Genomic DNA, 214,412 nt, shown 5'->3' with positions numbered 1-214,412 from the left:
ATACCAAAGTCTATTACTGCTTTCATATTAAATGTGAACTGGCTTAAAAGTGCTCTAGAATGGCAGTGATTGAGAGCAGAAAAGATGTGTCTATTGTAGCATTTTCCTGGAAAAAAGTTGAGCTTCCTGTCATGTCTAAATGTGCAAAATGAGCATAATGAAACTTTCTTACCTTGGGAAAAAAAACAGCGCAGGTTTTTAATTGCCGGTAAAAAATAATATATTTCTATCGAGGTTGGAGATGAGTAAGAAATCCCATTAACTGTCTCTTAGTTATCCCTTGAGCTTGCAGCAGCTGTGCCGTGGGTTTGGCCCTTCCCCAGCTGCAGGGCAGGACTGTGCCCCTGCAGTTGTTCCCTGAATTCAATGGTTTGCCAAGTCTGAGCCAGGGTGAGAAGTGTGCAGCTGCAAATAGCAACAAAATTCTTCTGGAAGTTTCTGTGGTCACGGTGAGCTTTAAACGGGGAGTGCTGAGAGCTCAGGGGGTGCTGGTGTCCGTGCTGGCAGCTGAGCCTTTGGTTCCTGCTAGGGCTGCAGGGGGACGGGGCTGGCAGCAGGAACAAAGTGACAACCACGGCCCGGCAGGACCCGGGAAACCTCGGGGCTGCCCTTCCCTGGGAGCAGCCTCGGCCCCAGGGGCTGCTTCGGTTGGGGAAGGAGTTTGAAAAGCAGCAAATCTCTTCTTAAGGAGAAAAACAGGGAAGAAAAGGCTGTAAGGTGCTGTTTCTCAGCCTCAAAACAGCTGCAGGAAGGTTGACCCTAAAAGCTTCTGCTGAATAGAGTGAGACATAAAAACCTGCAGAGAACTTCCTGAGTCTGATGTGCTTTGTTGTTTCTTTATTGGCCCAAAATAATTTTTGAGTGAAAGGGATTTGAGGCACCTCTAGGATTCAAGAATAGGAACTGGACAGGGTTAAGCTGAGGCCAAAACTCATGGAAGAAATCTTTTGCCTGCTGTGTCCTGAACCAATACCCAGGATTCTGTGAACCTGGTGCCCTGTGTGTGAAGGATCCTGAGATGTCTGGGTGGAAGCTCAAAGTGAAGCATTTGGTGCACTTAGAACAGGCAGCTAAACCAAAATACAGAAGTATGTTCAGATTTAAGTGTTGTCCTGCAGTGTCAGTACCTGAACCAACGTGTGTTACATTTTATTTTGTAAGAGCTGACTTTGTTTGGTGTCTCTGAACTTAGCTGTGCTTGGGGCATCACTCCAGTGACAGGGACCTTGTGGAGGAGTAGTTTTCCTACACTTAATTTGTACTGGGAAGGATAAAGAGACATTTCTGCTGCCGTTTCTGATGCCATATATATTTATGTCTCTTCTTCCTGTCTTGGAGAAGATAACCAGGAAAATGCCAGCTTCCTTGCACTCACAGAATCACATTTTTATTTGCCAAGTAATTTGATTTATTTTTCAGTCATTGACATATTGAGTTTTATTGGAGGTGGGTGTTCACTGCCTCGGCACCTTCCCTGTACCCCAGCCCTGCAGTAACTCACTGGGAATCTGCTCTGCACAAAGGATACACTGATTTTTTTTGAGTAGGGCTTTGCCATTAATACTTGTTCGGTCTCCACCTTTAATGGTCCAAGGTGACAGAATCCCAAAGCCACGTAGGATTTCAGCTGAGTTGTGTGAGGTGTTTTTATTGCCTGCCCTAATGGGAACCAAGCTGAAACTCTCCATCCTGCAGCCTGGGGTTGTGCTGTGTCCCAAATGTCCCCAGAGCAGCAGGACTTGGAGTGCCTGGCAGTAAAACATCAGCAGTGTTTAGAAAGATTTATACCCCCAAAGATGACAAACAGAAACATGATGGACTCCATACTCAGGTCTTTCTTTTTTGGTAAAAAATTTGTTAAATAAATTGCTACTTTGGGATTTTTTTTTTTCTTTCCCCTTTTAATTTTCTGTTCTGGAATTTTCCCACAGAGATGCTGGAACGCCTTTCAGCAACGCATGTACGCCCAATGAACACACTCATTGTCACACCATTTTAGGATCCCTCAGACTAGCAGAAGTCATGTTCTAGTGATCCAAACAGCTTTTCTTCCAATCCACTTGAATCCTGGCACTTAACCTGGTTAATGTCACTGGTAAATCAAACTGGTTTTATTGGTAGTTAAGAGCAAACTCACAACATTCTTGAAGTGCTAATCGTGTTGGGCATAAAAAAGAGAGAAGGGTTTATAAAAAATATATCAAGATTGGAAAATATCTACTTCATATTTCATGCATATTTTATGCAAAGTATGAAAATAGTTTTCCTTTATCCAAAGAGTTAGTCTGGGGTAAACAGACTAATCTTAGTTTTGTACATCATTTAACATTGACTTTTATTCTCATTTTCCCCAAATATGGAAAAGTGATGATGCCAAGATCTCAGCAATAAATGAAGATGCCCAAACCTCAGAATTTAATTATTCATTTTCACAAAGCAGTAGACTTTGTTCTGCAAGTAAGGGAGAAATTTCTTAAGAGAGGTTTTGGTTGGCTCCTTTCCAGCATGTAAATAATACACCTTAAAAATGCCAGCGAGGCAGTGCAGGAGCTGACAGCCTCTTCCTTTAGAAGTCCAGGTCTGGTTTGTGTGTTCCTTCCACATTTATAAAGTGGAAGAACCAACTTTGCCTGCTAAATGCACAATGAATTGCAGGACATGAGCAGAGCTCTGTGTTGGCTTAGGCAGAGTGAGTTAAATCATAAACCAGGGTGCAAGTGATTGAATCCCTCCCGGGTAAGGTCTGCCCTGAAGTTACTTGGAGGGAATACAAACGTGAGGCAATGGAACGGTAACGATCTGAGCCTGCACAATTCCCTGTATTCCCTCTCCATGTGGGAATGCTGGGCTTTGGGACAGGGCAGAGCCTCTCCGTGCAGGCAGCCCTTGGGATCGGGACCTTCAACAGCTCCTGCTTGCTTTAGAGAAGGGCTCCAGCTCTGCTGCCCCCAGCCCGGGCTGCTGAGCCCCCCGCATCCCCCGGCCCTTTGCTGCTCCCGGGGTGGGCTGGAGCACAGCCCTGGTTTCCTCCCTCCCCTGTGTCAAGAGAAAAGCCCATCCCAGGCCCACGAGCTCCTGGAGAGGGGAGGCTCCTGGAGAGGATGCCAGGGCCCGGCCTGGCCTCCTGCAGCCCCTCTGGGGCCTCGGGCTCCGCCGCGGTGTCTGATCGCTGGCAAGGCTCGGCCTCGCACTGCACTGCTTCAATTCCCGACCGAGCCATCGCCCGTCACCGGCGTCTGCCAGGGCTGTAAATCCTTCACATCCGGGATCGTCCCTCCCTTTCTGTGCACACAGAGCACGGGGACGGCGGGCGGCTGCCAGGCTGCAGCATCTGCCGGGGCAGCTGCCTCTGCTCCGTGGGGAGCACCCTCTGCCTGTCCCCTCCCAGAGATCCGGGGAGACATCACGGCCTCCCCTTCTTGCTTTTGTCGAGGGAAGAAGGGGTTTTTAGGCAGTGTGCCAGGGCAGGAGGCTGCTGTCGCTCTCCAGGTAGATGTTTAGGCAGAGTTTGATCGTTTGGCTCGCTAAAAATACTTTGTGTTTAGCATCACCCTGTCCCAGTGCCTCCACCGGGAGAGGGGATTTGTGCTGCAAGACTCTGCACCCAGGGCTGGGCACACAGGCTTCACACCACTGGTCCTCACACACAGACACCAGCTTGGCAAGAGATTTCAGGGCTCTCCCTTCTGCTCTGAGCAGTGTCCTGGGGTAGGAGCTCAGCAGACGGTTTAGACTCATCCTGGCAAAAGCTGTGTCTGGGCTGTGGTCTGGTGAGGGAAGAAGTGCCGTGCCCGGCAGTGCCAGCCAAGGGCTGTGTGGCACCGGCAGAGACACTGAGGGGCCGCCCGTGCCACAAACGGCGCTCGGACCGTGCTGTCCTGTCACCCTGATTTACCTCTTGCTTTTCCTCCTTCCCCCTTCACCCTGCTCTTTTCTCCCCCGCCAACTCTGGGTTGTTGTGAAGCTCCACATTCCTTTCTTTACAGTCATTTCCATTTTCCAGCCCTGGGCTTTGCTTTCACTCTCTCCTCCACTTCCTCTGCTCAAATGACCAGTCACAAAGCAATTAGAGATGCTCCCATCAGGCTGCACAGTTGGTGCTACAGGGAGGCTCTGAGGGACAGAAGTGTTTGTGCTTCTCATTATTTGTTTCAGGCATATGACACCGGTCAGGTGACACTTGCTTTGCTCTCAGGTGGTTTTCTATGGGGCTTAACCCCAATGTGTCCCTTTAAACTGTGGTTTGAATCTGCAGCTCTCACAGGTGCCACGTGGATGGTTATTTCACATGGACAGGGGTGTTTGACACCAGCCTTTCTCCAGGAATCACTCCAGGCGAGCCAACACTCAGCTTTGCTGCTGTGGATTCCTGCACTCCCAGACGCAGAGCAGGTTCGGGAGCTTTCCCAGACAGGGCTGGGATGAAAGCAAGTCTCTGAGCCTCCTCTGCCCCAGCCAAAGGGTGGGGTATTCCCTGCCCCGGGCCCACAGCAGCACGGGGAGGGAGGCAGAGGCAGGGCCGTGCCGCAGCCCGGCAGTGCCAGCTCACTCCTTGGCACAGCCTTCAAGGGCTCAGGAGTGGGAGGGAGGCAGGAGTCCAGCAAGCAGGGAGAGTCCTTCCAGGCAAACTGAAGGAATCGGGCAGGGTGGAGCACTCGCTTGTCTGGAAAGATGATGCAGAGAATCCCTGTAATGTGGGGATAAAGTGATATTCCATCCCTGCAAGCAACAGCAAGGAAGGAGGAGCCCCTTAGCCCAAGCCCCACCATCCTCTCCTCTCCTCTCCTCTCCTCTCCTCTCCTCTCCTCTCCTCTCCTCTCCTCTCCTCTCCTCTCCTCTCCTCTCCTCTCCTCTCCTCTCCTCTCCTCTCCTCTCCTCTCCTCTCCTCTCCTCTCCTCTCCTCTCCTCTCCTCTCCTCTCCTCCCTCTCCTCTCCTCTCCTCTCCTCTCCTCTCCTCTCCTCTCCTCTCCTCTCCTCTCCTCTCCTCTCCTCTCCTCTCCTCTCCTCTCATCTCCTCTCCTCTCCGTCTCGCTCTCCTCTCCTCTCCTCTCCTCGTCCTCTCCTCTCGCTCTCCTCGTCCTCTCCTCGTCCTCTCCTCTCCTCTCCTCTCCTCTCCTCTCCTCTCCTCTCCTCTCCTCGTCCTCTCCTCTCCTCTCCTCTCCTCTCCTCCTCCTCTCCTCTCCTCTCCTCAGCTCTGTAGTTTTATTTGCCAGTGCTTACCAAGGAAAATGAAGCAGTTTCATTTCTACTCTAATATTTCTTTGCTGGTTTTCATTGGAATCTGGGCTGGTTTTGATATTGGTGCCTGGTGCTTGTTTGCCTGGCAAACTGCAAAGAGGAAAACTTTCATTAGAGAGATTCCAGGCCTGTGCTTTTGTGGCTGCGGGCTTGGAAACTTCTCATTCCTCCTCTGTGGTCCTCCAGGGAGACCTCCAGCCAGAGCAGGAGAGAGCAGGCTCTCTACTCACGCTGTCTCAGAAGTAAACCCAGAGCACCATCAAGGCCTCTTTATCTTGAACCTTTCCAGCCCCATCCTACAGCTTTACAGGTGCTGTTTGCTTTTTCTCCTGCCGGTACAGACACCTCGGAGGCAGAGCGTCCCCCTCGGAGATGGAACGGGCTGGAGTCGGCTCCGCAGCCCATAGGGCAGCACCCGCGCGGCGATGCGGAGCAGCTGTCTGCCTGGCAGGGCTGCTCCACTTGGCAGCCAGACAAAGGACTCAGGAGTAGGAGGAAAACAAGGCTGGGAGGGAAAGTCGCTCCAGATAATACGGCATCTGGCCCTGGGAGGAACCATCTCCTAGTGGGGAGCAGGGCTAGGCTGGGAAGTTTGTCAGGGAGGATTTAAGGGGGAAAGCATGTCCGGAATAGGAATCCACCTGAAATTGGGAATCCACCTGAAATTGTTGCAAGGATTTCCTGGGGCCTGGCTCTGGCTGCTGCTGCCGCACTCCTGTGTTGGACCCTGTACCACAGCCCTCCTTGCAGACAGTCTCAGAGGGCTCTTTTCCCTGGAGGAGAGCAATCTAGAGCTTCCAGAGGATTTTGAGCTGTAAGAAGGCAAAAGGGTGGAGCAGAGGAACGTGTATTTTTATTCAGGATTATGTTGGCTTTCTGCATTTTGGTGAAGATGGGGCAGTAGGCAGCACATATCAGCCAGAAAAGGCAGATCACAGAGGAGAGATACCAAGGGCTGTCAGCTTTCTCTTGGGAACAAAAAAAGCACGAGGGAAACTTTGTAGCATCAGCAGGAAGCTGTTGTGGGGAACAGAGACAGGAATGGAAGGAGCTGTAGCACAGCGATAAGAAAGGAGCAACATTGATGCCAAAAAAGCACAAAATGCACAATTTTCCCTCTGTGCCAGAGTCCCAGACTGCCCCAGGGACGTGCTGGGTGCCCTGGGGAAGGAAAGGTTCTGCACCAGGAGCTGGTGCTCATTACAATCCCTGTGAGAAAGGGACTCAGCTCTGCAAAGCTTCTTTGAAAATGCTGTTTGTTAAAGATGACGCTCACTTGTCTCTACTGCTTGTGCTTTCCACAGAGGTTAAACCTTGCCTTCACCCAAGACTTAAAAACCTTAATTTTCAGTCTAGTCCTACCAGAGGCTTTTTATTTTGGTTGATGGTGTTAGTTGTAGCACCAGAGCAGTTTGGAGTCTCGAAAATTAAATTGGTGCTGAGCAACTTGAAGGTGCATCTGTGGTTATTTTATGTACGATGCTGGATCACCAGAAAAGCAGGAATAAGCATTTGAATATAAACTCCCTCTAGGAAAAGGAACAAACTTCCCACTTCTTTCCCCTTGCTGCTACATGGGGCTCTGTGGTGGGTAAGGGACAGTTAGAATACCCCCAAGTCACTCAATTCATTAAGCCTGACAACAATTAATTACATTAAAATTAATGCGCAAATGTAATGTTTTACACACGTCAAAGACATGCCAGGAAAAAAGAGGGTTTTACTGTGCCATCTTTAATTCTTCTCATTGTTGATGTAACCAAAGGTGATAAGGAACAAGCCTAGTTTGTGCTCCTCATTTGCAGGTCCCCACTAGTGTTACAGCACAGCTCTGTGATGACTATTTCATTCTGTTTCCAGATAAAAGGGACAAAGGAGTTTGTTTCACAGCATGGCCCAAGGCCCCTGGCTCTGTGGCAGAGCTGCCAGCACCTTCCAACATCCCACTTTGCATGTGTATTCCTTACACCCTCGCCCAGGGCCATGGCACAGACCCACAGAGCTTTGGGAAGGGAAAACCTCCTTCAAATCAGTCACAGCTCTGGCCAAGCAGGGGCTGGAGGCAAATTCTGTGGAAACATTGGCTGCTCAGTATTCCCAGTGGTTTGGGAGGAGCAGAGGTGAGGAAGTCAAACCAGGAGAGGGAACAGAGAAAATACCAAGAGAAGAAAGGGGAGGGGGACAGGGTGAATGTTGCAGATATTACACAACTCAGAAGAGGCAGCTGTACCTGGAAAATGGAAAATACATCATCAGGTCTTCTTGTAGTGACTGAAGAGACAGACACATCTTCCTGTCCATCCTCCCTTGCTGGAAAACAGCAGTTCATACGTTTATTTTTAAGTTACATCTTAGTGTGCAGAAGGCTTGCAAATGTCACCTGTGTGATAAAATGGCTCTGCTGTATTTCCTGCTCTGTGACTTGGCCACTTGGTGATGAAGAGCTGCTTTTGCTGTCAGTGAACAGGACCGAGCCATCAGGCTGCAGAGCAGGGACCTGCAGCTTGCTGCACACAGCCTGGGAGCTGGAGCTGCCACACTGGAGGCACAGCCTGCATGTGCAGAGCACAACTCCAGCCGTGCAGCCCAGCCTGGGACATCAAACAAGGTGAAACCACAGGCAGCCCCTCCGAGGGAGCTCGACTCTGTGGTCACCCTGCTGAGCAGCCAGCCCAGGGCCCGAGCACAACGGTGGTTTTGTTCTTGTGGCCACACCTGGCTCAGAACAACTGCAGTGAACCCTCAGAGCACATGGCAGATGGGAAGAACTTGCAGGTACTTCCTACCCTGCACCGAGTGCCAAAAAAACAAGAGTAAAGTCATCTTAAATAGTCTGAGGCCAAGCAGTAAGTTTGTCCTTCACCAGGGTCTTGTGTCTCATGCCACCACTGCTGCCTGAGCTCAGAAAACTGCAGAGCAAATATCAGATACCCAGACCTGACACTGCTGGGCTCCTGCTTACAGGACAAACGATGCTGCCCTACAAGCCTGACCATCTCATCAAGCCTGGCCCTCACACCTTGCTCCAAAGCTCACAGTGCCTGGTGCTGAAGGAAGAATAAACTTCACGGGACTTTTTCCGTATCCCCTGCCTCCCCCTTGGAATATTGGATATTTTGAAGCTGTCTTTATAAAACCCAGGCAAAACACAGGGGATCTTGTTCTTCATAGAGTGGCTCTGAGCACAGTTTTGTAGAGTTGGTGTAAAGCTGTGAAAAACATGGCAAGCTCGGAGTGCTCCCATTTCGCTCTCACTTGGTGTGACTGTAAACAACCACAGGATGGAAAATCCCAGAGCAGTGTGCAGGACTTCGCTGGCCTTCCAGGATTCAACAGAAAGGCTGTTATTTACAAACCTGGAAGTGGAGCTTTAGGTTTGCAGAGTTCTCACTCACACGGTGAGGGTTTACCAGTGCAGCCTTTCAGGGCTCTAAGAAGAATTACACAGTTGTAATCACAAGCACCAGTGTGAAACTACTGTCACTGAGTGTGTCATTCTGAGCCTGGGGCACTCAGGACCCCTCTCTAATAGACCAGAGCATGGGTCAGTTGTTAGGACAGTCAGTGCCAGTCAGGAATTTGTCGGGATCCCTGGAGTCGAGCACTTGGTCTGGAAATAAAATACAACGGTGTTTCATCTGGTACCAGCCAGAATTTTCAGATGTTTCTTTCACGCAGTGCACAGTCAGTAGGGTATGAGCTGGGGCCTCAAAGGCTGCTCCTCTTTTCCCATTCTTCCTCAATTCTCCTTTCTGCAGAGGAAATAATCTGATTGCTCCGTGTCTCAGGTGTTACCTGCTTCCCTCTGCAGGGCCAGCCACTCTGGGCCTGGATCAGTGTCACTGACCAGGAATGTGCCCCTGATCTCCAGGAATCAGGATCAGGCTCTCCGTGTTTGCTGTTACTGGCATCAAGAGCAGTATGAAGCCATGGATGGACATTAAGTAGCACATGCAATAAAACTATCAAATCTCAGAGTGGCTGCTGGTAAAATATACCTGGGGGTCTGATGTGTGGGGTCTCAGGCTGTGCACCTGGAGAGAGACTGTCCAGATGCCAAGCAGTTTTGTTGGGATAAATCTGGAGTAATTGAATGATTTTCGAGTGTATTTGATATGAATTAACAGAAAGAGCAAACCTGAATATCTTGCAGTAAAAAGGATGAGTTCTGATGGCAGACGCATGCTGGAAAGCTTCATCATTTAAACTGATTTTTAAAAAAATTTTGGTGGGGAAGTTTTAACTGCTGCTTGCAAGTAGAAAACGTGTCAATTGTCAACGAGGTCCATATTTTTTTAGTCCCTCAGAAGCTGCAATCCACATTAACCTTCCACCTTCAAGCGGAGAGAACTAGTGGTTTGGAAAAAAAAAATAAAAAAGGAAATAAAAAACCGGCATTTCTTTTTTTTTCTCGGCGGCACCTAGGGGGGCGGGTGAGAAAAAAAAAATCTTTTATTTTATAATTATCAACAGGTATTTTCCATGGAGATTGGCGGGGGGATGAACGCGGGGTGAACGCCCGGCCTGAGGTGAGGGGGAGGCGGGAAGGCGGCGGCGCGCGGGCCGCCCTGAGGGCCGCCCTGAGGGGCTGACAGGGGCCGCCGCCCGCCGCGGGCACAGCCCGGCCAAACCCGCAACTTGTGCCAAAACTTTCCGAAGTTAATTAAAACAGCAGCCCCCCCCCCCACCCGCGCCACCGCCGGGCTCCGCGCCGCCGCCGCCGCCCGCCCGCCCCGCTCCCTGCCGGCGGTCCCTGAGGGGAGCTCCATTGTCTGTGAGGGGATGGCCGCGCACCCCCGCCGCGCCCCCGCCCGCCGCGCCCCCGCCCTCCGCGCCGCCGTGCGCGGGGCGCCGGGCGGCCGCGGCGGGTGGCTGCCGGCTCTCCCCCAAAGTTTTTGGATCCGCGTCTCCTCATGATGTATGGATGATATATTGCATTGTGGGTGTCAATATAACTGACGGCCATATTTGCCGGTGCTGCTACTGCTGTAAACAACCCAAAGTGTCTGGGAGACACGGAGACGCTTCGCTGAATTTCAGGACGCTTCTCCTCCTCCCGCTGGCCATGTCTCTGGGAATGTCTTACAAGCCCAACTTGAACGCCCACATCCCCGGGACTCCCCTCAACCCGGGTAAGTCCGCGGCGGCAACTGGGTGGCAAGTTTGGGAGGCGAGCGGCGGGTGCCGCACCGGCACCTGGGGGAAGCCCCGGACTCGAGTTTGTGCCCAGTCCGGTATGGCGGGGCAGCGGCTCCGCGCCGCCATTACCCGCGCCCGCCCGCCCGCCGGCCGGCGCCGCCAGCCCCGCTCCGCGCCGCCCCCGCGCCGGGCACCGCGCCCGCCCGGCCCCGCGCCGCTGCCGCCGCCGCTCCGGGGCTCCGGCCGCCGGGTTTCCTCCATGCTCGGCTCCCCGGGGCGGCTGATTGATCTGGATCAGGAATATTCCGGCGGCGCCTCAGCGAGGACCGCTGCTGGCGGGACGCCGCAAGTGCGGCCGCTCGCCCCGCGCCTCGCCTCGCCTCACGCCTCCTCCGGCGGCGGGGCCGCCCCGGGCCGCGCTCCGCGGGCCGGAGGGGAGCCCCGGAGCCCGGAGCTCTGCCGGCGGAGGCACTGCCGGCACCTCGGGGCGACCCTCGGTCAGCGCTCCCCCGTCGGAGTCTCCCCCGCATCCCGAGCGGAGAAGCCCGCTCCGCTCGCTGGAGACTTTTTGGGGATGTGGGGCGCACAGGCATTGCACTATTTCTTAAAAAACTCCTGTTTAAAAATCACTCCTCATCCTTGGATTTGTACAGGAGTCCTTCCAACTTTCTTCTTTAAAAAGTTTCCTTGACAGCGTTAACTTTTTGCCTTTTTTTTTCCTTCTTCTTCTTTTTTAAACTACGTTCCCCCGTTTTTCTCTTCCCGATTTCCGAAGGCATCAGCCGGCGGGTTTTTGCCGGTGCTGCGGTGCTGCTGTACATCGGGTCTCCGTGTGTGAATCGGTGCAGCCTGAACAAAGCCGCAGCAGCAATTGCTTCGCTGTGGGATATTTGGAGGGGATCTCGCTAATCTGTGCTCGTCGGCTCCGGTTAAAAAGCACAAAATGGAGAAGTTGGTTCTGACTTAAAAAAAGTCGTCTCCCATCCCTGCAGCCCAGCCTGCAGGACTGGCATCAGACAGCCACAAATCAGGCTATTTTTTTTTTTTCCCCGAGAAAAAGTTTTGGAGTTGGGTTTAGGAGGGAGGGAAATGTGCCTGGGTGATTTTTACAGCACCGTTAGTGGTTGTGATCTTGGGAAGCTGAGGAGCGAAAGGGATCTCCGGGATGCATCTCTATTCTAGCTACCAGGAGAGCAGCAATCATATTTTACTGCAAGGACTCGTCACCAGCTGGTGGATGAGCCGAGGTGGCTGTGCCACCTCGATCCTGCATGGAGCTGAGCTCGGTGGGGCTGCGAGGGTGCAAAGGCTCGGGGAGCCGGGGGGCACCGTGGGGCTCGAGTGCTGCTCTGCGGAAGGGTTAGGGAGCAGGGGATGTGCCGAGGATTTGTGACAAAAAGCAGAAGTGTCACCGGAGGGGGGAAAAAAATTAAAAAAAAAAAAAGAAACAAAACAAAGCCCAGCAAAGGGAATCCGTTCTCCTGCCGGCTCCCACGAGAACCTGTGCCTTGCTCTCCGGAACAGCCGTAAAATTGCAGGGAAAACAAAGGTGGTATTTTGCGATGGTGGGTGAGGGGTGGGGATTAGGTCATGCAGTGGAGGGGATCCGAGTCTGGCTGCTCTGCCAGCAGGGACTGCGAAATCCCGGCTCAGACATGCCGCGCACAATGCGAGCCGAGCGGTGAAGTTTCTGTCTCCAGCCCTCTCGCTGCCGTGTCTGTGCTTTCCAACGCTCCGGCTGCGATCAGGGCTTTGGATTCTTTCATGCAGTTTTATCTTCCCCTTCTCTCCCACCCTCCTTTTCCCCTTGTATCGGCAAGTTAGCAGCAGTTTGCTGTCATACTGGAACTATTCTTGTCTAAGTTGTCCTCTCTTCTGAGTTCGGATCATCCTCAACACCCCCAGAATCTTTTCAATGAAAGAACGTCCTCCTCTGAATCCAAAATGGGCTCTCTCTTCCCTCCCTGTCTTCTGCCATTATCCTCACGCACCAGCTCTTCCTCTAGCTAGTGGTATTGCCAGCACCGTGGCCTAAGGCCAAGGGACTTAGACAAAGCAGTCCTTGCAGTTGCACATATCGCATTCAGAGTGATATGACTGCAAATGGCCCCCTCCTTTCTGGAGCTTAATTCTGATTTGGAGGAGATTGCTTCTCTATTGTGCCTAAATTAAATGCCCCCCAGCCAGGAGGATAAATCCTAGGTTTGCTTCCAAAACTGGGGTGAAGGACCCCCCCCCCCCCACCCCCCCACCGTCCTGCAGAGGAGAGGAAAACAGGAAATCTGTCCCTTTTGGCCTGAAATCAGCCCTGCAGAAACCTCTCTATATGAATGCTGAATATTTTGGTCTCGGCCGACGGAGGGCTCTGGGCAGCTGTGGATCTCACAGGGATTTTCCTCTGGGAGGTAATGCTGCTTCCCTGCAGTGCAGGGCTTCTGGTGCAGGAGTATTTGGGAAGGCAGTGTCGACTCAGCTCTTGGAGCCGCGTCCTTGCTGCAGAGCAAACTCCTCTCAAGTTGAGGCTGAGAGTAGCCACTCTGCAAAATTGTACTTAAACTGCACATCAGTGAGATGAAGCAGTTGTGGTTGGTGGGTGCCTGGGCTCTGTTCTTGCATGGGAGCATGCTTTGGGAATCCAATCCTGGACTGAAGTCCAGAGGGAGAGGAGCTGGATGTGGGGGAGGAAATACGGGAGGAAACCTCTGTGGGTTGTCGGCAGATCTGGGGATGACTGTGGGTGAGGAAAATGCAGCTGCTCCACAAGTGACTCAGGATGCTGGAAGCATCTGGGTGCTGACTCCTCTGCCTTACACCAGGCTGAGGGAAGGAGAATGTGTTGTCACAGCAGAATTCAGTGCCTGCTCCTCTTCCCCGTTGCCCAGGTCAGTGCTGACCCTTGGCCCAGGATGGCTGCAATCAGGCTTGTGGTGTTTTATCCGAATTTTTTCTGAAGTCACCTTCCTAGAGGGCCTGTGCTCAGGGAATTGCATTCCTGCATGTAGTACCCCAGGCTTTCAATTCCAAGCTGCCTGTGCTTGGGGAGCCCCATTTAATCTCCTGCACAAGCACCTTCTCTGCCTGGGCTGTAAATGAGCTCTATTAGGGACCTGCAGTGGCTCTACCTTCCCAGCCTCACCTGACCCTGCAGTGTCTCAGGGGAACCTCTGTTACCTTTTCTAACAACCATGTTTTGATTTGTTTGTCTTCTCTTGCTTATCCTACTGATTCCTGGGAAGTACTGTTTCCTCCCCATCTGTCTTGTGTTTCATATTGTTTGACTATTTCTCTGTAAGGGACCAGCTGCTGAGCTGAGGTGAAGTAGAGCATCTCCATTGACTTAAGCCGAAATTGACACTTACACCAGCTGTGAATAGGTCTGTAGTTTGTTTTTCACCATGTTTTCGTGTATTTTCTGGCTCAGTGGATATTCACCAGCATTCCTTTTTTGTTTAGACTAAGCACAGGTCAGAGAAATTGTGTTTCAAGATACAGAAGCTAGCAGATTGGGATTTTCCTTAACTTTCATTCTTGCAAAAATGTCAGGCTTTGAGACAAAGTCCTGTTCATGTAAAAAAAGCTTAAAAACTGTCATCTGTAGGGTCTGGAAACACCAATTCTAGCTGACAGTGACAAGGGAAGGAGCTGTGTATTGGCTCCACATGAACAAGTCGTGGCCTGTACAACAAGTGCTGCTGTAGCTGAGGACCAAAGGGGCTCTCAGTGCACCTGCCAAACCTTGCAGCAACCACAAGTTTCTTGTGAAAAGTGCAAATTCTCACTGGGAGGTGAAATGAAAACCATTTCCCTGTCTGGGGCTGTAGCTGGCAGCTGGAGAGACCAGTTCCATTCAGTCTTGAGAAACGATACCAGCACACGAGGCCGGCCCTTCTGTTCTCAGCACTGCAGTGCAGACTTGCTCAAGCACATGGCTTGCTTGTCGCCCTTTACAGAGACAGCTTCTGTTTGATATTGTTGACCATATTGAGAGGTTGTTTTTGGAGTGGGAGTACTGGAAAGAATACTCTTTGTAGGCAGAACAGAGAGCAAAGTGTTTGTGCCTTAGCAGGGGGGATAATTTCTAGGAAATATGCTCCCCTCTCCAATTCAAACTGAAATTTTCTGGATCCCTGATCTCTTGAAGTCCATGTGAAGTTAAGTATGATGCAAAAAGAAGCTCTCTAAACATACTTCAGAATTAGCAATTTTCAAGTGGACTTGTTTGGGCATTTAGAAAACGGGCACTTTTGGCTTTGCCTCCCTGAGTGTTTTGCTTGAGAGCAATTTTCACAGTGTGGTTTTCACAGTCAGAAAATCTCCGTGGTCCCCACCCAGCACCTTGGTTTTGCTGCAGTGTGGTTTGGGTTCATGCTAACTGGATTCCTGTTGGATGAAAGTGGCCCAGAAGTTCTGCTCCAGTTGTGCAACACAGATGCTCCATCCCTTGCAATGGGATCCAAACCAAAGATGGCACAGCTTTGAACCATACCCCCCTAGTCTGGGGGACCAGACTAAAATCTAACCTTAAGTCATACCCCCTTAGGCCAACTACATGTGGTGTACACATACCAAATGCTTTAATCTCTTGATCTGTTCCTTGTGGTGCCAAGTAACTTGCTGGTGTAGGAATAGCTTAAGCAAGAAAAGAAGAATGGTGGGGACTCAAGGGACTGGCTTTAGTTTTTCTGATAAAGAAAGAGACAGGAGGGCAGGAAGAGGAGACATAAACCATGACCGTTATCCACATGGAAAGATTAAATAGCACAAGAGTAGTAGAGGAAAAGCCCAGAGTGTGACAGATCAAAAGAGCAAGGCCTCTGGCTGTTACGATAAAGAATGTCCTAGTTCTGAGAACATATTTATGTGTCTGCGCACTGCGTTTTTTTAAAAGGAAATAGTTTTATTCAAAGAAAGGTCTGTTCCTTCCACAAGGGCTGTTCCAGGGAGAAATAGTGGGTGAAAATACAATTTTCACAGCCAGTGCTATAAGGAATGGTTTGTGCAAATGAAAACAGGGTCCATTATTTTAAATTTTAAAAAATTATGGGAAGACTGGGGGGAGTGGGGGCTCTGTTTGAGCTCTGGGTTGGCAACTGCTCTTAGAATTCAGTGTGTGGCTTGGCTGTGCCGTGGATCTACTTGTGTAGACATGCATGTGGTGTCCCATGGATGGCAAGGAGCTCTTGTTGAACTCAAACCAAAGAGTATAGAGGGCTATGGAATAAAATATTCTTGTAGTCAGCCAAAACACTCCAGCTGTGTTCAGCCCCTCGCTGCAGAAATTGCTGTGCTGGGTGAAGCTGTTACCTCTCCCCTGGTGCTCGAGGAGGCCTCACGGTGAGTGTTGGCAAAGCAGCTTCAGGAGCATTTCTCATGTGTTTTCTTGCAAAGTTGCCTAGTTTAGGACAGAAGAATTTATATCCTTTCAGTACCAGCCTCGTTGTCTGGTTCCCCATACGGTCAGAACTCCATGAGGGGGTCCTGCAGGGTGTGGCAGGGGCAGTAACCTCCAGCACTGGGCTCTGGAGGGGTGGTGACCACGAGCCACTGAAATGGCAACAGACTTGATGTTTCAGGCAGCCTCAGCTTGAAGGGTCTCTGAAACAGAGGGAGAACTGTTGAGATTCCGCTGACTGCACCACAGACCTTGGATAAAGGTATCACCTCTTACATGCTCTTGTGTTCATGTGTGGAGTCTGTAAAATGTGGTTTTATAGGAGCTTACAAAGTACAGGGCAGAAGAGAAACATACATCCAGTGGGACTGGGAAACACACATCCAGTGGGACTGGGAAACACACATCCAGTGGGACTGGGAAGCACACATCCAGTGGGACTGGGAAGCACACATCCAGTGGGACTGGGAAGCACACATCCAGTGGGACTGGGAAGCACACATCCAGTGGGACTGGGAAGCACACATCCAGTGGGACTGGGAAGCACACATCCAGTGGGACTGGGAAGCACACATCCAGTGGGACTGGGAAGCACACATCCAGTGGGATTGGGAAGCACACATCCAGTGGGATTGGGAAGCACACATCCAGTGGGATTGGCCCTTGGCTTGTCCAAATCAGTCCTACACGAGTAACTCAGTGAGTTGTGTGACTGTTCCTGGTTTTCCTTTGCTGCCTGTGGAACAGGGGGGTAGCTGAGCTGTGTGGATGCCCTGGCATCTGCCAAAGTGGATCAGGTGAGTGTACCCAAGTGTTCCTGCTCCTGCTGCTTCCTTCAGGGTGCTCAGCAAGTTGCCTTCCCTGTTATTTTTCCAGCAAGCAGCAGTAATAGAATTAAGAATTAAAACTTGAAGCAGCAAATTGGTCATCATTGCTCAGGCTTGGAGCTGAAGGGATCCCTACAAACCGATCAGGAATTAATGAGAAGGTTCCTGGTCAGCAGGAGTTTAGGCAAACAAAGATTGATTTGAGATCCTTTGTGTCTCAGGGTGTTAATCTGGGTTGAGAGAGACTGCTGGAAGGAAGAGATTTTGATTCCAAAATCTCATTTCTGTTTGCTGTACCCCCCGAAATTAATAAAGATTAATATTAATTAACAAGGAAATCACTATATTTTTGTGGGGGAAAATGCTTGTGGCAGTCTTCTGCTGGAATACAGAAATAAAAGACATTGTTTGCACTAGAATAAGTGGGAATCTACAATGTTTTGTGTACATTTAATTGGGAAAGCGAAGGGAGAAAAGTGTGTGTATTAATTTAGGTTTTAAACAACAGCAAGCACTAAGACAATTTGGGATGTGATACAGGGTGCCACTGAAATTCAGTACCAAGCACACTCCCTTTTCGATTCTGTCAGTTCTTAACTGTCTCCATTGTCATTTTAACGTTTGAGAGAGCAAGCCTCAATTTAGATTCCCCCCTCCTTTTTTCTCTCTAGTGAATACCTAATCATCACACCGATTTTTGACTGGGTATTGACTGTGAGACTTCCTGGCCTAATTTCTAACTATAATAGCAATATCTGGTGGGTTTTTTTTTTTATTTTTTTAAAATCCGAGATACACAGACTGTTCAAACATGCAGATGAATTTTGGGTTAATTGAGTAATAGTTATCCAAGACCCAGGGCTTCTCCCTGAGATTAACATACAAAGTGATAGGTCAAAAAGCTTGTTGCCCTGTGAGATACTAATACCCCCCACCCCCCCAATTAATTTCATTTTCATGATCGCATCATTTAAAATTGAGGTGAAACCAAGGATTTTTCCTTTTTCCCCCCCTCCAGCCGAGTTTGACTGGCACAACTTCTGACATGGATGTATGGAGGCTGGTACCGCGGCCAAGCCAAATCCTTTCCTTTGTTCTCCGGGCCTGCTGCTGCTGCTGATAAAGTGGTCGGCGCATGGCATTATGTCTTATTACATTTTTGATGCAGACTGCAAAGAAACGGGTAAACTCACCATGGTTACCACGCTCTGTCACTTGGCAGGGCCCGGCGCTCTCAGCGATGGCCTCTAGTGTCTGCAGCGCGCTCTGCAGCGCCCCGGCCGCGCCGCTCCGCGCATCCCGCCCCGCTCACCGCCTCCTCCTCCAGCTCCCTGCTCGCTTTTGTCCCTCCGTGCTGCCGAGTCACAGCTGGGGTCAAGCTCCCCTGCTGTTTCCACGCCCGTGAAACTTTTCTCGCTCAGCCGCTGGATGCGGAGCCAACTCTCTGCTTTGTGTTGGAGAGTTTGTCTCTCCTATCTAGATGTGTCCCGCGGTGTTATCTCCTGCAGAACAAGTGTGTGTCATTGCTTAAATCAACAGAATGTGAAACAATTGCTGAATTGTTGGTGCTGTTATATCACAGAATATGCTGAGCTGGAAGGGACCCATCAGAAGCATCATGTCCAACAGCCAGGACACCCTGAGACTCACAGCATGTGCCTGAGAGTGTTATCCAAATGCTTCCCAAACCAGGCTTAGTGCTGGGACCACTTCCTTGGGGAGCCTGTTCCAATGCCCACCATCTCCTTAACCAATGTGTTTTCATCAACCCATATGGGATCAATAAGTTGCTCTAAGTTTTGCATGGGCTGCAGCTCAGTTTTGCTCAGTGGGTTTGCAGGGTTCTAGAGCCTGGTCATGGGAGTCCCTGCCTTATCCACATCCAGTTTGGAGCTCCCAGCTCTTGAATGTGACTGCTTGCAGTCAGAGACAAGTCTTTGCAGGATGGGTCTTTTGTTTTATTGTACATGAGGAAAAATCACTTAAGCCTTTCTCTGCTTAATTGAGGTAATTAAACCTTCTTACCTTGCAGCACAAGGGGCTCATTAATGTTTTTGAAGCATTTTGAAGTCCTTGGAAAAGAGATGCGGTTTGCTGTTGTGTCATGTTTAGTAATTGTTGAAATTCAGTCATCTGGACTTGAAGTACTGAGTTTCACATGGAGAAATCTCACACTTGTGCATGTATTTTGAGCTGATAATGTGAAGAACTAATTGAGAGAGTGGCTGACAACTGTGCTGTTCCTACAGTGCCCTACTCTATTGGTGTGTTGTTTTTTGGGGGGGTTTACTATGCTTAAACAAAATTAGCTCCATGTGAAACCTCAGTGATGAAAGTGCAGGTTGTAATGACATAAAATTTAGCAGCTTTGTTAAAGACAAAGAGAAAACTTGCTTTTTTGAAGGTGACCTAGTGACCAGCCCAATTTGCCTTTTTGGGATTTCACATCTGGTTAACTTGTAAAAATTAAGAACATGCTCTCTTCTTGTAATGAGTGATAACTCCAGTGATAACTCTGAACTGGAAAGAGACTTCCCATCTGAGGACAAGAGTCTGTTCCACTATATTCAGCAGAGCTTTTTACAGAGTAACTGCTGGCCCTTTCTTTTTGTAGAGAGGGGAAAATAGGAATGAAGTAATCTGCAACTTTAAAACAAAGCTAGAGATTTACATAGTTCTGAGCCCCAGTGACTTTTAGCATCAGTTTAATTTAGATTTAAATGAAGGCTGGTAAATGAGATCTGTTCCTCATATGAAAGACAGTTGGGAATTTTCACCAAAGGAGTTTGTAGGGGGGGAGATATTTCCAGACAGCAGGCAGTCTGTGTCTGTGCCTACAGGCAAAGACAGCAGCATCCATGGATGCAAGGGCACTTGAGCTGCAAGAGTGAAGTTCAGTGCTGTGATGCTCCCTTGCTCCCAAGTGCATAACCAGCAGGTTTTTTAGCACACTTGTGAAGTGGGCAGTATAATTAAGCCCCTTAAAAAAAAATCAAACTGTTGTTTCTCAAACCTAAATTCTTACCATTGTGGGACAAGGGGGAGAAAGTGTTTTGATTGCTCATTTCTGGAGCAGTTTGTCAGTGATGACATTTGAGTCTGCTTCTGCAGCTCGTAACTAACTCAAAACTCATTAGATGTGAATATAATCTTTTATAATTTTAGAAAAAGTAACCATAACACAAAGTGATGTTCTTTTCCCTTTGATCTACTTATACAGCACAATTTGACTGGCTAAAAATGTTTGATATCACACAAAGAGGAATAATGGTAGCACTCCTCGCCTCCCATGTCACACAATGAGCAGCAGATCTGATGTACCACAACTGACTGTTCCCTAGGAATAGTTTTGGCATTGGCTGAAAATAGTACTGAGGGTAACTTGCTTTGACCATGTGATGACACTTTGAGTTGCAAAATTACTTTCAGATAACTTGCACTGAAAAAGTAAAAATAGCCTGGCACATTAGACTCATCTGTGTGGAATGTATATATGCAAAAATAGGGCTCCTTAATACTTGCAGTTTGTCTAGGCAGAACAACCTGTCATGCTACACTCTGCTTCACTTTTAGGCAAACAATTTGCACTGATAATGCTGCAGGCTGTGCTATTTCCAAGTGTTCATCAAACATGAGAGAAGCATTAATTCAGCCATTCTCTTCCTAGCAGTGACACTCAGAAATGTCATTAGTGATCTTAGGCAAAGGTGAGAGGTCACAGCTTTAGGAAGAAGTGATTAAAATGTGTCCCAGTGTAATAGACTAATTAATCTTTAGGTAATAAAAATTTTCTTTTCTTTTTTTTTCTTTTCTCTCTGCAGCTGGGGGTGTTCACTCTCCCTCCACAAGTATGGCAACATCGGCACAATACCGACAGCTCATAAACGACTACGGCCCCCCATCCCTAGGCTACACACAAGGGATGCAGGTACAGCTCTGCTTCTTTTCCTTTAGTCAGATCACTGACCCTGCCTTTGCATAGTGGCAGGGATTGTGGCCTGTAATCTGAGGTGCTCCTCCCTCCCACCAAGGTCTGAAATCAAACCCAAATGGCAGACTGCTTCCTCGCACATGTCTGGGGATCAAATTAGGCTAAGCTGAGTGCTGAGTGAGGTTGGTTCCTAATTAACTGCTAGTCCTGTCCTGTCTGAGTCAGAGAAATGTCTCCAATTATGTTCTGTAAAGGCACTTATGTATTTTAAAGTTATTTGGTAAAAGTCCAATATTTCTATTCAGTTTTTTCTTCTCAGTTTGCCCACCTGGTAAATTTCTCCACAAAATATACACTGAAACACTGAAAAACCAGAAACAGGGTTAAGTAAGCAGTTCCACGTTTGCTGGTTTTGCAGGACTGCTTTAACTTTTCTTCACCCAAAGTCCAAGGCTTGCAGCTACATCCTCACAGTTGATCCCAAGTTTTGAAGGGTACATAGCATTGTGTCCAACTGTAGCAGCAATTAAAAAAAAAAAAAAATCATGTTTATATAATAATCCTGAAATTTTGTTCTTTTAAAAAGTGATTTACAGGGCTATTTCTGGTCTTCCATAAACTTCCACTTGCTGTTTCTTGTAATTGTTTTGTTTTTACAGTATTTGACTGAGATTAATCTACTTTCAACTACAGGGCACCAGCAGCAGTCAAGTACCACAGAGCAAATATGCAGAACTCCTAGCTATCATAGAAGAATTAGGAAAAGAGATTAGACCTACATATGCTGGGAGTAAAAGTGCGATGGAGAGGCTAAAAAGAGGTAACTTTTAAACTTCTTTTAAAAAATAATAATTTCCTATCCACCTGTGCACTGACTACTTGTATACAGCTTAATGACAACTGTTTCCTTTGAAAAGAGACAACTTGAGCTCCTCCTGAAAGTGGGAAATTAACCAGCAACTGAAACCTTGGGATGCTCTGTCTGAGCAGTATTTGATAGATAAACAGTGACAAAAAGTGTCTCGTGTGCATACAGGAGTTTCAGTTAATAATTCAAAATCAAATTCAAATAATTCTTATTGAAGAATCTTTCATGGATACATTCTTTAAGGCTCCTGATGATTTTCTTGCCCTTTCAATTCCCTTTTTTTTGCCACTCTGCAAAAATCCACAGCATAGTTTGCATCTCATACACATCTCCCATCTACTTGGCCCAGGAATCTTCAATGAAGTGCATTTTGCCTAAAGAAATACAACACTGTTGTAGTTCTCACTGAGGCTGGAGGAGAAAAGAGCTCCAAAAAAGCCCCCAAAAAGGTGTTAGGGGAGGCTGTTCAGGCTGAGATGTCAAACATGAACAGAACTCTGTGCAGAGGAGAGTGGGGCTGCTTAGGCTCTGTTACCTCCTGTCAAGTGCATGTCATTAAAGTCCACTAGAAAGGGACAGAGCAGCTTTTAGGGCTGGCTGATGAGTGTCTCCAGCTTTGCTTTGTCAGCTAAAAGGGGTAATAAAGCCCTTTCCTTGGAGTGTAAAAGAAACCCCTGCATGTCCCACCGCTGACATCAGCCTGACATTGTCCTCTGCAGGGGACGTGCAGGGATATTTCTGAAGGAGCAGACATGGGACATTCCACTGCTCCAGCTCCTGAAATGACCCTGAAAGGCCACAGACAACAGTTGTACTGGCAGTTCTCTCCTTCTCTAGCATGACAGGTTTCATTTTTCCTCCCTTCCTGTGGTCCTTGTGATGAGATTGGCTCATGCATTCAACCCGGAATGGGAATGTTATTGTAACAGACTAAGTTCAGCACCTTGCAAATCCCCCTTACACTTACCCCAGACTACAAAGCTTTATTTAAGGCTCAACCATTATGGAAGAGTAATATATCTGCCATGACATGCAATAAAATGACTAGTAGCTGTTCTGGGAAAGGATGCAATAAAGTCTGCTGATGAGTGGTAAGTGGAATCTGGCCCAGCTAAAATCAATGTTGCTGGAGTCTCTCTTTATTGCATTGCCTGAGTCAGTATTAATAGATCATGAATGGCAACAGGCTAATGGGGACAGCTTGAGAGAGACAGAGAGATGCAGATATTCTCTGGACTGGATGGTTTAGTTCAGTGAGGAAAAAGTTGCTTTGCTGCCTCTGGCAACAAGGTAGGTTTAAGATACAATGCTGCCACTGTGACTTGCCAGTGTTGCACAAAATCCTGAATAAATACTTTTTGCTGCCATCTTTTGGTCGCAAAGGTACCTCTCTTTCCATTTTGGGAGCCGGGTGGCTGAAGGAGCATGTGCAAGTGTGAGAGCAGAATGATTGAGGGTGACACGTGACTGCTGCCTCCATGGCCATGGAGGTTATCCCTGAATAAAGTCCCTGTCCCCAGCTCTGCCTGCTCCTGAGCACTACTGACCTCTAAAACTGGCCCAATTCCCAGTGTTCTACATTATTCAGAGTAGTTCTGCTGCATGAACTGGGCATCCTGCCACCAGATCCAGGTCTAACACACTGCTTTGAGTTCATGTTTCTGCATCCCACAGCTGCAGCTTTCCTCCTCCGTGGCAGTTTAACCCTCTGCCAAGCCTTGCATTCACCAAGTCCTCCCAGGGCAGTAGGCTGCTGCTGTGATCTGGGCTAGCAGCCTTCTAGAAACAGAAGCCATTATCTCTAGAGATTAACCCCCATCTATTGCCCTGCTGCCCTTTTTCTCTGCCTTGGTAAGGAGCATGATGAGCAGAGAAATCACCTTCTGTCTTGCCTAGTCAGCAAAATATTAACCTTTGTTGTAGGAAAATCTGTCCACCTCTCATTTTAACACCTCTCTCAAGCTCAGTTCTTCCAGCAGCTCTGTGAGCATGAATCCACATTTAGTTCCAGGATTATGAACCAAAGTCCAGATTGCTGGAACTCAAGGCAACAGGACTTGTAGTGGAAAATTCCACATTATGTCTGTCAGACGAGAGCAGCATGTAAAGGGGTGATGATTTACACTGGGAGCTGAGCCAGTGTTAGGAGGTAACTTTCTGCACATGCCATAAAAAAAAAAAACCTCTTATTTTTACATGAGAGACACAACTTGTCTTTGAACAATATTGTGATGGCTTGGATTTTGATGCATTCTCCCAGAGAACTATCCCAAGGCATTAAGAGCTTGCTAAAATGACTCCCCAAGTAACTTTGTAATTTGTTTCACTTCCCTGGCAAAATAACTCACTGGTAGGTAAGATTTTTTTTCCCCCTTAAATCTTTGATTTTAAGGAGGCCCACACTGCACATTAAGATCTACCTGCCACTGCAGACTTACAAATCTTTCTGTGTTTTGATTCCTGGTTTAGTCCCTTTTCAATTTACAATGCAAGTTTGGGAAGGCAGACTTGTTCAGTGGCAGCTGATCTTTGGGGAGCGAGGGCTGTCCCCTCAGCTGAGGTCTTCTGTGGTAGCCTTGGCAACTGGGGACAGAAATACATAAACCTTTCTGTGGACTGTCACTGCAAGTGTGGACTGAATGGGATGATTTAGAACACTTTTGGTGGGATGATTTAAAACAGCAACTCTTTTGCAGGCATTATCCATGCTAGAGGATTAGTCCGGGAATGCCTGGCCGAGACGGAGCGAAATGCGAGGTCCTAGCCCAGCCTCAGCTGCAAGGCTCTCCATGTCCCCATGAAGAAAAAGTAACTCTTATTCTTTTTGACTCTTGAAACATTCAGACAAACTCCTTTATTTTGAATGTTTTACCGTTCTTGTTTTGCCCTTGCAAAAATGTACAGTTAAGAATGGAAAAAAAAAAACCCAAGGATTTTTCAACTTACTGAGAGTTTGCATTTTCTAAAGACATTAAAACTCCCTAAAATGTTTCTAAAACATGGAAACTGAAGTGCATGCAGAGGAATGCTCTTTCTCTCCCAGGCTATATTTCCATTCTCTTCTTATCCAGCCACAGCCTCATTCTGTTTTTTATTTCCTTTGACTATGTTCACTTATCCCCAAAACGTCAATCTTTCCAAGTTTGACATAAGCTCTAAGGATTTTTTTTAATAAATGCAGAATAGCATGCTGTACCTAGTAGTCTGCTAAGTCACAATTTGCCATACAGCATAGACCCTGCTTAGAAATAACCTTCCTCTTCTCTTAATTTTCCTTTTTTTTGTTCATTTTGCATAAACATTTGCATGACTGTTAGTGCTTTGAAGTCCACTTAAAGTGCATGAGCTATATGGAAAATAGGGAAACCTATTAAATAATAACAAGGTCCTGGAAAGCTAATTTCTACATTAAGGCTGGAGATTTCAGTTTAAAGTTTGCAAAAAAAAAAAAAAAAAAAAGAAAAGAAAAATGAACATTCTGGATAAATTACTAAAACTGTTATTTGCATCTTTGTATGTATTTATTACTTGACGTAATAAAGCTTATTTTCATTAACAGTTTGTATTAAAACTATGTACAGTCACTTTAATCAGATTCATACTCCAGGACCAAGAACTGTCAGCAGATGAAAATTTAACCTTCATGCAGGAGTTAAGGAAAGGACAAGGAAGGGGCCTGCAGATTGCTGGAGCACTCCATCCATGGCACAGGGTACAGCAGGTCTTTGGGACAAGGAGGGGGAGTTCCTTCAAAATCCATACTCTGGATTTGGGTCTTTATTGAAGGCCAAAACATGGTGCTAGCTGGTGAGAGTGCTGTCCAAAAATGAAAGAGAAGTTCTGGTTAAGCTGCTGGAATTGTTAACAGGGTAAAACCAGGACAAATGTATATCAGGAGTGGCTTCAGAGGAATGGTGACAAAGGAAACAGAGCTGCATTTGTTCCTTTAAAATGGGAAACTGTCAAAATGAGTGAAGGTACCAACATGGCCAAGCTGAACTTCAGCAAAGCATAAAGATAACAAACAACTCTAATTAATTAATTCACAGCTTGGATGGACTGGACTCTGCTGCCTTGGGAGGCAGCTTCCAACACAGGTAATTTTTTATCTGCAATGACTCTGTTTTACCCCTGAACTGGAGAGCCATGAGAGACCATCTGTGACCTGCAGGAGGGCCCTCCCTGTGCCCCAGTGCTCAGCACCACTCCAGGTAAGATCTGGAAAGCTGCTGGTTCAACTTTACTCAGAACTGAGTAGGACAGAGCATTTGTTCAGCTGAAGGATCTGAACCAGTGACTGGTGTCTCTTCCAGCAGCAGCTCAGCTCACACCACCACAACCAGTGCCCAAACCTGGTCACAGTTTGTAAAGGATTTATGTCACTGAAGGCACTGCCTGGCTAAGGATGGGAAGTGAGAAACCTTTTAGTGCTGTTCTCATGTGCTGGAGCTCCCAGGAAGCAGCCCAAGGTGTCATCTGCACAGGAGGAAATCTATTGATTTTTTTGGTCTGTGCTAACAATGGTGGAAAGCTCATAGCTCCTCTTTAACAAGGATTCCTTTATCTCCTGGACCTGGCAGAAAAACTGATTGCTGAATGTGATTAATGAGATGATGGCAGGGAGAAGCAGGAGTACATGAGTGCTTTTATCTCCTCAGCTTTGCAGGAACAGCAGGTCAGCACTGGGGTTTCAGCTGTGCTTATGAAGCCCTGCATCATTTGTTAGTTGGAAAACTGTTTGGGTCTAATGACAAACAATTCTCTTACCCTGGCCAGGGCAAGGCAATATTTCACATGTTTATTCCTTATCCAATTGTTGCATCTCCTTAAAAAGCTTTTTCCTTTCTAGATTTTCCTTTGCTCTTCTTTTTTTCTCCAGCTTTTGCTTCTCTGATGTTTTCTTCTCTTTAAAAACATCACTGTCTTCTCCTTTATAGAAAAGGTCAACTTTTTCCTGCAGGATTTCTCTGGCAATCTTTCGGTTCTTCTCCACTGATCTTGTCTGATGACACTGAGGAGATACAAAGGACATTTTTACTAAACTTTTACCTGTTTATTCTTCAGCTTTTCCTTTCAGTCTATACATTCCTACCATTAAAGAAAATCCCCTCCTCCCCAAGCCAAGAGCATCCTCTCACTAATAACAGCTGCAGCTTTTAAATCCAGATGATATTTTTTAATAATTATTTGCCACTGTAACTCATCAGACTGGCTTTTGCATTAATCTTTAATGCTTCCCATCTTACCCAGGAAAGCTGCTTGAGTTTAACTGAACTGTGTCTTCCCCTTGTGACAGGAAGCAAAGATTAATTTCAAGGTATTAATCCACAAGAAGTAGGTAAGAGAAATGCTTAAAAAGGATCTGCAGAGTGATCAACTTGCTAAGGAAGAGAGTCTAACTCACGGGAGGGATAGGAATGTGACAGCTACAATGAAGATTAATTTAATTGGAAACTACAAAACTGTAACTGGGTGGCAAAGCCAGGAAAAGGAGCTCTGACCCCAAGTTTATTTATCTGCTGACTGCCAAGACTTCTTCTTGCTGAGACTCTTTACAATATATCTATATATATATAAACTTTTCCTCCATGCCACCTGCACTGTGACTATGCTTTATTCTGACATTTGGAAGTCCTGATGCAATTTGTGACTCAATAAAACAAAACACAATTACCTTCACCACAATCCCAGATGGAATATGCTTCAGGACAACACAGTTATTTGTCTTATTTGTGGCTTGACCTCCTGGGCCATCACCTCTTACAAACTGTTCTTCTAATTCTGCCTCACTTAGTTCAAGGAGATTCAAAGAGTTCTTTTTTCTTGCTGCCTGAAGCAAGGGCAGGCTGGGCAGAGAGAGCTGCTGCTTCCTCAGCACCCACTGTGCCCATGATGGTGTTTGCACCCCTCTCAGTAAGAATGCAAAGTGAAATAAACCTGGAACATTCATACAGAAACCAGGACAAGGCTTCTCTGCAATGAAACCTGGAAGGGAATGGGAGAGAGGAGTTTACCATGAGAATTCTTGTTTGAAGATGAGCTATTTTAGCTGCACATATTGAGCAGTATTTCAATATTCAGATTTATTTTCAAGGTTATCTGAACTGGTTTCGTTTGCCTTGAAATATTTACCATGCTGAATAGAGTTCTGGTTCTCAATATAATTATGTTTCTTAAAATATTTTGAGAGGGATTTGGAAAACAGGAAATAAAAGAATACTCCGACCAACACTTGGAAAATACTAAACATATAAAAAGAAAAAACCTAAACAATAGAGGAAAAAGAGATTTCAGTCTTGCAGTCTGACCTGTACAGTCTCACTGGGAACCTGATTTAAAACAATACATGCTGTTATGCTTGAAATACTTTATTTGACTCAGAAGAAAACATTTCAGTGTGTGAGGAAGTGCCACTTGGCAATAAACAGGAAATCTGAACATAACTCTCGAAATTAAAAAAGTAATTGAAAGACTTTTATTGGCAGCTCCTACAGAAGTTAGTGACATTTTAAAATGAAGAATACATGCAGAAAAATGAGCAGCACTTCTGGCTAGTTCCGTACGAGCCTTTATTCAACGATTTCATCCAGCTCTACCCTCTTACAGAACCCGTTTTGATACCAGGACTGAAAACTCTTGATAAGTTTAAGAAAACCACGATTCCTCTCAGCCTATTGCTGCTGTTGGATACGGCAGCTCTAAAGCAGGAGTAAACACAGAAGATACCGGAGAATTTACTCCATTTCCCTCAACGCTGCGCCCCGCCGCAGCCCCCCCGGTTGGCAGGAGCCCTGAGGGCTGGGGTCAGGCTCGGAGCGCGGCTCCCGGCGGGGCGGAGCGGCTCCGGGGAAGCCGAGAACAGAACCAGCCCCAAACCAGGCCCGACCCCTCCGGCCCCCGCCGCCCCCGCTCACCTCCAGCAGCCCTCCTGCACCGCGCATGCGCACGCAGTGGGGTGGGCGGTACTCTCAGGCTGATTGGCATGTGCAGCCACCAATGGCCGCGCGAGGAGGGGCGGGGATTGCGCTCGCCCTCCAATCGGTTCTCCCGAGGAACGGCGCCGCGGCGCGCGCCAGTCCCCTGGCGGCGGCGCGCGGGCTTTGCCGCGCAGCGAATCAGCGCGGGAGGCGCGCGGTCGAGGCGGCCAATCACAGGGCCGGGCTCAGTGCGGAGCGCCCTCTACCTCCGTCCCCGCGTTCGAAACTCCCGGCCGCCACTCGCCAGGCGGGCGGTGCAGGGCCGCGCCTGTTCGTCGCTTCACGGCCGCGGGAGGAGGCGGCTGCCGGGCGCCGTGGGCTCCCAGCGATGCGGGTATGAACCGAGCGGGCCCGCGGGCAACCGGCGGGGACAGCGCCACCGCGCTCGGCCGGGTCCCTGCACCCCATCCCGGAGCCGCGAGGATGCCCCTAGCGTGCCGCCCCTTTCTGCAGAGTGACAGGCTGTGCAGCCAATCGGAGGCGGTGGCGCTGTCAACATCGTGGTGCGCGAGGAGCGGCTGCCCAATGAGAACTCGGGGGCGGGGCTTGGCCTGAGCGGGGCGGGGCGGCGGAGCCTCTAGGGGGGCACTGGTGAAGGGTCGGGGCCGTGGAGGGGTCGCGCCGAGTGTGGGCTGACATGTGAGGGGTGACTTGTGAGGGGCCCGGGGCACGGCGGGGCGAGCGCGGCGCTGGCGAGCGGCCGGGGCGCACGCGGAGCCGGGGAGGGGGTTACGGACTGACGGGAGGCGGCCCCGAGGGTGCGAACGTGGCGAGAGGGGTCCCTGCGGGGGCTGAGCCCTCGGGGCCCGGGCGGCTCCTGAAGGCGCTGCAGCCCCCGACTCGTTGTGCCTTCGGAGAGTCCCCCAAGGTCTGTGGGGAGGTGGGGTCTGGCGGCGGCGGGGACCGAGGCGCCCTGTCACCGCTGAGGGATCGGAAGGAGTCGGGTCTGGCTCAGGAAGCGCTGCAGAACCTCACGGGCTGTGTGTTTGCGCCGGCGTTTGCACCGAATTCATCGCCGATATTTCTGAGTTAAAAACACCTCGCCGCTTGTTTTTTCCCAGCCGTGCCCCTTTCTGCAGCTCCGTGGCCGTGTAAGGACCGCGCTGTGCTGTGGGGTCGATGGGTGACAGCGCTCCCGCAGCACAGTTATAGCTCGCTAATATTTTTTTTATCGAGAACAGACTTCTAATGAGGTTATGAAACGAGCCTGTGTCACAGCTAAGTCCCACCCATTTGCTGTGCTGCCGAGATAGGCCACCCATGATTCCATCCTGGGGATTTGGGGTGGCTGATGCCACCCCCATCCCCTGCTCCAGTGACACTCCCAGCCTCAGCTTGAGCTGGCAGCTCAGCAGCCTGATAACCTCCAGGTTTTGCAGGCTTATGACCTCTAGAAAAAGAAGAAAGCCCTGGTTTTTTTTCTTCTTTTCTATATCCCATGAAGCTCTGCCTGAGGGATGTGTGTGTCTGTCATAACTTCCTTCTAATTCTGGCATTTTCAGCCCTACCCAGAGGAGACAGTGAGTGAGTACCAAAAAACATTTCTGCTAAAGCAAAGCTGGCTCCAGTAAAACAGGAGAAAATAGGGCAGTTGTCCATTAGTTTCCTTCTGGTGAAAATATTTTATACTTCTGAAACTATTGGAGATATATCTCCAAGAATTTGCAGATAATGGAAATTTGAATCTGTAAAGCCCATAAGCCCTGTAAAGAGGAATGGTTGTGCTTTGAACGTGTTGTGCTTCTTTAAGGCAGCAGGAATTTGTTCTCTAGTATTACCAGACTACCAAAATGATATTTCTTAATGTCTCTTTTTACTCTCCATCCACTAAATGATCATAAGGTTTCTCTTCAGTGTTAGAACACAGGCTGAATTCACCAGGGTGTACAATGTGCTGAAATAAGCCCTATGTAAGAACTGGTTAATTAATTATTTTGAAGGTTTTCTTACTGAAAGTGTGCAAACTTTCACTAGAAAGTGAAGAATATTTTAGTCTCTCTACAGCCAGTCTTCTGTGAGTAAGACTGTGGCCCAAGCATTGTGTGTTTATTTATTTATGATGCTTTCAGTTAACCAGCTGCTGTTTTCAACCACTGTGGGATTCCTGTTTGACTCCTTTTTTTTTTTATTAATTGGTGAGAAATGTAGCTCAATTTCAAAGATTTCTGATGTAATGTTACATAATACCAGTGAAATGAGTGATCTGTGAAAAAAGTAAGCCAAATATTACACCCAGAAATGGCAGAATTGGTCGACCCCAGTCTAAGTCAGTTGGTCTCTGTTTTATTATTTTTGGTGAGTGTGTTTCTTCCAGTGAAGGTTCAGATCCTCCATCACATCTAAATACATTGTTAACAGGAGATTTTACACCTTGCCCATAGTCTGTGAAGCCCCAAATATAAATAAAACTACCAATCACACCCTGAGAACATGGTTTTACAGGGATGTTTTGCACTCAGCCATCCTTTCCAGCCAGTCTGGATGTGCTGGGAATCCTTGGACCTGTGGGAGGCCCAAGGCTGAGTGAGCAGCTCCTGCTTGCAGGGGTGGCACAGGAGAAGGGAGGAGCCTGGTTGTGGAATATTTGCACTTTTGGGGTGGTTTGGCTGAAACAACTGTCTCTCCAGTTGCAGTTCTATTTCTTCACACAATAAAGTCAAATGTTTTTTAAAAGAAAGAGAGTGATGTTTATTTCTCTCTGTTTTCAGGGTAATGTCTTATTTGGGACTAAGACATGGAAAACAGCGATGTGGTGAATTCTGTCCAAGAAACCCCTTTGTCCTCTGCAGACTCTGGTGGCAGAAACACCCACAGCTCTGTCTGCAACTTGAATTCTAACAGGTAATGTGCTGAAGGAATCACTAAAACCCACTTTTATTATTTTAGTTCTGCTTAGTTAGCATGCCTTCACAGTAATATTGGCATTAAGGTGAAATTTTTATTTCAATATGATGAGAGTCCTAAATTGAGAGTATAATTCTGGCAGCCTGGCATATGTAGGGTATTGTTTGGGCCACTGTGTTGCACACCTGACACAATAAATAATGGAACTGTTTTCCTTGTGTTTCAGTAGAAGTCCTTCATCCAATCCCAGTGGAGTTTCTGGTTACTCAGGGAATACCAGGTCCTCATTAAAGCCTGGATCTGTTGAGCTGCTTGCCTCCTTTATGCAAGATATCCAGAACATTGGACATGCTAACTCAGAAATTGTGAGGAACTGTGAGGTATTTGATACTAAATTTTATTTTTTAAAAGTGCTATTAATGTATTTGTTTTGCATTTTGGAAGACAAATCTAATGATACAATTCAGTAGCAAGATCTGTGTTTATTCTTAATGATGGGACAGATCCTTTTACAATAAATGAACTAATCACCTGGCTGGATTTTACTGCAATTTTAGTGTTTTACAATATTTGTCTTTATATCTTGGTTTTTTATTATATAATAATGTTATAGTAATAATATATATATATTATAATATAATATGGATCTGAACATTTTTTCCCCAAAGTTACAATAAAGATAGCAAGTTCTTGAACTGAAAAATTTAAATCATTAAAAATGTATCACATCAAACTGGTCTGAAATGATCCTAGAGAGTAGAAGGGTTTTTTCCTAAAAATGGTTCTGTTTTCCTTGACTTGTTTATATAATCCATGTGTAAAGATGTGTAGGTGATTAGTTTGTTTCCAGATTTAAACCAATGCAAAAATAATGATGTGGTTTGAATGAACTGATTCTCCCAAACACTTTTTTGAACGTTTTTGTCCTTTTGTATTTTAAATTTTATCAGTATATTTAGTTATCATAAGGAGCATCAGTTTTGCACACCATGGGCTTGTTCTTGCAGATTTTTGAGCTCCCTGCCTGGGATCCATCCAAGTGTGTGTTGACAGATGCTTAATTTGGGATCTCTTTAACACCTCCAGGAACAGAATATTGATGTCTGTGTCCCGTGTCCTGTGCTTCAAGCACCAGGCTCCATAAACATTAGCATGAAATAGTTTTTAAACATCAGATTTTGCCATGTTTCAGGAATGCTGTGTATTTGATTTTTTAAACAAAATTATCTCTTAGTTTCCATGACATAATTATGCATCATGGCCTTTAGCTGGATGGCTGAGGGGAGGAGTTTCTTACTGGAGAAGGGTGTTTAATTCTCAATTTTAGAATTGCCTGTAATTAATGGAACTGGAATCAACCCTTCCAGAATTTGACTGTTCTTTGTTGGCAGCTGTTCCTACTTTTAGTTTCCATTGATTGGCATGGTGGGGGCAGAATGTGCTGTGGGGTGGGCAACCACAGTGCTGCTACTCAACTTTGTATTAAGTCAACACCCAAGGATAGGATTGCAGAGCTATTTGTAGCCACAGAAAAAGGTAAGAGGTGCAATATTTCTGTGCTTTAATTATTTCACTTTGTGATTTAATAGACAAGGTGGATACAGCTACTGAGACTGGTAGAAAAACAATGCCAGGAACAAATAAATGCCCAGCAAGAGCAGTTCCACCATCAAATCCAAGTAAGTTATGACTGTTCATGGAGCTAGATAAAGCTGAATGTTTTTTTTTCTCCCTCCAAAACAATGCAGAGAGGCAGTTAATGGAAGTGGATGACTGGAGTGCTGTTTAAAGGGAGCATATTTGAGACAGCCTTTGTTAATTAACAAAGCAACTGTTAGGAACCATTTCAGGAGTGATTTGTGGATTATTTGTTTTCAGTTATTTTGTTTTCACGAGCATTTGGTTCAGAATGCTCACCTGATAATATGATTTTGTAGCTATAAGGTTTTTATTAACTGTTAGACTGTATAATTTCTAATTTTGAGACAATATAGCTTTCTTTGCATTAAAAAAATGTTATACAACTTATCATCCCCTCATCCAGAGAGTGTATAGCCCAGGAAAGCCATCACTGTAATAGCTGAACACCTATTTCACCTTCAGTTGAACATTTTCCTTTCTAAGAATGAGAAACAATCCATATGAAGGTTCATATTTTTGCTGAACCCTCTTTATCCATTAGAAGAGAAGCAATGTATATGTATATATAACAGACAGTAATAATATAAATATGTAATGCTTAATATCTTCATCATTTTGGTTGCTGTTTTTCCCTTCCCTTTCCTGATGCCCTCCACACTAGTAGTAATCAGCAGTTCCTGAACTGAATTACCAAGAGGTACTGTCCTTTTATCCTATCTCCTGTTTCTCCTTCCCCCCTCCCTCCCATCTTGTTATTTTCCCGTTTCCTTACCCTTGTTTTTCCCTCCTCTTACTGTAGTGGTTTGATTCACTTGTTGCTGATCATAGTCTTTACTAATCCATTGTGTTGGCTTTGCTGGTTTTTGTCTTTTTTTTAATAGGAAAGGCTACCTCTGGAAGAGCTGAGGGTGTGGTGTCAGCAGGGGCTTTCTCACTGCATGGGGTGCCACACTGAGTATAAAATCAACAGCTAGAACTGGGCTATTTTATGCATTAAATAAAATAGATGGGGCTATTCCAAACTTACCCTGGTGTGGCAGTGACCTAGGGAAAACACTGACACACAGGAAGCTCAACACATTCTAGTGAGAGGAATAAAAAGACACAAAACTAATAATAATCTGCTTTTTGTGGTAGAAAAGCAAGGTGCTGGATCAGCACTGGCATGACTCTGAGATAAGGTTTGCTCCATGCTGGGTTTCAAGACCAACTGTATAAAAATCTCCATCCGTGTGAGAACAGGGATAAAAAAACCTTGAGTTCCTTTTGGAATCAGTGGGGTCAGCCCTTGGCTTATGTGATCTATACAAAAAAAGATAACTGTGCCAGGGACAAGCTGGATCATCCCAGGATCAGACTTTATCAAAGAGATTTTAAAACCAAAATTACAATCCTAAAACTGTAGAAAGTACATCTTATTTTTCCCTTTTTTTTTTTCATCTCTTGCAGTTATTTTTGACTATGCAAAAAGAGGTAAAAATGCAATTTAATTGGAATAGGAGCCTTTCACTTTTCCTGCACAGGGTATTAATGACAAAGATTGAATGTCAGCAGTGAATCTGATCTTCTTTCCCCCCCATTCCAGTTCTGTTCTTTCCCTTCTTTTCTCCCTTCCCTACCTTCCTGACAGCTGGATCACAGAATTAAAATCCAAATGATTGCTGCAGTCATGATTGAAATCATTAGCAGAACACAAAACTTTGTAGTGGAAGCAAACTTCATCCCAGGTTTTTTGTTTGTTTGTTATTTTTGGCAGGGAAAGGCTGAACTGAAATTCAGTTGTTTGTTCTATTGCAAGTTAATAAAAAATCTGAGGCTTGATTCTGACTAGCATTACATGTAGGTTCCTCTGAAATTAAGCATTCTTTTTTATTTCTTACTTTGAGAGAACAAATCATTTTTGTTCAATTTGTTCTCTCCAGTTGCTATTCACATGTGAGTAATGTACTGTAGTTCTGTGAAAAAACATGAGTTCCATGTTCTTAAAATTATTGCAAGTTTTTTCCTTCTTTCTCTCCTGAGGGAATTAGTTTGAAATATATTCTTGAAAACAATTCTTTGCTCTGTCCTGTCATGTGCAAGAGTTGTGTGCTCCTGGAGTTCAGTAATCTCAATTGAACTCTGCAGAAGTGCTGGCCACAGGCACAAATGTGAAATCTCTTCACAGCCCTTGGCAAAAGCATTAATTATTTCTCAGAGCTGTTTCAGTATTTCCAGAGCACAGCTCTGAAACTTAGAACTTCAAAAAATTACTTACCTAATACACTGAAATAAGTCTTGTAGACTGAAGAGCAAGTGACCTGTTAAATCTAGTGGTGCAGTTTTGGGTTTGCTCCACTCCATCAGCCACCAAAACAATCAAAAGGTAGAACTTTGTACCATGTGACAGCATAATATTCAAATTGGGTTTTTTAAAGTTGAGTTTTATGCAATAATCTTGCAGAGGTACATTATTCCTATTCTCATGATAGAGTAATGGTTAATACTTCCATCAAAGCATCCTTGCAGTCTTTAAAAATGTGTATCCAAGTGAAAAAGTGTTTCAGACCTAAATTTAGCCAAGCACCTGGATAGTTTGTATTTCTTTAGCTGGCTGGTAGGTAACTGTATCTCTGAGGCAATTAGTGAATACATTCATGCATGTTTTTTACATGAATAAATGACTGCTGAGACTCGTAATTCACTGCATGGAATAGAGGATTGTTCCCATGGACATTTTACTGTTATTTTTACTGTTTTATTTATACTTACTGTTATGCATAGTATGTATTTATCTATGCATGAGATGTCTGCACATGAAAACTTGGAGTTATATGAAATAAATACTCTAAATCTCCCACTAATATCACGAATGGAAGATGCATCTAAACAGGAATGTGACTTCTGGCAGGATCTGATGGGAATTGTGCCTTTTCCCCCGTGCAGCTGATTCAGGATGAGATAAAGCAGCTGGTGAGGTTGCAGAGCAGCACCTGGGCCAGGAGCCGGGCTGTGCCCTCCCAGCTCAGCCACACCTTCCCCTCCCTGCCGGGCCCCATGGGGATGTGCTCGGAGGCCTTTGAGGAGCAGGAGAGCCTCGTGAGCCAGCTGAGATCTGGAGAGGGGGATGCCCAGGCCGAGGCCTCGGGGGCGCAGCAGGAATGTGCGGGCAGCGAGGCCTCCATGAACAGCGGCTACGGCTCCCTGTCCGCATCGGAGCTGAGCCCTGCCCAGCCCGGCCCCAGCGCGGGGCAGCCTCCCCCCGGGGCAGGGCTGCACGGCCAGGCAGGCAGCCTCCAGAATAAAGGAGAACTTCCAGCAAAAAAAACAGAGGAGAATCGTTCATCGGGAAGGAGTGATAGTTTGGTTTTTCCTGCTGGATTGGAGCATAAAGCTGATGAAGATCATCCATGTGGGAAAAAACCCAGGTAAGTGATAAACTTTCTAAATATGGTGATTTATTATAGACAATCCCTATTCAGTAAAAGCTGGTGGTCGCTGTCTGAGTTGAATGGAACCTCTGGATGTTCTGCTGCTTGATAGATAAATATATTTATTTAGCCTGATGTTTCTGCATCTACAGTGTTTAGCTGTTGTAGATATATTTAGGGGAAATACCTTAAAGTGTATGTGTGTGTTTCTTACCATCTAGTAAATCTTTAACATCATGGGCACAAAAGTTGAAACAGACCCAACCAAAAAGAGTAACTGCAGATGAAGCATGTGTGAACTCTATGCAAGAAAATGAGAGAGTGAAGACATTACCACTTGAGAATGTAAGTCTCTTTTTATTTCATTATGTTTTTCTAATGCTATTCTTGTAACTGGTATTTTTTCAGAGTTACAGCATGTTCTCATTCAGCATACACTTTCATATTTTAAGTGTTTGAGTTCCCATTCACATATTTAAAGTTCATGTGGGCAAAGTTTACTTCTTGGATCATTCCATACTTAGGCACAGAGTTATTTTAGTTTATTCTATTCATTACCTAATTTTGTCTCAACACCTCCCTGAGTGGCACATGTTCTCTCCTTGTAGAGATAATGGCCACACCCTCAGCTGAGGCTTCAGGTCTTGGTAATTTATTGTGCCCTGTCATTTTTGAAGGATCTTTGATTTCAGCTGGTGATGCCTCTTCTGGCACACAGGATTCTTTGTGTGTTAAGGCATTAACCACTTTGCTCAGGACAAAAACACAGGCACATTTCTTAGGAGATACCAGTTTAATTATGTGGCTTAGCTTAGTTCCACTTTTGGCTGTGATTACCCTCAATATAAATTCTCTAGGTTTGGATCATGCTGTATAATTGTATTTAATCTCTTTGCTTAAAAAGACTAATAACACTTGTATGCAATTTTAAACATTATACCCTTGCTTTATTTTTTTTTTCCCTTGCCTTGTGATTTTCCTTCTGAATTTGTTTTTCCATTGTAATTTTAGACAAACCTTACTGATGCTGCTTTGCCACCATACACTTTTTACCTCAGTGAACCCAAGGAAAGCCCAAATTCCGTAGTGTCAGAAGCTTCAGGTATAGTTAATTTCTTTGTATTTAAATTCCCTTTCTTTTAAATTCTCATTTTTAAAACTCTTACTGGAATGCATCTCCAATAACTTCAGGGAGGTGAGGAGGATTTAAGTACTGACAGGCTTTACTATAGCATTAATTCTGCTTCTTGCTCCTGTTTTCCAACTGATGGCAGCTCCTGTGTATTGCTGCTGGCAGATGTAGGACATGCAGCAGTTGGGATTTTTTCCTAAATTTCTCTGCATTTCAAAGCTGAACTTTGTGTTTAAGACTGTTTCATAATGGAATTACTGTTAATATCATGGTAGGGTATGAAATATTAGCATCAATGGTGTGGAAATTACAGGAGTTCATGGTAATAGAGGCAGAATTCCTTTAAGCCGAGGGCATGATTCAATAATTGTGTAAATAGACAAGAACAGAATAATGCAGTGTGTAACCTGGTGATCCTTTAATTTTGGGGGAGGGTTGCTTTTTTTATGTTTTGGTAAGGCTTGGCTTTGTTGTTTTGGGAGTGTATGTGAGGGGTGGTTGGTGGTGGATTTGCATGGGTCTGGGGGTTGTGGTTATTGGGGTTTTTTATCAAAGCCAGACAACTAATTCACATATTTTGATCATAACAGGGTGGATTCATTTCAGTAACAAACAGGGGCACAGAGATGCAGCCCTGCAAACTGTGTATAATTGTTGCTTCTTCACAAGCCACTGAGAGGGGGACATATTTAAGAGATTGCAGTGGGATTGAGGCTGTGTCTGTTCCTCTTGTGCCATCCCTCTTAGTCCTGGTGGTTTGTCTTTGCATGCTGCAGAGTGCTGCACAAAGTGAAGAGTTTGTAATATCAGGGATTATTCCTTGGGTGGTACCAGTTTTAAGTGCTATAGTGGAATCTGTAGAAATGTAAGTTCATTGTAAATGAGGATTTGCCCCTTGAACACCAAATCTGTGTTTTAACTGATTTATAGCTTTTGTCCCTGGTGCTGTATGATGTGAGACTGATTATGTTGCCTGTCCTTTGCATTGAGATTTTTGTAACTCCTGGCCTGGTAAATGCTCTAATGACATCCTTAAGCACTAAATGCAAATAACTAATGTACCATTCTTGTTACTGACAAAATAACATTTCACTAATGGGTTTTGGATTCCTGTTCTATAGCTGCCAGCTTGAAATCTGTAGAAATAATTTTCTTCTGGTATTTTTTTTTTTCATCAGGACTTTCATATTGGAAATTAGATGAAAAGGAGATGTATCACACTTTACCAGAGAATTTCAGAAGTGAGTTGCCTGATGTTTTCTCCACAAAAGTATCACCAGTTCAGGTAAACTTTGTACATGCTTAAAAGTTATTATGTAGTTGCTTTTTGTCTTTGCTGTTTGCCTGTGATGGAAAGAACTCTTTTGTTATCTCAGTCTTTCATATCCTGGCTCTTCATTATTCCTGCACCCCACTAACCTCCCTTGAAATTTACTGACCTTTTGTCATTCAAAAGGAGCTGTGTATAGGAGATGAGAAGTGACTAATTAGTATGTTAAAGGTGTATGTGCCTTGTTAAACCCCCTTTTTTTAGCTTGAATAAAACTGTGTGTTCTGAGCTGCTTTATTAGCTAAACCCACCCAGAACTTGCTTATCTCTATTGGGGGTGGAGTGTTGCGTTCAGAAAAAGTAATGTAGCAATTTTGCCTGTTGAAGTTGTCTTCTGCTGATGAAAGGAAGTTGTCATCACTGAAGGATATTTATCATAAAAGACAAAGGGAAAACAAGCAGATGCCAGACCAGAGTTTTATGCCTTCTTCCCAGCCAAGTCACCCACCTGAGGTAACATCAATTTCTTTACTTCACGGATCAGTTGAGGATGTGTTGGGCTGGTTTCACACGGCTTGGCCCCTGCTGCCACCTCCAGTGTTTTGCTGGAACAGCAATTTGAGCAGCTTGGGAAAGGATCCAGCTTGGAGGAACCTCTAAGAACAGCCTGAGCAGAGAAGCACCTTTGCTGCACAACCTTGAGGATGCCGCAGGGACGGATCTGCTGCTGCTGGGGCTGCAGCTGCTGAGCTGCACCTGGAACTGCAGTGCCAGGGTTTTCCCACAAGACAAGTTCTTTCCACCCATGGAACAGAACAGGCACAGGTTGTGGAAATGATTCTTTCTCATGTCTCTTTTTTATCCAGCTCTCAGTCCTGTACATAACCCAGGCATGGTGGCTGCTCTGTGACTGTACTGTTTAGGTAATTGCTTTTGTAACCCTGCAAGGTTATTGTTTCAACACACAGACATCATAGTCTTTCAGGATGAATAACTGAAATTTCAGAAGTTTTCTAGAAAGCTACAGGTCTTGGATATGTCCTTTATTAATGGGAACATGGAAACTCAAGTTGTAATTATTGGGAATGTGTATTGTCATTTCAGTGTTGCAGAACTGACATTTTATTTGTCACTTCCAAATGATTGTAATAACATTCAATATAATACCTGCAGTATGTTACATGGTTTACTGATGCCTTGAGATAAATCTTGTTCTTGTAAATGGAGTTAAATCACAATTTTTTTAGCATTGTAACTTATTTCCTAGATCTTGACGTTGGATCCAACCCTGCATATGAAGCCAGGCCAGCAGAACCAGGGACTCAGTTTTTTCAGGACTCCTGCAGACTCTGCTCCCTTTTCTCCAGACTCTATGGCAGAGCCCGGATTTCCAAGTCATTGTGACACAGACTCTTTTTCACAGACAAGTCATTCATCTCAGTTGGATGATTCTCCAACACACCCTGCCAGCAGCAGAGCTGTGCACATGGACCTGTGGAGAAATCACCCATTCCAGAGTGAAAACAGGGCCAGCTCTCCTTTCCCAGTGGCTCACAGGGATGCTGACAAGGATAATTCTGTCAACACTGAGGAGGAAGAAACACTGACTCTAACTCCATCTTCTCTCACTCAGTGTGCTGACAGCAGTTTGCCAGATTACAGCCTTTCAGTGGCATCTCTTGAAGATCCTGTGGTAATGTCAAAGTAAGTAATTTTTTTGTTGTTTTTAAAAGTCAAAATTTGGTACTTTCACGAAAGGAATGAAACAATAGTAGCAAGCCAAAAAAAATATGTGAGTTCTCTTGGTCGTGTCTTTTTATACATAAAAATAAAAATACATCCTTTCCTCATAGGCTGTGTGAGGGAGTTCATTTAGGCAGAGGATTTCAAGTTCTGGGAGAGGGGTTATTTTCCTCTTCAGAAACAAATGCAGAGAAGCACAGAATTTACTCTGCTTAGGAAAAATAAATATTCTCCATTCACTGTTGAAGCTCTGATGATTTGCACTGGACAAGCAGACAGGGCATATATTCCATGTATGAGGGCTTTATTTTGTGTTTGTATATATTATTTGTATATAATAATAATATTTGTCTCTATTTATGCGAGGACTTCTGCCTTAGATGACAAAGCTGTCTTTGCTTTAGGTTGAATGCAAATAGAGTTTTGTAAGAGACATTTATATGCTGAGTTCATGATGTCCAAATGAATCCAGAATCCACAAATGAATCCACGTGGTCATGTGGATGGCTGAATTTTCTACAATTCTTATATTAAAAATAGGATTAGGCAGAACCTGAGGGAAAAGCACGCTCGACACATTGCTGACCTACGAGCTTACTATGACTCTGAGATCCAGAGCTTGAAACAGCAGCTGGAGTCCAGCCACAAAACTGCTGCATCTGAGGAGCTGAAGAAAATCAATCAAAGCCTTGCTGACAGGTACTGTTTGTCCTGCTTGTCTTTCTCTTTATGTGGTGCTCTGTATATTTTAAAGACTGAGTATCCTTGTTTGGAATATCTTGAACAGTTTATGTCCCTCTTCAGTTCTGAAGATTTCATGCATCTGTGATAGTAATATTTCCCTGTTAAATATAAATTTTGCATTATTTAATGCAGTTGCTAAGTTGTGGCTGCTCTATCCCTGGTTAAGGGGTTGGACAGGGCCTTGAGCTGCCTCATCTTGTGGGAGATGTTCTTGGCAGAGGGGTTGGAACTGGATGAGCTTTAAGGTCCCTTCCAACTCAAACTATTTCATGTTTCTGTGAAGATCAGGTCACGATTGTTAGACAGTAAATGTGGTGTTTGGACCACAGTTCTTGTTTGACCTGTTTTTTTCTGGAGCCAGTGCAAGCTTTCCTCAGGAATGGCTGGCAGGCAGAGGTGCTCTGAGCAATTTGTAATGGAATGATTTGTGTTTGGAAGATTCTGCTTTCCTGTCATGCTGGTGAACATCATCCTCCTGTACCTTCCATGTCACAACTACAGATGACACAGGACCGGTTCTGAGTTCATTGGTGCCTTTACCCTGGAGTCTGTGTGCCCCAGCTGTGCATTCCATTATCTACAGCTTGAGTGTTTGCTGTACAGGAATACTGATGTGATTTCTGTATAATTCTTGCCTGTTAAAACACACACTGCACATTTAGACAGCTGAAATACTGCACAAAATTTGTGTGTTCCCAGTTTCCTTCTCACCCCAGTTCACCACAGCCCTTCTGAGCAGAGACACCGCTGGGGCTGAAAAATGTGGGAGGAGATCGCAGGCTGGGCACCAAAATTTGTGGGGATGCTTGAGGAAGGAAAAAAGGCTATAAAATGTAGGTTTATTATTTGACAATTTCAAGAGCTTGGTGTAATCTCTGTGTTCTAAGTAGGTGTGACCAGCTAGATTCAGCTCTGAATGAAGCAAATGCTCACATAAAAGCCCTTGAAAATAAGAATAATCAACTAGAAAAGCAAGTGGTAAGTATATGTTCTTAAATCAAGTTGCTTTTCAAGTAAAAGGGTAAAAGAATGAACTTTTTCATTAATAAGTTGATCAATGTTTCCATACTTACCTCTTTTTATTTTTAACCTTTCAACCTTTCCCTTAATATATAACATCAGCTCACATGTTCCACAGTGACTTTCCTACCTGAGTTTCTTAGGATTCCCTACTTGAATCATCATCACTTCTGCTCATGAACTTTTTTCCAGGTTAGCAGGGATCAGACAAAGTCTAAGTGAAATACTGTGATGTGTTTATCACATTCCTCTTTACATTTTCTTCATATATTTATTTTGTTTTAATTACTTTCTTATTAGATCACTGATAAAATAAATCTCACTTATGCTGGGGCAAAAATACTCTCTTTAGGTATATTTGCAGTTTTTTCTAGTTGGGCCAGACCTGTTTGCTTGTGCATAAATTAATGCATAGCTGCATGAATTATTAGTCAATTAATTATTATTAGTCCAAAACCAGGACACTTTGTCACGAAAGTTAAACTTTGTCATCAGAGTTAGACACCTGCAGAGACTAATTCCACCTTCTTTAGATGTTTTTCTGTGCTGGCAAAGTAAGTCAATCGAATTGATTGGAGGCCTCACCTCTAGATATTTAAGATCCTATAAAATAAATACATTTTGGGTGGGTTTAATCTTCATTTTCATTCTTTCCAAGTCAAAGAAATGAGCAAAAATCTTGTTTAGTTCACATACACCTCTACCTTTGTTTTTCTGTGCGAGCAATTTTAAGATAATTCTTTGAGATACAAATAATCTTAGAAATAATTAATCTGCCAGGGAAAAAGAATGTTTCAAACACTCTAAAGGATGTTTTCTGTCCTGCAGGCAGATTGGAGGGAGCGTTTCTATGCCATCAGTGACAACTCCAAGGCCCTGCAGGAGCGGCTCGAGGAGATGCGCACGAGCCACAAGGAGAAGGACAACACCATCAGCCGCCTGCAGTCCCGGCTCAGGGAGCTGGAGGAGGCTTTTGAGAAGGCTTACAGGTTGTCTGACAATAAAAACACAAGGCTCCAGGAAGAAAACAAAATGTTTCAAAATGTGAGTAAGAAAATGGATGATGGTGTTGGCAGGGGAATGACAGCAAGTCCCAGGTGTGAAAAATACTCTGAGTTTACAACTGAGAAGTCTTGAGGCACAACAAGAAAACAAATTCCTCAGCTGACTCCTTACTAGGCTGGGTGTTGGAGGGCACTGTGGACCTAAAAGATACTTAAAAACAATTATTTAAGGCAGCAAGTGTGTACTTGATGTGGTAACCCTTGCAATGGTCTGTCTCGGGAATTTTATTACTCTAAGTTGAAGATACTACATGAAATTTTAGGAAGTAATTTTTTCCCTCTTAAGCTTGTTGGAGATGGACTAAACTTTTCATACCTCATCTCAACTTGCTAAAACTGTTCATTGTGCATGATTTTAGTCTGAATCTAAGGAATTGCTCCTCTGATCCTTTAGGAAGAGCATTATGGAGTGTTTAAATGGACTGGCAGAATGGGTATTAGCTGGAAAAGCTTCTTTATGCTTTAACTTCTTTTTTACAATTGAAATTTCAAAAGACAAATTCACTTTTAAAGTCTCTGAGGAATCCTACTGGTTCATTCATTCAGTTTCTTTAGAGACAAATAATTTGAAAATTAGAAATACTTTCTATAAGTAGCTCTGTCTCCTCTTGTCCTGTCTATAACTTTTTGTTCCAATTGGAAGATGATAAGAAGAACTTAACAAATACCATTAAAGTACATTTTGTATCCCCTGTAGTGCTCCTGCATGTGTTAGCCAAGCTGTTGAGATGATTTTACAGCAGCCAACAAAGCTGTTAATTGACTGTGGTCTCACTGTGGGTTGGTGTTCTTTTGTTTTGTTTTAGCTTTTAGGAGAATACGAATCCCTTGGAAAAGAACATGAAAGAGTAAAGGTAGGCACACAGTGGATAATTAAAAACCTAAACATGCAAACTTTGTGATAATATTCCATGGAATTAGCTGAATTAACTGAAATATTTTGAAAAAGCTCAAACAGAAAGATCCATATTTATCTTTACTGATAACTTTCTTCTTCAGAGTCCTGGAGGGAAAAGGAAGGAAACTGGAATTTGTTATTTTCCAGTCATAGGCAGCAAAAATGCTGCAAAGTCAAAGCTGAAGAAATTTAATGGACCCTTTGAACTAGGAAGGTGTAATTGATGTGTTGTTTCCAAGACTGATGTGGAGTTTCTTGGGTTTTATTTAATGCACTTCTGTAGTTTCTGGACTTTTTACATTTTTCTTTGTGTCCTCGTAGGATACGTTAAATACAACTGAAAACAAATTGCTTGATGCAAACACAGAGATTTCTGATTTGAAAAGGTAACTGTGAAACTTATTATTGTTTTACCAGTATGAAATACAATGGGCTAAATGTCTGCTCCCAGAGTGTGAGGGCTGTAGATCTTTCAAGTTTAATTACATGTTATGAAACATTTCATGTTGTATTGTGCTACTGGTAAAAACTAAAAATCTCATTTATTTAGGATATGCATTTTTTTTCTACTTCCTCTGCTTCCACAGCAGTGTTGTCTGGTCTTGTCTTTCTGGCCAGATTACCTGATTTATTTAAGTTCAAATTCAAATACATATTTATATTCATATTTAGATAGAGATGCATAGACAGAAATGCAGCAGTTGCTCTTGTTCTCCTGCTTCATCCAGAATATCTGAATAAAATGAGCTCAACTCCTAAGAAATATGATGTTTCTTTTATGCTATTTAAATCCTCTCCTAATGCATCTTTTTAAGGACAATTTTAAAACTTGAAGCTCAGCTCAAGCAGGTGGAACATGAAAATGCCCTGAAACTTCGCCATATAAGTGAAAATCGTTTAAGAACCTCTTGTGCCAAGTAAGTGAACACTAAGACATGAAAACAATGTGTTTTAGAATAGCTTTTAACATGTTTTGGCTAAAAATGGATCAAGATGAGGTCAGTCCATGGGCTGAACTGGATTAAACACATGTGATGTAATCCAGAGATTGGATGTGCCAAGAAATTACTGAACCCAACTGAATACTCTGGCTAGTGTATCTCTGACTTGGCCAGCTGTCCCTGCTCTTCCCAAAGGAGTGTTTGCTAGGTCTCAAGTGCTCAGCTGAATTCCTATTCTCCACAAAGATCTTGGGAAAACAACCTGATAGTCCAATTAGACATGGGAGGTTTTCCCTGTGTGTCATTGGTTTGAAAGGCTGATTCCTGCTCAGTGTGGTTCCAAATAGAATTTGTACAGGTAACCTGAGAGTAGAGGGGAAGTTCAGTTAGAATGAACACTCTGCTTCAAATTGGGAATTTGTGTTAAATTAATTCAAGTTGATCTGTGCTCTGGTTTTGTTTGTTTTGAGAGTTTTTTATAAAGTTTTAAGGGCCTGAAAAGCTTTCGTCCCCCTCTGGTTTTTATTACTCAGTTATGGCCTGTTCAGTGTCTCTCCCATTTCAGCACTGGTGCTGTGGAACCCAAAATGACAATTACTGTGATTTGGGGGTGTCCATTTGGATGTGTGGAACAGGAGTATCTTGGGGAGATTTGAATTTTGATGATTAGGAAGACAGAAGTAATTTATGTATTAATATATTAAAGGGACAGATTTCTGTTTAGAGCTCTTTTAATATTTATGAACCAGACCCCTCAAGAATGAACAGAAAAAAGCGAGGCCTGGACATGGCAGACTCTGTTCATCAGGGAGGGGGGGATGTAAGAGCCAATATGGATTTAGAAGTTAATCTGTCCCTAACTGATCCCAGAGGCTCAAGGAAAGCCTCATTTCAATTGAATGCCCAGCAGGAAAGATTTACAGAATAGTGCCTATAGTTCATAGCTTGGGTAAACAAGTCCCTTTTTTCCTAATTGTCTGCTTTCCTGTGTATAGAAATCACATTTTTCTTTTGCATCTCAAGATAATGATCAACTAATTGATATTTATTAGTTGATATTTATCCCCCTCAGGTCATCAACGCTGGCTTTTTCTTGGTTTTTTTTTTTTGTTTTTTGTTTTTTCTTTTTATAATAATTGTTGTCCAAAGAAAAACTGGGATCAGATGCTCTGAACTACTGCAGTAATCTCCACCAAATGTTTTCATTTAATTAGTTGAGATCTACTTGCAACCCAAACCTGGGTCTGAGTAAGCAGCATTAAATTACACTAAGATCTTTGTGGAGCTCTGCATTCTGAGCATATTGTCTAATTTAGACTGAAACCTCAACATATGGCTTTTTTTTCCCCCCCAGATATTCTATTTTTACCTTAGAAGCATGTTTTAAAAGCAGTTACTTTTCCCACAGTATTTAGAAGTTTATTGTATATTTGTTTCTGTTTACTGGAATAAATCTCAGGTTTTTCTTAAAAAACAAAACAGAAACAAAAATAACCCCCCCACACCCCAAACTCCAAAGCCTTTAATAATTTTGAAGCTTTTTATTCCCACAGCAAGTTGGGAACTCCTGATGTCAGCAGGAGAAAGTGGTTGATACCAGGAGCTGAATATTCCATCTTCACTGGGCAGCCTTTGGAGGGCCAGGAAAGCCCCAAAGACAACAGGCTGGAAGAAACCTATATTCCTTCTAGGTGAGTTGGTTTGTGAAACCTGAACTAAACTAAAATATGAACTAAATTTTTTCATGTTTTTTTTTTGTTTATTCTGTTCCTGTTTGGGTACATGAAATAAAATAAAATACTTAATTCTCTTTTTTTTTCCTTCCACCACCTCACATTATTCAAGGCACCATTCTCCTCCTGAGAAAGACTCCTCACAGGAAGACTCTTCAACCAACACAACAGAAAATAAAGAAAATGAGATGTCAGAAGCACCAATTATAAAAGCCTTTAAAGAACTTGAAGAAGGAAAAATTCTTAAAGATTGGGGTACACAGACAGAAAAAGAAGATGCACCAGCTAGTAACTCTTATTTTCATATTCCTGAACATGTCTTTACTGGCTTTTCTCTGTTTGCATGTCTTTGGCTTTGGTATTCTCAGCATTCTAGTCCACCAGGCTTCAGTGGGGGGATAAAAAAGGTTTGCATGCAAACTTGTGGGGTTCTCCTAAGAAAATTCAAAGTTAGTCATCTTAGTGATTTGTTTAGAATGGGGGAATGCAGAGCTTGTTGTTAGGTCTCAAGCTGAAAACTGGTTAATGTCCCCTTTTCTAAGAATATCTCAGTATTTATGAACAGTTAATGGAGTCCTAAGAAAGCTCTGGCTGCTCTACATCCATTCCAGTTTCCATGGTGTTGTATGGGAATGGAATTGAGGAAGTGGGACTGCCCTGAGCTGTAACAATGCTGATTTAGAGAAAATGCTCAGTCTTTTTTAAAATCTTATATTCTGGGCCTGAGGCAGGTCCTTCAGCCTTTCCCAAAAGATGCTTTTGTCCTGATTTCCACTGTTTCTCTATCAAACAGTGTTACTCAGCATAATTTCTCTCTCACACACTGCAAAGATGCTTTTTCATGAGTTTCATTTTCTGTGAGTAGGAAGAGAGACTTGAGCAGAACAGCATTGATGTGAGAGATAAAAAGTTCAGTTCAGGGGAATATTTGTGTTGAAAAAGATTGATTAATATAAGACCTTTTTTTCTTTTAATTAGAACCATCAACTCGACGTCAGACTGTGGGGTTTGTTGAACCTTCTTTGGTTGCAAACAGATCTCCAGAGAAAGGGAGAGACCAGCACAGACCCAAACGCTTCAGCTCCCCTTCTGGCCAGAGGTCATCGTCCCTTCCTCCTGCCAACAGGAAATCCAGCACTCCCAGTCAGTGCCTTTCTCAGCTTTGCTTTGTGCTACTCAAAAAGCAGAATCAAATCATGAAAGGCTGCTTTAGAAGGTGGAAAAATAGGGACAGGGTTTCTGCATTGTTCTGGCAGTCTGGAAAAAGTAGTGTCTGTAATCACAGAATACATGAGAGTTCTAAGTTTATTTTCATTTTTGCATGTTGTGATGCACTTCTCATCTAATGTAGATAAACATGTAGACAGCTTTGAAGAGCACTCTTTTAAGCTGTAAGCACATGAGTGGGAGGTACTGCACTGGGGAGTCTGAGGTAGATAAACATACTTTGTCTTTTGCAGCAAGAAGAGAGATAATGTTGGCACCAGTGTCTGTGACATACAGCCCAAAACGATCTCCAAAGGAAAACCTCTCTCCTGGATTTAGCCATTTGCTCAGCAGAAATGAAAACACAGTGACAAGGTATGAGTCTGGTGAATACAGTTGTGTTCTGATCGTTTTTAGAGCAGCAGGATGTTTATCCAGGCTTAATGCTGCTGTTTCTTGTTCATTAAATGTCCTTGAAAATGAGTTGTGAACATTTCTAAATATAAAGCTAAGTTGTGCCTTTTAATATTGGCGAAGAAATTGTAGAGTGATTGAACAGGATTTAGAAGACTACAGTCTTCTTCTAAAAAAAAAAACCACCACATTGTTTAGTCAACCAAAAGGTGAAATGGTAGAAAAGAATGTATTGCTTGATACCTGACTTCTGACAAATAATTGCTGTGTGCTTCCTGCTCTGTAGGTTTGATATACTTCTAGATGACCTGGAAACTGGTGCTACTTCTACTTTACAGCACAATAATCCAAGGAAAAGGCTCCAGTTTAACTCACTAGACGATGCAGAAGGTAATCTGTCAAAGTGGAGGGAAACTGGTCTTTATTTTTCTACCACAGTTCTTTCCACAGTGGTAGTAGCTGCTTAACTAGAAAGCTGACTTTGTTCTGTGAAGTCCAACTTTTAAAAATCCTCTAAATCTTGCCTTATCCCTGTAGACAGAGAAATCCTGTTGATACAGTATTTTATTTTTATGTATATGTGTGTGTGCACAAACACAGTGGAACAAGAAAAATAATTGAATTGACAAAGAAGGGCAATACATTTCCCTGTTCCTAACTCAGTTATCCAATGCATATCTTAGTGGGGGTCTATATTAAGATGTACACACTGAGTCATACTAATAAAATCCTATTACTAAACGTTGCATTATGGACAGCAAAGAGTAACTAATAAAACCAGTTGTTTCAGATTTTTTTTGAAATGATTTATCTTTTCTTACTTCTGTAATCCTTGTCACCATGTTCTGCTTTTTGGTTTTATCCATGCTCTTATTTAGAGTGGTGTTTGCATGTCAACCAGTCAGCTTGTTGATATTTAGAAATGTACCAGTAAAAGTAATTCCTAATTAGTACAACACAGGAATCTGGTTGTTAACCAAAAAATATGCTGTGTTTCAAAGATCCCTTGAAAGATGACCCATACAAATGTTTTGCATTCCTTTGGGAAGCTGTTCAAGGCAAGGACTGAGGCTTTGCTCTTCCCTCTCCTCGGTTCAAGCACTGCCAAAACCACACTGCTTGTGCTGCCATTAGTTTCTTCTTCTGTCCTGTGTAGCAATTTCCCAGACGATTACAAAACAAATAAAAAGATCCCTGTTGTGTTGATAGGAAGGCAGCAGTCAGGTGTCAGGCACAGCTCCTGTACTGAATCTGTCAGTAATGGAATGAAGAAAGCAGCAGCTTGGGAGGAGAGGAGCCAGAGACACGAGGCAGTGCAATCACCTTGTGAGGAAGACTTCAAGTACCCAGCAAGGATTCCAACTCTGGCTGAAACAGAGAGGCTTTTTGATGAGCTGACTCACGAAAAGCAACAGGCAAAGATTATTTTTGTTTTCAAGTTGTAACAAATAGTAATTGTTCTGTGAGAGGTGAGGGATGGAGCCTTTTATGCATGGAATGCATGGCTGAAATTCATCCACAATTCAGTGTCACATCAGGAATGTGCCATTGTCCTTCCCTGCTCTACTTGCAGTCCTTCCCTGGCCCTAAATTCATTAAAGGAGAGTCACTGTAACAAATCCAGTGTGGGTGGGGGTTGGCACAGTATTATGGTGTTAAAGAACAAAACTCTCCATGTAGCTGTAATCCATACTCCTCACCTCTCCTTCTGGAAGAGCAGTTAGGAAGGCTCACATTGGCTCTTGAAACTAATTTACAGCTGAAGTGTTTTCTTTTATTAGATTGAGGCTGCACTCAGCCGAATCCCTTGTTCTGGTGGAAGAATGACCTTGCAAGCAAGACTAAATCAGGTGAAAAAGCTTCTCTGTATTAGTGTTCTCTTCTGTTCTTCCACAATTGAGAATACATAATGTAGAGGAAAGATCCTCTGGGTAGTGAGTGTGATTACTGAGGGAATTTTTATACTGGTTTTTATGTTAGGGTTTTTATATTGTTTAATATCTTCTATTTTTTGTACATGGGATGCATTTTGCCAAATTACTGCAAGAATAGTCTGTTCTTGTGCTAAAACTGAGAGGGAGATAAAGGCAATGCATTAACAAAATGCAGTGACTATGAAATAGATCCCTGAAGCTGCAGAGAGGATGTTGTGCTGTAGGAGAAATTGAAAAGTTTAGTTTTTGGTTGGATATTGTCTCCTTGAAAGTACAAAGAAGAAAGTAAGAAGGTAAAAATAACTGGTTTAGGTGGAATACAGGGAAGTGCTTTCTGTGGAAAACTCTGCAGACTCTTAATAAAAACAAGTCTCAAAGTTGTCTTTTAGAGGTCTATGCAAAGCCTTCAACTTCAGCATTTCCTGAATTGTAATCTCAGGGTGTGTTATCAATTTATCAATTTGAAATTAAAAGTGCATTCCACTAAATCAATACTGCCACTTACTACAGTGATCAACTGTTTCCTTAATATGCCTAATATTCCTAATTATCAGCCTGTCCTGATTCTTTTCAGGTTTCTCTCATGGGGTTTTGTAAGTCATCTGTTAAAAAAGCCAAAAAATACATAAAAATGACATGACCAGTTTGTAGGTCTGGCTCTGGTTTTTGGGTGATAACAATGCACCCAAGGCCTTAAAAAGGACACCAGGAATATAGGAATGATAGCAGTTTCCTAATTTTAGAAGGATCATTGGTTTTCATGATATATTATTAATGCTTTTTGTTCTCTCTTTTAATTCCTCCTTTTAGGAAGCCCTGGAAGATCGTTTGGAAAGAATTAACAGAGATTTGGGGTTAATACGAATGACTCTGAAAAGATTTCATGTTTTGAGAACCTCTGCAAATCTTTGACAGTTCTCTCATGACTGCAAATATACTTTTTTTTTTGCACTAATATATAATGATGCACTCAGTAAATGCAAATTGTTTTGTATTTTTATAAACCCTGAAAAGTAGTTTTGCAACCATGTTACCCTTTACAAACAGCAATATTTTGTACTTCAAACAGCCACCTCTATTTTAAACGTATTTTGTTACACCTGAGAAATCAATGTTTATCCTGTATTGTAATATTTTTAGAAATATTAATTATTTTTAAATAGTGATATTCAATTTATAATAAGAAACTAAAAGGCAGCTTGTTTTCAGGAAAAAAATGATAGTGTTACCCTTTTGCACTTGGTTTTCCTCCACCATTTTATAAATATTTATGGTGTGATGTAAATATTAGCCAAGAGGAGATTTTGGACGTTAATACAAAAAGCAACATGAGTTACCTGTGTTAAAGAGAACCACAGTTCTGTGGTAAATCCTTTTAATTTAAACCTTTACCATGGATGTTTCTCATTGGGACAGAACTGTGAGCAATACTTGCACTGTGGCTGGCTGGGGCAGGAAAATCCTTTTCTGATGGATGTGATGCCTCCCAGCAGTCCCAGTGAGGGGTGTTTTGATACTGTGAGTACCAGAATCCACCTGGCAGCAGCCTCCTGCCTCCCAGTGAACAACTCAGCTCCAGCTGACACTCCAGGACTGGAACTCCTTACCTGAAGTTACTGGTTCCAGGTGCCAGGCTGGGTTTTGTGCCAGTGTTCTGTTCGTGTACATTTCATGTATTTGTGAACATAAATTAATTTTTCTTGGTGAAAAAATACATATTTGCCAGTTGACATATTGTTGCATTACTGTCCAACATTGATATTTTGGTTTGTATTTTAATATTAAATAAATGTTTAATTAGATTCTTTCCTCCTGCCCAAGTACAGTAATAGGCTCTGGGATATTACATCAGAGATAATGTAGGTTTTAATCATATTGTGTGTTTTAAATTCTGTCTTTGTTCAAGATGTTTGGCCACCAATGATGTGATTACAGGGCCAGAATAGCTGTCATAAAGGAAGCTTGAGAAGGTCTGATTCTAAAATTAGAGTGCTGTGGTTTAAGATACTTGATGAAGAATTGTCCAGTCCATGCATGATCTTTTCAAAAATTCTGTAGTTTTTGCCACCCTGGGGGTACTTCTAGTGCAAGATCAGAGCTGGGGAGAAGTCAAGGATGGGAGTTTCTCATTTTCACTTTAAAATGTAGAAATTGGGTCTGAATGCTTGGAGAGGACTTGCTCCAATGTATTTCCAGTCTCCACAAAGAGGTGTGCAATTCTGATGGCATTCCATGTTCTCACTGGTAATTTTTACTTAGAAGGGGTGGAGGGGGGAAAAATAATCTTTTCTTCCCTGTATAAATCTATTCAGCTGCAGTTTTCCCACTATTCTGTTATTAATAGGTACAATTTTAAAGCATTCTTCAGAAATATCAGTCAGCCAGCAGGATTTTTCCAAGGAATCCATCACAGGAAAAATTCATGAGTCCAGTAATGGTCTTGTTTTCTTTCATCAGTGCTACAGCAAAACCAAAGAATTTTCCTGACAGACATTAGAGGCAAGTAGGTAAATCAGTTCAGCTCCTTTCACTGCCTCTCCTTGTAACCTCCCTTCATCTCCACTTCATTCTCTCCAGCACTATTCATATTCATGGACTCTTTTTTATTACATCCAGAAAACTGAATTGTGAGTCAGAATTTATTTTTTAATCAAAAGTCCTCCTCCATCTGTTGGAGCTCTTTAGGCTATTTCTGTTCTATTATAACACTGAAAGGGGGGAAAAAAGTGTTGCTTTGAGTAAACTTCTAGGCCAACCTTCTCAAATATCTGTGTGACCTGTTCAGTGTGGTGCCTTTGGCCTGATTCATCAGAGGGGCAGAGGCTCTGCAGTTCCAGATTAAATCAGTGGGAGGCCTGAATGCTCAGTGCTCCTGAAAATCAGACCCGAAGCACCAAAATCTGGGACACAGGGAGGTTCACTTCGTGCTGGCCCTGCCCTTTGCTGGACATTGTCCTTTTGTTTTTAATCCCCTTTCAACTTCCCCTTAACACCAGAAAATTGCCTTGTTCTCTCTTTGAGGACACAGAAGGATTTCCAGATAACCAGAGAGGCTTTTGCTTCCTCTGTGGAGGACTTTAGTCATCTTCCTCTTGTGTTCTCACCTGACACCTCCCAGCTATGTTGGTGTTTATCGCCTTTCCAGATCTACAAGGTCCTGCCTGCAGCCCCAGGCTCTCCTCTGCCTCAGTCTGCCCTTACAAGACACTCCCCAAGCATACTTTTCTCTATGATAATAAACATTTCAGCTCCTCCAGCTCTGAGATTTAAACTTTGGAAAATAAAATTTGTTTGTTCACGTCTCTAGAAAGCAAATTTAAAAAGTTGTAGCTTTGATAGGTTTAGGCTGGAATGTGGAGTACAACTTAAATGGCAGTGCAGGGAGCAGATACAAAACAAACTGCGAGTACTTTGCAGAGAGGGAAGAAGGGGCGGGATGATGCATCCTGAATGAAAAACAACCGCAGGAAATTAACAAAGGTTTAAAAGGCCGCGGTAAATTTCATCGCACGGTCTTTTCCTGAGGTTTCTGCATAAAACGATGGCTGAACGTTTTCAGATTTTTATTTTTCCCCACTGAGCTTTGCGGAGAGTAAAATTCGAGGAGTGTCAGCGCTGCTCCGGGGGCAGGTGAGGGCACAGCGCTGGGGCTCGGTGAGCGCCGTTACCCTCGCTGCGGGCACCGCTACCGGCAGCGAGCGGGCGAACGAGCCCGGAGCGGAGGAAGGCGGTACCAGCCAGGGGATCCCGCACCATCCGCTCGCTCTTTCCCGGCTCTTTCCCCGCTCTTTCCCGGCTCTTTCCCCGCTCTTCCCCGGCTCTTTCTCCGCTCCTCCCGCGCCTTCCCGCACGGCGGGGCGGTCCCGCTGCCCCGCGTTCCTCACCGCGGCCGCCAGGCGGCGCCCTCACCCCGCCCGCTCGCCTGAGGGAGCGCGGAGCGGCGCGGGGAAGGAAGTGGCGGCTCCCGGTGCTGCCGGTGTGCGGGGCTCGGCTCGTTCGGCGGGCGGATAAATCCGCGCGGCCACCGTGCCACGGCAGGGCAAGGGCAGTGCCGGCGCGGGGCTCTTCGCCTTCCTCGCTCCCTCCTCCCCCGCAGCTGCGGCGGCCCGCCCGCCTCGCCTCTCCCCGCCTCCGCCGTCCCCGCGCCGCGGCAGCGCCGGCGGGCGAGGAGCTGCCCGCGCCCGGCCCGCCCGCGCCGGGGATTATGCCAGAGGCGCGCGGGCATGCCGGCAGGCAGCGACCCGTAGGCAACGGCAGCCGCCGAGCCGCGGCGGCATCGGCAGCACCAGCAGCGGGAGCCGCGGCCGCCGCGCCGGGAGCAGCCGGTGCGTGGCGGGGGGCGCTGAGGGCGGGCGGGGGGCGGCGGGGCGAGCACCAACACCTTGCGGCCCCCGGGCTGGCCCGACTGTGCCTCGGAGGGGGCGGGAACCGCGGCGGGCCCGAGGGGAGCTGAGCTGGGGTGGCCGGGCCCGCGGGGCTGCTGCGGCTCCTCTGAGGGGCCGGTGCGGCGCGGGGGCCCCTCCCGGGACCGCGGAACGGCCCCCGCGGGCCGCGGCGGGTCCCCGCCAGCACCTGGAGGCTGCCGCGGCCTGAGCGGGGCCGGGCTGTCCGTCCTCCCCCAGGATGCGGCGGTAAAAGTTTCCCGATGGAGCAGTCGGTGACCGGGAGGGCCCCGCGGCCATGGCAGCGCCCGGCACCGCATGCCAGGGACGCGGGAGCGCAGCCCCGCGCCGCCGGGGTCCGGCGTGTGGCACGGCCGGTGCCGGGCTCTCCCTGCGCTGGCGGGCTGCGGGCGGCAGGCACCGCTCCGTGCCCGCGGGGACAGCCGGGGACGAGCAGATGGGCGGACGGACGGACGGAGCACCCTCCCTGCCGGGTCGCGGCACCCGGAGCGTTCGGGGCGGTCATGGCTCGGGGCCGGAGCCAGTCCCCGGGAGGGCTCCGTCCTGGCCCTCTTTCTCCGATACCGCATCTCCGAGCCTTGAATTTCACAGAATTCGGCTCTGGCAGAGGCCCCCGGTGAAGGTTTTGTCGTGCGGTGGCCTCGGACGGGGCCTGGCCGCGGGGAGGGGGTGAAGGGGCTGCCCGGGGGTGCCTCCCATCCCTGTGGGAGAAGAGGGCGAGACCCGCAGCAGCCTGAAAGAATAAATGCCAGCGACTGATTATAGCTGAGGGGCAGCCCCTTGAGCTTTCGGGGCTCGAGACCTCCCTCTGTCAGGGCACTGTTGGGTGGTGACCGGGAGCTGGCTGTGCTCCTCAGGCGGTGCTTTTCCTTGCGGGAGTGGGAGGAAGCGATTGTTCCCTTTGGAAAGAGCAGAATTCCATTCCTTAGCTGGATGAGGGGATTCTTTTTGCTGGGCCTGGCAGTCCTTTCTCCTGGCTTCCCCACCCTTCGACAGAAGGGGTCCTGCCTGGTGTTCCCGAACATCCTGGGCTCCATCCTGGAGCGTGCTGCTGCTCCATGGCTACAGCGTGAACAGCTCCAGCTTTTTGGCCAGCTGTGGGAGGATTAAATCCCTTCCTTCACGTCCTCCCCAGCCTCTCCTGCTCCACTGAAGAAGCAGAAGCATAGAGTGCACTGAGGTGCTCAGCCTGGGGCTGGGAGCATCATTCAGGGAGCCCCTCAGCAAAGCACCCTGCTCAGTCAGCTACACAAGTCAGTCCTGTCACATTTCACTTTTAAATGCCACGACTGAGGTGAAGTTTATTTAAACTGTGTGTTTAGGCAAAAAAAAAAAAAAAAGTTTCTTTATGTGTTGGTACCTGCTCTAAAGTGAGGGCTTCCATCTTCTCTGTTTCTCTGTGCTCTGTGCGTCTGGAAGCTGCTAAGTGGAATTTTGATGTCAGGAAGCGTCTTCAGTCTTTGAAGACATAATCTGGGAGTGCTCAGCTCTGAACAGGAAAGTGACAATAGATCCGTCTTTGTGGACATCAGGACTTGAATAGGCGGATGTTTGAGGGATGTTTGAGTGCGTGTGAGAATATCAGTGGCTGTAGGACTCCTTATCCCCCGATGGCACCGATTCCTGTTCCGTGCCCACATCTTTTTACTCGTGCTGTATTTTTATCGCCTGGTTTATTTTTGTCGTGACTGCGTTGTGCTCCGGGTAACACAAGACGACTGCCTGCCTTTCAGAGTTCAGCACTGGCTTCTGGGCGAGGGGTTTTCCCCCCACCCACTGTTGAATAGGAGACTGCTGATAGTAGGGTAGTCCTTTCCCTCTTTTCCTGTGGCAGACCTCGTGCCTCCGATGGATCTCTGAGTACCTGGTTATTGTGACAGGTAACCAGCTCCTTGTTGTGGCCGCGGGCTGCTCGGTAATTGAAACGGCTCCTCGGGATATACAGAATAAAGGATGCTAGGCACGAAAGCACTGTTGCAGACTTGTCCTGGCTTGTTGTTTGTCTCAGGATTTCTGCTTTGTGGTCCTTGCAATGTGTTCTGGTTGTGGCAGCATCTCTGAGAGGGGAAGAAAGGAGCAGCCGGGGCTGGGAACGCGGCTTGTGCTGCTTTTGATGGAGCAGACTTCTGCTAGGCTGCTGGGCTTCATTAATCATATTTAAGTTTCTGTCACTAACTTTTAATTAAAAGCATAGTTGATACCACTTTAATGAACGTACAGATGTTAGCCATCTTCGTGCATAAAAATGCTTTTTAATTCCCTTACTATTCCCTTTATGGCCCTTAGATGCTTTTGTTGCCATCTAAACCGTGTACAGTAGCAGCTGTTTATCTTCTTAATAAAACTTTTTCTTGTGTCTGTGTTCGGGAAACAATAATGGTTTGAGTAAACAATTCCCTGGTATCCTTTAACAATATTTTTTTTAAGAACTTGGCAGAAAGGGTCAGAAGTGATGCCTAAATAGTGAACTCCAAGGCTCTTGCTGACTATAGCCCTGAGCCTAGTGTAAGTCACCTGAAATTGTTGGCTGTTCTCAGGCTTATGTGAGGTGATGAAGAAAATAAGAAGCCCTCAGTGTATGACTTTTGATTCTGATGAGCTTCACGAGGATCTTTTCCCCAAATGACAACTTCTTATTAAAATATCTTTTCTATTCTGGGTTTGCTGCTGATGGTGTGTGTCAATGCTTTGTCGCTTGTTGTGCATCTAACAGCCCGAGCATTTATTGTGATTTACCATCTGGCACGTGGGAGTTTTATCTAACTTCTCATTTTACTTGACAGCAACCAGTTTGGAAAGACCTTGTCCTGGTTTTTTTTTTACCCCTAATAGAAATTCTCAAAACTTAAAATTGACAATGGGACTAAAAGGTTTTGAATTTAAAGAATTACTCTCTTTTTATTCAGAAATTGTTACTGCTTCTGTGAGCTGGCCAAAGAGAGAAGCAGCACATCCTTCAAGCGAGCTAATTTAAAGAAGGTTCCTCCAATTAGTCCTAAGGAGCATTTATCTGCCCTCTGCATTCAAGTATAACCCTTGTCATTCAGTTGCTGTCTTGGCAGCCTGAGTGGAAGGCTTTGGAAAATGGCAAGTGAAAGCTGATGCTCGCTCCTGAGTACAGTTTGACTCATGCCTTTCATGCATATTCACCATAATGTCCTGTTCCAGGACAAGCAGGATCCCTTGAGAAACATTTCTTCTTTTAAGGTGTTTTTCTTTTAGGCTTCCTCTTATTAGAGGCTCAAATAAGAGGAGAGGCTAGAGGCATCGATGTGTTGCTTTGCTTTATTTTTATTTTCTTAGAAGGAAAAAGCAACCCATGGTTTTCTTAACAGCCAACTTCTCTAAATGGTGAAGATGCCTTCTCATTTAATTTTAAAACTGGCTGACGTAGGGTGTGATGCAATTAATATTTCTGTTTATCTCCCCAAATTGGTAAAATATGCCTAAATTTAATTTTGAGTCCAAAAGTGTCTTATAAACAAAAATGTTCTGTAGTTTTTCAGTGTGAATGGAGATGGAATAATTAATGGGGGAGGGAGGAGAGAATAAATAAAACACTTTTTATTTATAACTTTATTTCCTGGGTGTTGGAGGAAATCCAAGTGCCACAAGATTGTACTGGGGCAGAGTCTGTCTGAGCTCACCCACGAACTGAAAGGGAATGTGGCTTCTCTAATTGTGGTGTCCATGCCAAGAGTCCTAGGAAAATTTAAATGAACAAAGTAATGGATGATATTTGGATGTTCTTAATGTAAGAAGAAAACAATCTAGCCTGGGGCTGGCCCAGATCCTGTCACTACAGGGAGTTCTAATCAGCACCATGCCAAATCAATAGACAGAGCTCCCAAAGTCAGGCTTGTGCATTTTCCAGAGGAAAGAGGGCTTGCTGGTTTGACTGGATGGTGGTTTCAATTTTTCCTTTTAATTGCACTAATATTTCTTAAGTGCTCACAGCAAAATGCTTCAGTAAATTCCACTGGAGAACTTAGAAACCAGTTGGAAAAAGGTACCTTTCATTGTGAAGGAGGGAGGGGGAGGTGCAGGGGACCTCCTGAGGGATGGCAGGATCTGGAGACAGAGCTGCTTCCCCTTCCTGCAGCTCTTCCTGAGCGTGTGACACAGGGTCAGGCTTCAGAGGGGAGAAGAAATAAGAGGTTGCTCAGGCAAGTGGAGTTTTTGGGCAAATCTGGGTGCAGCAAAGAAATCCAGTTGGCACAGGGCTAAAACCTGTCCTGGGGATCTTGGCCACACCTGAGGAGGTGCTGGCTTTGCAGGGAGAGGCCATCCAGGAGGGGAAGGGGAGGGAAAGCAGTGCCTTCCTGCCCCTGGGCTTCCTGTGCCAGGGGTGGTGAGGAGGATGGGCAGGACCCTTGGGTTTGGTGGCTGGGTCAGTGCAGGGTGGGGGCCTGGCAGTCCCAGGGCCATTATCCTGGGGCCATTGTCCCTGGGTCATTGTCCCGGGGGTCATTGTCCCGGCAGCCTCGGACCTGGCACTGGGCAGGGACAGACATACCAGCGCCCTGAGTGTGCCCAAGGTGCCACCAAGGGCAGGGACAAAGCACACACCTGGCTGAGGAAGGAGTGCTGATAGGAGCAGGGGCACCCACAGCAGAGTCTCGGTCTCCCAGCAGCAGCACAGGCTGATTTTGGCTTCTCCTGATCCAAGTAGTGGCTGGGAACTCCAAATTAGATTTTTTACATTTTTTTCTGGCTTTAAACAGCCTCCAGAAAATCTTGCTCAGACAGATTTGAAGACCACAACATCCAGAAGTCTGCACCCCTGTGGACCTCAAGTTGTTTTCCTGCAAAAATAACCCAAGCCTGAGTACTGAGTACCTTGGATAGTGAGGACTCTGCACAGCTTTTACAGTCCTGGCTTTGTGTCTGGACAGCTGAGGTTGGTGAGTGCTGAGGTGTGGGCACAAACCTTAAAACTTTCCATGGCAGGGAAACAGGTGGGATTAGGTGAATTGGAGGGAGTCCCTCGATGTGATGAAGAAAAGTGATTTGCCCCTCATGGCTTTCTTTAAACAGCTCAGTCTCCAGTAGGAGACCAGATTTCTACTCAGGGGCTTTCCACCAGTTTCTGTGGTCTCATCATGGTGGAGGGAGGGAACTGAGATCCAGAAAATCCAGTAGTGGAACAGAGGTGGTTTGCTGTGAGCTGGGAAGGCACAGCTGGTGAGGACTTGGGGAGGAAAATAGTGATTGAACTGCTGAAAGATTTGTAATTCACTATTGGACAGGGATTCCTGTAATGGACAGGGAAGCTAACTCTGATTTGTTTGGATTGCTGGCACTTACATAACGATCAGGGAGCTTCAAGATACTAATTCAGGCTTAACCCTCAGAGCAGTGACCTGGGAAGGCATTTTAATGGCACGAGAACCAATTTGGAGGGTGGGAGTGTGTAATCACATCAGCATGCTGAGGTATCTGGGCACTGCAGGGCGAGGCCTCCTTATCTCTGGCTCCAAAGAAGTTTGGTATTTACATGACTTAACTCTGCATGTGTAGAGGGGCCTTAATTCCATTATGTGCTTTAGAAGGTTATGGGAGGATTTCAGGTTTTTCTGGTACAGCCGTGGTAAACAGCAGTTTAGCTTCAGCTGTGTTTTGAACAGGTTTTCATAAGGAGTTGGGTTTGGATCATTTTCTGTCTCTCTTCAGATGATTTGGGTTGCAGTCAGAGTTATCCATAGCAAAACCTGGAGGGCTGTGGGCATTTCTGAAGAGGTAAAAAAAAAAAATAATGGGCTGCCATCAACTACCACCTGTTTGGAAGGAACAGCAAAACAATTTCACATATGCATTTGTTTATAAACATGGTGTAAATATGTTTTGTATACATCAGAGGACAATTCAATGGGAATAATTTCGCTTGTAATTTGTTTCAAGATCAATACCACAACTGAAATAATCTTCTAAAGGTACAACATGGTAGAATCACATTCTCCATGTGGGTGGCTTACCTATTTTAATGTTGCCTTTTTTTTAAAAAAAAAAAAAAAAGAAGGAAATAGAGATTTTATATTTATCATATGAGGTGAAATTGAAATCTAAATATTTACATCTTTTCACTGGATCTGAGGTTGAGCACCAGCTGTAGGCGTTGCCAAGCTGTTTAAGTTGTCTCCTCCACAGAGCAGGTTGATTTCTCCAGGGTGGTGGAGAGATGGAGCCTCATGTTTCTGGCTCTTGTTTTCTATCCTGTCTCTGCATCTGGAAATCCTTCCCTCTGTGGGCTCTGTGACCTGGCCTCACGTTCAGCGGGTGTTCCAGCCTAAACATGCTGAAGTTAGACATGTGTTGTCTCCACGAGAATGCAGAGTAAACTGCAAGCTGTGAAACTGGAGGGGGAGTTTGGGACAGGAGAGTGGAAATAACTCGAGATATTTGGTGGAAAAGAGCAGGAGGGGGAGGAGGGCCTCTCGCTTGATTTTTCTCTGCCATCCCATCTCCTCAGTAACATCCTCTGTGCTCTTCACAAGCAAAGGTGGAGGATCACTTCTGTCTTAAAGAAGGGTAAACCAGGAGCAGACATAGGAAATGTTGCAGGCACATTTCATCAGAAGAGACACTAAAATTCCTGAGATTTCTGTCTCTGGTTTTGTTTTGCTTTCCTTGTTTCCCTGTTAATTTCTTGAGCAGGCTTGACATGGGGCTCTTAGGCTTCTCATCCACCCAAGTGAACTGATGGAGAGCACACAGCCTGTTTGTTCTCCCTCTCTTGTTTTTAAGGATCATTTATCCAGACTCACGGGACTCTTTGTTTGTATAACCTGTCTCTGGCTTGTAAAACATTGTTCCTTGTGTTAACTCCAACAAACAGTAAACATCTTCCATCAGATATCCTCAAAAATGTGTTTATCCTGGGCACAACTGTTTCTATTGAGACTAGAACAATTTTAATGCTCTCTTTTGCTTATATTTAATACCTATAAATAAGTTTTTCAGAAGGACACCTTCATCTAGCACACTGCCACTGTGAGAAGAAAAAGCATATTTGGACAAGCCTACTTGGAGGATTAAACTTTTTTGTTCAGCTTCTGTGTGAAGCTTGCCCTGGCTTCCCAGTTTTCATTTATCCTTTAGTTTAGAGCAGGGAGAGATGGTTTGACTTGCCGTGGGTATCTTTAGATCAGATTTTCTGCATCATGTCTGCCAAACATCTGGGCAGAGAGGATGGAGAGGAAGGAGCTTTCTGTGCTGCTGTTGTACAGGTGCCCCAGCAGCAAAAGGAGTTTGACATAAAGGGGAGATTTATTTCACAGTCTAATGGAGCATCTGTATTATCAAAGGCAGATATGTCAGAGCACTTTCCCCCTCCCTACTCTGTCTTTTGTTGTCTGAATGTCATTTTGCTGATAGAACTTGTGTTGTATTCCTTGTTATCAAACTAGAACTAGAGTTAAAAAAAAAAAAAAAGATGTGATGCTTTGTCTTAAACGTTGTTACCAAAATCATCAGCTAAACCACATAGAGTGAGGATTTTAATTCCTGGTTTAAGACTGAGCATAATTTGGCTTTCAGACCTCCCATTTTTCCTAAATCAAGTTTATGGTAGCAGCAGCCATGAGTGTCAGCTTCTGATTATAAACAGATTTGGAGCCACTAAAAACCTCCTTGAAATCAGTTTGACAACTGTTTGAGAACCACCTTTTTAATATTCTTAGCAAGTTCCCTGCTGAGGTCTCTTGCAGCAGCCTTGTAGATCTTGTAGATGTTAGTCTTTCCTGCATATTTTATTTTAACTTGCTCATAAGCTTCCTAGGAAAATGCACATGGATAAGCTTTTCCAAGCTTTTTAAAAATTCATTTTTACATGGAAACCTGGGCTCAGCAAGATGAGAGTTGAGTGGAAACTGGTTGTGCTGTGCTGGGAGTGCAGCACCTTGGTGCTCAGAGTACCTTGCAGGGAGATGCTTTTTGCCTTTGTTTGGTTTTCTTGAGGCTAAATCCCAATTTCTCCCCGCAGTTTCTGACTCCAGGTGGGTCTCTGGACCTGCAGGGGGGTGGAGGGTGCAGCAAATCCATCACCAGGGGAGACAGTGGGATGGGCTGGGGGGGTCTCAGGGTCTGCAGGCTCAGTTGGGAGAGGAGAAGGGAGATTGGCTGGTGCTGGTTTTTATTCCTGCAGCCCGTGACAGCCCCTGCTCTGAACCACCAGGCTCAGAAAACCTGAGCAGTTCCTAAGGGAGCATCACCCCAGGCCTGTGCTGCATGCCCAGGGCTCTGCACTGCAGGGATCAAGGGAAATTCCATCTGGAGGTGGGAAAAACAACCCTGGCAGCCTTTCTTTCTTCCAGGCTGGCAGCAGGAGCAGAGTCAGGGACAGATTTCCATTTGACTCATCTGTTGTTGAGATGGTGACACCCTTGAGTCACATTAAAAACGAGACCTTGTAGCTGAATTGGCACATCATGGAGCAGGTGTTTGCTGGGGTTTTTGGGGTTTGTCCTTGTTCAGAAAATTATTTTCCCGTTCGCTGAGATGGGATGAAATTGATTAACGGTGTTGCTGATGTTCTGGGTTAAAAATAACAGGAAAACCTGATTCAGGTGGAATGCTGGAAGTTAACTGTCAAGATAACCTGCTTGAAATAGTTGTAAAGGCCTAAAAAATAAAATAAAATAATAAAAAAGATGAGTGCCCAGTAGGCAGATGGTTGGAAGAGAACACCCCACGATCAATGAGGCAATATGTAAATATTTTCGATCATTACCACAGTACTGCTGTGTTGACATTGAAATTCAGAGTGTTATTCTGTGGGACTCCTCATTGATCAGCAGATGAGCTCTGATAAAACAGAGGATGAAAGCACAATACTGAGCATTATTATGGATTGTGGATTTCATTGACAAGGACAGGCTTCCATCAAGGGCTAGGAATGGATTTCAGATGCTCTTTAAGCACGTTGCTGAGCCACTGTGTTCCTTTCTGGCTGTCAGCTACCAATTAAATGGTGTTTTATTTCTTGAGCTGCTTTATTTAAGGTGAAATACTGCATAATTGACTAATTTTTCTGTGCTAATTGCTACACTTATATGGGAAGGAGCAAGGTGGAAGCTGACACAGAGTTCTCTGCTTGAAATATACCTGGCTAGAAATGACTGGAAAATAATGTTAATCAAACAGCTGAATTAAAGTAATTTTTTTTCATAAAAGATTCTCCTGAAAGCTGGTTGTAGAGACCCTGTCTGGCTGAGTCACTTAGAAACCTTCACGGGGTGATAGCATTCACATGAATAAAACATGAAGTGCCTTTGGCATACACAGGTGCTGAACCCACCCAGAGGCTTTTTCTATTTTTTTTTTCCTTCCTTCTCCTTTAAAAAAAAAAATCCCGTTGGTTTTACTCAGAGGCGAGTCTGAAGCTTGACACTAAATGGACTCTTTTGAAAGCTGCTTTTTAAGATCTGCCCACCCCAAAGCAATCCCAGCAGGGGCTGCTGCTGGTGGTTCCTGGGATCCCTGCCTGGAGGCAGGAGGGAGGTTTGGGAAGGTGATGTGTGTGGGGAACAGGTTGCCATCTTTGTGTGATATTAAATGTGACTCTTCTTGTTTTACATAGACTGGTGTGAGGCTCCTAAAAATCTTATAAGGTTGCATATAGAATGTAGGCTTTGAGTTTTTTGAGATTTTTTTTTCTTGCAGTTGATCAGAGCAATGGGTTGTAGCATTTCCCATTTCGTACAAGGGAATAAAGACTTTTAGGAAAGGCTTAATGATTTCTAAGGAAGGAGGGAGAGGGCTCTTGGCAAATGAAAAGCTCATTATAGCTACAGCAGGGTCCAGAGCCCAGGCAGCTTCTGGAAGCTTTCTGCTGTTTGTTTTCCCTCCCTTTCCCTTGGGTCTGGCTGCTTACAGTGCAGCCAGGACCTTGTGCTCCTTTGGGAATGTAACCCCGGGGCACTTGGAGGGTCCAGATGCTACAAACATCAGAGAGGGAAAAATGGTCTCAGTGCCTTTCCAAGCTGCTTGTATTTTCCACTTAACTGCTGCATTTCTCTTGCATGTTGATTAATTTCCTGGCACGTTCTGGAGCCTGTTCCTCTGATTAGAGTTCTTAGGATTTTGAATTTATTTCCCTGCGGTTTGTTGATTTTTAGTTGCTCTCTTGTATCCCCTTAGTGCTTTAGGGTGGCTGGTAGGAGAACAGAAACCACCTTTTCTGAGGAAAAAAGGGCTCTGGAGACTCTCTGTGGTCTGAAACTGATGCTCCCAAACCATGGGCATGTGGTGTTTGACCACAGCTGATACTCAGTGGGGCTTAGAATTTATTCATGCAGATTGGGCAAGAGCAGGAGGCTGAGCTAGAGCAGCTGCGGTGATCATGAGGAACAGTTGTGCTGGTTCAATTCTCCCTGCAAGATGGTGCTGTCAGTGCCTCTGACTTTGCAGAAGCTTTTTTATTGCCTCTGTTGGGCAGGGTCTGGTCCTCAAGGCAGGTGAGTTGTGGTTTGGGGTTGTCAGCAGGTGTGTTTGTCCAGGTAATGGTGAGGAGGATGCTCTGCCTGCCCCACCAGTATAAAGTGATTTAGTGGTGGCAGCAATGGTGCCTCCTGGAAGGACTGGAAAGTGAAGTGCAGCACATCAGTTCAGCAGAGAAGCCTTCAGAAGCCAGCAGAAAGCATCTTATAATTAATTAATCATCCTCCATGGAAAGGTAAATGCCAGTTCTGTTAGTGCAACGTGGTGTTTTCAACATTGGTGCTAAAAACGAGCTGTGTGGCACCTCTGCCTCTTTGCAAGAGATATTTACATGTGAATCTGTCTATTAATAGCTGTGGTCTGTTTTCCTGTGCCTCGGGTGCTGCTGAGTTGTCATGCTGCTCCAGAGCCAGAGGTGGTCTTTGATTTGGTTCTGTGCTGCTCCAGTGCCCAGATGCTTCCCTGAAAGCCTTTCGAGGAAGGGAGGGAGTTTGTAACGTTCCTTTTTGCAAATCACCCATAATAAAAATGTTGTTGCAGCCTTTTGGGAGCTCTTGCATTAACTCGCATTTCTGTGTTTTTGTTGCGTTGCTTTTTCCTGGTGGTTTGCACAAATGTGCCCCTTGTTTAACAATGTGAATCCTCCCACACTTCAGAAGTTTAATTTTAAAGCAGAAGCAGTTTTAACTGTGTAATTGATTTCCATTTCGCACAGCGTGTTTCTGAAATGCAGACAGGGTTAATGATTATAGAAGAGGATGAAAACCTGACAATTTTTAAGTTTAAATTTTGCCTTGGTAATCTGTTCTCACACCTAAAAATAAGTAAATTAAGAATAGCATCAGCAAGGCCTCTGCAAACTGCAGTAACTTTAAAAAGTGATGACTTGGGAATACAGTCAAGGTGAATTGTTTATGATTACTCCAGAAAACAAGTTTCATAAATGTCATAATGTCCTAGGCTACATTAATTATCTATTACTTTTAGTGTTTGCTGCAGAGAAAATGCCAGTGTTTCTGTTTTCCCATAGGCAATACTTTCAGTTTCTCTTGTACAGAAATGTTTTTGCTTTTAATCACTTTTGATTGCAGTACCATTAACAAGTGTGCAGAGAAATCCGTTTTTCTGTTTGGACCAATTGCTACAGACTTAGTGTGACTGAAAAGAACTTTTGTCATCCTTCCCTAATGTACAATACAGGGAAAAAACCCAACCCCAGAACAAAAAAGAAAAATGGAGGTAGGAAGATTGATTTTTCTTTCCTAGAGGAGGCTTTGTGGCTGCCCTTCCAGGTTTGCAGGTACCCACCCTGGGGGGCTTTGAGATTGGCCTCACCCAAATGCTTAAATCCTTTGAAGGCCTGTGTCCAGGCCCTGCTAATTCTGAGAGCTGTTCCCTGCTCAGCAAAGCCAGACAGAGAGAGCAGGGCCCTGCTCTGACTCAGTTTTTTACAATTTATTTCCCAAAGTGTGGGTTGTAGTGGATGCTTCTTTTGGGAGGATGGTGTCTGACATATCCAGCACCTAGAGAAACTTGTCTTGCTTGTGGAAAATGGGGAAAGAATGGATATGGACAAATCCCAATGTGCTTGAGGAATGGATTATTGTATAACCTGTAAACATTGGTAAGGCTCAATCAGACTGGATGTGTCTTGAGTTAAAAACTACACAGCTATACTGAATCCTTTTAAAAGAGAAAGGTAGCGTGAGGATTCTTGTTTACTTGCAAATCATAATGGTAGAATGGCTAAAAGGACTAATGAAATACTTGCTTTCACAAAAATGCATTTAAAATTCAAAGGCAAAGCAAGATTAAAATGCTGTATTTAAATATATTTCCATCATACAGATTTGAATAGTTGCTTTAGAGAGAAAGTCCTTTGAGCTTTGCATCGTCATATTGTATATAACAGTAGGGGAAGAAACACTTTACATTTCCTTTTATGAAAAGAATTTTTACATAAAGCATTCATTAAGAATTTAGTGGGTTAATTCTGCCCCAAAGTGCACACACAAAATACTGGCACAAGTATCAGATCATCTAATATTTTTTCTTCAGTTATAAAGAAGATGTGATTTTAAAAGTAGTGGTGATTTTTAGTGTTTATTTTGTTGTAAGCCTGAAGAATTAATTTTATTTATCTTCTGATCTTGACTGTATTAATGTTGGCAGCAAGATCAATAGTCAATGAAAGAAAAGAAAACTTAAGATTCAATTTCAGATAAATTCTGATCAGATCCTAAACCACAGGGCCACAGACTGGACGTGTGGTTCCCAGTTCTGACAGATCCAATCTAAAAGGTGCATCATGGAAGCTTTTGAGATAAGTTAAGCAACTTGATACCCAACACTTTCATTATTATTATTATTATTATTATTATTATTATTATTATTTATTATTATTATTATTTATTATTATTATTATTATTATTATTACCACCACCCAGCCTGGGAAAGCAGAAGTGCCATTTGGGCTCTATGTGCCTGGCTCAGCTGTGAATCAGCAAATGACGTTAATAAGCATTTGTGGACTAAATATATTTTTAAGCTGTCTGGCTGCTTGCTCCTGGTGAGATTTCTGAGATTAATGGTCCTGAAACGTTACTCACATTTGCTCTTCCTCCAGGATGAATCTGACCTGGGCAAGCACTATTATATTTTTTAAATTGCTGTGCAAGAAGTTACAAGAATGAAGATCAGTTGCTGGAGTTTTTTTAAGCTGTTGGCAAGACATAAATTTATGTTAACTGAAGCAGTGTTTGCAGCTAAAGGTATTGATGTTTTTTCCAAGCATTTCAGTTTCTGTAGGGGAGGGAACAGAGTGTATTGATGTTTTATTTATTTTTTGTGTAACACTTTGGTAGCAGGTGCTGGTGTTGAGGCTTGGATCCAAGTCCTAGTCAAGACGTGCTTTTATTTGTGTGGTTGTGGACCCAGATTTGCATGTTCCAGTGCCAAACACAGCCCCTGCTGCTGGGAGAGAGAACAGGGAAGGACTACTGTGCCCTTTGTGACCTGAAGGGGAAAGGGATAATGGGAGTTCAGTGAGATAGAGGCAGTTTTAATGTGAGCATGGGGAACCACAACATTCCCCACTCTATCACCCCGTTGGACCAGTGCTGGGAGAGCCCTGGCTGTGCTCTGGCTGCTGCTTGGAGGACAGAGAAACAAGACATTAAAGAAGACCTGAAGGAACCTGGGAATACTTGGGGAGATCATCAGTACATGTACACATGTGTGTGCTCTAAAGTGCAACCCAGTTGCTTTAAAAGCAGCATTAAAACCAGATTGCAGTGGTTGGAGGTAAAGATGAGTGCCCAAAGGAATCTCTTAGAAAGGCAACAGGGCTGCTTGGAATGTTGGGCAAAGCAGTCACTTGCTCTGCAGGCAGTGTCACAGGTTCCTTCTGCCCTCAGCCCTCCTGACAAAAATCAGCCTTGGGGGAGAGCAGGTGCCTGGAATAGGAGTGTAAATGGGGTGTCTGGGCTTTCCCCCCCTGGGTTTGCCCTCCTGGGTGCTGCTGGTTCACCAGCCCTGCCTTTCTTCCCTGTGGGAGCTGCTGCCTCCTTGCTCCTCCAGTTGTGGAAGGATTTGTGGGGATTACAAGGCCAGCTCCAGCTCTGCTTCCACCCTCAAATGTGGGATCCTGCCCAGGCTCTGGGGGCTCCCTGGAAGAATCAGTGATGTGCTGGGTTTCTCTGTGGTGTCTCCTCCTGGGAAGTCACAGAGCTCCAAGCTCAGAAGGAGGGAGATGCTTTGAGAAGTGTTGTACAGAGGGAGCACGTGAGAGTGGTCAGTGCAACGTGTGTGTTTTTTATTCTCTCCTTTTTTTCCTTCTTAATTTCCATGAGTTAGAGATGACGATGACTCATGGTTTGGAACACACTTTAAATCCCTGAGGTGCTCATTGCCGCCTACTATCACGTATTGAATTTCTGACATACCGGAGGGATGTCTGCAGAGAAACTCTGATGTGCAATTAGAAAATGTTGTAGCTTTATGTTGTTTGCATAGGAGCCATTAGCATGGTGTAACTGGAAAAATAATGCAGCTTTATTCTTGCTCTTGATTTCCCATGGGCATGGCAGTTCAGCAACTGTGTTCTGTCTTTTTCTAGGATGTTGACACATGTGGACCAACAGTGACATCCTTTTTCAGCAATGCTGTTTTTGCTCCCTCCTGCATTCAGAAACATCTAGAAAGATTTTTTGCAGAAGGTAGGTTCTGACATTTCAGCTGGATGGCTGTTCTTTTTCTTCTGGGTTAGAAAAAAACATTCAGATGTTACTAGGGAGAATGGTAATTTATCTGAGGGATACTAACTTGCTGTTGGTGAGAGGAGATTAACCTTAGCTTGGGTTCCACTTGAAAAGATGCTTGGGGAAAACATGGTGAAATGGAGGCTGGAGAATGGCTGCAGGAACTCTTTGAGAAGGGCTTGGCAGTCGCAGGACATGGTTGGCTTAAATTGCATAGATGTGTGCATTGGTAATAAACTTATTTTGAAAGAAAGCTCACACTCCTTGCCTTTTTCTGTTTAGTCAGCATCCTTTCCTGCTTAAAATATTTCAAATAAATAAATTAAAAGGGAAAATGGCTGCACAGGATGTGAAATTCATATAATTTTTAATTTAAATCTTGAGTGTGCTTTTTTCTCAAAAAAAAATCTTAACCTTGTTGATTTTATTTGTATTGAAATAAAAAGTTGTACAGCCTCATTTACTACCATGAAATTGTAGTTTCTACCTTTCTTTTTCCTCTGGACTTTGAATTTGTTTTGCATTGCCAATAGGATTGAGATGCAGAACTTCCCAATAAACAGTGTGCAAGGGGAAGTAGTTACCCATGGTGGCTTCTAACAAGGAGAAGTGAAGAGATGAAGTTTTTTATGAATCTGTGTACCTGCTACACCCTTATGCTGTAACCTTTGCAGTGTTGCTTGGGGGTTCACTGTGTGTGTCCAGCTCCATTCAAACCTCTTGTGTGAATTCTAGAAATGCATCTCACAGTGTGAGCTCTCACTACAAAATTAGTGGCTGGAGTTTTTGGTAGACAGGGTGTCAGCCTTTAGCCTGACTGCAGAGTTCTGCATCATCTTATTTTCCTCCAGTACATTGCTCAGCTCTTAAGTGTTTTTTTCCTTTATCAGAAATGGTCTTTTTGACTCCACCAAATGTTTCTTTGGGGTGATACTAAAACTTAACAATAGTCAGGTTTTGCTTCGAGAGCAACAAATTGCTAAGAAGAAGAGAAGGAATAAATGAGTTTGGATCCGAGACTGTTCACTTACCAGACTGAAATATGTTTTCAGTCTCTCTGGGTTTATACTTCAGGGTCACAGCAGTTACACTGAGACTGCAGTGACACCAGCTCTGGATGAACATGCAATATCTTTATCAGAAATTGTGGAAAACAGCGGGTGATTTGAATACCTTAATTGTCTCCTGTCAGGAAATTGGCTCCCAATGAACTCAGTGCCATTCTCCATGTCGATTTCCTTCCTGAAGTCTCTCTTTGGGATTAGCAGAGCCCAGTGCCAGGCTGGGTAGGCTGCTCCAGTGCTGTCTTGTCCCTCTGTGGAATACCTGATTTCCTCAGGAGAGAGCCCAGCAGCTCCTGCCTGCCCACTGCAGTTCCAAAGGAGCTGTGGCCAGGTTTCTCTGGGATCAAAAGCTGCCAGCAGCAGCTTGAACAGAGAGGCATTAATTGCCATGTGAGTTTGTGCTGCTGTGCTGAGGGGGAACATCTGTATCCCAAGAGCTTTGCCTCCTGTTTTAGGTCACACACTCCCCCACAGGCTGTTGCAGAGGGAGCGTTTTTCTCTGAATTAACCGTAACAGCAGAGAAGAAATGCAATCCTTGGCAGAGCTTAGGGTTTGCTTTGCCCCAAGGCTGAGGCTCCATTCATTTAGCTTTCCTGAAGGATTTTACAGGGCTGATGAGGTGCCCAAGTGGTCATTAATTCTCTGGGTAGGTGAGGGGAAATTGCCTCCAGAATGGTGTTCACAGGAAAATGAATCCCTGTTCTTGCGTCACCAGAGAGGAGTAACGTCTGTGAGCTGGCAGGTAGGGAATGCAGGGAGAGAAATGGGTTTTAAACCTTGTCAGGGAATGCAGTGCTCATGGAGACAAAAAGCTGAACCACCATGTCCAGCAAAATGCTGTAGGCACTGGGAAATTTCCCCCTCTGTTCTGCCAGCATCACTGTGCAGCCCTTTGTTTCTCCAAACCTGAAGGCTTTCAATCCAAAATGCTGGACAGAATGAAAATGTTGGGAGAATGCTCCTCTGCAAGTCATCCTTGGTAGTATTTTGCATAGAACTATTTCAGAATCTAGGAAAGTGTCCTCAATCCCTGCTGTGAGCAGAGCCCGAGGGAGGTGTGTGCAGACGTGAGCTGTGTGTGCCAGTGATGTTGGGAGCTATGGGACCTGGCAGGCAGCCAGGGGGAATGCAGTGTGATGAGGAGATGGAGGATGTTGATATAAGATGGGCAGGGACCTGATGCTCTGTCCCTCAGCATCCTCACTTCCAGCTGTCCTGGGCACTGTGCTGCCTTTTTGTGCTTCCACTGCTCCTGCAGCTGCAGAAGCCTGGATGGGATGAGTGTTTTCTGCCTGGAAGAAGAGGCAGAGGCTGACATTGGGCAGGAGGATAATAAGAGGGGAAGGTAGATGAGGTTGAATCCGAGGATGCCTGAGAAGATGTGAGGCAGGCTGGGGACAGGGGACTTGTGCCCTGGGGAAGTGATGTCCCCTCTAAGCGATTTGTAACACCGCCGAAGGAATGTGTTGTGTCCTGTCAAAAGGAAGCACAGCTTTGGTTTGCAGTCTCCTCCTTCTGCTGTCCTTCCAGCACTCTCTGCCTTGCCTGCAGCACCTGTCCCTGTGCCTGTGTCATGCTGGGCTGTGATTTTCCACCCCTGGCTGTGTGATGTGACTCAGCTTTTCTCCTTCCAGAGCCTTATGTCCAATGTGGACCCAAACTGGGCCTGAACCTTGCTTTTTCTGCACCTTGTACTTACCAGGGGACTTAGTGTGGGACCCATGACAGGAGAATTGAACCCCTTGCAAGGAGTGAGTTTGTGGAAACCGAGTAAATGCAGAGAAATTTGTCTTCATGTTGGATCCTTCATCAACTGAAATGAAAAACTCACTGTAAAGAGTTAGATCAAGGGGATTACACTCCAGGGAGCTGGGTGAGGGCTGCCTTTGTACTGGCAAGGAGGGGAGCCCTGTTTGGCAGCATAATGGAGCAGCACAACTGTGACATTTCCCCATCTCAGTGTGTAAAGGTTGACTTGTTACTGTGCCAGGCAGGGAGAAGGGGGAACTGCTGAGAGGTGAGGAAAGGAGACCGGGATCTTGTAAAGGTGAGGAATTACAGGTAAACCCATTTAGATCTGCCAGGACACAGATGTTTGGAAAGGTACAGAAGGATCCCTTTTTAAAAAGAAGGGATCTACAGAGGATTCTGTATAATCTGGCACTATGAAATTTCTTGTGGAAACAGGAGTGAGTTTTTCTTTTGGTGGTTTTCTTCCTTTTACAATAGAAACACAAGACACAAGGAACCGTTTGGACATAAGTCTTTAACTGAGAGGAAAGGGCTGTGATGCTGCTGTGGTTGTAACCACAAACTAACTGACAGTTTCCTGCTGCAAGTAACTTTCTATAGATCTAAACCTCCTTCATTTGTATTTGTTTTTCTGTGCTGTTTAAGTATCTGAGGAAGATTCTGTTGCTGCTAGGCTTCTATTTTTTGAGAAAGTCTTTGTTATAATTTTGGAGGATGGTGGCATGAAGAGAGATCATTGCAGCACTGATACAAACTTAAGTGGAGTCCAGAAAGTTTCTGTGTTTTACAGTCTGGTTTAATGTAGAAGTGAAGAAGTAACACCATTGAATCAGACTGGTTTTGCAGTTACATTTGCATGTACAAAGCTCTGTTTATTTCTGAGGAGAAAAGATGTCATCATATGAACCTGCCTGTGCGGCTGAGATGCTTCATGCAATATTTCCATGGCATCATTACTGGCTTCTGATTCTCCTGCCTCCTTCCCACCCTTCTCCCCTGTGATGTGTTAAATATTACAGCTGCAGAAATGAGGGCACGTTTTTTCCCTGCTGTTCCCATTCCAGCTGGAAAACTTGGACAGAACCTTCCCTTGTGGTTTGTGATACTGTAAATAAAGGCTTGAGAGGTCACACGTTTTCCATCTCAAGTTATTTTGATTCCAGAGCTGGAATGGGAGAGGAGGAGGCAGCAGAGGAATAAAAATAAAAACAAAAACAAAACCTCAAACTGTTGTACCTTATTGTGGGAAAAAGAGCTCATTAATGCAATGGGGAAGCAATTGGAAAAAAGGCCTTTGCAGAGAGGACTTAGTCTTTGACTGAATCTGTGACTTAGATAATTAGGGTCAAAGATTTCAAAGGAATCTTCTATAAAGCTTTGAAATAAGTTATCTACAAAGCAGAGGCCCTGAACACCAGCTCCTGTGATCTGGGGCTATTGCTGGGAAGTTGCTCTCTGCCTTAAAAGATGCATCAGCCTGACTCTCTATAGGCATGTGGGTGAGTAATTTTACCTGTGTCCCTCTGAATATGGTTACTCATACTCTTAAATGTCAGTTAAGTGGGCTTTGAGTGTGGAGTTGAGAAATTGTGGTTGTAGGTCTCACTGGCTGCGGTCGGGTGAGCCTGAGTCGCGTTCGCAGCCCGAGCAGTACCCGTGGACTGGGGCATGGGGGGTGGGAAACCTGTTTGCACATTTTATCAACATCAGTGGTGCAGTTCAGCCTGCTGAAAACCCCCACAGAATCGTGGCTGGTACTGCTGCTGTTCATAGCTGCTGTCCCACATCTGCAGGCTTGGGCTCCTCAGCTGTGTCCCTTCTCATGTTGGTGGTTGAGGCTGTTTGTACTCACAAAACACTGTTTAGGCTTAACCTTGTTGTGTTTTCCTCTTTTGGTATTTGTATAATCATGTTTTGGACTGAGTAAGAAATGAGCTCAGGGCAAGGTCCACTGGGCTTTACTACTTGGTGGTGATATGCTGGGTGTGATGAGTATTGGTTTAGAGAGGAGACACTAACACTTGCTGGCAACCGTGGCACTCACTTTAGTGGAGTTCTGAAGAGACCTTTTCCTAGTAATGATTTTTCTGTTGTGTTTTTTATCAAAACAGGATATAAAATGTGAATATAATTTGTCACTGTAGAACTCACATTGTACCTTGACACTACAGAAGTATTTCTTTTTCCATAAACTGTTATATTTATAATGTACAGCAGGAACAAAAGAGGAACATTCCACATCTAGATGTTAATCTCTGCACTGGGTAGTCTTTTGATTCAATAACTTTTCTTCCTTGATCTTCTTTTCCCGTTTTTTTTTTCTTTAATAGGCACAGGACATATGGACATAAAAAATAATGGCCCAATTTCACCCCTGCTGTAGCTCATTGACGTCATTAAAGCTACAGCAGGGATGACTTGGCCCAGATTCTTTAAAAATAAGACCTGATGAACAACCTCTCCTGGAAAAGCTCTGTGGAGAAGGTTGTCCTGAGCACAGCATAGAGCAGATGTGATGCACCTCACCCTGACATTTGATACCATTCACCTTGATGCTGTTCCAGTGAGATGCTGGGCCCTTCCTGGAGGGGACAGAAGGCTGCAGATGTGTTCCAGATGTGTTTTTATCATGTCATAACAGTGTGATGGAAAGGAGCAATAAATAAAGTGAGAGAAGGGCACTTAGGGCAGAGGCAGGTCTGGGTGGAAACCTCACTTGCTTGGAAGATGTCTCTGCCTGAGGTCTGGGCTTGGCACATGGTGAGGCAGAAGATGGAAATGTAGAGTTATCTGTGACAAACTGTTGCCCTAAGCAGTTTTTTAGGAAGATGGTTTAAGTGTGTTTTGCATTTTTGTACTTTTTCCTCACATCCTCTGCAATGTTTGGGTATTGCCACACAATGATCAGGCATCTGAGTGTGGCAGTTCCTGGCATAAAGGAGCACTGCAAGGTTCAGTATCTCAGGATAGGTCTAAGGTACAGCTGCTTTTTCAGGGCATATTTGCCTCCTTAGAACTGGGAATAGAAATAGAAATTCTAGGTAATGCAGATCAAAATGTGAAAGGTTCTCAAGAGCTGTTGACTATTTTCTGTTTAGTAAAATAGTGGTGGCGATTCATAGATGGTGACTATGAAAATCTTCATGCTAACCTACAAAGTGAGTGTTTTACTCACTGTTATTTACAACTGCAGGGAGAAACGCCCTTTAGAGAGCAGTCAGAGCCCCAAAGCTGTATCTGAGGTGGGTGAATGCCTGATCACTTTCTGTACAGACAGTATTCATTGCCCAGGGTATCTTTAATTTAACTGAATCCTTGGTGGTTATAACTGTGCCTGGCCAAGCCAGGTTCTCTTGCAGTGCATCCAAGAAAGCAGATAGTTCCTTTTCCAATGCCAGACTCTTCTGGTCCATTGACTATAACTGCAAGAACACATAGTTCCCAAGGAGGAAAATGCTTACTGTGTTTTTGGTGACAGCTGAAGCTAACTTGGGGGAGGGCAAGATGGAGCAAATGGCACTTGTCTGCTTCTGAGAGCATGTTCGTTTTAAGGGAATTTGAGTTGGAAAGTTTTTTGCAATGAAAAGCCAGAATAGTGTCAAAGTGACATTGACTAGTATAAATAGTGAAGGGAGAATTAAATCTTTAGAATATATTCAGTCCTTTGATTAGTCATCCAAAACTCTGCTGGTAAGACATTGAAAGAAATCTGGGCTTAACCTGATAAATGTCCTTCTAATGGTGGAACAAGTCAGAAAACCCAAGAATTTAATTCATGTTACCCAGAGAGGTCATGCAGCAGCTGGCAGCAGACTGCTAAGGAAGAGTATTAATCCTAGAGGAAACAGGGGGAAAAGGTAACTGAAAACTCTGCAGCCTTAAGGCCTTTTGGAAGTAAAAGATACTTGTTGTAATGCAGATAAAGGTGATTAGCTTATTTTATTGCACAGAATACACTCTTGCCTGATTAACATTGACTGCTTTGAAGTTCTCTTTCCTTGTATTGTCTTCATCCATTTCAAGCTCCCCTATGGCATTGTGGGTTGACCTCTTTAGGATCTAACCCTGCTTTTACTGGGGTTAAAAGCAAAATTTGATGTGTGTGAAAGGAACCTGCCCTGGGATTTGAAGTGAACCCCCACCATTTCTCTCTAACCAGACTCATGAGCAGCGTGGATTGAATATTTATGCCAGTTCCAATAAAACCTTGATGATTGCAGAGAAGGGTTGAAGAGAGAATTCTACCTGAGTAAAAGAATGTATGAAAATTTTAAATTGCATATCTTTGAGACTGACCTATAGCAGTTCATTTTCCAGAGCCAAGACTACATTGTCATCAGTTTTAGCAGAGTAGAGAAATGATTAATTTCTGGGGTATACAGAGATCTTTCTTAATAATCAGAAGCATGTCATCTGCTTGAAAATACAATTTTTCAGGAAGGAGGGGAGCTGTAAATGGGCAGCAGCTCATTGTTATGGATGCAGTCAGACAGAGCACAGGCATCCCTGTGAACCAAGCCCAGCTCCCTCTCTGTGGCACTCAGGCAGTGCTGGGAAATGATGAGCTACAGCCAAGTCTGGTTCCTCTGGAGCTCAGCACGTGGATGTCACGCTGCACACGCGTCCCTGGGCTGCAGGAGGTTATCAGGGAGATAACCTGGCTGAACCCCAGCCACTTGTGATGGTATCTCAGCTTCACAGCCTCCAGTGGAAACTCCAGGAAATTCCAGTTCCTACTGAGGCAGTGTTGTGTGTGTTAATCCCTGTGCAGGGGCTGTGAGGGGAGAGGAGGATTCACCAGCCCATGCACTGACAGACCCATGTTCCTGTTTTGTTTATAAAGAGTTAAGAGCTGAAATCAAGATGCAGATCAGGAGCCCTCTGAGTACCTAGAGAAAATCCTTTGACTGTGGTTCCTGCATCATCCCAGCAGTTTATTAAAAAAATAGAAAGAAAAAGAGGGGGAGGCAAATACCATCTGTATTTATTCAGATTAAAAAGGAGTGTGGGGATGGAGGTGTAGGGTGAAGGGGAACTGTTCAGTGCTGAAGCAGAACTTTCAATTTATTTGATGGGAAATTTTAATCTATTCTGGATGATTTAGCTGTTAAGCTCTAGACTCACTTCAGCTCATCACCTGCTAAGTGCTTTGGTTCCACTGGGTGCTCTCAAGTCCTGTGGAGGCCCATGAGGTTCAGCTTTATTCTTAAGAGCTCACAGAGGGTAGGAAAGAATGAGGTAAAGGAAACTTTAAAAACAGTTTGTGTTTATAAAAGAACAAAGAAAATAACCTTGAAATTAATTTGAGCTATCCCCTTGATCAATGACTCTACTTTGTCCACTAATTCTTTTGTATATATAGCTAGAATACAGCCTACCAATAAAAGTTCTCTTTGTTTCTTACTATTTTGAGGTTTATTTTGATGGATTATGTTTCTAGGTAACAGTTGAAGGTTATTTCTGGGAAATGCTGCCAGAATGTTTATTAACATGTGACTAGACCCAGGTAGAGTCCCTTGAGAAAATCTGGCTCTTCTGTGCACTCTCAGCAAGGGGCAGTGACTATGCTGAAGGGTGAGAGTCCTCCCCGTTCCCTGCCCACGCTGGGCCTGGAAATAACTCTGTCAATAGTAGAAATGTCACAGCAGGAATGACTCGCTGGATGTGCCCAATTCCGTTTATCTAAATGAGCTGTGATCCTGGATTTAATGTGCTGTTTCATAGTTAAGATAAGAGTCACATGAATTAGATTATTGTTGGGGAAAAAAATAGAGGGGTTCTGATATAAATACTTCTGTGGGAAGTTTGGAGAGCATTAGCAAGTCTTTTTACTTTTATGAGCAGCAGTGGTCAAAGCAGTTTCCTGCAAGAGATGCTTTCCACATGATAGGAACTCTAGTCATTAAAAAAGCATGAATTGGATTAAGAAGTGTAGGGTTATTTTAATTTGCCTTTGAGTCTTCAGATGTCAATGCAAGCTTTAATCAGCAGCTGTGCCAGTGAGGAGCCACCTCGTGAAATGGAAAGGGAGGATGTGGGCAGAGAAGCTCCTGGCTGAGTGGTTCAGAGGCTCCCCTGCACCCTGAAGGGTCCTGCCCAGCAGCTGCTCAGTTCTCCAGCATGGCATGAGCCCTCAGGACCCTTTTGTGGCCTTGTCAGCAACAGCCAAAGGTGTCCCTGTGGTTTGTGGAGCTGAGGGGCAGTCGTGTGGACAGTGGGGTGGGTACCCAAGAGCACTCCTGCCTCAGTGTGAGACTCCTGGCTAAGAACATATGGCAGAGGTAGTACAAGTCTTGTGACATTGGCAGCTGGCTGTCTCCTGGGCAGTTGTCTGATGCCTTTCTTTAAGGTGGACTTCAAAATAATATTTCTTCTTCCTTCTAGGAGCTTTCTCTGCATGTAAAACAAACTCCTGGAGCCCTTTTGTCTTTAGTTTCATATCACCCTTATGGCCTGTGGTGCCCATTGCTTTGAGCACCCATCTGTGTTCCCCAGGGTTCAGTGGGAGATACAGCAATGACAAATGTTAACAGCTCAAATTCTTCTTTCTGTGTGTGCTTAATAAGCAAAACATCATCTGTGTTGTTTCAGAGGCAGTGATGAGCAGTTCTCTCCTTCCCTGTGTTCCCAGGACACGGATGCTCAGTTTTGGCCCAGTACCAGTGATTTTGTCATGAGGAGGTAGAAGCAGGAGGCACAGAGGGTGTCCCTTCTCGAGGCCATGGTGGGTACAGCACTGCTGAGCTTCTGATAACCCTGAGGGGAAGGACTGTCCCGGCACTGTGACTTTACTGGGGCATTCTTAATGCTCATTTCTGAGTGCATGGCTGTGTTCTGCAGGTCATGATCAGGGATAAGGCATATTCCCTGGACAGGGTGGTTGGAAGTGCAGGAGGTGGGGCAGCAGGAAGCAGTTTTGTGATCCTGAGCTCCTGTTGGTAGAAAAGTTGTGCTCGTTCTTATTTCTGCTCTGGCTCTGTGCTCTTGGCAAAGCTTGTGTTTAATTTTGTGAAATATTCAGGGCAGTACCTGCCATCTCTCTAGACAGCTGCACTCACTCCTCTTGTTATCACCATGGCTGTTCCCTGGTGATAAAGGAGAAGCAGAAGAGGAACCAGGATCCTGGGCAACACTTTCATTTGAATTGTCTCTTGTAGCAGAGAGAGTCCAGGCATGCTGGGGATCTGTTTCCTTGAAGATCTGAAATACACTTTTATTGACTACTCAGACTTTGAAATCATGATGGGACAAAGTAGCAAAACCATTGGAAAGCTTTCCTCCCTCCCCAAATCTTAGTGCTGTCTTCATAGCTGCCTCTTATGAGTCGAAATACCCCCTGTGCCATTCCCTTTCTTTAATATAAACTTGTCTCTACTGCAAATAAATACATTTATTTAATATCCCACTTGCCTGAAATCAAGTGGCTCCAGTGTTTCCAAACTCACGTTGCTGGTAGCTCAGGGGGATATTTTGCCCAGCAGAGACACAGATGTGCTGCTGCTGCATTGTCTGTGCTGTGACCATCTGACATTGGCCTTCCTTTTGCACAAGAGCAGGATCTGGTAACTCACTCTACCAACCTTTCATAATCCTCTCTGCCATGCTGATTTAAGGGAAAGTGTCAATTTTACATCTCCTTCCACCCATCACACACCCCATGACTGTTCCACTTACCAGCTTTCCTTGCCTGTGGAATCTGCCTCTTTTCCTTATCACTGCCTGGCATCAAAGTGCAGCTTGGGGGAGTGCAGGGTTCCTGCTGCTTTTGCTGAGGTGTTCCTTGGGCTATTCCCAGTCATCCCTGAGCTGTGGGGTGCTGCTTCCTGATGTCAAAGCAGAGGAGTAACTCTGGCCAGGGGCTAAACTGCATCAAGCTTTCGGAGATTAGGCTGATTGCAGATCTCTCATAAATAAATCTTTCTGTATTAATAAGTAAATGCCTGCAATAGTTGCATTATTACAGTTCATGGAAGCTTTCAGAAAGGAAAATTTCCTGAATGAGCCATTTCTGCAGTCTCAGCTGGCTTTTAAAGACTGGTGTCATTAATTGAATTTTGGCTTTTCCTCTGGAATGGAGACTGTGCTTTTTGCTTGAGCATATGGTTGATGTACGTGAAAGAGAATAGGAGATAAAGTCTTCAGAGCTACTTGAATGGCTTCTTTGGCCATCTGGTTACTGGGAAGAGTGGGCAGCCTTTCAGTGGGGCTGCCTTATACTTGAGTCTTTGAGGTGTGAGGCTTTCCCCACTGAAGCCCATGTTGTGGTTGTTGGCTGGCTATAGAGACCTGGCTGCTTGTCTGCTGCTGACTCATTCTTCCTGCAAAATTTCTCCTAAAACCACAAAACATGGTCTATATATTCCAAGTAGCCAGGTTTTCTACAGGGAATGATACTTGTTGGAAATCTATCTTGACTAATTCAGAGCATCGCAAATGTAATAATTAAGTGCTCCTTAATTTCCATACTCATTTGGTGGGGAGATAATAGCTTCTTTTTTAAAACTGGGCTTTGCCTTTTGAAAATACTCTGACCAGTGTTACAAAGAAACCATATTGCAGCCCACCCTTAATAGCCACTGATTAGAGGGTCCTTTGTGAAGTGTTGTCTGTTTCTGACATAAATTAATTAATATGGAACCAGCAAAATTCCTATGGAAACAAAACAGAAGTGAATTTAATACCAGATGAATGTGTGTTTTGGGCTATGAAAGTGATCATGAAACTCATTTCTTAGCAGGACCACTAGAACAACAAACAAATCTACAGAGATGTGGTTGTAAGCCTCAGCTAGAAATGTATGTTTGTGGATATAATTAAACTTTAGTTAATAATGTATTGTCCTCAGTCTTGGCAGAGAGCTGTACTTGGGCTGTGGCTACACGTCCAAAGCATTTTTACCAGATTAACTTCCCTGTGCAGCCTGGTCAGGAGCTCTCAAAGCACTTTCAGCTCTCCAGTGGCTGCTCCGCATCTCTGCTCCTCTCTCAGCTCTGAGAGCCCATGAACCCTTTCCTGTGGCTCTGGGTGGCTGTCACTGTCCCCATCCCTGACCTCCTCTGGGTGCAGCTGGAGAGACTCAGCAGCAGCCTGAGGAAGGGTGCAGTGTGTGAGGATGATGCTTCCTGATTCACTTTTTGCATTGCAAATCCTGTTTCGTAAGTAAGCCGCTTCCACCGATACCTTAAACGTTTTATTGTCTCTCAGGGCTTTTCTTCACCTGGAAAAAACCAAAATATCATCCGTGTCTTTGAAACCTCTGTGCTGAGCATTATATGATGAAGTTGTACTTTTGAAGTGACGGGTTTGGGCATATAATTTTCATGACCATCTTTGCTTTCAGGGGTCATAAATACTGGTTCCAGCTGTAATGAAGTGCTGTACTACTTACTATGTTCTTATCATTGTGTGTGTCTTTTTGTTTAAATTACTAAATCACAGTGGCAATGGCCATAATAATGTGGTTGTTTTATGTCTTGGAACAGGGGAAAATAATTTTATTTAGTTGGAATAATGTAATTGTAACGTGCCTCTGGGTTAGAGTTAAAGGGGGAGGTGGTGCAGGTGGCTGGCAAGGCAGGGCTGTTCTCTGGATGATTTTCTGCAGCAAATTCCACAGCCGTGGAGTGGCAGCACATTTGTTTCTAATGGAACAACTTGTGAGCAAACACTGGGATGTTTATGATGACAAGGAAAGCACTAGAAAAATAGAGGCTATAAAATCCCACTGGTTAAGGGCAACACATGGATAATTGGCTCAGTCAGGTGCATCTTGGGGGAGGGGATGTGGATCTGAGATCTGGTCTAAGCCATTACTGGCAAAACAACTTGAGCTCTTTGCACCTCTGAAGCCTGTCTGTAGGGGAGGCAGCTCTGCCTGGGTGGTTTTGTGAGGCAAAGTGCCAGGGAAGGACTCAGAGATCTGATGGAAACTGCTTTAGAGATAAGGTGTTTATTTCCCCTTTTGAAGGGAAAAGATGTGTGATGGTTTCTTGATTCAGGATGACTGCACCAATTCAGATCTAATTTGATAAATGAAGTATAAAGGCCCAGTGAATGACCTTCTGTAAAATACAAGAGTGCCTGAACTATTTGTTCTCTAAATCTTGCTTCTCATCTCTGTATTTCCTGCTCATGCTGTTCATTAGTCTCCTGTGCCCTGTTGTTTTGGGGCTGATAATGGATAGCTGAGTGGTGATGCTGAAAACAAAGCTCCTGTATAAATAACCTGCTTTTCTCAGCATAAATTCTTGTGGGTATGGGGCACATACCCACACACTTTTTTTGGTGTTTGTAGCTAGTCCCTGACATGTATTAGTGTTCCTTATGTAGCCTCTCAAATCCAGTTGATTGAGGCATCTCTTCCCATGGTGAAAGCTTACACTGCTGTGGCTGCACACAGACTGTGGTTTATTTCCAAATGAATCATGAGGGTTTTACAAGCTGTAAAACTTCTCTGGAGAGCTTAAGGGTGTGACCAGCTTACAAGCGTGGGTGATTTTATTTTTTTTTTTTTTAATTTTTTTTTCTTTTTCTGGTTCAGGGCTGAATATGTCCTCAATATCTGCTTGATGTTTTAGCTTGCTAGCAGGATTTGGTTTTCCTTCACATGGGATTCAGCACAATCCCAGAGTTTTGTGGCTGCCTCCAAAGTTTTGCTGGGACTCCCTTGGGGACTCGGTGTAGGGAGTGATAAAACTTCATTAATGTAGGTTCCTCCAGCCAGTGTAAACCTTTTATGAGCAATAAGCTTGTGCATTTGGAGAACAAAATTGTTCATTTCTCTGCCTTGGCTTTGCTTAAGGTAAATGTGTCTTTTTGCCTTCCACAGCAGCTCTTTGGCCAGGCCTGGGGAGGAAGATTTTACCAGTCCAGCTTAGTCCAAGCCACTTCTCTCCCAAGCTGTTTGTTCTCCTGTCATTCCATGGGTGGTGGAAGAGCCCTGCAGAGGTGACTGTGGGCTGGCAGAGCTGGTTCCCTTGGGCTCATCCCTTGACCTGCTGGGCTCTTCTGGCAGGGAGGTGACAGCTGGGAGGTCTGGGATGTACTCTGCCACTGCCTGGACTTGGAATGTGTGAGCAGCCCTGGGGAGAGCTGGCACATCCACACTTGGCTTTGGCATGTGTGCTAGGCTGGGGAAATCTGGAAACCAAGGGTGTTTGCAGTAGTTGGAGTTCTGGGTGGAGGCCTGCAGGAGCATTTCTTGCACAGTGTCCTGCAGGGCTCATCCCAGGCTCCTGCAGCTGGTCCCTCTGACTCAGCCTTAGCTGCCCCAAAGAGAGACTTTCTCCAGGGCAGGGCACTGGCCAAGAAATATGGAGCTGGCAGAGGACAAACCAAGCTGGTAGGAACTGTCAGGAGCTCTCGGAAATAGAAGGGAATTTTTTTTTTTTTACTTTTTCATGCATATGCCAAGGGTAGGTGGTTCAGAAGGGGAATACCTGGCACATTATGATGCCAACTTACCCAGCTGCCCTAACAGGATACTTTTGCCAGGAACCTTTGGACCTATTCTTCTTGGTGTAAACAAAATCAAATAAAATACTTGTTACTATAAATAAAATGAGTATGATTACCTGGAGTCTCTGGAGGCACCTCACATGGTCAGCATTTGTTCCTTTCTGCCTCTGCCAGCAATTACTGGAGAAAGAGGGAACCATCAGTGTGCACAGGCATCAGCCAGGCAGCATGGAGGCTCATAATAACTTTCTTCTATGATAAAGGAGATATTTTTATAGTCTGAATTTTTTATTTTACTTTCCCCCTAGTGGGAGAGAATTACTGGTGATGATAGTTGGTAGAGCAGCTCCTGTTGGGAAGCACTGAATGGAGGAAGGATTTATTGAAGGGAATGTATTGCGAATTCCTTTATAACGCACATTTTTTCTTTCCCCTTTATTTAAAGAGGTTGTTTATAACTAAGAGACCATTAGCGCCCAGGAGGTAATTTTGTTGTAGCAGTACCTTATTGAATGAAAGCTTGGTAGTCTGTTTCTGGATGGAAGCCTTGAGAACAGCTCCTGTGTAATGCTGTACCTACGGGTTTTTGTTCATTTCTCCTTTTTTCTACTTTAAATTGCGGTTGGTGCCGTTCCTTCCCATGTAGTTGAATGAACAGCTTTGTGAAGTACATGTCAGCATTTGAATTATGCTTTTCATTTACTGTAGCCAGTTCCAGGCCTCTCCTTTCACCCCCAGGGTTTCTAGAAGGTTTCTTGACAAATCTCCCTTTTCACCCCCAGCAGCCCAGAGACAAGAACCCAGGAGCTCCTTTGTGTGCTGCTTGGCTGCTTTGCCTGCCTTGCTGATGCTGTTAGAGAAATGATGTGATTTTTGCCAATGATACTAAAATTAGGGTGTGGCAGAACTGTGCTCTGAAGAGTCCTGCTCAGGTTACTGCCTACAGCTCTGCCTCTGCTAAGGAGCAGTCAGAATTTATCAGTATAAAACCTTCTACACCAAGGGAGTAAACAACACAGATTAACTGGTGCAGGATGCTGAGCACTCAGCTTCCCTTGTTGTGTAAAGCGGAGTTTGTTACTTCTGGCTTGAATACTGACCTCACAATCCTATGTCTAAAGCACCTGCCAGTCATTCCCCACTGTAGCAGTTAAGAGATAAGAGAGAGAAGTGTATGGCAAAGACTGAGGATCATTGCAAGAGCTGTGTTCCTGTTTGGTTTAAAATAATCTTTCATGTGATCAAAGAAAGGGTGATGTGTTCCTAATTATCTCCACTGTAAAATCTTTTGAGCTGTTGCTGCAGGATGTCTAATCCAGAAACCTCTTTTGGTGATAAAAATGGTGAGGGAAGGTCATGTGTATTTTGCATCTTGCCCCTTTTACCCTCCCTTTAGTTAAAGCATTTGGGATGGAATACTCTGAGCTACCCAGGTGCAGAGGATATTACAGATTTCCATATTGCCAGCCCTAATTTTAGCTTCTCTCTGCAGGGTTCATGCCAATATTCACCCACTTGCATTTGCACTTTGGGTAGCACTCATTACACAGTGTGAGCTTCGCACATGTGCCACTCCTCCTGCAGAGGGGATTTGTGTTCCCTCAGCCAAACAGAGGGGTCTGCGTGGGGCAGGGGCAGGTGGGAGGCTGCTCACAGCTGGGGATGTGTCCCTGCAGAGCACTGGGCTCCCTGCAGCCTGTTGGAGCCAATTGGATGGGAGCAGGGGGGAAAGAGCTCTGTAATTCCCTCCTGCTCTTCAGTGAAGTGGAGAAATGGCTCTGCCTTGCACGTTGTGCACTTTGACTGTAGAAGGACTCCCAGTCCAATTTGTCAAGGCAGAGACTTGACGTGAGTCCAAATGTACTTGACAATAGTCTCTCTGCTGTCAAAACCTCTCCTCCTCCTGTGATAAAAACACAGCTCCAAGAAACACTCCTCTCCTTCCTTCCTGTGGCTCTTAAGAAAGACTCTGCATCCCAGAGCTGCTCTGGGGAGGAAGTTTTTTCCTGGATTTGAAGCACTTACCCGTTTCTCATTAAAAAGATTTGACAGAGCAGTGCATTCAAAACAAGAGAGCCACGGACAATTTGGATTTATGCTTTCTTTAATTGGCCCACATAAGATTTTATTTACTGATAGCATCCAAAGGGAGCTGTCGAAACATTGCAGAAAGAGTGAATGTGTCCATTGTGGTAATGTGCTTTTGATAAATGCATTATGGCATAGTTATGAAGTCAGGAAGAAGCCTTAATTACTGTTAGGAAGCCATTAGAGTCTAAAGCAGCAATTTCAGCTCTTGTTGCAATTGTGTTTTTATTTCTTCATTGAAGACTTTTGCACCAAAAAAAGGTGCTTGTTTTAGAAGGTAATTTATGCCTTTTATTTCCTTTGCCTTTTTAAAATGGTGCAGAAGTGACTGTGATAGCAGTGAGCTCCACAGATTCACATAAATAAAATAATCCCACAACCTTTGTGCAGAGCATGTATGGGGAATTCATGTAGGGAAGTGATGCTATGTGACCTGCTGATTTTTTTCTTCTCTTACCCATATGGCATAAGAAATTACTGAGCTTGATTCTCCCATGCTAAGAAAAAAAAAAGGAGGGAGAGAGGGAAGGATTGGTCTCTAGGAATCTCATGCAAATATTCCTCTGGAGTGTGAGAGGAGAAAGACAGGTCTTGGAAAGTTCTTATTAATGAAAATTGCTTTGGGAGATCAGTCAGTGTTATAATAACCTGCAGATGGGGTCAACAAATTGTCTGTCCCTGGAAGCCTCTGTTTTCCACATCATCTGTTCCCCAGCACAGCCAGGATCTCACTTGGATCTCCCCTGACAGCCACCACAAAGCAAATTGCTTGGAGCTGACTCTTCTACCAAAAATGTGTGCAAAAAAAAAAAAAAAGAGCTTTGTTTTCAGATGTTTATGATCTTTTAATGTTTTAAGTTATTCAGCAAAAGGCTGTTTAATGTTCACTCACCTGTTTTTGGTGCTTTGTACATGTTCTTTGACTCTCGTGTAGCACATTAGTTAGAGCAGATGTTAATTTAATGGTGTGAACTCTGTTGCCCTTCAGCACACAAGCATCTTAATTTCAAAACCAAAACTGACCAACGGGGCTGTAAATCGAAGGTTAACAGGCATAACAACACAAAGGCATTGTTTGCTTGCTTGTTAAACTGATAGTGAGCTGCTTTCTTAAATGGAATATTTCTTTAGCAACAGGAAGGCTCAGTACAAGTTGTACTGTTATGAGAAAGGAGGAATGAACATTACTTAGTGTTTTTCCAAAGCTGATTGTTAAAATAATTGCAGGTGCAACACGGTAGGGCTGATGGTTTTTACAGCAGCTGTGGGAAGCAGCTGTGGGTGCCTCCAGCCACTCCATGCCAGCTCTGAACTGGCTCTCACTTGGCTCATTCTGGGCTCTGACTTTTGGCAGTTTCTTGGAATAGATTGCCCAGAGAAGCTGTGGCTGCCCCATCCCTGGGAGTTTCTGTGCTTCTAGAGAGCAGTGAGGCTCTTTGCTCATAAGCTTTGGAAAGCAGCAGTTAAAGGAGCCCTTCCCAAGAGCAGGAATATCCTGGGTGCACCAAACCTCCCAAGGCAGGCAGGGTGGGGGCCTCCACATCCAGCATTGTGGGGAGTCTTGGGTCATGTTGTTCGTGCTCAGTCTGGGATTCAGCCCCTTCAGCTGACACTCAAAAGATGTCAGAGATGTCCAGAATGTCTGCTCAGTATGTTGGACCAGTTTTTAATTTCCCCAAAGTGTGTTTATCTTTGCTGTCCAGGGTGGTTTGCGAGGGCTCTGCTCTTGGGATGGTTTTCTGGTTTGATTCAGTTACAAGTAATTAAAAAAAAAACAAAACAGCAAAACCCCTCCCAAACTCACCCCGAGCCCCCTCTACCCCAACACTTAACTATTCCAAGGCTGTGTGATTTCTCTCTCCATGTGCTTTCAGCATGCTGAGCTGGGGAAGGTGATGATGGTCAATATCGCCGCCTTATTTCTAAAAGCTGTTGGGTAAGATCTCTCACTGCAGCATCTGAAGCATTACTGGAAATATTCAGAACTGTTACAACAACATCTCTGCATAATTTTTCTTTTCCAAAAGTCTTTCCCTTCCCTTAATTTTGGGTGGAAGACACTAATCAGAGAGATTCAGGTGTCAGCAAATGTTTCAAGCTCCTGAATCATGCATCAGAGAGCGAGTGCTAAGACATTCCCCTTCCCTTTGGATAGCAACATTAATTCTCAGAGTGCACTGCTAGTGCTGCTGCAGTTATCATCATATCTGTGTATTTTCAAACTGAAGGTGCTTGCAGTTATGATGTTTGTCCTGATTGACTATTGTTAGAGGTGTTCTGGAATTTGGGTTGACTTCTTGAAGTCTGGCACATGGCATAAAAATTCTCTGTCTGCCTCATCTCTGTAGAGTGACAACACTACAGATTAAACCTAAGTATTACTACTCCCAAGGAGATAGGCTAAGTATTTTTCCCTCTCCAGGGTACTCTACACTGTATAGCTCTACAATTAAAATGGATGTATCTTTACCTATTTAATCTAATACCTATTATTTCCTCTTTGTTTCAAATTTGAGTAATTTGGGGCAGTTCATGCTTCAGAAGTCTAATTTAAATGAATTTGTTCACAGCTGTAAGCTTGTAGATGTGTTAGGTAATGTGAAGCTCAAAAGAAACACTGGAAGAGTCCAGAGAAATTCAACCAGATGATTCCCCTGCTCTCCAGGCATGGCTCTGTTGGGTTGTCATCGTTCCAGTGAGTTTCACCAACCTCTAGCACAGCCCTTCCACAGCTGTGTGTGTATTTATTTATTTATTCAGAGCATCTGGTGTCAATTTCTAACGTGCAGCCTGGTGCTGTTTGACCATTTTGTAGTTTGTTAAAATGTTCCCCAAAAGGTTCCTGGCATTACTGCAGCTGCTTAGTCTGCATTTCCACTGACAGGGGCTGCCCAGCTTGTCCCTGCCCCAGTAAGGGGATTTAACGAGTTCACCTCTGTCCCCTGGAGACTTCCCTGGGAAGTTTCACCTCAGCTACACACACACATCAGCAGATGTTGAAACCAACCATTGTCTGCAGGCATTTGGGGCAAATGCCGCCAGAAAATGACACAGAGGACAAAAAGTAAATTTGCCTCCTAAAATCCTTTCAGCTATTAACTATTACAGATATAATTAGAAACACAGGCAAGGATTATTATCCTATAAATGCCTTTCTAGTCTGTTCTGCTTTTGTAACCTTTTTTTTTCCTCTGTCATCCTGCCTGGCTGCGTTGTTTCTCCTCGCAGCCTGGCGTCTCCACCATCGTGTCCCATTGCTGCTCGGTGCTGTGCGCTGCCTCTGTTTGCTTTCTCCCTCTATTTACGTCAGAGCTGTCGTCGCTTGGCTCTGCACTGGTGTTCTCGTGAAGCCACCATCACTCAAACAAATAGGTGGTTCTTATTGCTGCAGGAAAATGAAGAGCTCCTCTCTGCAATCACTCTCTCCCCAGGCTGCGCATCTTCTGCCTTTGTCACTTGGTCGATAAGGATTTTTAGAGTTTTTTGTTTTGTTGGGTTTTTGAAGCGCCTCAGAAAGTTGAAGCTTTGTGTAAATTGGTCCCTGCAGGTGTTGGTGTGAGAGGCAGAATGGGTCCCTTGGAGCAGGGAGGCAAGTCCAGGCTGGAGAATCTCCAGAACCTGCCTGGGCATGGTGGGACGGAAAGCTGTGGCTTTCCTGTAAGAACATGCCACAGTTTGCCCAAACCAGACACCTGAGAGCCCCTGAGTGGGTAGGGGATGTGCCTCAGCTCCTGGAAATTCACCTGAGCTCAGATGGCCAAGCCCTTCCCTGCCTGCACACTGTGGTCTCCTGGAGTGCTGGAGAACCTGGGTGAGGAATCATCTGAGGTGCTGTGAGGGCACTGGCCTGGAAAGCCCTCATTAGGAACCACACAGCTTTTCCTCCCACAGGCAGAGGAATCACCTCAGGCAGGACCTTAGAGTGTGGTTTAGTTTGTGTGCTTCCATGTGTCTGTGTCAGTGAGAGCTGAGTCCCAGCAGACTGGGATCCAAGGTACAGGGGCTGGGGCACCCACTGAGCAATGCCAGCTCCTTGTGAAACAAACAACCCCCCCTAAAATCCATGCTCATCGTTTCCCAGACACAGCTGAGATGCTCAGCCCTGCCCACAGGGAGATCGATGGTGTGTTTGGACTCCCTGTTGCTTTCCGTGGAGGTGAGTGTGTTTATGTTATTTAAGGAGTTGGTACATAATCAGTCTTAAAATTAACTGCCTGCCTGTTGACTTGTCACCCTGTGAATGAAAACACATTGCTTGTAATTTGTTTGACATTATTCTGTCCTGTTGTCAGGCTTCTAATTACATTTAGAACATAACCCAAATGTCTGTCTGTCTCCTGTCTCTTTTTTTTTTAAATTATCATAATTATTATTATTATTTATCTTTTTTATTGTCAAACATGGAAGGAAGTATTTCTCTGAAGTGATGGAAGTCTGTTTGTTCCTCTCTGTTTTTAGGAGATAAGTAGGTGGCTGCAGGCTTATCTGTTAAAACTGTTCCTTTTAAAAGAAGGTGTCACTTTGGGCATCCAAAATTGCAGCTCCCTTGTGACTTTGGACTGACCTCCTGTGTGCTTTAGGGGCATTGAAATATGTTTCTATCTCCATGAAAGTAGGTAGAAGGTACAGCTTTCTAAGTACGATCACAATCCCCACCTTATTTATTTTTAAAGAAGAGATAAATCGCTTGTGCTTTTAGAAGTTTAAAATATTAATGTATGTAAATATAACAGTGAAAGAGAGGAGAGGCAGAAGGAGTTGCCCTTTCAAAATGTGCAGCAGTGAGCAATCTTTTATGGAAGCCATTGGATAAGCCTGTCGTGTTCCTTGCCAGCAGTGGCTTTGGATGATTAGCAAAGGAAACTCAAGCTGCTCACTGTGAGGTTTTATTGCTCCAGCCCTATCCTGTAACCTGAATTTTCCTCAAACTACAAGATTTTAAACACCAGAACCACAATTTTTCTATAGAATACTGGATCACCAATATGACCATGCTCAGTTTTCCATAAGCATTAAGTCACTTAAACATCAAAGGGCTGCTACTTCCTTAATGGGACTTCTGAATACTTTACCTCTGTTCCTCATTGGAGAAAACTCTGTTGCCCACTGAACAAGCTCTATCCTCCTTGTGGTGGTTCTTTTCAAGGTTTGCAAAGCATCAGGAGTTTGTGGTAACTGTTTTTAGTGATTAGAAACTTGACCCTTGGTCCCTGCTGACTTGGGTTTTTGGTATTATTGATCACCAGCTATCCTAGCTCTGAGCTGTGGAGGGCTACTATTATACTTGGACATTGTTTTCTTAGGCAAAAGAGTCAGATCTGGCTACTTCCAGCAGGAGACAGATTTTTCTGTTCTGCAAAACCTTGTTCAAACAGAGCTCGTGGTAGGGGAGAAGGGGAAAGTGTATGAAAGACACAGTGGGCTGCCATAAGAGAGAAAAACTGGGAAGGAAGAATAAAGGAAATAAAGCAAGTGTTCAATACAAGTGATATACAAGAGACTGCAAATTATGATGTGGTCCCTGCCATCAGTACAAATACATCCCTGATTTTCCCTTCTGCATCCCAGCCCGTGGAATCTTAATGAAGGACAAGCTATGCAAACAAATTCCCTGAACCACTTGTGCCTCAGCTTGAGAGGAGCCGTGTTCTGCACCGCCTGGGCTGCTCCATGTCGCTGGGATGGTGCTTTTTGATCTACTGCTGCTGTTCCGTGGGGTCTGGGCATCTGTCAGTCCTGCCACCTGTGGAGAGGGCTCCTGGCTGTGCTGCCAAAGGTCCTTTGAGTCTGTAAAACTGCAGGGACAGAAAACCTTGGTGGGTTTTTGTGATGGAAGAGCCAGTTCCCCAAAGGGACAGAAGTGGTGGGCAGTGTTGAGCTTGGCTGAAATGCTGCTGCAGTTGGGAGAGAGGCTGGAGAGGGGGATGTTGTTACTTGAAGTTCCTCTCTGATCCCTTTTTGCCTTTGTTGGCAGCCAGCAGTTAAAGGGGGAAAAGGCATTTCTGGCTCTGGGCATGTGGGCCCAAGCCTGGCTGCCACCTCAGTTTGCCTCAGCCAGTTCTGAAGATTTTGGTCCTTACAGGAGCTGACAAACAAGAATGAATTGGTGACTCACCAGCACAATAATGCCAGAAATGCTAGTTTTATTTTGCTGTGCCTGCATGTTCTTCAACCTGTAACTATTTATGCATTTTCTTAGCCTGAAGAGAGGCTCTTATGTCCATGTACAGCAGAGGATGAAAATGCAGAGTGGGTGCTTGTGGAAGAAAAGTCTCTTTGGTGCAGTGGGATGCTGCAGGTGGATGGATGGCTTGGCTTTCACCAATATGAGGAGGATTGGCAGAGCTTGATTTTAGTCCAGGTGGTTGATGGAGCAAAAAAAGGGTTTCTCTAAAGGTCTTGTGTTCAGTTTTCTCTCTTGTTTTTTCTCCTGAAGCAGCACAAAGGAGAACTGTGTTAACTACCTGCATTTGAGATCAGGAAAGCTCTGTCCATGTGTGTTTTCACAGGTTGGGGCTTTAAGTGACAAGTTAATTCTCAGATTGAGGAGGGGGAAAAATCCTTGGAACAGCAATGAAGCTATGTCAGTTTTGGGGAGGGGGAAAAAAAGATCTTCACAGAAGAGGAAAAATATGCTAATTTACAGTTCAGCTAATGAAGCAAGAAGTTAAGAAGATATAACAACATACATTTCTTGGGTTGTCTTTGTATTTATTAGTTGCTGTGTTCTCTGAGCATGACTTTCAGGGGTATGGCTTTTCTTTCTCTTCAGTGATGAGAAATTATCTTAATAAATTTAGGGATTTATTAGCAACAGCTATGTGTGTTCCAGCCTTCAGACAGGCCCAGCTCTCGAGGATGCCTGAATTCCCTCACATTTCTCTTTGAGCACAGAGCAAAATGGGCATTGCTTCTGGGTGGGAGCACATCACACGGGTCCCTCCTCAGCTGTGGGGATTCTGTTCTGTCCCTTGGGACAATATGCTCAGTGTCTAAACTGTATGGATTGGGTGAGTGTTTTTGATTTGGTTGGTTTTTTTTTCCCTAGTTTGACTTTCCTTCTCCTTTTAGTTGTTCTTTCTTGTTGTTCCACAGTAAGTTTGGATATTAATCATATGGTATTCAACCTCTCCCACTGTGACAATAACTGCTGCTTGATCGTTTTTTGTAAGAATTTTTCCTTTACAACTGCAGCCTTCCAAAAAAAATCAACCAAAAATACCCCAAAGAACCCAACCTATGAAAAACCCAGTAAGGCTTTGAAGAAATGTCAGTGTCATTTAAATATGTAACACACACACTCAGGCTTTCTCTCTGTACCTGCTGTCTAATTTCCCTTCTCTCAATAGCTCTGACTAATCCTGGGATCTTTCCCTGTAGGAGCTCTGCTATTTATGAATAGAGCAAGTCCTATCTGTGGACTGGTGAATGCTCGGAGTACTCAGATTAACAATGTGCATAAATAGCAGAGAGCTGAAGGACCAAGTCCTCAGAATAACAATTGGGAGGAGATGACCCTGTGGAATATGTGATGAAGGAAACAGCTTTCCTTTGGTTGCTGGTCCCCCTGAGGGTGAGGGTGTGTTTCTGTTGAGGGACTTGCCATGAAGAATCGAGTTCAGCATCCAGAGGTAATGATCTCCTGAGTTCTGCTGATCCTGACAGGGTAGTTCTTTTGAAATGGTGCTGAGGGCATCTGCAACAGAAACAATGAATTTTCCTCTTACTGCAGCCCTCCTGTGTGTCTTCACCAGGTGCTCACATCACACTTTGTGTTCCCCTCTATCCCCGAGCTATAAAGAAGAAAACAAGAGGGCTGTTAACCTGTGTAGTGCTCCTCTGGAAATGGAGAGCTGCCTCTCCATCCTCACCAGGAGCAGAGAACAAAGCTGCACCTACATGATTTCCTGACAAAGGCTTCAAGTGCTTCCCAGCCCTTCAGAGGATAAAATCCTTGGAGCACAATGCTGTTGCTTATTTAATTACTGTTACTACCTAGTGTGTTTAGGGCAGCAGTTTAAGTGTAACTGGCATAAGGGATTTGCTGAACTCATTACTCGTTCTGCTTGTAACAATTTATGTATCTCCCTGGCCCTTCTTGGGGAAAATAATCCACTTAAAACATCTTGAAAGAAGGGCTAGAGAGAGCCTGCTGAGGCCAGGGTAATTCAAAGTATGTGGTGGCAATGTTGATGCTCATTTTCTGCTGGCTGTCTGGAGCTCCTGTTAGCATAAAAGATTTGATACACTGGTTTCAGTGCAGAATAAGCATCAAGTGCCCTTAGCTGTGTTTCCAGGAGGCAGCTGACACACGGACCTTATCTCTGTAACATTTCAGCAATGATAAGGCATCTGTAGCTCTTTCCATGACACAGTTTAGTAAATCCAGCAGCAGCCCTTTGCCTGACTCACAGAGAAGATGTGGAGCTGCTTTTTGAATTGGCTGCACAAAGTGGTGTGTGATGAGCACTCTAAAATTGGGTCATTTATCTGTTAAGTGTGAACTCTGATTTCAGTCTTGTTGGGCTCTGGCTGCTTGGGTTCAGTCTTCCTTGGTCATCCCTGCACAAGGATCTGCTTCACAGCAAGGACAGAGGCCAGGATGTGCCACTTTTTGGTTCTCCCTTTGCAGGTCTCTTGTGTAGGTAGTGGGAGAAAAGTGTTCCTGATGTGATCAGGGGCTCCTGATGTGCTCAGGGGCACCAGTGTTCCCAGTCAGGTTTGAATTTCGTTTTGCCAAGGAAATTCAAACCTGACTGGGAGCACTGGTGGCTCAACTTGGTCCTGGGCAGGTGGGGCTGTTCTCATGTGTGTGGTGATCACACTGCAGTAAAGATCAGTATCTCTTCGTGGTATTTCTGGGACTGTCACGAACTGGTGCAGCTCCATTATTAATGTTGACCTTTTCCCTGCCCGATGAGACATCCATCTGCAGCCTCCACTGCAGAGGCTCAGGAGAGCAGCATCCTGATACCTGCTGTCAAAACCAGTCTATTTTCCCCTCGTTATGAACCATCTCTTGTGATGTTTTCCACATGGCAGCCCCAAGTATGTAAAGACGTGTGTGTTTTCTGTGAACACAGCTGCTGCTCTTGACCCATCTGCCAGGAATTCTGCTCTTCAGACACAGCTTGCTTCCTCCTGGTGTCTGTCTCCCTGTTCCATCAGAAACAAACATTTTAACACAGCTTTGCTTAATGCAAAAGAATAACACACACTCCTTTTAAGGGCATGGTTCAGAGAATGAATGAATGCAAGGATGGGCTGAATCTCCTGTCAAATGGGTGGTTTCATTTGGACAGCTGTATAAAGTATTTGTTGCTGTGGAAAAACTCTTCTTCCACTGCATAAAAATTCCCTAAGCAAGTGTATCTGGGCAATGCCAAACCTGGTTAGTGTAGGGTGAAGCTTCTTGGGAGTCTCTGTCCTTCCTGCTCAAAAGAAAACTGAGTCCATGCTTCATCTTTAATTGAGTTGAGTTTTGCTCTGCTATATGAGCTTTCTCAGCAGCACAACCAATATTGGGACTGGACAAAAACCAGCAATTTGTTTTGCTATTATAAGGAGGGAACAAAGAAAAAAAGATTTTAAACCCCTCAAACACAAAACAAACATAAGAGCAAGCTGCTTTTAAAACACCTGCCTCTCACCTCTGCTAAAAAAGGGGGATGTAGCTGAATTACAGAGGGCCTGGATCATGCACTCAGGAGTCTTTCCACATCATGGTCATGGTGCTGCCAAGGGTGTGCTCATGAGATGTCCTCTGATCCAGTTAGAAGAGCTCTTCCAGGAACCATATCATTATAGAGTTGGAAATTCTGGAAACTGGGCAGATGCAGTAGTACAGGAGAGCTGCTGTGCTCTTCCCCTCTTTGTGCTAAAAATGTCTCTGGAATGAGCCCTGTCCTGCTCTGGCTCTGCTCCTGCTGGCTGGGCACAGCAGCCTCCAAAGGGCTCCTCTCCCCTCCTGGTGCCCTGGCTCTGGCTCCAGGCAGTGGCAAGGGCTCTGCAGAGCTGGACAGAGCCTCTGTCCTGCTGTGCTTCCCTTCCCTTCAGGACCACCTCACTGATGAAGTGATCAGTTTCACCATCACCTTTTTCACCATCAGGATGTGCCTCCTGATCTTTTCATCCCAGAGGTTAAATTTTTGATGTAAATGGGTCTGCTGTGGTCCATAGGTCACATTGCCTGTGCCTGGCTCTTAACCAGCAGAGCATCTGTTGGAGGTTGGGCTTTCTGCCTTACAGGATTTGATGGGAAATAGTGACAGCCACAGGAAGAAAATCAGCTGCAGCCTTTGAGCTCTCTTTTTTTGCTGTTAGCTGTTTTGGTTTGATTGTTTGTGTTTGCTTGTTTGTTTTACTGGACAAGTGTGTGCTCTTTTAAAAGAGGAGCATGTTTGAAACTGGAGTAGCAGCTTCTGAAATTCCTCCCGTGCTGCAGTGCCTCCTCTCAAGGACCAGGATGGGCAGTGACTCCACAGGAGCAGCCTTCATCCCTCAGAAGAGATTCCTCAGTGTGAGGTTTCTGCAGTATGATGTTGGATCTGTCCAGAAGACATCTGGGCCTTTTTATTGTAATCATGTTTGTGCATTCAGACCAATTTTGATGGTTATGAAGGTTCCAAAAAATCCCAGAGATCTTAATAAGCTAATTCAGTAACTGTTTGTGGCTTTTGTTGTTCCTCTTTGTTGTGAGGACAGAACTGGTTCTTGCTGATGAGTGCTGCATGAAAATTATATTATTAGTAATTACTGATAATTTCTTGTCTGGAAGCTTCAGGTTTGTGGGAGCACTTGAATTTGCTTCTGTATTCCCTCTGGCTTGGCTGTAGCATCTCACAGTACCTCAAGATACTTGAGCAGGTCCCTTTCCTCCATGGCACTTCTCACACCAGTTCTGGGTGGGAGAAGCAGTTCCCTCTCTGTCCTGATGTGGATTTTCTGTCCAGTCAGGGAATCATTGAGGTGCTGAGGCTTCCCCCAGGCAAAGGGAGCAGCTCCAGCCCTCGCTCATGAGGGATGTCAGTGCAGGGTGAGGGCTCAGGGATGAGGGGGAAGGCAAAGGACCAGAATGTGCTTCTGCATTTTCCCCTTAAAACTGTAATTTTATTTTAAATGTGCTGTGGTAACACTGTGGTTTCTGTCAGCTGGCAAAGTGAAGGATTAGTCATAGAGGTTTGTTTTGTTTTCTTCTAGGGAAGCTGGCAGAAAGGTAGAAAGAAAAAAATGTAGCATTAAACAAAAATCCCTGGAAAAACAACAACCCTAAACCAGCAGCTTTTCAAAGAAAATGACAGTATTGCTGTGTTTGCTCTTTATGGGGAGCATCACCTGCCTATGGTCTCTCAAGTCCTTCTTTTAGATTTAGATTAGGGATATTCCTGATTTTTGAGTTGTGCATGGAAACATGCATTGGAGGTAATTGTACCTGGCTTAGCTAAGGAAATAGAATAAATGTAAGTACTGCTTAATTCTCCAGTTTGAGAGTTACCTTTACTCCTTGTGCCAAATACTGAGTTTTTTCTTCAAAGATCATCATTGGAATAGAAACATTTTTATCCCTCTTTGAGCCTGAGATTAATAGAGAAGGACTTCTTAAAAGCTGTATCTTCTGTTTTGATTTGGTTTCCAACATCCTAATTACTTCTACTTCCAGCCATGCCTCTGTATCTGCTTTCCTTTCATCTTCCCGACTCTGATTGGGAGTAGCCTTAGAGCAGAAAAGAAAGAGCTCTTGGCTGTAGGTGAGATAAGCAGCGTTTGCAGAGGAGGAGGGCCCTGGCTGGCACCTTTCTCAGGACCTGCAGCCTGGGAACACTCGGGAATGCAGCTGGAGGTGGGGCAGCCACGAGGTCATCTCAGACAGCTCTGGCAAGGGCTGGTGATTTGAGATTTGCCTGGGAATAAATAGTAAGTAAATTCTGGGTATACTTGGAGAGGCAGTTCCTGCAGATGTTCCAAGCTTTTGTGAAAGGAGTAAGCAGGAAAAGCAGGGGGGCTTGCACCTTTTTTTTTTTTTTTTTTGTTGTTGTTGTTCCCTAAGCTGTACTAAGTTTATGCACATTTTCAACCTGTTTGTTTTGGATACCCAGCTATTCTTAACAAACACCTGATTCCTTAATGCTTGGAGATGCTGCTGGGGTGGAGGCTCTGGGCTATAAATCTATGGCTCCTGTGTCCAGGTAACAATGTGGCAGCAACTTTGATTCCTCATGCCAGCATCTCTTCATGACTTTTTGCTCAGGAAGGTCAGTAAAGCTAAAGAGCAAATAACTTGTTTCCTAAGCAATGGAAGGTTCATAAGCAGGTTGAGTTTATATTTGTAGCTTTGTTTTGAATGTTGTTGTTATTGGCTAAAGAAATGCTTGTGCTCTTCTGGTGCTCTGTGAACTCAGCTGCTGTGGTGCCCTTCAGTGCCTCTGGATTCAGAGTGGGAGGAATGCTTGTTATTTTGTGTGATGGAAAGGCCTGGCTGTTCTCAGACTCTGAGATGTGTAAAACCTTCAAACGCCAAAATATCAGCCGGGTGGTGCTGCTAAACTTTTCCTTTTTACCAGATAAGTGATGGGAGATTTACTCTGATTTGTAAAATAATAATTTCTCACTGGTTACTTCATGTAAACACTGATGGGGTTTTTTATGAATTGATTCTCTTGCTGCCCCCTCCTCCCCCTGGGGAGAGATCTTTAGCAGCACATGGAAAATGTGACTGACCCACAAAGGTCAGATTCAGTCTACCCTTCTGCTTTTCTTATCCTGCTTGTCAGACAGCACAACTTACTTGCTTTATCTCCTGTCCAGATCTGGGGTTTTTTTTCTGTATATCTCATTTTTTTTGTATGTGTGAATTTTAAATAGAATTTCTATAAAATATGGTGGCAGTAGAGCTGTCTTCTGAACGTAATTCACTGTGCTTTATGGCTTCTGCTGATCTTTTTTTGGTTTCTTGCTATGGATGATATTGATTGGTGTACAGAGTTTTTATGCAGCTGAAGGGAAAGGTTATGCTATTACAGATTATATATATATTTAAATATTCTCTTACAGTAATAGACACATACAGGCAGTGCTTACCAAAACTCATTATTAAGTAGCTGTAAAACCTCTAACAAGATAAACTGTTTAATGTATTGACTGGTTAGTGTCTTTAGCCCTGCCTTTGATGGCTTGGTAGGTAGAGTATATATTTAGAAACTAATTCCAGAAAAAAAAAACCATCTGTCAGACTAAAATATTTCTCAAGACCCGAAAAAACAATCCTGGTTTTTATTTTTCTTAAGAAGAAAATCATGTGCTCTGCATGAAAGATGCTGGTAAAGCTTTAGGGAAAAAAACAGGGACAATGGGTTCATAACATCCCAGGCATCCTAGGAGAGGGAGATTCACATGGCATTCCTGCTGGGATGGAGAACTTGGATGAGCAGAAGAGTGTTGGTGTCCAGATTCACTTCCAAATCTCCTGGATTTGGGGTTGGCTTTTATTTCTGGCTTTGGTGGTAGAGCTCAGGGATGTGCAGTCAATTGAGCTTAGCACCAGGCACGCTGTGGATGTTATTCCTCTGTCTGGAAGGGGTTTGGATGCATCAGGCATCTCAGGGGATGATTCAGTTTGTAACAACCAACCTCCTTCCATGCATGTTTGTGCCTCTCCTGGTGGAGCTGCCTTGCTTCTGCCAAGCATTGGAATATGCCTGGTTTTCCTGAACATGAGCAGAGCACCCTGAGCGATTTAAAAGCCATTGCTAAGCATTCCTGTCTTTTTCTTCCCTTTTCTTCTTTTTCCCTTTTTTGATATCATACAAAACCACTTGTCTGGAGTAGGGAAGTGTGTTTAAACATTTAAACTTCAGGGTTTTGGGTTTGTTTTTTTTTTCTGAAAGTGGCCAGTTAGCTCATTAGCTGAACTTGTGTGTTCTTGGTAGTAATACTGGGGTTTTTTCATGGATTTTTTTTTTTTTTCCCATAGGGATGTGTATATGACTGAAAGAATCAGTTGCTTCTCTTGCACATCCCAGTATTTATTTGCTTAACTGGTTCTGCTAATGAGGAAAATGTGCATTCTGAAAGGCTTTACATACACTAAGGAAAAGCTGAGCAAGTTCCTTTATTTGTAGTGACACTTAACTGCAAGAACTGGCCCATAAGTAACAGGGGAAAAGTTGCTTCTAATACCCAACAGCTTTGTCCTCTGAAATACCACTACTGGGAATGTGTGGTTATTCCCATCAGGCAGCCTGAGGGATCTGAAAAAAAGCTTTATTGGCATCAGTTATGTGGTACCTGTGTTAGCCCTGAGTGCCTGAGCTGCTGGAGAGCTGAGGAGGAACTTGCACATGCAGATTTTTTTTCACCAGAATTACAGATTTCACCATGTGTGTTTTATCTTGTCAGTTTTTTGAGGCTTTTCTCTTTTCCCTCCGTGGTTTCTATGGGAATGTCACGAGTTTGGGTGGTGTGTGTAACTCTCCCAACTGCAGCACAGTCTGTCTCTGTATTGCTTAACTTTTGGGGGGTTTTTTGTGCTCATTTTGTGATGCAGGACAGGAGCAGAGGATGTTTGACATTTAACTGGGGGTGCCAATTACAGGGATGGCAGTCACAGATGATTTCTCCATCCTCTGGAGGTGAAATAATTAAGTCAAAAAGCACAAACCAGTGTTTCCATGCAAGCTTGAGGATAGACCTTTACCATCCCCAGCCTGCTGGGGTGTGATGCAAGCTGGGAGCCATCCCAGAGCTGGAAAGTTGGTTTGGGGAATGAAGGAGAAGAGAGATTTCTCTGGCTGACCCCAAGAAGGGCACTATTGAGTGGAAGGTTTGTCTCTACCACCTTCTTCAGAGGAACTGGTATGTGCTAAAATGTCTGAGGGAACTGGGAGTGTTCCTAGCCCTGGGCACAGCACTCCATGCATTTAAAAATAAAAACTGCTGACATTTCTTTCAGCTGTCCTTAGTGTGAATCAAAGCACTCTGGTTTCCAGTATTTCTCAGCACTGACAACACCAGGCTGGGCAGCAGAGATATTTTAGCCCTGCACAGAGGATGAGTGGTGTCTTAGGGAGGAAAATGAGGCACCTCGTGTTCCGGCAAATGAGCAATTTACTGTTCGCTGAAGAAAGGCTGGTGCTGCCTGGCGGGGGGGTCTGTGTTGTGCAAGGCTTTTGATGTGGAAATGCTGTCACTCACCTGCGAGCTGAAGAGCTGGAAGAGGGTTGTACTTGCTGGTAACTTCGTGCTCATTTGCTGCTCTGGCTCAGGGAGCTTCTTCCAAAGACTGTTCAGTGCAGATTGTGTGAGTGTCTTTGGGTGAAGAACCGAACTGCAAAGGTATAAAGGAATTTAGTTAAATAATCCCCTTCCCCTTTTAGAATGTGATAGCTTAACTTCGGTCTAGGGCACCCCAAACCCTAAACAAGGGCTTCAGGTGGGATTTTGGAGACAGTTTCCTTTGCTGATTTCTCTGGTTTTAAAACCTGTTTACGCTCCATGGCTTTCTGCCTGGGTGCTCCCCTTGCCCTTGGTCTGGCAGCATTTGATCCCCTTTGTCCTTGTCCTGGGATCACCCCTTGTGCTGCACCCAGACCATGTTGGTTTGAATGGGGAGAGTGGAGGAGCCTCTCCCAGGAGGGTTTTTGGAGCCAGTCACAGGAACACTCTTAGGGAACATTACTGGAGCTGTGGATAGCCCTGGAGGTATTAATGCAGGCTTTTACCACATCACCTTAGCAAACCATTTTCTCCAATAAATGTGACAAGCTGACATGGGGCTTCCAGAGGAGTTAGTCCCTGAGTCCTGGAGGAGCTCAGCACTGGGAAGTGTTAGGGAGGCTGACACTGCTGTCTTGGAAATCTTGGAGGTGATTGCTGGGGAGAGGAATATGAGAAAATTGCTTCCTTCTCCTTCAGATGTGTGCAATTTGTAACTGTTTGGCTAATCTGATTATCTCATCTTGCCTGGGATGACAAATGGAACAGATAGCTGTGCTCTGCTCAGTTGGGTCCTTTTGTGCTAAAGGAGCACATGACCTTATTTTGAAAGAGTAAACTCCTGCAGGAATAAATATTGTAAAGAGAAAAAGGCTGCTTTCTCAACTTTCCCTTGTGACAGGCTTCAGAAACTTGTCCATTATTCTGTAAAACAGTGCAGTTATAATCTGTCTGTCAGCATGGAACTGGAAAATATTTTCAGCTCAAAATAACCTCCACAAAGAAAATAGCTTCCATGTGATCCCCTATTCAGAGGAAAGCTACTGGACTTCAGTCCTAAATAAAGATTCCAACCAACTTTGGTGCTTTAAAGAGCAGTAGTGGTTGTCCTGAATTTGACTTTACCAAGTCCACTCTCCTGAACAGCCCTTTGCTTTGGTCAAGTCAACAGAGCGAGTTTCACATTGGCTTCTCTTTGTTGCTGATGCTTTCAGTTGCTTTGAGAGTGGCTTCAGTAGTGTGAAATGCAAGGAAAATTTTCCAAAATGTAATTATGGAGCCATCACTTAGTTGGCAAGTCATTTTCAAAGCTTGCCATTGTCCTTTTGTCCTCTTTAGCATCGCTGGGAAAAAATGCATTGACCTGTGCTCGAGAAGGCAGTGATTTGCTTGGTTTTTGATACAGTCAGACCTATTTATTTTGTCAGCAGGAGATGCTGCTAATGTATTTAGCAGTAAATCATCCTGAAGCCAGGGCTCTGAACAGCTCTTGCTCGTGTTCTTTCTCCTGATGGGGCTGTGGGGATGTTGTGCTGAATGTGCAGAAGAGAATGGCCATTCTTCTTTCTCTTCTAATTTCAGAGATCGCCAGGGATCAACTGCATTGCATTTTTAGAAGCAACAATTCTGGTTAGTTTGGAGCTTGGAAATTTTCTCTCCCATTAGCTAATTAGGACTATTATACTCTATTGTCATTATTGTCACTTGGTATTTTTGAGACTCAAGGGTGAAAAGTGACTGTATAAAATGAAACTCATCAACGAGGCTCCCTGAGCCTATTGTGAGTCACCCTCGCTGATTCTAGTGACAAAAATAAATCTATTACAACTGTTGACTCCTGCAAGCCCTGCAGTTACTCACTGCAGGAGCTGGAGCTGGTTTGTGCCTTGGGAAGAGCCACTGTCACCAACCCATGGCCAGGGAGGCTTCTCACCCACGAGTGGCTCCTGTCAGCCAGGCTCTTTTCTCTCCACCTCTAGCCTAGGATAAGTTGTTAAGCTTTTACTACCTCTTAGATGGTTTTGCTCTTTATCAATTTTATTAAAAATGCTGAAGATGAATAGTGCTGTCCTGAGGAAGGAGGGGCAGCTGGTTCTTGGCAAAAGCTTGTGTTTTAGTGGGAGAACAGAGAGGATGAGGTCCTGGATTTACATAATCATTGATACTTTTTTTTTAAACTAGAAACATGAATTGCACACCTGAGCAGCTGAGATAATCTTCTGGCAGTGGTCTGTGTAATTAAAAAAATTGTTAGCAGCTTCTCACTAAAAGTATGGATTGTTAGTGCTGCCATTGCTTATGCTTTGCTTTTCTTCCTTGTAATTGTCGTGACTGGTATTTTTGGGGCAGCTTTGCAGCTTGTCTATTTTCTCCCAAGTTGGCTAAAAATGCTGGTCTCACGTGACATGATAAATATTCTCTTGGAAACTAATGCTGTATATATCCTGAACTTCCTATTCTGATGTCTGGATTCACTCCTGAAAGTTGCAGGAGCTGGAGGAAAAGTGTCCATTTTTACTGAAGCCCTGGCATGGGGCTGTTAATGGTCTTAAGAATAGCTTGAATGGTCTCTGCAGATAAATCTTAGACTGGAATGTTTGTGTTTGCTTTAGCTTTTGGGTGGTATTAGCCTTAGCTGTAACCTCTTTCAGTTTCTGTTATCTTTTAATAAGGGCTTCTAGAGCTCTGATGCTGCAGTGAAATCCATGCAGAATCTGGCTGTGGCTGCAGCAGTGAGGCTGACACAGAGCACGGGGCTGCTGCTGTGCTGCTCTGGTGTGCAGCTTCTCCACTCAGGGCTCCAACTTTCCACTGGAATCACAGGGCTCCTCTGGTTGATTTATTGAGCTGTAGGCTGCCCTTACTGGAGCTTAACTGTGTCTCCTTCTGTGTCTCCAGGACACCTGGGTGCACATCTCTCAGAGGTGTTGAGAACTGCACGTTGCTGGTGCCCAGCCCCAGGACTTGGCCCTGCTGTCCCTGTCTGAGCTCCCACCTGCTTCTGGGCAGGGCTGTGGAGCCTCAGCACTCCCAGGAGGAGGCATCTGCTTTTGTGTTACACCTGATGACAATGCTTAACCCAAAAACTCAAGGTTGCAGTGGGAACCTTTTGGCAGAATTACTGTATGTTCTCTTTTCAGTGACACACTCCAATTGCAAGCAGGCTGTGAGGTGCTGGTGGGTAATCCTTGGGTGGAAAAGGTTTCATTTGTGAGCTCTTCCAGACAAGGTCCAGCTCATGGATGAGCCTTTGCTGTGCATTTGGGCAGCGTTGTTTAGGTTGATCCCAAGGTTTCCTACCTGGCTCTTGCAGGAGTTGAGTGTGCTGTCGCTACTGGCATTGCTGGGAATGCTGCTCCCAAATACCCTCTGGAACCTGTGAAAGACCAAGGCCCTGTTTGTGTTATTGATTTCTGGACTTTGCTGTCATTCAGGAATTTTGCTTACTGACAGAAGGAAAATAAAAGCAAATCTGCAGAAGAGCAGAAATGGAATTTTTAGGCTAATGAAGCTGTATTTTGTCTGACAAATGGGTGGCTAATCTGCTGGAGAAGGGGGAGGGCTTACTTTTAATGAGAAGTTATTACATGTTGAACAGCTGTTAAATTGCTGTATTAATAAAGTGGACAATCCTCTCTAGCTTGTCTCCTTAAAGTATTCTTTTAATTGAGAACTCCCTTTGATCCATTCTTTTAAAAATTAATTAACATTTTGAAAAACATTTCTTTGACTGTGGTGGCCTGGTTCAGATTAAATTGGGGTTATGTCATGACTGCTGCCTTATGTACTTTAGCTGTAATTTATGGACTCAGTGGATAACTCTAACTTTGTGAATAAGAGCTTAACACTTCTAAGAACAAGACTAATGGGCTGATTTTTTTGGTCGCAGTTCTTTGAATTGGCAGCAAACAGAAGAATAGAAATGAGATGAGAAAACAGGGTCCAGTGCCTGGAGTGAGAACTTTGGTATTATTTTCAGTTCAGCTCCTGATTGTTTTGACTGTGAGCCAGCATTTGTAGTGAATTTTGGACTGAACTATCCCAACTTTCATGTCCCTCAGATATTGCATTTCTTGTAGACTGCAGGCAGCTTTTTTTTTTGCACAGACTAGTTGTCTTTCGTGCTATGTTGTGATCAAGCTGGAATTTTGAAGTCCTTTGGCTCCTCTGTTGCTCTTCATGGATATCCCAAACCCTCCAGCTTTGGTGGTTTTGACTTCCCACCTGCCAGTTCTGGGGTTTTTGAGAGGCTGTCCCTCAGGAGCAGCAGACACGTGTGCTCCAGATGTGGCTGTCTAAGAAAGCCCAGCTCCTGAATCAGGTCACTGTTTACAAAGCAGATTTATGTCAGATATAAATACAGCTGTAATGCCCTTTAGCAAAGGGCATGTGGGGCTGTGCAGTGCTCCTGCAATCCGAGAGCTGACAGAGCTGGGTCAGCCAGCATGGAGAAATTCCCAAGGTGTGAAACAACTGGCCAGGCCATGGCAGGAGCTGGGACAGGGAACTGCAGCACTCGGTCTGAGCCATCCCTGAAATCTGAACTGAGGGGGTTGGACACTTTCTGCTCTGTGCTTTGCTTCCTCAGCTGCTGTCAGCCTGGAACAAGGTTTCCATCCAATGGTGCATCTCATGAAAAGGAAAATTTTGTGCCTGAACCCTGAGTAAGCTTGCTTTTGTTACTGTCTTGTAAGTGACACTTCAAAAAAACACCCCCGAAACAGTTTGGAATTTGTTGGGGAGCAAAGGAAAAGTTCATTTGAATGAGCCTTGAGGGGGTCACAAAACAGATTTTGTTAATTTTGTTTTAATTTACATTAAATTGTTTTCTTTTGAGCCACATGCACAGTGTGACACCTTGTTGCAGGACACCCTGAACAAGGTGTCACTGAATTTGTGAAGCTGAATTTGTAGTTGGAGGAGGTGGTTGAAATCCCATTTAATTTGAGGAATAAAACCACACATGAGTTCTCAAGGAACAGGAGAATTCTACCCTTGGGAAAGCTCTCTGCCTGCTTTGTCAGGCTGAAACCACAATATGTGCTCTATGGCTGTTAAATACTTTGATACATCCAGAAATTTTCTGTAGAAAAGGGAATTGTTTCCTGGAGAGAATTCTGAGTGAAGCCAGAATTTTGGCTTTCTGAAACCAGTGGGAAGGGCTGTGGGAGGGGTTCAGCAAAATGGGTCAGAATTAAAGGCCAAAGGATTTGCTTCAAAGTTTTGTCTTGTGGATTTGACAGCTGAAATGTGAGTTTGGTTTGTGATGCCCAAGATATTAATGCAAAAATTGAGTTCAGAGCACCACTTAATTACATCTGAGAATATTTTCCCCAGCAAGGATTATTTGCATGGGGTTTTGGGGATAGTGTTGGGAGTGAGGGTTTGAGCATCTTTTGATCTTGAGTAGTTTCTTTCCTTGTCATTTGTGGAAACAGGAGGTCTGTAGCCCTTCTGGAAGAGGGAGGGTGGGTGTTTGGTTCTGGCCATGCTGGTCTGAGTGTCACAGGCTGCTTGGGCAGCTCTGCCGGTCTTCATTCAAGTTACTGCATCTACCAAGATTTCAACAAAACAGAAAAGTTCTTGAAGCTCCCATGTGTTTTCCAGCAGGAAAAAGGCTTGTCTGGGGGTGGCAGGAGTTGGGGTGAGATGTGTGCTGAGAACCCCTGGGCTCTTGGGGAAATTTGATATTTTCAAGAATCGTTTTATTTTCTGCAGAAATTGCTGATATCTTGAAAGGCAGTCGGTAAGAAGAAAAAAAAAATCTTCACATTTTTTTCTTGCAGAATTGTGCCAATTATCAGGGAAATTGAATTTGCTTGAGCTACTCCACTCCCTCCTCTCTTTATAAAAAATTATTTTGTGGAAAAAGTTGGATCCAATATTGAATCTGCCCTGTCACTGATTCTCTCTTGGATATTGGACCAGATAATTTTTCTCCCTATGTCTCAATTTCCTTGCAAATGAAGGATAATGATGGTTGTCCCTGAAGCCAGGGCAGAACTTTAATGTATCCCTTAAGCCCTGGGAGCACAGCTGGGCCCCAGCCAGGCACTCCTGCTCCTGTGGCTCTGCTCTGGCTGGGTGACTCAGAGAATGTTGTTTCCTCTTTTCTTGCCACTACCTGCATTTGTCTCCTTAGGTACCACTCCTGTCCTTGGCTTGGGTGAATTCAAGTTTTTTTTTTTTTAAGTCCAGGATTCAGTTTCCAATTTCGGCTCTATTTTAGTGTGTCCTTTAGGTTGTATTTTTAATGGAGTGGACAGAGTGGGGAAGGAGTATGTTGGATTTTCCTGGAGGGTGTGAGAGTTGGGGATGTGGGTAACACCTGGCAGTAGCCCTGGGGTCTCTGCTGCCTGAACTGACCATTGCATCCTGGTTTGGAATCATGTGCAGAGGTCCTGGGTGTTGTGGAGGTGCAGCTGGTGTTTCAGGGCAGCAGCTGGATCTGGGGCAAAGCCAAGGCTCTGGTGCCATCAGCAGAGATGAACCTGGAGCTGCCTGTCCTCAAGCTGGGACTGTCCAAGTGACTGACAAAGCTTTGTCCTTCTTTAGACTGCTCAAAGAGAGTGAGGGACAGAAATGACCCAGCAATTTGTTACCCAGACTAAAGAAGAAACAGAACTGGTCTGGCACTTTTGCCAGCTGAGACAGTGGAGGCCAAAGTGCTCAGCTGGAAACACCCTGGAAGCCTCTAAATGGTGTGGGTGGTATTTAGAGGCTGGGTGTTCCATGTTGTGGTTAGCATTAAGGATGATTAGCAAAAGCAGTAAGATGTGATGCTTTAAAAATGCACCATCACTCCATATGTGGGATGTGGAATGGTAGAAGGGAACAAAAGCCACCAGCCCAAAATGTGCTGACTAGTGAACTGAAAGTGGGTATTGATTAGCTGTGCACTTTCATTACCCTGCTGCAGCCCGAGAGCAGCAAGCGATTCGTTTTTCTTTATTAAAAAAAAAAAAGAAACAAAAACTTTCAAAGGCACTTATAAAATATTTAGTGTAATTATTTCCAAGATCAAAACTCCAAAGAAATTACCCAGCCTCAAAAACCTTGTTAATCTGTTGGTGTTATGGATGAAAGACGCAACAGAGATATTAAACATTTACTGCTCTTGTGCAAAATGGCCCTGTACTTTCCACCTCAATTGCACCATTATTCATCAGCCTTCACTGCTGTGTCTGTCTTGCTCCCCATGAAAGAATTTTAGGTGTCATTACAAGTTTCTTCTGATGGAGTGGGACTTATTTTCTTTATCCCCATTTTGCCTTTAGGCAAGGCAAGTCTCAGCCTAATGAAACCAGTGTGAAGTATGACAGTGCTCGAACACTGCCTTTGCAATGGTACAATGTTTTCCTCCATGAAATAGTCTTTTTAAACCAGCTTTGAATGCTCATTTCCTGTTCCACATGATATTTGCATAAGTGAGGGAATAAAATGTTTTTTTCCATCAGGACTGTAACTACTGAAAAAGTGAAGTAGCTGTTGATGACCCTTTTCAGTTTGAATGGGGAGTTACTGAGGAAGCAATCCACAGTCTGTCCAATGTTGACTCAAATCCCAAAATTGCATTTTTGGTCTCAAAAGCAGGTTTAGTGGATCTGCAAGTGTTTGGAGATAAAAATTCAAATTAACATTGAGAAATAGCCTGAAATGGGCTGTCAGTTGGAAAAGATGAGCATAAAGACCCATGAATAAATAAGCTATAAAATGAGGAATGAGTGCTGTGGTTGCCATTGCAGGGGAGGTGGGATATGGCTGTAATGGGTTTGGGACTGAGTGGATTTCAAGTGCCTTGTGCAGCAGGGTAGGAACAAGAGTCACAGGAAATACATAAAGCTTTGGACTTCAGCTTCCCTGCTTTCAATTTCTTACTTTCATGCTTAGTGACTGGTAAGATGAAAGAGAAGGAGTTTTCATGACTTTCTGCTCTGATGTTTTAATAGAAAACTGTGATTTCCAGTGCAGCTACTGATGGAGAGAAAGAGAACAGGGGTGGTGTGGACATGGACATTAAGAGCCTGGATGGATTTGTGGCTGGGATTTTACTACTTATACAAGTGAAGCCTTGACCAGCTGGTAGGAGCTGCACCAAGCTCCCTTGTGTTCCCTCTCCTGATTTCTGTCAGGAAGAGGGATTGTAGCACCTGGAGCTGTAAAGTGTAAATGCAATAACTTCCCAGGGAGGCTACCTGGGAAATTAGATATGCTTATTTTGTTTTTAAACTTGGTCTGTCTCCCATCTCCCTGCCACTGCTGCCCACAGTGTGCAAGCTTCTGCCTGCCAGTGGCCTTCAGACTAATGGATGTGCCACCAACCAAAGAAAAATCCTGTCCATGCTGTTTGCCTGTAGCATTCCATAGATTTTTCTTTACAGTAGTTTAATGAGCTGCCAGCAATTTTCAGTCTGTTTTCAGCCAGCACACTCTACTTGCCACACTGTCAGTGCTGCTTTTATTTTTGTTTCCCAGTGTGTGTATATATATATGTTTGTCTGTATATATGTGTCTATATATATTGCACATCTATATTTATGTATTTGTGTGTGTAATATTGGCCTGTTTTCAGTGGATAATTCTGAGTCTTGGACTAAGAGCAACCCCATTAAAAGCAGGATCTGCCCAGTTCCTTTAACTCACCAGGCTCTGCAACCTGGCCACAGGACACTGGGGTTTGTGGCTGCTCTCCTCATGCAGACTGCTTGGAAACGTTTAAACTTTAATGTCAGCGTTCTTTTTAATATTCATCTTTATCCCCAGTATCAGCAAAAGGATTAGAGGCTGGTTTGTCTTTCCCTCTGAACTCATCTGTGGCTCAAGTGTGCTTATTAGATCTTTTAATGGCTTCTTTATTAGTTCATTATTGCATAACCTCCAGGCACGGCAGGGCTTGAAATGTTAATTTTCCAGCCAAAGTTCAGCTGATGGACTTCACCTGATCCCCCCGGAGTCCCTGTGTGCATGGGGAGGGCTGGCTGGCCTTGCACCACACCATCACTTACACAGCAGAAGGAAGGGAGTCAGTTTTTCCTCTCCCAGATGCTGAAGGAGTAATAGGACTGGAAAGTACAAAAAACCAGCACAATATCTGACAATGCTTAAGCAGAAAAGGTGGTGGGTGATGTGCACGCTTTGCTGTGGTGTTACTTTCCCCCCTCCCCTTCTCCTCACGTTGCTTCAAGCCAGTATTTGGCTGCCCAGTGAACTATAACAAGATTTAATAGCTCCAGTGTCACTATATTGCGTTTGGACTGCTTCCATCCTTCAGTTGTAATAAACGTCTACTTCACAATGAGCTCCTAAATTCTATAAGTGACGTCAAATTGTATCTAATAATGGCAAAAAGATCAAGTACTGCAAATGCAACTTGCTCACCGTGTCTTACCAAGCAGTGTTTGTCCTCAGCCCCTCGCTGTGCTGCTGCCTTCCAGGGCTCTGGAGCTTGCCCTGCCCCTGGGAAAGGCTGGTTGCCACAAATGCTTGTGTTTGCCTTGTCCCCTGGCTGTGCTGCAGGCAGTGGCCAGCCCCACGGGGAGCTCCAGCTGCTGCAGCACTGGAAGGAACTGCTGCAGTTGTGCCATGTGGGCTCTTGATCATTAGCTGCTGATTAACTGTGGGATGGGATCTAAGCTCCGTCATGAAACTGGGATATCCAAACATCTGCATGGCAGTTTTTCTCTCTGAAGATGTGACAGATGAGATGGGGGATTAGGATGAACGACCCTGCTGAGAGTCACACACTGACACAGTGGCCTTGGAGCTGAGAGTGTGTGAACTGTGCACTTTTAAGGAGCTTTAACTTTTGATCAGTTTTTTCTTTTTTTCCCCAGGCCTGATGAGTTTTTAAATCTGCTTAGCTGTCAGTGAGCAGGTACAACCCACACTATGAAAACTGAAAACTGCTGATTTTCAAAGGCTCGTTCTCTCTCTTCAGTTTAGTGCACATGTGTGTATGAGAGAGAGACAGTTTTGAGAGTAGGGATGAGTGGTTTGTGGCCACAAAGCTACTAAATAGAAATGTTGAGGCTTTTTAACCTTCCAGTGTAGATATGGTTTGAAACAGTCCCACTGGAGAGATCACTTTGGTGGGGTTGGGCGAGGAGGGGAGAGAAGGGAATGGTAAAATACGAGCACTCATTATTCATCTCATTGGAAAAGCCTCGTTAATTGTGTTTGCCCCTGACCTTTACAGAGCAGTGATCAGTCATGAGAGATTCACAGTGACACACTCCAGCCTAGAGTGTGCTGAGCGCTCACAAACCAAGAAGTTCCTCTCTGTCCTGTCTTCTTCTCATGGAGCCAGCAGTGGGATGTGGGCAGGACAAATGCCAGGCTGTGCAGGTCCCTGTGGTGGATCTTGGGCTGTGTGTGCCACAGAGGGTTGGGCAGGCAAGGCTGGCGAGTGAGGGCTGAGCAAGGCTTGACAACCAGGCTCTGTAGATACTTGTGGAAAGGTTCTGAGAGGCAGGGACACTGTTGACAAGCAGGATCTGAGTGACAGGGAATGGTCTTTGCAGCAATGCCACTCTGGACAGATAAAGCTGAGCAAGACTGCTCTGGGCCAGGAGGGAAATTGCTGCATTAATCAAGGTGTGAGCACTGAGGCTGCCTTTGAAAACTGCTGACTTGGACCCTGGGATTCTGTTTCCCATTTATGCTGCAGCTTCTAAAGGCATAAAAAAATCCCAGCACAGTAAGGATGCAGTGCTTCCAGTCATGGGGGAGAGTGCTGTGTCCTCCTCCAGGGAGCTCTGCAGGAGAGGGAAGGTGGCTGGGCTGCTAAGCCTGGTGTTGCTTCCAAAGTCCAAATGTTTGATCCACTTGGGATCAGTGCTGACATCTCTTTGATATTGCTTTCTTCAAGGAAGCATCTTCTTGGGGGATAAAGGTGATGTAGAGAGCCTAAGGAGGGTCTTTAGGGAGGTAGGTGAGGTCTTCAGGTAATGCCTTCGCTCATCCTTTTGCTGTTACAGGTTTGGCTTGGTTTTCTTACAGTTGTTTCTGTTAATTATCTTAAATTTCTTGGTGATGTGAAAATATTGCAGGGAAAAAATGTTCAACAGCTGAGTCAAGAATATCAATCCTTGGCTCATGAGTGTGCTCTTTCATAGAGGAGACTTTTCTCAGCTTCTACAGAGAGCACAGCCCTGAGCAGGCAGTGGGTGATCAGAACCTGAGACCTGGGGCTGGGACCTGCTTCTGCTACCAGCTGCTGTGTGAGCCTCCATGATGGGTTTTCCTTTTAACTTTATAATGGCATAAAATGAACCTCCTTTGTGAGGCTGGAGAAAGCTCATTATAGTTGCTCTCTGTCATGTCTGTTGGAAGAGGAATGCAGCAGCCATGGCCTGAGGTAGGTTCCTGCTGCTGGGGCGTTGCTCACTGCAACCCTGAAAAGCCTCTGCTCAGCAGCATGAGTGTGGAAAAAGTGAGCAGGTCAAAATTTGTCATTGAGGTGACAGCTGGGAAGAGTCATAGCAGCTCTTTTGTAGCCTGAACCCACAGCGTGAATGGTTCTGCTACCCTGAACCCCTCGAGGAGCTGGGATTTCTGCTGTCACACTCAGTTTCCATCTCCTCAGGGCTAGCCTGGGAAGCCTGGCTGGGATTTGGACTCCAGCATTTCAGCAGCACAGTTTAACCACTCCTCACACACTGAACTTACTCCTTAATTACGAGCTGTCAGTTGTTATCAGCCCTTTGCTACCTCCCTTAGTACCAGGGAGGCTGCCCAGACACTCCTGAAGTGAACCAAGTTCATGGGTCAAATGGAGAGATTCTTCTGGGTCTCTCAGTCTGTTCAGCTTCTGCAGATCCAGATAATCCTCCCCTGATTTTAAAGCACGGGCACTTTTTTTAGGGAGTTTGTTGTTGTGAGGGAGACTGTTAAAATTGGAAGTAAAAGCAGCAGGCTGTGCATGAGCCTTTAGACAGCCTGGAGCAATGGCTCAGAGGTGGACCTGACTCATCTCAGCAGGATATTGACTCTGCAGCATAATTATGATGCTTTGAGAACCTGATTTTAAAATAATTGAGGTATAAAATTATGCGCCTGGCTCTCCCAGTTACTACAGCTCAGGGTATAAATTGAATAAGGGGCTGTACAAATGTGCCACTTGGCTGGAGCAGCAACAGCAGCCAGTCTGGAAATGTCCTGCGTCACTGTGCTTGCCTCTTGCTGGGAAGCCAGCTGCAGGCTGAGGTTTGCAAACAGCATCTGGATCTTCCAGTTGTGCAGCCACAGGAGTTTGGCAAATCCATGGAAAGTCCAGCTTGGTGTAGCCAAAATCCAGTGGTGAAACCCTGGCTGTTTGCTAATCCCAGCACGTGGAGCAGCTCCAACACCTCTGGCTGCTTCCAGCAATGGGCTGGGTGCAGATGAGTGCCATGGACTCAGCTGGGGTTTGGATATCCCTTTTCCAGAGCTGTGTGGTGGCTCCCCTGCTTCCAGGAGAGCTTTTTCCTCTCTCCCATAATTTCTGCAGACAAACTTCTGTGTTTTGTTGAGACAATACAATGAGCGGTATATTTGATTCTCAATGAAATCCCAGGATTTGGAAGGTGGCCACTGTCCTCAGTGAATTGTCTGAAAAAGCCATTTTGTCACTTCTGTCCCACCTGGGATGGTGTTCCCCCTGATCTGATATTGGTGAAATCCCATGTTTTTATTTCATGGTTTGATACCTGGGCTCCACTGCTCTTGCAAGGATAAGAACAGATTCGTTTCAACTCAAAGACAACCCAAGCTGCAAACGTACTTCAATAATTTACCTTTTTTTTTTACAGGTCTGGCTAAAAAACAGGCAGACAAATCAGGTTTGTTCTCTTTGTGCCTCCTCCAGTGTCAGGCTGCAGATCCCAGGTGCCTTTCCCTTGGTTTGAAGTTAGGATTTGGTCCATGGTGTTGCCCAGTGTGTTTCCAGGGTTGTTTTCTGCCCAGCTCTCGGGGCTGGTTGCAGTAGCTGGAGTGGATCACTTGCAATGGGCACATAATCAGGGTCTGCTGCTGTCTGCAGTCCTGTGGGCTGAGCCCAAATGCTGCCTTTTAATCACTGACCACAGGGAAGGAGAAACCTGGAGGGTTCATGCTGAACCCTCAGCTCCCATAAAAGCTGAGCCGGAAGCTGGAGCAGGAGCCAGTGCTGTGACCAGACAGGCTCCACATGCCAAGGCTGCTGCTCTGCCTGCTTGGGACCAAATGCTGGGATTTTTAGTCTGTAATAAAATAAGCCCTCTTGTGTTCTCTGTATTTTTACCTGACTGGCACTTCATTATAAACACCTTTTTTCCATGTTGGTACTGGTTTCTTGCCATTTTACTGCTTTTTAGGTTCCATTTTTTGTTTTATTAATCTCTTCCAATCAATAGAAATATCCCGTTTTTAGCAAGTAGAAGGGCAGAGGTGACTGATGTCATCATGAGGGAGCAGAATCACTTTCAGAGCATTTGGGGAACAAGGGGAGAAGCTTTTAAATCTAATTTTCAAAGCTCTCTAAAGCACAACAAACTGCTCAAGATGTGTAGCTGAGTCTCCCACTGCCATTAGCTCCAAGAGTTGGGATCCTGGAATTGCACCATTTCAGATCTGGTCCTTGAGATCCATCCTCTGATGGTAACTGTTGTTCCTTGCCATGACACTAATTAAAAACCACTTAATGAGATTATCTTCACCTGTTCTGGAGGATTAGTTTGATGGAGGAAATCCTGGATGTGTGTGGATGCACACACTTCCGTGCAGAGCTCGGCAGTGTAGGGAAGCAGAGTTTTCCCAGAATTATTCTCTACAGGCTTTGCCATAGCAGAGACTTCTTTATCCTCCCCTCCACGGGCACAGATTGCTCTGACAGCAATAAAATGCTGCAGAGAATTGAATTTAGAAATAAATTGTTTAGATGATGCAGCAGCAGACGGATCACTATTCCAGAAGAGTCGGTCCTGGGTGGATTTGCTTTGGTGCCAGATTGGAAATGTGGCAGTCACAGGGAGGTGAGGTGGGGGCACTGTGGCATGGGGCTGGGTGTCCCCTGGGCAGTGTCCCTGCATGTGCTCAGCACTGGGGCAGCTCTGGCAGAGCTGTCACAGTAAACCTGGGCTATAAACACTGAATGTTGTCCCTGGTTGCTCTGTGACCATGGGCATGTGCTTGAGCCTCTCTAAACCTCGTAAAAGGTTGGTGAAGTGTTGTGCAAACACCGACTGGCACTAAGGGCTGTTGATAGCGGTGTGGTTTCCTGATTCCCATGTCGTGGTTTAATCCACAAGATAAATTGGTTGGGTTTGTTCTGTTGGTTGTTTTCACCAGTCACAGGGCTTGGGGCTGGTTTGGCTCCAGCAGCTCTCTCTGAACATGTTCAATAAGCAGGCACAGCAGAAAGGTGGATTTTGGTGACAAGAAGGAGCCAAGTGAATGATTTGTGTGCTGTGAGAGCCATCACCAGATCCTGCCCAGGCTGATTTGGCTAATAATTGCTTCTTGTATCCTCTTCTCCTCACCAGTCATCCTTTTATTTTCCCCTTCCTTACATAAAGTTATTGTCTTTATCCACGGTCCATCGGGGCTATTAAAGGTATTTGAAAAGTTCCTGCTTTGACCTGTGGTGTAGTAAATGCTGTATTCTCTGAATTCTTAACTAGTAATTCTGTTACAGTGCCTTGAGGTGGGGTACGATGGGATTTTTTCTCTGTTGCAGTTTGATCTCTGACTGTATTCTCATGCAGTGGGAGTGTAAAAATGAGCCTGACATTGACAGAAGTGACAGGAGGATCTTGCCAGCAGACTGTTTTGGAGGTGCAAAAAGAAAGGGTCCTACCAAGACTATAATTCAGAATAAAGCAGGGAAGAAAAGTACATTTCTGCTGTCTTTATTCTTAGAATCCAAAGGTCTTTCTTCATCAGATTGTTACTGAGGGCTGGGGAAGTTGAATAATTGCCTTTTCTTGCTGCTAAATGAATTTGAGAGGATAAAACCTGATGCTTTTGAGAGGATGCAAGGTGTGTTGCTGACACTGGAGACTGTGGGCAGCAGCAGATCTGCCTATTCATTTGGAGCTTTTGTCACATCTTTTCTGTGGAGATGCTGTTGAATATGAAAGTCTGATTGATACTATGGCAAAGGTCAGGAGAGTAATAGCTTTGATGGTATCCCCTGAAGCAAATCAAAATTCTTCTGAAAGATTCTGTTCAATTTGATATCAAAGGTCTGGTAGCACTCCAGGGATTCTTCTCTCTGCTATTATGCTTATAGCTATTACAAAAACTAATGTTTGCCTGTTGTTGTTTGTTTTAGTTTTTTTTTTTCCTAAATAGGATGTTCTGCCATAAGAATGGAAAATAACCACTTCTCTCTTTCCTCCCCCCTCCTTTCTGTCTGTTTCAGGGATCCTCGATGCATTTCCTTGCCATTATTTAAGGAGCCTTTACTAAAAGCTTTTGGCTTGTGTTTCTGAGCAGACAAGAGATTTTTGTATCCAAAATGCTCATAAAGGAATATCGCATTCCTCTCCCGATGAGCGTGGAAGAATATCGCATCGCCCAGCTCTACATGATCCAGGTCAGGAACATGTTGCTCCCTGCAGGCTCTGGGGGCTCTCTGGGGGCTGGGCCACAATTCCTGAGGGACTGGAAGTTTTAAATTTGGGGTTTGCTTATAAAGGAGTAGTGGAGAAAGTAACACAAACGTCAATTTCTGATTTGCTTCCTCTTCTGCTTAAATTGGAGAACCTCTGTCGGACCTGGGGGGGAAACAAGAACCTGTTCCTAAAGCACTCAGCCCAAGTGTGTGGGTACCTACTGCAAGGGACCAAGCTGTAGGGCAAGAACAGCCACTGCTTCCTTGCTGGGTGGTGCTTACTGGTAGTGCCAATTCCAGTTGCAAACCAAATTCTGTTCTTTTCTTGGGAAGCAACAGTCTAATATAAACTTGAGAGGGTAACCAAAGGCATCATTTGGAATTAAGGGAGAGAAAAAAAAATGTAATATATCTGTGCTCATATACTACAATGAAACAGATACTAATCAGTTTAGGCATAAAATGTAGATTATTTTTAATAGGCTTCTGAGTACTGATGGGAATTTTTGCAGAATTCCCTGTCTGCAGTAAAGCAGTTAATTAAAATGTTGGGTTTTTGTAACTGAAGTCCTCCGTGCCCATATTCTCCCAGTGTTTGAAATCCAACCAGGAGCAGTTATGAAGGGAAATGAAACTGAAGTGTTATTTCATTGTCCCACACTTTAAATAAAATGTAATTTTGTTCATCCAGCAAAACACACATCCAATACTGAGTTTGCAGGAGAACTCTGCTTTCTGAAGCAGTGCTAGAAAAATCTGCTTTGGCTTAAAACCTAAACTAAGGGGAAAAAGCAAACCCCCCAAACCAAAGCAAAAGCACAACTCCCCCATTTCTCTCCTGACCACCCAGCTGTGTTCCTTAAGGATTCATGCACTTGGACTTGACTGTTAAAAGAATGCATGGTGTGTATTTTGCAGCAATAATGGTCAAATTCCATTTTCTGACACAAATGTGTCATCTTTGTGTGTTTAACCTAAATCTTGGCACAAACAGGTAAACATTTTTCTTAGGTGGTTTCATTTTTTCTGGACTTTTTCCTGATGCTGTAGCTGCTTTGAATATTAGTCTAATTATTTTGTTAACAACTTTGTCTTCCTAATTTGTCTCAGCTGCTTTGCCTGAAGAGCTGGTGGATGGCAGCAGAGTATTATCTGTGCAGAACTTGTCAGTGAGCAGCAGAGCATAGGGGACAGTGATCTGATTAGGAGGGAGGAGCCCACCTGATTAAACAGAGGATGACTCCTTAATTGGGGAGTGTCTGTGGGGCCTCCTGGGAATTCTGGAGGACTTGGTCAGGGAGGTGGATTTGCTTTTTGATCTCAGAAGTTAAATTGCTGATTTTAGCTTCCTTAATGCAGAACACTGGGTTCTGCTTTGTTGCTTGACAGGGATTTGGCCATATCTTAACATCAAAAGGACACGAGAAACCATAAGGGTTTCATGCAAGGGGAAGTTCACCAGCTTGAGAAACTACACCTCCAAATTGCCATCCAGCCCTGCTTTAATTTTCTACTGCATTGCCAGGCAGCAGAATAGAGTTTCCTCTTAGCTCAGGTGTCAAGTCAGATCTCCCTGCACTCTCCTGGAGCAGGGGGTTAAGCTGGAAACACTTCATGGAGCCCAGGGTCTGGGGAGCTGGAGGAGTGCATGACAAGCAGGGGACTGCTGTGTTACCTGTACAAGTAGCACAAGAGGAAAAGTTAACTGTGCTTTTCCTTGAGGATACTAGTTTCAGCTCAAGATTGAAATAAACAAAAAGCAATAACAAAACAAAGACCACTTAGAGTAGAGTTCATAGTTTGGTAGTAATTTGCTTCAATTGTTCCTGCAATTGGTGGAACAATTCCTGCTGGCTTCAGTGTGAGCTATTCCTAGACCAGCATATCAAATGTTTTCTTCAGTTTGATTTAAAAGTGGAGGTTTTGTCTTTGAGACAGGCAGTGGGGAAGGAGCAGTGGGGAGCATGACTCTGTCCTTTTCAGAGAATGAGAAAGTGCTTCATATCTGCCCTTTTATTTTTCCTGTGGAACACCTGAAGAGGCCACAGGAGAAGTAAGTTCTGTGTGTTGAGCTCCCTTATGGGAACAAGCTGAGATATCTGTGCAAAGCAGCAGTGAAGAGGCATTTCTGAGAAATCTGTGGCTGTAATGTGGAACAGAATGTTTTGAAGTAGTTCCTGGGAAGAGGAGCAATTCTTAAAGGCAAAAGGTTAATTTCTAAGACATTTGTCATGTATGGAATGGTGCATTATTGCTAGCAGCACCAGGCAGCCTGGTCCTGTGAGAAGCACTTCTCCAGCAGTGCAAAAGGAGATGTCACAATTGCTCCTTGAGGATTTTAGGGAGCTTCAGGCATGCACCTGAAGTTGATCACTTGTTTACCTTCAAGCTCATGAGTGAAAATTCCCATCAAATTCCAAACCAGTTGGTACAAATTTGCCTATTTCTTTTTTAAAATCTTTTTGCCTAGGTATACATTTTCCTAGATTCCAGCATTGTCCAAATGGAAGTTTTCCAAAAGGCCCTTCTCCCCTGAGCCCTGTGGTGGAAGTGGTGCCTCAAAGCCATGTGGGCAGAGATGTTCAGACTCAAGCTGTAGTACTGTCATCACTTTTCAAAGCCATTTCTATGTAGATTTTTGCTCTGCAGTGGAAGGATCAATGATCTGTTTTCATGAGAGAACAACCCCTTGTTATTCATAGAAGTCTCAACAAAACTTTCCACCAGATTTGATGTAAGCAGCATCATGCCCAAATAGCAAAGGATCCTTCCATTAAATGGGAACAGGCTGTACTCATATTTGCTGTGTTTACTGGATGGGAGAATTAAAATTGTGCAGTATATAATCCACATCTCTCTTGCTTCTCTGCGCCACTGGGCAGGCAAGACGTGCAATAAATCATTGTGTGCATGCCTGTGTTGCTCTGTAATTCCTCTTATAACTACAAGTTCTCCAGGCTGGTGTATAAAGCTGTGAAAACTGAGATGAGTGGCCTGCTGCTTTGCTTTTTTAATTTTTTTTTTAAATTTGAGGTGAGAGAGCAAAAAGTCTCCTAAGTTGCTTTCTGCTGGCTTCTGAAATATTATCTACAGTCAGTGGTTTCAGTACTTTAAGTAGCACTTAAATTCTTCCCTAAATAAGTTAATTTTACATTACAGCAAGGACTTAATGTACCCTCGACTTGCTTGAAGCCTAGCAGATCTGAATTGTTTTTCTCTATTAAATTTCAGACTTTCAATATCCTTCCAAGGGAAACCTCTCACGCAGCATTGTCAGCCTCTCCAGGTTGGGAGACCTTGCTCTATCCAGAGCAGTTGGGTTTAGCTTTTCCATAGGCACAAGACCTTTTTGCATCATTGCTGAGGTTTTGTCTCTTTTTAGGTCCAAATTAAAACCTACTCATTTTTGTATCTGAGCTAAAAACCAGCAATCTTCCTTCCTGGTTTTATTCTGGTGCATAAAACAGGCAAAATATTTCAAAACAGTTAAATCACTCTTTATACCTCTATTAATGTAACTTTTCCCTGAAATTTGTGTGCACATTTAAAAGCCAGTCCTCCTTCCAAGGGTGAGAGTTTCTCAATGCACTCAGCCTGGAGTTGAGTTGTCCATGGGACTGGGAGTGGTTTGATCTGGGGAAGCTGCAGACTGATGTCCTGAAGTAAGCTGAGAGGAACTGGAGATGAACACTGGAATGAGTTCTGTGAAACACAAACTATTTATGGAGGGAACAACTGTAACCATCTATAGGGATTTGTTTCTTCCTGCAGAAGTTTTGAGCCAAGGACTCTGTCCTGGATGTCTTCTCTCAGACTCTGCACATCACATCTGAGGTGTGTGTGCTGATTCAGTCTCTGTGAGGTGAATCCTGTTTGGCACAAAGGGATCTGTGTTACACATTAGAGAGATCTTATTAAAGGGTCTCTCAATTCTTCCCCTCCTGAATCCTGCATATTTTGGTCTCAGCAACAATCCTTTCCTGGAACACTGGCATCCTTTCCTTGAGTGTTCAGGGAACCTTTCTGTACACTTTCTCCTCACCCCAGAAACAATGCACACATTAACGTAAAGGCTCTGTTTGATAAAAGCTTGAAATCCGAGCCCTGGATGCATTTGTTGGGATGTTATTAGCCAAAGGTCAGTCCTTTTATCATCTTAATAACGTTCATTACTGTGCTTCCATATGCCATGAGATTCCGAGAGACCGCTGCCCTTCTGACCCTTTCATAAGACAAGAGAATTCCTCTTGTTATTACAGCTTATTTTTATATCAGTGTGCGCAGCTTTCTTGTCTCTTGTAAATAACTCTGGTCCTCATTTTGTCTGCAGAGATTTCTCTGGGTATTTGTGACCTTCCTCCAAAGATAGTGTGTTTTAAAAATATTCTTCTGCTGGACTTTGTGATTACCTTTTGAGGATAAGACTTATTTTAAGATGCAGCGTCATCCTCTGGAGTTAATAGTGTTAATACTTTGTCATTCATCACTTTGAGGGTCCATGACTGGGAAAGGCCTCTGGCCCTGTTTGAGGCACTGCATGGAAGATCACCCATCTGCTCAACACTGCCTGCTGAACTCAGGCAGAATCCTGGGAACTGAGGGCTTCTCTCATGTTTTAACATGAGTCTCTCCTCTACCGTCCTCCAGGGCTTTGCATTTATTGCCTTCCTGAAAAATCAAAGCGTGTTCCAAGCATCTGCAGTGTGCTGTACACTCCTGTCCTGACTGCTGATGGAGTATCCTGAGTCACTTCCCTCCTTTCTGGTGGATCATGGTTTGTCCATCATCTCAATTTCCAGACACCTGCACTGTCCTATTTTCCCCTTCATTTCCATGTAGCTCTGGAAGCACCTTTGAGAACAGACTTAAAGCTCTGCTTGGTGCTGGTGGTAATTCTTGAGGCCCTCTTGTGATACCCAGGTGCAAAAGCCGTGTCCCTTAAACCCTCAGCTCCACTTGGCAGTTGCCAGCAGGCTCAGCAGATGGTGAAGGATTGATTGAGTGGGGGAAAGCAAACTAACCCTTCATCTCTGGACACTGAAAACTGGATGGCTGATTATTTTTGTTCTGCGTGCAGATGCCTTGGCCATCTGCACAGACAGACATTTATGCTTCAGTTTTAAAGCAGGTGATGCTGCTGACAGCTCCAGAGACCCTGGAAGGCTCGCAAGTCTAAAAGCAAAGCCTGGTTTGAAGCTTTTCCCTTGATTTCTGTGCTGCAGTGTTAAAACCTGTGGCTTCTGTATGCTCTCTTCTTCCTCTGGTTTTCATAACCTTTTCGTTGTGATCACGAGGATTTGCATCCTTCTGGAGGAGGGGAGTAAGGCACTTGCAGATGTGTAGTTTTGAGGACAAGGGTGGTACCACACTTGGGGTCTCATTTGCACAGGTGACAGTGACGCCCATACAGGTTATCATTTTGGGAAAACATACAGAAGGAGCAAACACCTTTTCTGCATCTACTTTTTTCTTGTTTTGTAGTCATTATCCTTGAATTTTTACATTGTCTGGGATTCCATATCATGTTCCAAAAAAGGTTGATTTTAGGGTAGTGAACTTTGTGTTGCCTTGACAGTTCGTGTGCTTTCGTTCTCTTAACAAAGGTGAACGAAGCTGAGATCATGTTAGAACACAAACAATTTTAAACTTCAGATTTGCACTGATTTTAATACAGGACACAGCACTGCCAATCCTACTGAACTTGTTGGCTGTCAAAAACCCTTTTTCCTTCTGTATTTTTTTTTTTATTCTTATGAAAGAAGGACAAAAATATTGACTGGGATTAGGTTCTCCCTTTTTCAAATACCTGAAGGCAAGTAATGAATTAAGTATTAGGAAGACTGTGGGGACTTCTTTAAGCCAGTTCTGTGGTATTTTAGCACACAGCCCATTGTTAGTGAACAATTGCATTGGGTTCCTAAATTATAAGGGATGTAGTCAGAGGATTAGACTTGATCCAGAGAAGCCCAAGTTGAAATTTTGTCTCTTACTCACAGTATAGTAATGGGCAACTTGCTTTGCCTCCCTTTAAACCAGGGACAGTAATTCTCACAGACAGTGTCTGTGGAATAGTTAATGCAGTGAAAAATCAGTTTAAAGACATGGAAGGAAATACTTGGGGTAGATGAAATACTGAGCTGGAAGTGTAGTAGACATTTTGAAAGATGAGGCATGTGGGGTAAACAAGTTTGAGGTATCTCCATAATAAAGTGATCCCTAATTCATGTGCCTGTGGCACATTCAGCCCTGACTCTAAAGGACTATGACAGGGCATCTTTGTAAGGCAAGTGATTAATGAGTGGCCATGAGAAAGGTTCTCTTAATGCTGTAAATTTTTTATGACCCTGCACAATTGATTTTCCCCAAAATATCCTGTTTTTGTACAAGCAGCTTCATTAATATCTAGCCTTGATTCTAAATAATGCAGTGCCTACAACACTTGTACAAAGTGATGCTGTGTGTGTTTCTGCTCTGCCTTGCTCCAGAGCCTGATGCTGACAGCCTGGCCTGCCTGCAGCTTTTAGGGCTTTTTTACAAAAAATGTGAGTTCCATTACAAGCAAAGCAGCCAGGAGTGCTGATGCTGATGGTGCTGCAGATGCAGTGCAGGTAATGTGGGAGAGGTCCCTTCCTCAGGGCCTCCTGCACACCCAGCTTTGCTTCTGCAGCTCTACACGTGCCTCTCTCTGACACAAAGACCCTTCTTGGTCTCCTCCTGTGCTGGATGTCCCCTTGGAGGCAGCATTGAGGGTGGTTACAGGCCTGTCTGGCAGTCCAAATTCTTGCTTGGTAAACCTGAGGGAAGATTCCCTCCCATAAAATCCCTGCCACAGGCAGGAGTGATCAGGTGGCATCTCCCTGCAGAGCTGGGAAGGTCCCAAAAGGGAACCCTCCTGGAAGTTGCTGCTGATCAGTGTTGGATTGGGAAAACAGAGGGTAACTACTCTATAGTTCCTAGCAGAGGGTAACTACTTTATGGTTGCTATCAGAACTATGTGCAGCTGGTGAGACATCAGTGTTTGGGGACAGGGCAGTGCCTGGCTGGAATGAAGCACTGCATATTGATCAGAGCTGCAAGGGGGATGTTTAAAACAGCTGCTCTTTTGCCTTTATTAATGAAGCCGTTGATGAGGAACAGATTTCTTTCCCCTCTCCCCAGGGTTTCAGGTCATTCCTGTGTATTGGGAGCAGTGAAGCTCAAAGTACTGTTGAAAAGCCTCGTGTTCTGATCGTTATCTTGTTGACTCAAACTAACCTTACTTCCCAAAATAAGTATTGACATGGCCCTTCATGGGTTTTTTTGTTTTGTTTTTTTTTTTTTTTTAACAGCACTAATTGGATTAAAGTAATTGTCACGCGTGAAGGATGCATGTTAGAGCACAAAGGGCACAGGGGAGGCTCAGCTGTGGGCACCATGGTTACTGGTGACATCACTGGTTTGCTGTTCCCAGCCAGGATTCAGTGCAGCTGAAGCTGGGGTGAGGATGGCCCAAACTGGGGGATTGCTGATGCAGCCCCTCCCGTTGCCATGGAAACAGAGGATGCAGTTTAGAGTTGCCTGCATGCATAATGTGGTGCTCATGGTGTAAACAAAACCAGGGTCCTGTGGTGCCCACAGCTTCTGGAAAGGAAGGAATGGTGTGATGGGCAGAGTGGGGAATCCTCTTGTGGTTGGACTTGTTTTCCCATTGACTTTACCATGCATGATGAGACAGAGTGAGCCTTGCTTTGAGGGACATGAGCAAAACTCACAAGTCCCATGCTGTCCTGAGCAGTTTTGTGGTTGAGAGATTGCCAGTCCAACTTGCTGTGATTGTTTCTGATTTGACCTTACAAAGTGCAGGCTCAAAAGTTCTGTTAAAACCATCCCTGGGATAACAGGGTTCCCATTACTAAAGGTAAGCCCCTGCCTACCTTTAAGATTGTCTTTCTAATATAACAATTAAGATTGCTCTCAACTCCTGCAAAACAGTAGAGGAGCTTCCCTGTTTGAGGACTGATGTGCTATATTTTGATAAAGGTCCCTACTCCAGCAAAGAGCACTGTCACAAAACAGTTAGGGTGCTGAAATGGGGATTCAAAGATGTGGATACTGGATATAGCCCTGCCAGCAGCTCTGTGTCTTCAAGTTACTTTCTCTTTCTTCAAAATGGTGCTCTCTTGTTGATTCTGTGATCTTTAATGTGAGGTCACTCAGCTGTTCTTACCGGGGCACAAAAGCCTCTGACAGCCAAAGTTGTGTGTGCTGTTGTACTTTATCACTCTCTGCATAAGTAACAGTAGGGGTGATTTTTATTTTTAATTTAATTCCTTTAACTTTCTGTTTGCTTTTAGAACATTGTGCACTGATAAAATTATGTTGGTTTTGATGTGACGAGAAGTTCTGAATTTTGGCTTCTCTAAGAGTGGAATAGCTCCATCTTTTTTGCTCCCTTCTTTCACTTGGAACAAAGCTTTTTGCTCAGGTATTGCCCTGGTTATGGTGATATGATTTTAATTGAGTGTTTCAGGTCTTTGACACACACATAAAGAAAAGAAAAGAACAAGCTGTAAAGTATGAAACTATGGTACTTTTAGGATAACCCAGCATTTTGTTTTCATAGGTAGGTTTTGGTTACCTGCAGTAAATAGTGACCATGAATGGGGCCTGGGCTATCAGATAACTGCATCAGCAGGCAGAAGGTTACTGGTGGTGAAAGCAGATTGCTGGTAATGAATTAGATGTCAGCTCAAATGCTGGTGAAGGAGTGGTTAACAGAAGCCAGAGCTGAGTCATTTCGCAGCACAGGCGGCTGAGGCAGAGCGGATACACCCCGAGCAGGCACTCCCTCCCTGGACATGATCCCCAGTGCAGCATCCTGTGCTGGGAAAACCCATCAGAATAAACCAAGCATTCCTTCCAGCACCTTTTGGTGTTTCCCAGTGTGTCCATCACTGGCTTTCTGGTTTTTGGTGCTGTTTAATTCTGGCAGCTGTGACTGGAATGTGCTGTTGTATTTTGTGCTGGTTTGTTTGGGGTGTTTGACTGCTGATAGTGCCACAATAGGCCAAATTACATGGCTGAGACAAACAGGCTGCTTTTCTCATAACCTCTCCCAGCTTTTCTGTTAAAGTTTACAAGATGCAAGGTCCCAGTCACAGTGTCACTGATACCTCCTCAGTACCTGTGCCTGCAGGTGGGACTGAGGATGGCTGCTGCTGGAGCATAGCAAGGAAGGCTCTTGGTGGTGGGAAGAAGACACCACTTTGGGAAATCAATTGTGAAATATCCCTCAGCCTAAATAATGTTCAACTGGAGATAGTTGGGAATATTTTTCCCTTAGCACATGGAAGAAATTTAGAGCAAAGAGTTTATTCCTCTCCCCCAGCCTAAATTTTGTTTATACCTTGGGTGCCTTTACACTTCCTTTCTAAAACTGAACAGAACAGGTCTGGTTGGTGAAAACTGGTCTTAAGAGCTCTCCAGTGGTGGCAGGAGTCATCTTGCTGAGCAGCTTCAGGCATTTTTGTGGTCTGATGGATTGTGTGAGGCACTTCATGCTTTCTCTGGTTCCCAAAGGAAGGGTCTGTTTCTGGGGACTTAATTGGTGTTTGTGGTAGCCTTAGCATCCAAAACAATAAAAAAATAGTAATTGGTCATAGAGAATGTTTTCTCAGCCTCCCTTGCTACAACAATATGAGCAAATATGTTAGCAGGGTCCTCTGGGGATATTTGCTGTCATGTTCTTGTACTGTGGTTACAGAGATGTCTTTGCAGCCCTTGTTAACTGAAACCATCACCCAGCTGGAAACTTCTCTATCCCTATCTGGGTCTAAGTGGGCTAAAAAAATCCTGAGAGTTCAGTGTTATTTTAATGCATTCTCCCAGAAGAGTTTTGTCCAGACTATCAAAATACTCCCTTTCCAAATGGGAGCTGGAGGAAAAAAACACCCCCCAAAAAATCTTATGGTTATTGTTTCCAATGATTTGTGTCTTCCTTACCCATGGGAGATAGGTCTGTCAAGCAGGGTGCTGTCAGTCTTCATAATTGGAGTAATCTCAAATCAGAACCCTCGTGGGTCCTGTGGCACTGTGTGACTGCACATCAGGAAGCTAAAACACCCCAACCTTTTGTAAGCACTGTCTCGCTTATTTAGATTGAGAGGTTGTACTGTAACAATAATCAGTGGTAAACAAGGTGAGAGTGTAGTTATAATCTATTTTGGAAAGCTAGAACATGCCTAGATCACCCATTATCAGCATGCAGCCTACCCTGTCCTGACTGTTCTCTGCAGGAGCTCAAAGCAGTTACAGTAAAAACAGGCAGCTTCAGGAGAAGCTAAACCAGCTGAGCTGTTTGCAGTGCTGCTGTTGGCTGTGCAGAGACTCTCTGCTTCTAGACCTGAGCCTGTGAGCAACCTGGGCTGGATTCCAGGGCAGGAGCACCAGAAGGACTCTGGATTAGATTAATATTCTTCTTGGTGTTCTGAGTTGGATGATGGGGCTGTTTTTCTTCTAATTCCCCAAAAGAATTAGACAAGGCAATCTTAATTTCCACAGCCTGACTTGTGTATTTCTCCAGCTGATCCAATAAGCCACATCCTTACCTGTTTGATCCAGCATTATGCATTCCTGTTCTGGGAATGCTGTTCCTTGAGCTGTGCTGAGACTCCTTGGGCTGTGAAGGTTTCTGTTGCCATCAACCATCATTCCTTTGTGGAGCTGTGTTCCACTAGAAAACCAAACACATTGCATTGAGTCACCTGCTTCTGTTCACTGGGCCAGGTCATTTTCTGGACCAAAGCTTTGCTGTGGTTGGGAGACACATTTCTAACTGGGAAAGGAGATGGAAGATCTGAGAACTGATGAACCTGCCTGTGGAAGGCTCTGTTTACAGCTGTTTGTCTGCTGTTGAGGACAGATGATAAATGGGGTTAGGCTGGCCCAGTGGTTAAGTGATATTCATGGGAATTATTCATCTGTGATTGTTGTGCTGAGGTCATGTGCTGTGTCCCATGCTATGCTGCTGTGCCAAGAGATTTATTTTAATAGAAGCCTTTAAGTAACTGGCATTCTTGCTAATCATGGTGCATCTGCTTCTCTGGGTCCCTGTTATGAGTAATTTAATGCTATTACTTTAGCTAGAAGGGATCTGTGTCACCATCTGTCCTGAAAAGCTATTGATGGGGCTGTGGGGAACATGGAGTGTCATCAGCAGGAGAGAGGGACTTGGAAAGGGATGACTGGATTTCCTCTTGTAATACAATGTAAGATGGTTTACTGGGCTTGTGGGTTAGATAACCTGCACACAGAGGCTGTCAGCTACTCTCTGATTTTTGGTGGGGACTGTTCCTCAGGTATTTATAGAGGGTGAGGATGCTGTGTCAGTTGTGAGTAGCAGTGACCCAGGTAATCTGCTAAATAAAGTCTCTACTTCTCTCTGAGGCTGAAACCTCTGAGACTGACCCTCAAGTGCCTGCACATCAGCACCTCCAGCAGATATTCCTTGGAGAGGGCCTGCCACACACTTCTCAAAGCCAAATGTTTTCCTAATTGAGGGTTTTTTTAATTGCTGTTTACAGACCACTTCCTTGTGACAAGCCCTCTCCAGGCTGTAGCTGAGGCACAGTAGGCATGAAGAGGCTGCATGGCTGCAGAGCAAATTGCTCTTCACTCCCACAAGTGCTTCACTTTCACAGCACCACTTATGCCCAGAGTACCACCCTGGTCTCTCAAGTGCATGTGGCTAAAGTCTTTATTTTTATTATATGAGAAACATGTTTTCTCTTTCTGACTGGTCAGTAACTGCACTGTTCACCATCTCTCCTGACTCTTGGCCCTTCCTTCCTTCACTGCAGCTCGTTGTCTTCTCAACAAGCCAACTGCTAAGTGTGAGAGCCTGGAGGGCTGGGAAGCAGCTTTGTGTGGGTTTATCCTGGGGAGTTTCTCTTTGATCATACTATCCTTCCCAGCAGTGTACTGTGTTATGAGTATAAATTTGGCCTGACTCAAAAGTCCTGGCTCTAAAGATAGTTTGGGATATAATCTTGGGATTCTTTTTTTTCTGTCAGCAGAGCTACAGCTCTTATTTCACATTTATCTGAGAAAATGGTCTTGCTGTCCTCGTCATATCTTACGTAGATAAGTGACAAGTAGGAGGGATGTGAAGGGCCAAAACTTGCTTAGGGTTTGTAACTGGGTGACAAAGGCTGTGGGCTGGAGTTGGTCCTCTGGAAAGGCTGGAGGAGGAAGCACACCCTGCTCCCAGAATAGGGTTTGCAGTCTGCTGTGGCTGCACAGCAGTGAATAAAATAACCACAATTCAGAAGTGGGATGTGAACTGACTTTCACAGAGAGTCTCAGTCTTGGTTTTTTCCTTCCTTTCCTTCCTTTCCTCCCTTTCCTCCCTTTCCTTTCTCCCTCCCTCCCACTGAGCTGGGACAATGACACTGTGTCACCCTTGCCTCTCCTACCATCAGAGTTCCAGGTTGTGTGGAGAAGCTGCTGATGGAATTATTCATGTACAGCAAAAATTGGCCAGTGTTGTGGGTTCTTCAGGGTTCCAGCTGTAGGGTGAGAATCAGGCAGCTCATCTCCATGCAGAGAAGTTTTTGTTCAAACCAGCTGAACTGGGAAAAGTGAAATGGGGAATTAGTGTTAGTGAGGAAAACCCCACAGTGGGTTTTGGTCCCAGATGAGGGTTTGCAGAATTGCCTGGAATTGCTGTGACTGTGCAGTCTAGAAGGGAGTTTTGAATAACCTGGCATGAAGAAAACTCATCTTCCCTCTGCTTATGATTTCCATGTGCTTCTGCCATATAATAAAACTCTATATCTCTATAATTTCTATCAACTGTTCAGAGCAGATGCTTTGCAGTTATTCTGCCTGACACTTCCACTGTGCTGGCTGGGTTACTGCCTTTTCTGAGACCTTTGAATTAAGCAGATTTTGGGGTCATCAAGATTATTTAATGTTATTGTCATAAATATTTGTACAGGACTTGGTCAGTGCTTATATAAGAACTGAAAGACAGTAGTTTGTTAGAAGAGGATGCGTGCTTTAATGAACTGCCAGCTGAGTGTTAGAATAAACTGTAAAAAATACTTTTCTGCTTTTCTATTTTTTTTTTTCTATTGCAGTTTGTGGGGCAGGCAAAAAATGATTATTTAAAATTGTCAGTTATTTAGGTTTGTCAGTTATGGCTGTTTAAATTTAAAATCACTTGAGAGGTCTTCATAAACAGGGCTGTTTACTTCTAAGCAGTTCTGTTGGCTTAACATCCTGTCCTCAAAAGATAAGAAGTTGATCTCTTGCATCTTATTAATAATTTTCTGTTAACCCATGTTATCCTTTGAATTGTTTGTATGCCAAAAATGAGGAGTTGTTATTGTGTTACATTTCACAGTTGATTCTTGGTATAAAATTCCTTTTTTGCCCCCTTAATTTCCAAAGTACTGTCTTCTCAAAATGCTCTCAAATACAAACAATAATCTCAAAATGCTAACAGAATGAATCTGTTGTTTGGGAATGATGAAGGTTATACATCATCCAATCTGCTGAAATGTATGAGAAATTAATAAATATTTGGTTTGTCTCTAGCTCATCTTAGAAGCACTGAAATTAGTATTTTTTTATTGAGGGAATTTTTGCCAGGTTTTCTCTGAAGGACAGTCCTACAAATAAGCCAAAATGCGGAGGCTGCCAGGGGGTGCGGTGATCGTTCTGGCAAACTTGGGCTGTTTCTTCAAAATATCTTAATTAGCAGAGCAAAGTCTCCAAGCTGTTCTTGGAGAGCTTCTGCTGGGCCACATCACATGCAACAAACCCCCAAATCCTGTGGGTGTAGGTCACAGAATGATTTTTATCACTGTGATCACGGAATCATTGAGGTTGGAAAGGACCTCTGAGATCATCCAGTCCAAGCTGTGACCAATTCCCAGCTTCTCAACTCAACCAGAGCACTGAGTGCCACGTGCAGTCGTTTCTTGAGCATCTCCAGGGGTGGTGGCTCCAATGCCTGAGTTTCTTCCAGTGAAGAAACTCTTCCTGGTGTCCAGCCTGAGGTGCTGCTGCACCAGAAGCCTGTGTGACATCACCACGGGGCTGGGCCAGCTTGGACAGACTCCCCTTGGCTGCTGATGCAAAAGGGTTTTGTGCTGTTGGGTGGTTGAGAGCTGGAGCCAAGGGTTGGGGTGCTCCAGGAACAGGAGTTGAGGTGTCATTACAGCTCCATTCAAGCTGAACATCCAAGTGGAAATTGGCATGGGGTCCTGAATAAATCAAATCTCTATGTTGGCTAGATGAGGCTCTAAATTTTGCCTTGGTAATCTCTAGGTTTGATAATCTTAGTGCTGGGGTGCTGCTGGAGCTCTGCTGTGCTCAAAAGGAGTTCTAGAAACCACCCCCAGTGTCCAGGTGCTTTGAGAGTCAGGTCCTTGTACCATGCCCAGGAAAATGAACATTTTTGTGATGCGTTTGTGATCTATTTTCCCTTTCAGAAAAAGAGCAGAGAGGAGACATGTGGGGAAGGCAGTGGAGTGGAGATCCTGGAGAACAGGCCCTACGTGGATGGCCCGGGGGGCAGTGGGCAGTACACTCACAAGGTTTACCACATTGGCATGCACATCCCCAGCTGGTTCCGCTCCATCCTGCCCAAGGCAGCTCTGCGCGTCGAGGAGGAGTCCTGGAATGCTTATCCTTACACAAGGACAAGGTAAAACTGGCCACAGTGCCCACAGCTGTGCCCCTGTGTTAAAGACAGGGTTTGGTGTCACTCTCTGGCAGTGGCATTTCCCTCTCCAGTAATATCCTTCAGAGCAACTGGGGTCAAGTCCTAAAATTCCTGTGCAGTTGCTTGGTCTCAGGAGTTTGCCTGGGCTGACTGCACACCTGCCTGAGGATTTGTGGCTCCTTGCTGTAAAATGTGGAGCTGTTTTGTCTGTCAAAGCTTGGGCAATCGTGAATAGTTTTTATTTAGCCTTGTATCTGCTTAACATTGCAGATCTCTGCAAGCTCAGGGAAGTTATAAATGTGCACGGTGCTGGGACAGATGTCATGCTGAATCCTGTCAGGGAAGACAGGATGCATTTGTACAGGGGCTTTTTCTTTCCTTTTCTTAATAAATAAATAAATAATCACAGCACTTCTTTTGTGAGAACTGTCTGTCATTTACCTAGAAAATAACAAACCTACATCCTGTGGTTTTCACCCTGAGGAGGGAAGAGAGCCAGAGGCTCTGTGGAGCCCTCTGGGACCTCCTTGTTTCATCTGATTTTGTCAGGGAGGGCTTCACATACCCTGGAAAAATAGAACCTTTGTGCCAGTTACTCCATTTTAGAGCATTTGCTCTTTTTCACATTTACAAATCTGATTTTCCTGACATCTTGCACAATAAAAAGGCTTTAATGGGTATTTTGATTTTTATGAAAAATTTGGAAAAATCTTCTGGTTCTGTTTTAATTGGTCTCTGCAAGTAACATTATTCCTGGGAAGGTGGGGAGTCTGTGTGTGCATATGGGCTGTTGCCAGTGACTGAATATAATGGAGCTGCCTGACTTTTAAGTGATTAAAGTTCACTTCCAGTCAGTTTTTATCTCTTCTCTTGAAATGCCTATGAGTCAATCAGTTGGCCAGGAAACCTGTGCTGCACAGAACTGCTTCATATTTTATTCTGCCATAGGTTCCAGGCAGGAGCTTTGCTTTTCTCCTTGCACAGGTGCATTTCCTGGGTATCCATGTCACAACTTTTTAATATAGTGGGCCCAGAATTTATCTCCTTGCTGAAAACTGGTGAGCTTCTATCTTAAGAAGCTATTCAAGAACAATCTCTAGTTGGTATTTTAAGCATATCTGAAGGAAAACATGAGTGAAGGCTGCCTGGGATTTGAGGTTGATTTACTCTAAGCTGTGTTGTTCTGCCTCCCAGGTACACGTGTCCTTTTGTGGAGAAGTTCTCTATTGATATTGAGACCTACTACAAAACTGACCCAGGAGACCATAACAACGTGTTCAACCTTTCTGCTGCAGAAAAAAGACAAACCATTTTAGGTAAATAGCCTTTTTCCTCTACTTTTCCCTTTTTTCTTGGTGTGTCCATCTGTCTGTCCATCCTCCCTAAACACACACCTGCATCCCTGTCACTGTCACTGCAGGTAGGATTACATCAAGTAGGGTAAGGATACCAGAATTCTCTTCTAGGTTTGATGTAAATCCCATGGAAATAATTTGAATCCCCCATCTGTAAATTTAAGCTGATGCTTTTCCATCTTATTTATGCAGCTCCCAAGAGGAGTAAGACATCTAATGAATTTGGGGGTAATAAGTAGAAATAACCATAGAAGAGGAAAAAATAGCTGTATAATTGTGAAAATATTGCTGTTTATTTGTGTGGCTCCTTCATGTATATGAAAATGATTCCTGTCTGCACTTTTGAAGCATGAAGTTGCATTTAATTTTTGTTCCCTCTCCTTTTAGTCCTGCCCTCATGTAGGTTAACACTCACTTCTCAGCTGTCTTTAGAAGATTGAGTTAATGTAAGGAATTAATGAGAAAAGGCAAAAGTATTTCAAAAAAGTACTTTTGTACTTCACTTCAGCTGTTCTCATTGCTGGGGCTGGCTGACCAGGCTTTCACTGCTGAGCAGGCTCGAGTCCCAGCACTGCACTGAGAGGTGTCACAGAGCTGTCACTTCTGGGAAGTGTGATCCTGCCCTTCAGTCCAAACTTCAGATGCTTCTGCTGAGCTCTGGAGGTTGCAGGTCTTTAAAATATGTTAATTCACTCCACTCCTGCTGCAGCTTCCCCTTCTCCATTGTTGGATTGTTAATTAGGACTTGAGTTAAACTTCCTGCTTTCCACAGTACATCTGGTCTAACAATAGCAGATGAGGAGTTCCCAGTCCCCTCCTCTGATGGGCCCAGAGATGAGATGTTCATTGGCAATGTCTGTTCCCTAGCAGGGCAGGTGTGTTTAACTGTCTTGGCTGAGACAGCTGCAGCACTGAGTGATATTAGAAAAGCTGGAAGGTGGAATGTGCAACAGAAACACACATTTCTGTGTGGAGCTGGAAAGACAGAGTGTGCAGAGCTGCCAGAGGGCTGTGGATCTGCAGTTACTGTGGGCAAAAACATCTCTTTGGAGCAAAGCCTCTGTTTGCTGGAACTGTGTGTGCTCGTTCCTCTGGCAGAGCTGATCGCTGCCCAGCAGCAGTGTAGAAACAATTTAAATATCAGTTGTTTAAGTGTAAGTAAAAAGAAACTAAATTGCTGTAATGCTTCTGGTACTTACTAAAACAGAAATAACTCGTGAAAAATGATGGGTTTGTGTTTTGCTCAGGAAAAGGAAATGTCTAAGAGTTTCTGTTCTCTTTCTATAGATCCTATTGATATTGTTAAAGATCCAATCCCTCCCCATGAATACAAAGCTGAGGAGGATCCAAAGTTGTATAAATCAGTGAAGACTAAAAGAGGACCCCTCTCAGAAGATTGGATTCAAGAGTACAAGAACAACCCTGGGAAATACCCCATCATGTGTGCCTACAAACTGTGTAAAGTGGAGTTCAGATACTGGGGGATGCAGTCGAAAATCGAGCGCTTTATCCACGATGTTGGTGAGCATTTCTGGCCTTGCAGAGTTCACTCCTTAATGTTGGCACTGAATTGAAACACGAAGGTGTAAGGTATGTGCAATGCATCACATTCCAAGGCACGTCTGTGAAGAGATTCTCAGATCTGATGACTCTGTGGGTCAGCTCAGAAAAAATCCTGTTTTTCTGTCACTTATAATCGTGGTATGTACAAATCCACATGTACCCACTGAAAAGGTTTCAAGTCCTGTGCAGGCAACATCTTGCATTCTCCTTTTTTTTAAATTTTTTCTCAAGATAAACTTGCCAGATCATTTTTAAACTCTGCCAGTCTTCTTTATTGTGACCAAAATCCATCCTGAAGGGCTGCCTAAAGAAATAAGCTTCACTTCAGCATCCTGAGTGGTTCCAGAAAACCACTCCCTGGAGCATCCCTAGTTTCTGCCTGCCTTGTGACAGGGCTGGTGGGTCTCTGTGTGGCTCTGAGTTGTGAGTAAATGTCCTTCTTTGGTGGATGCATCATTGTTAGGTCAGGGCTTTTAAGAAGGAATTGGATGTGTCTGGGAGTAACTAAGTGGAGACAGTACAGGTGCTGGCAGTGCTGGCAGTAATTTATTCTTTGCAGAAAATCTATAAAACACCTGATACAGTTTCTGAGCCTTGCCACAAATGACTGGTTCTATGGCCAAGTGGAAAACCTAAATAGTGTTTTAAAGGAGCATTCCCATCTGAAAGGGCAGAGCTATGGCTGTCCTCTGGCAAAGAAAATGCTAAAAAACAGGATGTGTAGAGGTTGCTACCACCCTCCAGTGCACTGTAAATCCTCCTGCATGACCTCTACAACTCTGCTTTTGATGTGCAAGTCTTCATCAAGTGCCTGATTCTAGCATAAGTAATTTTCAAGCTCTTTGTAGTCACATTGCTCCTGAGAGCTAATGTGAAAAACACTGATAGAGCAGTGGAGAATAGTGTGCCCCTCTCTCTGAATGCTCACAGGTTGTTTTCTTACAGCTCCTTTGCTTTTCTTTGGGCAGGGATGGAGGCTTTTCCTGCTGCAGGCTGTGTTACAAGTGCCTCTCTGCACTGAACTCCCTTGGTGTTTTGGTGACACGGGTTAATTTAGTGTATGCTGGAAAACACAGAGGCAGAATAACAACTCCATTGTATCTGTTAAATGAAAAAGGAGCACATGACTCTTCCAGTTCAGAGGTGTTTGGCATAGATTAACTGTGGTCCCTTAGAAATATTGCTTTTGTATTCTGTGAAAGATTGCCTGCCATTTCCCTCTTGATTGAGGCTTTGCAGAGAGCAGAGCCAGCTTATTGTCTGCCTTTCAAAAGCTTTTCCAGCCTGTTATAAAGATGGCAAATAGTGTTTTTCAAAGTGGTTAAGATGCATAAAATCAGGGAAGTCTTTTAGGCAAGACGATGTAAAGTGAGTGAAAAGTGAAAGTAAAAGCTTGGGGTATCTGCAGGAGGTGTGTGGCCTCCCCCTGCCCTGGGATAGCTGTGGAGAGGCCATGAGTGGGCAAAGTGCCACAGCATTTGTACCAAAGCCACCAATGCATGAGGATGTTTAAGTTGGAAAGAAGAGGTTACAACAGGACTGACCAGGCTTAGATGCAGATCCCTGTGTGGGGCTTTCCCTGGTGGCCAAAAGCAGGTGGAGGATGGGGAGCCAAGTTCCCAGGAGCCAGAGTTGTTGTGGTGGGTCATCCCCTTCTCCCTTGGCATTTTCCTCCTGGTTCCTCTGTTCCCAACTCGAGCAACTTTATTTCTTGGGGAGTTAGCCCACCCTGTGCAGGGTCACCAAGCCAGCAAGGAAACAAACAGCAAGATCCAAACTCTGCCCAATGGGGAGCAATGCTCAGTGGAGCAAACTAAACTTGGAGAATGGGTTGAAAGAAGAGCAGGTGTGAGGTAAGTGATGGATGGCTTGTGCAATGGGGAAGGGCTGCTGAGCACAGAGGGAGGAACTCTGGGGGACGGTGTTGAAACGTTCTCACTCGTGCTGAGTGCAGCAGCCATTCTTTCCCATGACTAATTGGACAGTTACTCAGTGCTTTGACAGCCTGAGACACAGACTAAAATTGTGATTGTGGGCTATTAGTCTGCTTGGCTGTAATATTTGTATGCTTTTTTACTCCTTTCCCATAGATTTTAAGTTTAATTGGACTGGCACTGCATAATGTTCTGCTCCCACTTGCTTCCTAATGGTGCATGTGGGCTCTGAGTCTTTTGTTGTTAAACAAGTGTGTTGACTGTGTATGGGTTATTAATTATATACTGTGGCAAAGTGTGTTCCATCCCAGTAACTGGAGCTTTGTCTAAGCCACTGTGTCCTAGGCTAAATATGCCCAAATTGCTGCACAGTGGTGAAGTGGTTTTTGAAAGCTCTTTTGCAGAACTTTGACTTCTCTAAAGCACTCAAATGACTCAGTTCATCTACTGCCCACTGGATCCCAAAGGTAGAGTTTTGTCTTTCCAGGGGGAGGCAGGTTGCTGTTGGCATGATGTGGATGTGACCACAGGCTTTTCTTTATGAGGGTTCTGAGCAGGGGAGGGCAGGGAAGCAAACAGGTGTGACTGCAGGTGGCCTTTGGTTGGATTGTACTGGCAAGGTTAAGGGATCTCTTGGGATGTCAGGGAAATAGTGTTGCACATGGACAACCAGGCATCCTGTATTTGCTGTCAGGAAATTGTGAATTATAAAATTATTTGGGAGATTGCTTCTGGGTACAGAGGCAATGGGTCTTTAAACAGTTGCTTTATTGGATATTGAGGTCATTAGGGGCAGAATTTGTTGGTGGGTTTTGTGATTTATTTCTTTTGAGTTCTTATTACATTTACTGCTTTAATTTCACATTGGAAAACAAGCCCAGAACTACAGACCAAAGTTTTTTTAAATTTTACATGAAGCCACCTCTCTGCCCTGGCTTATCTAATGGTCATTTACACTCCCTTTTGTATGGTGGAGTCCAACACCACAAATCATTTACAGCAGTCAGCACCTCAAGGATTCAACCAGCCTCTGTTGAGGTGGTGAGCTGGAAATCAAATTATTTAAATGTCTGCACCCTGCTCAGCTCTTCACAGATGATCTTTCTGCACAGCACAGTGGGAATGTTGCAATAATTAAATCAACACATGATGATGGGTGCTCTGAACTCAGCCTGCACACATTTGTGCATGTGTGGTGTTATTGTTTGTTTGTTTTTTTAAACAAAGCATTGCACTCTGGAGAAATTATAATCTACTTAATGACTGATAACCAGCTGGTAGCTGCATCCTTGTCAAAAAACCTCTTCCCATTTTTTCTGGGTGACTTCAGTGAGGTGCCTGATGAGGCTGTGGGGTTTTCCTCTGATTCTGGGGAAGAAGGCTCAGATAAGCTTGGGGCATGTTGGTGGAGGGGGAAAACCTTCTGCTAAGGCAAAATTCCAACTGCTGCAGCTGGGGCAGTGTGTGACAGGGACTTCTGTGGCTGAATAGGACACATTTACACCTTCTCTCCTTCCAGGGAGAAAAAGGAAAGCCAGCTGGGCCACAGATTCCCTCAGGACTCTTCTGATGGGCATCTGCTCCAGAGAGAGTTTTTCCCAATTATGCTCTTTCCTGGGTCTAGTGTCTCCCCTCCTTTTCACTTCCCAATAAAACAACTTGTTTTTCTCTAAGATTTTGATACAAAAATGCTCTGAGACTTGGTTTTTTTTTTCCATTGCACAGGGAGAGCAGCAGTGTCTGGACAGGTGAGGTCAGTCATTTGTAGCTGGACCCTGGCTCCCTGTAGCTGTGTGGGACACTTGTGTTCCCTGGGGCTCTGCTGGGAGGCTGCAGGCTGGGCAGGAGTTCAGTGCCCACTGCTGTGCACAGAGGAGCTCCTCAAGTTCTCTTCCCTAGCACTGAAGCCTTTTCTGCAAGCCATGACTTTTATTTTTCCATTTCTTTTGTACCAGCACAGCCTCATTCTCCCCCAGGTTTTTTCCTTGTGTTTAAGAGAAATGAAGCACTGCTGGCACATCCCAGGTGAAGGCCAAATGCTGGGAATGTAATCTGTTTTTTGGACTTCTTAACTACCCTGGAGAGGTAGAGACACAGCAGCTCTGAAGCCCTGTGGTGCCATCCTATTTTCAAAGGAGCAGAGCTTTAAGGAAGGAAGGTTTGGGATGTCTAATCAAAGGGATGTGAGCAGGGCACATGGGGAGGTCTGTGGGTTGGCAGGAAGCAGTGCAGGTGATGTTTGAGATCTAAGAAGGCAGAGAGGAACTTCAAGAGACTTTTTTTTACCCCCAGGTGGTTTTCATGTTCCCTGTGATGTTAGTCCATTAAAAGAGATACGTGGTTGGTGGCATCTGTGCCTCTACACAGAGAATTTCTGAGGAGTTGGGGCAGTGATACATCAAGGCTGGATGCAGGAGCAGGAGTGGAGCCTGCTGAGTCCTTGAATGGGGGAAGCTGTGGGATAAGAGCAACATTCACTTCTGTGTCTGATCACACCTTTTCAAGGTGTTCCAAGCAAGGTGGAATTGGACACTGTGGGTGTGGAAGTCCAAAGGGTGGTGGGGACAGTGAGAGAAATGTTTTCTTGGCTTTCACTGTGGGTGTGATGTAAATTTAATCTTGGTTTTTAAGCTCTGCTGGTTGTCAATCATAACAGGAGGTGAAGAGGCTAAATCATTCTTCTGTAGTTCTGCAAAAAGTAATCTGGCAGGGGAAATAACTCTGAATCTCAGCTCAGGTCGAACAGAATTAAGGTGCTGAAGGCTGTCACTCTGCCCCAGAAGGTCACACTCTGGTGGCTCAAACTTGCCTCTCCCTTCTGAAAGTCAGTCAGCAAAATACATCAAATATTGATAGATTTAATCTAACTGTGTAAATGAAGTTCAGGTTGAGCTGGTCCAAGGCATTAGCTGCTGATCTCAGTGGCCATTTCCTCCTGGCAGCCTGGCTTGGGATGACTGGTGGCATTGAGGACTGACCAAAGAGCAGAGCAGACAATAAAGTGCTCAGATCTGGAAGGAGATAAACATATAAAAACATGCTTTTTGTGTATTTAGGAAAACAAACAAACAAAAAGTGATTGCTGAAAACAAGCTGGATCTTTAGGCAGAACATCAGAGAAACTGTGACAGTGGTGGGATCAAAGGTTTTCTGTACAGCAGGGAAGCTGCTGTTGCTGGCAGCACCTTAGAAACCCTGCACATGGTGGGACCATCCCCCTTTGGCCATGCTCCTGGAGATGGAGAGTGGCTTGTGAGGGATGTCTTTCCTCATGGTGGTGCTTAGAGAGCTCCATCTGCAGCTCCCAAAACCTAAATGATTCTAATGTAGCCTGTTGATTTCCACTGACAGCAAATCCCACTGATGCTTTTGGCTTGTCCTTCAACCTTTCTCTGCCTCAGTTTCCTATTAATTAAAGAGGGGACAATATGAATTGATTGTTTCTTATCAGAAAAAACTCCTGAGGATCAGTTGGTCAGTATTTAGAGAAGCTTTGAAAGCATCATTACTGCTGTGTGATCCCATCAAGAATAAATAGCAGTTTGGAGTTTTTACTTGTTGTGAGCTTTTAAGTAATAATGTTGGTGAAAATCCTGAATGACTCTTATGTTTTAAAAGTCTTGGGGGGGATGATGTTAGTGGGTGAGTCTAAGTCTTAGGGAGAGTATCTGTTTCCTGTTCAGGTGCATTGTGTGTTGATACTGAGGCTGCTCTTCCTTTCAGATATGTGATACATTGGAATATTTTAAATTGGCTTTACCCACTCTATTTTTCTCTTGCAGCAGAAGACAGATGGTATCTGCAAAATAAAGCATCTTTATTCCCTCCCTTACTTTGCTTTCTATCCCATTATCTCAGAAGCTCCAATTTGTGATGCTGTTGTGCTGATACATAGAAACCAGGTGCAGAAAACGGGTTTCCAAGGACAGGAATGTGGGATGTGCTTCTGTAATGTAACAGCTGGGGAGGGCTGTGGAGCATCCATCAAGGAATGATTTTAAACTCTCCAGGATTAAAAAAAAAAAAAATCTGTAACTTTTTTTCTTTTTTCTACTTTCTCTTTTCTTTTTTTTTTTTTTTTTTTTGTTACTTGACAATATATTTCACTTTGAAGTTGGGATCCAAATGTTGCAAGTTTCAGAACTTCAGGGAGTTGAAACTGTGGTCTGTGTGTGGCTCCTCCTTGGTGGAGTAGGCAGGCAAAGTCTTCCATCCAAAATTAGGCAATCTCTTTCCAAGTTAAAAGTTAAAAATCCCTTTCCAAGTTAAAAATCCCTTTCCAAGTTAAAAATCCCTTTCCAAGTTAAAATCCCTTTCCCCTTCCAGTGACAGAAGACTGGCTGATTTCAGTGATTTCAGGTTGATTAGGAAAAACTGAGAAGATAAAGTAGATGAAGTGACCAAGTTGCCACCCTGACTGTGTGAAGGTCCTGCACTGCAGGCTGAGTGTCTATGTAATGTCCCTGCCATGGTGTTGAGAGGCTTTGGGAGGGGAGCACGTTGGTTGCTGCAGTTTGCAGCTCTGGTGACAGGGACATTTTGGCTTTGCAGGCCTGAGGAAGGTGATGGTCCGGGCCCACCGCCAGGCCTGGTGCTGGCAGGACGAGTGGTACGGGCTCACCATCGAAGACATCCGACAGCTGGAGAAGGAGGCCCAGCTGATGCTGGCCCAGAAGATGGCCCAGTTCTGTGGTGAGAATGACCCAGAGCAGCACGGTGTCAAGGACACTCCTGGGGAGAAGGACGTGGAGCCCAGCACGGGGTCACCTGCAGACACCGAGGACGCCTCTGCCAACAGCGACGCGGCCTCCGGCAGGTCGCTCACCAAGCAATGGTCCACCTCCTCCAAGTCCTCACGGTCTTCAAAGAGGGGAGGTAAGATGCTGCCAATGACTTGCTCTTCTGAACTCATGGAGGTTGGGCTTTCGGGGGGTTGGGCCACGTATCCTTGTGACTTTGGGATAATGTGTATTAGTACTATGAGTCCTGTTAGCTCAGAGGTCTTCTTTGCTGGTGCTGCAGGCTCAGTCTTCGACCTGCTTTGGGTTTGAGAAGGTTTCTAGTCATCCCATACCTGTGACTGTCACGTGGCAGAGTTGCCAATGTCAAAAGCACAGGATCTGTAAAAACACCGTAGAGAAGCAGGCTGGAGCTGGCTAGCAGCACTGGAGCTCAAAAGACAGCCAGCAGCACAGAGTTAGTCCTTGTTACTCAGGAACCACGGGTGGCTTTCTAAGGCCCTTCCATGTTGTTCCTTTCTGGATATCTGCTTATCATTGATACCTGGGTCACAGCAGGTACCTGTGCTCCTTGGCCAGAGTTCTGTGCCACCACATGCCTGTCATTTCAAGAGGGGTGTTTGGCTCCATGGAGGTGCACACAGTAAAACAGCTTGCCAGCTACTGGGGAGATTAAGGCAGGAACCCCCAAAGGTGTGTGCCTTCCCCTGGTGATGATCTGCAGCAGCTGCTTGGAGACAAAACCTCACCCTGGCATTTGGTGGGACTGTACATTCCCTTTGAAACACCGTTCAGGAAGCTTTCAGGATTTTGATGTTAAAGCTCTGCTGTGGATACCCTGTAAGGACTCAGCTTTGAGTCTTGGATTTTGTTACCTCTCCCTTGGGACTCACCTCATTTTGCTGTACTTCCGTTCTTTGGACTGTTCTGTACAGAGGGGTGACTCCCCTGTGAGTTACAGCCACAAGGTTCAAACCCTCAGCAGTTCCCTCTCTGATTAGCTGCTGGTAGCAGGGAAATAGCAGCTCTCACTGCAAGAGGGAAGAACACCCATGAGAACCCCAAGGGGCAGCATTTCTTCCAGTGATGGTGGGAAGAACATCTGGGTGAGTGAAGCTTCTCCATCTATCATATGCACTAAGTATTGGGAGCTGAGTCTCCATTTTTATTTCCCACTCCATCACTGGTTTCATCGTGGGGTGAATGAGAGAGGAGCAGTAGTTTTACCTTGCGATGACTCACTTGAGTGAGCCCCAGGGAAGAACCTACCAGATGCTTCATAAATCACTGCATAAAGATAAAAATACTGGCTACTTTGCCTGCACCAGGATTTTATATTGATGCACCCATCTCCCGTTATGCTCTTTGTACAAACCCCCTCTTCCACTGCTGACATGTTCACTGGGAGCTGGAGTTTTCAGACCTCTCAGGATTTCACTTGAAGGTTTTCACTGGGAGTAAAGCATGAATTTCTTTTCAACTGCAGAATGTCTCAGCTTTTACAAGGAAAAGTAATGAAAGAAATTAATTGTGATGTGCTGGGAAGTACGTCACACAGATATTTTAATCCTCCTTCATGCTGGCAGCACATTACCATATGGAAGCAAGGAGGGCTGTCGCGACGCACCACCTCCAGCTGAAAAAACGCCTTTTCTCCAAAAGGTTTTCCTTTTCTCCACCACCCTGGAGACCTCTGGTGATGGCAGGACCCTTGTTGCCCTCCCGTGTGTTATTAGGTGCTCTATTTTTAGCAACTATTATGCGAGTGCCTTGACGTCACTCGGGCGTGAATTAGCTCTGCTCTGCCACCTCCTCGCTGGCTGCTCCCGAGGGTGGCTGCTGGGGGCTGCTGAGCTGTAATTACATGACTCTGCACAGGGTCTCCATCCTTGTTCCATGTGACAGCTGGGTGGGAGATTAGGAGAATTTTACTTCTATATTCAACTCTGTTGGAACAATAGCATGAAACGGCTCGTGCGGCTGTCACAGTAACCGGAGCCTTTCAGGCTCTTGTACATGCTAAATGAGAACTTGTCAGTCTCCTCAGGTTTTTGCTGGCTTAGGTGGTTGCTGTGAGTGCTTTGTGTGCTCTGTGTCACAGGCACGAGGGGACAAACCCTCTCTCCCATCATTCTCTGGACAGTGCTCCCTTCAGCAGGCGGCTGCTCTGAGACAACTTCAGCCGAGAAGTGCTCAGGCTGGATGGTTGCTGAATTATATCTGAAAAAAAGAAAAGAAGAAGCCATAATGTGTTTATATTTAGCTCAGAGAACTCTGGAGGAGAAAGTGAAAGGGAGTAGGTAGGTGTGGGAACAGGAGGGCAAACAGCACTAAAAGGACTTTGGGGTTTCTCCTTGCTCTGTCAGGACCGCCGCTCCATCAGCTTCCTTTGAAGCAGTCAGATAGCATGTTGTTTAAATCATTCAAGTTTAAAGTTTAAACAGATCTCTAATCCAATTTGTGTGGAAGCAATTTCCTTCCAGAAAACAGATTATTCCTCTCCAGGCTGCTCTGCTGAGCTACCCACCCGAAAGTTAGCAAAGCAGAGGCATGGCTTGTGTGCTGATGAGAGGCACAGAGAGAGCTTCCAATCAGCCTGCTTCCTTCCTAATTGCAAACTTTAAAACCCAGCTGATTTTGCACGTCCTACTAACAATTATAAATAGCTGCCATTCAAAATAGCAGAAGAGTGATCCAAGCAGCTTTGCTTTAATGTAGCATCTTGCTGGCAGGTTCTACCAACAGTAAACAAACAGGATCTGTAAAGCAGTACACTGACATCACACCAGCATCATCGGGGTTTTGTGTTTTTTAATATTGCAGCAGTGAATTTTCTTGGAGAACACATGATTCTTCCTCCAGCAAAGATCATGTTGGGAACTCTCTGTCTTGTGGATGTCGCGTTTCGCATAAAGCTTTTTTGTTTTTTCCAGCAAGTCCCTCGCGCCATAGTATCTCCGAGTGGAGGATGCAGAGCATTGCCAGGGATTCAGATGACAGCTCAGATGATGAATTCTTTGATGCACATGGTATGTGGAGCCTAAATCACCATCCTTTCTTCCCTGAAATGGTGGGGTAAGAGAACGGAAGGCATGAAGGGCGGGGGGCGAGCAGGGAAGGAAGCGAGACTTTTTGCTTTGATGTCTTTTCCTTTCTAACCATGACGTGCAGCTTCTTCCAGCATCACCCAGCAGACTCTTACATTAATGCAGCACCATTTCAGGTGCAGTCTGAGTTGTTTGAGAACAGGGGAGCTTGAACAGTCTTAGCCCTAGGGGCTGTATTTTATTTGGTGCAAATGAGTGTGCATGAAATCCAGCAGTACTAACTGGACTGTGGGTGTGTCCTAATGATTCACTGTAACGGATTATTTTTCTAATTTGTTTTTTAATCAGTAAGAGGTATGATTAATTGTCCTGTCTGGGCCTGAAGAGACCCAAATTTGCCTTTATTAACTCCTCATTCTCCCATTTCAAGAAATACCAACAGCAAATGCAACAAGGTACTTCAGGTGCCAAAATTAATCAGTGTTGATTCCAGAATTCTCAAAGTAATTTTGATTATATGTATTAAGAGAACACTGTTATATTTTCTTCCTCTGTGAATGTGTGTGTGAAGAAGCTTTGTTCCACTGCACTCATTTTATATATTCTACTTTATGCAAATTTAAGCCTGAAGGGCTCCATCTCTATTGACAACAGATGGACTCTCCTCCTGGCTTATCTGATGGAAGTGAGAGGTGCAATATTTGCTGACGAAGCTGGGAAATGCAGTTGTTAAAAAATGACACCCCAGTTTTGCAAATCTGATGCTCAGCTGAAGTTGAACCTCTCAAAATTGATAGCATCATGTTCCAGAAGAGTTCTGCCATGAGTGTTTAGGATGGATCTCAAACTGTGGGGTAGAAAGGGGTGTGTTAGTGTGGTGAGCTGCACAACAGCAGCTGAAGTGACTGGGCCATGTGTAAATTGGGATAAATGTGTGTCTCCTGCTGGGAAAGGGGAGGGCCAACTTAGTTTAAGTGTCACTATTTATTAACTTACGTAGCATTCACAACAAGTATGTGAGGGATTTATTGGAGCAATGTAAGGGAAAAGGAGTGAGTCATCCAAACTGCACCGTCACTATCCACACGCTTTTTGCCTTTTTAATTACTCAGTAATAAAGCTGAGATGGAGACAGCTCTGCCTGGCATCCAGGGCCCAGGGAATCCCTGGCATGCTCCTAACAGGCCTGGAAAGGGGAATTAACAAAAATGAACCTTGGGCACCTCTGCTGCAATACTTGCAGGAGGTTGCTAAGACTAAAAGCAGCTGCTCTCCTGCAAGTCTCTGTGTACGCACATTTTGTCCTCTGCAGTCGGCATGGTTGGGTTGAAAATCTGTCCCTAAATCTGGTGGGATTTTGGCTCGTGAGTCAAAGCCTTGGCATGTGTGTGCAGCTGAACAGAGCCCATCCCCAGGAGGGACCTCTGGGTGCCCCTTGGCCCGCAGAGACTCTGGGTCTGAGAGCAGGGATGAGGCTCCGCTCGAAGCTCATCCTGCCGGGGTCGGTACCATGGGAACTAGCAGGGCTCAGGATGTGAGTCAACAGCCAGCAGAGTTCCTCAGAAGTGCTTCCCATCCACACACACACATTGCCTCGCAGTGCAGTGGGCGTAACCTGAGCCCGAGAAGATTCCTTGTCTCCATCTTCCCACTCACCCTCGTTCCCTGGTAAAGATAGTGACAAATGCAGTAATATCGAATATCTATCCTGTAATAAATGCTAATAATGGGAGTAATATCCCATTCAGGGATCACTTGAGCAGCAGTAAGGGCTGTAATTAGACCTCTCAAGGAATTAAGTTTAATATTTAGATTAAGTTGCTGGAGGAGCTTAGAGTGCAGTCGTCCTCTTAATTCTCTGCCAGCATGTGTGTTGCAGGCCTGTGCTTTCCACTGGCTCTGGACAGGCAGCTCCACACTCCTGTGTGCAGGGAAATTGGGATTTACTCAAATTCTTTCCATGGCTGAAAAAGGAAATGGCATGCTGGTACAAAATTTCCAGGTTGCTCTCTTTTTATGGTCAAAGTTGAAATAGAAACTCCTAAAAATAATCAGGCTTTGCTTGGATCTTCACCTAGTGCCCTTCATACAATTTTTTTTTTAAGCTATTGCTCAGATTTGCTGAAAAGATTAATATATTTCATAACCTTTTTTTGTTCCCCATTGTGGGATTCTTCCAGCTAATTATTTTCTTAGTAACTGTACAGCAATAAGAAAGGGGAAATCCTAGTCTGGGACTCTGAAGATTACAGCTCTTAGATCTTCAAGACATCCATAATTACTGCTGTTATTATGTTTATAACTCTTTATTAAATTTACAAGCCCAAAATTTTCAGGAAAGACATACTAAGCACAGAGGTATAAATAAATTAGAAAGCACTTAAGCATCGTAGCAGCAAAAGATGCATCCTCAATGGAGAAAAAAAAAAGAGAGAAAGGAGAGCTCCCCTTTGTATGTCTCTTCCTTTTAATTACACTTCTAAGAACATAATATTTTTGGGACCCTTATTCTTCATTGACTATGGTTGAACTGAGCCAGGAGATTTGGAAGATACTGAGATAGGCAGGAAAAGGCAGATCCATGTGTGTCTCATCTCTTGAGGAAATCAGCCTGGGGAATTCACATTCCCTTTATTGCTCCTGCCTTTTTAGCAGTGATCCTTGTCCCTTCTTCCCCCTGAGAAATCCCACAGCTCTCAAACAGGGCTGGGAGGATCCCAGTGGGAATCCTTGCTTTGTCCTCTCCTCTGCTGGAGCATTCTGGCTGCTTTGGCACCATCAGAGAGAATGGCAAAGCAAAGGCCAGACATGGTACCATTAAATATCCAGATTACTTCTTTCCATGTTTTGGGAGTTTTGTTTGTTTAAATCATGCAGCTAAAACGTTTTGTTTACTTTTCAAAAAGTGCTTTGCTTTCTATATAACAAAAGCTGGTAAAGTATGTGGTTTATTTTGACTTAAGCTATCCACATGTACATAGATTGCACAGAATTGGGGGTTTTATTTAAAATTCTGGGGTTTGCTCTTTTCTGTATACATATTTTTGTGTTTGTGACTCTCAAAAAATCTGTTTTTTAAAGAGGACTTGTCTGACAATGAGGAAATGTTCCCGAAAGAAATAACCAAATGGAGTTCCAACGATCTGATGGATAAAATTGAAACTCCTGAATGCGATGATGTCCAGGGTAATTCTTTTCCAAGTACAAACTGCATGTGCTATTTTACAGTATTTCCAGGCAATTGGCACAGCCTCATTGTGAACAAGGTAAAACTTGTTATCCTCATCTCACAAAGGGAAAAGCTGAGACAGAGCATAAAAATGACTGCCCAGTGCTGCTGGAAAAGATTTGCTCAGTGGGAGCTGGGATGGCTTTTGATTCTCTTTTATTTTCCACATTGGTTTGGCTCCTTTGTGTGTCAGCCAGGATTCTCTCATATAATGATGAAATATCCCAGCTCTGTCTCAAATGACTTGAATTTCTCCTGGCTCTTCTTTCCTTTTGCTCCATCCTTTGTTCCTGACTGTACCTGCCTCAGTTTTATTTTCTGCTCATCATTATGAGATGGTGAAAGGAAGCTGTAGCTCCTCAGCCAGAGCGATTCATGGTGGAAGGTGACACTCAGGCTTTTTCTACAAAGTCAGTCTGTGTGGGCACAGATGTAGGAATACATCAGATCTCTACTCCCCAGCGTAGTTCAAGCAATTCCTTTTATTTTCCCACAAACCAATCATTTCTGACAGTCGTGCAGGGATTTCCCATTGTTGCCATCCTTAATAAAGCAGCAGTACCAGATCTCTGTAATGAGAGAAGAGCTCACTGATGTCCTCAGCTCTTAGCCAGGTTATGAGAAATTGCTGGAAAATAAATGACCCAGCATAGCCCAGGCTTCTCAGGTGGAAGGAGGCAGGAAGGAGGGAGAGGATGATTTGCTGAAATAATGAAGGAGATGTGAGGCATTGGAACAAGCAGTGTCTTTATGGAAGAATGTCTTTGCCAAAGAGCATCTGGCAGTGCTGACATTTTACACCTCTGGTCTCCCAGGTGACTTGTACCAGGAGACATCAGCAGAGTACCACGTTGGCTCCAGCGTGGAGAGGCTCAGCATCATCGAGGTGAGTGCTTGGGCTTCTTGTAAAGAGATCTGTGCTCTGGAATGTCTCTGTGTGGGATAAATGGGTCCCTTTGCTGTGAGCAGTGTCTTGTCTCCATGTGCTGCTGAGCCCCAGTAACTCCTGTGTGTGTCCTTCTGTCATTCAGCTTTAAGGGGTTTCTCACCCATCTTTGGAACATCATGTAGAAAATGCTGTGTAGTTTGCAGGCAGCATCAGGGATCCAGCTGGAAAAAACTGGCAATCCTCTGGGGATCAGAGCAGCTCAAGGGTAGACTATCCTGCCATGCCAGATGAGCAAGTGTGGATGTGGGAGTGGGAGAACACGTTCCTGCAGCACCGAGGTGCAAAGGAGAGCACTCAGCTGTAGCCCACAGCGTGGAGCTGCTCAGAGTCCTGTTTGGAATCCAGTTATAGCACAGCCTGGGTCAGCCCTCTGGGCAAAATAATAAATGAATAACACCACACTAAGCCAGCCCAGCTTTCTGCAGTTTAGGGTCCTGGTCAGACACCCCAGGCTGGCTGTTCTCATCCTGCCCTTCAGCAGCTGCCTGTCTGTGCTACAGGGGTGTTGCAGCTGCTTTGCAGAGTGCCTGCATTGAGTCTGAGTGGTCCATCAAAGATTGTGAGTTTTGGAATTACTGTCTGTGCAGGCTCTAAGTTCATGGTGCTTTGGCTTTTCCATAACAGACTGAGAGCTCAAGGGCTGTGAGGAGAGTGGGTGGCTGGGAGGGGAACAGCTCTGGCCACCTCAAAATAAGCAAGTCACAGCCCTAAGATTTCTCTTGGAGCTCAAGATGGTGTGGGAAACTTGTCTTCTTCACAAGACTGTGCAAACTCAACCCCCTCCTGTTTCTGCCTTCATTTTAGAAAAAGAACAGACTTCAAAGCAAGATGAAAAAGACAGTTATTTGTAGTTGTTCACAAGCTGTCTGCTAAAATAGTATGAAATTCCTGTGCCACCAATTGCAATGATTTTCAGGTTAAAAGCTTCCCTCACTTGAAGGTGGTTCAGGATTTAGGTGTTTTAAGAGGCTCCAGATCTTACAAGGAAGTTCTGAATAGTTACCTCCACCCTTAAACTGATCAGCAGTTCCCCACTTCCTTCAGAGCAGGGGGTGATGAACTGAAAGGTGCCTCCAAAGCACTGCTGGTAAATTTCTGCATGACCTGAGCTTGGCGACTCATGTTGTTCTCCAAATGAACACTTAAAACACTTGTCTGGAAGCAGAAGAGGTGCTGAGATGCTTTGAGGGCTCCTCCTGTGCCTCCAGCCAGGGAAAGGTTCACTGTGCAGGTGCTAAAACTGGAGTCAGAGGAGGTTTGAAGAGCAGGCATGAGCACAGTGCAATGGTGCTAAATAATTCAAGGCCATTCTTATACAGGAGGTCTGGAAAAATCGTTATTACAGACTTGGATGAGAATTTTTATACTTCTGGTGGGCTGTGTAGTAAGACAAGCTTTAACATTATCTGGCAAAAAATGTGATGTAGTTGTTAGGCTGCTAATGTGTGCCTGGGCATGCTTTCCTCCCACCAGCAGGTCTGTCAGGGACTCAATCACTGCTCAAAGGACAGCAGGTGACTGAAGATGATAGAATTAGAACAATTTGCCAAATGGAAAACACTGCTGCCCTCCATCCTTTCCTTACCCCTGTCAATGGCAGCAGGGTGTTCTCAGATGTCTCTGCTGGCAAAGGGGTCAGCTACAGAAGGGTTTGCACAGATCTCACAGATGTAGGATGGAGGATTTGAGTCTGTGTGGGAGCTGTAAACACTGAAAGGCCTGATAGCCAATAGATATTAAAAATAGTTACTGCTCTGCTGTGTTACAGGATGAGCACATGGATGCTCTTGTACCTGCCTGGGGCATCAGGACTGGGCTTACAGCTCTTCTGGCCAGGCATTAATGATAAGGATGCAGTTCCCTCCTTCCCCCAAATTACAGCCTGTCTGTTTAGGCAAGGAATTGGTTCAACACAATAAGCAAATCACCTGGGCAGCCAAATTAAAATCTCTCACTGTGTTCATGCAGCAGTCTCCCAGCCACATGCTGACCATTCCTTGGGTTATGGGCTGTTTTCAGTTCCTCTCTTGCAACAGTTTAAGCAAATCTGAAGTCTTATTTATAACTTCTGTTTTAGGCAAACATGCAATGACTGAACTTCCCACAACTTCTCAGTAACTTGCCACTTGCTGACCTGTTTGATCTCATTTCTTAATTTTGCTGAATGTGTTTCACTGCCAACTGCTTCAGCTGAGCTCAGCACCCCACAAAAAACAACACCCATCTCTTATTTCTGTATTTTTCCACCCTAATATACGCAAGGATGTCTTCACTGCTGCCATGTTTTACCTGGATACAATTTTATACAGGTTTTTTTTTTTTTTTTTTTACTTTCAGACAAGTCAGACTGAGGCTGTGTGTGCATTTGTGTGTGCACAAGTGCAGGATAAGAGACCTGGAAGGAGTACTCAGACTCAGGTTTTTAGCATTGTACTGTGGTGTATCTAATAGCCTTTGCCATAAATTAATTTGCCATAAATTAAGCCCAAGTCACACCTCTTTGAAAAATGAGCATTTCTGTGTGCTCTCTTCCATCCCCACCTAGGATGAATCAGTGCAGCCATTAATGCAGCCAAGTAAAATCCATGTCCTCCTCTTGGTCCTCCATGGAGGGAACATCCTGGACTCAGGAAGTGGTGACCAGAGCTCCAAGCAAGGGGATGTCAACACCATCACAACTGTGTTTGACACGGTGATGAGGGTGCATTACCCAGCTGCTCTGGGACACATTGCCATCAAACTTGTCCCTTGCCCAGCCATCTGCTCTGAAGCATTTTCCCTGGTGTCCAGGTAAGTTGATGCTGTTTTGTCATGGAGTGGGGGTTTTGGGGGAGTTTGTTTTGTTTTGTTTTGTTTGTTTTCCTGAGATGTTCTGCATGTAGCACTAGGAGCTCTGACTGTGCTTTGGGAATGCATTTATTAATGTACCAGCCAGGCATTCAATCTCGATTTCATACTTAGCTGCAGTGAATACAGTAATCATGCAGCACAAGTTCTGAGATTGATTTATTCTAATTAATCCAATAAATACTAAGGATTTAATTCCTTGTCTGGAGGTTGTTCTGTCAGTGTAAGTATGTTGTCCTTGAAGATTTACGTTTGATGGGAGAGAAAGATTTATTAAGCTCTCACCCATTCACAGAGGAATAAATGGCCTTTCTGTCTCGAGGCTTTCTTTTATTAACCACAACACTTGACTGTACTGCCTGCAAGTTGTTTTCCCCATATTCCCACTGTCTCTTGCCTTCTGCAGCCTCAGCCCATACAGTTATGATGAGGGCTGCCTGTCCAACAGCCAGGATCACATTCCCCTCGCCGCGCTCCCCCTGCTCGCCACGTCCTCCCCGCAGTACCAGGAAGCCGTGGCCACTGTCATTGTCAGAGCCAACCAGGCCTACAGTGAGTTCATCAAATCCCAGGAGGGCACCTCCTTCACTGGCCAGGTGAGCCAGGGGCTGCTCAGGCCACAGCCAGAGCAAGAACAAGGGAAGCAATTTCCTTCTGAAACTCTCTTTGCCATAAATATCTCAGGAGGGATGGGAATGTGACAGTGCTGGGCTGCAATAAGGAAGTGCTGTGCTTTCCATTTCTTTCTTTCTGAGAGGGAGAGATTATTGCTTGTGCGCTGTCCTGGACCTTTGGGATTCAAAGCAAAGCCTGAGTTTGTGTTCAGAAATGTAGCTCCAAAGCTGTGAAGTTAATCAGGTTTCAGTGTGACACACCTTGCCCGAGCAGGAATGTTGCCTTTGTTGCTAAACATGGTCTCATCCCCATTGCAAACCAAGGCTGTTTTAGCATTCCTGGCTTTAAAGGACCTTCAGCAGCTCGTGCTGGAGCTGTCCACCCATGGGTTTATTTTGTGAGGCTGTGCAGCTGCTGCACCTCATAAAGAGCACAACTGAGACTCACACCTCTGAGCAAAGTGACTCCCCAGCCCCACAAGGGCAGAGACATTAGAGGAGCTGTCACACTGCGCTGCTGTCATGTGGTTTATTCACCCTGAGCTTCTTCCCAGCCAGCCCTCTCCTGCCCAGGGATCTTGGTGCTTTACTGTGCCTGTCTGCTCATACCCTTGGAGGCAGAACACTGTTACCCCTTGGAATACAAATAGGCAGAAGCTTCCCTAAAAAGTAGCACAGGAGCTGGCAAGGGGGATCCAGCTTGGTTTCTGCAGCTAGCACCAGGATCAGGGCTCTGTGTTGCTGTCCTGTTGCTCCAGCAGGCTGGTGGGGACAGCCAGGACAGATGAGCTGTGTGAGGGAATGGGAGTCTGCAGGCAGTGATGGATTTCACAGGCTGAGCAGTTTTACTGATGGAGGCACTGAGCATCCTGTCACTCCAGCTTGCCCACTTGTAATCCAGTCTCTGTGTATAACTGTTAGTTCTGAACTGAAGTCAAGGGGCTTCTTTTCCTAATTTCCTTTTTATTCCTCCTCCCTGTCCTCCCCTGCTTCTGTTTCCTGTCTCAGGTCTGCCTGGTAGGGGACTGTGTTGGAGGGATCCTGGGATTTGATGCCTTATGCTACAGCAACCAGACCGTGTCCGAGAGCCAGAACAGCAGCCGGCGAGGGAGCGTCGTGAGTGTCCAGGTAATGCTGGCTCCCAGCTCCTCCACAGAGCCTGCTTTGAGTGAGGGTCTCCTGGAACAGCAAAGACTCTGTTCCTTATCAGTGGCAGACATGTCTTAAGGTGCGTGTGAGTGTCAGTTTGGGTGTGTTTGCTCTAAGCAGGGATGGTTCACCCTCTGGTGTGAAGCATCACCCACACTTCAGGGAGTGATTGGGCCTGAGATTCTGTACTGGCCTCAACTGGATCTTGGGGTAAATGGGGAAAGGAGGATAGGAGGGAGGTGTTACCATGTGGGTGTATTCTTAATTCAGCTAAATCCATACATTCCAAATCCCAGGATACCGACCTCCTGTCTCCTGGGATCACGGTGAACAACAGCCACTGTTCCAGTGGCTCTAATCTGGAGGCCAGCAGACACCTCAGCAGGAGCAACATTGATATTCCTCGTAGCAATGGAGAAGATCCAAAGAAGCAGCTGCCACGAAAAAGGAGTGATTCATCCACCTATGAGCTGGACACGATAAAGCAGCATCAAGCCTTTCTTTCAAGGTAAGATTTAAGATTTGGAAGGAACAGATCCAGCAGTGTCCTGGAGCTGAGGGTGGTGTATCTGTGGAGCCTGAGTGTTGCTTTGTCATCCTGTGATAAGCAGGGTGTAGGAAAACAATTTAGATTAGAGAGTTATCGATTTCAGTGTGTTATGTATGCAAAAAAAATTAACAGCTTTCTTACTGAGTGGCACTGAGACAATCCAGCTTCTCTACTGCATCAGTGGTGCAATGGCAAGAAGCCCTTTGAGCTGTTGTGTGACAGCCAAGGCAGTCAGGGAGCTGCTGCTCTGCTGTGCTCCAAGTGTGGGATGGAGGTCAGAAAGCAAATGGAGAAATCGTGTAAGGGAACTCAGTGAAGCAGAACTGGGAACCCAGCATTGTATTAATTTAAAGTATCTCTGAAACCTGATTTTGAGTTATTCTGTCCCCTGCCAGGGCTGCTTCATTGCACCAAGGACATGTTTCAAATTTGAATTTCACTGTTGAAGCCCCCAATACCACATTTTTAAGCTTTTTCAAATGGACATTCAGAAATGTGTCTGTTAACATAGCCCATGGAATTTTCACAGCAGTCTGCCCATGGCCTCTGGTCATTCAGGGATTATTTCTGTAAATCCAGAGGATTTTTCTCACTGAATCTTCTTCTCCAGCCTCTGGAACTGGACGGCCCAGAGCTTATTCACCTGCAGGCCTGGAGGAACTAATCCCTCTTCTCTCATGTCCCAGGAACTGGGGAGCAGTGTCCCCCACAGCAAACCCCATTACCTGCATTGCAGCTGCATCCAAGGCTGTTCCTTTTGCCCTGTGCTGAAGGCTTCCCCTGCATTTCTCCCCCTCCATCACTACCTGGAGTCATTGTTTTAGCACAGGGATTTGTGTTGTCCTGCCATGTCAGGGCCCTTTGGTAAATGATTTATGGGAGGGAGAAGGTATCGAAGTGAATGTTGTCGGTGCACAGAGATAGGATATTCAGAAAGACAGCTGCATTTACAAAATCCCCAGTGAGGTTCTTGGCTATTTCCAGCAGGTTAATAAAAGGCAATCAGGCTCTTGTTCTTGCCTCCTCAAAACAGTCTCCTGTATTACAGGGAAAATATGAGTTGTGCAAAAATGTGCTGATTTTCCTCCTTGTTATTGACCTCAGGGGCACAGACTCAGTTAAGGAAATCAGGCTGGCATCTTGATGCATTTTTACACCTATTTTAGAATAAGTGCTGGGCCTGATGTGGATAATGGATTGCTCATTTTGTTGTTTCAAATAGCTTTGTGCTGGTCCTTCCTGTTCCATCTCTGAGCAGCCCAATATGCAGCACTTGTGACTCCTGGGCAAGGGCTGTCGGGATTCAGTGGGGTGGCAGATTGGTGCATCTTCACCTCTTTAGAGTTTTATGTGTTTTTAAAGCTCCCTGTAGACCTTGAGCTAAAAATTATTCTCTTCCCAGAGCTCAAAACCAGGATTCCCTCAGGAAAAGAGGCAGGTTGAAGCTGCAGTAGGAGCTCTGTCTGCATATCTCTCACTCAGCTCTGTGGTGCAGGGGAGGCTGGGGAGCAGGGATTCACCTTGTCCCTGGTGCAGAAGAGGCTGGGGAGCAGGGATTCACCTCATCTCTGGTGCAGAAGAGGCTGGGGAGCAGGGATTCACCTCATCCTTGGGGCAGAAGAGGCTGGGGAGCAGGGATTCACCTTGTCCCTGGTGCAGAAGAGGCTGGGGAGCAGGGATTCACTCGTCCCCTCCTGCATGTCAGCAGGACGTCGCTCCCACGGCCATGCCTGGACCTTGTTCTCCCAGCCAGCACCAGCAGAGTGCCTGTTGGCCTCTGCCATCAAGGAATGATTTTTCCCATGCAAAAACCAAGCCCTGGTGTGACGTGGCTTCGAGCAGGAGGTTGGCAGAACAGAGCCAGGTTTTCCTCCAGGGCTCGGCAGACGGGCAGCCTGGCACACAGGGACCTTTCTGTCCGTGCCCACTGCAGATTTCAGCCTGTGCCAAAGACACTCATTTTTATTCATGTATCAGACCTACCCACTTCTCTGGGATAATGCCCAGCAAGCCAGAGCAGCATCTGGAGATTACAATCACACATTTATTTTTAAATTCAGTCCTTCTGCACAACTACATTATTTCTGGCTGTGCCGTACTTGTATTATTGTAAATGAGTTGATTTGCTTCTGAAATCCATAAGCTCTTGTTTAATTAATGCACACAGTACATCTGCTGCTCTTTAAAGGGAGAACAGGGCACTGCAGGTTGCTTGGAGCATGACAGATCCAGAGTTCCCCTTGGCTCTCATTTCCTTTGATTGCTGAAAAGGCGGCACCAGGTTCCCGGCAGAAGGAGTGAAGATGCCCAAATTGCTCCTTGCTGTGCCTGCTCTGCTTCTTCCCTTCCCCAGGAAGAGGTGCTGTGGGAAGCTGTGTGGAATGCACCAAACAGCCCCTGCACCCATCCTGCCATGGGCGTAGCTTTTCCTCTGGAGTCTTTGTTGGGATCCCATCGCTGTCACCCTGTCTTCAGCAAAACTGAGCGTGTTCGAGATGACTTTGCATTCCTCACACACAGCAAACTCGCTGTGTCTCATCTTGTTAGCTAAAGCAATTGTAGCTCCAGCAAAGGTGGTTTGTTCTCAGAGCTGTTTCAGGGCTCTGCAGCCTCGTTTGCATCACAGAAACAGGAGGAGGTTCGTTTGAGCTGTCACTGCTGTAACCTCCTGTTCCTCCCGCTTTTGACACCACTGTTTTGACTCCCCGTGATGTGTGTGTGTCTGGCATAAGTAACTGATCATTCCCTGGCTGGGAAGCGGAGAGCAGAGCTGTGCATGTGCCTGTGTGCAGCTCCACAGGGAGCACGGCAGCGCAGCAGGAGCAGGAGGAGGTGCAGCATCCTCTGGGAACGGCGTTCAGCACTGGAGCTGTCACTGGGATTATTCCTTATTTGCCATGGCAGGAAAGCAAAGTCTGCCTGAAACCTGCTTTTCTTCCCCAAAAGTGTGAGCATTTGCAGCTGCTCCCGGGCTGTGGCTGTGTCTGAGGGGTCTGTGAGCTACTGCTCTGTGCTGAGGATGGTGGAACAGCCCTGGTTTGAGACCACAGCAGTGCTGGCCTGTCACTGTCCTCAGAGGCAGCCTTGATGAGCCAGAGCTGTTGCACATGAGGATGTGACAAGTACTGGTCACCACCTGGGATTTTGTCTTGGGGCCACAGAGCCAGCAGGAGACTGTTGGATCTGCATCATTCCCAGCTCCAGGCCAGTAAAGCCTTTATCCAACCCATCCCTTATGATATCCATTTCTCCTCCATGTTTTATAGAACCTGTTCTGATGCTTTTTTAAGTGTTTGCAAACACCCTCTTAATGCACTGCTGGTACTGCCTTCAACTCTCTGCTTCTAATTATAATGAGATAACCCACTACAGCTGCCACTGGAACCTGCACAACCTGGAGAGCAAAGGAATATGCAGCTTTGTGTTTTGGGGTGGGAATAGAAACATCTCAGAAAGCCTTTTGTGAACCAGGTTATCCGTGTTACACATCTGTCATTTCACTTGCCCAGAGTTAGACTGCAAAGAAGCAACTCTCCCTAATGTGGGGGTGGATTCCCAGGATTTTCACCTAAGCAATCCTGCTGCTTCTTCTTCAGTGTCCAAAGAAAATATGAAATTAAACCTCTTTGTTAAACGTGTGCATTGCCCATCCTGCACAAGACAGAGATGGAATTTTGTAAACAGATTTGACACCTGAGAGAGGGAGGAAAAGCTGGACATGTTCTATGATTTTCTATGACTCCTTAAAGAAAAAAAACATTTTGGGGAGATGGTGTGTAAATGAACTCACCTGAAGCTTGGATTTGTACATGTAAATGATGCCAGTGCAGGGGGTCACTGTGGGTTGGTTAGCACAGTTCCTTCACTGAAGAGATAGAAATTATATCCACTGTCAATCATAATCCAGGCTTTAATATGAAAACACAGTGAGGATATAATTCAGACTTTATCTTCTGAATATTTTATTTTCTGTTCTTGGCTCAGTTTACATTCTAGTGTCCTGAGAAACGACCCCACATCCAGGCGATCCAGCAGCTCCACGATGCTGGATGCAGGAAATATTGGGAAGTTTGACTTTGAGATCACAGACTTCTTCCTCTTTGGGTCTCCCCTGGGTCTGGTGCTTGCTCTGCGGAAAACTGTAATTCCAGCCCTTGACAGTAAGTCCTGGTGCAAACTGCTCCCTTGGTGGGTGGGGTAAGCACCTCCTGCTGCACTTGCAGGAGTCTGGTTAAACCCAAACATTTCTGTGTCACGTTTATTGCACCATAAAGAAGCAGATCTCCCTGTGCTCTATACACCACCAGTGATGCCATTTCCAAACAGGAAAAGCACTGGGAATTCTTGAGTCTGTCAACATTGTAATAAATTGTTTCAGTTGACTGAACTAGGAGATGAGAGGGGGATAAATGACAAATCTTTTGCAAATTTGTAACCTGACAGTTGTCATTTTTCAAGACAAATATTTACAGTATTCTAACAAGCGATATTTTGATACTTGAGGGATTTTTTTTCTTTGTCTTTTTAGTCTTTCAGCTCAGACCAGCTTGTCAGCAGGTCTATAACCTGTTCCACCCTGCAGACCCATCTGCTTCACGCCTCGAGCCTCTTTTGGAGAGGAAGTTTTACCTTTTGCCCCCCTTCAATATCCCCCGGTACCAGAGGTTCCCGCTGGGCGATGGCAACTCTGCAGTTCTGGGTGAGTCCCTCTGGATCCATGTGAGCTCTTAAAGGGTTACAAGTTACATGAAGTTACCAACACAGTTGGAAATGGTGAGAAGGAGAACAGGCCCTGTAGCATCAGCTTGTCCCTGATTTACCAGAAAAGGAATTCTCTTGTAGTGAAATCAGTGCCTTGTGTGCTCTGTGCCCTCTGTTTGTCACACAGGGGCCTCCAGCTGTTGAGGGTCATGAGGTGCTGATCTCTCTGTAAAGGCTTCTGTTTTCCACCCAAACTGGTGCTTGTGATGGAGTGTGAATGAAACACAACTGAGTGGGCAGAATTTAGGACTTGGAGGGCCAGAGAAGACTGGAGGGAGCAGAGTCTGCAGTGAGATGATGAGATGATTTACTTGTTTGCATCCCCTTTGTCTAATATTTGAATCATGCAGGACTAAATGAAGAAGACTGTATAACCAGAGCTGGATAATTCTGGTCATCCCCTCTGCATCATTTTAAAGTTAAAAGTCCAAAGTCCATCCTTCTATATGTTCAGTGTCTTCAAGTATTGTAATTGCTTAATCTAGAGGCCTGATTTGTTAGATGGGCCCAAACTAAATTCCATGTTTAATGAAGTGAATAAAATGCTTTCTGCAGGCCCCACTCACTTGTCAAATTTAGCCAAGATCTTGCTGCAACACTTTTTAAAAATGGATCCACCCACAACTGCATTTGTACCCAGGCCAGTTACAACAGCTCAGGGAATCTATAGCAACTTGAAGAGCAATTTGCTTTTTGGGTGTATTCTAGGTATCAGCTGCAAGGGGCTTATTACAAAAAAAAATTGCAGCTAAACATCTTACCTTATTTCTCTTAAATGCATCCCAGAGCCCCTGTTGTCACTGTACCCAGGGGTAGAGGCCCCATTGACAATAAACCTGTGTTCTGGTTATCATCTGGACAGCAGCAGGAATATTAGAGCCTCCCTGGATCACACAGCCTCTGAGGTGGCTGTGTTTGGAGAGACACTTGCTATGCAGGGAAGTTAAACAGCAATTAGCTCTCCTATGAGAAGGGCAGAGTGATGGCAAAACCTCCAGGTCTGAGCCTTGTTATTTTAAGAGATACTGCTCTGCCTTCATGAATAAAACTGACAAAAACCGACTTTAAATTCTCTTTTTCCTGTAAGACAAAGCCTCTTCATTTGCTTATCAGAAAGTAGCAGGCCATTCCTTTCCATTAGAGTCGTGTTGTGATGGACACATTACCCAGAAGGACTAACCATGATTCACCAAGCTGCTCCTGAAGTTAGTGTTCACTGGAGGGCACTCCAGAAAAGTTAATTGCTGCTTTAATTAAGCTGTATGTTTTGCAGCTCACGTAAAATTCAGGTGCTCAGTTATAATTGGTTTTGTACAAAACCTTGTGTAACGCTGCTTGTGCACATCTCCTCATGCAGGTAGCTTTTTTTTGGGAGTCCACAAATCAGAAAGCCTCTCAGGATGTTTTTTCCTCCATTTTCCCATGTTTCATTTCAACGAAATTGCAGAGTAAAATCAAACTCACATCCCTGCTTACTCCTGTGCTTTGCACTGTGTAGGCTGTGAGTCTGATTCTTCCCTTACAGCATATTTTTTCCCACTCATAGTAAGAGATATTTCTCTGGATCTGCTGTGTATTTATGGATTTGGCTTAGAAGGGGGTGAAGATGCCTCCCTTTTGTTGTTGAAGTGCCATCGTTGTGTTCTCCTCTGCTCCCAGTTAATCTCTGCTGTTGGTCTGTTTGGAAATCACCCATTTTGTTTCTTTTACTCTATTTGAAGGTTGTCTGTTCATTGAAGACTCATAATTAAGTGCTGGGGTGTAACTGTTTGTATGTTTAACACTTTGTGGCCGCATGTCTGTTGTTCTTTGTCCTTCTGTTATGGTTTTTTTTTTTCCCCATCTGCTTCTAGTTGAGACAATCCAGAACAATCCCATCCTCCTCATGGAAAGTAACCCTCTGGGTGCTCTCCAGCACCAGGACAGCTTCATGGAAACAAGTATCCCCGTTCCCGTACTGAATTGGCAAGATGTTTCCAATAAAAGTGCTGGTTGTGCTGAGTGTGTGTAATCTACACTTTTGTATTGTCTGTGGTGTTGGGTTCTTGGGGTCCTTTGTTGGAGATCACACTGTTGCCTCCTGGAGTTGAAACCTTCGTGCTGTGCCTCAGGCTGTGCCACTCAAAATCACCCCTGGGGATCACACCTGGCTCTGGGAGAGCCACTGTGGAAAAAGAGTTTGGGGTTATAATCTCTGTCCTATTCTGGTGTTGATGCTGGAGGGGAGCTGCTGCCATGCATGGACTGGTTTGCTCTGTGCTGCTGGAAAGAGCCTTTGGCAGAGACAGCCCGTGCTGGCCCTGCTCCTGTGGTGCTCACCGAGGGCAGGATCCCTTGGGAAAAGGTGTCCTGAGTGTGCAGCTCCCCAGCAGCCACCATGCCCAGAACTCCCCTTGATGTCCATGTCACACCAGATTTTGTCCCTTTGAGTATTTCCTGTTTGGGCACTCGTGGCTCTGCTGAGCATAGCACTGAGGCTTTCAGACCCCAGGGTGGCTCTGAGTGTTGGTTATTTAAATTAATTTCTTGTCTCCCGCCTTAAAAGCAAAGTTTGATGCGTTTGTTTTGCCTTATTTTCCACCATCAATGCTGCATGGCCTCATTTATTCTGATTGTGGCTGGTGCTACATCTGCAATTTTGATGAGATTTGCCTTTGTTTTGGTTTTTTTCTTCCCCGCGTGTCTCACTTGCCCGTTCTCGTTCCTTTCTCAGTGTTTTGCATTCAGAGCTGGGTTCTGCTGCCCTGTTTGTCTTTAACAAGCTGACCCTCACTGTCCCTGAGCAGTTTGGGCTCTTATGTGGTCATACAGGATGTGTTTGAGTTTTCCCAGTGGTCTCTCCTCTGTCTCCTGGAGGTGGAGAGGATTTTTTAGGTGTGCAGTTGCTGTGTTGCCTGTGCTGTGAGGTTCTGTGGTAAAGCAGAGGGAAAGGATCTGGTGCCATTAATTAACCACTTTGGAGGTGCCTGGTGAAATGCCACTTCACTGTGAGCTGATACTGCCTGTGGTCAGGACAGAGCTTGGAGAAGCATCCCTTGCCTGTGCCAAATTAGATGGTCTTTAAGGTCCCTTCCAACCCAAACCATTCTGTGATTTTCTGCTTTTTACATTGTGGGTCAAGAGCACAATGTGTCCAAGCAGTTCTTGATGTCAGTGTAGCAAGTGCTGAATCCCAATTCAGCCACTGGACTGCAGGAGATTTCCAAAGTCACCAAAACTTGTGGACAGCAGAAATCTGTTGCTCTTGATCTCAGGGTAGTGACTGCAGAGTGCCCAGCACTGACCAGTGACTCCAGTGTGAGCAGGGCCTGGCCTGTGCTGAGCCTGGCTTTTCTGTGGTTTTTAATCTTCTTGTTTTTATTGACCTGTACATATTTTTGGATGGCTTTCAGTATTTCCTGCTTTGGTGCAATGGCTCAGTCTCCAAATAGCACATACCAAAATCTGTCTTGCAGGTACCCCAAGGACTTACCTGAGAGGATGGCTCAGGGCTGTTCCTTTATAAGAACATTGATAAATGAGGCCAAAAGTGAAAGAGCACAGCACCAAAATGAGTATTAAAGATTTGTAGGTAGGCCAAAACAAAAGAAGTGATTTGGCTTCTCATGTCCACTCCCCTGGAAGTGCAGTTAAACCTTGGGCCATGGCTGTGCCATGTGGCTCCAGCAGCAGCAGCTGCTTTGCTGGGAGGGTGCTCAGGGCACTGCTCAGGCTCCTCTTCCTCGCTCTGGGCTGGTGGCCCGGAGTCAGCCCTGAGTCACAGGACAGTGCAGTAAACAAGGGCACCTCTGTCCCCACCGAGTGACAGAGGAACAGCTAACCTTGCTAGAGGTCCTGCTGCTGCTGGACCTTCTGCCTTCACTCTGGGCTTGCCTGGAGAATCTCCCTGGGGCTGTCAGGACCTGAGCTGTGGCTGGGGATGCACCTCTGGCAGGAGGCTTCCCATGGCTCCTGTTAGGGACACTTGGCTGCAGGTGCTGGGGTCTGTCTGTGCCAGCATGGCAGCACCTGTGACATCCCACCCTGGTCACCACACTCCCCAAGAGAGCCCCCTTGGTTTCAAAACTGCTGCTCAAGAGACAGAGAATACACAAATTCAGGAAATAGGTTGTTAGCTTTGTGGGTTTTTTCTGCAAGTCAGGTCTCAGAATTTTCTTTGGAAGTTGCTGTCACTGCAGCTTTGGTGTGGAGGAAGCTTTTCTGAGTGGGTTGTAATGCATAAAACCAGTTTTTTTCCACATTTCCCACCCTGCCTTTTCTTGGCCTTGGTTTTTCTCAGAAACTGCCCTTTCTCAGGGCCAGAGGGTGTGTGGCTTGGGGAAAGGGAGAAGCACAAGAGCACCTGAGTGGGCAGGAGCAGGGGAGTGCTGCTGTGGGGTGGCACCTTGTCCCCTGCAGGGCACAGTCCTGCCACCAGCACTGGCAGTGCTGAACTGAACTGTTCAGCAATGCTGAAACACCTCAGGCTTTAACAGGAGTGGGAGTTGTTCCTCTGGTGACTCCAGGATGGGGCTGGAAGGGCTGCTGAGGGTTGGGTGCTTTTGCTGCAGACTCATTACATTCCAAAATCCCTGGTCAGCCCAGGAAAACAAGATTGGCTAAAAAAGAGCAGGCCCAAAATCTCATTGTTTCTTCCTTAATTCACTTTCTGGGTTCTGAAAAAGGAGTTGAAGTTCAGGCAGAGCTAAGTGAAGATGGGCTAATGGAGTCAAAGCTGACCAGCCCAGGCAGGCCATGTTGGGCCCAGCCTTTTCTCCTGTAGCACTCTTGAACTTGTCTTCCTAATTCAAGCCACAGGTGCTTTAGGTTAAAGCAGAGGAAGAAGTTCAGGTTTCCCTGGTGGTCAAACCTCAGTCTGGAATTTTTCCTGACACAGACAAAGCCAAACCTCTCCTCACATCTGAGGAGGTTCCTGGAAGGTGGTGATCATCAGCTGTGTTGGAGCACCCATTTGGTGACACAAGAGCAGGAGCACCTCAGAGGCAAGAGAATGGAGAGGGAGGGGAGATCAGAGAAGAGAGGGTTGTTCCAGGTCTCTCAGCAGAGGGAATGAGACTCTTCACCCTTGAGACCTTTGTGGGGTTCAGTACAGCTCCTGTTCTCCACTTGGATTGCCTCTTCTTGCTCCTGCTGGTGTTTTGTGCAGTCAGAAAGCAGCACTGGCCTGGGGGGACCAGCTGGCTTGTGGATCCTGGTCACAGCCTTGACAGCCAGCAGCTCAAGGCAAGGTGGAAAGAGGGGGAAAGTGCTGAGAAAGTGATGCTGCTGAGGGCCTTTCAGGCACAACGTGGGCTGTGTGTGCAGCTCATCATCAGGTCAGGCTCCTGCTAAGGCTCAGATCTCACAGTCCACAAAGCTTTTACACAGAGCAGCTTGTGGCCTGATTTTCCCTGCAGAGAACAGAACTCTTTTACTGACACTTAGCCACACATTTTCTGCTTCATACGTTCCCTCTCCCTGGGCTGCAGCAGGATTTGTGTGGGCACAGACACTGCTGCTGCAAAGTGAGGGATTGGAGGGAGAAAATCAGTAGCCCCAAGCCAAAAAAGATTGATATTAAAATAAACCAGTTGCTAAAACAACGCCCCGTGTCAGCCGCGCGCCGGGATTAAATCCAGGGATAACTGAACAGGCTGGGATAGGTGGAGGGTGTTGATGTGTGGGAGTAATGTGCTCACATTCCTTGTGGTATCTCCTGCCTGATATCTGGGAAGAAATTCAGGTGCTGCTCCTCAAGTGCAGCAGAGATGGGCAACCTTAACCCCAGAATGAATTGCTTTGCTTTTGCATGTTAGTGCCACGCTGGTGCTGCCTGCTGTGAGCACCTGGTGTTGGCATTACAAACCTCTGCCCTGCAGGGGCTTGGGGTATCCCACTTAATTGGGCCTCATAGCATCCCCAGAGGGGTGGGTGCTCTTAGCACTGTTCAGAGACAAAACTCAAATGCAGAGATTTTTACGTGGCTTTCAGCATCTCTCGTTTTGCCACTCCTGAGTGTTTGAGGTCCTTTTCCCTCCCATCCATATGTGAGGTCCATGTGAGCATGATTTTAAGCCCTCCTTTCTGTATTTATGTACTGAGGGGTTTGGCCTAACTTGGTAAACCTCAGGCTGGGATTTAAAAATCCTGACCTGCGTGTTGTACCAAAAAAGTTTTGTTTTCATAGAGCCTGAGAACTCCCTGATCTGCTGACTCTGATGGGAGATCCAAGAGCTCAGCACCAGACTCCCTTCAGTAGCCCTTTCTCCAGATTAATGAGTGTTGGCTGTGTCCTTCAGCAGTAAAATACAAGTCCAAATTTAGTCCCTGCCAGGCATGAAGATGTTTTCTTGATTTTTGCTTTTTAATAATGCTTCTATCTTGGAGAGATTCTTTTAAATTTAAATATCTCAAGAAAACAAATACCTCTTTGCGAGGTTGTTTTTTTTGTTATCTTGTCTCGATGTGAATGTATAAAATTGTGTATATTCACATCTGTATGTATGACACATGCTTGTTATTGCTGCTTGAATAAGTCTGCCTGGGTTTTTCTTTGGATCTGGTTTTTGAGCTACTTACTTTGCTTCTCTCAATCAAAGACTGCTCCTCCAGCCACATGTCTCTGCCTGCTGTGCTGTTTGCTTTCTTTTCTAACCAGAGCTCCAATGAAATGTGGGGTGTTTCTGTTTCATTCCAATCAGCTCTGAAAGGTTTTTGCACCCACCAGCTTTGTTTGCCTCCTTCCTCCCCCCCGAGTTCATCTTGCCCAGCCTCTGTCTGTTGGTCTAATATTTTGATTTCCCTGTTTCAACTTTGTAGCAGATGTTGTTCAGTCTCATGGTGCCGTCTTCGTGGAAAACGCGTCCCTGTCCACCCCCATTTCAGCCCCTCAGTTCAGGGGCTTCCGGAGAGCCAGTGAGATCAGCATTGCCAGCCAGGTCTCAGGAATGGCAGACAGTTACACTGCTTCCAACATAGCCAACAGTAAGTGTTGCACCCCTCTGAGACTCTGCTCTGCTCCGGGCTGAGCAGCTTCTGTCCGTCCGTCTGTCCGGGGGGTGCTTCCCAGTCATGACCAAAAGCTTGGAATTATTCTGGTTCTGCCACACTCAGTGCCCTGTGTCACCACATCCCCTGCAAGAGCAGGGCATGTGTTTGATGGCCACGGCTGTGTTGTGCATGTTGGACCTTGCTGGTGATGAGTTGGTAAAGAAAAGAGCATAACTGTGACTGAGCTGTGTGTGCTGAGGGTTAATCCACAGGGATGTGTCTGTGCTGCCATGGTAAGTCGTGCAGAACTGGTCTGGATCAGCACTTGAGACCAGATGGGTAATGCAGGATGTGGCTCAATGCAGATCCCTCAAATGTGGCCCACAAAAGCAGGGATGAGTAAATCCCTCTGTAACGCTGAAAGGCAAGGACAGGTTGGTTCAGAACAGAACATTTATTACTTTGCATTAGAGATTCAAATTCAGCTTTTCTGCAGCCTGCAGGGCAGCTCCCAGTCACTTCTGACCCATTTCCCAGAGCTGAATGAGGAGTAAAAGGGATTTCTTATTTATTATTTTCCCAAGACCTGTATAACTTCCTAACTAATACAGTGGAGGAGAACAGACTTTATTAATGGCTCAGCCCTTTCTTTGTTTCAGCTCAGGTATGAAATGAATGCTGTGTCCTCATGGACCTCTGGTAACCCAGACCAAAAAAAGGCTGAAAACTCAAAAAAAAACTCAAAAAACCACCAGAAAAACCAAAACAAAAACTAAAAACCATGCCTATGAGGAAATTTTCAGCCCAAACTCTATTCCCAGAAGGTCTCAAAAATTTAGAGAAACATTCCTGTCATGAGTTGTGAATTACTCACTCCATCATTAATTACTAAGGTTAATAATGCTCCTGGAGGCAGGTATGAGTTGTTGAAGGTCTGTGGGCGCTGCTCAGGGGCTGCTGTAACCTCCTGCCCTGTTTGAGGCAGCACTCAGCAGCAGAACTAAAATACCTTCTCTGCCAAACGAGGTTTTCCTGCTCAAAGTGTGTCCAAGAGCCGACACCGCACTCCCCGCCTGCATCCTTTTACTTGTCCTGACATCTTGCCAAGCACTGTTAAATAGGAATCTGCTTGGTAAGCAGCTCCTGGGGGAGAAGGTGTTTGATTTGTGCTGCTTTCCCCACCAAGGGGAGCTGCTGGCACACAGGGGTGCTTCTTGGGGAGGTGTTTGTGCCACGGTGATGCCCCAAGGCTGGTGTGTCCCACAGAGAGATCTTGTCCTGGGCTGCAGCAGAGTTGGGTCACACAACACTCACCTCTGCTTTCCCCATGCTCTCCCCCCTTGTGCAGCTTCTGCTTTGTGTAATTTATTCCTTCACACAGCCATCAAAGCCTGTTCCTGAGATCAGGGAGGAAGAGTCTTCCCTTGACTCCGAGTGTCCCCCGAGCTTCAGCTCTGCCTTTGCTGCTCCTGCTCTCAGCCTCGTTGGTGTGGTGGTAACGTGGAGCCATGGCACCGAGGGCTGGATGTGATCTCTGCTTATCCCCAGGGAGAGCTGGAGGAAGGTTGGAGGGGCACTGCAAAACCACAGCTCCCTCCCAGGAGCCTCCCTAGGGGTGCAGCTCCCCTGGTACCGTGAGTTTGTGGAGGATGAAATCAGTGTGTGCCATAATAATGAGTGATTTCTGCTTTTTTTTTTTTTCTTTTCATATTTTATTTTTCCTTTTAGAAACCAAACACCATCTTAATCATTGTAGGGGGTTTAGCCTTCTGTCCCAACTTGCCCTCCCTCACAAATCCCCTACCCAAAGCTCGTTCAGGAGGCGTAGGCAGCACAAACACACAGTCCCTGCCAAGGGAAGGAAGCTCCAAGGGCCACGGAGCCGGGCTGCAGGCTGTGCTCTTCGGATACCAGACCTGGACATCAAGACAGGTATTCTGGAGAGATCCACTCCTGTCGGCCTCCTCTCTCATTTGATAGTCACAGAACTTCACAACAAATCTCTGCGCTTCACACTGAGGCACTTGCAGTTTCTGATTGCATCTTAACAAACATTTCTGTCACTTTGCCCTGAAGATCCATCATAACACAGCTAACAACTTGGCAGGAGCAGGAATTCTTCTGGGCAGAGCTGAGGGGACAACGCTTCTGCCTCCACCACTGTCTTTGAGCATGGAAGAGTCAATCCTGTCTGCTTCCTGTAAAGAATCTGAAATTACCCAAGCTGGGGACTTGCATGAGAAATGAAAGTTGGGACATGACCAGGAGCTGTCAGTTTGGAAGGCAGGGAATCAGAAGTGGCTGTGAGGAGGTGCCTGTGAGCTCTGGGAAAGCCACATTGATCTGTCAAACCTTGCTCCTCCTTCCCATGGCTCTTCAGAAAAGTGGGGACTATCAGGGTGAGGGTGACCTGGCACCTGGCAGAGCCAGTGCTGGGCCATGGGGGGATGTGCTGAATCCACATCCCTCTGCATTTGCTGTTTTGGGAGCTCTTTACAGGTCTCTGGAAGGAGCTGGTGGATCCATCTTTTCAGTTCAGCATCTGTGCTCATCACCAGCCAGATTTCCCTTTGCAGAAGGGTGTGTTGGATTGTACCTTAAACCTGGCAGCTTTCCTGGAAGTCCTTAAAAAGGGAACATTGTCACAGAGACAAACCAAGCTTGAGGAAGCCCTTGTCAAAGCCCCAGCTTGCATCCTGCATGCAAACACAAACAAAATTCTTCTGCTGCTCTCTTGATCTCCATCTTTTCTTTTCTTGGCTGCTTCTCTGGGCTGGAGTGCACAGGCATTGAGGATTCCTTGCTGCTGGGAAAGCAGCCCATGGCTTTGGGCTCTGAGGCTTTGGACTGAGACCTGCTCATTCCCAGGGACTGGGGCAGGACACGTGTGTGAGCAGAGCTCAGGGCAGTTGAGGTGTGGGGTGTCCCCAGGGGAAGGGGACACCTGCCTGTGAGTTGTTGGGCTCCCTGAGGGAGAAACTTGTCTGTTTTGTTTGTATCCCTGCCTCCCTCTAAATCCCAGTGTATTTTCAGTCCCCCATGCAGTGAAGTCCCAATACTTTGTCTTGTGGTCAACAACTCATGGGAAGGCTGGGCTGCCCATCTCGGTTGCCCAGGAGGGCAATAAGGATTTACTGGGGACTACCAGTCCCATCATCACGTGCCATATTCCCTGCCTTGTGGTGCCTTTTAGCATCCTGTAGAGTCCCAGTATTCAGTCCTCTTTAGTGTGGCCAATGCCTGGATGCAATTCCCTGGTGAAAGCTGAAGGAGTTGGAAGCAGGGCTGGAGATGGGCAGAGCACATCCCGCTTCCTTCCTCCCACAGCTCCAGGGAGATGTGTCGCTGTCTTTATGTGTTGGCTCGTTGCACAGGAGCCTTGAGCCTCTTCTCTGGGGTCTGGACTAACAGCCAATTAACCTGCCCTCCAGTGCCTTCCTCTTTGCTTAAACAAGGGAGAGCTCACTGCTGGTGTGTTCCTCCCTTGGCGTGAGCAAACCCTGAGCCCAGGGTCGCTTGTTCCCCCCGAGCAGCGAGACCAGCCAGGGAGCAGCCTCCTGGCATACCTGGAGCGAGGAGCCAGAGCCCTGAAATCCCTTCTGTCAACCCCCTTTGTCTGAAGGAGTGTTTTGCTTCTGTAGTTGCTGCCAAGTGGTGGGGAACCAAACGGATCGACTACGCCCTGTACTGCCCCGATGCCCTCACGGCTTTCCCGACGGTGGCTCTGCCTCACCTCTTCCACGCCAGCTACTGGGAATCCACGGATGTTGTCTCCTTCCTGCTCAGACAGGTACAGTCATCCCTCTCCCTCATCTCCCTTGGGCTGAAAAATGTTTAGGGGTCTTTGTTTTTTCCATGCATAGAGGTGAAAAAATATCCTTTGCCCCTGCAGATCTATTTTCTTTCCTTTTTTTTTCCTCACCTGTGGCGTTGGTGGAGCTGCACACATACAAACTTCATGGATGTGCTGTCACACCTATTTGGTTTGGGGCTGTTTGGTTTTTGGGCTCTTATCATCAGAGCAGGTTTCAGATGGGCTCACTGGGGATCCATGGAGAGAGCCCAGGGCAGTTTCCTGTCAGATCCATAGTGGCAAAGGTCAGTGGCACTTGTTTCTTGAAATGATCTCTGTGCCAGGTCAGATCTCAAGTCTGAAACTGACACTTCTCAAAGGACAAATAAAACCAGCACCAGATACAATAAAACCAAAGGGGAAGTTTTATATGAATTCAACATGAATTGATAGGCAGAATGCAGTTCTCCATTTTGCCTTTCTAAGTTATTGCTGTCTCCTCTAGGAGCTCATTGGGATTTAGTCCTTGTTCCTGCAGCACAAAGCAGTTCTAGGGCCAGGAGAATGGGGATTGCTGGTGTCTGGAGTCTGACACCTCAGATTTTATCAACCTATATTTGGCCTAAAATTCAAATTTACTGCCTAAAACGTGTTTTTTTCCTAAAAGAAATATTTTCCCTTCAGTTCCTTGGGGATGAGGGGGAGTTATTTGCCTTAAAAAATATGAACTCTCCAGGGAATGACACTTAGAGCATGGAGCTGAAAAACAACAAAACTCAAAGCAACTCTGTGGTTTGTGTTGCCCACTTGGTACCGGGTTTGCTTTGCATTAGCTCTGCTGTTAAATCCTCCCTGTTCTCCTCCAGCCTCCTCTGCTGCAGCTCTCAGTTATTTATGATTCTGTTGGCAAACTTTCTTTCAGTGTTATCTTCCAAATAGTGTGAGAACCATAAACAGCAGCAGTGTCAGTGCTGGTGGCAGCTGAGCAGTGCTGATAACCCAGTGAGACCCTTCTCTTCCCAGGCTGTGTCCAGGCTCTGCCTGCACACTCCTGGCTGGATGGTCCCACATCCAGCCCAGCCTAACAGGGCTGGAAAGAAGAGAGAACTTTCACTATGCACGAGGGGGAACAGTCATGACAGTCTCATATATAAAATATTCCACTTGTCAAATAGCCAATCACTCAGGTTTCAGCCCAAACCTGGCTCTGTAGCACTGGGTGGTGTTTCAAACCTTGTGGCTTGAGTACCTGGAGGTATCTCTCCATCCATTCTAAACCTGCTGGTGCCTCCCTGGGTAGCCTGGCACCCTCTTGCCCAGTGCCTGTCTCTGTTCATTTCCCTTTCTTGAGACCAGGGGTTTTCTCATCTTTTGTCTTCTTGCTGTCCTTTGCCAGCACCACACAACTGCTTCCCCTAATAAGGATTTGTTTCTAATGGCCTTTGAAAGTCGTCTCTGGACAAAATGTAAAAAGAAGCTGTTGAATAGTTTCATTCTCCATAGATTAAATCTTGTTAAAACAAGCCCAGATAGGATTCAAAATACATTCCTGATTTAAATAATTTTCAGTAAAATTTGTTATTTTGTTTACATTGGATTTCCATGAGCTCCCGCCCCAGCAAGCTCATCCTCCCTGGGGTCCTTTTTCCATTTCCCTGGATGAAAACCAGCTTCAGCTCTGCAAAGAGAGCTGGCCTGTGTCAGCCAAGCTCAGCTGGAGAGCTGCTGACCTTACAGAACATGTTCAGGACCTTGTAAAAGAGTCCACATTTAGGAGGCCTCTTAATTTTTTGGTCACCAGGGACTACTGGCAGTTTTGGAGTTCTGTGTACAGGGTCACCTCCCAGTCCTGCAGTCTTTGAGGTGTCCCCCAGCCTTTGGGTGTTATTCTTCCTTTTCCATTCTAGAAGTTAAGAGCAACCTAGGTAGGAGTTAACCCTCGTCTCTCCATGTTCCTGCCTCCCATCCTCATCCATGCCCTGGTGCCAGGCAGGAATTGGCTGCTTGGCAGTGACATTCCACCAGCACAAAGTCCTGGAGTTCTGTCAGCCAAGATGGACAGACAGCCTGGGCTCTGCCTCACATGCAGCCAAGCCAGAACCCTGTGTGTCTCCACAGGGGTCAGATCAGTGAGAGGAGCAAAAGCCACGGGACAAGAGTTGGGAATTTCAGTAGGAATTGGAAATGAGCTGAAGGAACAGCATCTGTCGGCATGGGGCCAGTCAGAGCAGCTGGTGCTGGATCTGTTGTGGAATGGGGAAGGCTCGTGTTCCCTTGCAGACCGTGGGAAGGGGACTAAGGAGTCCCTGGAGGAAGGGCAGGTATCTCAGTGCAGAGCTGTGTTTGAGTCAGTTCTGTACCTCCTGACAATCCAAAATTCCTGCATCCCAGGCAGGATTAGGTCAGCGCTGGCCACAGGCTTTGCCAGTGCAGAAAAGGCCACTTGTCCTGTCAAACCTGCAAGGTGACAAACTCAGGGGCCTCGCTCCAGGCACTGCCCTTCCTCACTGCAGGCTCAGGAGATGCAGAACAGCCAGGCAGGAGGAGAGGGCTGATGCCTTGGGGGGATCTGTCCTCCTGCAGGTGATGAGACACGAGAACTCAAGTGTTTTGGAGCTGGATGGGAAGGAGGTGTCTGTCTTCACCCCCTCCAAGCCCCGGGAGAAGTGGCTCCGCAAGAGGACGAACGTGAAGCTCCGGGTAAGGGGGGGTTTGGGGCTGCACAGGCTGCTCTCATTTGGGCTGCACAAACTGTTCTGAGGATGTGGCACAGACAGAGGGTTGTGTTGAATTGCTGGGCTGTTTTAATGGTTATATCCTACCTGGGTGCCTGTAAAAGAGCAGCCCTAAAGATGTGTGTCAGCAAGGTCTCCTCTTAGCCTTGAGTCTGTAAAACACAGGAAGCGTTGGCTGTGGGTCAGGGAACGACTCAGAATGGAACATCTTTTAAAGTCCAATAATACCAGTTCTCAGCTCAGTAAATGCCCTTTGCTCCCAGTAAAGTCTCCAGTTTCTGAGAGGGCAATTCTGTGCTAGAACTGAAACAATATCAGCAGATTTCTCTGGCAGCTGTGCGTATTTTTCTTAATTCCAAAGTGTGAGAGTTAATAGAGAGTATCAGAATTGCACGTACAGCCTGCCATGGAAATTGGCTCTTGAGCACTCCAATCCATCCATCAGTTCAGGGCACAGAGCCTCACCTCTGCCACAGGTCAAATTCTTTCCCAGAGCTGAGGGTGGAGTGGAGGGGGGGAATGGCACAGAGAAACCCATGCTCCAATTTGTGCAGTTATATTTGGCATTTCCCTGTGAGGTTGCTGCAAACTGGTTTTTTTTTTTTTGTTCCTCCTCCCCTCTTGCCTCATGCAGAATGTCACAGCCAACCACAGGATCAACGACACCATTGCTAATGAGGATGGGCCCCAGACCTTAACTGGGAGGTTCATGTATGGTCCATTAGACATGGTCACCCTCACAGGAGAGAAGGTACCGCGTGTGCTGGGGGGTTGTCACCATGTGGTGACAATTGTGGGACAGAGGTAGCGCTGGTCAGTGCTCCCTTGGTTCCTGCTGGGGTTTGCTGCACCTGCATCCTGGCCAGGTTCTCCTGCTCAGACTTGTGGGTGCCTCCCACCAGGAACAGCATTTGTCACAGAGGTCTCCCCACCGAGGCCAGCTTTTATTGCAGCCCCTGATGTTTGGGTGCTGCCTGGCTCAGATCCGTGAAGTGCAGAGGGTGGGAGCAGGACCAACCCTGCTGCCACCCAAAGGGGCTCGGGTGGGATGTCCCTGTGCCCAGCCTGTCCTGCTGGGCGTGACACAGCCTTGCTGTCCCCAGGTGGACATCCACATCATGACCCAGCCACCATCAGGGGAGTGGGTGTACTTTGACACGGAGATCAGCAACAGCAGTGGCAGGATTTCCTACGTGATCCCCGAGGAGCGGCGCCTGGGCATCGGCGTCTACCCTGTCAAGATGGTGGTCAGGTGAGGGGTTTGGGGCTTGCAGGAGGAGCAAGGAGGAATTGGATGGTTGTGGAACATGGTCCCTCCTGTTGCTGGGTGGGTTCAGAGCCTGGTTTGCCAGCAACAGAGGCAAAGCCATTTGTACTCTGCAGCTGTAAGGGGAAAATGCACATTTTATTCTGGCTCCTGCATCTACCACCAGCACAGGAATTGAGCTCCCGCTGCAGGAGCAGGTCTTCTGCACCACAGGGCCTCGTGGCCATCTGCAGAACTGCACGACTGAGCATATTTTAAAGACCATAAACTTGTCCTTGAGGGACAGGACTTTGTACTCGTGATGATTCACACCCCAGGGGCTCCAGCTCAGTTCCACTGCTGATGCTGGGCTCTGGGAGAGGGAGGAGGAGAGCATCTTCTTGGTGGTGAACCCAGCAATATTTTTCTGGGGGTAACTGTTAGTTACCTGCTGCCAAGGAGTGCTAATCCATCCCCACTTGAACACAGGGACCCTCACACAGTGCCTGTTCCTACTGTAACCAAGGGTGGCATCACAGATGGAGCCTTTGGGCCAGATGTGGGAGCTGCTTTGGGCTCGTGTTGCTCCGCAGGTCCCGGTGATGCCTTCTGGATATTTTGATGCCTCTAAACACCTGCATCCCTTCCCTCAGGGGTGACCACACGTTTGCTGACAGCTACATCACGGTGCTGCCCAAGGGGACGGAGTTTGTGGTGTTCAGCATCGACGGCTCCTTCGCAGCCAGCGTCTCCATCATGGGCAGCGACCCCAAGGTCCGCGCCGGCGCCGTGGATGTTGTAAGGTCAGAGCAGGGCCTGGGGCAGTTGATCTGACACCAGCCTTGCTCTGCAATCCATTGACTCGTGGCTTTCCTTCCAGGCACTGGCAAGACCTCGGCTACCTCATTATCTATGTCACGGGCCGCCCTGACATGCAGAAGCAGAGGGTGGTGGCGTGGTTAGCACAGCACAACTTCCCCCACGGGATCGTGTCCTTCTGCGACGGGCTGGTTCACGACCCGCTGCGGCACAAAGCCAACTTCCTGAAATCCCTCATCACTGATGTAAGCCTGCCTCTGCTGAAATGGGATTGTGGCACGGGTTTAGATTGCTCCTCGTCCAACCACCACTGTCAGCACCAGTCTCTTGGCAGCAATGTGACCTGCAGTGGAAGATTAATCTGTTCATTTTATTTTCATTCCTTTATTGCTCTACAGAAGTGTCTATGCTGTTAAATTGTGTTGCCTCTGCTCTGCACTGCTCCATTTCATCACTGCTCCTCAAACCCCTAATGGAACTGAGGCAATAGAGCCTCCCTTCCCCTGCCCCCCGCCCCCCCCACATACACGTTTTTCACCTGCTTGGTGGCTTTTTGGCTGCCTGTGGTGGGAACAGCAGGGTTGAGAGGGGATGGAGCTGCTGCAGAAATGGCTTTGCTGGGAGACTCCACAGAGATCTTCCCAGTGTTTGACCCTTGGGAGGTCCTGATATTGCTCTGCCCAGAGCCTCAGGGAAGCTCCAGAGAGAAAAAAGTTTTTTGTGTCTGCCAGGTGAAGGAGCTGCCAGTGTCCCAAGCACTTTCCCTGCCTTGATTTGCAGGAAAAGCTTGTCCTTAACTTTCTTAAGCTCCCTTTTCGGCCTGAGTGTCAGTGGAGGGAGCAGCTGGCCCTCATGTTTTGGACCAGGGTCAGAAATTCTTTTTCCATCTCCCTGACCTGTGGTTCTGGGCTCAAAGCTGGCCAGTGTGTGGTGGCACCAATGTCCACACCTCCCCTGCTCCAGCCCACTACAGAAAGGGTTGTCCAGGAGCTGCTCTCTGCTTGGAGTAGAGGCAGAGGTATCTCTGAAAAGCAGCAGGTTTTGCTGCCTGTCCCTTCTCCCTCTGCCCAGCAGGTAACAGCCTGTGGAGGGGAACATTCCTGGCTAATGATTCCTGCACAGGTTTGCAGCTCCTCTCCCACAGTGACAGCAGGGAAGTGTGCAGCATCCTTGTCCCCTGCAGAGCTCAAGGAAAGGCCATGGATCAGCAAGTGGAGATCTACTCTTGTATCTCTGTCACTCCTCTTGTCACGGCCTGTAAACATCCCCAGATCTGTTAATCAGCACTTCCCTGGGTGGTTCATTATCCAGCTGGGAACTTGCATTAGTTCCAGTGACCTGAGATTCCCACAAATGCTATTGGAAAACCCAAAGCCCAGCCTGCTGAGCAGTGTGGGGTCCTGTGTGTTCTGACCCTGCTCTCTGTCCCCCCAGCTGCACATGAGGATCCACGCAGCGTATGGATCCACCAAGGACATCTCCGTGTACAGCTCCATCAGCCTCCCACCCACGCACATCTACATCGTTGGCCGACCCACCAAGAAGCTGCAGAGCCAGTGTCAGGTAGGAGCCAACTTGGCTGAGCCCTGGGGGTGCTGCCAAGGGCCTCCCATGGGAGGGAGGTGGGAATTTGGTCATCACAAGTCTGGTGACTGAGCTCTAGTGTTGGTGGGAGCTGTCCCAGGTAGCAGAGCCCCATAATGGCTCTGAGTGGTTCCACGGCTGGTGACCCCAAGAAGCTGGCAGAGCGAACCCCTCTGGCTGCCAGCGGCTCTCAGGGAACCGTGTCCCACCCGCTAATGCCTGCCCTCACTCCGCAGTTCATCACGGAGGGCTACGCAGCCCACCTGGCCCAGCTGGAGTACAACCACCGCGCGCGCCCCGCCAAGAACACCACGCGCATGGCGCTGCGCAAGGGCAGCTTCGGGCTGCCCAGCCAGGCCGAGTTCCTGCGCAAGAGGAACCACCTGCTGCGCACCATCTCCTCCCAGCCCGCAGCCGGCGGCCACCGGCCCGAGCGCACCCAGAGCCAGTCGGACAGCGACAAGGACAGGGACAGGGAGCGCAGCCAGAGGAGCATGAGCATCGCCACGGGCTGCTGGGGCCGCAGCGCCGCGTCCCGCCTGGAGTCTGGCCTCTTGGGGCAGAAGTAGCCAGGCCAAAGCTGGGATTGTCAGCTGCAGCCACCGGAGGAGAAAATAAAAGGAAAGAGGGACGAGGCCAGTGTTTCGGGCTGGAAGGGTAAATATGGTGCTACTCTAATAACACGGTGTTCTGGGAAGAGACGGGATGTTTCCCACACAGAATGTGCAGGCCTTGCAGCGGGAGCGTCGGGTTTGGGCGGCGTGAGCCCGAGGAACAGCTGGAAATCGGGAGGAAGTCTCCAGGTCAGGACGGCGCTCCCTCCTGCCTCCTTCTCTCATCCAGGGTCAGTGACTGTAAATAGGTGCCTCCTCGCCTTGTTAGCCATCCACACGGGAGTGCTGTCCTCAGAGCCACAGGGCACGAGGCTGGGGGAGCTTGTTCTGGGCTGTCCTGGGAGTCAGGTGGGGGCTCTGGGGCTGGGTAACGCCGCTCCCCCGGCCCCAGCGGGGGATTTGTCGTGGGCTGTGCCAGGCAGAGCGACCGAGAGCTTTTCCTGGACAGAGAGCTCCACGTGCAGCCACTTTCTCGAGGAGCTGGTGCAGTGCAAAGCTGAAGCTGCATCGAGGCCGATGGCAGAGGCAGAATGTCGGCAGATTCGTGCCCAAGACAGCGGGGTCATTATTGTTATTACTGTTATTTTTTAAACAGATCTTTTAGAAGCCGATGGAATTTAATGTGGTGACCTATTAAAAGAGGAATACAAGCTATTTTGTTTGAGCTGTTACAAACCTCAGACACTTAATTGCTGTTAAAGTCTCCAAATAGTCTCGCTATGTATTATTTCCAGCAAGTAACCACCATATATTTGGAAGCAGCTGAAGGCACTCAGCAGCTGGATTGCATTGCAGTTCTTCTCATCCAAATGCAGGGTCTGACTCTCTCAACGTCCACCTCTGAGACCTTTTTTCTTCCCAGGTTCTCTCCAAGTTCAGTAGCAGCTTTCATGGGAACTAGACTTGCATCTTTTACCTATAGTTACTGAACTGTAAAACCTCATTGTTTTTTGCACTGATGATTTTTAGAATGGAAACCTGTTACCATCTCATGTAGCTACACCAGTGTTTGTAGTGCATGACAATGAAATATTGCTAAGCCAGGGTGTGTGTGGATATCTATACATATATACACACACACACATATATATATGTATATATTTAAAAAAAAAACGAAAAACAATCTGTGCAGAAGTTTTTCCAGCAGTAAGGAGACTGTAAGGAAGTGTGCCAACAATGTCAGGCAACCTTAAGAAAAGGCCATATCTTAATTTTTCTGGTGTGTTTCTCAGTGGATGTGCCTGAGGCACTGTGTTTGTGCTGCTGGAGTGAGCTGGCGGGCATGTGGCAGAGGGCTGGCACCCCAGTGACACCGAGACAGGGACAGAGAACAGTGCCTGGAGCCAGGGCTTGCCAAAAAGCCCCTCAGTCCTGTCCCTCCCGGGGCCAGCAAAGGTTCCCTCCTTGCACACACACAGGGGTTCCACGGTGCCCATTCACAGACTCCAGTTGGCCTCTTCACGTGGAGATTTTCTAGTCCTACCGAGCTCCCTGACTGTGTGTAACCCTGCTTTCCCCACCACACTCTCCTGTCTTTATATCACTTTCTACTTACGAGGATCTTATTTATAACAGAGAATTTTTTAGACTGGCTGCTTCATTTTCTTACCAGTTTCAATAAGAACGGTGCAGGACGGCCGCACTGAGATACACAGCACTGTGAACGCTGCTCTGCTCGCTGCCTCTGGGCCACGCTGGACAAATCCAACTCATCCAACTCATGTGCTCGTGGTGTGGAGGGTCCAGGCCGAGGCAGAGCAGGGACAGTGCAGAGCTGCCGCCAGCATCAGAGCCCCTGGAGCGCTCAGACCTGACTGCAAAACCTTTAACCACTTCTCTTTGGTAATTATCCGAGTACAGAATGTACCTGATGACTTTTTGTTACCAGAAACTGACTTCCCTTTCTGCTGACTCAGATTGGCTTTCTTGGAATGTACATCCAGAGCTTTTACTGGGTTTGAAAACAATGAGAATTTGTCCCAGCTTTTTGCTAGCCGAATGTTCTATCAAACAGATGCCATCTGAGTAGGAAGCCAAGCCACAATCCATCCTGTGAAGTCACCAAACCAATCACTAAATAATTTCTGCAAATTTGGATATGGCCTTTGCAAAATTCACCTTTCCTCCAGGTCCAGGACCGAGGCATGACCTGTACATTTTCCAGTTGACGAGTTGTTCACATTTTCTTATGTGTAGATAGTGTAAAACAGAGGCGAATGTAAATGTTCAACATAAAAAGTGGATATATAAAATTGAAAGTTATTTATTTATGTAGAGGAAAAAAAATGTCTGGAGGGACTGGAACCTTCAGGGTTTATTAATATTTTAAAAATGTAGCTTTTTGTTTCAGGCATTATGTACAAAGCAATTATTTTACGGACCAAGTTTAATGTAACTGTCAATGAATGCAGAAGTGCAATATGATACTCACCCTCTCCATCACTTCATGTTTTAAACAGCTCCTGACCACTTAGCCTGACAATCACAGCACCTCCATCCTCATCCTTTGTTGAGCTTCTTGAACCTTGCCCGGGTCCTTCCCCTGGCCCCCCATCCGTTGCCATTGTACGGATCCAACATGGAGAAGCAATTGTAGAGCAGGATCTTTATTGCTGCAATAATACCCTGGGAGGTGGGTGTAGTTACCAGGAAATAATGCCACCAAGTTTTTCTTCACCAACTCAGTCCCATCCCCTTCTCCATCGCTCAATCCTCAGCCGCCCCCATCTGGCACTCATCCCTCTGAAGCAGAGATCCACACTCACAGAACAATAGCAATAGTTTCACTCTGTGTTTATAACCTGTTTGTCCCGAGCTGTTTTGGAGAGCAGTGCATGTGACCCGATGCCTTTCCACATGTATGGAAGTGGATCCGTTTGGACATGGTGAGGGAAAGATGAATGTATATTCCATCCTTACTAAAGGGGCACTGTCAGGGTAAAGACCTAATTTATCCTTGTTACGAGTAACTTGTTTGCTTTGAAAGGAGAGAATGGGAAGTTTCTTGTCCTCCTCCCTCGGCCGTTGTCTGGGCAGCCCTCAGTGACAGCCCACGTCCTGTTCTGCACATCAGCACAACACAGCCTCGGGCTTTGGGGTTGCTTTTCCGTTTCCATGGGAATCAAACTCTGCTGCGGAGCTCAGATTTTTTATGAAAAGCAGCTTTTTATATTACTGCACCCTTAGGCCGGACTTTCTACCTGACACTGTCCCTTAAAAGTCTTTTACAAAACCAGTGAGAGGAGCCCGTGCATTCCCTCTGAGTCGTTTTCCTGGGTTTGCTCAGATCACTCAGTCAGATGAGGCGAAATCCTAATACCAAAAACCGTTTACAGTGTCAGGGGCACGAGCCCAGAGCAGAAATCAGCCAAAGGGTCACCACCACCCTCCCAGCAGCCGCCGTGCTTGCTGTAGCAGCCCCTTCTTCAGGTATCTCCACTGTTTGCTGCATTTCCTATTAGTTTTAGAAGCCTTACGGTCCCCTTCCTCTGCCTGTTGATACCCTCGACTGTCAATTTTATACCAACGATGTTAGTTATATTTTATTTATAAAAAATTGCTCTAGGGGTACCAGCTGTGCGTGGGGAACCAGCGGGGGATGCCCGAGGGCGCCGGGTACGCCCCGCGTGTGCCGTGCCGATGACTCGCGTGTGTGTGGCAAACCTTGTGTACAACTTCCTTCTCCTCCTTGCTGTTAGTGCATCGTTCCAATGCCTGGTGTGCTTCGTGTACAGTACCATTGTGAGTTACACAGATTAAAGAAATGGGAAGGCTTTTCTCTGTCTGCTTTTTTTGGGGTGGGGGAATACTCTAGGAACAGACAAGTCATCAGATGTGAGCAGGTGCCAGTTTAATGGGGTTACAGCCATGAACAGAATGAAGAAACCCTCTGTGGAGATCAGTCCTGCAGGACCCCATTTGTCCTTTAACCCATTTGTCCTTTTCTTTTTTACAGTTTGCAGATTTATGGACTTCCCAGCAAGGGAAAAGGCTGCTGTGTTCACTTCAGAGCAGCCCTGGGCCCTGAGAAGCCCAGAGCCCCAGCGCTGCCCAGGGCCTGTGCTGTGGGGAAGGGACATGAGTTGCATGCAGGAGCAGAGAGCAAGGCAAAGCCACCCCTGCACAAAGCACACACCTGCACAGATGCCAGTGCAGTGTGCCAGGTCAGTGCTCCCCTACCCGAGGAGGTGAAGCTGCAGGAAGGCTGGGAGAAGCCCTGGGGCACAGTGGAGGGTGGCACTCGGGTGCAGAGGAGCTGCAGCCTGAGCAGAGCCACAGCCACTCCTCTCTGAGCAGGCTCAGTGAGTGCAGAGAGCCTGTGAGCCAGATCCAGCAGGGAAAGGGGCATGGGCAGCCCCTGAGGGGAAGAAGTGGCAGCCAGCTGTGTTTTGTGGCCTTTGTACACACCCTGTTCTGGCCACAGCATTGGCTCCTGCCCCCCAAAGCCCAGAGCACCCTGAGGTGCTCAGCACCCTTGAGCCTTTGCCCTGGGTGCTGCTGAGCTCCTCCAGCATCCAGAGGAGCACTGGGGCAAATGGCTCAGGTGCATTAGAGCCACACTGGCCTGAGCTGGGACAGGGAGGGGAGAAGCTGTTTACTGGGAGAGGAGCCACTAAAGTCACTCTCCTTCCCAGTCAGTAACTTACAGAGCAGCTGGAAAGGGCCCCTGGGGAACATCTTGACACGGTGCTGTCTGTGTGGTCCAGAGGCAGAGGCTCCCCCGGCCTGGCAGGGGCACTGGACGGGCTCCAGGGCTGGCTGTGCCTGCCCTCACTGCAGCATCCCCGTCCTCACCTGGAAGGCCAGCCCATCTCCACGTGTGGCTTGCTGCAAGGGACACACAGCACTCACAGCACTCCTGCCCAAGCCTGCAGGACCACCAGCACCACCCTGGGAGCCTGGCAGTGCTACCAGGGCTCAGCTCATCCCCAGGGTGGAAACACAACCCCTCTGGGTGCAGCAGCTCCCTGGCTGTGCCCAGACCCCCGTGCAGCTCATGCTGGTGGCCAGTTCCCACTACCTTGTTAATCTCCTTGTGTCTCTCCTTGCTGACGATTTCTTCCAGGACTTCCCCGTCCCCCTTAATGAGCCTGCAAGACAAACACAGGCCCAGGAGCCCTGAGGGTACTGGCCAGTTCCTGCAGCTGCAAAGGTGCTGACCCCCACCCCGAGGGCACCTGCTGTGCTCCAACTCCCCCAGACCCAGGAGCAGGTGCTGGGCTGAGGCACCTCCAGGCAAGGCCTGTGCTGACCCACCCCTGACACAGCATTTTGTGACTTTGTTTTCGTGTCAAGCTTAAACAGCACAGCAGGCTTTGCCATTGCTCCCGTGCGATTAATGTCACCACACTGCAGCAAGGACAGGAGTGCTCCCCTGAGAACTGAGGGCCAGCTGGCTCTGCCCCAGGCTGTGGGCACTGCCTGCTGTGTGCAGTCAGTCACATTGGCACAGCAAAACACTCCTAGTGAAAGCATCCCCCGTCACCCTACAATCCACAGTGCCTCAACCCATGCAAAACCTCTTTTTTTCATAGAATTCAGGTGTGGTCCTGGCTGCCCCAGGAAGCTGCAAAGCCATTCAGGAATAGGAGCCAGTTTAGGCCTGAAATGCAGCCAGGCTGGGGAATATCTTGCTGAGCAAATTCCAAGCAGTGTTGGAGGCGGCTCACACCTCCAGACATGAACAGAAATTTAATTGTCTTCATTACGTGCCTTACAGGGAACCGACCTTTGTTCCACACCTCCCTGAGCCCTGCAGGCTGCCTTCTATTTTAAGACTGGACTTGTCATACCCAATTCTCTTCAGCATGACGTTTTCTGCTTGCTGAGAAGATGCAGTTTATTAAAAACTGGGTCATTTCTATTTGGCAGCTAAATGAACTTGGGTTTGATCGCTGTCTGTAACCCCACAGGGCACATTCTCCTCACTCCCACCTGGGTGTTAACCAGGGCCCAGGGCTTTGGAGCTGAAAGTAAGTGGATGCAGCAATGGGATACAGCCCAGAGTCCCTTGTGTGGAGCCCCAGCACAATTCAATGATTTGGTGTCATTGTGTCACTTTCTAGGTAAGTCACACAAGGCCTGATGAGAGGGGACCTGTGAGGGGCTGGCTCAGGCCTTTGCTGCTGAAGGGGGTTCAGGTGTGGTGCTGCAGTGCCATGGACAGGCATCCTCCAGGCCCCCAGCCCACTCAGCATGGATGGGAATGGAGAACCTATCTCCCTCTTCCCCAGGGTCATACCTGGTTCTCCCTGTTTCGGGATCCACCACTCTCCTGATGACACTCTGCCTCGCGTCCCACTCCTCCTTTGTCATTGGCTTCATGGCCTGGATCCGGGATTTCTGTTCATCTGTCAGAACTGGACGCAGGGCTCAGTCAGAGCTCTGCTCCAGGAGAGGGCACAGCCACCAGGGCTGCAGCCCATGGACAACATTCCACACCCCTTTCCCAGCGGTGCTCGGGATGTGGAGACAAATCTCACAAAGAAAGGGACACTTCATATCCCTTTGGACCAGCTTTGCCAGGATTTACTGCTGACTCTGTCCTTCCATTTGGCCTCTTTGTTCCCCCCTCCCATCTATAAACCACATCCTAACACTTAACAAACCAATCTCTGTGGCTCAAGGGTGGGCACCGTACACAGGAGGGAGGGGAGCCTGGGGCTCCTGCCTGTACCCAGCCCTGCTTCCCTCAGACACCCCAGATGGAAAGGGACCAGTACAGGCTCCAGCAGGAGGGAAAGAGCTCCCTTACCTGGCCCAGAGTCCACCACTGACTCCTTCTGCCACTGCTCCAGCGAGGGGCCGGGCACCTCTTCTCCCTTGGCTTTCTCCTCCTTAGCCCTCTCCTTTGCCTTCTTCTTTGATTTCTTCTTTATTTTTTTCTCCTTCTTCTTCCTCTTCTTTTTGTCTTTCTGTTTCACTCGCTTTTTTTTGCTGTCTTGACTCTTCTTCACTTTGGAGTCGCTGTCACTGGAATCATCACAAGAGGAGCTGGAGGAAGAGGAAGATGAGGAAGAGCTGGTGGATGAAGATGTCCCAGAGGAAGAGGTACTGGCCTTCCTCTTCTTTTTGTCCTTTCCTTCCTTCTTCTTTTCTGCAATACACAAGAAGAGGGTGAGTGCAGCAGCCCTGGCCCTGCAGCAGCAGAGATGTTTTTTATCCCCCTCCCAGCCTGGTTTCTTTCCTGCCTGGAATTTCTCTCTGTGCCCACGTTCAACCCAGGATGCTCTGTGGTACCAGGGCAGCTCATGGAGGGGCTGAGAGCTCTGAACTTGTCAGAACGAGACTAAAATGAGCACAAAGTGCAGGACAAGGTGACAGACACCAACTGAAACCAGGGACCCTCTTCTTCCCCTGGGCCCTCTCTGTGCACCTGCCCAGGGACATGTGATGAAAGCAAAGGCTCAGGGGCCTTCCCCACCTTCCCTGGCTGCTGCCAAGCTGGAGGTGTGCCCATGAGAGCCAGAGATCTTCTTCCTCAGTGGAGAGCTGCTGCCCTGCTGCGAGTCCTTGCTGCTCTTCCTCCTTTTCTTCTCCTTCCTCTCCTGCCTGCTCCGAGAGTCACTTTTGCTCCTGCTCCGTGAGCGCTTCCGCGAGCGGCTGTGGGCCATGGCAGCTCCTGGGGAAAGGGGGAAAGGGAGGGGTCACATCAGAGCCACGGGGCGACCAACCTTGCCCAGCAGCCCCAAAATCTTTCACTCCAGTCTGAGCCACCAGCCCTGGCAAGCTTGCTCCAGGGAAACTCCCTCCCTGCTCTGCCGATCTCCCATCACGGCCATGGCCTCTGGGAATTTCACCAACCCCCAACACGGAGCCCTGGGCAGGGAGCTGTGCCTTTGTCAGCTGCCTCGGACAAGTGTCCCCAGGCAGGTTTTCCAGCAGGTTTTCCAGCAGCTTTTCCCTGTGCTCCTGCTGTTTGTCCCTAGAGGATCAGGCTGACCCCACTGTGCACAGAGGGGCCTGCGGCTGTGTCTGCAGCTGGGCTGTGCCTGTGGTCACCCCATGGTCACCCCATGGTCACCCCATGGCACCAGGAGCTAGCAGGAGAAGCTGCACCACAGATGGACACAGGCGAGGGATGATGGACACTGCAGCCACAGTCAGCAGAACAAAACGACCTCCCCAAGTCACTCACCCTGTTACTTAAAATGCTGCAAGCAGGCACAAGCCAAGGGGAAGGATGAATTTTTAATATTCCAATTTACTCTTGGAAAACAGATGATGCATTGAGCTGCTACCCCGTCCATCAGCCCCAGGGATGCCGGCGGCCCCAGGCCAGTGTGATCCATGCTCTCATTAATTTAAAAAACAAACTGGCACCGTGGGCAGAGCAGGAGCTGGGAAACGCTTTCTCACAGCCACCTTCCAACCCCCACATTTAATCAATTGTTTGTTTACCACATTCCCAGGCAGCAATTTGGATTTGCTCCCAAGCAAATCAGACCTTTGATTGATTTCCATTGGGAAATTTCAATCAGGAAAAAACCCCAGAAGCAATGAGAATCATTACGGGCATGCAGGGAAGGATGAGAGGATGAGAGTCCTCCATGCACGCACGCCCAGCAGCTGCCCCTTGCACGGGACCTTGCTGGGGCAGCGTTTGGGACTGGGATCTTTCCCTTCTGGCTGTGGCAGCAGGATCAATGGGTCTGGAGCTGGGCTCAGACAGCAGCATCCCAGGCTGGCTGTGCCCCAAGCCGGGCTCTCACCGCCATCCTGATACCAAGAGGGGCCCACAGCGACTCCTCCCGCCCACCCAGCCCTGCCCAGGCCCGGCCCCGGCGCTGCTCTGCCCTGGGCGGCTGCAGGGGCTGGCCCTGCCCTTACCCCCGGCAGGTGCGCTGGCCCTTTAACAGTCCGTGCAAGGTGTGCTGGCCCTTTAAGAGTTCAGCACGAGGTGCTCTGTCCCTTTAAGAGCTTATCACGAGGTGCGCTGGCCCTTTAAGAGCTCAGCGGGCGCGTTCTGCGCGCGCGGCCCCTTTAAGTGCGCAGCTCTTGACCAGCCCCCCCCGGCCCCGGGGCCGCCACAGCGCTCGGGCCTGTCTCCCCCCGGCCCGCCCTCCTCCGGTGTCCTCAGCTGGCCCGGCCCGGCCCCTCCGCAGGTAAGAGGAGCGAGAGGAGCGGGAACTCACCGGGCCGGGTCCCGCCGCCCCGAGCGGGGCTCCCGCCGCCGGGGCCGCGCTGGCCGCCTCCCGCCTCCGTCCGCCGCGCGCAGGACCGGGCTGCAGCCGGGCCGCGCTCTTTGGTTCCGGGGGCCGCCTCGCCCGGGCTGCAGCTCAGTTTTTGGGGTGGATTCCAGCAGATCGGGAGCGCTCACGTTCTCCAGTGAACGAGGTAAAGGCTTCGAGACTGCGTTTCTTGGTAGCGACTCCTCGCTCAGATACAACAGCCGGTTTCCTTCCCCCGGTGTAATTTTAATGAGTTTTGCTAATGAGCAGCTCATCAGTGCCCTGTGCTAAAATCCAGCGGGGCCGCTGGGAAAGCTTCAATGAACACCTTTTGTGCGAGCTGCTCTCAGTTCAGCGCTCCACAATTACCGATGTGACTGCCCTTGTGCTCTAACTACTGCACTGAACACATCCATGGAAAGCCCCTCATAAATTCAGCAGCATCTATCGAATATCGAGTTAATTTTCCAGAGAAACCAGACGGTATTTAGCTTTTTTAGTTTGTTCAGTAGATGGAAGAGTCACAAGCTTTCAGCCAGCTGGAGGGAAGGAGGGGAAAGCACTCAACCCTTCCAATCCATCAGCTCCTGGGGGACCTTGGTGCCAAATTCAGCAGCCCCAGGCCTCTGCTGCTGCTGCTGCACCCAGGCTGGCAGAGCTGTTTTATATTTTCACTGGCTCATGTAACTAAAGCAAAGTTAAATGTACATCTCCTCCTCCTCTGGGAAGTTCTGCTGTGCTGCAGGTGGCTCCCAGAACTCAGCCTCTGCTTAGTAAGGTTCACAAAACTTTTGAAAGGGAAGACTGTGTCCCAAGAAGCCTTGGGAGAGCTCTGAGCCCCCCTAGGGGCTGGGTTAGACAAATATCCAGTGATGGTAATTCCCAGCAGCTCGGTATGAAACCCCTGAATCTCATTCCTGAGCAGATCCTTCCTGGCCACTCAGTAACACAAAGCTCTTCCCCTGGCAGAGGACAGGAGGCCCAAGAACAGCACAGAAATGGTTTATTGTCCCATTCTGCCCCATTTCCAGAGGGACCTGGGGTGCTGCTGTTCGCAGAGAGGCCAAGGAGCTTTGGCTGTTTTCCTTGTGCACTTGGGAATACTGAGAGAGCTCCTGCAGGGAATCAGAGTTGGGGTTTCTGTGCCTTGCAGAGTCCTCCAGCCCCAGCCTGAGCCCTCACTGGAATCCTGGCAGGGCTGGCTTTGCATCCCTTCCCAAGGTCAGAGCTGCTCCTCGCAGGACTCGTGCAGCCTGGGAGGTCAGAGAGGAGCTCTGGGCAGCTCGGTGTGGGGAATTGCCCCCTGCTAGCCCAGGGCACAGACATTCACGGTCTGGGGCAGCTCCTCCCCCTGCGGAGGCTCCGTGAAGCCGTCCCCGAAGCCCTCAGCCTCCACCAGCTCGGGTTTCCTGCGGCACATGGGGCACAGGCGGTTGCGGACGGCCGATGCTCTCATCCACACGATGAGGTTCCAGCGCTCCCCCGAGGCGATGGGCAGCGCCCCGTGGATCTGCCCCCCTCGGTGCAGCAGCCCCCGGCCCCCCACGTGCTCCACCTCGATGTACTTGGGCACGGGGCTGGGATCCTGCAACAAAGGCAGGGGCGTTTGTGTCACACCAGTAAAGCCCTCAAATGGTTGAAATTTTTCACCTCTTACCCCACAGTACCCAGGGAGCACCACGGTGAGGGAAAACCCTCATTCCCACTGCCAAGTTCAGAGGGAATTTAGAGAGATTCAAGCAAAATAAAACCTCCACATTTCACAGCTGCATGGGAGCTTCTACCCTTCTCTTGCCCTAAAAACAGGTGCTAGAGATGTAGGCTGAAGTCACATCTGAAATAAATCTCTCCCTCAGCACCTCCCTGCTCAGGGTTTCAGATGTGGAAAGGGAATGGTTCGTTTCACTCCAGTTTCTACTGCAAAGCTGCATCTGTTCTCTCTTCAAAATACTGAATATTGGTATTGGTAGGAATATTGCAGCAAAAGAGGCTCCTGTATAACCAAGCCATGCAAGAAATGGGGAAGGGACAGAGCAGGTCTGACTGTCAGAAGTGAAGAATTTTTTTGTTGGACACAGTGGATGCCTGGAAGCTGAGAGGCAAGGAGAGAGAGGTGAGTGGGACGTGCTCAGTACCTGGTTGAATTCCCCAAAGTACAAATTTCCTTCTGTGAATTCTTTCCCCAGGGAAACGTTCAAGGTGACTTCGGCGTTGTCGTAGTGAGAGCTCAGGTCCAGGTCCTCGTGCAGGGAGTACTTGACCACGAAGGCTTTGTGGCTGTCCAGGCAGGCTCCGCCCAGCTCCGGGTACAGCAGCGCCGTGATGGGCAGGAGCCGCTCCCGCAGCGGCGTCAGGAAAGGCTCATCCATGCCCAGCTCGTTCAGCAGAACCTGTGCCAGGACAGCGGGGGGAGCAGCTCAGCCTCCTCAGAGCTCTGCCCTCCTCCAGCCCTGCTGCTGGCTCTGCTCAAGGACTTTGGAGCAAAGGGAAAAGGAAGGAGGATCAAAGTGGAGAGGGATGGGGGAAAACACAGAGTAATAAGATTAAAAGGTGAGTGTTCTTTACAAACTCTCCTTGATTTAAATTTGGAGGAAAAGAAGCACAGGGGATGAGTCCTACCCCGTAGTTGTTCATGGTGTTGGGCCTGCCCTTGGGCATATCTGACTGCTCAAAGTTCTCCAGCTCATCCAGCAAGGCCTGGCAGAACTGCTCTGTGAACACTGGGAGCCGATAGATCCTCTTATCTGTCACGACAGTGGGACAGAGTTTGCTGGGGAGCTGCACAGGGTTCCTGGCTGCCTGTGCAGCTGCACTGAGCTGGTGGCAGTGAGAGCACAGCACCCACAGGCTCCACTTGAGCTGGGACCATTCCCTGCATCAGCCCTGGGGTGTGTTTGTTGTTTTTCATGCTGGTCCCTCATTTCCAGAGCAGAAGGCTGTGGCTGGAACTGGTGCTCTGGGTAAATCCAGGAGCCCTGCACACAGACACTGCTGTCCTTTGCCTTGAGGAAAGGAGGCAGCTCTGCCTCTTCCCTCTGCATCTTGGCAGCTTTTCTGGTAGGCAGGGAGCTTCACAGCTGCCTCCAGGGAAGCTGGATACCCAGCTCTCCTTTTCAAATACTAAAATCTAGACTGAAGCTGTTTCAGCCCAGACTAACCCCAGGAACTGTCTGCAATGGGAAGGCACCTGGGGAGGAAAGCCAAGCTTGGGCTCCCAGTGCTCCCTCGGCAGGCTCCTGGTGAGGTGTGGAACAACCAGAACCCCAGCCCTGCTGCAGCTGGAGCCTCTGGTGAGACATCAGCAGGCTAGGATGGGAAAGCAGAAAACAGCCTCTGATCCAGAGCAGAACTGCTGCCTCTCCAGAGACCCTCCTCAGGCTGGAATAGCATCCTGTGTGCCTCAGCTTGTGTCACAGCAGAGCTGTTCCAGACAGGGCCTGGGAACAGCTGTCACCAGGGAGATGTGTGTCATCAGATGTTGTTTTCTTTACCTGAGAAGGACTCGAGGTAGCTCAGGAGGCCCTGGAGATCAGCACCTGGAGATGTGCAGAACCTCTCGATTTCCAGAAACTCTGGGGCCAGGAAGGAATCCTGGTGTCAAGGGAAGGATGGGAAAATGACACAGAAACACAATCAGCCTGCAGAGCCCGAGAGGAAAATGGGCTCCCAGGGAAATACCCATCCCTAGGGAGCAAGGCTGAGTCACACTTGGGTAATACCACAGCAGGAAATGCAGAATGGCACTGGTGCTTTACCTGGTGGGGCAGGGCAGTTGCTGCTTGCTTTAGTTCGTGGTTTTTTTAGGAGTAACTGGCCAGATTTATTACAGACATGACAGGAAAGAGCCTTTCCTGGCTGGAACACCAGGAATCTTGCCTGGAGAGCACGCTGTGCTGTCGTGTTTTTCAAGTTTTAAATCCAGTTTTCATATGCTACACCTGTGCTTTAATTCAGTGCAGCTTTAGCACGGTGCAGTGCTAAAGAGAGGGAAATAAACTACAAAAATAAAAATCTCAGGTGATTTTTTTCTGGGTGCAAAAGAGATTCCAAACCTCCTGTGTACCTGCAGAGTGTACACCTCTGGGTGTTTTGGTTTGTAGCACTTGGAGATGATGGCTCTGCGTTCCACTGACTGATGGGGTAACTGTTTTCTCCTCTGCACTTCTGCCTCAATCTGCAAGTGAACAACAGAGCACACTGTCAGAAATCTGCAGGGCTGAGGGAAACAGCTCCAGGAATCTGCTCTTGTTTTAAACCAGTTATTTTTGTTTGGGGGCACCTCTGGGACACAGAGTGTTTGCTTTGGTTTTCTGTGATCACGACAAGTCCAGCAAATATCTGGAACCAAACGCCTGAGAGGATGTTCCCTTTACAGGTGGCTTAAAAAGTGACTGAGGACTTTTCTGTGGAAGTGTCAAGTGGAGCTGTGGGGTCTCAGCCCTTTCAGGCATACTGACACCTCCAGAATCTGGTTTTTGTTCTGACAATAGAGGCATTGTCCAAAATAAAGACATTTCCTGGGAGTGAGACAAGTCCTGTCATGAAGGGATTACTGCTAAGTGTGGTGGAGACAGGCTAAGCTGCCTTTGCAGAGCAAACAGCTGATCCAGACAGCTCCTCCTGTTTATTTCCCCCTCACCAGATTCATTTGTAGCAGTCCTCAGTGAGGAGAGAGTGAGCAGCCATTCCCTGGGACCAAGCAGCTCCTGTGCTCTTTCCCTTTCCCTCAGTGTCAGGCCCTGAAGGTCTTGGGAACCAAGCAGACAAATCCAACAGATTTCTCAGCTTCCTTCCTCTCCCCCTCCCTCCCAGCCCCAAGGTCACAGGGCAGGAATCTGTATCCCAGCACTGCCTAAAAAATCAGAACTGAGTTCTAAGTGGGAAATTTGGACTGGAATTGCTGCTGGACAGGGAGAGCTGTGCCTTCCCCCAGTCAGGGACAGCCACTGTCATCTGCTTCCTGCCAGCACTGAGTGCCTCCTATTTATTAGTGTAATTTCTAAGAGTCCTCCATGATGTTTATATTGATACAGCAAACCTTGTGTGAAGATCTAAGCAGATCTGCAGAGAGCCCAGGTGATTAAAAGGTGCTTAGAACCGAGGTGATTGTAAATTACAGCCAAAGTTGGGATCTTGTTTTATAAACTCTGGGTCACATTGCTTGTTGTGCTCCATTGATTCTGCCTGGGGAAATCCTGTGCTGTTCTACTCATAAATTCTCTGCTGTATGAATCATAATATCCAGTTAATAAAGCTTTAATTACAGTATGATTTACAGCCACCATCATTCTGCCAAGAATTCCTAAAAGAACCCGTCTGTCCCCTTAGTGTCAGGTGACATTGGAGCCCTGTCCCTGGCCTGGAAAGCAACAGAAATTCTGTGAGAAAGGATCCCATCTCGGGGTTGCCTTTAAAAATGATTGGCACAAGAAGGGACAAGGAAAAACAAAGGAGGGCACTGGCAGCCAGCAGAGTAAATCCAAGGAGGGAGCGGCTCGGATGTGTTGACTGACAGGATTTAATTGCAGGGTGGTGGCTGAATAAACTCCTCGCTGATGGCGCCCAAGGGGAATTCTTCCCTTGGGACTGGATCGGGACGCGGTGCAGGAACAGAGGGGCTCCAGCAAGGCCAAACTCCCCCGGGGACCGACCCCCGGCGTGTGGCACTGCCGGTGCTGAGGGATCCCTGAGGGAGCCGGGGCTCCTCATCCCCTCCCCGGGACCGGGAGTGCTGGAGAGAGCCCGGAGGGGCAGAGGGATGGAGCAGCTCTGCCGGCAGGAAAGGCTGGCAGGGCTGGGGTGCTCACCCGGCCAGGAGAAGCTTTGGGGTGAGCTCAGTGTGGCCTTGCAAGGCCCGAAGGGGCCGACAAAAAACGATGGAGAGAAACGATTTATAAGGGTTGGGGTGACAGGGAATGGCTTCACACTGACAGAGGACAGGAATTTTGGGGAGAAATTCCTCCCTGTGAGGGAGCTGAGGCCCTGGCGCAGGGTGCCCAGAGCAGCTGTGGCTGTCCCTGGATCCCTGGCAGTGCCCAAGGCCAGGCTGGAGCAGCCTGGGACAGCGTGAAGTGTCCCTGCCGTGGCCAGGATAAGTTTTAATGTCCCTCCGCACCCAGCCCATCCTGCGGCTCGGTGCCCAGAGCCGCCGGCGGCCGTGAGGGGCTCCCGCTGCTCACCTCCCTCAGCACCTCCCGGAACTGCTCCTCGCTCCGGCAGCCGCGCTCCCGCAGCGCCTGCAACACACGGGGCCGTCACCGCCGCGGCCGCCGGCACGGCCCGCTGCCCCCGGCCCGCCCGCCCCCGCGCTACCCGGCCGTGGTCCCGGCGGAGCTGCGGCTCGTCCCGGTACCGCACGTGGAGCCCGAACCGCCCCACAAAGATGTTGTCGGTGAAGAAGCAGGCGCATCCGCGGAACGGCCGGCCCGCGGACATGTTTCCTGCCGGCGAACGCGTTTCGGTCCTGCCCTCAAAAGGCTCCGCTTCCGTCCGCGGGAGGGCGCATCGGCAAATTCCCAACCGGGGCGAAAACGGAAAGCGGCGGAACTCGCCCGTTCTCTCCGCTTTTACGCTCGTTGTTTTTGCCATCTCCGTGACGCCATCGCGGCCCGGTCCCACAGCGCGGCCGCTGCCCCGCAGCCCTCAGGGCCGGGCCCGGCCCGCTCGGAGCGGCAGCGGCCGCCGAAGGTTCTTTGCAGACGCTCCCTGAGCATCCCCGGCGGGGGCGCGCGCGGGCAGCGGGGGCGCGCTCCGGGGACGCGCACGGCGGGGTGAGCTCGGCCCCGGCCCGGCCCGGCCATGGACGCGGCGCTGCCCGAGGCCGAGCGGGAGGTGGTGGTGGCGGCCGAGCCCTGCGGCTACGGCAGTAAGTTCGAGGACATCTACCGGCTGCTGGCCGAGGGCTGCTTCCCCCCCAGCTTCTGCTCCATCAAGAGGAAGAACCTCAAGCGCTACGCCCGGAAGTTCGTCGTGGACGGTGGGGACCGGGGGGCAGCGCGGCGGGGTCTGGCTGCCCTGGGCGTGCCCCGGGGGCAGCATTGGGGGGGAGGCCGGCGGGTGCCGGCCCCGTTCACACCGGGGGTGGATGTGCCGGAGGCTCGGCGTGGGGAGGGGATGCGGCTCCTGGGCAGCGCCATCGCCGCCGCCGCTCCCCGGCCGGCCCCGGGCCCGGCACCGCCTCGGGGGCACCGAGCGGGGTCGCGTCAGCCCGGGCGGCACCGGTGCTCCACGGCTGCCCCGTGGCTTTGTCGTAGCGGTGGATTGCACAGAGTTCTGGGTGTAAAAAAGCTCCGTGGGCGTGCGCAGGGGTGATTCCAGCTTAGCAGCTCGTCCAGGAGCTCCCCCGGCAGCGCAGCGCCCGGAGCTGTGTCTCAGCTGGGTTTCCCAGTGTGGAAAATGACCCTTTTTCTGGCGGCGAGGAGCTGTCAGAGGGCGTTGTTGCAGATTAACCTCTGGCATCCGCAGGCGGCTGCCTCTACTATGTGGGACCCAAGAAGGAGGAGAAGCGCGAGGTGATCGTGGACCCCGAGCGGAGGCGCCAGGTCTTCCTGGAAAGCCATTTCACCGAAATCGGGAACCACCTGGGCCAGAAGAAGACCGTGCACCGCATCCAGAGCCGGTACTACTGGCTGGGCATCGTGAAGGATGTTGTGGACTGGGTAAGTGGAGGGCAGTGACCGTGTCCGTGACACCGGTGCTGGCAGCAGTTCCGAGGCAGCAGCCACAGGAGCGCTGGTGCAGGGATGATGTCATTCCCTGTGCATGTGCTGGGAAGCCACACACCGAGATACTCTGCAGGTGAATCTTGGAACGTCCCGAGGCAGCTGGGTAGGCTGGATGTCTTCCCCTGAGTGTCAGGAAGCCTCCTCAGCCTCCTTGTGCAGAGCAGTTTTGGTCAGCATGGCAATGTGAGATTGCTTCAGACAAGTTGCTGAGTCTAGCTTTGGGCAGTTTGGATTCTTTCCAGAGCTGCCCAATTCCCTAAACTAAGGCAAGAGGAGGATCTCACTGTCTGCTCAGCTGCTTTGCCTTGTCTGTTTCATTGCTGGCAGTTCCCTGCAGCAGGACTCTGCAGCACTGTGGTTTAAGGAGTGTGCTTGCATTGCGTGGTCTGAGCTCCTCCAGCATCCTAGGGCTGAGGATTTCTCTAACCAGCAGTAAGAGGTCAAAATACAATAAAAATTTGCCTGGAAACAGGGCGAGAAATAGCTTAGCTGTAGGCCACGTTGAGAAATTTGGTTATTGTGTCAGAGAAAGCTGTCAGGTGAGCCTTGTGAAAGGTGAGACGCGTCAGCCTGTTGTGCTTTATCCTCTTTTTTTCCTGCACCTCCTTATTTTGTTGTGAGAAAGGAAAGTGCTCAGCCCTGCTGTGTCTCACGGTGCAGTCTGAGTCTGACAGGATCCGTCAGCACGTTCCCAAGTCCTTTGATCCCTCTTTTCTCTCTCCAGATCAAGATGTGTGAAACGTGCCAGAACGCGGAGCACAACAAGAGCGTGATGCGGAAAGCCCGGCCCGTCAGGGTGGAATCCCCCTGGGAAGTGCTGGGATTAGACATCCACGGTGAGTGAGTGTCTCAAGTGGCTCTCAGGGCTCCTCCCTCCAGCTGGGAGTGTGGCAGACCTGCTGCCACACGCAGCACGGGGGAAAGCTGCCGCTGCCTCTGAGGAGGTGCCAAGGAGGGCACAGCAGCCGCCCAGGCTGCAACCCGATCTCTGGGCTTGGCTGGGCTCCCTCTGTACACACACTGAGAGCTGTGGGCGGGCCCTCTTCCCCGGAACTGAGGCTCCCTTGGGTGTATCTTTGCTGACCAAGGTCACCGAAAATGTTCTGGCTGAAGGATGTTGCAGAAGAGAGTCGTGGTCACTTCTGCAGCGACTGGGTTTTTCACTTTGCCCATTTGGGGGATATGAGGGCATCACATTGATTTTTTTTGATGGCTGTTTACGCAGGGCCTTTTCCTGAGACAAGCCAGAGCAACACACATGTCCTGCTTGTGACTGACTACTTCACCAAGTGGGTGGAGGCTGCTCCTCTGCAGAAGAAAGATCCCTTCTCCGTGGCTAAAGCCCTGGCTACTGTTTTTTACAGGTGGGCTCCTCTGCTGTTGGTTACATTGCACCTCTGCAGTTGCAGAAATACCTGGTGTCCTCAGGATGTTTTCCTGTGAGAGCAGGAACTCTCCCTTCTACTGGAGAGACGATGCAATGGCTCTCAGTTGCTCTTTCCAAAGTCCTTGGGAAAAGCCTGTTATCCTCCTGTTATAGCCAGAGAAGAAAGAGGCAGAAATGTTTCTCTGAGTAGCCTGAGGCCAGGGGAGCTCTGTCCCAGTTCTCTGCAGAAGCTTTAAAGCCATTCCCAGATTTCTCCTAGAAAGTGTTCGTGTCACCATGTGACATTGTCCTTGTGGAAAACAACGTGGGGCCAGTAGAGATTTGAATTCAGAGCAAGAAGCTGCTCTCGTTTCTCCTGCTGCCTCATTATTCAAAAGCAAACAGGCGGGGCTGGTTTGGAGCAGAGGGACCAGCAGACCTCTCTCTGCTCTTGGGGAGGTCACAGCAGCCTCAGCTCCACTGGAGGGTCCTGTCCCCTTCCTATCCCATTTACGCCCATAAAGATGGAACTCCTTGGGCTCTGCCTCAGCTGATGGAGTAAAACCAGTTGTGTGTCCTCTTCTTGCCCAGGTTTGGTGCCTCCAAGAACATTTACACCAGTCAGAGCTGGGACTTCTGTGAGGAGGTAGGTCTGCTGTGGGGTGGTTCAGGGGGAAGCAATGTGACCTTCAGCATGCTTTTTGAACAGTGTGACCTTCAGCAGGTTTTTTGGACAATGTGACCTTCAGCAGGTTTTTTGGACAATGTGATCTTCAGCAGGTTTTTTGGACAGTGTGACCTTCAGCAGGCAGCAGGTCCTGAAGGCAGAGTTGTGATGTGCTGTGTAGTGGGGGCAAGACACTGGTGCTGCCTTATCCCTGCCCCTGTTGGGAGTGGGAGCTGATTTGCCAGTGCTTTCAGCTTGGCAGAGATTTAAGGTTGTAGATCAGTGGTGCAAGTCCTCTCTGCTTAGAAAGAAAGACCATGTGCACGAAATTCCAGCCTTACCCTGGGATTTACCCAGCTTCCCAGTGTGGAGAGCTTCGAGCACAGGAGCAGTCAAAAATTGCAAAACATTTTTCCGGGCTCTAATTTTTCTGGGGAGCATTTTCTGCTGCACCTCTGCTGGCACAGGGGTGACAGTGCCTGTCCTGGCACAGGAGGCCAGTGCCAGGAGGCTGCTGTGGGGCTGACATGCCGTGATCTCCATGATCTCCGTGTTCTCCCAGGTGAGCCGGCACCTGTGCGAGCGCTGGAACATCTCACAGCTCCTCACACCCACAGACCCCACGGACCCCCCCAGCCCTGGTGACCACAGTGCTGAGGTGCTCAGGGCCTCCATCTGCAGCGTGGTGAACGAGAAGCCCAGCGAGTGGGACACACACCTGGACCCCGTCCTCTTTGAGTTCCGTACCTCGGTCAACTCCGCCACCAAGTACAGCCCCTTCTTCCTCATGTTCAACAGATACGTGTGCCTGTCCTCAGAGGTAAGTGCCAGGCCCAGGAGAGCCTTCCAGGAGCTTTGTCCTGCCGTGGTTGCAGAGTAACACCCGAATCTGTGCCTTGCAGGTGGATTTTGTCAAGGACTCCAAAGAGCAGGGGGCTGGCTCCGGTAAGGCCGACAGCCTCCCGCCGTTCACAGCCACAGTGCAGGAGCAGCAGAATGTGGTGAAGGAGATTGTAAGTATTGTGGTGCCTTGAAATCATTTTGCAGGAGGGGTGGCACCTCAGTGTGTGCCAGGGGCAGCAGGAGCAGAGCTGGTCTCTCTGGGCCAGCACCATAGGGGAGCTGTTGCTGGTGGTGCTGCTCAGAGGTGGGTGATGAAATGCGAGGGACTGACTTGCCCCATCAGGCTAATGAGAGCTGTGTCCCAGCCTGCCCAGCTCCCTGCCTTGTAATCTGCATCCCAAATCAGCCGAGGGAGTCTCTCCTTAGGCAGGGGCAAGAAGCCTTCAGGGAGATGCTGTGTAACTGCAAAGGTTTAAAGTAGCCCTGCTCCCAAATGTGAGGAGGTTTGGGTTACCATGAGGAGTAGTGGCCCAGTGGGCAGGGATATGGGCTTGGAGGGCAAAGTCAGCATGCAGCTCCTGACTGTCTCTGATGTGCTGGCTGACCTTGGGCAGCTCATTTTGTCTCTCTAGTCCTTGGTTCCCTCACTTGAAAAATGACCTCAGCATCCCCTGTGAAGTGTTTGGTGAGCTGTGTGCCAAAAAAACACAGACAAGGCTCAAGTGCTTTGTTTGCTCAGTCATTTCATACACTCACTCAGGGTTGTGTGGTTCTCTGTGATCTCACCTGGACTGTGGTTGTTCTTGCCAGAGAATGGCAGGAGGAATATGGGACAGGAGGGAGGAGGGCCTGGGAACTGGATATGTAGGATCTGATCCCTTTGGCAGCTCAGGTTCACTAGTTCAGCTCCCCTTTTGTGAAATGGAGTTGCAGATCCTGGCACAGGGCAGTGAGAGCTCTGTCCTGTCCCTAAGGGAGCCTCTGCTGTTGGGATCACCGGCTCTCTCCTGCATCCAGGCAGGGATTGGGGCTGTAATTAACAGGAGGTGATAAAGCTTCCCTGGGCTCTGTGGCACTCCAGCCTAGATCCCCTTCTGCCCTCTACTGACTGTCAGCTCTGGGTACGGCCGTGGAATTGCAGTTTCACATTGCAAGGTCTGCTGGTTTGAGTGGTGAGAACAAGGCTGGAAAGTCCCTGCCGAGTCCCTCCCTTGCCCCAGGTGCATCCAGCTTTGACACTGCCAGCTCTCACTCACTCTCAGCCTCTCTTACAAGTAGAGACCGTGGGAGCTGGCCCTGCTCAGTCTGGAGAAGACTGAGAGGGGATCTCATCAATCCATAGAAATATCTCTGAGGGGTGTCATATGATTGTGCCAGGCTCTTCTCAGTGGTGCCCAGTGACAGGATGAAGAGGAATGGCCATAAACTAAACCACAAGAAGTTCCACCTCAACATGAGGAAGACCTTCTTTCCATTAAGTGTGGCAGAGCACTGGAACTGCCCAGGATGGCTGTGGATTCTCCCTCTGTGGAGACATTCCAAACCCACCTGGAAGTGTTCCTGTGTCACCTGCTCCAGGTGACCCTGCCTGGACATGGGGTTAGCCTGGATGATCTCCAGAGCCAAGGATTCCAACCCTAGAGATTCTGGGATTTGCTGAGCTTGTGTCAGAGCTGAGCTGGTTGCTGAGGGACACCTCGAAGCCCAACCCCTCTGTTCTCTTGACAGGTGATCTCCAACATGACCACGGCCTGCAAGCGCGAGCGCAAGGGCGCGAAAAGGAAAACTCGGGGCCTGCCCTCTCTGGCCTTCAAGGTGGAAGATAGCGTGTTTGGGGGCAGCCCTGCCAGCTCCCTGAAGAAGCTGAAGAAGGGCCAGTTTGTGTCGTTCCAGATCGAGACGATGCTGCCCCCTGAGCAGAGCATGTCTGGAGGGAAGAAACCCAGTTAACCCTGGGCGTGCCGGGGGTCCTGCGGCGCGCCAGGGACAGCACCGACTGTCCCCAGGGTTTGTGGCCCGGCTGCGTGGGAGGGCAGGGTGCAGACGTGCCTGCTCTGTCCTGGGAGAAAGGAAGGGGAAGGTTCAGACGGGGGGGGTCTGTTCAGTCCCTTCCTGGTCCGGGTTTGCCCTTGGATCATCCCTCGGACCGAGGGAGGTGGCACTGTCCTCGTTTCAGTTTGGCAGGGAGAGACTCGGTCCTGCCAAAAAGCTCCACCTTGACTGTGGCTTGGAAGTTGCCCTTTGGGAGGGATTGGGTGCAGACCAAAGCCCAGGAGTGATCTGGGTGTGGGTGGAAGGGAAGCAGAAACCAACCTGGCTTAGCCACAGACAGTGTTTCCTGCAGCTTAAAAGTGTTCCTGCTGTGAGCCCGAGCCAGGAATAGTCACTCCAGGTCTGACTTTGTTCCTGGTGGATGTGGGAAGGGCTTGAAGTGAGAGATTTTCTTTTGTTTTTTTAATGGTTTGTTTTAAGCACTTATTAGCAGAAATAAAATCAGCAACAGAATGTGGTATTTTTGGTTTTGGTTATCCAGGCAGAGAAAAATGAATTTGTCTTTTGTAAAGTCATCAATCTGTTCTCTCCAGGAATCCTGACATCTGTGCCTGTGCTAGTGAGGGTCACAGGGGCGTTTTTAAGCCCAACACTCTGAAAAAAACTGGAAATTTTGGGATAATGACACTGCCCTTCTGTCACCTGTATAGCCCACCTGGATGCATGGATGCTGTCCAGGGAAGAGCCTGAGCCCTTCCATTCCTTAAAAGTTGGAGTCGGAGGTGAAAGGGAAAATAATTTACAAGCTGGATTTCTTGAAAGTGGATTCCTCTGTGTTAGGGGTTAATTAAACCCTAGTCAAGTCCCTCTTGAGGGGTTAATTAAACCCACTGAGCCCCTGTTTAAGGATTAACTTAAAATATTATTTCGAGCTCTTTTCCCGGTTGCTTTTGAGCCAACTCCTGTGTTGTATTTTCCCTCTCTACTGCAGAAATAACATGGGACCAATAAAATAATTTTAAAATTTAAAAACATGTATATTTGGGGAGGATAAAAAGCCTTCTGAGGTGGGGAAAATTCCGGGGCTGCCTTTGCCGCCTCGGGGCGGGGTTTACCGGGACAGGGCGGAGCGGGGGGACCGGGGACCCCCAAATTCGGGGTTCTGTGGGGGGTCCCCGGTGCCGCTGCTCGGTCCGGCCGTGGGCGGGGCCGGGCGCGCGCCGCAGGAGAGGGCGGGGCTGGAGGCGGGGCCACGGCAGGGCCACGCCCAGCACCGACCTTGTTCCCGGGACGCGCCGCCGCCGGTCGGAGCGGGCTGATCCCGTCGATCCCCGACCCGCCGCCGGTAAGACCCGTCCGGGCGGGCCGGGGCTGAGCTGCTCGGAAGGGGGAGCCGTGTGTGGGTGTCCGGCCGGGCTATGGGGGGCTCGGCCCTTCCCTGGTGTCTCCCCCGCCTCGGGGCGTTCTCCTGCGCGGGGAAGGCGGGATGCGAGTGGGGACCTTGGGCGGCTCTAGCTCGGGGGCTGGGGACACTGCTGCGGGTGGTGGGGAGCTGCGGTGGCTGCCTCCTACTCCTCCTCCTTCTCCTCCTCCTCCTCTTCCTCCATGGGCCGGATCCGCGCAGCTTTGCAGCGGATGGCAGCAGCGAGCACCCTGGGAAGCGTGTGCTGCTCCTCCCTGGCACCGCTGCTCTGCTTTGCGTCCATCCCTCCTTCCCCACCCACCCCGTAAACCCCCGTGCTTCCCCAGATTGTAGCCTCTGCCCTGTTTTCCTACGCTTTGTAGCTTTTTATCCCATTTACCCGATCACCGAGCAGCTCTTGCCCAAGGGCGCAGCTTGTCCAGCGCCGAGGGCTGCCCTTGGTCCCGGCGGTTTGGTGTCGGGCGCTGCGGTCACACAGGCCGGAGTGTGGCCGACACATGGCACCCTTAGTGCGGTGCCTTCCGCACTGTGCACCGTCACCAGCTGCTGACCCAGCACAAATTTCAGGATCGGGCACCTCCCTCTTGCCAACGCGTGGCTCCTCAGGGCATGGCACCGGAGCAGGTGAGCGGCTCGCTCGGCTTAGGGCAAGTCGAGCTTTCTGCCCTTTGCCGGGTCCGTTCAGAGCCTGCCCCGCCATCGCTGCTGCCGGACAGACCGGGCGGCAGCAAGGGCAGCGTCCCGCCCGCCCCGGAGCCTTCCTCTCCCGTGGGACGCAGCCGTGGAATTCCAATCCCTTTTTAATTTCCTCTCGGGATTTTTGTTGTGTCATTGAACTGCATGCTGACTCCACGGCGAGTACAGTGGGTTATCCCGACTTAATATCCCAGAGGGCTGGGGACAGTAAGGTGTGGCAAGCTGCGGTACATATGGTTTAGTCTTATTTTAATGGGGAGGATCCGTTATAGAGCTGAGCTGCTCCCCTGTCTTCTACGGTTTTGACTGCTTGGTTTCAACTTTGTCCTGGGAAAGGCGGGCAGGGACTCTTGGATTATGACTGTCCAAGTTTAACACCTCCACAGCTCCGTAGCACAGGACACGTGGCTGCACGGATGTGATAGCAGCACTCAGCAGCCGCCACAGCCAGATTCCCATCGGGATGTGCAGATTCCTGATTTGGGATTCAGGATGCGTGAAGGCATCCGAGAGAGAACCTTGCCTTCCTTTGTGCTGCTCATTTAATGAAATACCTTTGGGCGTGTGCAGCAGAGGAGGGAGGTGCAGATAGTGGTGTCTGCAGTCAGGATGGGTTGGTGGGGAACTGGCACGGTTGCCCCCCCATCCTGCTTCCTTTTCCCTGCCTCATCCCTGGGGTAAATAACCCTGTCCCACTCTCTCACCCCGCAGCAGAGGCCAACATGAGCACGTCCTTGCTGTGTTAGGGCTGCCCTTCCCCACGTCAGAGCCCCCAGCCCGGCGGCGAGGATGCGCGCCTGGAAGGCGGTGGCCAGCACGCTGGCGCTCAGCGGGGCCGATGTGGTGGTCACCACGCTGCTCTACACCCACGGCCAGGGCGGCCGGAATGTCCTGCAGGACTTGCGGCACTTCAACATCTTCAACTCGCTGCTGGACATCTGGGGGGGCTGCCTGTACCGCAGCTGTGTGCTGCTGGGTGCCGCCATCGGCGTGGCCACCAACACGGCCTATGGCCCCCGGCGCCTCAGGGCATCGCGGACCTTCATCGCCGTCGTCTGCCTCCTCATGGGCATCTACATGATGGTGAAGCTGCTGCTCTACTCGGAGGTGCGGAAGACCATCAGGGACCCCTGGTTTTGGGGGCTCTTTGCCTGGACCTACGTGGCGCTGGCGGCCACCTTCGGGCTGTGGCAGCTGCTGGCCTGTGTCACCTCGTCCCGCGAGGCGCTGGGGCCCAGCTCCGAGTCCCGCGCTGAGGTGGAGGAGAGCTGTGATGGTGGCACCTCGAGGGACAAGAGGGAGGAGGCAGCAGGTCCCACCATCCATAAACTGCTGTCCTACACTAAGCCAGATGCCTTCTTCCTGGGCATTGCCTCCTTCTTCCTCCTCGTGGCCGCCCTGGGTGAGTGAAGGGAGCAGGCAGGCCGTGGTGTGCCCCCATTCCCACCAGGAGGGATGGGGGGGCCATAGTCATGGGGCATGGAAGCATCCTTGGATTACTTTTTTGGGTGTGCTGGGTGGCACCTGCTGCATGGGGTGGGTGAAAAATGCAATGGGGCAAAACCAAATGCAATAGGGGATAAAATACTCTGTGAGTGCAACGACCCTACTGTGTGATGGCTGAGTACCTCTGGGGTGGGGATGGGGTTGTCCACAGGCTGTCACAGTTGGGAATACAGATCCTGTGCCAATCCCATGCAGTGGGGCTGAGCCCCCATGTCCTGTGCTTGTCCTGCAGGAGAGACCTTCCTGCCCTACTACACGGGGCTGGCCATCGACGGCATCGTGGTGCAGAAGAGCATGGATCGCTTCTCCACAGCAGTGCTGGTCATGTCACTGCTCGCCATAGGAAGGTAATGCAGGGGCTGGACCCTGGCAAGGAGTTTGGGGTTTACCCACAGGAGCTCATGGTGATGGTGGGCACAGGCACCCCCCACTGCTCCAGTTTGCTGCCAGGCCCCAGGGATGTGCTGTGAATTCTCTGAGCAGAGAGGCCATGGCTGGCAGTCACGAGGCCTTTGTGTGGCCCTTCATGTCCATCTGCTGGAGGTGGGGGAGCAGGAATGGACACAGGGAATGGGTTCCTTGGGGAGTGCTGTTCCAGCAGTGCTGCGTTCCTTCCCAAAAGTTGTGACTGCCGTGGTTAGGACCAGCCACCACTGTGTGGTGGCACTCAGGAGAGGTGTGGGCTGGTGATAAGTGGTGTCAGCACTGCCCAGGCCCTTGGCCAGGCGTGGGGGTGTTGGTGTGGCTGAGAGGGTTTCGTGTCCATGGCTCTATAACGTTTCTTATCTGCAATTAGCTCATTTGCCGCAGGTATCCGGGGCGGCGTTTTTACGCTCATCTTTGCACGGCTGAACATCCGCCTTCGGAACTGCCTCTTCAGGTCCCTGGTGTCTCAGGAGATGAGTTTTTTTGATGAGAATCGCACAGGTTGGTTCCTCTCTCCCCTGGATTTGCTCTAACTCCTCGATCCCATCCCATATTTTTTCCCCTTGGCTTGCTCTACTGTCATACAGCAGACTGGGGGCAGCCAGAGGCAGCACCCACGTGCTCGTGGTTAGAAATAGAGGCAGAAAGCTCTTCCCTTTCTGTTGCCTCCCACTGTGGGGATGTCCCATTGCCACCCATCAGCCCGGCATCCAGAAGTTCCACCCCCAAAACTCCCATTTCCTTCCTCCCATCAGTGCCTATCGATGGGCTGCTCTCCAGCTTTGCTTCTGTCTCTGAAACCTCAGATGTGTGAGGCTTGCAGGGTGTGCTTGTTGCTTTCCCTGCTTCCAGTTCAGTCCTGTCCCATTCCAGGCCATGTGTGCCACTCTGGTGTAACTTGCACACATTTAATTTTGTCTCAGTGGTATTTTTAGTTTTGAGGCTGTTGCTGTATTTAGCAGTCACTGCACAGTGCCTTGGTAGCTGAGGGCAGCAGAGATGTTACTGGAAGTGGGATACAGACAACCCTGGACTTGCACAAAAGCATGGGAATTCAGCTGGACTCAAACACAGGCCAAGGAGTCAGTAGCTCAGTGTGATGTTTGCTGGCTGTAACACTCAGCTCCACCAAAAGGCACCGCCAGAGCTTCATCCCTCAGTAGCTGGACCCATGTCCTCAGGTCCCTCGGGCCAGCTCCAGGCTGTGGACTGTGCGTGGCCTGTGAGCTGCCCTCCAGCACAGGATGCTGCCACAGCCTCCTTTGCTGTCCTACAGCCACCCTTGGTGACCCAGGGATGTAGCTTTATGCCTTCAGGTCCCACCTCCTGCTCCTCATGCATGCAGCAATCCAAGCTTCTCTGTTTTGCTTTGCATCCACAGCGGTGGAGAGTTGCCCCCCTGCCACGCCACCCTTCAGACCCCCAGCTGGTTGGATGGGCAGCTCCATCTGGCCCCTGGCATGGGATGTGGGACACCGTTAGGCAGTGATCTGCAGTGGTGACACGTCCCTGCTCTCCCCTTCCCTGACCCCTCGTTGCTGCAGGGGACGTCATCTCCCGCCTGACGTCGGACACGACCATCGTGAGCGACCTGGTCTCCCAGAACATCAACATCTTTCTGCGCAACGTGGTGAAGGCCACGGGCGTCATCTTCTTCATGTTCAGCCTCTCCTGGAAGCTCTCCCTGGTCACCTTCATGGGCTTCCCCATCATCATGCTGGTGTCTGATGTCTATGGGAAGTACTACCAGGTAGGCAGGAGCAGCTGGCATTGCCACAGTGCTGGGCTGGTCTCCCTGTGAAGCCATCAAGGAGCTAGTGGGTGGCCTTGGGGCCGGTGGGAGTGATGCTTGAGTGTTTTGCTGCCAGCAGTGGGGGCAGGAAGGTGACATTAAACCTATGTGGGCAGACAGGTGTAGCCTGGGCTCTTACCTTGCTTCCTGCTCAGGACTGGAAGCATCTCATGTCTGATAGAAGGGGTGGCTGGGCTGTGGAATGTCTTGTATGCATCTGCCTGTCCTCATGCCATCTCTTCTCCCACTTCGGAGTCACCTGGTGGGGTCCCAGAGCCCGGGGCGAGCAGGGAGATGTGCCACGGGCAGCCTGGCACCCGCTGAGCTCCCTCTGCCTCCCCCTGCTCCCTGCAGAAGCTCTCCAAGGATGTGCAGAGCGCTCTGGCCAAGGCCAACAACACGGCCGAGGAGACCATCTCGGCCATGAAGACCGTCCGCAGCTTCGCCAACGAGGAGACGGAGGCCAACGTGTACTGGCAGAAGCTGCAGCAGGTGTACAAGCTCAACAAGCGGGAGGCCATGGCTTACACCTACTATGTCTGGTCCAGTGGGGTAGGTGGATGGTCCTGGGGCTTCCCTGCGTGGGGCTGGGATGGGCAGGGTGGTCTCTCCAGATCTCAAAGCCCACATGGTTCTCCTCTGCTCCCAGGGAGCTCTGGGGTGAGCCCAGCCCTGCTGTCCGCTGCCGATGATCCCCTGGCTCTCAACCATTGGTTATTTTTATCCATCAAAAAATGCATCCCATTCCACTCAGTGTTGTGTCATTCCCTGGAGCTGCCTGTTTTCCCCTGCACGTGGGGCAATAATTGATAAGAGCTCAAGGTCATGGAGCAGCCCAAGGCTGCGTGGTGCTGCAGTGTGTGCCGGTGCCAGGTCCGCTCCGGGGCTCCGGCTGGGAACAGCCGCGGCGTTGGTTGAGCTTCTGCTCAGGAACCGAGATCTTCTGCGTGTGGGTGGTGGCAGGGGGAGGCTGCTGGGCTTTGGCTTTGGGCTTGTTTTCTTTTTCCACTCCCCCCTGCAAAATGCTTTTTCATTGTTTAACACCAGATGGTTTGGGATTTCTCCAGGGCAAAACCCTCACGTGAGGCTGCCCTTGTCTCTGCACATTCAGGGATTGGAGGCAGTTGCTGGTGAAGGGTCTGTGAGTTATGGTGCCTTCTTTCAGCTGTGAGAGACTTTATGGCTTCCCAAGTCTGGAAACAAAATGGGAGCATTATTTGCATTATTTCTGGGCTCCCAGGTGAAGCTGGAGCATGAGCTGGATTGACACTGATCCTGACAAATCTAAGAAGTCAAAAGCCCTCAAAAAACTGCTCCTGCAGGGTTCACCTAGAAAGAAGACAATGGATATAGCTCAGCCCTGGTAGAGTCTTTCTTGGAGGGAACGCAGGAGCTTAAGGATCTGAGCTATAGAGGAGGCATTTTCCCCCCTGTATTTTTGTCTGTGTGAATTTACAACCTCTTCTGGTCCCACAGGGCACCAGGGCATCGCTGCTTTTTGGAGCACCTGGGCAGCATGGAACAAAACCAGCTGAATAAAAAGGGCTGGTATATTTGTCACATCAGAGCTGATCTGTCTCCTTTCTAGAGTAGGTGGTACCCCCCACAGACTTCAGGTGACAGCTGGGGTTATGCTTCAGGGACTTGTACAGGCAAGGAGGATATTCTGTATTAACTCCTGGCTTGATTTTGTGTTCTAAATTAAAATGTGTCACACTCATATAACGGAAAGTTTATTTTAGTGGTGAGGTGACAGCATGCCTTGGATAATTTGAACATAGATTATTATGCTTGAGGACCTTAGGCTAAGAGAGAAGTTCATGAGATGCTCTGTTATTTCAGATAAATTCTGCCTCCTTGGCTGCTGTCCCTCGGGACTTGTTTTGTTGAAAGATATCTGCCCAGCTCCTTAAATCAGCCCATGTACTTGAGTTGTTTTTCTCATTTCCATGCTCGCTCCTAGGGCTGTCAGCTGCACTGTCAGGCATCCTCAGCTCAGGGCTCAAAGAATAAATGTCAGCACATGAAGTTTGGGCTGTTGTGTGAATAATGACAAATGTACCAAAAATCCATTTGTCCTTGCTGATTCTGGGGTGTTTTCTTGCTTTCAGCTGACCCTGCTGGTGGTCCAGGTCAGCATCCTTTACTATGGTGGGCACCTCGTGATCTCTGGGCAAATGACGAGTGGAAACCTGATATCCTTCATCATTTATGAGTTTGTCCTGGGGGACTGCATGGAGGTGAGTTCCCAGTTTTAGCAGGGAATGCCGGAATGGGTTGGGTTGGAAGGGACATTAAAGCCCATCTCATTCCAGCTCCCTGCCATGGGCAGGAACACCTTCCACACCTTCCCAGGTTGCTCCAAGCCTCATCCAACCCACTCTTGGACACTTCCATGGGTGCAGCAGCCACAGCTTCTCTGGGCAACCTGTGCTAGGGCCTCCCCATACTCTGGGCTACCCCTTCTATCTCCCAGAAGGTCCCAGGGCAGTTGCAGGGATAGATCCAGTGCTGAATTTCCCATGACACATTTCTTTGGTGCTGTGGCACTGCCAGAGGGGGGATTCTCCCCTCTGCTCCCTGTTCCTCCCCTGCTGTGGTCTCACAACTTTCATGTTCCTAAAGCAGCTTGTCCCCCAAAAAGGCAGCTGGGACCAGAAGGGTCAGGCTGGCCCTGCTGAAGGGCAGAGCCCTGGCTGCCTGCCAAGCACATTTCCTGGTGTGAAGAATGAAGGGATTACAAAGCTGCCTGTTAAATTTCAGGCTTCATTAAAAACTTAATTATATTACTTTTTTTTTTTTTTCCTTTCCCTGGGATAGGCTGCAAGCTGCTGCATTGGCAGCACATTAGCAAGATGGGATTGTGGGTGGGATGGTAGAGCCCACCCAGGGCTGCCTTCTCCTTGCAGAGGCATAAACTTGGCTAATCCAGGCAGGAATGATCCAGTTGAGGTTTCCTCACAGCCAAGTGTGGTTTTGGTGGTGCTTCAGCCTCAGTGCAGGGGCAGAGCAGAGCTGGAGGCAGCCTGCCTGGCTCTCACCATCTGCTCAGATGACTGCAGCCTCTGCTGGGGTTTCCAGGCTGTGGTTTTGGTGTGGATTTAGTTTGGTTTGGGGTTTTTTTCCCCCTCCTGCTGGGAGGGGCAGTTACAGTACAAACTGTTCTGCAGCTCTGGGTTTAGTATTGAAAAGCACCCTTTCCCTGGGCTGTCCATGTATCCCTTCCATGCCCAACAGAGGAGAGAGAGTTTTCTTGCCCTGTGTCTGATGCCTGCAGTCAACATCAGGCGATGGGAGACTTGGGAATGCTTCAGCCATTCCCCTTTGGAGTGGCACTGGCTGATTTCCCCATCACCTGGCAGGGTCTCACTGCTGCCTCTTCCCTTGCAGTCCATCGGCTCCGTGTACAGCGGCCTCATGCAGGGCGTGGGAGCTGCTGAGAAGGTCTTTGAGTTCATTGACCGCCAGCCCACCATGGTGCACGACGGCTCCCTGGCCCCAGATCATGTGGATGGCAAGGTGGAGTTCAGGAATGTCACCTTTTCCTACCGCACTCGCTCCACCACCCAGGTCCTCCAGGTGAGCCCCATGGGCACTGAGCACTCCCACGTGCTGCTGCTCCATCCTGGCCAGGAGCAAACCCCAGCCCGTGGGGAGTGTCAGCTGCCTGTCAGAGATGTGTAAAGGCAGGCTCAGTGCTTGCTGGAAAACAGATTAAAAGGAGCAGCGGGTGTTTAGGGCCGGCCTTCCTTACAAGGAATGAGATTTATTAATAAAACCCTTGTTCCCTGCTCAGGCATTAAACATGTCAGCGTGGTACAGGGCTTTGTGCCAAGCTGCCTCAGACTGTTTCTGTGGGAGAGGGGCTGGGATCATGAGACAGGGGGAAGCAGCAAAGAGGTCAGTTTGCTTTTTAGAGGACCTGCTACATCAGCAGGCAAGTCTGAGGCAATTTGGAGGCTTTTCGCTTCCTCAGAGCCAGGAGAAATGGCTGATGGGGCACATCACCAAGGCAGAGGGGCACTCTGGCCAGATTCTGGCTCCTTCTCTTGTGTAGTGCCCCAGGACGTTGAGAAAAGGCTGGACCTGAGCATGTTCTCCCATCCATGTTGCAGGACGTGTCCTTCACCCTGCACCCTGGCAAAGTGACAGCGCTGGTGGGTCCTTCAGGGAGTGGGAAGAGCTCCTGTGTCAACATCCTGGAGAACTTCTACCCCCTGCAGGATGGGCAGGTGCTGCTGGATGGGCGTCCCATTAACATGTACGATCACAAGTACCTGCACTCCGTGGTACGAGCGACTGATACCTGTCTTCTGGTTGGGACACCTGTGTTCTGCTTAGCCCACTTGCCACCTGCAGGGCTCTGAGGGGATGCATGGCACTGCTGCACGTTGCTTTGGATTTGATCTGGCAGCTCCAGAAATGTCCAGAAAGCTGGAGGCTGGAAGTGGTCCAAGAAATGAATTTGGATAATTTGTGGGGGCGGAAGGGAAGGGGATGGAGGGTGGTTTCAAGGGGAAGGGGAAGCCTTCCAAAAACAGAACAAAAACCATCTTTTGTTTGGTATTTTTTGGCCAACGGAGTAGAAATATGTTTTTGGCTGTTGGATTAATTATCATCTAAATTGGGTTTGGAAAAAGAGTTTTGTATTCCTCCAGCAATTTCTGCCTTAAGATCTTAGAGCAATTCTCAGCTAATGGGGAGTTAAACCTCTCAGGATCCTGGCAGCAGCTGGAGCACCAGAAGGGCTGGTGCTTTGCCTAGGAGAGGGGTCCGGGCCCCTCAGCTCTCATCTGTGTGTCAGCACAGATCAGCCTTCATCTCTGCAAGTAACTGCCTCCTTTGTTTGCCCCCAGAGCAAATGGCCTCAGCAGTCAGCAGGAAAACCTGAAAACAATTGATCAGAGACAGGCTGGAAAGCCAAAGTCACTGTGACTAATTTACATTCCCAGCCCGTACAGAGCGAAAATCAAAGGCCAAGCAAATCTTTCAGTTTAGAAAGCCTGGTGTGGTGTTAGGGGCATGGGGAGAACTCAATTAAAATATGACCACGTCTCCCTGGCTCTCTCATGCACAATTCTGAGTACTAGTTTGAAAGGTTTGATATATTCCAATATCAAGGATTTGATAAAGCAGCTGAACGTGACAGTGAGCAGCCATGGCTGTAAGGCAGGACAGGGAGACTGTTGCTAAGCAATTAAGGAATTGCAGCAGTTACCTCCCTAACTTGCTCATTTGGGATTAAAAGATGCAGGAGGGCTCATTCACACGGCCCAAGTGTGACTACTGGCCTTGAAAGGAAAATCAGCAAGGGCCTGGGAGAGGGTCTCTCCAGCTTGACTTATCCCAGCAACTGGTTTTCCATTCTGGGAAAAGCAAACAGCGATGGGAATAACAGATCTGGAGCAAAATCACAGCAGGCTTTAGGGGGGGAAGCCCATCCCAGATGCCAATGTCCCAGCATTGCATCAGGTTTCTCCCCTGCAAAATGGCTTTCCAGCAGAAGATGCAAACTGGGCATGCTGACATTGGCATCCTCACTGGAAGCTCACCATGAGCACTTCTCTATCTTGGTTAATGACATTTCTATATCTTGGAATATCTATATATCATATCTATGTCTGTAGCAGGAACAAATATCAATGGTCTGAGATCATGCAGTGCATCTTCTGCTCCTGACCCCTGCTCTCCCTTTGCTTCCTGCAGATCTCCCTGGTGAGCCAGGAGCCCGTGCTGTTTGCCCGCTCTATTGCAGACAATATTTCCTATGGCTTGGCCTCAGCCTCCTTCGAGTCAGTGGTCCAGGCTGCCCAGAAGGCCAACGCCCACAACTTCATCACCGAGCTGCAGGACGGCTACCACACAGGTACCCACCCGCCGCTGGGCCTGCCAGCTGCACATCCTGCCAGCTCCTGGTCTTCATTTTGACCCCTCCCTCTCTCCCTTGACCCAACAGAGGCAGGCGAAAAGGGAGCTCAGCTGTCAGGTGGGCAGAAGCAGAGAGTGGCGATTGCCAGGGCCCTGATCCGAGCCCCTCCAATCCTCATCCTGGACGAAGCCACGAGCGCGCTGGATGCGGAGAGCGAGCACGCGGTGAGTGGGTGCCCTGGCTGTTTGGGACAAAGAGGGCTTGGAGGACAGACTGTAGCCTCAGTTTCCAGCCAGTGGACAAACTTATACTTGCTATGGTGCTATCAGAGGGTTGAGTGAAGCGCTAATTTCGTAGCAGGAATTTGATTCCGATGCTCTTGTAGCCACCAGGAAAGGAATAATTCCATGCTCACAGCAGCCAGTGCCTGACAAACATGATGAGGTAGGGATCTTTGCTGAATTTTTTCAATGTGGAAGGTGTTAATGGCATACAGAGACTCTGTGCTGCCTTTTAGGATTTTAGGACAGGATACAGAGGAAGACTGTATAAAATGCTGCAAGGAGAGTAGGAGTGCCTGAGCTCAAATCCCAGCCAAGGCACCAAGGAAGCCACACTTGCAGGAAAAGCCTTGAGCATCCTGTAAACTGGTTTATCTGTCTGGAAGTTTGGCAATGACACAAGGGAAAGCCTGTTCAAGGTTGGGATTCAAGGATGTGCCTCCAATCCCAGAGGACAAATCCTGCTGGGGCAGCACAAGTATCTGACCTTGGAGCAGCTTGCTGCCTCACAGGTCGTCAGTCACGTGTGTGGTACCTGATACCAGCCCAGGGTTGGTTTTGGCTACCCAGGGGTGTCAATGTGACATGTGCCTGATGGCCACCTGCCTGCCTTTAGACGTCAGTGCTATTGTATCTTGACTGGAAAAAAACCTTCTCTTGCCTTGCCTTGATACACTGAAGAAAAAATTCTGCTTTTCTGAGCAGCTGCATTCACCACGTATTCCTGCGGTCTCTGCCAGCACCACGTGGCCTCCAAATTTGGGGCCCAGTTGTAACAAGTCCCCAGCTTGCAGGATTAGTCCTGTGCTGCTCACCTGGCTGGACTGAGATGGTCTTTGGGCTGCAGCCAGGAGCTGGGCTGGACATGCTGGTGCTGGTAGTGCTGCAGGGAGTAGAGGAGAAGACATCTCCTGTCCAGAGGTTCCTGGACAGAGACCACAAAGCTGCCGGTCTCCCAGTGCCCGGGCACTAACGCCTTTTCTCCCCGCAGATTCAGCAGGCGATTTACGGCGACTTGCAGAACCACACGGTGCTTGTCATAGCTCACAGGCTGAGCACTGTGGAGAGGGCACACAACATCATTGTGCTGGACAAGGGCCGCGTGGTGCAGCAGGGCTCGCACAAGGAGCTGATGGAAGAAGGAGGCCTTTATTCCAAGCTGGTGCAGAGACAGATCCTGGGGCTGGAGGGGGGCGGCACGGACAGTGGCCAGCCCGCAGCCCGGGGGGACGCGGCCAAGGCGCCCGGGGGGCTGGAGGAGGAGTTCAGGATAGACCATTCCCTGCCGGCCGCGGCACAGGACGATTTCACCAACGCTGCCGCGCCCAAGTGAGGGCGGCCGGCGCTCGGACGCTCCCTGGGATGGAGGTGGCAGAACAGCTGGGATGGAGGTGGCAGAACAGCTGGGATCGAGGTGGCAGAACAGCTGGGATCGAGGTGGCAGAACGGCGCCGCTGGCTCGCCTCACGTCACACACCCTGCACACCCAAACACACACCATAGAGCTTCCTGCAGGACGCCTGCCGGCCGGCAAAACAGGAATTCACTCGAGGGAGCTGGGTCTTTAGCAATTCTCTGCATTTCTACTGGGTTTCTTTTCTTACTTCCAATAACTCCTCTCGACTGGGACTTTTCTCCCATCGATCTGCATGTGTAACTGCTATTAACTGTAATGGATGTTAAATGCATGCATGGGGGGGAAGGTTGAAAACCCCTCCAGGAATTTCAGGGGGTGGCTTTTGTGGCTGGATAGAAAAATGGTGACTGTAAAGCAAGGTCCTGCTCCTTCTGTCAATTCATGGGGCTAATCCAAAATTGGCTGAAGCCTGTAAGGAGTTCCCTTTGGCTTTGGTGAAAACTGGATCACTCCCATGGAGCTGAATGCCGGGAGAATTTTGCACTGAGTGCCTGCAGGCTCAGGCTCTCAACCATTGCTGCTGAGCTTGTATTATGTAGTATCCATCCTTGCTGGGACAAGCCAGGGGACCGGGAGGCAGATGTTACTTTCTGATTTGCTCTTGGTGCTTGGTGGGTGTTTGTTTTTAAGGATGAAACGTTTTACCATAACTGGGTTAGGTTTTGGGGGTTGGGGTTTTTTTTGTTCGATTTGTTTGTAGTTTTTTAACGTTATTTGTGTGCACTGTGCAATGTCTGTCTGGCTCCAGCATCCACTGAAAACTGGTCTGTTACTTCAGAATTTTTTTTAACTCACAACCCCGGTGCTGGTGTGAAAACAAACCACTACTAAAGACAGGCAAAAAACACTAAAAGACAGCACTTTATAAATCCCACCAAAGCTTTGTTCAGCTTCAGGCCATGCTAGCGACTTCACTGCATGGGAAATCCGTTCTGTCACGTTCCTTGAAGTCCAGCTTCAGCTGCCTGAACTTAATAATGTGTTTCTTTGAATATAATTTATTTTAGTATGAGGGATAGAAAGAAATGTGTTGCTCCTAGCCCTTTGGGGTAATGGCTCTGGCTTAGTAGTGTTATCCTGCTATAGATTGGTGAAAAATCCTATGCAGCCAGGCAAGTGCTGTTTTAAAAATAGCATTTCTAGGGGAACACTGACTTCAGACTCTGCATAGTAAAGAAATTCTCTCAAGCACTTTAGCTCTCATGTTTTCTGATACTTGAATGCTGCTGCATTTTCTTTTCCAGCAGGTTTGCATTTTTGTTATTGGCAATGTTTTGTTTTCATTTAGTGATGTTTTACAAACTCTAAATTTAGTGTCCTTGAGGAGGGATGCTCAAAAAAAAAAATAAAATACTACCTCTGCCACTCAACATCGAGCTGCTCTGGTTGGGGGTGTTTTTTGCTTTCTGGGTTTTCAAGGTAATGTTCATCTGACACCACAGCTGAATGCAGCTGCTCCTGCACGTGTTCTGGGAATGACTAGAGGAACCCACAGAGAAGGAGGTATGTAAAACACTTCAGCATCTGATAATGGCTGTGAGCCCAGCAGTCGGGAGAACTCATTTCCACCCCGGATCCCGTTGGGTGTCAGTCTCCCAGGGAAGGACAGGCAGCCTAACCTGTTCTCAAAGCATGGTGCTTCCTGACTGGAATCTTTTCAGCTGCTGGCTTTTGTGATATGATAACAATCTGTGCCCCAGAAGAACAAGATCTCTTTTTGTTTTCCCTCCCTCCACTTAGGGAACTTGTGTGGCACTCTGAGCTCCTCACTCACCCTTCAGTAAATGGCCAGGAGTTCCTGCTTGATGAAAGTGTTCTCTGTGGGTATGAGGAGGTTGGGGGTTGCACCCAGTGCTGACAGGCAAGTGATTAATTCTGTATTTTTATCAGTACCTGGGAGCAGAATGTGGCCACCAGTTCATAGAAGTGGAATTGATTTCTGCTTAATTAAAAAAAAACTGGAGGAAAACCCAAATTGGGCTGCCTGGGAACTAGGGAGCCCAACTCGCCCTGCAAAGTCCTGGCTGGACAATGATCATTAGTAACATGAGATGCCAGGAAAGAGAATTTGATTGTGTCCTGTGTGTCCCTCCCAGGCGTGACTGCAAAAAGGGAACTGGAGGATGCAATTAGATCAGTTTTATTGCAAAAACTGCACTGAATTTCAGGAAGGGAACCCTGTTTCCCAGGGCTGCTGTGATGATAATCCCAGCATTGTATTCCCAGGTTAGGTCCAAACAGCTTCAACTGAAATGGCACACTGGAAACAGCAGATTGTCTCTGCTGGTGGCACCAGCCCAAGCTGATAACAGGGCCTGACTTTGTTCATTGCCACAGGTGCTGAATTCTCTCTTCTGCATCCAGATAACTCAAGGATACTTTTCCCCTCAGCCTCTCATCTTGTGGCTTGAACGGGCCCTTTTAGTGTGCTGCTGGCATGAGACAAGTGGCACTGCTTGTGTGTTAAAGCTGTGAAGGTTTTCTTATGCCCTGGAAGATGGGTGGGAGCTCCACACACCACCAGGCACCCAGCAGAATTAATCTCATGCAGATCTTTTTGCCTGCACAAACCCTGGGACTGCATAGAAAATCCTGCCTTTGTAAATCATTCCAACTACAGCTTCTTTTTGAAGTGAAAATCAGGGTCAGCCATGCCCATTAGCCAGCCTGGGCCTGGCAGTAAAGCTGTGCTTCACCCAGAGCAGCAGTGGGAACTGCTCCAGCGCTGGAACACGAGCTGCTTCCTGGAGCTGGCCAGTCCCTCGGGCCTGGCTGCCTGGGGGCAGTCTGTGTTTCAGGCTGTTCTCCTGGAAACAAGGCCACTGTTCCCTCTGAAACCCGGGACTGTAGAATTGTGTGGCTGTGGCTTTGCCCAGAGTTGTGAACATGAACAAAATCAGTTTGAGAGCTTCTCAGTTAGAGTGATGGAGAGAAAAACTTTTTCTTCAAAGGAAAAATTCCTTACAGGGAACCCAGAGGGGTTCATCTGAAACCTTCACCTAGGGGCACTGAAGACTGTCCTGGCAGAACTGTAAGCAATTAAGCATTTGAAAGCACAACTGATTGCAAAGTTGACTGTATATCCCATGGCAGGTTGTTTGCCTCACTATTAATAAGCTCTAACCATTCCCTGTAATAGGTATAACCACAGCTTTATTTGATTTAAACAACAGTGAACCCCATCCAAGGTGAAATTTGAGAGTGGATCCTACAGTCCCAGAGCTTCCCCAGGGACAGGGATTTACCCTGTGCCTTTGCACAACCAGGGTCTGTGGCTGACTGACCCAGTAAATGAGCAGACAGGGATGGAAAAAACACAGCTGTGTTTATTCCAACAACTTGTCTCCTGCTACACCAACCTCTGCCTCAATAACCAACTCTGTGTGTTTCAGTGGCTGCACTTTCCAGGCCTTTAGCAGGTCTGG

General features: G+C 47.0%; 7 protein-coding genes and 1 long non-coding RNA gene across 34 annotated transcripts; 5 read left to right on the top strand and 3 right to left on the bottom strand.

Moving 5' to 3' along the window:
• The first annotated feature begins 10,065 nt into the window (after window positions 1–10,065).
• Window positions 10,066–24,966, top strand: CDK2AP1 (cyclin dependent kinase 2 associated protein 1). Its single transcript, XM_030233119.2, has 4 exons — window positions 10,066–10,370; window positions 20,418–20,524; window positions 21,221–21,347; window positions 24,092–24,966. Exons 1-4 carry the CDS (start codon window positions 10,163–10,165, stop codon window positions 24,157–24,159), a joined length of 510 nt encoding a protein of 169 aa, XP_030088979.2. The 5' UTR covers window positions 10,066–10,162; the 3' UTR covers window positions 24,160–24,966.
• Window positions 24,967–25,100: 134 nt separating this feature from the next.
• Window positions 25,101–28,404, bottom strand: MTRFR (mitochondrial translation release factor in rescue). 2 transcript variants are annotated; one of them, XM_009092474.4, is made up of 4 exons: window positions 28,310–28,404; window positions 27,070–27,380; window positions 26,163–26,406; window positions 25,101–25,211 (listed from the first exon to the last, which is right to left on the bottom strand). In XM_009092474.4, exons 1-3 carry the CDS (start codon window positions 28,377–28,379, stop codon window positions 26,194–26,196), a joined length of 594 nt encoding a protein of 197 aa, XP_009090722.4. In that variant the 5' UTR covers window positions 28,380–28,404; the 3' UTR covers window positions 25,101–25,211; window positions 26,163–26,193. The 2 variants fall into 2 exon arrangements, with proteins under 2 accessions (XP_009090722.4, XP_030088980.2); XM_030233120.2 differs by having other exon boundaries at window positions 25,101–26,406.
• Window positions 28,405–28,560: 156 nt separating this feature from the next.
• MPHOSPH9 (M-phase phosphoprotein 9) lies at window positions 28,561–52,168 on the top strand. Of its 11 annotated transcripts, none has more exons than XM_050980426.1 (24): window positions 28,561–28,706; window positions 31,081–31,213; window positions 31,446–31,596; window positions 32,806–32,895; window positions 35,783–36,264; window positions 36,489–36,612; window positions 37,279–37,369; window positions 38,578–38,684; window positions 39,057–39,182; window positions 39,937–40,373; window positions 40,953–41,111; window positions 42,047–42,134; window positions 43,005–43,220; window positions 44,047–44,094; window positions 44,460–44,524; window positions 44,954–45,055; window positions 46,633–46,770; window positions 46,925–47,100; window positions 47,791–47,955; window positions 48,273–48,393; window positions 48,719–48,822; window positions 49,642–49,847; window positions 50,214–50,282; window positions 51,177–52,168. In XM_050980426.1, exons 2-24 carry the CDS (start codon window positions 31,107–31,109, stop codon window positions 51,276–51,278), a joined length of 3,474 nt encoding a protein of 1,157 aa, XP_050836383.1. In that variant the 5' UTR covers window positions 28,561–28,706; window positions 31,081–31,106; the 3' UTR covers window positions 51,279–52,168. The 11 variants fall into 11 exon arrangements, with proteins under 11 accessions (XP_050836383.1, XP_050836382.1, XP_018772320.2 ...); XM_050980425.1 differs by having other exon boundaries at window positions 31,443–31,596; XM_018916775.3 differs by lacking the exon at window positions 28,561–28,706 and adding an exon at window positions 28,994–29,011 and having other exon boundaries at window positions 31,443–31,596.
• A 2,146-nt stretch (window positions 52,169–54,314) lies between these two features.
• On the top strand, window positions 54,315–179,590 carry PITPNM2 (phosphatidylinositol transfer protein membrane associated 2). 11 transcript variants are annotated; one of them, XM_050980758.1, is made up of 29 exons: window positions 54,315–54,691; window positions 67,833–67,977; window positions 69,324–69,423; window positions 78,874–79,006; window positions 116,417–116,590; window positions 131,086–131,300; window positions 132,513–132,634; window positions 133,961–134,194; window positions 140,722–141,045; window positions 143,843–143,938; window positions 147,038–147,142; window positions 148,001–148,071; window positions 150,680–150,924; window positions 151,388–151,577; window positions 152,604–152,723; window positions 153,041–153,252; window positions 157,279–157,454; window positions 157,823–157,993; window positions 159,909–160,058; window positions 164,854–165,018; window positions 166,753–166,956; window positions 168,666–168,814; window positions 171,401–171,517; window positions 172,187–172,303; window positions 172,656–172,804; window positions 173,452–173,601; window positions 173,679–173,862; window positions 175,052–175,180; window positions 175,438–179,590. In XM_050980758.1, the coding sequence occupies exons 5-29, from the start codon at window positions 116,513–116,515 to the stop codon at window positions 175,768–175,770; spliced, it is 4,206 nt and encodes a 1,401-aa protein (XP_050836715.1). In that variant the 5' UTR covers window positions 54,315–54,691; window positions 67,833–67,977; window positions 69,324–69,423; window positions 78,874–79,006; window positions 116,417–116,512; the 3' UTR covers window positions 175,771–179,590. The 11 variants fall into 11 exon arrangements, with proteins under 11 accessions (XP_050836715.1, XP_050836713.1, XP_050836712.1 ...); XM_050980756.1 differs by lacking the exon at window positions 67,833–67,977; XM_050980755.1 differs by lacking the exon at window positions 78,874–79,006.
• Window positions 179,591–179,648: 58 nt separating this feature from the next.
• Window positions 179,649–185,069, bottom strand: ARL6IP4 (ADP ribosylation factor like GTPase 6 interacting protein 4). 3 transcript variants are annotated; one of them, XR_003945151.2, is made up of 7 exons: window positions 184,950–185,069; window positions 183,239–183,436; window positions 182,570–182,911; window positions 182,057–182,174; window positions 180,836–180,905; window positions 180,462–180,642; window positions 179,649–179,877 (listed from the first exon to the last, which is right to left on the bottom strand). XR_003945151.2 is itself a non-coding variant. In XM_030231409.2 (6 exons), exons 2-6 carry the CDS (start codon window positions 183,426–183,428, stop codon window positions 180,586–180,588), a joined length of 777 nt encoding a protein of 258 aa, XP_030087269.1. In that variant the 5' UTR covers window positions 183,429–183,436; window positions 184,950–185,069; the 3' UTR covers window positions 179,649–180,585. The 3 variants fall into 3 exon arrangements, 2 of the variants coding, with proteins under 2 accessions (XP_030087269.1, XP_050836723.1); XM_030231409.2 differs by having other exon boundaries at window positions 179,649–180,642; XM_050980766.1 differs by lacking the exon at window positions 184,950–185,069 and adding an exon at window positions 184,645–184,662 and having other exon boundaries at window positions 179,649–180,642.
• On the top strand, window positions 185,013–187,302 carry LOC127060212 (uncharacterized). Its single transcript, XR_007778951.1, has 3 exons — window positions 185,013–185,151; window positions 186,956–187,098; window positions 187,172–187,302. It is a non-coding gene; the product is annotated as an uncharacterized LOC127060212 (long non-coding RNA).
• Window positions 185,972–191,573, bottom strand: OGFOD2 (2-oxoglutarate and iron dependent oxygenase domain containing 2). Of its 2 annotated transcripts, XM_030231405.2 has the most exons (7): window positions 191,298–191,573; window positions 191,165–191,221; window positions 189,049–189,159; window positions 188,477–188,576; window positions 187,605–187,729; window positions 187,121–187,375; window positions 185,972–186,570 (listed from the first exon to the last, which is right to left on the bottom strand). In XM_030231405.2, exons 1-7 carry the CDS (start codon window positions 191,571–191,573, stop codon window positions 186,292–186,294), a joined length of 1,203 nt encoding a protein of 400 aa, XP_030087265.2. In that variant the 3' UTR covers window positions 185,972–186,291. The 2 variants fall into 2 exon arrangements, with proteins under 2 accessions (XP_030087265.2, XP_050836722.1); XM_050980765.1 differs by lacking the exon at window positions 185,972–186,570 and having other exon boundaries at window positions 186,584–187,375.
• Window positions 191,574–198,829: 7,256 nt separating this feature from the next.
• Window positions 198,830–212,363, top strand: ABCB9 (ATP binding cassette subfamily B member 9). Of its 3 annotated transcripts, XM_018916761.3 has the most exons (13): window positions 198,840–198,922; window positions 199,568–199,624; window positions 200,408–201,098; window positions 201,435–201,549; window positions 201,999–202,129; window positions 203,173–203,378; window positions 203,775–203,972; window positions 205,532–205,660; window positions 206,811–206,999; window positions 207,536–207,709; window positions 209,127–209,286; window positions 209,377–209,513; window positions 210,562–212,363. In XM_018916761.3, the coding sequence occupies exons 3-13, from the start codon at window positions 200,486–200,488 to the stop codon at window positions 210,901–210,903; spliced, it is 2,394 nt and encodes a 797-aa protein (XP_018772306.2). In that variant the 5' UTR covers window positions 198,840–198,922; window positions 199,568–199,624; window positions 200,408–200,485; the 3' UTR covers window positions 210,904–212,363. The 3 variants fall into 3 exon arrangements, with proteins under 3 accessions (XP_009090711.2, XP_018772306.2, XP_050836609.1); XM_009092463.4 differs by lacking the exon at window positions 199,568–199,624 and having other exon boundaries at window positions 198,830–198,922; XM_050980652.1 differs by having other exon boundaries at window positions 198,841–199,624.
• The last annotated feature ends 2,049 nt before the right edge of the window (window positions 212,364–214,412 follow it).

This window comes from Serinus canaria, chromosome 15, assembly GCF_022539315.1.
Source record: "Serinus canaria isolate serCan28SL12 chromosome 15, serCan2020, whole genome shotgun sequence".
NCBI classification, from domain to species: Eukaryota; Metazoa; Chordata; class Aves; order Passeriformes; family Fringillidae; genus Serinus; species Serinus canaria.
Note: the sequence above shows the minus strand (reverse complement) of the source record. Positions and strands in the feature narration are given on the sequence as shown.

Excerpts from the sequence above, each read along its gene's own strand:
- ARL6IP4 (XM_030231409.2), bottom strand. The coding sequence starts at position 183,428 with ATGGCCCACAGCCGCTCGCGGAAGCGCTCACGGAGCAGGAGCAAAAGT. Across the intron at positions 182,175-182,569 it reads AGTGGTGGACTCTGGGCCAG|TTCTGACAGATGAACAGAAA; the intron begins GTAAGGGAGCTC and ends CCCTGCGTCCAG. Across the intron at positions 180,906-182,056 it reads CCCGAAACAGGGAGAACCAG|GCTCATTAAGGGGGACGGGG; the intron begins GTATGACCCTGG and ends TTTGTCTTGCAG.
- ABCB9 (XM_009092463.4), top strand. The coding sequence starts at position 200,486 with ATGCGCGCCTGGAAGGCGGTGGCCAGCACGCTGGCGCTCAGCGGGGCC. Across the intron at positions 201,099-201,434 it reads CCTCCTCGTGGCCGCCCTGG|GAGAGACCTTCCTGCCCTAC; the intron begins GTGAGTGAAGGG and ends CTTGTCCTGCAG. Across the intron at positions 209,514-210,561 it reads ATGCGGAGAGCGAGCACGCG|ATTCAGCAGGCGATTTACGG; the intron begins GTGAGTGGGTGC and ends TTCTCCCCGCAG.
- MTRFR (XM_030233120.2), bottom strand. The coding sequence starts at position 28,379 with ATGCCAATCAGCCTGAGAGTACCGCCCACCCCACTGCGTGCGCATGCG. Across the intron at positions 27,381-28,309 it reads GTGCAGGAGGGCTGCTGGAG|GTTTCATTGCAGAGAAGCCT; the intron begins GTGAGCGGGGGC and ends ATTCCCTTCCAG. Across the intron at positions 26,407-27,069 it reads CATCTGGGATTGTGGTGAAG|TGTCATCAGACAAGATCAGT; the intron begins GTAATTGTGTTT and ends GTATCTCCTCAG.
- OGFOD2 (XM_050980765.1), bottom strand. The coding sequence starts at position 191,573 with ATGGCAAAAACAACGAGCGTAAAAGCGGAGAGAACGGGCGAGTTCCGC. Across the intron at positions 189,160-191,164 it reads TCCGGGAGGTGCTGAGGGAG|ATTGAGGCAGAAGTGCAGAG; the intron begins GTGAGCAGCGGG and ends GTTCACTTGCAG. Across the intron at positions 187,730-188,476 it reads CTACCTCGAGTCCTTCTCAG|ATAAGAGGATCTATCGGCTC; the intron begins GTAAAGAAAACA and ends CTGTCGTGACAG.
- PITPNM2 (XM_050980759.1), top strand. The coding sequence starts at position 116,513 with ATGCTCATAAAGGAATATCGCATTCCTCTCCCGATGAGCGTGGAAGAA. Across the intron at positions 131,301-132,512 it reads TATCCTTACACAAGGACAAG|GTACACGTGTCCTTTTGTGG; the intron begins GTAAAACTGGCC and ends TCTGCCTCCCAG. Across the intron at positions 143,939-147,037 it reads TGAATTCTTTGATGCACATG|AGGACTTGTCTGACAATGAG; the intron begins GTATGTGGAGCC and ends TGTTTTTTAAAG.
- MPHOSPH9 (XM_050980425.1), top strand. The coding sequence starts at position 31,107 with ATGGAAAACAGCGATGTGGTGAATTCTGTCCAAGAAACCCCTTTGTCC. Across the intron at positions 32,896-35,782 it reads AGTTCCACCATCAAATCCAA|CTGATTCAGGATGAGATAAA; the intron begins GTAAGTTATGAC and ends TCCCCCGTGCAG. Across the intron at positions 39,183-39,936 it reads AGCCAAGTCACCCACCTGAG|ATCTTGACGTTGGATCCAAC; the intron begins GTAACATCAATT and ends CTTATTTCCTAG.
- CDK2AP1 (XM_030233119.2), top strand. The coding sequence starts at position 10,163 with ATGATATATTGCATTGTGGGTGTCAATATAACTGACGGCCATATTTGC. Across the intron at positions 20,525-21,220 it reads GCTACACACAAGGGATGCAG|GGCACCAGCAGCAGTCAAGT; the intron begins GTACAGCTCTGC and ends TTTCAACTACAG. Across the intron at positions 21,348-24,091 it reads GATGGAGAGGCTAAAAAGAG|GCATTATCCATGCTAGAGGA; the intron begins GTAACTTTTAAA and ends ACTCTTTTGCAG.